Source organism: Marmota monax, unplaced genomic scaffold (genome assembly GCF_021218885.2).
Source record: "Marmota monax isolate L192 unplaced genomic scaffold, Marmota_monax_Labrador192_F-V1.1 WCK01_AAM20220418_F8-fsc00081, whole genome shotgun sequence".
In the NCBI taxonomy this organism is placed as follows: domain Eukaryota; kingdom Metazoa; phylum Chordata; class Mammalia; order Rodentia; family Sciuridae; genus Marmota; species Marmota monax.
This window is the reverse complement of record NW_026695234.1, coordinates 2,626,896-2,882,176: the sequence shown is the minus strand read 5'-3', so window position 1 is coordinate 2,882,176 and position 255,281 is coordinate 2,626,896. Positions and strand designations below refer to the sequence as shown.

The window sequence follows — 255,281 nt, the reverse complement described above, 5'->3', positions numbered from 1 at the left end:
TCTACTGAAAAGGACTGAACGTGTACCTGTGCCTTCCTCCCTTCAGGACACATTGCCCTGGTGAGGGTCACAGGCCTGGTAGAGTCAGGCTCCCAGATCAAATCCCTGTTCTGCCACTTTATATTGTGTGCTTTCAACAAATTGCTGCACTTAAAGTCACAAAATTCCATTTTTGTCAACTAAACATGGGAATGATGATAAAAAATTCCACTTCATAGGGCAACTGTAAAGGTTAAATCTATAAAGCACTTGCACAGTACCTGAGCATATTAAGCACCAAAAGATAACAGATGATTTTAGGAAGTCAGAATCATTTTAAGGATGATTGATGCACAAATTTTTCGTTTTTACCAGAAAGACCCCTTTCTAAGAAAAAAATTCATGCTCTCACATAAAAGGAATCCTGCTACACATTTAGTATCAAATGACTAAGAACTAGTGTTTTTAAAATCTTAAGTATGAAAACAATTTTTTTTTAAAGTAGCACATGGGTACTTGAGAACCAATTTGTTCAGGGTGTGGTGATTTTGGAGATTTGCAGACCCCTTATGACTAACTCTCCATGATCTCGGAATCTGAGTCCATGTCTAAGGAAAGACTGCCTCCCTGCAATCCTCCGTGTTTTGTGGAACAGGGGTTCAGTGACTTGTGTTAGTCATATTTCCATTACTATAATAAAGAGAAAATACTTATTGTGGTTCAATTTTAGAGGTTTCAGGCCCCATTGCTAGGCCTGAAGCAGGAATATATGGCAGAGGAAACCCATTTACCTCATAACTGGGTATGAAAAAGAAAGAGGAAAAGCCTAGGGTCCCCAAATCCCCTTTGAGGGTACATGCCTTGTGACCTAATCTCTTCCCAACAAGGCGCTGCCTCCTTAAGGTTTTAGCACTTCCAATAGCATCATTGGCTGGAGGACAAGCCTTTAACACATGGGCCATCACAAACACAAATGATACTATATGTTAAGATGTATTTGTGACAAAGGATTATAAGGCCAAACATATTTGGAGCATGTTGCATGAAATAGTCAAACCACTTTTCTTTTGCAGAACTTTGGGGAGTATTTGTATTGCAAAGATATACAGTGATTTTCCAAGGGGGTAAGATGAAATGGGACTTTTCCCAGGCATTTTGAAAAAAATTGTGGTGTGTGTGTGTGTGTGTGTGTAAGACACCTGTAACAACTTGGGGGCGTGAGGCTTGGAAACACAACTGCACTGGGTCTCCTTATCACACATATTCAATGGCTTCAAAGTATCTCTGCTGCTTTACTCCTGCTTTTTGTTACTACTGCTATTGACCACAGTGCTTCCTGCCCTAACTGCTCAGAGCTGCCCTTCTTAAACTATTAGGCTCCTTTTAATAGGCTCCACAAAGTGATGCCTCATTTTCTGAGTTTACAAACTTTCCCATGAATATATTTGGACAGAGTTTCCAAGGTGAACCTAAAGAGGTTTAATCCCTATCTTGCATGAGCATTCCTCCGTGCCCACCACCATTTGGAAACTCAAAAGCACCTAGGTTCCTTGATTCTAACCTATCCCCAGGCAATTTCCCTACCTGTCCCAGAAGCTGGAGAAAAGCTTTCTCTACTCCTTTTTAAAAGCATGCTTAAGTTCCAATGTTTTCTTACTCTACTGACAACAAGAACGCCAACTTCTCCTATCTACGACTCCTGGCAATCTGTTCCAGAGTTTCTCAAGTGAGAAAACATTAATCTTTTTCCTATTTATTTGTTCGTTAAACACGTATTTATAGAGTGCGTATCTGAGCTGGGAATCTGCAGATACAGAGATAAGTATATTTTGGAGGTAGACAGCATTTGGTAGAGTCAAGAATGAATTCCATGTTACTGGCTTTAGTAATCGGTGTGGAAAATGGAACAGTTCACTAAAATGGGGAAGGCAGATAGGGAGAGGGAAAGAGGACGGAGAGTACTCTTTGATGTATACTAAATTTGAGACATCTGTGGACTATCTGAATGGAAATATTGACTAGCCTGTTGGATATGCAAATCTTGGAGTCTAGAAGATAAAGAATTCATCAGTGTGAAGATGATTTAAATCCAGAGCAACAGATCACAGGATCTAGGGAGAAATTAGAGAGAGAGAAAGGAGAGAAGAGGCCTTAGAACTGAATCCTAAGCAACTCTAACATTTGGAGGATAGAGGAGTGTGAACTAGTCAAGTGACTAAGAAGGAGCAGCAATATGGACAAGAATGACTAGAAGAAAGATGCTCCAGAGGCCAGAAAGAAGGAAAGGGTTATGTTAGCTTTCCACCCTGTAACAAATACCTGACATAATCAGCCTGTTTAAAAAAAAAAAAAAGGTTTATTTTGGCTCTTAGTTTTTGAGGGTTTAGGTCATAATAAACTGGCTCTGTTGCTTTTTGGGCCCATGGCAGGCAGCCCATCATTATGGGAGCACGCAGTGGAGCAAAATCACTCACCATGTAGTTGGAAAGAGAGAAAGAAGAGACTGGGATCCCACACTCTCCTTTGAGGGCATCTCCACAATGTCCTGAAGATCTTCCACTAGACCCTGCCTCTTAAACTTCCACTACCTCCTCACAGCACCACACTGGGGACTAAGCCTTTAACACATGGACCTTTTTGGGGACCCTTACGATTCAAACTATCACAGGGGCTAAGTGAAGCAAAAGTGACTGTGAATTTAAAGTGAAAACAAAGAAGTATCCATTGGTGATCCTAAGAAAAATTTTGTGGAGAATGGTAGAAAGAGAATCCAGTTGGTGAGAGAAGAAGCAGAGATAACATGTGTAGTCACTATTTCAATGAAAGTATGCTGAGGAGGGAGCAGAAAAGTAGAGCAATAGAACAAAGGCATAGAACATGAAGAAGGAAAATGGCAAAGCATTTGCCATTTGTAACGAATATTTCTTGCTTATGTTCCCACCACCATGATTTGGTGGAGAGGAAGAGATTGATGAAGCATGAAAAGAAGAAGAAATCAAAAGATGGAAAATCCTGAGTGGCTGAGAGAAGAAAAAGTCCAGAACACAAATGGTGGAACTATTCTTGGGTAGGAAAAGGGACACGTTCTTCATTTTGGCAGGAGAAATGGAGATGCACACAAGACTTTTAGGAAAGACGCAATTAGGTAAATTCACACTGATGCTATTTGTTTTTTCTAATAAAGTCTGAAGCCCACTCAGCAGGAAAGAAAAGGAGGAATGCAGGAAGTCTGAGGAGAAAGAGTCATCTTAAGGAATGTAGGAAGTAGGCTGGGCATGGTGGTGCAAGCTCATAATTGTAGCAACTTGGGGAGGGCTGAGGCAGGAGTATTGCAATTTCAAGGCCAGCCTTAGCAACTTAGCGAAGCCCTAAGCAACTTAGTGATACCTGTCTCAAAACAAAAGATCTGGGTATGTAACTCTGTGGTAAAATGCCCCTGAGTTCGATCTCCAGCATGCATACATACTTGCGCACGCGCGCGCGCGCACACACACACACACACACACACACACACGGAGAAGAATGTAGAAAGTAAGAAAAATTTAATAAGGTGGGTGGGCAGTCCCAAGTGCCATTTGCATTTAAAGATGAAGTTAAAGGACATGCAGTTGGCTTATTTATGCGAGTCTCTCTGGCAGTGTTCAGCTCCTCTATTTCTGGCATAGTCAGGTTCATCCTGGGGTTTTCCATGCAATATGGACAACAGAGAAAACAGGAAGCACTGCCATTGGCAATAGTTGCAAGGGGGTGAGTACATTGAAGAACCATGGAATTTAAATTGTATATCACCTACTACAGTGACTGGAACACATTGGATAATGAAGAACTAATGAACCCTATACATCTCCCTTTATACATCTTCCACAATTCATTTGTGTATCATTAACAAAGTTGAAAAGTAGAAGTCTTGTGAAAGTGATTGGACAGGGACCAGGTTCTGTAAATTACTGAGTCTTGCTGTACCATGTGTAACAATTTTCACTTCCCTTTCCCCATCATGATAGTTGATGTACATATACATCAAGTCAATATGCACATACACAAACATTCATATACATACATACAAGACACAAGGGCATCCTTTACTTCTGTGAGGACTTTGTCTTAAATCTTTTCCTTGAAGAGTGTGGGATCTGATGTGGGTCACATATGCAATAAATTACATGCCAAAAGCTATAATGGAAGAATGTGAAAATAGTTGAGAGCATAATGGAAGGAGCAATGTAATTTTGCCTGATAGGTGAGGATGTCATCTTGGAGAGATTGACCAAAGGTCTCATTTAAGCCTTTATGTTCAATAGAAACTCACTTAAGAGAACGGAAAGAACTTATAACTAATATTTATTGAGTGTTAACTGCACCAGGCACTAAGCACTTTACATACTTCAGCCACTTAATGTATGAATAGGTTCTATTTTTATCCCCCATTTTGCTGTTGAGAATTAGAGGTTGATTACTCTGCCATTGGGTGGCCCAGGAAGAGAGGCCAGCAGAGACCCAGGTTGCTCAGACGTCTGGTTGTTCATGTTAGCTGCTGGCTGAGACTTGAGCTTGGGTTGGGGGTCAAGGTTGTTAGGACACCTTACATGACCTCTCTGTGCAGCTACCTAGGCTTCCTCATAGCAGGGTGGCTGAGTCTAAGTCTGAATGCTCCAACACAGTGGTACGTTATTGCACTAATAGAGTCAGCCACAGAGCCCGTCCAAGTTCAAGAGGAGAGAATGTAGATCCCACTACTTAATGGATGAAGTGTCAAAACATTTGTTGACATATTCTAAAACTACCACAGTCAGTGAATCAGATCATTCAATCAGGGAAGATCTTTAATGTGATGGAAAGCTGGTCTACCAGCACTGGGGTGACGTCTGTTGTTATTATGGCTTCTCCATGAGCAATGTATAGTGCTGTTTGCTCTTGCAAAGTCCCTCCTGACCCTTTCCTCTCATTTCAGTCATCTTCCTTACTTCCCTCATTTATAACTTTATGTGAGAAGAACCAAGTTTAAAGGAGCCATATGGGAGTACCTTGAACATTTTTGGAGAAAAATAGCTATAAAATTCTAACAAATAAATAATGAGATAACATGTAATAGGATAATTTTACATCAGAGAGGATTATCTTCCTAGTGCCTCAATAGTTGGCTGAATATTCTGGACTCACATCATGCACAATAATTTTAATTGCACTCAGTGTTATTTTTAAATTGGTACAATTTTTTAAATGACACATTCACAGAGTTCAATAAAACCTCCTGAGGTAGGTGAATGGCTAAACCTTCCAAGACAGATGGCTACCTATGTGCAATATTTAATCTTAACGGCAAGCCAGGTCTACCTATGACAAGTTCCTGGCTTGGAAGCAATGCTTACTGTGACACAATTTTGCTGAGCTAAATGTTTGCAGCCAGTGGAAGACAACAGGAGAGCCAAACAGCTGCATTATTGTAAGCCATCCTTTAGAACATGTCTCTGAACCTTGATGAGGCTTTTCCCTGAATCCTCAATTGACCTACACATGCTTCTTCAAAGTGTAACTCCATAATACAATCATTACCTCAATTGTGTTCCAATGTTATTCTTTTCTTCATTTATTTAAGCTTTTTTTTTACCCCCAACTATCATAATCAAGTCTAGAGCTTCTTATGGAAGGTTAACATAAAACTACAGGCCTAGACGAGTTTGTGTGTGTGTCTGTGTGTGTGTGTATGCGCGCGCATGCGCTCTGTATGAAGATATATCTATAGATACAGATAATTTTTGTTGGAGCTGGTAATATAACACAGAGCCTTATACATACTATTTGAGTGCTCTACTTCTATGCTACCTCTCCATTCTAGAAATATATAATTTTTAAAGATATTCCCTTTTAAATGATTAATCTTTACTTGCTGAGGAAAAGTACCTTGAGTTTACAAAAAAAAAAAAATGTATCTTTAGAAGTTACATAAGTACATGAAAAGCTAAGAACAATATATATTTAGCTACTATTAAACCCAAAATCCTCACTAAAATTCTCTCAAGTTACTCATACCCGTTCTCATTATATTTCTTGGGTGGGATTGGAGATCAGTAAAAATACCAAAAAGGAAGAAGGGGTGGAAATGAATTGGCAGCTTCCATTTCTAGCATGTTGAGCCAGATGATATCTACTAAGCCTCCCTTTGAAGACAAGTGAAACACTGGACAAATATTTTTTCAATGTGCTGTAAGCATCAGAGAACTAATAATACAACGAGAGGAGCAAGGGTCCCTGTGAAGACAGAAACCCTGGGAGGCGCTGGTGATGCTTTCCCCTGTATTCTGCTGATTGGAGAGATGATTGAGAGGCGCATAAGCTGAGCCATGTTTTGAGAGCTTCACGGGGCTAGGAAGAAAAAACTGGAGAAAAAAACATGCACCAGGCTTGATAACCCCGTGTGAGGTTTAATTCACACCTATAGTCATGTACCACATAAAGTAAAATTGGTCAAGAACAGACTGCATATAAAAGGATGGTCACATGAAATTATAAAGGAGCTGAAAGATTTCTATCACTTAGTGATATTGTAGCCTTCCTAACATCATAACACAATATATCATTCATGTGTTTGTGGTGAAGCTAGCGTTAACAAACCTACTGTGTTCCCGGGTATACACATTTGAATATGTATAGTACATAATACCTGAGAAGGATAATAACGGATGATGTAACTGGCTTTTGTATTTACTATAGTCTGCTTTTTATCAGTACTTTAGAGTGTAATCCTTCTAATCATTAAAAAAGTTAACTGTGGCCAGGCACTGTGGTGCATACCTATAATCCCAGGAGCTTGGGAAGCTGGGGCAGGAGGATTGTGAGTTCAAAGCCAGCCTCAGCACAAAAAAAAGGTGCTAAGCAACTCAGTGAGACCCTGTCTCTAAATAAAATATAAAAAAGGGCTGGGGATGTGGCTCAGTAGTCGAATGCCCCTAAGTTTAATCCCCAGTACCAAAATATAAATAAATAAATAAATAAAATAAAATAAAATAAAAAGTTAACTGTGAAACGGTATGCTGTGTTATGCCAGCAGCAGCTGCATACAACTTATGTTTATCACATCTCTTGATTGGTAGCCATGTCTACTAGCCATGTCTAGTGACTGATTTATCTCATCTAGGTCTGTGTAAAAACACTCTGGTGTTTTCACAATGACCAAATCACACAAAGATGCATTTCTTAGAATATAACCCCTTCATGAAGCAACATATGACTGTATCCCAGATTCTTTCAAATTCTTCCAAGAAATTGAAGAGGAAGAAATACTTCCTAACTCATTTTGTGATACCAGAATTGTACAATACCAAAACCAGCTAATGTTTCTACAAAAAAAAAAAAAAATACAGACCAATGATCCTTATAAATATCCATGCAAAAAAATCCTCAGCAAAACACTAGCAAACCGAATTTAACAGCATACTACAAAGACTATACGTTATAATCAAGCGGAATTTTCCCAGAATACAAGGATGTTTTAAGATGTGAAAATCAATCAAAACAATTATACCAATTTAACAAAATGAAGGAAAACAGCCATGTGATCAATTGATATTGAAACCCAGTTTTACAAATTCAGTATTCTTCCAAAATAAAACATTCAGCAAACTAGAAGTCGAAGGAAACTACTTCACCATAATAAAGAGCATATATGAAAAGGTCACAGCTAACATCATGCTCAACAGTGAAAGACTGAAAGCTTTTCCTTGAAGAACAGAAACAAGGGGCTGGGGTTGTGGCTCAGTGGTAGAGCACTTGCCTAGTGTTTGCAAGGTGCTGGGTTCGATCCTCAGCACCACATAAAAAATAAATAAATAAGTAAAGGTATTGTGTCAGACTACAACTAAAAAAAATATTTAAAAAAAGATCAGAAACAAGACAAGGGTGTCCACTTTTGCCACTTTTATTTAACATATTATTGGAAGTGAAAGACAGAGCAATTAGGTTAAAAGAAAGAAGAAAGAAAGGAGGAAGATAGAAAGGAAGATAAAAGGAAAAGGAAGAATAGATATCCAATTATAAAGGCAGAAGTCAAATTATCTCTGCTTCTGGATGAAATGATCCCATATGTAAAGAACTCCCATATGTAGATATCCCTCCCTTCAAAATTACTAGAACTAATAAAGTAACTCAACAAAGTTATAGGACACAAAATTAACATGAAAAAATTAGTTGCATTTCTATACACTAACAAGGAACACTCAGAAAACAAAATCAAGGAAACAATTCCCTTTAGGATAAAATAATGAAGAAGATCACTATTTATTAAGAAAAATAGTTCTGGGATATAGCTCAGTGGTAGGGTGCTTGCCTTGCATGTTCAAACCAAACAAAAGAAAAATAAAGATTAAAAAACACTTAGAAATAAACTTAACTGGAAGACAAAAGACTTACACACTGAAAACTACAAAATGTTGCTGAAAGAGATGGAAGAAGACACACAAAAAAAGAAAGCATTCATATGTTTATGGGGTGGAAGACTTAATATTGTTAAGATGTCAATGTTAACCAAAGTGATGTACAAATTGAATAAAATCCCAATGATGTTTCTTGTAAATGTAGAAAAGTCCACCTTAACATTTATTTGGAATCTGAAGGGAGATTCAATAGCCAAAGTCATCCAAAACAAGGGAACAAAGTTAGAAGTCTCACACATTCTGACTTAAAAAATTAGTACAAAGCTCTAATAATAAAAACTGTGGTACTAGTATAAAGACAGACATAGAAACCAATGGAATAGAATAGAGAGCTCAGAAATAAACCCTTGCATATTTTGTCCCTTGATTTTCAACAATAGTGCCAAAGTCATTCAATAGGGAGAGGACAATAGTTTCAACAAATTGTGCTAGAAAAAAAATGGATATCCACACAGTAAAAGATTGAATTTGAATCCTTTCCTCATACCATATTCAAAAATAAGTTCAAAGTTAATCAAACCTAAACATAAGAGGGAAAACCATAAAATTATCAGAATCCAGAGATGGGGAAACTTCATGACATAGGATTTGGCAATTATTTTCTTGGCATAGGCAAAGAAAACAACAAAATAGACAAACTGAACCAAAATCCAAACCTTCATGCATCAGGGACACTATCAGGAGAGTGAAAACACCTACAACAGAAGGGAGAAAATGTGGCCACTATGCAAAACAGTGTGGCAGCTTCTCCAAAGGTCCAGCACAGAGATGCCATTTGATCCAGCATGTCTGCTTCTAGATATATATCGGTCATCTCAGGCTGCCGTAAGGAAAGAGTACCTTCTGTATGACTTAAAAACAAAAATTTATTTTCCCGTAGTTCTGCAGTCTGAAAAGATCAAGATCAACTTTCTAACAGGGCACTTCCTTACTTGCAGATAGTCACTTTGTCCTAACATGGACTGTCCTCTGAGCAGACACAGGGGAGAGGAAAAGTGCCACAGAGAGCACCCTGCTCCTGTATCTCTTTTTATAAGGTCATTATTGCTATAAAATCAGGGCCCCACCCATGTGACTTTCTTTAACCTAATCACTTTCTTAGCAGTTCATCTCCAAATACAGAAACCCTGGAGGTTATTTTAACATAGGTACTCTGTGGAGACATAAACATTCTATTCATGACAAGGTACAACCCTCCTCCCCCTGAAAAAAATTGAAAACAGGGAATCAAACAAGTATTCTAAACCAATGTTCATAGCATTATTGACATAAGTCAAAAGGTGGAAACATCCCAAATGTCATGAACATATGTAGTCCAACTGGCTTTCCAAATCCCCAGGATTCAGCATCCAACGATTCAAAGAATTAAGGACAGAAAATACTCAGAAAAAGATGTGTCCATTGAACGTAAACACATTTTTTTTCTCTTAATTATTCCCTCAACAATACAGTGTAACAATTTATTTACAAAGCATTTAATTGTGTTAGGCATTATAAGTAATACAGAGATGATATAAAGTATATAGGAGGATGTGCATAAATTATATCCAATGCTACATCACCTTTTGTAAGGGACTTGGGTATCTTCAAGGGGGTCCTGGAACAATTCTCCACAGACACTGAGGGACAGCTGCATATCTACACAATGGAATTTCATTCAACCTTAAACAAGAATGATATCTCAATACATGCTTTCAACCTTTAGAGCATTATGCTCAACGAAATGAGTAAGATTCATGATTCTACTTACATGAGGTAAATTCATAGAATCAGAAAGTATAAAGCTTATAAGGTTGAAGAATAGGCAGATGTTGTTTAATGGGTAAAGTGTGTTTTTACAAATTATGAAAAAATTCTTAAAATGGTGATCATGGCTGCATTAAATTGTGAATATATTTAGGTACATTGCTGAATTGTACAACTTAAAAATTTTAAATGGCAAACTTTAAGTTTCATATGTTTCACCACAATATAAAAGGAAAATAAGCAATAAAATTGATAACTATATAGATCTATCTAAATGAATACTGACTACCAAAGGAATATTAACACCATCTTGTGGGCTTTAAATATTTATTTAAATATTTATGCTAAAATAAATGAGAGTGATAGCATATAATTCAGGCTGAGATAAATTGGAACTACAAATTTTTGCACTGACAAATTATAGTCTCTATTAACCAATAAGAGAACAGTAAAATCATATCTAACTTCCAAGATAATAGTAGTGACAATGAATAAAAAATATGCTCAATTATTTAAAAGTATGGGAAAATAAACATGAACCAGGTAGAACAAAAATAAAGTAGTAAAGTGATGATTTAACCCCATATATATCAATATTTATATTAAACATATATGGATAAAATTCTCCAATTAAAAGATAAATAATATCAGGCTGAATTTAGAAATAATAACACCATGCTTTTTATGAAAAGTACACCTGATAGATAAGGTTGTAGATATAACATGATGGAAGAAGGTTTAGCAGAAGAAAGCTGGCTAATATCAGATGAAATAATCTTTAAGGCTATTAAAAGAGCATTACTTGGAGATAAGTGGGATATTTCATAATGAGAAGTTTAAATTACTAGAAATATAACATAATTTTAATTTATGTAAATAATTTTTGGTATGTATCTTAAGTTACAAACACACAAATCAAAAATTGTCAGAATAACAAGTAAAAAAAAGATTCATCAATAGTTATAGTGAGACATTTTAACATATTTCTCTCAGTAGCAAATACAATAAACAGTCAATCTGATGATAAGAATTATTACAAAATAAATAAGGATATAGGCAGTTTACTCACATAATTAATGAACTTGATCTATTGCTTATAAAGAACATTGAACTCATCAACTGTGAAATATAAGTTCTTTTTAAGCATTCACAAAGAAATTTATCCCAGTTTCACCATAAACTGATCCTTAAGGCAAAGCTTTATGCTTTACAAAATATGCTCTCTGGTTATGGTTTAATTAAATAGAAATTATAGGCTGGGGGTGTATATCAGTGGTAAAGCATAGGACAAGCTTGTTTGAGGCCTTGGGTTTGACCCTTAGCACTGTTAGACTCTCTCCTCTCTCTCTCTCTCTCTCTCCCTCTCCCTCTCTCTCTCTCTCTCTCTCTCTCTCACACACACACACACACACACATACACACACTCACACAATTTAAAAAATCTTCATGCAAAAAATTTGAAGACTAAGAAATGTGCTTCATAGATTTTCTTCTTATTTGGTCTTGAGGTTTCTCTCTAAAGAGCGGTCACAAAAGTTAGCCCTGCCTGGATAGAGCTCCAGGAGATTTGGCTATGGATATTGACAGTGTGTTTTTACAGGACATTTCTTCATCCTGAAGAACAGCCAGTGCCTGTGTCTGACCCATGACCAGGTATGCCTCACACAGGAAACTGGCAAATCTCTTGTTGCTCTTGTTTGACATGTGTATAGTTCATTCCTACAAAGATAGGCACTCTCTAGAGTGTCCGAACTAGGAAAGAAATTTGGGTGTGTTGGTCAGGTGAGACAGAAGAAGACAGCACAACAAAACACATGAAAGAAGAGAGGCAGTGTATTACTTACAGATTCCTAAGAGAAGAGGTTATAAAGCTTTCCAGAGTCAACCGGAAATTGGGACATATGTGTTCAACCTGCTGGTAATTGGAGAGGAAGGGAGGGAAGAATAGAGGGGGGGGAGAGAAAGAGAGAGAAAGAGATGGACAGAGGGAGAAAGGGAAAGAGAAAGAGGGAGAGATATTTGTGCATCAAAGCTTTATTAGAGTTCAAAGTGTTACCCAAGCAGATGGGGAATTCTAATTAGTGGATTTAGAGAGCAGGCAATGAGGTCTGTCTGGGCACACCATGACTGGGTGGGAGGCAGAGATCACATTCACATATCTGCATAGTTTGTGTTTTCTCTGGTGATCAGTGGGGCAAGTCAAGTGGGTTGTATCTAGCTGTCCCATAGGGAGGTGGTCACCAGGGGGTTCTTATATAATACAGATTACTGAATCAACCACCTTAAAGAACTGGAGAGAAGTGAAGAACTATAAAGTGTGTCAAAGGTGAATAAGACTTTGTCTAGTATGAGAAAGCTAAACATTTTAAATGAATGTTTAGGCAACATAAAAATTATAGGCATTCACTGCACTTACAAACAGCCCATGGGCCAAAGAAAAGAAAAAATCACAAGTGAAATTAGAAAATATTTTGAACTAAAGAAACACAAAAATATGATACCAAAATTTGTGGGATGCAGCAAAAGTAGTGCTTAGAGGAAAATTCATAGCATTGAATACATATATTAGAAAAGATCTAAAATCAGTCATTTAAATTTTTACCTTAGGAAACTAGAAAAATGAGAGCAAGTTGAACCCAATTTAAGCAATAGAAAGACAAAAATTAGAGCAGAAATCAATGAAATCCAAACAAGAAATTAAGAGAGAAAAATCAATGGAACCAAAAGCTGTTTCTTCTGGTAAGTCTCTAGCTGGGCTCAGAGAAAGAGAAAAAAGATACAAACTACCAATAACAGAAATGAAAGAAGAACAATCATTACAGATTCTATGGTCATTTAAAGAAAAATAAAGGAATATCATGAACTCTATGATCACAAATTTGGTAAGTAGATGAAATGGATCAATTCATGATCTTCCAAAACACACATAAGAAGAAATAGACAATATGAATAGGTATATATATATTTATTAAAGAAATTGAATAGATATTAAATAACCTTCCAAAAGAGAAAGTGCCTAGTCCACATGTGTTAATTGACAAATTCTATCTACCATTTAAAGAAGGAATTATTCCAGTTCTCTATAATCTTTCCAGAGAATAGATGCAGAGGCAATGCTTCCTAAGTCATCCTATGAGGCCGGCATGACCCTAATACCAAACAATGTCATTACAAGAAAAGAAAATCATAGAGCAGCATTTCTAATGAATATAGATTAAAAAGAACTCAAAATATTTACAAATTGGGACTAGAGTTGTGGCTCAGCAGTAGGGTGCACACCTAATGTGTGTGAGGTGCTGAGTTATATCCTCAGCACCACATATGAATAAATAAAAATAATTTAAAAAGATATTGTGTCCACCTACAACTAAAAAAATAAAAATAAAAACAAATATTTATAAATCAAATCCAACAATTTATGAGAAGAATTTTATACCACACTGAAGGAGATATATACTCCAGGCATGCAACACTGGTTCAGCATTCAAAAATTAGTGTAACCCATCACATCAACAGGCTAGAGAAATCAGAAAATATTTAAAAATGAATGAGAACAATAATGTTACTTATCAAAACTGAGGCATACAATTAACACTCTACTTAGAGATGTACAGTTTCAGAAGCATATTTTAGAAAATAAGAAAGGAAAAGAACAATAAATTATACCAAATAATAGCAGAAGGAAGGAAATAATGAAGACAAAGGCAGAAAATAATCAGGAGAAAAATATAACAAGAAGTTCAACAAAACCAATAATCGAGTTTTTCAGAAGAGTAACATAATTGGTGAAGCTAACAGAAAAAGAAAGGCACTAGCAATTAGAGAAATGCAAATCAAAACTACTCTAAAAGATATCATCTCTCTCCAGTCAGAATGGCAGCTATTTGAAAACAAACCACAATAAGTGTTGGCAAGGATGTGGGGAAGACGGCACACTCATACACTGTTGGTGGGACTGCAAATTGGTGCAGCCAGTATGGAAAGCAGTATGGCGATTCCTTGGAAATATGAGAATGGAACCACCATTTGACCCAGCTATCCTTCTCCTCAGTCTATACCCAAAGACTTAAAAATAGCATACTACAGGAACACAGCCACATCAATGTTTTTAGCAGCACAATTCACAATAGCCAGGCTGTGGAGCCAAACTAGATGCCCTTCAGTGGATGAATGGATAAAAAAAAATGTGGTATATATACACAATGGAATTTTACTCAGCAATAAAAGAGAACAAAATCATGGCATTTGCAGGTAAATGGATGGTGTTGGAGAAGACAATGCTAAGTGAAATTAGCCAATCCCCCCAAAAAACAAATGTGGAATGTTTTCTCTGATATAAGGAGGCTGACTCATAGTGGGGTAAGGAAGGGGAGCATGGGAGGAACAGATGAACTCTAGATAGGGCAGAGGGGTGGGAGGGAAAGGGAGGGGGCAGGGGATTAGCAAGGATGGTGGAATGTGATGGATATCATTATCCAAAGTACATGTATGAAGAAAACGAATTGGTGTCAACATACTTTATATACAACCAGAGATATGAAAGATTGTGCTGTATACGTGTAATAAGAATTGTAATGCATTCAGCTGTCATTTTTAAAAAATCAATTATAAAAAGAAAAAAATAAAGGCATGGCACAAGTAACCAGTATTTAGAATAAAAGAATATTAATGTAGAGTCTAAAGATATGATGAACATCATAAACAACTTTATGCCAATAAATTGAAAATTTAGATGGCATGAACAAATTTCTAGAAAAAAATTCAATCTACTAAAATGGACACAAGAAGTAGAAAAAATTGAACAGTTCTATAATTATGAAATAAATTGAATCTGAGCCCTCCCCCTGCCCTCTCCCCCCAGTGCTGGCAATTGAATCCAGGGCCTATATATGCTACGCCAGTGCTCTACTACTGAGCTATACCCCGAACCCTGAATTGAAGCTGTGATTAAAAACTGTCCTATGCATAATCATTAAGACATGTGATTAAAATATTTTCTGTGTTACAAATATAAGCAAATATGTTTTACAAAATGAAAAAAAAACTGTCCTATACAGAAAATTCTGTCAAAATGGTTTCACTAAAGAAATCTAATGATCTTCTAAGGAATTAACAATGTGAATGTTGTAAAAACTTTTTTTTGCAGATAACATAAAGAGATCTGTTTTATTATTGGTCTATGAGACCAACAATTAAAAAAAAACCAGACAAGATCAACAGAAGAAACAACCTAGTCTCTTCATGAAAGAGATTACTAATTGGCCTATAAACATGAAGATACTCAACCTCTTATCAGTAATGAAATTCAAATTAAAACAAAATAAGATATTATTATAAAACCACCATCAGAGTGGTCAAAATTAAAAAGATTGACAGTAACAAGTGTTGAGGAAGATGTGAACTATTGTAACTCCAAAACATTGCTTTCAGGAATGAATATTAGCACAACCATTGTAGAAAACTGTTATGTAATTATCACTTACAGCCACACCATCCAATATGGTGGTTAGTAGCCTTTCTTTTTTTAGTATTTGAAATGTGACTAGCCCAAATTGCTATGAGTATAAAATACACACTGAGTTCTAAAGATTGAATATGCAAAAAGACTGTAAAATATCTACTCAATCATTTTATATCGATGACATTAGTAGAATGAAAATACTTTAAATATATGGATTAATAAAATTGATGATAATATTAATTTTGCTTTTTCAAAATTTCTTTAATGGGGCCACTAGAAAAATTTAAATTTTATGTGTGATTTGACTTATACTGTATTTCTATTGGGCAATGCTGATCTAAAACTATGATCCTCCAGCTTTACTAGGGGGTATATTCTTAATTTAAATGGGTGTAAATGTGCCCTAAAAGTCAAGGACAAGAATGTTCACAGCAGAGTTAGATGTAATAGCTCCAAACTGGAAACAACTCAAATTCCCATCAATAGTGCAATGGATAAATAAGTTATAATATGATTATAATATGAAATACTATTTAGCAACAAAAGTGAATAAACCACAGCTACATACTACAATAGTATTCATGACTCTACAATGTTGTCAAAGAATTCAAATCACTTGATCCCATTTATATAAAACTTATAGAGGTTTTATGGGTTGGATATGTAGCATCTCCCAAAAACTCATGTGAGAGACAATGCAAGAATGTTCAGAGCTGAAGTGATCAGATCATGAAACTGTAATTTAATCAGTGGATTAATCTACTTGAATGGATTAACTGGGTGGTAACTGTAGACAGGTAGGATATGGATGGAAGAAGTAGGTCACTGGTGTCTTGGTGGTTTACATTCTGCCTCTCTGCTTCCTGACTGTCATGTCCTGAGCTGCTTTCCTCAGAATACCTTTCCACCATGGTATTCTGCCTCACGTTTGGCCCAGAGATATGGAGTTGACCAACCCTGGATAGAACCTCTGAAACCATGACCCCAAATAAATTTTTCCTCCTCTAAGTTGTTCTTGTTGGATCCTTTGGTTGCAATGATGAAAAGCTGACAAAAACAAGAGGAGGAATAAGCTACAGTATTAGAAGTTAGAAAGGCAGCTAACTTTGGGGAGAATGGTAGGTGTAGGGACTGAGGGAAATCGGCAATGTTCTGTGACATGAACAGTGGTGGTTACCTGGATGTTCATGACAATTAATTGAACTATACATTATAGAAATTGTGTTCATTTTTCTGCATATGTTATTGTTTCCACTAAAAAATTAAGAAGGGTTAATGAGGCTACTCACAATTTGTTAAATATTATTTTTAAACGCTTTTATTAGTACATTATAGTTATATATACTAATGGGCTTCATTCTGACATAATCATACGTGCATGGAAATTAATTTGCTCCATTTCAGTCCCCAGTGCCTCTGTGTTTCCTCCTTTCCTCCCTCCCACTGTTCCTGTTCCTCAACTGGTCTTCCTTCTATTTATTTATTTATTTATTTATTTATAATTGGTGCTTTATAGGTATATATAAAGGTGGCATTCACTGTGCTATACTTTTACACGTGCATAGCATAATTTTGTCAAATCCATTTCACATTTCCTGCCCTTTCTCCTTTTTCCTTCCTCCTCTCCTACTCAATCTTCTTTTACTCACTGATCTTCCCTCTATTCTTATGAGATCTGCTAACTTCCCCTTTCCCCCCTTATTTTGCTCTAGCTTCCACATATGAGAGGAAACATTCTTCCCTTGATTTTCTCAGTCTGGCTTATTTCACTTAGCATGATGTTCTCTAGTCCCATCCATTTACATACAAATTCCACAGTTTAATTCTTTGAGGAGCACTTAGGCTGGTTCCACAACTTGACTACCATGAATTGTGCTACTATAAACATTGATGTGGCTGGATCCCTACAGTATGCTGATTTTAGATCATTTGGATAAATACCGAGGAGTGGGAAAGCTGAGTCACATGGTGATTCTATTCCTTTTTTTTTTCTTAGGAATTTTCAAACTACTTTCCAAAGTAGTTATTCTAATTTGCAGCCCTACCAACGATGTATGAGTGTAACTCCCCCCACCCATATCCTCACCAACATTTATTATTTTTTGTATTCTTATGATTACCAATCTGACTGGAGTAAGATGGAATCTCAATGTAGTTTTGATTTGCATTTCCCTGAGGGCTAGGAATGTTGAACATTTTTCATATATTTGTTGGCTATTTGTTACAAAATAATTTTAATAAATGTAAGGCCTTCTTGAAAATTAAGCTTGTTGTTAAGCTTAATGCTATCCATGGAAACTGCAGAAAACCAAACTGTTTTTTTGTAGATTGTATTCTGTCCAGTAGGAAATACTGACAACTTTCTAAATAGTATAACTTTCAGTTTAAAATTTAAAAATTGATTAATCACTAAGCTTGGCGTAACAGCCCATTTCCTGAAAAAAAAAATGTGTCAATAATGTTGACAAAAATAAAATACAGAATCTGAAAATGAACAAATTTAAAGGGGTGATGTATTCTACATTTTCCTGGGTCATGATTTCTTTATCAATCTGGTGGAATCTATGATACTTCCTCTTTAAAATACATATGTGTAAAGTATGGATAATAGTAACATATATAATATATTACACATAATTTCAGGTGGTCAATCATGGTAGTTAATTGTAGATAATGGTTTGAGGCCAAAATGTTCAAGAGACACAGCTGGTTAGTGAAACAACCAGAACAGGAATTAAAGTCTTTTAATTTCCCAAACCATCATTCTTTCATGATAAGCAGCTGCCTTTTTCCTTTCCCCGTCTTCCTATCTGTGTACTGACATTCACATTGCACTCTCACAAGATTTTGTCCTTATCCCTTTGTCTACATGGGAAGAGCCTTCAGCTATAAAGTGCAAGACATACAATTATTATAAAATAAGCACTTATTGAGTTAAGAGGACCTGCAAATGTCTGTCTGAAACCTCATAATAGAACTATGTCCCAATGTTACAGGGTTTTTAGGAACTCAGATTTTGATGTCAGACTGATCTAAACATGAATTTGGTCTGTGCCCTTTAGCTGTATATTGCTGGGTCTCACTTGGAAAACCCTATAGTACCAAATATACTTCATAAGAACATTGTGAGGTTAAAGGAAGTAAGTATCTCAAGCAGCATCTGGCACAGTAAATACTCAGAAAGAGGCTATGATTGTCTTTAGGTCATGGTGAACCCTGAATTAGAGAATCAGTTGAGCTTAGAATCTCAGTAAAGATTAGTCAATCAGTCTAGGTGATCCAGGAATTATTCATACATTAATCTCATAGATTCGGCCTTTGATTAACCTATTCCAATGATAGCAAATTCACTAGAACTGACTAAAGCATCTCCAAGTTCTTCCTTATTGTTGTGTTGAATCATATGAAATTGCTGCTTGTTGGTCAAAAAGATCAAATTAGAAACAGTTTTTAATAAAATAACCAGAATTTGCCTTTCTGTTGCTTCCTTTAAATTTTGTTTGATATTTACTTTTTCCTTCCTCTAAATGACAGCACTTTAGAAATAATGGAGAGTCAGTGATGAATCCCATAGATTTAGCTCCTGCCTTCACTGCAGTTCACGTACTCATCAAGAAGTCAACAAGAAAATAAGCAATTATATACAATTTTCCATCTCAAGGAGTAAGAAGAATGTTTCAAGCAAATGGCTTAGTAAGAGGAATTCCTATAGAAATATCATACATGGAGATTTGAGAATATAGAAAAGCATCATCCTGTAGAACTGTGCTCTATCTAATACGACAGCCACCAGTCACACCCAAAATGAGACTAGTGTCATGTGACTGAGGAAATGAAATTCTAACTTAGTTTAAATTTGAATAGCCCCATATGACTAATGAGGCTATCAAATCAAATGGACAGAGGCAAGAGACAAGGCTGGGAAATCAGCAGGGTCTATCTAGGTTATAAAGAACTTTGAGAAGCAAGTTAAAGATTGTGGATTTTATCCTAAGTGCCACAGGGAATCTTGGAAGGGTTTTAAGCTCCAGGGAGTTGCATAATCAGATACAAATTTAGAAAGATAATTCTGGCTGTCTTGGGGATATGGACAGGAGACAGGTAGAGACATTGATCTTGTCTTTAGGAGTTTGCTCTCTTAGGGGAGAGATGGGTACAAAAGAGAAAAATGACTAAAGGATATTTCAAAGAAACAAATGCATAACCAATCACACCCTGTCACATTCAGTACTCATGTATGTATTTATATACCTTGCATGTATTATTTGTTAACAGTAATGACTTGCCTGTAGCGGTGACACATACCTATAATCCCAGCAGTTCAGAAGGCTAAAGCAGGAGGATTGTAAGTTCAAAGCCAGCCTCAGCAAAAGCGAGGTGCTAAGCAACTCAGTGAGACCCGGCCTCTAAATAAAATACAAAACAGGGCTGGGGATGTGGCTCAGTGGTTGGGCTTCCCTGAGTTCAATCCCCAGTTACATCCTGCCAAAAAAACCCCTAATGATTTATAGTTCTTCCTAATTCTTCACAAGGCATCTAGACTTTTAGGCATTTTGGGGTGTCCTCAAAGGTCTCTAAGATGACAAGTAAGTCTGTCAACAGAATAACCAGGTAATCCCCCCAGTTCTTTCTCCTCTCTGTATATTTCACTCTGATTTTCTCATTTTTCCGGGGCTACTTTTGGCTATGGCCATGTCACTGATCCCAGTGGACCCAAAGTCATTAATTCTTAAGGTGACAGAAAGATACTTTATCCTTTGCAGAAGGAGGAGGAAAGCACTCCATGTGAGCCATGTCAGCCAAATTGCTTGGTTCATCCTCCCCTCTATCAGAGCGGTTTTCTTTAGCTAGTTCCTTCTGGATTTACTTTCCCCTCTCAACCCTTGTAAGCCCTACCTACCAGGTAAGACAAAGCAAAACAAGGTTCAAAGCAAGTCCTCAGGAACTGGTGATAGTAAGAGGCCATTGGGCCTCCCTGAAGAATTTTGTTTTCCCTCTCCAGGATGCATGTCACATTCCCCCACCACCTCACTAACACACACCACAGAAAAACACACACATCTATGAATGTATATATTCCTCTTCAACATGTTGACATGTTGACATGTCCGTACAAGGCTGAGTTCTCATCAGGATCAGACAGCATCATTCCTATTCTATGAATGATCCTATAGAAGAAATGTATAAGAAAGTATGCAATCAACCACATCCCAACAGTCAGATATAATGTGTATGGAGCTGAAGCAATAACATGTCATAATGGGAAGTGTATGTTCTTTGATGTCAGCCTGATCTGCATTCATATCTCAGCCTGGTCATTTTTACTAACTGCAAGGTCTTAGGCAAATACTTATCTTCTGAACTTCAGTTTTCAATTCGATAACATATTCTTTGGAGAGTTGTAAAAATCAAAAGTTGCATATGTGCACTGGCTGTAGCCATAAGGTGCTAAACAAATGAAAGCTGTGATTACTACATTGGTGTTGGAAGCTTTAGGTGCCACAGGTATGGGAAGAGGACACAGAAGTTCAGACTGCCCCACATCTTGCCACACCATGATGCTTAAGAGCATGGGATCTTATGATACTACAGTCAGGTCTCTTCTGGTATGGATGAGGCCACTAAAGCCAGAAAGAGGAAATGACTCTATCAGTGTCATTGAGTTCATTAGTGCCAAAGCCAGGCCAAGATTCCAGGTGGGTGTGGAGAGGTTCAGTCCAAAGCTCCTTTCTAAAGGAGGCTCTGCTCTGACCTGCCCCCATTCATTCGGGAGTGACAATCTGTACTCTTTTGCACCTGGGGGTGTCCCTTCCCTCGTGGAAGGGAGAGGGAAGAGCAGGAGGAGGTAGGGTGTGTTTTTGCTGAAGCTCTGGCCCTGACAGGCATCTCTGTCGCCATGGCAACCCTGGCTTGGTTGGGAGGACCTGCTCCTCCAGCGCCCCCTCCCATTCACGCAGCGGACGTGACACGTGCGGCGGGGTCACGTGTTGTTGTTGGGCCGGGAAAGCTGCTTCCGGGTCAATGCAGGACACCGGGCTCCGGCGACCAGAGTGGGGGACGAGGTGAAGCGGAGCCGGGCCCGGGCCCGCCGGGAGCAAGCCGGAGGCTGAGCGGCGGCGGTGACGGCGGTGGCCGGGAGGGGGGAGGAGAGGCACAGCCCGAGGAGCCGCCGCAGCAGCTCCCCCGCCTCCCGGGCTGAGGGGTGAGTGAGCCCGGCCCGCCGGCTCCGCCGGGCTCTCGAGGCCGGGGCGCTCCCCTCCGGAGCCCGGGCGTGGACGGCCACTCCTGGGGGCGCAGTGAGAGGAAGCTCGGGGGGCACTCGGGTCGAGCGGCGTTGCCGGGGCAGCTGGGGGGTGGGAGGCCTGCCCCGGGGCTCGGCGGACTGCGGGGCCTGCTGGGCTCGGGCGGAGCGGGAGGGGCCTGGGCGGGGAGCAGAGGCCGGTCCCAGGTGGGAGGGGACGTGTGCCGAGCCCCCGAGGTCCGGAGAGAATCCTGGCTGCTCAGTGTGCCCCGAGGCCTGAAGCCTGGGGAGATGCCCCTACCTGGTAGGAGACAGACTTGTCTGAGACTGCCGGGGGTCTAGGAAACTTGTCTCTGAACTACAGAATTAAAGAAAAAGAAAAAAAAAAAAATAGAGGACGTGTCCCGAGGGAGGTTTGCTGGGAAAGGGCGGCCATCCCTAGGCTCCTGGTGCACCAGGCCCGACCCTTCCAGGGACTGATAAAAGGATGTGGTAGTTTAACCAGGGCTTTTGGTAGAATATATTTGCCCCAAGTTGGGAGATTCCGAGATTGAGGGGGGTGGAATCAAGTGGAGGCTGGCAGGAGCGAACCCTGACCTGGGATCTTGCAGGGACTAACGATGTTTGGAGCTTCTTGTTTTGAGAATGGGAATACAGAGTTCTAGGTCCTTTACTAGGAAGGCATTCCACAGTATCTTTTCCTGGGACATAGTGATGGCAGCAGTTATAGTTGAAAGTTGGTTGAAAGAGTTGAACTGTTTACAGTCAGTGCAGGAAGGAGGAGCTTTACTCTGAAGGTTGCTAAGCTACAGGGAGCTTGTAGGCACCATCTCGGGCTGTTTGGGAAAGCTGAGAATGCATTCAGTGCCCAGTAAAGACTTAGCAGGGGTTTGTCCCTGTTCTCTTCATGCTGCCATGGAGCTCTTATATTGGTTTCCACGGATTCATCTTGAGCCAGGAGAGTTTGAATAAGTGCTGAAGACTAAGAAAACACTCAGTCTTTGGGTCCTGAGACATTAGACTGGATATCTGGGGTGGTATTTTTCAAATTTAGTTTATTTCCTTTAAATAAAAAAAAAATTATACCTCACAGTGCATTTTACATTGTGATCTAGTACATATCTACATATGATTTTAAAGTAATTCAACCTTTACCCTTATTACGTGTGCATTCCGGTAATTTCTATTCCATTTTCTTTCATTTAGAAACATACTGACTGAAATCCACCAAATTGATTTATGGGTCTCCACTTGCAGATTGAAAAGTTATGTTTATAAGGCACATTTCTTGATTAGTCAGTGTCTCCATATTCTGCGCTTTTAGAGAACAAAGATGATTCCAAGATGAGTTTTGGGGACAGGGGTAGGGCTGCCAGGTATAAATGTTTGCTTCAGTTAGTTAGATGTTTATAACATATAACATATTTGATCCCTGTTTCTTGAAGTATTACAATCATAATATTTGACATATCAGTGTTTCCCAATCATTCGACAAAATTGTGTCTGTGCCTCTTAATTTTCTCTGTCCTTTGCTGCATCTGAGAAATATGAGAGGCCTAGTTTCATTTAGCCACTTTGCTCCTAGTCATAGTTAAGGAAGTTTTATTTCACTGCTACCATTATAAAGATACACTGTTTTGCTTTTCTGTTACTTAAAAACATCTTGAATCTTCTTACTCTAGTAATTGTTATGTTTTATACTTTTTGCTCTATATTTAAATGTATAAAGTTCATGGCTTTAGTATATTTCATAAACTTAGGAATTACTTTGAATCATTTAACTACAAAACTGATTTTTTTGTTTGTAAAATAGGTTAGACCCTTATGAAAAACAGTATTAATTCATAATAAACATTAATGAGTGTTGGGGAACAAAGTTAGAGATCTTTTCCTTTGAAAAGTTCTCACACAGCCTCTTCTGCATTGTCAAATGATACCTTGCCTAATTTTAATAGGTAAATGTATGGGATATGTATTTGACTAGCTTAATAATGTTACTTTCAGTTGACGACGAGTTCATATTATTTGGAACCAAAGGCACATTAATCTGGAAAGAATTGCTCACATTAAATTTTATCAGTGGGGACACATTCTTGACTTGATGCCTTATGAAAGCTTTCTATTGTCTTCAAACTTTGTGGGTGATAAAATATATCTTTCTTTTTAACTCTTGACTATGTCTTGGTTGTGGAGGAGAGACTTTATGTTGGTATGAATCAAACATTTCAGAAAATTATCTCTTTTAATCAGGTAAATATTTGTTTTAAAATATAGCTTTAAAGAATGTTTAAAAAAGATTGTCTTTTTTGGTAGGTGTTTGGAACATTAAGGAAGATCTCATTGATTTCATTTTCTGGGAATCGTGTGTACGTGTCAATAAACAATGTGGAGAACTTATTCTGAGTGATTGTGTTTTTTTTTTTTTTCATTTGTTCATTTTGTTTTTTAGTTTTCAGTTTTCCTTTTGACTTTTAGACATACAGCAGGCTCTTTTCCCCTTGTAATCTTTGCTTCCACAGTATTGTGGCTTTGGAAATCAGACACTTAATATTTATCAGAATTGTGTAAAATGGGATTGTGTTGCTTTGAATGATGTTTTAAATACACATAAAATACTTATTTTCCCCTTAGTGTTTAAACTATATGACGTGTATTTTGGCTATTTAGACCTAATTATTCATTTCATAGTCCTGGGCTATGTTTTAAATAAGTGAGTTCTTGATATATTTTGGACCTATTCTGCAATGTAAGAAAAAGTTCTGAAAAGTAATGTGAAATTGACAGTGTTACAATTTGGGTTTAATAGGTGAAGAAATCATTTTAGCTGTGACTGTTGCCTTTGTCCTACATGTGTTTAGACATTAAGATTTACCATTACTCCCTTTTTCAGCCTACCCTGTTCTGATTTATGTTTTTTGCGGATCAGTACAGTAATAGCCCAACAATTCCCATTGTCTGTATTCTAATGCTACTTGATTTCACATAGCTTCATGAGAGTATTCTTCCAGAGAATATTGCTGTGATTACTTCATTTTTCTCCTCAAAAACCATTAGTGCCTTTCAGTGCCAGCAATACATAAAGCCCATACTGTTTAGGTTGTTGTTGAGGACCCTCTGCAGCTTTTCTCAATTTTTTTCCTGACATTCCATTTCCAAAAAACAGATCCTCTTCCTACCAAGGTCTCTAATCATTATATCTTGCTTGGTATATAACAAAGTGTGTTCCCTTTCTTTGTGAAATCCTGTTTATCCTCATTTCATTAAGATGACCCTCTTCTAAAATAGGTTAGACTCTTATAAAAACAGTATTAATTTATAGTAAACATTAATGAATGTTGGGGAACAAAGTTAGAGACCTTTTCCTTTGAAAGGTTGTCACACAGTCTTCTGCATTGTCAAATGGTACCTTGCCTAATATTTAATAAGTAAGTGTATAGGATATGTATTTGACTAGTTTAATAATGTTACTTTCAGTTGAAGATGAGTTCATATTATTTGGAACCAAAGGCACATTAATCTGGAAAGAATTGCTCACATTAAATTTTATCAGTGGGGTCACATTCTTGAGGTCTAACCTTTTTTAAGTCTTTCTTGATTGTATTGTTTGTGTGCCTTATTTTTACCTCTTTTAGATCATAAATATCTGGAGGTGACAGGGTTCAAATATCTTTGATTCTTGAGGACATCTAGCATAGGGTCTATTGGAACATAGGTCATAGACCTAGTGAATCAGAATAACTAGACTTACTAAAAATGCATATCCCTGAGTACTGCCCTGGACTTATAGAAACTTAATCTCTGGTGGCACCTAGGACTCTATATTTTAGCAAACTGCCCAGGTGACTCTTCTGTTCAATAAAATTTAAAAATCACTGATTAGCATGATGCCTTAAATGATAATAGGTACACACACTTGACTTTTGAGCAAGTGAAGTTAATGAATTGAGCAATATCATAGTTCAGGATGGTTTAATTTTAAGGCTTTGAAGTCAGCCTAGACTTGATTCCTGTGACTGTAACCTCACTGTACTTCTATTTTCCAACCTGTAAAACAGGATTAATAGTATTTCTTATGAGGGTGTTGTTGGAATTAAATGAGATGGTACATGCAAAAGCAACATAGCACATAACACGCAGTAGGCGCTCAGTAGATTTTTATCTGCTGCTGTTATGATGATGACCACTAGCATCAGTGTCATCACGGTAATGAGATATGGGTTGCAAGAATAGGTTCTAGGTCAGTCATTGTTAAAAAGCAGATGGTTCATATGGTTTCCAGAAGTCAGGCTTGCAATGTTTTCCGTTTTGGGTTAGTAGATCATGGGTGTGTGTGCTGTTTAAAGTCATAAAGGTGTTTTTGCCTCCTTTCTTCCTTCCTTCCTTTTTTGTTTCTTTTCCTTTTTGGGCATTGGGAATTGAACCCGGAATCACTTTACCACTGAGCTATATCCCCAGTGCTTTTTTATTTTTTGAGACAGTGTTTGGGTAAGTTGTTAGGGCCTCACTAAGTTGCTGACACTGGCTTCAAACTTGTGATCCTCCTGCCTCAGTCTCTCAAGTCTCTGGGATTGTAGGCATGTGCCTTTGCACCTGGCTAGGTGTTTGGTCTTTTTGAGAAAGGTTGGTATTAAATTAGAATGTTATTTTCCCTTAGTTTTACCACTGCTCAAAGAATAAAATGCAAACTTCCAGAGGACATAGGTCCTTACCATCTGGCCTAGCCAGTCCCCTCCAACAGCTCTCCACATCATCTACAGTATGTTTCTATCTTTATCTTGCATTTCTTTCGCTTAGTTGTACCTGTATATGTGTTTTCCTCCACTTTTTCATCTAACAGATTTCCACTGTTGTCCTAAGTCTCAGTTCTACATGTGACTGACCTTCCGTGTTCTCAATATGCTTTGTCTACACTTACAATGCATTACCTTTGTGTACATTTGCCTTCTCAGGAATAGGATTTAGTTGTGGCATATATTATATCCCCAGTATGTTGTCAATAATTAGTCCACCTGTACTAGAGGGAGAGGATGTTGGTATTTGCCTTCTGTCAGCTCCCATATTTGTCTGGACTTTGCCATTTTCAGCTTTCACAATAGTAATTACAACTTATGCTAGACACTAGATGATTTCATTTAAAAAACTTTGTTTCATTTAATTTTCACATTAACCTTATGAAATAGCTATTGATACCTTTATTTTATAAATAAGGGAACAGGCATAGACAGGTAAGTAACTTGGAGAAATTACACAGCAACCATAATGAACCTGGAATTAATCAAAGCTCACGCTTTTAACTGCAATGCTATTCTAAAAAGGTGATTTAAGCAGGTGACACATTTCTGAAATCAAGAGATTGTGGCTGTATGAAACTTTTATTGTTAATTTACTAATCATTCTTAGAAATGTGATGTGTTAAGTGCTCTCACAAAAAGGATTGTTTAAAACTATTCTCTGGATAATGCCTTTCCAGTGATTTTCCAAAATTTTTCTTTCTCCCCAGTCTGCCACACTACTTCATGTCTATTAAATAAAATTTACCTTTTCATTCATCCAACAAACACTTGTCCAGTGTACACTAAACTGGACTGATGGGTTCCTGGTTTTGTGGAACTCAAATTCTGGTGGAGAGGGACCTTAAATACCAAATGAATGGATCATGGTTCGAACTTCGAAGAAAGAATGAAGCGATAATGAGTGATAGATAGTGGCAGTGGTGCCATTTTTGATTAGGTGATCAGAGGCAGACTTTGAGAAGGTGACATTTGGGTTTACATTTGAGACTCATGCTGAATTGAAGCAACTCTGCCAAGAGCCAGGAAAGGGGGAAATTAGCTTGGCAAGTTTGAGAAGTAGAAAGCCAGGGAGTCTGAAGCCTTGTGAGCTAGGAAAAGTGTGGAAGGAGGAAAAGATTAGAGAGATCAGATAAATTGAAGACTATGCTAGAGATTGGATTTTATTCTAAATGGGAAAGGAAGCCATTGAATTTAAAAAAGACACAATTTAACTTAAATTTTGAAAAGACGACTTGGCTGCTTTGTGGAGAATGAATTGTACAAGTTAGGAGAGACCAGGGAGGGGGCTGTTGCAGCAGTCCTGGCTTGGACTAGAGCAAAGTAAGAGAAGGAAAGAATGGGAGGAATTGGGATGTTTTAGATGTGTTGATGGGTCTGCCTGATAATCACATGGGAGTGTGAGAGAAAAAGAGGGATCAGATGTAATTTCTGAGATGGGAGTGAGCATAGGAGGAGCAGATTTGGAGAGGGACTGAGTTCTGTTTGTGTCCCCTGTGTGCCTCTCCTGATGTACACCTTCAACCTGAAAGGATGCCACTGTTCTCAGTTTTGTGTTATTATTTTCTGACTTTTCTTTATAGTTTTATTTTTTATTAAATATTTATCTGACCCTAAATTAAATTAGAAGATGGAAGATTAATTATCATTTAATTTTAAATTTAAAAATTTAAACTCTCAGTATAAATGGAATTGCGTATATTCTTGTGATTAATTATTTCACCCATTCAGCATTGCTTTTTAAATCATTCATGTTGATGAGGAAACAAGCTTAATGAACTACCAATTGTTTGTTTTATGAATATGTTGTAATATATGCAATCACTGTTTCTTAAATGTAAGGGGTTTTTACCCCAGGATTTCTGCAATTTCAAACAAAGCTATTATCAGCATTCTTGTCCTTATCTCCTGGTGCACATTTACAAGTTCCAATATCGGTCATGCTGAGAGTAGAATTGCTGTATGAGAGAGTATGTGCGTCTTCAACTCAAGACATGTTGTTTTCCAAAGTGTCTTCAAATTTATACTCTAGTAGTGTGAGAGTTCCTGTTCTTCCACATCCTAACACTTGGTATTGTCAGAGTCATTAAAGTTTTGCTAACTTATTTGAAATAATACATCACTACTTTAATTTTTGTCTCTGAACATTACTGAAATCGGGCATCTTTTACATATATTTAATAGCCATTTCAGTGTTATTATCTATTAAATATTTATGTTTATTGTCCATTTTCCTTTGAGCTTTCACCTTTTGAAATTATTTTTAAGAGTTCTTCTTACTATGCTGCAAGTGCCCCTCCTTCATAGGTGTGTTGCAAATGCCCTCCGCTCCCGTTTCTGTCTTATGTCTTATGTTTTTAATGTCTGATCAAAAGTTTTTCATTTTACTGACCAACTCCCTTTATAGATTTTAAAAACGTTTTGATTATTAAAAAGTGATTATAGTCATAGTATTGGTATTTAATTTATGGATAAATGTTTGAGTATAACATAAAGTTGTATAAGGGCACATACTTTTTCAAAAGGTTAGTCCCCTTATTCATTTATTAACATTTCTTCTCATGAACATTGGTAAAGGATTCAAAGAAAAAGATAAGTGAAGATTATATATGTCATAAATCAAATCTCCCACTAAATTCACTTATGGAGGCTTGGCTACTTCATTCTTCACTCATGGTTTAAAATCCTCAAGTGAATTTTCTGCATTAATTTCATGCGGGTGCCCGAGATTAGAACTGGAAATTTTGGACTTGGCCTAATACATTTTTTTCTATACCATCTACTTTATTTCTTTATTTTTTATAAATATTTCTATAGTAAAATAACCATTTTAAAATTTACCATTTTAACTATTTAGTTCAGTGGCATTAAGTATGTACACGTTGTTATACAACCATCACCACAATCCCAGAATTTTTTCATTTTTCCAAACTGAAACTCAGTATCCATTAATCTCCATTCCCCACTCCCCACCTTCTTGGCAACCAACCTTGGTACTTTCTGTCTCCATGAATTTGACTACTTTGTTTTAAACTCGTGTAAGTACAGTTATACAGTATTTGTCCTTTTGTGTCTAGCTTATTTCCTTTAGTATAATGTCAAATATGTTATAACTTATGTCAGATTTTCCTCATTTTAAAAGTTGAATAATATTCCATTGTGTGTATGTATGACATTTTGCTTAGCCCTTTACGTACTGATGGACACTTGGATTTTTTTTTCTACCTTTTGGCTATTGTGAATAATGGTGTAACTATCTGTTCTACTTGCTTTTGATTCTTTTGGGTATAGTCCCAGAAGTATAATTGCTGAATTAAATAGTAATTCTATGTTTGATTGCAGAGTTTATTAATAAATACAGTTTTTATATTTTATAAAATGTATTTGCTATGAACAATAGAAGTGACTAGAAAACCTATCATTAGGACATATACTAATTTCCAATTATGTGCAAAGTTCCAGTCTATGATAGATACAAAGAAGTGTTAGGATATGTATGATTCTTATTGTCAAAAAACTGTCTGGTCTGAGGATACAAATAAACACATGAAAATTACATCACAATGCATGACTTTAATAATGTGCAGTATCTGGGCCAAAAATGAAAAGATGACAGGCCAATATGTGATTATTTGCCCACTGAATATTTTAGGTAGTAGCTACCATGAGCTCAGCTAAAAGGAAACATCTTTAAGGCAAGAGGTATCTGAAAAAGTCTCATCTCTCAAGTATATTTTGAATGGGATGTTGCAGTATACATAAAATTCAGATAGGCAGAGAGATACTGGTGAGATCTTCTGTGTAAGGAGGCATGCCATAAATATCAGATATTTTATTTTGTGATGACTCATTAAGTTGGCATTAATTAGCATAGTCCCCGGCCCTTAAAACAAATGAGACCAAATCTATTTAACAAAAATCACAAGTCTTCTCACCCTACATTCAGCTGCTATATTCACTGGATATTGATGGTAGTAATAATAGGATTAGTAGATGCAACAGTAAACTAGTATTCTGTGCTTTCTTGTGCTAAATACTTTTTGCCTATATTTTCTCCTTTCATTCTCCAGTTAGGAACCATTCATTATCCTTCCTGTGGATGAGGAAATGGAGACCTGAAAAACTTCAGTAACTTACCCACTGTCACACACAGTAGTGGAATCAGTCAGGATTTACTTCCAGACATTTTAGATCCAGAATCAGCACTTATTATTGTTGGGCATATTATGCCATTAGCAGTAAATGTGGAAGGGATTAGTAACTTTTTTTTTATGCGTAAACTTTCATAGCCTTTCTGGATAACTGATGTTTTAACATCTGGAATCCCTGGTTATTAGCTAGAGTGGTTGGTAATCACCTCTAGAAAGCAGAGTGATAAACTAATAGTTTGTTGATAATGAGACTTGCCTTAACATGGTGGCTTCTGTAGAGCAGAGATAGTAGGGTAATCCATTCTGTAAACAGCTAGATAATGACCTTAAATTTGTGTGTTCACAGCTGAAAGAAAATGTACATGTAGTTTTCTTCTGATGAAACCTAATCCATTTAAGAAAAAAAAAATTCATTGCCTTGCGGAAAGACAAAAAAAGTTGAGAATAATTTCGCCCCCTTTTGTAACTAGATTAGGCAGTAGAAATGCTTCTTAGTTTTTTGGCTATAATGATTTTCATACATTTTAATAAGTTATACTTCTAGAATTTATGGGGGTCTATATGCTGTTGGTATGAAATTTTTGTTCGTTTTTGTGGTGCTGGGGATTGAACCCAGGGCCTTGTGCTTGGGAAGCAAACACTTTGCCAACTGAGCTATATCCCCAGCCTGAAATGTTTCATTTTTAATAAAGACAGCAGGACTAAACAGATTAGAGATGTGGAGAGCATAATATAGCATGCTGATTGGGCCATAGAAAACTGAGCAAGTGCCCTCAGTTTCCTCTCCTGTAAACAGTGGCAGTTTGTCTCTTTAAGAGAGTGGTTGTGGAAAATGACTAGGCTTTAAAATGATTGTTAATCTCAGGGTGGAGATACTTGGTTTGGAAACATCACTTCAAGAGTAAATGTGTCTAATTCTGCTTTGCATAAGTAAAACAACAAAGCCTTGGAATTTTTCCAAATCAAATCTGGGCCAAATAGAAAGGTAAGGGTAAATGTTAATTTATGAAGGAGTTGAGTGTGGGTTGGGGGAAGCTGTTGAAGTAAAGGGTGTTGTGAATGTTAAGTCATTTTTGTTGTGATTGTTGTGTCTGCTATGTGTTTTTGCTCTATATTTCAGAATCCCTAATTTAGCAGGGATATGGACAATTGGCTTAAGACGACAATTTTGGACAATGAAAATCATATGTGTTTAGAAACATTTTCACACAAAGAAATACTTCAGTATAAATAGCAGTGTTTAACTTTTTTTCTCAAATTTCTAATAAAATAATTAAGGTCTTGGGTTGAAGCCTTTAGATTAGAATTTCAGGTGCTCTGTTTTTGTACAGTGGACTGCGAGCTTGGGAGTAGCTGAATTTGCTAATGTGCAATTGTAGATGAGAAAACTTTGTCTCTTTGTCCAGTGTTCAATGTGCCTTAAATGTAGTATAATTCTTTACTAGAAGTCATTGACAGCTCTGAGGCTATATTTGTCACTGATGATGTCATTAATGCAATGAAATTAAGAATTTTGGGTAGAAACTCCACTGTTTTTGATACTTTCAAGAAGTATGGTGCCATGGTAGGAAAAGATAGTAGTAGTCTCCGATCAATAAGAATGATCAGGAAGAGTCTGAACTCACATTTCATCTGAAGTGTTGGTTTTTTAAATTACTTTTAATTTTCTACCAGGAAAAGTTGATGTGCCACATTATTACACTTAAATGCCATGTAGTATACAGTTGAGAAAGAGACTTTGAGAAACAGGGTGGTCCTTAGGATGTGAAATCATGGTGGCCTGGTGTGTTATGATAATGAATTTTATCAGCTAGACTTGTTTTGCACTTGGAATGCTAAAAGTTAAGTTAGTGAATTGGCTAACTATAATCATACAGAATAGTTTCAAAAGATTTGTTTTCCTTCTTACCTAAAGGAGACATCCACTTGGATACATTACGTAATGCTCAAGGGCAGTAACTGAAATAGAATTGCAGGTTCTTTATAATACATAATTCAGCTTACTAATGAAATACTTTACAAACTTTCAAAATAGATGGATAGTTATTAATATGAAGGTTTGTCACAAGCTGTATAGGAAAAAACAGATGATAAAACTATATATCTAAAAACAACAATCTGTATAAAATTAAGTGTATCTACATAGCCTGGAAAGAGTGGTTTGGAAGGGTGTACACCATAAGGTGCTTCCTCATGCTCAGTGACCTTGCTAAATCTGTTACTGATGTCTCCGGGTATAGCTGTGGCTCTAAATATGCTTTAGACATGAAAGCTGTTGGTAACACTTATTTATATCCTTAGCTAATAAAAAGGGATACTACATGATGGGGGGTTACAGGTTTTGCTGTAGTTATTGCTTGCATATATTCACTTGGAAATTTTTGAAAACTCATTGGATGTTGTATTTTTTAAAAGCAAATACTTAGAAAGCAGTTGATTAACAGAACTTTATATATTGATTTATTTAATCTTTCTTGGAGGGAAAATATATAACATATACTTTTCCTGAGTTATTCTGTTTTATTGGGGATACACTTATGCTGAGGATCAGAAATGCTTATTTAGAAAACAAAAATTCCAATTACCTAAATGTACAAGTATCTTTCAGGGTTTGGGTCTAATGGGGAATCATTCAAAAACAAAGGTTTCTTTGGATGAGGTTAAAAGAGGAGTCTACAAAGTGAAAGTTAAATGGGCTAAAACAAAAGAAAAAACCAAATTTCTCTCCCCACACACCAAAACAAACAAAAAACAGAAAGACACGAAAGTTAGTAATCCTAAGAGATTCTTTGATTTAATTCATCATGTTTCCAAAAGTTTAATCATATTTTATATTTTATATATGTATCATCTGGTATATTTCCTTCTAGATTGTTGATGTCCTGAGGACAGGGTTTGGATTTTATTCATTCTCCCTTTCTTCAGGATTAGCACAGTGTTTGGATTCAGCATCTGGTACATGCTTGTTCAGCTGAAGTAAGCTCTGTGAGATCGCATATTTTGTACATAAATGAATGGGCGAATAAGCCAAATTGGGATCAGTTGGTAAAATACAGAAAGAAATGGCAGATATATAATACTAAATGTATTTGTTGACTATATTTTTTATTAAACAATTGGTAAATAATCTCATTCTCAGATTGTTTTGTGAAGGAAACAGACACCTAAGTACAGAAAAAAAAAAATCACTGACATGAAGTATCATCTCAACAAAGGAACCTAAAGGTGAAATTGTGGAGCCTGTAGACAAAATGTTTAACCTGTTTTGTTTACAAATATTATTGGCAAAAGATTGGCAGGCAGCTTTTTGAGTGTAGTTTTTTTCACCCTACTCTGATGAATAGATAAGATTGATTCGTTGTATGTAAATGAAACTGAAAGTAATATTAAACTACTTGAGAATATTTTCCTTTTATAGAAACTATGAATACTCTTTTGAAGATTTAGCCTCATCCTAAATTAATGACGTTTGAATTATTGTTGTTTCTTTTCCAAACTGTAAATCAGTTCCCAACTGTCTTCTCTTCTACTATATTGAAATCTGCAGAATGGCTTCCTGATGCTTGAAGCCCAGCTCTGTTCCTTGTTAGTCTCCACAGTCTGAGGTGACCCAAGGCCTGAACCTCTTAAGGCATCACCCCTCTTGATGTGGCTATAGACAGAAAATTTTGGATAAAATTGGTAGCTTTTGTTGACACATTTAACTTGGTGTGCAAAGACAAACTGCAGCCTGAGGGTATTCTTCCAGCTCTTTGTGTACAATCCATAGTGGAGCTTTTGCTTTGTCCTTGTTAAAGCCATGGTAAAGAATAGTAGAACACAGAATCTTCCCTGTTCATCTCAGCCCTTCCTCTTAGTTTCATTCTAGTTTGGTTTTGAGGCTTGGGTGTGTTTTGTTTCTGCTTGCTTTTACTTTCCTCATTCTGTTTTACAAAATTATCTCTGTTTGGCCATCCATTTTATTTTCTACTTTCTTCTTCCCCAGTTCCTTTAAAAATTTTTATAATGTTGTATATTCTACATACAAAAATTCCAAGTTGGAATTGTTTGCATAAAAACTTTACAATAATGAGGAAATAAAAAATTGTGTAACAAAATATTGTGGCATTTCCAGATACAATATTTTCCATTGTGAAAAGATGAGTTATGAATATGGTGAGTTCAAGGTTTCAAAGGGTAGACATTGAAAAACGAATCTTTCTACCCTTCTTCTTCATTTCTTTTCTCTGGAGTCAGCTGTTGGTACTACTTTTACTCATTTCTATTTTTTCACTCTGGAGATAGTCTAGATATATATACAATCCAGTAAATCTATTTTTATAAGATTTAAAATTTATATTTTGGCATTCTGTGGCATAGTATTTATATCTCTTGGGAGTTGTAAGTGAGGCTGGTAGTATTTATACTTTATGAAATACACTACTGCACATTGTTTCCTTGTGAAATGTTGATGTTGCATGAGACCACGAGGTTGGATCTAGTATATCTTCCAGTGTTAGTGTCCAGACGTGGCCTATTTCTGTTTTCAGTTGTGTTGAGTATCATACTAATTTTGATCTACCCTTTTAGTGGGAACATAAAATATAAATTGTTTGATAGCAATTGAGGGTACTTAGGAAGCTGAATGTTCTGTTCTGATATTTATCCACCTGGCAAAAGTGCCCTGAGCACTTTATCCTCCAATTTGTACTTTATCCTGATTTTTTCCAAGCACTTTACAAGAGGATATTATAGTCAGGATCTTGAGACACAATGGATTTGAGATTTTCACAGGCACACTCCACATTTTGTTAATGGAACCAAGCAGCATCACCCAAGATTCCTGGCTCCTTGGCTTTAAGCACCAATTCAGAACATTTTACAAATGCATTAGAACTCTGCCAACTATAGAGGTAGACTGATGAAATTTGACACCTGCTATTTCCAAAAAGTCATAGATTATCCCCTATACCTAAAAAAACTTTTAAAACGCTCTGGTTAAAGGATTTTTTTCTACCCTATATTTCCTTATTTTTCAGTCTTCTTGGTTTTCAGCCCTCCTTCCCCACCTATTGTTCCTCTTCAAACTGCCCCAAAAGATAGATTAGATTTATATTACCAATCCATTTTGCAGCCATAACATTCTAATTCAAAATCCACCTATCTAAGACTGCATCATCTTTATTACAGGAAAACTAGTGCAGTAGAGTATTCTGGAAAAGAACCAGCAAAGGCACCTGGTGTCGCTCTTCAGTCTTAAGAATAATAATTTAAAAAAAAAATCCAGGCTATTTGGAAGAATTATTCAAGTATGGGGCTGGATGTTTTGTTTTCTGCCATGAGGGAAAAAAATTTTAAGTACCCATGCTTGCTTGATTGAACCCAGTGGTGTTTAATCACTGAGCCACATCCCCAGCCCTTTTAAAAATATTTTATTTAGAGACAGGGTCTCGGTAAGTTGCTTAGGGCCTGATTAAGTTGCTGAGACTGGCTTTGAACTCTTGATCCTCATGCCTCAGCCGCCCATGCCACATTGTAGACTCTCAATTTGTCTATAATTCAATTGTGTTTAAGACTATTGCCCTTGAATTATGTAGTGCAGTGGTTCTGAATTCTACAGATAATAGATGCTACTTAAACACAGTGACCATTATTTTGATAGAGTTCACCTTCCCCACACGTTTTTTTTTGAATTGCCAATTGTATGAAAGATAGCAATGTAACTTCTTTGATGTTTTTGTTAAACAGTTTGTACAGATTCTGTTGGCATTCAACTTGAGACAAGGCCTTTGATAAGAGCTCTGGTGCTTGTTCCAAGTGGCATAAGATATGCTTTATGTTGTCTGCTGTTGGTGGTGATATGTTTACTTTTTAAAAGATCAGCCTGAAGGTTCCCAAAGCATAAGATGAACACAACCCAAGCTCAAAAGTTGACACCATGAATATTAGGATAGAGAGCGCTCCTATGCAAATATTTACTATTTTATGTAGATAGAAATAACTATCTGGCACTCCAATTGTCTCTACCCCTAAGCTTACAAATGAAGATTTTTAAACAGAAGACTGTCCTGTATTTTCAAGGTGACTTGTGATATACTCAATTATGAAATGTATTCTGTAGTCTAATCTTTGGTAAGTTATAGAGATGAAACTTTGTTCAGTGAATGGACACATGCTCCATGAGCATCCATTGTGTTCTAACTATTTGAGAACTGATTTCACACAGTTGTTGTGGGAATGGTCTTGATAGTGGTCTAAGAGATATGCCAAACTTAATGACTATATTAACTCATGCTTTTTAAAAACTTCTTGTGGCAAATCTGAGAGGAAGGTTGAGACCATCCATGGGTGAAAAAGATAAAGTAGAAAGGTTAGCTAACTAGCGTAAGTGTACCCAGCTAGTGAGAGAACATAAGTTTCCTATGTCCATATGCTTTCTACTTTACCATAACTTTCGCTTAAAATTAATAGCATTTGTATTTAGAGCTTTACAATAGCCCTTTAATCCAAATAATGTATTTATATATTTTAGGGCTCCACACCAACCCTGTAATATGAATAGTGTAGACGTTAATATTTTATAGATATAGATGTTTGAGTCCCAGAGAGAAATACTTGACTTGCTTGATGATACAAAACTATTAAGTAGTGAAATCTGAGTGGGGTTTAAATCTGCTCCCCATCCTGAATTCTCTGCTTTTTCCACTTGGCACCCTGGAGGCAAGTGATTTTAATAACTCAGCATTCATCAGCTCTTACTATGCATAGTATGCTGCATCTGATGCTATGAATCAATACTGAAAGAATTAGAATTGCACAGTTTCACTCCCCTTTATAATTAAAGTTGGAGTTAGGATGATAACATGAGAAATACGTAGTGTTCAGTATAATTAAACTATGCAAGTACAAGTAAACCAGTGCATCCATAGTGAAGTAAATCTGTCTCCAGTAATGGTAAACAATTTGAAGAATATCTGACTGGTATCAAACCATTCTCTGAGAGAAACTTTTAAATGTTCATTCCTGTTGGTTTCTTCCAGGGAAAAGTATCAGTAGTCCTCCTTAGTCTCTCTGTAAGCCACTCTTGAAATCTACAACAATGTTCAGGTCTCTCCTATTTTGAGAGAAAACTTGTGACAGTTGTGTCTGATTCCCTCCTCTATTTTGTGCCTGCCAAGCTTACTATCCCGTCTTCCTTCTCCTTTTCTCATTAAAGTCCTCAAAATATTGGCTGTATATGCTGCTCTTCTGTTGTTCCTTTTCTTTTTCTTCATGACTTTGCTGCTTCTGCGTGTCCTTTAAATATCATTGATTCCCATGTTCTCTTGTCCTACTGTTCTTATTCAGAGTACTTCCTATATTCTGATGATGTACAAATCTTCATCTTTGGCTAACATTTCTCACTCAAATTTAGACTGTTTTCCAGAATATTCCACAAGTGTCTCTAATTGAATATGAGTAAATTGGAATCCATAATTTTGCCCCTTAACACTGACTTTGATCATATTTTTTTGACTAATGGTACTAGTTAAAGGTAATGTAGTCACCTGGTCACCTGTACTGGAAACCAGCTTAGACTCCCCTTCTCTCTCAGCCCCTACAGTTCCTGAAAAGCTTGCTTTCTAAGTCATTTTGAATCTGCCACTATTTTCTAATTCTTCCCCCACTCTGGCTTTTGAGGTCCTTATTATCCTGCTTTTGTATTCTTGTAGCATCTTCCTAACTCTTCTTCCTGCCTTCACTCATTTCCCTCATATCCATCAACTGTATAATTGCTAGGGTGAGTTTCCAACAAAACAATTGGTAATTGTCTTCCCTTCCTAAAAACCTAATTTCTTCCTGCTTACCATAGGATAAAACTCTGCTTCTTAATGTGGCACATAAGCTCTCCTTTGGGGTTCCTGTTTAGATGATGTCCTTTATGGTCATGCTGCTTTGGCAACACTGGATCTCTTGAGGTTACTTACATATGCCTTTGTACATTCTCTGCCTTCTTTCATGATATCCTTTCTTTGAGTAGTCTCTATCCTCCTCTCTTTTTCTGATTGTTTTAATTTTTAAAAAGTAGCGTGATAACCTACTGGTTGATGTATGATATAAGCATAGGGTAGCTCCTGATAATATGTTATCAGGCTGTTAGCATGTATTATCTCTTTTAACACATGGAGGAGTATAGAGAAAGTGCTGGAGTTATTGATTATTTGGACCCTCAGCTGAGGTTAAGTAGAAAATCTTCTACCTAAACTCAGAAGAAAAAGAAATGAAATTCTATATTAGTCATTTCTTAGGCCGGGTGGTAAGTAACTAAAAAAGAAAGAAAAAGAAAGAAAGAAAGGAAGGAAGGGAGGGAGGGAGGGAAAAGAAAAGAGAACAGTGGATTAAATAAAATAGGTTATTTATTTTCTGAAATTTCTAGAGATATATACCTATATGGCAGTTCAGTCCCAGGAAGACCTCCAGAACTGAGGCCCCTTTTAGCAATTGCTCCTCCTCCTCCATTAGGACATGTTACTTGGCTCATGGTCCAAGGTGGCATCTGTTTTCTATTAAGTAGAATGAAGGACGACACAAAGAAGGAAGTCAAATAGAATACCTTGGCTGTCTTTTAAGGATGATTGCTGGACGTTGCCACAGAATATTTTATTTCTATCCCAATCAGCTAGACCTTATTTCTATTCCAATCAGCTAGAACTAGACATATATTTATTTCTAAATACAGATAGCCAATATACATATATGGTGTACATATGTAAAATTTCTATTACTGTGGAAGAAGAGGAAAATGAATTTCAAGGGTCAGATAATAAAAGCTTCATCCAAATTATTTAGCCTCATGTTTAGCCTATACCTCTTCTTTTAGTCCTTTTTCCAGTTACTTACTGCGTGAACTCTATGCACTAGTGCAAAGCCTTGTTATTCTTGATTGGCAATGATCACCCCTCTTCTTAATCTTGGAATAGTTTTTATTATTTTGCAAATATCATATGCTGAGCTATGTTGCTGTCATTTGTTTGCATATGTAACTTCCTTAAATCATAAAATCTTACCATGGTGTAATTTCCTGGGGGCAGTGACCATATCTTCTATGTCTGCAATGCCTACTTTAGTGCTTGATAAATAATTGGTTCTCAGTAAATATTTCTTATATGAGTAAATAAATAATTTTGATGATTTCTTGGTTTCTTGTAGAATTTAGGAAAGAAAGATGGACCAACCTAGTGGAAGAAGTTTTATGCAAGTATTATGTGAAAAATATAGTCCTGAAAACTTTCCTTACCGTCGTGGCCCTGGGATGGGAGTCCATGTCCCAGCCACACCTCAGGGCTCTCCTATGAAAGGTAAGAAAGATGAGACCTACACATTTATTTATTGGAGCTTACTTAGGAAGTCAGTTCACAGAATTACCTTGTTTACAAATTATTTTCTTTACTTAAAATGATGAGTCAAATAATCTTTCCCCCTTATTTTGGTCTCAGATTTTAAAGAACCTCAGTACTTATTTTCCTCCAGATTGTCCACAAGGAGTTATAGTTGTACTTAAAGGGCAAGAATAATGTTCAAGTGGTAATATTTCTCTCTTTTTTTGCCCCAAAATCATTTATTTATTTATTTATTTATGGCAGTAGAGTGTATTATGACATATTTATACAAACATGGAATATATCTTCTTCTAATTAGAATTCCATTCTTGTGGTTGTGTGTGATGTGGAGATTCATTGTAGTGTGTTCATATATGTACATAGGGAAGTTATATTAGAGTTATCCCACTGTCTTTCCTGTCCCTGTCCCCACTTCCTTCCCTTCATTCCCCGTTGTCTAATCTACTGAACTTCTATTCTTTTTTTTTTTTAAGAGAGAGTGTGAGAGAGAGAGAGAGAATTTTTTTTTTAATATTTATTTTTTTTTAGTTTTTCGGCGGGCACAACATCTTTGTTTGTATGTGGTGCCGAGGATCGAACCTGGGCCGCACGCATGCCGGGCGAGCGCGCTACCGCTTGAGCCACATGCCCAGCCCCTGAACTTCTATTCTTGCCCCCTCTCATCCTCACTGTGATAATATTTCAAATGCATGTTGTTTCAAGGATCCTGGAGGGTACAAATAGTGCATGATTGTCCTGTGCCCTCAAAGAGCTTAACAGCTTAACTGGACAAGGCAGTCACATTTACAAAGATAACACAAGCTAGTTTATGTTGAGCCAGAGGAATGACACAGTGATTGGGAAGGAAATTTGGAATTAAAATTAATAACCAGGAAGGGTTCAAAGCTGTGAGACTTGAATTAGTCTTCAGGAATGTAGAATTTAGTTATACAGCCGATAAAGACCTTCTAGGGGAAGGATTAGATATGAGCTAAATTCTATAACTAGAAATGTGCAAGGTACATTTTTGCTTGCCTTTCAGCTTAATGTTGTACTTAATAGATCTTGGAAATAGTTCTTTGTAATTAATGGGGATTAATAGTAAATTGTTGTTTTAGTTCTTGTGTTCAGAGGTTACCAAGTGTTTGTTATTTCTCAATACAGTTTTATCACAGCATGTGACCTGGAATGGTAGAGAGATGTGGACTTCATACTTGACCTTTTTTTTTTTTTTCTGGGATCCATTCCTATTCTGAGAAATTTGATACTGAAAAATACTAAGTTGGAAAACCATGTAATTTGAAGCCTCCATTAATAAAGCATAAACTTTATGAGATCTTCTTTTTTACCAAGTGGAAAAAGAGTGGTTGAATTCATGTTTTCCCCTTTTAGTAGATATAGTAAGAGTGATTTTATTGACATATGTATTTTTGAGCCAGGTAGTACTCAGAGTTGTTACCTCAATTTGACCAAATTCATTAAATATTTCAGATTCTGAAACACTTTCTCTCATTGCAATTATAATTTAAAAGAAGGTTAATTTTCAAAAGGGACAAATTCTACATGGATATAAAATGGGTATAATTGGTAGACAAGTATGAAAGAACCAGATGTAGAGTTTTGAAAGGATCTGCTTAAGTGAGGAAGATTTCTTCAGTGATATGAACTTGAAGAAAGAAGTTGTTTAGTAGGTTGATTATCTAACAGTTTGAGGTAATTTTTACAGGCAGCAAAAGGTAAAGATTCACATCAGTCAGAGTTACCCTGAATACTTTTGGACTAAATTCATGGGAGAAAAGAATTAAGGCCAACAAGAAGGTGGTGACAGTCCAGGCATGATTTCATCTGGTGTTCAGATGATAAGATAATAGTGTGGATGTTGGCTCTGTTGTGGTAATTAGGATGAAGAGCCCTACCAGAGTTAATGCCTGGAAGAATTTTGGAGGTACTGGTTCTGTGCTTTTGAATTTCTCCTGGGCCATAGTTAGCTACCTCCCCTTAGCATTCAGGATCCTTGGAGCCTGTTAACATCCTGTATTTTCTGGGTCCTTTTGTAATTTCACACAGTTTGATTTTTGTTTCTTGATGGTTCCTGAGAGCTGAACATATGTAGACAAGAGTTAGGCTGATGTAGAAAGTGTTTTGTGTCCCCTGTGATTCAGATCGCCTCAACCTCCCAAGTGTACTAGTGTTGAACAGCTGTGGAATAACCTGTGCAGGAGATGAAAGAGAAATTGCTGCCTTCTGTGCTCATGTGTCGGAACTAGATCTTTCTGACAACAAACTCGAAGACTGGCATGAGGTAAAATTTTTATAATGCTGAGTTTTGGCAGTAATAGCTGTTGTATTATTATTTATGTTGTAATGTGTTCTGCTGAATTCTGGTTCTCACTGGGATTCTTGTCTATATGTTTCAAGATAAATAATTGACTGTATTAACTACTTATGATGATTTCACAGTTAGTTTTGTTACTGCTAACTTTTTTTTCATCAATGTGAAAAGCACTGAGGAACTTTTTATTCCAGGCATCAAGAGGTTAGTGAGTCTACAGAGATCTATACTGCTTACAATGCATTAAATTTTTGTTTCCCTAGTTTACACATCCTACACTTATTCTCTACTTCTACTTCAATTTTCGTTACTATAAATTGACATAAAATTGCTAGAACTTGAGCTGGGTATTGGTGACATGTGCCTGTAAGTCCACCAACTCAGTTGCCTAAGCAGGAAGATCACAAGTTCAAGGCCAGCCTTGATAACTTAGTGAGACCCTTAGCAACATAGTGGGACCCTATCTCAAAATAAAATGTAAAAAGGACTGGGATATATCTCCGTGGTTAAGTGCCCTCAGTTCAATCTCTGGTACAAAAAAAAAAAAAAAAGGTAAATAAATAAATTAAAAGAGCTGGGGATGAAGCTCCATGGTAGAGTGCCCCTGGGTTTAATTCCCACTACCTCGGGGGAAAAAAATTGAAATCAATATTATAAAATATTAATTCTTGTTATTGAAATTTATTTTAAATATTTTAGAACTTCTGTTATATTATCATGATCCTCTGACAGTTTAATACAACATGTCTTTAGACCTCAGAGTGATTCTAAATTAAGTACACAAATAATAGATAACATTGTCTTATTATTGTAGATAACATCACTCACCTAATTGTAATATTCCTGATGAGGGTACCTTGAAGAATAAGGGAAAAACAATTCTTCCTATTTAGTTCATTTTCCTGCTTTAATTTAGGCTCTTGTATTTTGCTTTGACTACTGGAGAAGTTTGCTAATGGGTTTTCCTGGGTCTGGTTGTATGCTCTATTTTTCCATAGTGCCACCACAGACTCCTTTCAGTATATGAATAATGATATGACACTATTGTATGAAGTCCCAAAAAGCTTTTTGATGCTTTGAAACCACAGGGTCTGAACTCATTCAGCATGGCCCTTCATCATATGGCCCTTTGCAGTGTTTGAAAATTTATCCCCATTTTAGCCATATACTTTTTACAGCCCATGATAAGTTCATGACGTGAAAAACTTCCTTGCTTCTATTCCTTCTGAACTGACTGTGCTCTTTTACCTCTTGTCTCCTTGGCCACTTCTATTTTTCCTTCAAGACTTGACCCAAGTTGCTGTTTCTCTGAGGAAATTTTCCGTGGTTTCTCTCAGCTACAGTCCTATGATTCCAGAGCACTTTACCATACTGCTGTGAAAGGATTTATCACAGCATAGAGTAATTACTTGCTTACCTGTTTTCCTACTAGACTGTGAGCTTATTTCAAGTGGAGGTTTTTATCTTTTTTATTGTCAGCACCCAGCATACTAGGTGGCCAAAAAGTTTGTTGAATGTGTTAATGAATAAATGATTATATCTTAAGGATTGATCAAAACCACTTGCTCTAACTTTTCCTGTAATCTCGAGAAATTCCCCTAAAATGTTAATGCTCAGTCTGCTCAACCAGACTTGCTGATAAGATTAATAATTGAAGCACTTTGTAAATATTGAATGCTATACAAATCCTAAGATGGCTTTCTTGTTTAAGCAAAAAATCTGTCTATAACCTAGTTTGTTCAGTCTATTTCATAATCTTGTTAATCTAGTAACTACTCTTGGTTATATTTTCTGCTTTTATTAGATTTTTACTAAAATTCTTTGGGTATGTTTCACCTGACTTCTAAGTGATTTATTAATATAAGCAGATTATAGGACTATTCTAAGAATTTTTTTCCAGTTGTACATTTATTTGTTCGAAAAAAAATCCCTGTTTGTGCTTTTATTTACACACTTATCTAAACAACTAGTATAGTTCACTATTGGACTAATTGTTATCTGTGCCTTCTGGGTCCTTTGAGATACCAAATTGCCATGCAAGCTCTGTCCACACTGCACAAAATACAATAAGAATGAGCTTGTTAATCCTCCTCTGTGATTCTCCTAAGTTCTGTACTGGTAAGATTTGTGGTCTGTGTTGGTGACAAGTCAGACCAAATCTTCTTGTGAATCAGTTCAGCTGCTATGGTCCTTGCCGAATCTCTAAACTTGTTTCTTTGGGAGTAAAATTTCACAGGCTTTGTGCTTTGTGTTTTGGCCTGCACTGTGATTATGTACATGAGCTTTTGCTCACTAGTAAGAACAGTTTAATAATGGTATAGTTGCCACTTCAGAAGGAAGATGTATATAATATGGATTAGAGCTTATACTAAGTAATTCAGCCTTTCCTTTGCTTAGATAAAAATCTGTATTAAATATTCCTCAGGTCACATTGATCTATAGCCAGAGGCTCAGCTATTTATTTGTACTTGGCACTCAGTTTTTACATTCCTATATGTGCTCAGTAGTCCATCTTTAGGCAATTTTTAAGTGATGTTGGTTGCTGCTGTTTTCAAACTTTCCATTTTCCAGTTTATTTTTGTTTTCATTATTCCTTTATATTTCCTCCTTATTTTTAACTGTAGTTGATCCCAATCTTTAGAGTATGTAGAGATCAAAGAGATGGAAGAAATACTGAGAGTAAAGGAGTATTGATTTTTAGCCTTGATTAAACTCTTTGCCAGGCTACAGAGACCTCATAGGTCACTGTTTTTAAGACATTACATTTCAACCCCATTACAATCTATATGTCTGATTACCAGAAAGATCATTTGTCCCTAGCCATTAACTAAGTTCACCTCAGCCAGTATTGATAGAGCAATGTGGAACAAAATAATATAGTAGGTTCTTTCAGTTTCTGAATGGTCACTAATGTTACGAGTAACTTCTTTTGTAGTTTAAACTGTTGGCTGCTATAGATCCAAAGGCTAAAGTGAAAACAAGTGAGAAATGTAATACTTTTGGAGGAAGAAAAGATTTGCCACCACCCTTCTAAAATTGGGCACTTAGGTATATAAAAAATGCATTTTTAGTGATTGACTTTAATTTTGGACTGACTAGAATTTTGTCTGACATTTCCCAAGGTATCTCCTTTTTTTTTTCTTTTCCTTATCAAAACCATTTTATAAAAGAAATTAAACCAAATAGTTAAGAGGAGGGAGGGATTAGCTAGTCAGGTGAAGTAGTGAATAGCTTGGGTATAAATTACAGATTGTTATCTTAAAGCCCTTTCTTCATTTTTCTTAAATCTTTAGTTTCTTCCTTTTTATATGCCACAGTGGAGGATCCCCTATTAAGTCACGGGACTGTGGAGGATTAAGGGGTGATCTAAGTTCATTTCCATGTTTCTGCAAATAAGCAGACTCACCTTATTCCAACTGGAGGAATCATTTTTATTTTTAGAATTTAAAAAAGGGAAGTTAATATACTGCTCTAGAAACTCAACAAAATGTTTGTCAGCCTTTGCTACTAGGAAATTTTCCATCATAGTACATTTATCTATGTGGTGAATATTATAGTTTCCTGAATCTTATCATTGATTTGAGGTAACCCCAAAGAACTTTTTCATTTCTGCCCTTTAAAGAGAAGATATTTATTTCTATCATACATTATTTTCCTGCTTGAATTATGAGATCCTAGTCCAATTTTATATTTTTAGGATATACAAGTCATTATCCTAAATCTGCGTTCTCACTGTGCAGTAGTGTAGACAGACTGTGAAGATTGTATCACATATCTATTAGTTTTGGGAAACCTCCCCTAGAAATTGCTTTAAAACCCTTAAGTTATCCATTTTTTTTTACTATTTTCCTCTTTGTTAAAAAATAAAATATTATATGGAGATGTTTAGCGTAGGGCTTATGTTTTATTTCTATTTAACTAGATTTGTACTATAATTAGTGGGTTTTCTTCATGTTTTAAATGCTTTAAAGCAATTTTTACTTTTTTAGCTTTAAAAGAAGTATGGCCGGCCATCATCTTTTTTATGAAAATCTTTCATATTGTTAATATTGAAGTCATAGAATATAGTAAAGGGTTGGTCCCTGAATGAACTTTTTAACTGTGTTATAGTCACAGACTAAACTCCAAATTCTGGCCATCTGTTGCACAGATGTTTGGTACCATTTGATTACAAAAGGGACCAAACAAGAAAATATGTGTGGTTGGTATAAATTCCTTACACTTTAAACAGAAGCCTAGTGTATTTTCTCTAAAAGGCAGCTCATTTCTTTGTTTGAAAAATGAGAACAAAAGTGGCACTCACTTCAAAGGGTTACTGTGGGGAATAGATGAAATAGTGAAATTCATGAGGAACTTTCCCTCTGACTTCTCTGAATTTTCTTGGAGTTAATCTACTCTCACTGATTTTAGAGCTCCTTGAAAATACACAGTTGATCTATTGTAAAGTACAAATTATTTTTTCTTTCTCCCATGGTTCTCTACTTTTTATATACTTTTAGTATTACCTCCATGAGTTCTGAAAAGAAACATATTCAGGTTCCAACCCTGCAGCTGGTCCCCTCTGTGAACCTTCTTATTCAGTGTTCATGGTGGAAACTGGGAATCTGTGTATTTTAAAAATTCTACCAATGATTCTGATGGCTCAACAAGGTTGAGATACTGGTTCATACTATTCTTATCATATTAGTATTAGTTACATTTATTGAATGATTTTGTGTTACTAGTTTATTTGGTAAATGTTAGGTGCTATTAGTATTAGTTACATTTATTGAATGATTTTGTGTTACTAGTTTATTTGGTAAATGTTAAGTGCCTTGCTGTCTCTGCTTTTATACAATTTGCATGTGATTTAGTTTCAAAAAGATATGCCAATTGCTGTGCTGAGTACATGACACATGTATCTCATTTAATGTTATCAGTATTCTATAACATAGATGGGTACTGTTTTCCTCATTTTATGAATGAGGAAACAGATTTGGAAAGGTTAAGTAATTTATCTGAAATCACACAGCTAGGAATTGTTGGTAGCTGGTGGCTCAGCAGTAGAGCGAGCGCTCGCCTTGCACATGCAAGACCCTAGGTTCGATCCTCAGCACCACATAAAAATATATGAATAAAATAAAGGTATTGTGTCCAACTACAACTAAAAAATAAATATTAAAACAAACAAACAAAAAACTAATCCTAACTACTGTTTTCTATTCCCTTTTTCATAACTTTTAGATCCACGCTGCCTGGCTGTTTAATGCTTAATACACTTACTGGGCATTTAACATTTATTTCCTGCTTGTTTAAGCCAGTCCTTTGCATTGATTGTGCCACCTACTCTTCAATTGTCGGATCATTTTTTTTCTGGTTTTATTTGTGGTATATTAGTTGTGGTCTATGGAAAAAATATTGTTTCTGATTTTTGAATTCCAAATATGATATTTGGGACTTAGTCAAGTTATTTAATGTCTATGAGCCTCTGTTTCCTCATTTATTAGAATGAAAGTAGTCTTGTAAGTTCTTCTGAGAATATTATGAAATAAACCATATCAAAGATATTAATATTGTGAGGAGCAAAAAGTTATGTTCAGTCATTTGCTTTTTTCCCCTTCTTAGCTACCAGGTCGCTAGCTAAATCATTACAGTGATGACTGTGCTTTCTCTTTTACTATACAGTTATGGATTCTTTTGACTTTTAAGTACAGTTTGGTACATCTTTCAGCCAAAATGAAACTTTTCTAAGTGATTGTGACTGTGCAGTCAATTTTGAACACAGGAATTGTTACCAGGTGGTTTAAAAGAAACCTTTAATTACCCTTAATGTTGTGCTGAGAATGAAAGAAAATATTCAAAGACAATTGCATGATCCATTCTCAACTCTTTAAAAATTTATGGCCTAGAATGTCATCTAAACTATCTTTTTATCTTTTTCTCAAAGAGTACATCATTATAGAACAGAGTCAGAGACCTTGCTAATGGCGACATAGGAAATCTTTGTTTTGTGCCATTGTGTGTGTAGGCTACTATTTCATAGGATGAGATTAAATTGTTTGCCAAGATTTGTTGAAATCACTTATGCTGATCTGTGGGTACCATCACTAAGTAGGATCCCTGAGGTAAATGGCCCTTTGCCTGGGGACCCTCTCATTTAGGCCTTCTTGAGTGTGATTGCTGTTTAAAAGCTCTGATTACCACCTGATATGCCTTTCTTTTTTTCTCTTTCTCTAGGTCAGTAAAATTGTGTCAAATGTTCCCCAGTTGGAGTTTCTAAACCTGAGTTCCAACCCTCTGAATTTGTCAGTTTTAGAAAGAACATGTGCTGGGTCCTTCTCTGGGGTTCGCAAACTTGTCCTCAACAACAGCAAAGCTTCATGGGAGACAGTCCACACAATCCTACAGGAGTTACCAGAGTAAGACCTGAGAGCATGGTGGACAGGGAGCTATGTTTCCATCTGTGTTAGTACATAGAATTACTGCTGATCTCCTGTCTCAGAAATACTAGATCTGTAGATTGAATGGAGAAAGAGGTTAGAAAAATTAAGTAATTAGAAAAGGGTGTGAGGGTAATCTGGTAGCATTTCCAGTTGAATACTTGTTCAGTGTTGAATAGCACCAAGACATGGGATATGTCATCCTTTGGCTAGAAAATACCCCTGAGAAGCACTTATCACTTCTAAATCAGCTCAGCCTTTCTCCATTTTAATCTTCTGATTACCCGATTTAAAAATTTTTGCCTTAGTCCTTTTTGTTGGGAGGAAAAAGAAAACCATAGAAAATACATTAGCATTTAGATGATTAAATGATGAGAAATTGACCTGCTATTCTTTTCAAAAATTTAAGAAAGAAATTATACTTTTGTTTGTCAGTTTAGAAATGTTTTATTTTTTGTTTGTGTCTATCTTTGTTTATGCTTATAAGTTTGCAAAAGATGTAGTCTAAAGAAATACAGTTTCTTTGGCTAAATATGGAAATTATCAAAGCCCTTCAGAATCTCATACTACTTACTGTGTTTTATTTTGTCATTGTCATTCTAATGAGATTGGTTTCCTCACTGCATCCATCTTCCAGCATGGTACTGAATGAGCTTTTAAATCCCATTCCACTTAATAATCAGGTGACCTTTGATAGGCTACTTAACTTTGTTGAGCTCAGTTTCCTGGTCTGTAAAGTGGGCATAATTATTTTTACCTTACAGAAACAGAAATGAAATAAAATCTATAATGTTCCTGATACAGGGCCTGATACAGGACAGAGATTCAATAGTTGTTATCATTTTCAATTTTAAATATTTTTATGTTGTTTTTGGAATTTCCTTTTATCTCCTCTAAACTTATACAAGTCCACCTCTCTTTCAAGGCCATACATTCTTCCCTGGTTATTCCAACTAAAATTTCAACTTCATTTCTGTATCAATCTCTATGCAATTAGTGCTGCTTAATTTAGCATTTAATTTTTTAAGCACAAAATTAACTTGGTACTAACTTATATCATTCTGTTTTACATATTTTAGGTTTTGTCTTCCTAGCTATACAGGGTATTGAGCTTCAAGAAGACATCTTTGTATTTTCTCTATTATAACTACCAGAGTATCACATGTACTAGGCACTCATTTATTTATTGAATGAATAAAAATAGGCATTAGGTAGAAATGAAATTGCTTTAAACAATGAAATATTTCCTTTTCTCTTTGCAGTTTGGAGGAGCTCTTCCTGTGCCTTAATGACTATGAAACAGTGTCTTGTTCTTCTATTTGCTGTCATTCTCTTAAGCTCCTACATATAACAGACAATAACCTCCAAGACTGGACTGAAATACGCAAATTGGGAGTGATGTTTCCATCACTGGATACCCTTGTCCTGGCCAACAATCATTTGAATGCTATTGAGGAGCCCGATGATTCATTGGCCAGGTTGTTTCCTAATCTGCGATCCATCAGCCTCCACAAGTCAGGTGAGGTACAGGCTTGTTCTCATTCTATATGCAAATTGATCTGAGCTTATGCATAAAATGCAATGAAAGTGTATTTTTTTCAGTCATAGCTCTACCTTTTTATAGGATGAATTTTCAACATGACATGCAGGTTGCCTGTTGATTGACTAAATTTAAGACATTCATTTTCATAAATGTTCTGGTAAATATTAAGTGGCCTAGCATTATATTAGTAATTTATATTTTATACATTAAAGAGGTCATGCTATGAAAGGGGTTAAATAAAATTGATGAATTGGTTAGTAAAAGACTGAGTAAAAAGAATTATAAACTAGATCATTTATTTGGGCTTAGGGTATGGAATTTTACCTACTATGCCTTTTCAAATGCTCCCTTCCTTATGATCTGTAATTGTCAGTGTATTACTATTGGATCCTATGTATTATAGAAATGGATATATTTAGCCTATGTCTTTTTTAAAAAATATTTTTTAGTTGTAGATGGACGCAATACCTTTATTTTATTTATTTACTTTTATGTGGGGCTGAGGACCGAACCCAGTGCCTCACGAATGCTAGACAGGTGCTCCTCCACTGCACTACAACCGCAGCCCTAGCCTATTTCTTTTTTAATTAATAGACTTAATTTTTATGAACAATTTTAGATTTACAGCAAAATTGATAGAAAATTACAGAGTTCTCACATACTCACAATCTTCCTCACTATCAACATCAAACACCAAAGTATTAATTTGTAGTATTTCAGTCCGTGAACTTACACTGATACATCATTATCTAAATCCATAGTTGGCATTAGGGTTCACTCTTGGTGTATATTATTATACAAATGTATAATAACACATATCTACCATTGTGTATTTTACTGAACAGTTTCACTGCCTTAAATTCCCTCTGCTCTATTTATAACCCCTAACTGGAAAATTGATCTTTTTACTATCTCCAGCATTTTGCCATTTCTAAAGGGTCATATATTTGTAATCATGCAGTAGTAGCCTTTTTAGATTAACTTCTTGGACTTAGTAATATGCATTTAAATCCTTCATGTGTTTTCATGACTTGATAGCTCATTTCTTTTTATTGTTGAACAATACTCTATTTTCTGATGTACCTCAGTTTATCTATCATCTTCTGAAGGATATCTTGGTTACTTTTGAGTTTTGACAGTTAAAGGAAAGCTGCTCTAAGTATGTATGTGCAGGTTTTTGTGTGACATAAGTTTTCTACTTGTTTGGGTAAATACTAAGGGCATGATTGCTGGATCATATGGTAAGAGTACATTTAGTTCTAAAAAAACCCTGCCAAACTGTCTTCCAAAGTGGCTATGTCATTTTGTATTCCCTCTGGCAATGAATGAGAGTTCCTGTTGCTGTATATCTTGCCAATGTTTGGTATTGTCAGTGTTCTGAATTTTGACCATTGTAACAGGTGTACTGTGGTATCTCATTGTTTTAATTTGAAATCCTTTTAATAACATGATAGTGAACATATTTTCATATTCTTACTTGTCATCTTTTTAGGTATTTTATGCATTTTTAGTTGGGTTTTTCATTTTCTTATTGTTGAGTTCTTTATATATTTTGCCTAGCAGTCCTTTATCGGAAGTGTCTTTTGAAAAAAGAAAAAAAAGTCCTCCCAATCTGACTTCTCTTCTTATTCTTATGACATTATTTTTCATCCTATTTATTAAACAAGTAACCTATAACACAACAACAAGAACAAAAAAAAAAAAAAACAACCCACAAACTTATTTCAATTCACCATGTAGGTACTGGATAGGAAATAAATTTGAATGGCCAGTATTTTGTACAAGGAAGCTATTCACTTTACAGTTCGACACACCTTGCTCTAACTCTATTCTTCCTTCTGGGTGGAAATGCCATTATCAGTGAAGAGGACAGTTGTGACTTGGGATAGTTTGTTCCAGAGTCCTCCTAAGTTATTCCTCTGTCTTTACCTTTACAGATGGTCATCAGAAATAGGAAGGGACTTTTTTGTTCTCTGAAATGATTATCCTATATTGTAAAATTGACCACTTCATTATCACAGGAATATTTTTTCTATTTGGAAGTCCTGCCTGACTTGGAAATCAAATATTATCTTGGATGATACATTTGCTCTCAATGAAAGAGGCAGTTTCATTTTAGGGCTAAAAAAATCTTAATGTGTTGCATGTTCTCCATATTCACAGATTCAGGTTTCTTGCTTTTTTTGTTTGTTTGTTTGTTTAATAATGTGTTGTATCTATTTCCCCTTTAGTTTCCTTTTTTTTTTGACCTTATCCCATTTTCAGAATTTTTCAGGTAAAAATGTAAGAATGACAACATTACTTCTGATCCATGAATCTGTAAAGTAAAATGAGTTGGTAATGTCACTTTTTTTAAAAAAATTATGTAATCATGGCATCCTGTTTATTGAAATTACCTGTGACCCTGATTATATAAGCCATTTTGATAGAATCAGAAGACAAAAGGATGTTGAAGAACAGGGCTGTCAGTCCTTGACCACTGAGATCACAAAGACTGGGGAAGTTTTTATGGTATCTTACTGTATTGGATAGGGAAAAATTGCAGGCTCTCCAATTTATGATGTTCTTAACATTTCATAAATTATTAATAGAAATGCTTTCTTTTTATGTTTATCTTCTTATTTGTGTTCTTTTCTGGATTAACTTAAACAATATCTTTCTTGAATTAGGTTTGCAGTCTTGGGAAGACATAGACAAACTAAATTCATTCCCCAAACTTGAAGAAGTGAGATTGTTAGGAATTCCTCTTCTGCAGCCATATACCACCGAGGAGCGCAGGAAATTGGTAATAGCCAGGTCTGTTGTCCTGATTTCTTTTGCCTTCTTTTCACAGGGCCTTATTGTTTCATTAAAGAGATGGTGCACTAATTGGGGATAGTGCCTTGTGAATTTATCCGTCTCTTGAGCAGACTGTGCCTAAAGGAGCTGCTTCTGTAGCTTCCAGTCTTGGATAAAAAGGAATGTAATACAATGGAGAAACCACGGAATGCAGTTATCCTGCTGAGGCCACTGAAAAATTTCCTCACAAATCTTTCTATTTTTTATGCTTTTCAATACTAGAATATTTGAAGTCCTCTTTTGGGTCACAAAGTAAAAGTCTGTATGATGGGGAATCATTTCTATTATAGTTGTCCTCATTTTCTCTGTTAACCTAGTGGTTACTTAAAGTGCAAATACCTGGAAATTGAGCTATTCAGCAGCAGCTGTATTTTCTTCTTGAATATATATTTACGTAAGTATGATTACCATCATTATTATCTTCTTCCTCTGACTCCCCTGCATTTCTTGTCTCAGACACTGCCTCAAAGACTACTGGAATTTCCCACAAGTGTGTATTTTTTTTATGAACCTTCAGAAGAAATAAAATTTTGGCTGAAATGGAAGGGACCATGGAGCTTTGCTTTATTCTCTTTGTGCACTGCACATGGTAGTTTTGAAAGAGAAACAGTAGGCTTTAAGGTTCCCTAAAGAAGAGTGGTTCTTTAAACAGGATATTGATCTTTCTGACCGACTAATGCCCCACAGAACCTCCTGCTTTACAGTTTTTAACATACATATTAGTATCTTCTGAAGAAAGAAATGTCAGCGTATTTTTCTTTAAAGAGGAGCAAGTCTTGAAGAAGACTCTATGCTTTATTTTCTTTATGCAATCTTTTGAAAATATAATAAATTAATTCCTGAATTATATAGCCATATTGTACTAACTCTTCTCCAGACCAGTACTATTTAATATGGTGTAAAATTTTACACCTATAGGTGTAAAATTCAGACAGACATGTTTCAAGTGTTCACAGACACACTTGGCAAGTGGCTGCCATATTAACACAAAGAGTGTTATGGGTGTAAAATAGATACTGGATTTCAAATAATTTATATGAATAAAAGAATATAAAATAGCTCATTAATTATTTTGTAACCTTGAGTACATGTTGAAGTGATTGTATTCTGGATATGTTGGATCAATAAAATATACTATTAAAATTAATTACACCTATTTTATCTTTACTTAAAAAAATGTGGCTACTAGAGAATTGAAAATGACATATGTGGTTTAAATTGGACAGTGTTCCCTAAAGTCTTACTTGAAAGATGAGGTAGGATTATGAAAGGTTAATATCTCATCCAAAAATCAGACTAGATTTTTTGGCCCTTTTTTATGACTTTAGTTTATGTTGGTATTTACATACAAGCAAAACTACACCAAATGTGTCCTTTTAAAAGAATGAGACTGGGCCTCATACCAATTATTTTATTTCTAAAGCTAAATGTTTTTAGTGTTTTAAAATGTCTTTTTGGTTTTCACTTACAGATTGCCATCAGTTTCCAAACTTAATGGCAGTGTTGTTACTGATGGTGAACGAGAAGACTCTGAGAGATTTTTTATTCGCTATTATGTGGATGTTCCACAGGAAGAAGTGCCATTCAGGTAAAAAGGGGCTCTAATCAGGATAGCAAAACACTTAAGAGGTTGAGCAACTTAAGAACTATTGTTTTAGGGCAAAATCAGATAATTTGTGATTGACTTCTTCTTAAAGTACTGCAGTGATATTTTTTGTTGTTGTTGTTTTTTGTTTTTTTAAAGAGGAAGAAACATAAAAGCAAACCAGTTTTATCTCATTTGTACAGTATATTTGTTTTAGCCTTGCATATGTGATAAGGATGATTGGGTAAGCATTTGACAAATTCATTGGTTCCTACTCCATACTTCCAGTCTGTTATAAGAAGAAGAAATACATAGAGAATTGTTTTCTGTCCCTGATGGTATAATTACCCTGCATGCCTTTATTCCTCTGCATCAGTTCGTTTAATACAGGGGCACATTTTCACCTACACCAAAATTGATTTCTTCATTTATATTTCATTTGTTTGTAGGATATACTAAGTTACGAAGTTTAGAAGATTTGGCAGATGTATAGTAGCTTCATGGAATATGAGAAAAGCACTGGAAAATAGACTCTTAAGGAAATATTAAAGGAATTAGGATGGTTGAAGAGAAATGAAAAGAAATGCTCAGGGCTACATTAGTAAATACTGTCAAGTATATAAAGAGCTGATATCTATTGTTTGGTGAAGAACTACTTTTAATACTCTGTTCAGGTAAAAGACAGTATAGCAGATGTGATATAAGCAAATATCTAGGAAAAAATATCTTCAAAATTAAGTTTCTAGGTCTTGGTAACAAAAATCGGTTATTAAAAAAGTTACTTACTTTTCTTAATGACTTTAATATGAATACCTATTTGACAAGAGGAGTTTCAGACTAACTGTATAGAATTTAGGGCTGAATATGAGTCAAATTAATTGGACCTTCTGGCTACAAACATCTATGATTCTCATTCATTTTTATTCAACATAACTGTTTGTTCCCCAAACAGATATGTTGAATAAAAATATTTTATTTATAGAGATTTTAAGGGGATTGATATTTCTGTAAGGCTCAGCCAGTTCTGTGTAAAAAGATTTTGTGATATTATTAATAGTGTTTTAAAGTCTAAACATTGAAAAGAATTAGACAAATTAAGTAAAAATCTTAAAGGAAACTTTTAAAGATTAATAGCACAGCCATGCACTAGGAAATATGTATGGATAAAAAGGAATGTAATACAATAGGGAAACCGCGGAATGCAGTTGTCCTGCATTACTGTATCTTTCAATGCAATGTCAACATATTAAACCATGTGAAAAAAATTAGGTTAAAAAATGGTCTAACATCTATAGTTGAATTTGGTTCATCCTAAGATATTAATGGAAGAAATAGTATTCTGGCTTTGAGCATTAATCCTTATAGTTTTTTAACTTCCAGTCTGTTATAATAAAGATATAAAAAGAGAATTGTTTTCGTTCCTGATAGTGTAATTATCATGAAGTGCATTTATGCCTCTATACTAGTTGGTGTTCTTGAATGCAAGTCATAGAAACCACGTTTGATTAACTTTAATCTAGAGAAAATTTTATTGAAAGGATATTGGATATTAATTAGTAACCTGAAAGAATTATTAGGCAGAATTAAGAATGAGGCTTAGGCAGTGTATTAATTAGCTTTCTGTTGCTGTGAGAAAATAGTTAGGATGAAAATATTTATTTTACATTGTGTCTGGAGCTCCTCTGGTGAAGCAGAACATAACAGCAGATGGAACAAAACCACTCACTTCATGGTGCTGGGAAGCAAAGAATTAGAGGAAGGGGACAGATACAAAATATACCCTTCAAGGACACTCTCCCAGAGACCTACTTCTCCAACTAGGCCTCACCTTCTAAAGTGTCTATCACTTCTCAGTAGTACCACCAGCTGGAGACCAAGCCTTTAACACATGAGTCTTTGGGGAACATTCTGGATCTAAATTATAATAGGTATCTCAACTTCCTTTAGCATAGAACATCATGGAGTCTGATTTTGATCATCTAATACCTCAGCTACTGAAAACAACTTTTGCATTCAGAATCTCAACAAACAGGTAGAACTAAAATTGCTTTTCCTTGCTAGTCTACATCACTCAGAATCTACTTCTGTACTTATTTCCAGTGTGTTTGACCATATAAATAGCCAATGTCTTGTAATTCTTTTGGTGTTTTTATAATTAAGCCCATAGAACATGCTGTTATCTGATGTTAGGGAAGCAGAATATATGTGAGGAACAGTGAAGCAAATAGGGAATTAGTTTACTTTTGCAATGGAATTCCTTCACACAGGGAATTTTACTGCTTTTTCAAGCAAGAGAGGTACAGCTTCATCAGACAAAAGAGGGTGGCTACCCTGCTAGCAAAAAGACCTAAATGAGGATTCAGGGTACTCCCAAGTAATAATCTTCCTATGTACCTCCATTTCAGTTCTCTCTCTTTTCTCTTTTCTAACTAATGCTCAATGTTCCAACTTTCATATAAGAGTCTCAATGTGGATTTAACTGATTTGAATCAGTAACTTGGAGCATCAGACCTTGTGCATTTTTTTTTATGACTGCTTCAACTCTGTTATAAGAGAAAAAGGATCCTTTTCTTAATACTACCCAGGTTTTAGTCTGTGCCTTAGGCCTAATATATAGGATTTTGACCTTAATTTCTTTTATTTAAACTATCTTGTACCCATGGAATGGCAGGTGCTGTGCCTCGTAGTCTTAAATTCTTTATGCCCTTCATTCTTGGCAGCACTTTATCAGTCACATGCACATGACCACAGATGATGATTAGTTATTTTACTACTCCATGTCAAAGACTTGCAGAAGGTCTTCCCATGAACACTAGTAGCCCTTTCTAGGCCAGAAGCCAGTTCCAAGTTGCCCTTAATCACCTGAGGGTCTCTTGCCTATAATCCACTCCCTCATACCAATTTCTTAATACAAACAACAGAAATCAACTTTGGCCAACTTAAATAGGATAGAAATTTGATAAAAGAATAATAAATACTGTGTAGCTTACAGAATTGACAAGATTGAGGTATTAAGCCTTGGCAGTATTGATGGAAGCAAGGCACAGCCAAGATTTCTGTATTTCACTTTATGAATAATATGCTTCTGATATTGATCATTAGTTAGTCACTAGCAAGCTGCTGGACTTCATGGCCTTCAGACGTTTGTAGTCATGCCTTTGAATTCTTGGTTCTTTATCTGTTGGTAACAATCTTGGTTAGACCTTGTACCTTTTGCTTCTCTGAAAGATTTAAAACTCCAGGTTTGTGTCATTTTCCCATGTTCTTGCTTTCAGGGAATAGAGAAAGAAAATATCTACTCTTCAGTTTTTGAATTCTTTTCAGGTTCCTACATCTCATGTATTTTGGATTTTTCTACCTCAATCAGAAGGGCATTCAGATGCCAGATAGGCAAAGTTGACATCTATCTACTACAGTACCTATTCTCTAGTGATTTTTCATATAAGTCTCTTGGTAGAATTATCCATTTGCCCATCAAATATTTTTCAAACTCTTGTGATGTTCCAGGAACTGTGTAAGGCACTTTAAAGGAACTATAACAGCATTCATGCTATGACAATAATAAGTGATGAATAAGAACTCAAGAATTTTATTAAAACATATTCATTGTGAATTAAGAATAGTGATATCTAAACAGAGTATTAGTACTATGCTTATTATTTGTCTTCCAAATTATATGCATAATCTTTCCCTAACATACTAATAAATAATGAATAGCACAGTACATAGTCCGTAAAAGGTAGAAATTTGACTCTTTAAGTAATTCAGTGTCTCATACAGAATCACATTTCAGCTCCAGTTTCTAGGAAGTATGGAGGTTTCTGTTAATTTTGGAGGAAACATTTCTTTTCACTTGACCATGGATTTTCTTTTTAAAATCAATGTTTGACTCAATTTTCCTGTAAGTACTAACTTCTACAACATCCTTCCCTTCTTTTGATTTCATGAACTTTTCCTCTTTCTCTCTTTCCTATCTTGTGCCTGTTAAACATGAAATAGCTCTACTTAGATGTACGTAAAAAAAAAAGTTACTCAAAACATCTTTGAGGGCATGAATAAAAGAGTCATTATGCTCAGCTAAATGTCCTTTGTGGTAACAGAATTATTCTGTGAGTCAGTTGGATTATTCACATCTGTTTCTATGAGATTAGTCATTTTGCCAGTGGAAGTCTTTTAAGAATGATCCAGAGATTTACATATTCTGTTTTCCTATCTCAGAATAAAATGTTTGGGGGACTGAAGGGAGATTATATGTATATATATATGGGGGGGTGGTTTCAGTGTGTCTTATAAGAGCTTTAGAGTTTCTTACAGGTGCTCAATGACCTTGTTATTGCTTTCTGATAAGTGGTGCTCTTTAGCCTCCCTACTGTTGCTGCTTTTGATAATAGGGACTAACCCCCAAACTGAACAATCAGCCATATATTTCATGTTTACTTATTTTGTAAAACAACCAAAGATGAAAAGTCTATGTTTTCTGATTCTTGGCCTTTGGATATCATAGTGTTTCCTTTTCCAGGCAATAGGCTCTTGCTTTCAAAGGCTTGCTGTGCTGTCTTTTATTGGCTTGTGTAGCAGTGGTGTGCTGTTTTACAATAAATTCAGCGTGTGCTGCAGGTGGTTGAAAAGATGTCCTTGCTGAGTTGGTAATATTTCAATTATTAGAGCCTTATGCTTTACTAGGAGAACTTCTAGGAAATAACTCTGTATTCTAACTGGGTTTCAGAGGAGAGTTTAATTTACTCACTGAATACCTGCTGTAAACCATGAGGTGCTGAGCCAGATGCCGGAGATGAAAGGACAGAACAGCAGTGTCTGCTCTCAAGAGGCCTGCCATCTGGGCTGAGCTAGTGGTATTCTCCTTTGCTGGGTATTCTTCAGCTTCCAGCCTCTAAAGGTGGAGTTACCCCAGCCTTCGTTTCTGGACCTCTTATCTTCTGTAGTTATCCTTCACGTGTGTTTAGCCAATCCTGTGGCTTTAAATGCCTTCTGTATTCTAATAATTGCCAAATTTATACCGCCAGCCTTGACCTACCTAAAAATTCCAGACTAATATTGCCAACTGCCTACTCAACATTACCACATGAGTGTTTAAACCCATTGTGTCTAAAATCATACTTTGACTTTTGGTACCCTTCTTTACCCAATGCTCCGCTACCGACCTGCTCTTCTGCAAGTCTTCCTTCATCTTCCTTAACCACCGAGCCGTATCCCCAGCCCTTTTCACATTTTTATTTTGAGACAGGGTCTCACTGAGTTGTTTAGGGCCTTGCTAAGTTGCTGAGGCTGGGTTTGAACTTGCTATCCTCCTGCCTCAGCCTCCCAAGGCACTGGGATTACAGGTGTGGGCCCGCACGCTCAGCTCAGATTTATATAATATTTAACAAACCCTTTCCTGCTGCTCCTCAGATGTATCAAGCACATGTCCTGCTTAGGCTTCTCCCCCCACCCCCTTTTGGAATGCTCCAAGTTTCTCCCCCTCAGAGACACATTATTAGAGATTTGGTCTCTGTCCACCCTATCTAAACATAGCATACCCTATCTCCTATAATTTTCTTAAACTACTTTTACATTTCTTATTATTATCTAAGTCAGGCTTGACTTATGTTTCTGGTATATTGTCTGTAAGCTCTGCAGAAGTAGGGGTTGTTGCTGTTCAATACCTCACTCTCTACCTGGGGCTTAGAGCAGGGCCTGATGTATAGCAGAGTTCAGTATGAACACTGAATATTTGTGTTATGTTCCAGGATCATGAAGGAGGGGGACTTAGGTCTGCTGGAAGAAGATTCTTTCCTAGAAAATGATTGAGTTAATCTGGTAAAGGTGAGGAGAGAATATTCTGGACAGATGTGAGTACTTGAGAAATAAAGGTGCAGAAGGATGAAATAACTCTTCATGTGTAGTCATCTGTAGCAATTTGAAGTGGAAAGTAATGGCAGATAATGTTGGGGAGGAAGGTAGGCACCAGCTCAGACTATTAAATATTTTGGCATGCCATATGGGCAGAGGAAGACTTTTTCTTGTCTTTTGTTAAAAATTTCAAGTGGGGAAGAAAATCCACAAGAGGGGATTTTGGTTTGTATGTAGAAGGAGAGGCTGAGAGCGACCCATAGTCCTAGTCAAGAACTGAGACTTTAAAGGAGGATGTGTGTGTTGGAGGTTTCTCATGTCTTTTTAGAGAGGTATACAGTAGGAGTGAATTTCTATTACTATTGAATTGGAAGTAGTCCTCAGAAAACACATGCAGGTCTACTTGTTTTCTGATGTTTATAGCCTGGATTTCTCTAGGGGTATATAAACATCATTTAGAGACGAAGAAACCTTCACGTTTATGGTTCTGGTACATGTTTATTATTTTTGCCTTGCCCTGTATCATATGTCTGTCCACACTGCCTTTATTTATCAGTTTTTCCTTGATTTTGTGTTAGCTTTATCTCTTCATTTCTTCTAAGAGATGGAATTTAAATAGCTTCTTTAGTACTCCACTAATACACAGTCCTTCTGTGTTTAATTTCAAGAGAGAAAAGTAAAAAAAGGATACAACTTTTGTTTGAGAAATCAGCATATCATGTATCTTTGAGTGCTTGATGATTTCTTTGTGTTTTGAGAACAGTGGGATAGAGTAAATACATTGATTTGGGGTGTCTATTTTTTCAGACTTCAAAATTTTGCTTTTCATAAAGAGGAGTTTTAAGAAGTATAGCTTTAATAAACAATTGTTGAATGGAATAGAAAAAATCCTCTTGTCAGAGACAAAGTGACAAAGCCAGAAACAGGTTTCTTAAAGGCCTTTCTTTGCCTTTACTTTCATTTGGTACCTTACTTTCTGTTTGTCCCTAGGAAATCCTTCTTTATGATGCCAAGGATTATATTAGGAATTCCTCAGATGCTTACTTGATTGTCAGTAGTGGTGTGCTTTTTGAAATATGGAGAGTGTGCTTTTTCCTGCTTAAGACTAATGACTTTTCTAAATAGAGCTGATTGTATCTGTGTTATTGTGAGAGCAGGGCTGCAGCCTGTATTTGGACACCACCTCAATGAAGGCTCATTTTGTCTTGGATGTTGGAGAAATCCTAGTGTGCTGTGTCCGTTACCTCATATTCCTTGCAGACAGAAGACCTGCTGTTGTAAAGGAACATTCCTACACTGGACACGAATCTCCTGGGGGTCTCCATGTTGCCAGGCTCCATCATCCTCTGACAAGGGCCGTGACACAGCACTCCTCACATTCAGCTGCCAGTCTGATGAGAAACAAAAGGGGCATTCTCCTTGATGCACTATGGAGAGCTTCTGAAATGTTAGCTTTCCCTGTTGCTTACTGCCTTTGTCATTCCAATGACCTTGGACTTCATTTTGACTTCTTGCCACTTTCCCAGCCCAGCAGAAGATAGGCAGCCTTCCTAATCTTGATTAGGGTTATATATGAGTATTCGAATGTACCTGCAAAGGAAAGAGAGAATGGCAACCAGCCCTCCCAAATCGTGCTTTTGGGGGACATTTTCTTTGCTGTCCAAACTTTTGTTTTGGCCATGGCAGAAAGCCAGTTTTATCTTTTTTGTTGTTTGCTTTTTAGAATTAAAGAAAAAAATTGAAAAATACTGAGAATAATAAAATAAGAACATTTATATTCATTCCAAGGTTATTTTTAATTAAATAGAAATAACATTATAATGATAAAATTGAAGTACCTTTTGACTTCTACTGTCTTTTTCCTTACTCCAAAAAATAACCAGTGTAAGAATTTAATGTATTTTTTATACCTCCACTAAATTCAAAGTAGGATTTTATAATTCTTTGTCAAGATATATTATAATTTCTTCCTTTGTAGTTTTTCAGTCTGGTATTTTCACTTCATATTGTGTTGAATAGTGTCAGAATTTGATGTCAAATTTATCAATCTTTTATAATTTATTCTTTTTTTTAAAAATTTTTACTTGTAGTTGGACACAATACGTTTATTTATTTATTTATTTATTTGTGGTGCTAAGGCTCGAACCCAGTGCCTCACATGTGCTAGGCAAGCAAGTGCTCTACCACTGAGCTACAGCCCCAGCCCTACTTATTCTTAGTGTATCTTTTTAAAGGAAGTCTTTTCCCTTCCAAAAATCATTTAAGATAATCTCTTAATTTTTGGTTTTGAAAGATTTTACATTGATGACTCTGAGCCAGATGGAATTTACTTTTTTTGATAGTTTCAAATAACGATCTGAAGGTTCTCCCTTTCCCACTATGTGGATGATTTGCATTCACCAGTATTCTGTATTGCCACCTCTGTCATATGTCCTATTGTTTATATATATATTTCTTTTTTCTTTTTTTCTTTTTGTACTGGGGATTGAACCAAGCGGTGCTTACCCACTGAGCCACATTCCCAGCCCTCTTTATTTTTTGAGACAGGGTCTCACTTAGTTGCTTAGGGCCTCGCTAAGTTGCTGAGGCCAGCCTCAAACTTGTGATCCTCTTGCCTCAGCCTCCCGAGTTGCTGGGATTACAGGCATGTATCACAGGTATGGCTATATTTCTTATTTTCCTATTAAATTAACTGTTTCATCTAGTTTTAAATTATTATAGTTTATCTAACAATACATCTTCAATGTCATTCCCTATTGAGAGATTCTTGCCAATGAAAAAATATGCTATATCAGTATTTATTTCTTCTTTTATTTCTAATAATGTTTATTTCTGCCTTTCCCTTTTATCTTGACTAGCCTTGCTAAATGATTATCTTTTAGTAATATTCTTTGTTTAAATACTTTTTAGTTCATATTTCTGAATTTTGACAGATAGTACAGTAACTATCTCCCAAAATCTCATACTCCTTAAACTTTCTATCGGACTCCAGTCCTCTGGCAAACACTAATTTTTTTCTGTACCTGTAGTTTTGACTTTTCTAGAAAGTCATGTAAGTGGAACTTTATAATATGTAGCCCTTTATTAGTTGAGATTTTATTGATGTAATTATAAATTTATATGCATTTGTAAAATATAAGATCCCATGTACCCTTTCTCCAGTTATAACATTAATACAATATCATAATCAGGATTTTAATGTTGATACAATTGATCCTGTTTGATTTCTCTGGCTTATACTTTGTGTGTACACGCATGCTTGTTTTAGTTCTATATGTTTTCTTGTATGTATAGGTTCATTTAACCATAATTTAACCATATAGAGGGCATTTGTAAAACATCTGTATTGGGATTTTAGTTTTTGTTTTTACAAATAAAATAATCTATGAATATTCACATACAGGTTTTTATGTGAACATAAGTTTTCATTCCTCTGGGATAAATGCTCAGGAGTGCAATGGCTGGTTTATGTGGTAATGCTGTTTAGTTTGGGTCTTAGGTCTTCAGTATATTTTGAGTAATTTTAATATATGATGCCAGATCAGGGGCCATCTTCATTCTTAAGCAGCTGGGTATACAGTTTTCCCAACACCTCATTCAATGTTCTTGGCACCCTTATCAAATATGAGAGCTTGTTTCTGAGCACTCTGGTTCATTGACCTATATGTCTGTCTATATGCTAGTACCACACTATTTTGATCACTGTGGCTTTGTAATACATTTTGAAGTTAGGAAGTATGATTCATCAGGGTTTTTTTTTTTCTCTCCGTTTTTAGAATTGTGTTGGCTATTCGGGGTTCACCGAGATTTCATAGGAATTTTAGTCTTTTTACCACTAAATATGTAGGGTCTTTTGTTCATGGGCTTTATTAGATTAAGAATGTTTCCAAGATTTACTTTTTAAAATTGTGAATAGGTGTTAGTCAAAAATAGATTTACTCAAAAGTTTTCTCCATAAATATCATACCAATTTCTTTATATAGTGAATTGAATTGACTAAATTTTTTAATGTTTAACTAGCCTTGAATTCCCAGAATAAATCCTACTTGGTATTAGACTTATATTGTAAATACTACACACACACACACACACACACACGCTCGCGTGTGCGCGCATATATATATATATATATACACATATATATATGAATTAAAGAGAATTTGAGTTGCTAATATTTTGTGAAGAATTTTTATGCCTATTCATAAGGGATATTGGTCTATGATTTGCCTTTCTTATAATGTCTTTGTTTTGTTTTAATATTAGGATACTGCTGACCTCATAGAATAAATTTGTAAACATTCTTTCCTTTTTTCCTAGAACTTATATAGGATTACTATTATTTCATTCTAAAATATTTTGTAGAATTTATCAGGAAATTATTTGAGCCTGATATTTTCTTTGCTGGAGATTTAAATTATGAATTGTTTATTTGATAGATACAGCATGAGTCATGTTATTTGTTTCTTCTTGAGTGAGTGTTAGTAGCTTGTGTCTTTGAAGTGCTGTGCTCTTTTCCTTCTTAGTTATTGAATTTATAGATATGAAGTTGTTTATAAAATTCACTTATTATTAGCCCCAATGTGTGTAAGATCTTTAATGATGTCCCCTCTTTTAGTCCTAATATTGGCCTTCAATCTTTTTTTGATCAGAGGTTTATCAAATTATTAACCTTTTCAAAGACCAACTTCAGGTTTCATGGTTTTCTCTGCATTCAGTTTCATTGATTTCTATTCATATCTTTCTTAGTTCCTTCCTTCTTCTTGTTTTGGGTTTAATTTGCTCATCTCTTTCTAGTTTCTTAGGCCTAGATCATTGACTTGAGATCATTCTTCTTTTTTTATTATAAACATCCAGTTTTATAAATTTCTTTTTAAACATTGCTTTAGGTACATTCTATAATATTCTACATATTGATTTGATTCTATATATTATCTTTTTTTTTAAGTACTGGGGATTGAACCTGGGGCACTTACCACTGAGCTATATCCCAGCTCTTTTTATTTTTTATTTTAAGACAGAGTCTTGCTAAGTTGCCAAGGCTGGCTTTGAACTTGTGATCCTCCTGCTTTAGCCTCCTGAATTTTTGGAATTACAGCAGTGCACCACCACATCTGGCTGAATCAAAAAGGTTTTTAAATTTCCCTTGTGACTTCCTCTTTGACTCATGGGTTGTTTACAAGTGTGTTGTTTGTTTCCCAGTATATGGGAATTTTATAGTTGTCTTTTGGTTGATGATTTCTAGTTTAATTGTATTACAGTAAGAGAATATTTGTTGTATTAGTTCCATTCTTTTAAACCTGTTGTGGTATATTTTAGATATTTTTGGTTTAGTCTGCATTCTGAAGTTATTGGGTGTGTGCTTCCTGTCGATCAAGTTGTTAGTGATCTTCAGGTCTTTTAAATCTTCGACAATTTTTTGTTCTGTCATGTACTGAGAGGAATGTGGAAATCTCCAACTCTGATTGTGTATTTGTCTGTTTTTAACCTTTTTTCCATCAGTTTTTGCTTCCTGTAACTTCTGTGAATATATTTGTTTTTTCAGATACATACATGTTTAGGATTGTTATCCTTTTCTGCTTGAGTTCACCTCTCCCTAATGTTTTTGCAGTTGTCTCTAACCAGCTTCCCAGATTCTTGGTGTGGGACAAGCTCTTATAATGGATTTTAGAAAGCCTGTCCTGCAAGAATTACAGAGATAGTACAGATCTAGTCATTGAGGCAGCAACTGACTTATGCCATAACTGGTGTGGCCAAACTATCTTTTTTACTTCTTTTACCTAGACCCATTGCTCTAGAGAGGTATCCTTAGACAGTAGAACTTTTGCAGGTTTCTTTTTTTTTTTTTCATCATTTCTCCAAGCCATCCTCACATCACCCAAATTCTACCCCTGCTTCAATCAGTAAACCTGGCTTTAGTTTCCTCTGTCCTGTGGACTACTTTTAATCTCCTTTGCCTCATAGGATCTGAGTTCCTGACTGCTACTGTCTGCTTCACATACCCAATAACAGTTTAGAGTCCAGTATTTTATGATCCCAGCTCTTTGATCTGTATTGCTATTTATTTTCTGGCCTATAGAGATGCTCATCATTTTTAAGCCTGCATTATATCTTCTTGGATTTGGACATTTTTATATTTCATCCATTTTACTCTGAGTTTGGAGTAGAAGTACACTAAAATATGAACTTATAGAACCATTTTGTCCAAAGTCCTAATGATAATATAAATGCAGATTAAAGTCATTTTAAACTGCTATGTGTTACTCCATCATCTGAATAGGTCACATTCTATTCACTCACTAGATAATTTTGATAAAATTTGATTTCAAGAAATAGCAAGTTGAAACATTGTTCCATAGCTTCATCTTGATGGAAAACTATATGAAAAATACTAAGTTCAGTTCAAAACACTTTGCTACATGTAAAATGTGAGAATAAATAATTCTGAAGGTAAAGAAATACAGACCCCAAAGAAGACAAGCAGGAAACATCTATGGCTTAAGCTAAGTAAGAGAATGCACTTTGAGATAGAAGATCATAAAGAGAAAAGAAAAGAGAATTCAGGAGTGAATTTTTAGGACCACCCACATGTAGATAGTAAAAAGAGAAATAAGAGCTCATGAAAAGAGATTGAAAAGGGACATTTGAAATGTAGGAAGGAGAAGAGAATTTCTAAAACAGCATTCATCATTTTAGTAAACCACAAAAATGATGAGAACTAAGAAAAATGATCGCCTGAGAACCAGACTTAAATTCTAATTTCTACCCTTCTTTTCACTAGCTATGAGACTTGGGGTTAACAAACTAAGTCTCAATTATTGTATCTGTGATGATCTCTAAGGCTCCCTCTGCCTCCAAAATGTGATGTTTATGGGTTTTAATGGATAGAATATTAGACTATGAGAAAACTATTTCAGGAGAGTGTAGTATCCCAGTTATAGAATGTAAAGAAGGTTTCTTTGATGCACCATGATATGATACCGTATCAGAATGAGAGAAAGCATACTATAGCAAAAGAGATTAGATAACAGCAATCAGAAGATATTTGGAAGATAGTTTTGAATTCCTCATAATGCCATGGAAAATAAAATAAACTTAATGAATGTTTTTCTTTTAGTTACACTCCAATGATTTTTGTTCAGCCAAGTGAATCTTCAGGAATTTTTCATGTTTTATATGCTGCATTCCTTCAAGAGAAGAGATACATGTATTAGGGATTAATTTTGTAGTAAAATAACTTCATTTAGAGTAAAACCTCTAGTTGATTCAGTATGGATGTGCATTTGAGGAATGATAGGTTAACAGAATTGTTATTTTAAGTCTGCTACTTGGACCACCTGTAAATGCACCTCTGGGCAGTTGAAAGGGAATAAATAGAGCACTTCTGGGATGTGGTTTAGGCCACTGCAGGAAATAGAAATCTCATTTTTCTCTAGAGTACTCCTTGAGATTGTGAGCTGCTTTTGGTGGGGCGGGAGGGGGGTGGAGGTATGATATTTATATCTGGAAACTTTCTGACACCAGAAATCACCTGATTCTAGGCATACCTATTTTCCAGTTTTCCTGAAAATTATGTAAACTGTACACTGTTTGTAGTATTTAGTTAGGATATTTTATAAGGTGACTCAGAGCTGAGAATGAGTTAATATTCCATCTCTGTCCGTCTTTGGATTTTAGGTTTATCAGAAGTTTATCCTCAGATTAAGATTTATGGCAGAAACTTTCAGTCTTTTGTAAACAGTATGCCAAATATTCACTTATTCTAGTGTCATAGATGTATGAGTGAACTGTGGTTAAGGAAATACCCTCAGGTCTTAGAAATCAAGAGTGAATATGGGCATGAGGAGAAAGAGGCATACCCCTCCCAAACATGACCTTATGGTCACATTTGGTAGGCATGCCATGGACCCGGAGCCCCTCATGGATGAAGTCTTGCTTATTTACCTTGGGAGTAGAGCTAACTTAGCTCCATAAAGAATGGCTTCTTCTCCATTCCTCTCTCTGTTGGTGCCACCTCATCTCAATCCCACTCTGCTGGTAACCTGATTTTTAACTATTCATGATTCAAAGACCTTAAAGTTGTAAGAAGATTTTCATTTAATAGGAAGAGAAAATAAAGCACAACCCCAGTCTGTATGCAGGTAGTATTCGCCACAGGATTTCAGCTAACATTTGGTTTCCTTTTATCACTTTCAGTTACCCATGTAGTCATGCCGGCCTTTATGCTGTGTGTAGAAAATTTTGTTTTGCCAGTAATTGGTCATTTTATGTTAGAAGGCGATAGTGGAGTGGAACAGAGAACTTCTGAACACAGATACAGTTTTATTGTATTTGATGATTGTAATCCATCCTTATTACTAGTAATTTTCAAAGTAGGTTTATAGCATTTTGGCCACTTCAAAATAAGGCTTAAACACTTGTTAATAACCAGATGAAGATACTCATTGGTAGAGTATAAATTGAGATAATTACCTTTGAAGAATACTTAGTCATCAGAAACCATTTACCTCTTAAGACTATAACTTTGAGAAGACATTCAACTGTTCCTAAGAAAAGCTGTGGTAATGCAGATTATATAGATATAATTCAGTTTGAATGGAGTTTTGAGTAATGAATAAAATACCCAAGCTAGAAGACTAGAAAGAAATTGTTTTCTGAAATTTAACAAGTGCTTTGTAAAATCAAGACTTCTTAGATTTACTAGTGTAAATATAAGTCAAGCTGCTTAAAGACAAGCTAAAAATAAGAAAACTAGGAATAAACATTATATAGAAATCAAACTTTTTAAATATAACTTTTCAGGGAACATATTCAGTGTATAAAGTGAATCTCAACTTTAATATTCTTTCTTTTTTTCTATGTAATAGGGAGCTCACTTTCAAAATCCAACCCATATACTAAAATCTACTGGACTTACCTGCAAATTGATAAATAAATATTTATTTTACAGTTTAAGCCAGTAGAAAGGGGAGTTTGGAAAATGATAATGTAGATGGTACAAAATAAGGTTGGAAAGTTATAAAGGAGCCGGATCTTAAAGGATCTTTTGTACTCAGTGTATTAGTTTTTTATTGCTGCTGCAAAAAATTATTGTAAATCGTTTTAGTGGCTTAAAACAGTACCTACTTGTTTTATCCCAATTTCTGTTGTCAGAAGTCTGGGCACAGTGTGGCTCAGCTGGCACTCTGCTTAGGGTCTCACAAGTGTGAAATCAAGACATCAACATTGGAGGCTCTGGAAAAGAATCACCTTGCAGGCTTATTCAGGATGACACTTTCTATGTGACTTCCTCTATCTTCAGGCCACTAATTGTGTGTCACATCTTTCTTATACTACTAACTGGAGAAATCTCTCTAGTTAGTAGTATAAGAAAGAAAATCTCTTCTGTGACTAACTGGAAAATCTTTCTTTCCTGCTTTAAGATTAGGCCCGCACAGATATGTAGACCATAATTCTACCTACCACAAGCATGTTAGAGTGAGGGCTTTATTCTGAGGGATATGTGTTTTAAGTAGAGGAGTGAGCTGATTAAATTTGTGTTTTATAATGTTCACTTTGGTAATAATATAGATAAGGATTTCATACAGTGAATAATAAGTGCTGTCCTTGGTGCTGACCATATCACTTTAGATGTGATCTGGAGTTCACAACTGCCAGGGCTGTTGACTCCAGGAACATTCTGCTTGAATTTCAGTCTGGTAATTAGGAAGCCTTTTTCCAAACTGTTCCCATGCCATGTCTCCTAGATCACTATTTCCTTTGAAATTCAGGACTGACCGTGATTGATTGAAACTCAACCTCATCCACAGGGGAGTGTGGAAAATTCAGTTTTCAGCTTTCTGGTCTTTGCAGAACAGAAAGGCCTATCAGGAGGAGGCCTTTCTGTACTGCAGAATAGATATAAAGGAAGCTCATCTAGTTTAGGCATCCATAGAAAACCATAGCAATCCATATATTAACAAGGCCTTGGATTTACAAGGCAATAAACAAGAAAGATGCATATAGATTTTTTTTATTTGTTAAAATTAGTTATACATGACAATAGAATGCATTTTGACATATGATACATGAATGAAGTATAACTTCTCATTCTTCTGGTTGTATAAGGAGAATTAGTAAGATGGGTAATTGATTGAGAGAAATAGAGAGGAAAGATAGGAGTTCAGAATGACCACCTAGTTTCTGGCTAGGGTAAATAGGTAATGCTATTTCTATGAAAGACTGACAGAGAAAATGGATGGGAGTAGCAATGATTTCTGGACACGTTGATTTTGAGAAAATTCTAGGACTTCACAGTGTCCCAATTTGTAGACCATTTAATTTATAGGTACCCTTGCTCATTTATAGAACTGCATAATTTTGTCATAATTTTGTGTACAAATATGTTTATAGTTGAGATTGGTTCCATTAGCCATAGTGTTAAGTATAAATGAGCCTAGGAGTATACATTATTATTATGTTTTAGTTTTTTATTTAAATAGACTCATAGCTTACCACTAGTCCTTTTATCTTATTGTTGAATAACTTTGTTTTTGTTTCTCCCAGAAGGACTCATGGGTACTCTACTTTCTGAGTCCTTTCTTGTTTCACAATAGCTGCTTGTTAAATTTCTTCCTAAACAAAACTGGGCTGGTATAATATTCTTGGGTCATCCTTTCTAATTTTTTTATTTGGTCAGTAATAGTGTTGTTATGTTCTTCAAGTTTGTTTCAGTCTGTCTGCATTCTCCCTTTCCATCATGTTCTATAGTTTATTATATATCTTTTGAGCTCTTGGGTTGTTATATCCACACACTTATTTCTAGTCCTTACAGTATTTGGGGTGCATTTTCTTCTTCATTTGTGTTTTCTTTCCAATTGAGTTTTGCCTGTTTTTTACTTATTTATGTGTTCCTTTCCTTCATTCTTTTTGCTGTGATGTGTACTTAGTTACTATTTCCTTGACAAAGTTTGAGGGCTAGGGTGTTACTATGTTGTCTGATTTTCTATAGTCTGAGGAAAAACATCTGGATTTGGGGATCAGCTTATATTTGACCACGTGACTTCTGCTGTCTTTTGAGGTTGTTTAAAATGAAATAATCTACTTTTATCTATTTGAAGGCATATACTAAGAAATGGGGTAGGGAAAAGATACTTTTAGACTGTGAATCACTGCACGTTTTAAGATTGGCGCTATGGACAACTTCATCTTTTTGTTTTTTAGGTTTTTGTTTGTTTTGGTTTGTTTGCCTTTGCTAAAATCCCAACATCCTGACAGATACAGAGGCTTTTTGTCACCTCTTCAGCCTGACGGACTCCTTAGCCCCTTCTTGTGCTTTTCTTTAAATTAGGAAGTGTTATCAGGACAATCAGGGTTTATCTCTTTACTCTCATTCTCTATGATGGTGTCTGGGGGTTGGATTCTGATCCTTGTTTCGCTGAACAGCATGGTGCAGAGCTTTTGGTTTCTTTAAAAAGGTTAGACAGTAAGGTTATGTCCTCTCTTCTTTTGTTGCTGCTGGTTATTTTTTTTTAAATCTTTTTTTAAAAATGCTATTTTTGTTTTAAGTCCTAAGAAAGGATTCTGAGATCTGTTTCATCATACCTTTTCTAAGAAGTCCCACATAAGTAGATTTCAGTCTTATATTTTCCAAGGGATGCATGCATTTTACTAATATAAGCTCCAGGGCAACCAAGATATAATGCTAATATTTTTATTTAGATATGAACTTAGGATTTATGAAATGTTCACTCATTGTTATTTTATTTAATTCTTTTGATTATCTTATAAAGAAAGAAGGGTGGGACTTAATAACTAGTTTTACTAATGAGGAAACTGAGATCTAAAAGGATTGAGTGAGTTGCCATGTCACACAGCCCATTACAAGATGGAGTCAAGACTCTAAAGTCAGAGCTAATGCTACTTTTACCATGCCTTGTTACTCCACTTATAGGAAATTATTACCTCCATCTCTAAGCACAGATGTCTTACTATATCATTAATGTTCCTACAAACTTTATTATGACACTGAATTTACTGAGTAAAAGCTATGAAGTGAGAGAGATTGGAGAACAATCTTGTGTGACTATGGTATTCTGATTCATAATTAAACTCAGTGTGACTTAGTTATAATAAAACTCATATTAAGTCTTTTTACCACCACCACCCCAAATTCCTCAATAAAATTCTCCAAGGATGGCTGTGAATACAAGATATTCTACTTGGATAATTTGACCCTGTGGGCCCTATTCTCATTTCTATAATTTACTTTCTTCTTGATGTGTTTTGCTTTTTATTCCTACTTTAATGAACTTGTATTGTTTATTTTCCCACTTTTTTTTCTTCCAAGACTGTATCCTTGACTTTTCCATAAATTCCTTGTGTTACAGCTGAGGCCAGGCTGGAACATTTAAACAAGCTGGGTTCATAGCCAACATATGTGTTTTTGGCTACCCAAGACCTCAGAAACTGCTGACCTACTTCCATCATCCCATTTATTATCAAGGAACATATACTTAGATATCTTCCCTTGATGATCACAACTAAGAAAGTACATCACGTGGAGAAGTTAGATTTTCTCAGTAATCTAGGTTCTAGGTTCTGTTTTCTTTCCAAATCCATTCTTATCTAATGCAGACCTGGTGACCATCTAAAGGATAAATACTTTCTCTCTCCACAAGGATGTGATTTGCTGTGGTTTCAACAGGACAACCCTATCAGGTCACAAAATCCACAAGAGTGATCCAGTCAATCTAGATACATACCTACCTCTATAAAACAATAAATAGAGGAGGTAATATTAAAATAAGATATTGAGTAGCAGTATAGTTTACCTATAGTCCGGAAGAAATCCATAGCTCATGAGCTAGTAGTTTAAGCTGACCCTTCTTTGTTTTATCCATGTTTTTATCCTTCTAGGTATCATGAACTGATAACAAAATATGGGAAGTTGGAGCCTTTGGCAGAAGTGGACCTAAGACCCCAAAGCAGTGCAAAAGTAGAAGTCCACTTTAATGATCAAGTGGAAGAAATGAACATTCGGTTGGACCAAACTGTTGCAGAACTAAAGAAACAATTGAGAACTCTAGTGCAATTACCCACAAGCAACATGCTCCTCTACCATTTTGACCATGAAGCACCCTTTGGCCCAGAAGAAATGAAGTATAGCTCTCGAGCATTGCATTCCTTTGGCATTAGGGATGGAGATAAAATTTATGTGGAATCCAAAACAAAATAACCTCTACCAGCCTTGTAAAAACACACATGAGGACTTCTTGCAGGGCATTTGGTTCCAATGTGGTTTTCTTTAGGAGGGAAAATGTTTTTGTTTGTTTTGTTTTGTTTAGCCTTGGGAGGGGTTTTGTATTTTTTTTCCCTGGAATGGGTAGGGGGCCATTTTTTGGTATTTTCTACCACAGATTTCTTCGGCTCAGCCAGCAGAATTGGTCCCATATCCAGTCCATAAGCCCTCTCTCATGAAAGATGACAACAAAATCACCGACTTCTTACTGTGCTCACTAGGGTTTGTCTGCCATTTGGTCATCATTACCGTTAGGTATCCTCATAAAAATAGCATGAATAGCCTAGCCCCTCAGAAGGGTGTCTGACAGTATTTAAATCAGGAGTCAAGGACGCTTCACAGGAAGGGCCATCACTTCTCTCCCACTTCTCCCTGTTTCCCTCCCTCTCCCTCCCTCCTTTTTTTGGTTCACTTTATTCACTTTGATTTGTGTCAGCACATGTTTACCTAATAGTTTTATTCTATTCAAAATTAACTTCTTATTTCTCAACTTGAGTGACTTTTCCTCCTTCATTTCTCCTTTTAAAATAATTTTGAGTGTTTTAATAAGCATTTTTCAACCTGATTCTGATCTCAGGTATTCAGTAAGAACCTGTAACTCTGTTAGGATCTTAAAGAAGAGCAGATGGAGAGTCAGAACTCCAGGAAAACTTGATATTTTTCTGGAAGCATGGGCAGAGCAGTCTGATCTCTTTATGCTACTATCTCACTTTTAATGCCCCTTGTGTATTATATCAGCCATTACTTTCATAACATGAAACATGTTAGATTCCAGATTTCTTTTATTTTTGCTTATGAATGTATTTCCCCATATCTTTCTTCTTCATTATTTTAAACTATTGGGAATAGAGGCCTGACTTTATGAAGAATCCAGTGGACTGCTGGATATCCATGCCAGGAGAATGGAGAATCAGCTAACAGACTACCCCTGGTGTGTGAGGGAATGAAGTTGGGGGATATGAGAGAATGAGCTTTGCGAATGTCCTGCCTCTGTCATCCATTCAAAGCCCTTGCTCTTGCACTTTGCATTAAAGGTGGGAAATTTTAATCAAAGGGAGCTTTGATTCCCAGTTTGTTCCTGGGGTTTTGTGATGTAATAACTCAACAATTCTTTTGGTTTTACATTTCAATTTAGTTGCCACTATAGAAGAGTAAAGTATAAATGTCAAAACTTCCAAATTGCCTCCAAGTCATATTTTTTGTAGAAGTACATTTAAAGCACTTTTCCTGTAAAAGCTAGCCCCTTACCTACTCTGAAATCTTTGTGCTGTTTTCCTATTCCTGTTTACCAGATGTAGTCTCTTTCTTTAGTATGTCTTTTTTGGTCTACCATGTTTAGAGGTAGGAGACTTGAGAAACCCAGTTTAACTAGGGCAGAAGGTAGGCAGGTAAAGTACTTTTCAAAGAATGCAATTATTAGCTGGTTGCATTTGACCTTTTGACCTTTGTTATATAATTCAACCCCTCCTACAAACTTCATTTCTTATGAAATTTTTAGATAACTCTTGTAAATTCTTCATGTATGGGGAGTTGTGTTTATTATTGCTACTTTTTAAATTTTCCTATGCCATGTGGCAGATGTTTATTCTCTTAATGCACTTCAGGTTCAGTATCTGTAAAGCCTTTGACTCAGGCCTACTGAGGCAAATCTACATTCACTGTAACATTAAAGGTGGAAACCAAAGGGTTTGAGAAAGATGAATGAGGCCTATTCTCCTTCTGCTGTAGGCTATATCTTTCAAAATCATAAAAATGAGCAATGGAGATCCAGGCTGAGTATAGACAAGAACAATTATTTTGCAATCACATTTTACTGACAGATTTTTGAAACTAGGAAAAAAAAAGTGAGGCAACAGTGTCATGAAGATTAAAACTGTGGGTGCTTTGTGTTTGTGCGCATGAGTGCAGATGAGTTTGAGAGAGAAATTGTGTAATTGAGCCCGTCGCTTTTGTCACCCTGGGAAACAGATGCACTCTTATTTTTTGAAGTTGAATGATCCCTGACTGTCCCACAGCAGAAGGTGGAGTGAACACTTATGCTTTAATCATAAGTGGAATGGTCACAATAAGATATTTTATATATGACAAAGTTTTATGAAATGCTTTTTTACTGTTAGAGACCTGTTTCTTCTGTTACTATAGAACACAGTGTTTATCAACTGCAGGCATAATCCTTTTATTATACAGTTGCATGTAAAGGGAACTTCTCATTTAATTCAGCTGACATGGGTATTTTTAGGGCATTGTAATTGATGGTTTTAATAATTGCTGAATAATTTTTGATTAAGAAAAAATCTAATACAATTCTGGTCTTTTAGAGTTACAGAAGTAAATGAGAAAAGCTGTTTGAGCATGTGTACTTATAGATTCATTTGAGTGGCAGAGTAAAGATGCTGCTTTTGAAATAAAATTGGTGCTGTGTAGACACTTCTAACCAAAATTCTTTTTATAACAGGTCCAAGAGAAGGAGAGAAAAGACCACGGACCTTTGAGTCTACGAGTTATACCTAATGGATTGTCCATAGCGTGTCCATATTTTAATGTTGACTTTGTTCAGATTCAGTGGGAGCATATTGACTTTATGAGGCAAAATGCTGTCATAGCCAGTATTGTAGACGCATTGCTTCAGGCACAGTGTATAGAATACACCTCTCTGAAACAAGTTCTTTTTGGTTATGAAAAAGGAAAGCAGTAATAAAAGAAAGCCAAATGAAAACCAAGGGGCCCTTTCTACATGTGGCTGCATCGCTGCTGAAGCCATAGTAGAAGTCAGTTTTTTAATATGAATTGTCGAAATATCCCAGATTGCTTTAGAGAAAAACAAGTACAGAGTCATGTCTTTATTGTTGAGTTTTCTGTTGTTTCTGTAGCCTATTGCCACTGTTGCCATAAATATATAAGAAAGCAGTAGAGATTATAAGCACCTTGTTTTTGAAGACCTTTTGGTGAAAATTAAGCCCAAAACATAAGTCCACTGTGTGTAACAGGGCTGAATGCTACAATGCTGTTTTTAAAACAAATTGTTGTTTGCTTTTAAAACTGAAAATTCAATTCTAATTAGATTTTTCAACTATGTTGCGATGCCAGCAGTGTTAGAAGCAGAGGGCACTTGTTGCACAAAGAGCTGATCACTATTTGAAGCACGCTGCCGATAGCTTTTAGTAACGCACGTGTGAGTGTGGCTTGCTACATGGGAAATGCTAGGCTCCAGGGCATGTAAAACATGAATTCAGAATACTAGATTGTTCTAAGCAATGTCATTTCTGTTTATGAATTTGATTTTTCCCTTCATTTCATGTTAGATTGAAAATGCAAACAAACTGCTTTCAAGAACACCCAGAAGCTATCTGTGTTGCCAGATGTGTTGTGAACACTACTATTTTCCATAGGTGCTTCCTTAAAATGTATGTCCATTGTAGTGATGGTGAGGGACTGGACTCTCTCAGGCTCTTTACTTGCCAGTTGTCTCCTGCAGTTAATGGAAATATATATATTTTATTTTAGAACATAATTTAAACATGAAGGTCTATTCTTTGCACTTTTTATTAATATATAAATATATATAGATAATCTTTAAAAAATTAAAAATCCAAGTCCATTTTCTCTTTGTGTTTTGATTTTTTTTTTCCTGGAGTGTTGGGTCAAGGGTATGTTTATTTTTATACAGCTAAAAGGGACATCAGTTCTGTGGTTGAGTGAGTTCTTTGGTCAGATGGCCTAAACTAGTAAGAGTCTGACCATTTTTATCAAACTTAATTGGAATTTTTTTCTGAAATTGAAAATTGCAAAACAAAGATTTATAAGAAATGTGTTATTGCTTTTATGTTAGCAGGATTTCATACTTCTCACATGCTTCCTTTTTATTTATTGAGGATAAAGCCTATCTTTGGAGATATTTGGTACTGCCATTTTTGGAGAAAGATTGAAAATCTCACTTCAGTGAAGTAAAAAGTAAAAACAGCTCATATTCAAGAGCTGTTTTTTTTTTTTCCTTCGTAAAATAATTTTCTAGAAGCAGTATAGTCTGGGGCAGTTGAACCCTATTTGCTTATCAATAATTTCTTGATAAGCCATTATAAATTAACCTTGTATGAAGAATTAAGTTCCAAATATTTCTTCATTTAAAAGACAGAGTCCATGAACTTCTTTCTTAATACTTCAGAAGTGCACAAGTATCTAATCTGTTTAAATTTAAGATTATTTCTACCTCCTATCCAAATTTTAAAGAATTGTGGTTTCAAATTTGTTAAATTCTACTTAATTACTATTTATTGTGAGCTTCTCTGAGAACTTAAAGGTTGACACATATCTAGACATCGAATATCTATTGGATAAATAATGCTGTGACTTTCTCCAGTTATTAGATGCATATAAAACAAAAAGGTTGACCTTTTTAAAGTCACTTCAAATCTTTTGGAAAACAAGTTTCCATTTGGTCTTCACAACAACCCTGTCAGGTTGGCACTGCCATACCCGTTTTCTTACTAATGAGGAAATTGGTGCATATGAGAGGTTTAGTAACTTGCTGAAACTCAAACAGTTGGTAAATGACAGTAAGACTCAAATTTAGACACAGGTAATTTGGTTGCAGAATCCAAGCACTTGACAGCTATATTGCAGTGCATGCAGCTGAAGTTTTCTTTCATACTTGCCCCCACTGTGCACACCTGAAATGTTAGTCTTTATGTTTCATTAAAACACTAAAATTAGGGCTGGGGTTGTAGCTCAGTGGTAGAGCATTTGCTTAGTGCGTGTGAGGCACTGGGTTCAAGTTTCAGCACCACATAAAAGTAAATAAAGGCATTCTGGGACTGGGGATATAGCTCAGTTGGTAGAGTGCTTGCCTCATGTGCACAAGGCCGTGGGTTCGCTCCCCAGCACCACCTAATAATAATAATAATAATAATAATAATAAAGGCATTCTATCCATATATAACTACAAAAATAAAAAACACTAAAATGATATGTTCCTCAATACCCATATACTTAATTGATTTTCTCTGTAACAGAATCACTGATGTGACTGATAGCTCTAAGTATGCCCTCACACCAATTCCAGCATTGTGGAGCTGCAGTTAGTGCATATCATTGCAGTTGGTCATCATTCCTGCTCCTTTGAAATGCCACACTGGACACTTGTGGTGGGTGCTATTGAGAATAAATGAGGCAGTAATATGATGCAAGAAGACTGACAATTTAGTTTTTAACCTGAAGACATTCTAGAGCCTTCAGCTTGGTTTCAGTAGATAGTCAAAGGTGAGAGGGGCCACTCAGTTCCAACTCAGACTTGTGTCAGGGAGGCCCAGTGTTCCAAGTGAACTTAAATTGGTATTTATAGAAGAAAGAAAAAAGAAAAAAACTAGTTTATGATCCCGTGGAGCCTTTAGCAAAGGTTTGTTATGGGAAAGGATGAGGCTGTCACTGCTGTTTTTCCTCCTTAACATTCAAGAGGGAGCTTTATGAAGAATATAAATATTGCTTACAAAATAGAGGAGACGTGTTATCTATTATGGACTGCAAGATCTAGCTTTGCCAAAAAAATTACAACACAGTTTTGGTTTGTTGACTCCTTCACACAGACCCCTTCCTCATCCTTGAATGCTTCTCAGCCTAAGTCATACAATTAAGGTTAAAAAAGAGGAATAGAGGAGGAAGACATTAGTGAATACAGACCAAATAGAAAAATATTTCAAAAATAATCTAATTATGTTTGTGGGCTGATGTCAGCTCTACCACTGTGAAGAAGTAGAACAAGGACAATAGGAACTGCCTCAGTTGTATTAGAAATTTGTTTGCTTTAAATTATATAATTTGCTTACAAAAAAGTCTTGAAAACATTTAAATTTAATTTTTAGATAACATTAACATGGTTCAAAAATCAATATAATGAGTTCTCATTCTAATGACTCTATCATTTATTATTTTCTTGAGTGTCCTCCCAGGGTTTACACAAATATGCTTACTGTACTGAATAAAAGAGAAACAACCAGAATACACATTCCTAAGCATAGAGAGCACTCTTCACAAATGTATTCCCATTTGCTATTAGGAATATATATTCTGATTGTTCCTCTTTTATGCAGCAAAGTTAGCATCTTATACATTGTCATGCACCTTGCTTTTTTCACTGAAAACGTCTTGGAGATCTCACTGTGATCATACATAGGGAATTGGCTTATCCTTTGCATACAATATAAGCATTCCTTTTATAGATATACTATAATTTATTTAACCAACAATCTATGCATTGACATTTGAGTTTTTCTCTCTCAATTTCCTCCCCTTCCCTCCCCCCTCTTTTTTTGTGTGTGTGTCTTCTATTATTTTCATTCTGCTGCAGTAAACAGCATCTGTTCTTTTACACATTTTGAAGTACATCTGTAGAATACATTCCCAGAAGTGAGATTGCTGGATCAAAAGGTCAAAGTGTTTGTAATTTTAGTAGATAACTGTCAAATTGTTCTCCAAGGGGGTTATGTAAAATAAGGATTTTCCCCCTCTGGGTTGATTAGGTGTCACAGTACTACAAAGTTAAAGACTTCACTGATGTTGAGCTTGATGCAATTCCTGGTTAGTGCAAGCAGGACAGCCTTTTTCCCAATTAGGCACTGCAAATCTAGGAACTTGAATTCAACACATTACAGATTTGGTGAGCCATACATCTCTCTTATGAGCCTTCTTTCCTATGGAACCTGTAATTTTTAATCATTGGAAGTGATTTTCATCTCTACTGCAGAAGGTGCATGTATTATTTATCCTTAACAATGTCTGAGCACTTATTCCAGCTGAGTGCTCTTGAAAAGTGATGGATTAATTGCCCTGAAATCCCATGCTTATTGTCTACAGTAAGCTTTAATCAGAACTGGGTCTTGCATACCAGTAAAATGTCTTGTAGAAGAACTATATGGTGCTCCTTGGGAGATAGTATGTCTGCTTCTTTCCAATTTTTTTCCAGCTTTATTTCTAATATGTTAGCAAGCATATTAGAAAAAGGCCAATTGTGAGTCTTTTGATTATATCAGTCTACTTAGAATTAGCTATTATAAACTTCTTGCCTGGAAATACAGTTGTAGTCAGAAAACATCTTCAAGTCCTTCTTTAAGTTCAAAGATGAACATCTTTGAGCCCTTAGACCTAGAAAATATTGATTAGTTAATAAACATTAATAAATGTCACCATGGTTTTAAGAAAAAAAAACCCCATACATTATTTCTCAAATTTATTAATATTAGCCCAAATCCAGAATCTCGAATAATTAAGACCAACACAACATAAATAACTTGCAGACAAATACTATTAATTATTGGAAAAGATGGATTCCAAAACATTTATTCCACAACTTAAACTCATTTTTAAGAGTTTAAGGGGGGGCAGTGTACTAGGGATTGAACTCAGGGCACGTGACCACTGAGCCCTGTTCCCAGCCCTATTTTGTATTTTATTTAGAGACAGGGTCTCATTGAGTTGCTAAGTGCCTGGCTTTTGCTGAGGCTGGCTTTGAACTCATGATCCTCCTGCTTCAGCCTCCCTAGCCGCTGGGATTACACCGCACCTGGCTTCACAATTTAAACTCTTAATGCTTCAGTCTACAGTTAAGTGGTTATTACTGTGATGCTAGTAAATAAGAAAAATGAGACCAGGCATGTTGGTGCACAATTGTGATCCCAGCAGCTTGGGAGGTTGAGGCAGGAGGATCACAAGTTCAAAGCCTGCCTCAGCAACTTGAGGCCCTAAGTAGCTTAGTGAGACCCTGCTTCTAAATAAAATACAAAAAAGGGGGTTGAGGATGTGGCTCAGCGATTAAGCTACCCTGGATTCACTCCCCGGTACCAAAAAGAAAAAAATATGGTACATGCTTGTAATCCCAGCAGCTCAGGAGGTTGAGGCAGGATGATCACAATTTCAAGGGCAACCTTGGCAATTTAGCAAAGCTCTAAGCAATTTATTGAGACCCTATCTCAAAATTTTAAAAATTACAAATAAAAAGGGCTAGGGATGTAGCTCAGTGGTAAAGCAACCCTGAGTTCAATACCCAGTGCCAAAAAAAGGAAAGACTTACATCTTTTTTTTAACTCTTTTCAAAAATTAAAAATCAATAGACTGCATGAGCATCTCAATTTATAAACATTAACCCAAAGGTCCAGGAATGAAGATTCCAAAGAAAGAAGAGAGGCAAACTTCCCAATGTAGGATTCTTGAGAATCTTTTCATTGTTAATGTTGTTACTGTTTAGAAGTCTTCAGGAGTTCTGTTGTGTTTTCTTCATCACCCCATCCACTTTAAGGATCCTATTATGGGAAATATTACACTCTCCAGGCAGGATGTTAAGTGTAGCCTTAGTGTAATCACCTTAATGAGCTAGATCTAGAAGGCTGGCCATCACTTAGTGGATAAGTGGTAGAATCAACCGCACTACAGAAATACCTGGACTCCCCGTGGTTGATTATATAGCAAAACAGAACAATCCATTGTGGAGGTTAATAAATGTATCCAAGACATCCATGTCATGGGTTCAGTCCTCCTGGAAGCCAATGCTAAGGTAAGTTGGGAGTGCAAGACCTTTATTGGAAAGTAATACCTATGAGAATGGGGCGGCAGTAGGATCAGGCAGGAGAGATTGTCAGAGCACGCTACAAACCTCACAAAGTCAGCCAGTCTAATGGGATGTTCTGGAGCAAGGATGTTCTATTAAAGGGTTCCATCCTGATAAGCAATGGCTCAGGCCTTTTACCAATGCTTTTCTCAGTCTTTAATGAGAGAACACAAGAACCTGACCTCAGCTTGGGCACTGGTAGAGTTGCTGAAGGAGCCAGCTAGCTGTTGGAAGCCATCAGCTCACCACATTCCTTGCAGCCAAAGTCACTGATGTTGGATCTGGAGGCGTGTCTTCATGTCTGCTACAGTCCACCTTACACAATGTGTACGTCCAATTCTCCAGCCACGATTTGGAGCATGTCCTCTAGTGAGCCTCTTCCTGAGAGGAAACTTAGAAGAAGGATGTTAGGGAATGAACTACAGCCCCTAAAACTGAAGTTGATTTCAGTTAAAAACAAACTGGTGCCCATTGTCTCCCTCTTCCACTACCCCCTATATCCATCTCCTCAGCAGTTGCCTTTGCTGGTCTCAGTGCTTACCTGGTAGTTTCATCTAAGTCTACATTCCTGAATACTCTGAGGCCCCCATAACCATTTGGTTGCTACAGTTGTCTATCACAGTCACAATTGGGAAAAGGAAAGTAAAGAGGCACCAAAATGAGTCACCTGAGTTCTACAGATTATTCCTTGAGTCCATTGCAGAAGAGTAGCCCCTCCGGCCTCCCACTGGTCCTGACAAGATGGTGATTAATCTTCTTGCCTGATAGTCTTTTGGCACAAGAAGCACAGAGTGCCCAGGCAACATCCTATTCATAGCTTATAGTTCAGTGGGACTCGTGCTGTGTCCCCCGGTGAAAGCACATCCTCAGAGGGAGCCAGGATTTCAACCTGCACATCCAGGAGGTTGGAAAAGTCCCTGTATTCATCAGCTTTTCATTACTATGACAAAATATGACACAGTATACTTAGAAAGGAGGTTTACTTGCCCCAAAGTTTTGGAAGTTCAAAGTCTAAGATCAGAAAGGCCCATTGTTTGGCTTCTGGGGACAGCCGTGATGTCAGCGTGTCCTGGCAGGAGCGTGTGTAGGAACAAGCCATCGCATCTAGAATAGCAGGAAAGACAAAGAAGATGGGCAGGGCCAGGCTGGCTCTTTTTATAGCAATCATCTCAAGGGAACTACCAAAAGGATCTCACAAGAAATACTCCACAGCCACCGTGATCCAAAGACCTCATCCAAGGCTCCACCTCCCAACATCACCACCCCAGGACCCAGCCTTTGCTCATAATTGGGGGACACTCAAACCACATCCACACCACTGACAGCAGCGGAGCCACACCTCTCCCACACAGTGGTTCCCAGACCCATGTTGTCTTCCACTGGGGACACTACCACACAAAGGTCTCTGACTCATTGTGTGTACAGTATCCTGGGGAGAGCACCTCCTCTTCATATGCTACTGTCTTCAAGGTGACACCTCAGCTGCTTCTTAAGCAATTCATCTCAGTGCTCAATGGGTGGCATCTTCTGCACCACACTTTATATTCTACTCAGCAGATCCCATAGTCATGGGCTCCCCCCGCCACCCTCTTATTGGGAAGTGGGTTCCTTAGTCAGACGCTGCTCTACATGGAATTCTATGCCGATGGATCAGGCATTCAGCAAGTCTTCCCTGAGTGGTACTGACTCTGAGCAAGAAGGGCACGCTAGCAGCCCTATCCCTGTGGGAAGGAACCGCCAGCCCTTTCAGGAAGAAAGAAGTCCAATCTCCTCTTTTTACCACTTCTTGGCCAGTTCTCTCTGAGGAACAGTGACATCCTGGGAGGTTCATATTTGGTCTGTTATTGGCATGATGAACAGCCAGAGGCTACAGTTGCTAGAAAAACCTTGCTAAATGGGAGTTTGTGCTATTGGTTCCATGCACCTCCATCCCTGCTGCTGTGGTCACTTTACACGTGTCCATGGCACTAACACTGACCAATTCATTTTGTTGGTTGTGTAGTCCCTCTTCTATAGTGAGTGCTTTCTGGTGGGTGTGATATAAGGATCTTCGTGCTTTGCGTCTATTCCCATCAGCCTGTCCACATGTCTGTTCCGGGCCTCCTTGTCACCTGGCTTCCAATCCTTTTCCTTCCAAGCCTTTGCCCAGGTGGCTCTGTGAATCACCACTACCGTTGAGTTTGCACATACTCTCCCTTCATGACACTTCTCTGACATAAAGTGCCTGATGAGTTACACAGGGAAGCTTGTCTCTGGGCCAGATGTCCCATCATAGGCCCCATCACATGGCCAAACTCCACACATTGGAAAGATATTGCCTTATCATTGTCTTTCAAAACCAACAATGTTCTCTTGATGTTATGGTTTGGATGTGAGACAATGCAAGAAGGTTCAGAGGAGAAATGATTAGGTTGTGAGAGTCTTAACCCAATCAGTGAATTAATCCCCTGATAGAGATTAACTGAGTGGTAGCTGAAGTGGTAGGGTGGGGCTGGAGAAGGTGGGAATTGGTGATGTAGCTTTGGGGTATATATTTGTATCTGGCTAGTGGAGTCCCTCTCTCTCTTTCTCTGTTTTCTGATCACATGTGAGCTGCTTTCCTCTGCCACACTCTTTCACCATGATGTTCAGTCTCACCTTGAGCCCCAAGGAATGGAGCTGGCCTTCTATGGACTAAGACCTCTGAATCTTGTGAATCCTAAATAAACTTTTCCTCCTCTAGAGTTGTTCTGGTTGGCTCACAGCAGCGAAAAACTTGACTAAAACATTTGAGAACTACCAAGGGGTCACACGAGAAATATGAGTGAGGCTATTAAATAGCCACCATCTGCCTTAACATGAACAGACACTCACCAAGCCCATTCATCCATGTATCAAGAGTGAGCTTTTCCTCCCTCCTTCAGCTTGTCATATGTGCCTCCCCACATTTGACCCTATGAGTGAACTGGGGTCTTATTTGGGGGAAGGGGTACTGATGCAACTGGAGCAGGTGACATAAAGTCTGGAAGGCAGGGTAGATGTGACCAGGCCAAGGTATATCATTTCCATCATATGATAGATTGATCTGAGGTCTACCTGACTTCATGACTTGATGGGTTTAAAGGGCCCAGATAATGACAGGAAGTTATACACGGTTATTTGTCTCTTGGCCAAATATTCCATCGCAGGGCCCAGTCACAAGCCAGAAGCTGATTTTAAGGAGTGTGTAAATCTTTTCTGCCAATGGTATGACCTTGCTGCAGAACCCCAGGGGCCTGCATCATGGATCAACCACCAGGGTTTGCAGTAAACTCTATATTTTCACCTCTGACACCTCCAACATCAAAGGGTCAACTGAACATATGGCCAAAGTAGCAGAGCTGCTTCCAGAGCCTGAAGCTGCTTCAAAATTCTTTCTTATTCTTGGCACAACTCAAAGCTGGCCGAATTCTGTGTAAAAATATGGGCTGGAGCAATTTTCCTAGGTTTGAAATGTGTGGCCTCCAGACCCCCAAAAAATATATGAAGAAGAAAGAAATATTTTTATAGAGAATTTATAAGATAAAGTTTTTTTTTATTTTGAAGGAGATGTTCCTGATAACTTGTTTCCTAAAAACTAAAGTAGCAGCCTTGAATCCCTGTAGGATTTATCTCCCACCTTCTGGAGCACATGCATCTTACCAAGAAGCCCCACCTGCTAGCCATTCCTTGCTCATCATGCCAGACAATGTTTTTAATGTTGTGAATCAAGGCAACGTTCTGTAGGACCCAGATGACACAGATCTCTTTGTATTATGAAAGAAAATGAGCATCTTAGTCCTTTTTCTCTTGCTAAAACAGATTCCCTGAGACTGGGTAATTTATAAGAAAAAGAGGTTTATATTGGCTCACAGTTCTGGAAGTACAAGAGCATGGTGCCAGCATCTGCTCATTCTGGTGAGGACCTCACCTATGCGTGGTGGAAAAGTAGAAGAGCAAGTGAAAAAGTATGGAAGAGAGGATGGGACAAAGAGGACAAGTACTCTACAACAACCTGCCCTCACAGTAACTGGTCCTGTCCAATGAGTGAGAACTCGACCTACAGATAGCATTAACCTGTTCATGAGGGCTCCACCCTTGTCATGATTTGGATCTGAACTGTCCTCTAGAAGCCATGTGCTAAAAATTTGGTCCCCAGTGCAGCAGTGTTCAGAAGTGGGGCCTTTGAGAGGTAATTGGTTCGTGAGGGCTCTGACCTCACCAATGGATCAGTCCATTGATGCATTCACAGCTTAAGGGGCTATTGGGAGGTGGTGGAAACTTTGAGATCTGGGGCTAGTTGTAGGAAGTAGGTTTGGGGGAACATGATCTTTAGGTGTATTTTTGTCCCCTGCCCCTTCCTTCCTCTTTGCTTTCTTGCCATTATGAACACTTTTGTTCCACCACATGTTCCCTACCATGATGTTCACCACAGGTCCACACAGAGCCCCGTGATCATGGACTGAAACTTCTAAAACTTTGAGCCCAAATTAGCCTTTCCTCCAATAAGTTGATTTTCCTCAGGCATTTTGTCACAGTTATGGAAAGCTGACTAACAGTCCTGATGACCCAAACATCTCCCACAACCCTCAACATGAGTTTTTGTGGGGACAAACCATATCAAACCATAGTAGTAGGAATAAAATGTGTATTGCTATCTGTTACACACAAATCATTCTTGATTCAAATAGGGGGAAAATGTATTTGCCAAGTGAGTGGACACCATATCATACACCGGAAACCATGTCAATTGACTCTAGAAAAGAAACTATATTAGCTGAGCAGTTGTAATTGGGGATACTGCTTGGTTGAGGTTGAAGCAGTTCACAGCCAATCACCAGTATCCATCTTGGCCAGCTAAATGGAAATATGATAAGTCCACAACCCTGCTCTGAAGGGTGATACTAATCTTGACCAACCTCCCTCAAGCCAGATGCAATACTCTTTTGTATGTACTCTCTTGGCTGCAATGGAGAGAGCTATTTCAGAGGTTTCTACTTGCCTTCCTTACTATGATCATTTTTTACCTCCACACCAAGGACACAATGCACAGAATTTGTCAATCCCAATTTCTATATGGATTGGAAAAATGGCATCCAGGTGGTCTGTAGCCCCTGTGGGTTCACTGTACCTGGGACTTTGTCCAGACTCTTTTTCTTCCCCAATCCTATGTTTCCACTTTAATATGGGATCTTTGGATATTGCCATTAACTCAACCCTTGTCCAACAGTTCTCAAAATGTCCAGGCATCCCCTTTTGCCCAGTCTGCAGTCCCTTGAGTAAAAGGTCTTTCTGAGGTTGTCTGGGATAATCATATCTGTACAGATTTGCCATGTCATTGCCGAGTCCTTCTCTTTGGGTACCATTTACGTTTTTACCCTACGGATTCTAGATTGAAGACTGACTCAGGTCCAGAAACTGAGCATGGATGGTATGTTTTTATTAGGCAACAGCTCTCAGTCTTTCCTCATCCATTCTTCCTCTTTTTAAAAATTCTATGAAGTATATAGTAAGCAATATCCTTGTTGGTTGCCCATCAACTTTACCCACTAAATGTCCTGCTCTTTTAGCCATCTTCAGAGCTCCTATGGATCCAGTCCCCTTAACTACCACTCTGATCCTCTAGGTCATTATGAAAATTATGACCACTCCAGCTTCAGGCAGTAGAGTGCTGTTACCTGGCCTCTGTTGCTCGTCATCTCCATGGCCCTTGGGGAGCCAACTCTCTCATCACCACCCAGCATTAACCCTGACCTGCAGAAGGGAATTGCCACTGAGCTTCTTGATGAGGCCAGTATATTCCTGCTGGACTCAGTGGATGGTGTGTCTGTCTCCTGAACCTTTCAATCCCTCTTCTGCCACCTGCCACAGTAATTCAGGCATCTCAGTCTCACTCAATGTGAGCCATCACTTTTTCTAGGCTTCTAGGAGCTACCCTAGGAACAGGTCTGTACCTTCCTTTGGGGTCTTCAACATAGTGTTAAAGCCCGTCTAGCTAGAGAGTATGCCCAGGCCAACAAACTTTCCCCTATCCTGTGTCATGATCCAGCCTCCTCCATGGAGCACCCTCAGAACCCAGCCCCCTGGGTACTCCCCTTCCCCTATCCCATGCCATTGTGTGCTGGCCAGATCCTTCAGCTCCTTTAGTCTTTAGTCAGGCCTGGCATGTCTCTGGCTGGGTTACGCTGCAACCTGACCCTGATTATAGCAGAGGAGGTTGGAGCAGCTTTCCAGCAGAGCAACCGTGGCCTTGAGGGGGAAACTCCTCTCTATTGTCTTCTTGTGCTGGGAGAAACTTTAGCTTTTAATGGGATGGAGGGGGACATACCTGAAGGCCCAGACATTTTAAGAAAATTGGATAATCAAAATCTTCAGGGGCATCTACCCAGATAGCTCCATCGTATGTGTTTGTGTGTGTGTGTGTGTGTGTGTGTATACTTATTACTCTATATATTTATATCTATTTCTGCCTACTTAGTGGGGACATATTTTAAGAAAAGTATTGTTAGGTGATTTCTTCATGGTGTGAATATCACAGAGTGCAGTTACACAGACTAAGATGGCAACAATGTCACTAAGTTATAGGATCTAAATGGGACCATTTTGCATATGTGGTCTATTGTTGGCTGAAATATCACCATGTAGCACATAACTGCACATATAAACATAACATAATTTTATGCATATATAATACATACAAACATGTATTCTTTATGTACATATGTACTGAATCATATATAATATACATGCTGGGGTATATACATAGTAAATGATGTGTGTATGGGTGTGTGTATATATACATACAGTATATGTTTGTATATATATTTCTTTCCCAGCCATGCCCTGATTTTTCATAATAGAGCTGCCTCACTTGAATAGTCTTTGCCACTGGGGCTTTGGTTGCAAATCTACCCAATATAGGAGACCTGCTTTGGATGGAATGTGCTAGGCCATTGTTACCCCATCTTGCTCTGTCATTGACCAGGGTCCACTCCATGAAGAATGTGCCCCTGGCTCCAATGCTGATGCTGGGCCTGAGGGGTTGAGCTGGAAGCTGATGGCCAGCCATATCTCCCTGGGCACAGTGGGGCTCACCTATAATCCCAGGACCTCAGAAGGTAGAGACAGGAGGATCACAAGTTCAAGGACTCGACAACTTAGCAAGACCCTGTCTCAAATAAAAAAGGGCTGGGAATATAGTTTCATGTTAGAACCCCACTAGTTTAATCCTCAGTTTAAAAAAAAAGAAAAGAAAAAGAGAATTGTACTTGTTTTCAGGGCATTTTATCTTTTGTCTTTTTGTGGTATCTCCTGTTGCCTAAAAGCAGCATTAATCTGTGCCATCTTTGTAAGGCACAGATGTCTTGGGTGACTAGCTCCAAGCCACCCCCACCCCGCCCACCCCATCTAAATCTTGGCAGAAATTATTGCCCACCTCATAGTTTCAACAAAATAAGTCATTTTGCTGATATGCCAGGGAAGGAGATTTTTTGTCATTTGTCCATCTGTGACCACTCACTGACCAGTTTCCCAGCCCAGCCGTGATCAGCCAGAACAGCCTCTCCCCAGGCACCTGGCACTCACTGGTAGCCAGATTCTCAAAGTCATTCTCATTCATTTCTGCTACCATCCAGCATGTCTGGTTAGACCCAGATGGCATCTATCCCAGCAGCAGTCCTGCCTCAAGAAGGGTGAGGATTTAATATGGGTCGAAAGGGCTGAGATAGAAATATCCTGGAGTGCATGAAAAACGAAGACCAAAGAAATTAGTATGCCTCTAGCAGCTTTTTAAAATAGAGCCAACTCTTGCTTCAAGACATCTACGTTGACCTTTGGACTAAAACCCTAATAAGAACAGGACAGGGAGAATGAATGCTTCCCTAGGCGAGTCTTGGATTTGGGTTTAATTTTACTTCACATAAGCACCCCCAAAACTAGATCTTCTGTTATATAAATATGTGCCTTTTGGAGGGAGACAGCCTATTGACATCTGTAAGTAAACAGAGGTGGACAGTCCATATTGCTAGTGAGAGAATAGACTTGTGCAAAACCTACTGAATTATCACAGGCTTTGGGGAAAATATTGTATAATTTAGGCTAAAATTTTAGTTCCCCAATCACTTTTTTTTTCTATTTTAGGACAACTTGCCCAGACCTGAAATTATTTATTTTTATTTATTTGTTTGTTTGTTTATTTATTTGGGTACAGTCAGCATTTCAATGTCTGCTCAGAGAAAATTTTGGAATAATTTTAGGCTTTTCACTCATTCAAGTTACGTCTTTTTACCAAATTTTATTTTAAACACTTTGAGCAGTATACTTAGTTTATGTAGCAGCCAGTTTTTCTCATCTTGCCTTCACCGGCTGCCTGGGAGAACGCCGCTCCCATGGTCCCCTTTTCCACAATGCCTCTGAAGTTCTTTACTTACTGCACGTTCTTATCAGGAGGGTCTATGGCCTCTCTCCCTGCAAGGACCCTTAGTGGGCACCAATGAAGGCATCCAGGACGTGCTGGGCTTCCCCTTGAGAAATGTCCTGCCTTGCCCTGGGAGCCTTCCTTATTCAGGGTTTTGCCTGGAAAGCGCCCTGTTCTGTCCTGTCCTGTCCTCTCCCATGGCACAGCTGCGGATCAGGGAGAAAAGAGAGGGACTAAAACCTAGAAAAATTCGGGAAAGTTTCTTTAAATACTTCATGCATACCTGTGAAAAACCAGAGTAGAGCCTATCTGTGAACAGAAACAACAACAACAAAAGACTTCAGTAGAAACCCAACTTCATTTAAAGGTTGGAGGCAGCAGCTTTGTTTGCAGTTTTAATCCCATGCCGGTGGATGCTAATTCTGTAACATTATACAGTTGCCTTCTTTTGGGTACAAAGGGAGAAGGGGGGTTTTCTTTTTTGTGTTTTTCAGTGCAGAGTGATTCTGATCAGAAAGAACCAAGGCTTCAGCTCCAAGTATCTGACATTTCCAAATGAATCTACTTTTTTTTTTTTTTTAAGAGGCGGGGGGAAAGGTCTAGTTTTTCAAGGAAAGGACCTCTCTACGCAATCCTGAAACTGATCTTTAGATTTACTTTTTCTTAATCAATAGAAAAAAACCTTGATTGCAACTCAACACTTCCCTGACTCTAGCGCAGAACTAACTGAATTTTTGGTTTTAAGAGTACGGGATTCAGCATCATTTCAGGAATCAGAAATAATTGGCAGCAAGTTGAGGAGAACTGACATGAATTCTTGTTTTACCTAATTTTTCCTGGTTTACCAAGATTTGGCTTAATATTTCTGACTCAGTTCCTCCAGTCTCTACAGAACAGGTTAGTGACATTTTTCATAAATACGAATATCTAAATGAATCCTCCGTTCCTGCTCTCTGCTTACTGTTTCCCTAAGAGCTCATGTCTTAAACTTGCATAGCACCTGCTCCACTGGAGCTATGTGTGTATCTCTACTGAAGTTCTGTGCCATTTTCAGCAAAACTGACTAATATTTAATAAGTGTTGCAAATTTCCAAGTGCGTACTTGACAACTGGAGATTTACAACAAAAATCTCACAGGGTGAATTCTTTGCTATTTCATGAAAGTTTGACTGAAGAATGGTGAAAATCTCAAATGATAAGTTTCTGTAAGAACGCTGTCAGGAGCGAATTTCAGAGGCTGGCCACACACTTTGGTGTGTGCAGGTGTGTGTTTTAAGTTGGAGCTTACATGTGTGTTTGCATCCTAGCTTTGTGGAGCAGCATACACCATCCATGCCCCTGAGAGCAAAACCGCTAGTTGAACTGATTAAACTAACATGAGAACATGTCCATTTTTGCAATGTTCTTTCTTTAATTAACTTGCTGGAACTAATTACTTGCTTGTGTGCTGGCTTCTGTCTTTATTGTCATTCCAAAGAGCAACCCTGGTGTGGTTCTTTTTGATTACCAATGTAGTTATCATTCACTTTGCTATGGAAAGATGGTAGAGAGAGTCTCAGACAACACCTGAATCTGGTCAGTAAAATGATGGGTTGGCTCCAAATCATTGAGAAGGTAATGGCAAACTATAAATTTCCTACCTGTAGAAATGCATGGTGTCTTAACCAACATTTCTTTGATCCTGATGGAAAGCCCTTGTGAAAATTAGGAAAGCCAGGTTTGGGGTTTGTGTGCTTGAGACCTGACCCTTTGGAGTTAGGTGTTCTTTTCCGGGGCTTTATCAGCTGCCGATTAGGAACCTTTCCTTTACTCATAGCTGCTCTCCTCAGTCCTGTATAAATTACCTGACAATTTGCGTGATCTTATTGCACTTCCAGATGGCTTCTTCTGGGGTCTAACTTGTTCACAAAGTATTGAACTTGGGAGGACCTGCAGCCTTCAGGGAATTTCAACCCGACTCAGAACTATTGATATTGTGATGTGAATTTGTTCTATGATGGTTGTGATGTGTCTTGGGATTTGCCACCAAACACACCTGGTGTTCTATTTACTCTGGCAAGCTGGGGATTTTTTTTTTCTTTTTCTTTTTAAAATTCCAGGATGAATTATTCATCATTACTTAGAATTTGGGTCTCTTTCATCTTCGCACTTGTACAGCACCAAGGTGAGTACTACAGAATTCCATAAAGCTCTCGATTAGCATGCTCTTGAATTTATAAAGAGACACTTTTGTTGGAACCATGATTGTAAGGGCAGGTGTACATGTGTCTACAGATACAATGAGAAAAAATGTAAATTAAATTCTGTTGTCAAGGGTAAAGTACATTAACTTTGAATGATGTTCACTTATATTCTCACTTTTTATTATTTAACTTAGAACACAATTTGTGAAGAAGTTATTTAATGCAAACTATTTCTATTAAAAGAATATAGAGTAGTTACCTGATCACTTATTTCCATAAAGGCATTTAACTTGTGTTAGAAACTTTTAAATATATATATTTATTTTAGCCCCAAATTAAGAAGTTACAATGTCACTGATGTTGGTGACTGTGTATCAGTGAGCTATGTCATGGCCAGAAAATCTAAAAGTGCAAGTGGAATAAGACAATTATCACCTCTGTGGTTCCTTCTTTTCTCTGACCTTTTTCTTTGAGCACTGCCCCGGGTAAGTGAAAGTCCACACATATTTCTTTTTACTGTAGTTTTCTTTAAAAAAAAATTAGACAAGAAAAATGGGGCACTGCACATAGATCTTGAACTTTTATGATTAGAATTCTAAAGCATCTTTATTTTGCTGATATGTTTGTTTGGCTCAGCTGGTGCATGGTCACAGTCTTAGATGAACAGGTCTTTATGACCATGTGTGGCCCCAACATTTTTCCAAGGTTGGGTGAATTGAAATAGCTATAACATGTAAACCCCACAATGATCCTGCTGACTCCAACCTCCTACTTTTACTCCAAAAACAGATTTTCTTTGGTGAAAGAAAGAATCCTGAAAACATAGTTATGTTTATTGTGAACATTTCAGCCATTTCAGGTGGAGAATATTCCTTCTTTTACAAACTCTGATACTATTGATAGGTCATGCTGCTAACAGATGTATATATGCGCAAATAGATATTTATATTTATTTATATAATTAAAAAAATAATAATGGCTTCTGAGATGGAAATTGCTGTCGTGTAAACCTACTCCCTTTTATTAAGCATTCTTTTTTAATTTAACAAGTATTTATTGAATATTTATAATATTAGATACCCTTATTGTTTGTCGTCTTCTTAAGATTGAAAAATTTCAACTGTCTGTTCTTTCCTGTTCAAAATCACAAACTAGTCAGAATCACTCATGAAGAGAAGAGATTTGGAACTCACTTCACATTTTGGACAGCCAGAGAAATTAGGAACAGTCTCCATGTCGTTTCTTTCTTCTCCATGAATGCTTATAGGTTTTCTCATCCTAGGCAAATTGGCCAACACTGCCCCAAATGCCAATTAACCTTTCCAGGAAAATTATTATAATTCAAGGTGAATTTGAGCCCATTAACACAGTTAAATGCTGTTTTTCATACTTGGGCATGATTCCTAAAAAGTTCCCCATGAGAGACAAATCCATAGCATGACTTGATTTTTTGCTCTTTATTTGAGGAATTCTGTCACCCTTCCAATTCAGGAAGTATTTGTGCATAACATTTTAGTAGGGATTATAAAGAAAGTTTTTTCCAAGTCCCTATCTTATAGGAATTTAGAATTTATTACTATTATGTAAATAGGCAAGCTAGAAGGTCCTGCTTCAAGTACTGATTGTAACATCAAGTGTGGCTCATTGGCTCAGTGCTCCTGGGATAAACTATTGGCAGTGCCTCCTACAGGTTAAGATTTGGTTGGCTTCCCTGAAACTTTTGGGGTTTGGGGAACAATGCATATACTCTAATGACCGGGCTAGTTTTCTCTGCTCTCCTACTTTGTGAGCCTCAGAAAGAGATCAGCTCTTGGTCCAGGCTGATCTTTTCCTGCTCCCTTTCCAGAACTAGGGGGCTGGCACTTTGGCACTCTGGGCTGCTCTCTGGCTGCTCTGTGTGCTCCTGTCCGTGAGCTGTTGTCTCTTCACTAACAGACTCCCAAAAGAGCAGCACAGTCCTTGGCCAGTTGCTCACAATCCTATCGGCTCCATCAGTGCCGAACAGGGACTTTCCCAAGAAGAGGGCCTGACGTGACAATGGGCATGAAAGGGACAGCCTCTGGATGGCTGTGAGTGGGAACCCCAAGAGCGAAGGCCAGAAGTCCAAAATGGATTGACTACTGCCCCTGAAAACTACAAACAGTTTTTTTAATGGAAAAAAGAGATGATGTTTCATTGTTCTATTTTTTATTCAAGAGAAGAAAGGTCAGAGGCAGAGAAAAGAGACCTGAAATGTAGATAATTTCATAGATGCAATTGGACCTTGTTGTTAGTAACATAGACCCTGGGGAAGTTGTCTCATTTCTCTTGCCAAACCAGGGCACACTTTGCAAGAGTTTGAATGGGAAACATAGAAGAAATAAGCCACGTACCCAAGGAGGTGGTAACACTGCCACAGGAGGGGCCTATGTGTTTGTGTGGTGACTTTCACCTTCGACCAGGAGGGTGAGGAAGAGCCCTGTGCCTCTTCTCCAGAGAGTTCTCAAGTGCCCATCCTCCCTGGGCTCAGAAGATCCCATGTCTGCCTTTTGTGAACAGGAGATGGGCACAGAGCCTCTCAGAGCCAGCCCTCAATCAAGGTCATTCACAGGCCAGTTACTACAAATCCTCTCCTCTCATTTTTGTCCTGGTTCCAACTGTTGTTTACTTCCTTCTGGGCTCTGGTATCTTCTTTTTCTATTGTGTGGCAGGAGGGAGGAGACTCCTTTCAGGAAAAGACATGATACTAGAATTCTTGGCCACAGCCACACTACCTTCTCTCCACCTTGCTGTCTCATCCAGAGGCAAGGCCTCCCGACCATGCCAGACCTAGTGGCTTCTGACAGCCCCAGGCAGTGTGGTTTCACTGCCTTCCAGCCGGTTCTCAACGTTGCTTTCTTCAAAATGCACCATAGCCTAGGAATAGAGCACCGAATGCTTTCTTCTAAGGAGAAATGGTGCCTTAACCTTGTCTGTGTTCTGAGTTCACAGAAATGGACACCTTCCAGAGGCAGAAGGTAAAGGCCTGAATATGGCTTAGGTTAGGATAAAAGGCAAGGCTCTTTGACCTGTGGTTAGCTTGGAAGCCATACTCAGAGAAGATGGCTTTAGGTCAGAGGGAAGTAGCTTGCATAACCAAGAGGGAGCTGCCATCTGCCTAATCACCATGTCTCTTGACAGTTCAGCCCAGGGAGCTCATGTATCCATTTTGGCAGAATGACACCAAAACCCCCAAAGTAGATGACGGAAGCTCATCTGAGATCAAGCTGGCCATCCCGGTGTTCTTCTTCGGCGTTCCCTACCGCACTGTCTATGTAAGTGGAGACGCAGCCCAGCTGTTGCTCTGTGGCTCTCCTTTTTGTTTGTCATTAAGGAAAGCATGTTAAATACCCTCTCCCAAGGCTCTGGAATGGAGGATTTATTGGCAGCCAAAACGACAAGTTCTGAGATTTCATGAGCTGATAGGTTTTATGATTAAGAAAGTCAAAGGTATATTTAATGGCTAATGTTCATAGTAGAGGAGTATACAGGGCAATAAATTGTGTTTGTGGGTGATTAAACACAGAAGTGAAGCAGAGGCCCCAATGCCATGAACATTATTTCTGCTACTCGACAAGATAAAAAGATACAATGAACCACGATAGGAGCAATATCATTTTTCTTTCCCTTCTGGGGGGTGTGAAAAGTTTAGGTACCTGCTGTTCTTGGGCTTCCAACCAATTTGAAGCAGAGTTGGAGCCTAAAGTAGGGGAAATCAACTATCGTATAAGAGTCATTTACAGAATTGGCCACCCTCATTGGGTCTGTACCTATGCCAGAGGGTCCCATTGTCAAGCCTGCACTCAGAAATGGTAACTTTCTCTGTCAGAGCTCCCCGGGGCACCTGCATTCTCAGGCTTTTTTTGGATCATTGGTTTAGCTGCTGAGATTGTTGCACATCAAGAGGAAGGTGCAGAGTGGCTGAGCCTTTCTCTATCTTTGGCCTTGAAGGACTAAAGAAGCCATATGTAGATTATACCACATCCTATCCTATTCTGTGTCTTGCTCAGAGATACGAATGGGACTCTGAGCACCTCCACCTTTGGCCCTCTGCACATCTGACACCTCTACTTTCCCAACTTGTGATGGATAGCTTGAGGCTGATTCCCACTCAAAAACAGTTCCCTCTTCCATTACCTGGCTGGTAGTTATCGCCTAACCAGTTGACCCTGAATTGGTAGCATCAACATCACCTGGACACTTGTTAGCAATGTCACATCTCAGGGCCTAACCCAGTCCTACTGGATCAGAAACTTGGAGAGGAGAGCCTGACAATCCAGTTTCATGTGCCTTTCAGGTGATTCCAAGGCTCACAAAAGTTTGAGAACCACTGATTTTAACTATAGAATATAATCAAAACACATGTGAGTCATTGCCAGCTTCTTCTTCGAGTCTGTGTGTTTTAATTACACCTATTATTCCCTAGCAAACACATCGCTCTTGGCATCCTGAAATGCCTTTTATGCTCTGCTCACAGCAGGGCCTCCCCAGTCTGTGTTTGTAATAGCTGACTGTGAGTTTTGGAACGTGTTGACCTGATTTTGGAGATGAGACGGAGTGTAGGACTTCCATTCTAGAAGCCTTCGCTTCCCAGGTCTCTAGAACAAAGGTATTTAGTTAAGCTCTTTTTCCCCCTTCATTATACAATGCTGCAAGAAGCCTGAAGAATTCTTGTCCTTGCGAAAGGATAAACCATCGTTTGGGGCAGACTTGTTCCAGGGTAAATTATTCTGAGTTTCTAGGTCATTGAGTAGTGTAGTCCTTTGCCACCCTCTGGGTTGTTCAAAGACAAGAGGCTCTTAACATCCCTGTTGCTTTTTTTCCATCTTCTTTCCAAACCCCATATGCTTGTTTCCAAGGTGTGACAAGGTACACTTACCCAGGTGCAGATCCCTTGTCTGTGGGTCACTATTAATGTTCATAATGTTATTTGATCAATAGGAACCTAAATGAATAAATGTAAAGGAAAATGGCCCCAGGGCTTCCTTACCCAGCTGTAAGCACTCCTGTCTTATATGTTCTGTTGTCCAAGCCATGCAAGCCACTGGGTAAATCAGTTCACCTCAGAGGCAGGCAGAAGCTGGGTTATTCATAGGTCCTGTGCGAGGAAACCTACTGACTTGTGATTTGCAGTAAGGTTTTGTAATTTCATAAGTTGGCTGAGCCATTTACAAATCATGAAGAAATCACCGTAAGCAAGTCATTTACATATATAATGTAAGGTACTCATGTCTCAATTTTTATGAAGTGATTGTACAAGGAAGCTATCAAACTGTAAGAGCCGGAATGGAATTGGACATCTGGAGGTCTTAACCTTGTCTGTGTTCTGAGTTCACAGTTCCGAGTGACATCAATAGAAGTCTTAAAGTTCTCCTCCAGAGCAGGGACGTGGTTCATCCTGAGATCTGAGTTCGATGAAAGAATATTTGATTTATCTTTCTCTGACTTACCTCTTTTGTTATAAAATAAGAATCAAGGACTAATATCAAGCTCCTCAAATTTAAATTTAACTTGCTTCTGTGTTTTTGTTTTTCCTTTCTATCTCAAATCTGTCATTCTGACTTTGGCTTTATTACCCACATTGCCCCCAGGCTGGCCTAGCACAACACATACAGGCACAACCCAGTACTATTTGGTAAGTGCCAATAGAGATAGGATAGACATCATGAAAATGAGACTGATTATTAATAAAAAAAACCAAAGCTAACTACAAGCTGAAAGTGAAAGAAAGCCAGTGTGTGTGCCCTGAATCTTCTCCTTTGGACCATGGTGCTGACATTGAGTTTTTTAAGTCAGTCGTTGAGAAGTCTTTTCCATTCATACAATTAGGCAAATGTCCATCTTCGTTTGTGACTGAAGTTGTCCTGATTTCAGATCCACTGTGCAACACTTCTCTCATTTTGTAGGTCAATAACAACGGCGTTGTCTCCTTCAATGTGCTGGTGAGCCAGTTCACACCGGAGTCCTTTCCCCTGACGGATGGGAGGGCCTTCATTGCCCCATTTTGGGCAGACGTGCACAATGGAATTCGAGGCGAGATCTATTACAGAGAGACCATGGACCCTGTCATCTTGAAAAGAGCCACCAGGGACATCAGGAAGTACTTCAAAGACATGACAACCTTCTCTGCCACTTGGGTTTTCATTGTGACATGGGAGGAAGTCACGTTTTATGGAGGCAGCAGCACCACACCTGTAATAATTCAAATTTTCCACTTTCCACTTCATATTCTGACATCTAATTCTTGTCCATCTTCACTACTGTGAAGGAGTCTAATTGGTAGAACTGAGGAATGTCAGTTCACTTGAGTTAAACTAATGGGTCTTGCCACCCACTTTCCAGGAAACAGAGGGAAATATCAGAGTGAACCAGTCCAGTCAGCTGTAATATTTCAGAAGATGTGTCAGCCCAATCACAATTCATTAGGAATGTCTAAAAAGAGTCCCTCAACCATGTTCTTGCAGAAGGTGGCCTTCCTGTTTTGCAGTAGAGTGATCAAGGCACTGAGACCTATACCAGGTCCCATAATAAAGGGATCCAGAGGACCTCAAGGGTCTTTTTCTCTTGCCAGAGGCACAAAATGTTTCTCTCCATCAATAATTTCCTCCCCCAACCCTGCTCCATAAAATCTGGTAGAAAGAGATAAGTAAGGTGCTGGATTTGGGTACAAATGACCTGGCTCATTTTAGTATGTTATGACATTTTTTTATTATGACCAGGGTTGATATTATTCATATTTGATGTTAATTAGAGTGGGCAGCTAAAGCGTTTCATGAATAAAGTTTTAACATCTGCTCTGAAATCCCAAATGAGCAGTCAAATAAAAGTCAAATAAGAAAGATTATCGCTGGCATTATCGTAGAGATAATCAACTTTCTACATAAAGGGACAGAATGTGGTTTTCAGGAAAGTCTGCAGCTCGTTTGAGTGACTTTGACAATGGAAGTTTTTGAAGTAGCAGACACATGCATCTTCAACTGCATAATGTTTCCAGTAAGCAAAGATAGCTAAAAAAGTTACCCTCCCCTTTCTTAGAATTATTTCTAATTCCATCTGTTTTCCCACTTCCTTGGCAATGAGTCAATTGTTTAGGGGTGAAACAGAAACTCCCAAGTTAGAGAGAGGTTGAAAAGTGCTGGCCTTGCAATCTGTAGCTTCGACGCAATGAGCACATTGTGTTTTAGCACTTTCTGGCCAGAGCATCTCAGAGCACTTTATCTCTAAGAGGTCCTGCAGAACAGAAAGACACAAGTTTAAACAGTGGATGCATTGGTTAGAAATAACCTCTAAAGAAGCATACATTTCCCTCTGTCATGTTCTGGATCGCTAACGACTCCTCAGGTGATGTTTTATGTCCTTTAAGTCTCATATCTTACAGCATTAGAATGTAGGATGCCAGCAATCGATAAATTTTAGTGCCAGTGGGGGAGAACAAGAGAAGGAATGCCCATCAAATGCTGACCACCATTTTTTCCCAAAAAAACTTCCATTGGCAATAAAAATGGCAAGATAATTTAGATACTTTCTGGTTTGTACTTTGGAATGAATTTCTGAACGAGGTGAGATCTCTGTCTATGAAGACAAATGAGGAAACATCTGAGTGCTCTGAGCTCTGGGCCTGCCATAGCCGATGCTGTCTATGATAGAATTGCCCAGGTATATGCCTTCATTCTAGAGCTGCAAGTGTCCATCCATCCCTCCCTTTGAAAAGTGCACCACCTGTTCCATAGAGGAACGTGGATCATCAGGCCAACTGAACACTGGCTTGAGAGATTTTTTTTTTAGAGGCAGATAGTGCCATAGAAGCCCTGTAAAAAGGGAAGGGGTCATGTTTACTTCAAGGAAGGAAAACCAATACTTATTGAGGGCTTCCTATATGCCCAGCTCTGTAAGAAGATATTCTGACTTATCATTTAAACCCCACAGTAATGTTCCCCCAAGTGCTAGCTCCTATTCCAAGGTGAAATAATTTGCCCAAGTGGCAAGAAAAGGAATTAAAAACTTCCACAAAGCAGAACAGGGGTTCCCACTCACTAAATCCTTGCCTCGTTCCTCAGGGGTCCCCTCCAGGCATCATGGGAAGTCCTCTGAAGCAAAAAGGGTTTTTCAAGAACTGAAAAACAAGTTTTTACTGAAACAAATCCAAAACGTTTTTATATGAATAAAGAAATGTCTATGTGTAGGGGTATGTGACGGCAAGCGACAGTGTGTGGGGGGGCTGGTGTGCATGCAATACAGTTAGCCTCAGGGTGCTGTTGAGATGGCTGGTTGGATTTGGAGTGACTTATAGGGTGGGAAATAGATTGCTCTCAAGAGCTGCTTGGACCACAGATATTTCCAACTTCATTTTGGGGGAAGGAATTCACTTTTGCAGGAGAATCCTGCTCTGAAAGAAGGTATAACTTTAGTCCTCATGTGACCTTGACTTTGCATCTGCCTCTTGAACCTGACCCCACTAGTGACCTTTTAGCAACCTTGAGCTGACTGCTGATTCATTTTTGTGTCCTACTTTCCTCTTTTGTTAAAGGAAGTCAAAGAATGAAGGCATATACCTGGGCAGCTCTATCATAGACAGCATCGGCTATGGCGGGCCCAGAGCTCAAGGAGAAAGCTTTTCTGTACTAAAAGGGCTTTTCTTTGCTTGCACCTTTCCCCTCCCTGGGACCTTCTAGAATGGGGAGATCTGGGGCTTCCAAGATCCTCTACCCCAGTTTGATTACACACGATAGGGATTTGGGTCTTCCTCTGAGTTGGACAGAATGTTAACTGGGATGGTATCAGGAAGCTGGAGAAAGGGCTAGAATTGAAAAGAAAAAGGTCAATGCAGCCTCTGCTTTCAACTCTATTTTTTATTTGCATTTCCTGAAAATCAGGGGTGAGGATTAGGAAAGGGAAATAGTAAAAAACAGAATTTGCTGCAGCTTATTTCTGAGAACTCGTTGCAAGGTTTGTTTGAATTTATATAGCATCTCTGTCCTAGAAAGTTTAAAATTAAGACAACATGGAAAGACAGTGCACTGATAGACTGGGAGCTCTGGCTTGAATCCCATCATCAATGTAAGGGTCACCGTGAAGTGTCCAGAAACTATTTTCCTTAGTCCTCAGCTTTCTTAGCTACAGGTGGGCATGGGGGCTGGAGGTGCTGCTCAGGAGCAGAGCACTTGCCCAGCCCGCATGAGGACCTGAGTTTCATCCCCAGCACTTCCAAAATAAAAAAGGGGGGAAAAAACGATGGGAATGGGCCAAAAACATTGGCCATCTTAACATTGGTCTAAGTTACAAATGAGCACTGAGGATTTTACAGATAGAGAGCAATACATGAATGCTCAATTAGAGGAGCAATTTCTTCCCACAAAGTGCTTTTTAAAAACCACTTTCCAACTTCCATTTTAAAAAGGGGAGACATTTCGTCAAGATGTGTTTTCCAGGAATGGAGAGAGCACAATCCAGAGGACCATTTTAATCCCACTGACTAGCATTTGCTGGCTCTTCCCCCTCCCACCCACCCTGCTGTGGGAACAGGTATTTGCATCCTGTCCTGGCTCTGTGGCTGCCTATAGTTATTCTCATGCTGCCATCTATAGGTGCTCTCCTAATATCACAAGCTCAGCCGGGGCCTCTGAATCTTCTGTCTGCTCCAAGACAGAGATGTGAGCTGGGCGCTGAGTCAGACTCCAGGTTTATCTCAGGCAATTTCTCTTTTAGACGCACCATCCCACATGTCTCACTTTTCCCACTGGAGGTGAGAACAAATTCAGAGAGAAGGCAGAGCTTGAGGGCCGGGCTGCAGAACAGCTCTGAGCTGCTTGGGGACAGGGTGGGGGGACCAGTAGTGGGTGTGCTTAGTAAGAGGAGCTGTCCCTGAGGAAAGCACCTCCTGGGAGTGGCGTGAGACCATCCTATCCCCTCCTGTAGGTGAACACCTTCCAGGCTGTCCTGGTGTCTGATGGCTCCTATACATTCACGCTCTTCAATTACTATGAAATCAACTGGACCACGGGCACAGCAAGTGGTGGGGACCCCCTGACGGGTCTTGGAGGAGTGATGGCACAGGTAGGTGGTTCTCCATGTCATCATCCTGCCCATCTAAACCACAGCAATCCCTGCTTGTGCTGCTCAGCATCCTGGACAGAGTCCTGCCAACAGCTTTTAACTAGAGATGCTGGTGATCGTGCAGGTGGACGAAAGGCTAGTCTTTGCTACGTGACCTGGAGGGTGGGATGAACTAGGCAGGTCTTTTGCACCTTGGATGGCTGCCCCAGGGAGTCTAGGGGAGAGGGTGACTGGGTTTCAGATGTGCTAAATTTGAAAAGTAAGATACTGGACCAGGTAACCAACAGAGGTGGTGCATGTGATCAAAAGTCTTATCTTCCTTTTGTGCTTCAGGCAGGATTTAATGGTGGAAACCTCACCAATTTCTTCAGCCTCCCAGGCTCAAGAACCCCTGAGATTGTGAATATTCAAGAGACCACAAATGTCAATGTTCCAGGCCGCTGGGCATTTAAAGTTGACGGGAAGGAAATTGACCCGGCCAACGGCTGCACCTCTAGGGGTAAAGCATTTCCTGTTCTCTATGGCAAAACAGGGTTTGTTTGGTTTAGATTGACAGGCAGGCTTTTCAGCCATGGGGGCGGCCTCATTCGGATGCCTTACTCTTTTGACATCTCTCAGCTGGGTAATAGAGATCAAGGTAATTTTAGCATGCACATTCATCACTCTGGGAGCTGAAACTCTGCATTTGCTACGCTGCGGCTTTTTCCAAGTCCTTGCCTGCGGTGCGAACGCAGCTTTCAGTTCTGAACAACTCCAAAGTGGACCCAGATCTTGAGTGATTTCTTAGGCCGACGGACAGAAGGGAACCCTCCTGTTTAACATTATTTTTGTTGTTGTTGTTGCCATCGCCGTTTAAATTTTTCTTCTCCTTACTCTGCCATCTGCACTTTGTAGCTCCACAGGAGTGGGTGGTCTTGGAGTGTTGCCAAGTCCCGGAGAGGGGTAAATCCATACTTTCTAGTATAATTAGAAAGAAAGAAAAGGTAGCATAGTCTTTCAGTCAACTTCTCTTTAAATCTTCCCAGCAGCAGCAAAACATGCAGGAATTTGGGGAAAATCAAAGTTGGCTGTAGGTCTCTGTGAACAAGCTGTAGTTGAACCTCAGTGGGTTTCCTTTACATGGTCATCCAAAGTCTGGAGCTTTCTCTGAACTCTCAAGACCTCTTTGGATGTGCAAAATAGCCTTGGACTCTCACAGGAACATCCCCATTTATAGATATCTGCCTCTTGTGTGTTCAAAAGTATTCAGAAAATGGGATTTCTGTTAATATTTCTGCTTCCAGGAGTAGAGGCTGTGGCAACTAGTGGAAGAAAATTGGGCCCTCCCTACTCGTCCATGTGTCCCTATCATCTATCCATCCATCCATTCACCATCCATTTGTGCAACCATCCACTCCCACTAATCCATCCACCTACCCATCTACTCTATCTATCTAATCATCTAACCCATCTATCCAGCCACCTACCTATCCATCCACTCACCATCTCCAGCTCCATTCATCCATCTGTCCACCAAGCCAGCCAGCCAGCCGGCCATTGCAAGTTTCCAAAGAACACCTTGAGAGCTCCAGTGAGTGCCAGCGACTCTATTATTTGAGAAATATTAGCCAACTCTTTTCAAAAAACCAGTGATTCCTGGTGTACAACATTCTTCTTCTTTGTGCAGTGCTGAGCATCGAACCCAGGGCCTCATACATGTTATGACATTATTTACATTTCTTAAATTAAGTTTACTCAATATTACATTTCTTAATATGGAGTCTTTGATATACTCCCTCCCTTATACAGGTCAAGATACTATAGACTTCCATGACACTAAAAAGGTAGAAATGATAGCCACAAGAACAATGGTGACACAGTGTAAGACGTGAGAGACCCAAATACAAGGTACTGTAGAAACAGAGGAAGACCTTTAGAAACGTGTTTTTAGATCTCTAGGAAAGTTCTGATGTGGAATGAGGAGGTCTCTTCCCCTCTTTGGGTAGAAAGCATGGCTTACATGTTTTGGCAGCCCTGAAAAAGCTCCAGCCTACGTCTTGACTCAGCTTTAATTTGTTAAACACTCAGAAAAATCATCTTCACATGGTCTGAAATGCCACTCTCTGCACTGTGGTCAGGCTCATCAAACCCCTTCCTTTGCCCCAAGGTGAGGTCATGTGTGAAGACAGCCTGCCTGGGCATCCTTGCCTTTTGGACTCTGTGAACATACAAAAGAGCTTTGGAATTTGGCCAGTTTTAACCATATAGGAAAAAATCTAGGCCCAAAGCTCACCAGGAGTTCTGAGATAGTGCCCCCTTCCCTCCTGCAAGGGAAGAGATAGTGCCCCCTTCCCTCCTACAGCCTCACTTAGATCCAGGAGAGAGACTCACCCCATACCTCATCATCCCTTTCCCCTTTCTGGCCTGAACCAAAGCCTGACAGTTTATAGACTCTCACCCAAACATCTCTTTCCTTTTGTCCAAGCATCACGCTGCTGACTGGCTGTGGATCTGCAACCTAAGTGCCCAGTGACAGCCTCTCACCTGAGTCTTGGGAATGAAATGCTGTGATAATGGAAAACATTGGCTTGCAGAGCCATGGAGTTGGTCAGATGCCAGCTGTGTACAAAGTCCCCACTTTGACTTCATTCTTTTCCTCCTGAGTTATGGGTTTGGATTTCATACACAGGACAAATTCAATATCCTTATACAGACTGCTGTGCATTTTTATGTGCCACTGAATGTATATCAATCTAATGAGATTAGAATTTGGCCTGGGTGATAGCAGGAGATGCAATTCCATAGAACTGGTTTATTATATCATCATTTCACAAACAAAATTGTCACGGAGAGTCTACCTTTTGGTCCAAACCTCCTCTATTCAAAGGCATTTTCCTCTCATTTACTGGAAGCCTGAAAAAGCAGAGAGTGGAAATGATATTGAATGCAGGCTGTTACAATATATGCAGCCTTGAATTAGTGCCAAACAGTGTTGAGGATCGAAGGCCCATTTTAAGGGCTAATGTGTATGACCTAACTGGGAATGTGAATAAATCTATTATCTCGTTTTGGGGCACTATTCTCACCAGGCATAAAACATAATTGCCTGTTGAGACATGTTCCCGTTGGACATGTATAGAAAGGACTGTTCCGGAGGCGCCCATCCTTCTGCTTGAATTAAGCTCGTAGCCGTCTGTGGTTTGAAAGACAGTCAATTTTATGAAAATTTGAGAAATATTAACCAACTCTTTTCAAACAACCAGTGATGCCTGGTGTACGACATTCTTCTTTTTTGCCATGCTGAGGATCGAACCCAGGGCCTCACACATGCTGTGACATTATTTACATTTCTTAAATTGAGTTTTCTTAATATTACATTTCTTAATATGGAGTCTTTGATACATTCCCTCCCAAAATTCCTCAGTTTACAAATGCTGCTACCTCTATCACCATGTGTCAGCTCTTTCATAGCATCACCGTTCCCCATGAGGCAGGGATGAGAAATAACATTATATATATTTTACAGATTAGGAAAACGGATACACATGGGAATTAAGTCAGTAGTCTTGAAAGTTGATTGCACAGTTGTGACCATTGCAAGTTCTCTTGGTTCCAACACTAACCCAGGATTAGATCACAGACCCCAGATCAGCGAAGTTCCTGTTCAAGTGAAGGTTGATATTAGCAAGTGACAAGTTTCAGGTTTTCTGGTGGGGAGATTATTTATTTAGGGAAGTTATTTTAAAGATAAAATTCCTACTAAAATAAATGGCAGTGAATATTTTCATTGGCACATACCTACCCCATACAGCATCCTCCTTTTGACCTTGAATTTGTCAAGAATTCTATCCAATGGATAAAGAAAAGAGAGTGTTGGACTTGGACAGGGCATAGAGGTGAAGGGAAGACAACTCATATAGGTGTAAACTCTGCCTGTGAAGCATTTATAGGATTCATGGGTCTTTGAAAGTTCTATATAAGTGGTCAGCTCTTTCCAGAATCTTCCCAGGGAGCAGGGATTTCTATGTGTACACCTGACTCCTGATTTGTGCTATTGATCTTTTTTGGCACCCAGAGGGCTTCCAACAAACATCTGTTGACTGAATAAACAAATTAGCAAATAAATAAGCTATTGCTGAGTTACCTGGGTACATTGGGTTTTCTTTCAGAATACCCCTCCTCAGATTCCTGAAAAGAAGGAAATGATTCCCGAGTGTCACAGTCTTTCACAGACAGAGGCAATGTCTTTCCCTGAATGTGGGTTTGCTCACCAACTGCAGAGTTGATAATGCCAAGGCTTTGCCTGGATTCAGACACACTCATCTTGGAATCTTGGCTTTAAACCTGAGCTGCTGAGTGATCTCAAGATGAATTACTCAACCACTCTGAGGCCTCAGTTTCCTCACTTGACAAGTGAGGGCTACAACCCCCCATTGTGTGGATTACATGGAATAAAGGATGTGGAGCATTTAGCCCCACACCTGGCACAGAGGGTAAGTGCTCAGTAAATGTTGGCTCTGATGTCATTATTCCCCAGGACAGTTCCTTCGGCGAGGGGAGGTGTTTTGGGATGACCTGAACTGCACCATCAAGTGCCGCTGTCTGGATTTCAACAATGAGATCTACTGCCAGGAGGCCTCTTGCAGCCCCTACGAGGTGTGCGAACCCAAGGGCAAATTCTTCTACTGCAGCCCTGTGGAGATCAGCACATGTGTGGTGTTTGGAGAGCCACACTACCACACTTTTGACGGCTTCCTCTTCCACTTCCAAGGCTCCTGTGCCTACCTGTTGGCCAGACAGTGCTTGCAGACTTCCAGCCTCCCCTTCTTCAGTGTGGAGGCCAAGAATGAGCACCGAGGAGGCTCTGCCGTCTCCTGGGTGAAGGAGCTCTCCGTGGAGGTCAATGGTTACAAGATTCTCATCCCCAAAGGAAGCTATGGGAAAGTCAAGGTGAGACCCTTTCCATCCTTCCTAGGGAGATGGAGAAGTTAGAGATTCTTCAGCCTGGGGAAGATTTCCCCAAACGTACTAGTTCTGTTCATCGTTTCTTCTACAGTACCAAAAAGACGCAGGCTCTTCCTGCTCTACAAATACCTTTTAAGATGCTTTACTTAGCCAAACTTTATTTGTACAACAGCTTCACTAAACTCTTTCCTCAAAGTGTCCATTCATTTTTTAATTTAAAATATATTAACATCCTTAGATTCCTCATGGGTACACACATATGCACACACACAATCACACCACTCAGAAGTAACAGGGAAGACAGGTCAGTTTAATTTCCCATGGACCTGGCTGTAGTCACATGGAAAGCCCTGACGATGGTGTCAGCACAAAGTATAAATCCCCAAATCTGGGATTAATAACTCTTATCCTACCCCATCCCCCATCCTGTTTGCCCAAGAGCTGTTGTTTCATCTTCAGAGAGAGCCCCACATTGACTGATGTCTCCAGAGGATCTGGAGTAACCTTGCTGGTTTCCTTAGGGAGGCCTGTGTGGGAAGTTCCCACGAAAGCTTTTCCTGAACACCACTCTACCAGAATCCACCATTCCCATGTAGAATAACAGAAGAACATGGGCCTCTGCTGGTCTGTTTAGCATGTGCAAATGAGGCTTGCCACTGTCCACCTGGATTTCAAGCAGAGGCATAGACAAAAGAGGGAGTGCGAAAAGCCACTAGCAATTACTCAATTTGTGAAGGCCCCAGTTTTCATAATGTTAATGAAAACCTTGTTGCAACCATGTATTTATTCAAGCAAAAATAACCAAGACCACAAGGGGTTGATTGCCGCAACCGGTGCAATCCTTAATCCTCATGCATGGAGGTCTTTATGGAGATTACGAACCAGACTGATGCCAGTACAGGGATTTCTTTCTTAGAAAAAAAAATGCATTGTAGTTTTAATTGATGTAGCATGTCAAACAAAAGGTAGGACTGGGGAACTAATTCCACTTTTCCTGGCTCTGCCCTTCCAGGTCTCTGCAGCTTAACAGTCTCATAATTAAGAAAGTGAGCTCTTCCTGTGCTTGAAATGCCAGTTTGCTTGTTATTTGGTTAGCCTCTCTAGGGAGAGCCCTGTATATCAAATCAAAGCTAAGAGTTTGGGTACAGAATTTTGCAGTTTCTCCATTTTAAATTTATACTGTGCGTTGAGCACTGTCCTTATTCTATAGGTAGCTGCTAACCTTTCAAGCTACCCATTTTCACTAGCTTTCCTCTACTTTGCCTGTATTGTGAAGATGATGTGGATGATATCCGTAGTGGAAAAAGAAAGCTTCATGCTTTATTCCTACTTTCCATTTTGATTAAAATTCTTTTTCACCCACAGTCAGACTTTTTTTTTTTTCTGGAAAGAAAGGGGCACTGTCATTTTTTTCAGGCCCAGCAGCTCTGCTAATTTTGTGTGGCTCTGTTCCACCGTCCAGGCGTAGGGCACGGATTCCTCAATTTTCTGTAGCAACAGGGAGATGTGGATGTGAATATAAATGTTTCAGAAAGAAAAGGTTATGTGACTCCAACTGCAGGCTAACAATGGCTGCCTTTTCCTTTTGCCAAATGGTTTCCAGTGTCTTTGAATACACCTGCTCTGCTGGGGACAGTGGCTGGATGGATGGCAGAGTCCTGACCCAGGGTGATATGGGGACAGGCAGGGAGAGGTCTGGGAAGCAGGAAGGAGCCCCAGATGCCTGGGAGGCCACTGTCTCCTTCAGCCACATTGTGCCAGGCTGGGAATGGATGCTAAGCTCTGTCCTCCCAAACTATAGACCCTCTTTCTCCAACCCTGTCTCCAGATGCTGGGGTTAGGAGGTGTGTTCTGTCTATAGATTTTCCCCTGTTGAACTGTTCTCAGATAACAACATAAACAATTTAGAATTGTGTATGCTAATGAGGCCAGAGAAAGTCAACATAACTCAAAATCCGTATGTAACAAAGACCTCCTTCTAACTAATACTTGTAGATTCTCCTATTTTCTCACCAATGTAACCCAGTAGAAAGGGAGCTAAGGTTAACTAGTCCATAGTAACAAAGAGCTCAGACTCTGGGGTGGGACCTGCCCAAATCCCTGGGGTGGGACCTACCCAAGTCCCAAGTAGCCTCTTGGATCCTCAGTTTCTTCATCTGTAAAATTGGGGTAGTTGTGTCTTTTGGGAAGCGCGCCTGAGCTGTGCTCCAGAATGGGCTGCTGCTCTTCAGCACTGGGACAGAGACAGCAGAGAGCAGTGGTGAGAACGCAGCTTTGGAGCACAACTGGCTGGAGTTGGGGTCCTGCCTCCTGTATGTAAGTCACACCAGCCCTGATCCTCGTTTTCCTCATCTGTAAAAAGGGAACATAATAAGGATCTTTAAATTTGTCATGAGCATTAAGTGGATCAGCCACATGTGCAATGTCCAGTACAAAGCCTGGTGCTCGGCACGTACTCAGTGCATGCTGGCTGCACGTGGCCATCTCTGAGATTCCTCTTCTCTCTCCTCGCCTTGCCCTGCCCACATCCTGGGAGAGACACTGCTGGAGAGGGAAGTGACTAGAACACAGGGAGGAGAAAGGAGAGCAGAGAGGTGAGGCTCATCTACTGTTGGTTGCTTAAGGCCTAGAGGGACGGAACAAGAAGTCACACATCAGGATCATCAGGATAAGACTTCTCCAAGAGCTCCTGTGCTGAGCACCATGGGACACAAGCCCTGGAGGCTTAGTGATGAGTGTAAAAGCAGGTGCCATGACACTCAGACCTGGAAAAAGGCATCAACTGGGATGTTACTGACATCTACAGCCAACCCAGGTGTGAGGTCAGCCAGAGCGGGAGGACAGATGCAGGAAGCTGGGGGAACTGTTGCAATACCCAGAGCCTGTCTATACCACGGCCTCTGCCTTGAGAAACACAAGACTTTGCCCCTTGTTAGCAGGAGTTTAAGAGGACAGGGGAGCACTCAGCAATCAATGTATCTGGCATTTAAAATGTTATCAACCTTGGGCAAGACTTCTCCCTCTCCATCCCAGCACAGCACAATGCATAATAATTATTCCATACTCTACCAGCTGTCCTTCCTTCATGGCATGGCTTTTCTCACCCTTGTAGACTAAGTTGGCCTAGAAATAAGGATAATTAGCAAACTCCTTGGCTTTTCTTTCTATGGCTCTCTGCAGGACAGTTTCCCAATGAAGCCTACTTTTTTGTCCCCTTTTCCCACTGCTACCATCTGAATATTTATGTCCCTTCCCATTCATATGTTAATATCCCAAACCCCCAAGGAAATGGTGTCAGGAGTTGGGATCTTGGGAGGTGATTAGGTCATGAGTGTGGAGCTCTCATGAATGGGATAAGGGTGCTTATAAAAGGCCTCAGGGAGCTCATCTGCCCTGCCATGTGAGGACACACGGAGAAGGCACCATCTATGAACCAAAAAAATTAGCCCTTATAGACACTGAATTGATTAGCACTCTAATCTTGGATTTCCCAATCTCTAGGACTGTGAGAAATACAAATACATTTATGTTGTTTTGTAAACCACCCTTTTTATGGTGTTTTGTGATAGCAACCCAGACACAGATAGACACAGGCAGAAGACTTGTACCAGGAGTGGGGTGCTGCTGTGATAAATACCCCAAAAATGTGGCAGCAGGTTTGGAACTGGGTAATGGTGGAAGCTGGAAGAGTTTTGAGATGTATATTAGCAAAAGCCTACATTACTGTGCATTCATTAGGGTGAGTCTGGTGAGGGTGAACTACCCACCAATCTGAGAGCTGCATGTGGTGTCTGCTACGGTAAATCTTGGAAGTGATATTTACACGTCTACAGTCTCATCTCCTAGAAAGTAGCAGCAATGGCACCAGAAACAAGTGTGGGTCCAGGTCAGCCCGGAAAGTTGGTTTGCACTTACAGTCAAGCCCACGAGGGCTGTTCTAGGAATAATCATTCCATCCCAGCCTGTGAGTGTGAGGGTCTAAAGATGCTAGTCATGGTAAATGCGAAAAAGAAAATTTTCTCTCTCTCGGAAGCTTTTCAAGCCACCTGCTTATATTGTTTAGCCACCTGGGACTCACTCTTGATTCTTCCCCATTTCTCATTTCCACCAGGGCCAGCTAAGTGAGCTGCATAAGCTCGTGCCTCCCCCCTCCCATCCGCGTCTGGTCTGGGCTCTCATCCTCGTCCTCCTCCTTGACTCTTGCAGCAGTTGCGTCTGGGTTTCTTTCTTCTTACCTTGACTTAGTTCAATAAGTGCTTCTTGCTGGGCAGCATGGACTTTCTAAAATGCAAATCTAACTGTCATTTCTCTTGCTTAAAATCCTTAAGAGGCTCTCCCTGCACAGCAGAAGTTCAAGCCTTGTGTTGTATTTTCATGTCTTGTTTTTAACATGGTTAAAAGGCCCTCCACAGTCTGCTCTCAACACAGAAGCAGAGTGGCTCCCGTAAAGCAGAAGTCAGTTTGTATTGCTCCTTTTCTCTAAACACCCTCTTGGTTCAAAGTCTTTGCAGAGGCTGACAAGCCACCCCTGTTGTGCTACTCTTCTCCCTCTGACATCAGCTACCATGGCCCTCTCCTGTTCTCTCTGCTCCAGCCACACTGGGCCCCCTGCTCACTCCCACCTGAAGACCCACTGGTCCTGTCTTGTGAGCCCTTCTCATGCCAGATAACATCACAGCTGCTTCCTCATTTCAAAATTCCTCTTCCTACAGAGCTCTGCCCTGATAATCCTTTTTTTTTTTTAAATTGGAGACCCTTTTTCTTAGCTCTTGTGGTCCACAGTCCTTGTTTGACTTTTTTTCTATATAACATCAACTTGACATAATTAAGTATTTTACTCATTTATATTGTTTGTTGAACCTAAAATATAGGTTATGAGGCAGGCATTTCCAACCCCTAGAACAGTGCTTGACTACAGGAGGCCTAAGGAGATACTTGCAGGGTGGCTGGGTTTGGCCTAAGTCTTCAGCTTCATCTCTGGCCACCAGTTCCCCCTGAAGTCTAGAACACCTGATGCCTGTCCCCAGCCCACATAGCTACCTCTAACACCTGCCTTTATTCTGTTGTTCTGGAATTCTCTACTCCACCCCCCTATTCTTGATCTTCCTTTGGCCACTTCTGTTTATCTTTAAAAACCCAGATCAGATTTAACTGCCTCTAAAAACGTTCTATGGTTCCCCTAGGCTGGATTAAATGTTCATTTACTGTTCTCCCATTGCATCATTTATCGATTTATATTTTAAACTGTCTACTATAAATATCTATTTGTGTTCCTCTTCTGCAGTAGGCTGAGGGCTCCTTGAGGAGCAGGAGTGATTGTTCTTTTTCAATCTTGTACTTCTCAGTTCCTGACATAGTGCTTGGTACCTAGCAGGTGTTCAAATTTGTTGTTGTTGTTGAGTAATTAAATAACGTTCTTCTCATATCATAAAGTTATGGGACTTAGAGCATAGTGTCAGGGTGGCCTCAAAGCTCAGCTGAGCCTAGAAGTTGTTCTATTCACATTTCAGCTAGAAGCAGGGTCAGTAAATATGAAGGGCAGTAACGGGGTCTTGGAAAATGTGTGACAACCTGAGACTTAATGGATCTTTAGAGGAATAAAGAGAAAACCAAGGTGATGAGCCTTTCAAGAAAAGGCCTAGAGCTGTCCGAGAGCCAGCTAGGACTGGGTGACAACCACGCAGTCCCCAGAGGGATCCACAGTGGCACTAGAAATGTCACAGCTATCACAGTTCAAATGCATAGTGCTCTGCTGGCCCACATCCAGATGCTCTCTAGAATGTTCTTCCAGGCTTTTGCCAGAATAAGAGGTAAGCCCACTGGAGCCTGGACGTTGGTAGTCAGTCTCTCTGGAACATGAGTTGCTCTGCCCTCCTTTCCTGACCTCTTCTGGAACCTCTTGCTGGGCACCTGCTCACCTGCCTTTTACTGTTACTGTTGTTGGCAGGTTAATGACCTAGTGACTTCTTTGCCTGTCACCTTAGACTTGGGGGCAGTGAAAATCTACCAGAGTGGCATGTCTACTGCTGTGGAAACAGATTTTGGGCTTCTAGTGACGTTCGATGGCCAGCACTACGCCTCCATTTCCGTCCCAGGCTCTTATATAAACTCCACCTGTGGGCTTTGTGGGAACTATAATAAAAACCCACTGGATGACTTCCTCCGCCCTGACGGCAGGCCAGCCATGTCTGTGCTGGACCTGGGCGAGAGCTGGCGTGTCTATCACGTGGACTGGAAGTGTGACTCCGGCTGTGTGGACAACTGTACCCAGTGTGATGCTGCCACTGAAACCCTCTACTTTGGCTCTGACTACTGTGGCTTCCTGAACAAGACGGACGGCCCCCTGTGGGAGTGTGGCACCGTGGTGGACCCCACGGCCTTTGTGCACAGCTGCGTGTATGACCTGTGCAGCGTGAGGGACAATGGCACGCTCCTCTGTCAAGCCATCCAGGCCTACGCTCTCGTGTGCCAAGCTCTCGGCATCCCAATCGGAGACTGGCGAATCCAGGCTGGGTGTGGTAAGCTGGTCCCCCATCCCAGTGAGAGGTCTCTCTTATGCAGCGAGCAGGGCCAGGGTTTCAAGGCTCCTCCAAATGCCCTTGTTAAGACTTGAAGCCCACGAGTGAGGGGGAGGTGAAATATCACAAATCATAAAGAATGAACTGTAAAAGGATCTTTACTTTTCTCCTACCTGATAGCAGAGCCAGGAAACAAGAACTCATTGATGAACAAAAATGATCTGGAAACAGGAAATGAATGGCAGGAATCTCTTGGCTGGAGGGAGGCCCCATAGCAGGGGGGAGCAATCCCAGAGCTGAGCCAGAAGGCGGGATTTCCAGGCATAGAGGTGGTGTGCAGACACTGGCTTGGGAAAATGGTTTGCCTCCCAAATGGATCCCACACCCACTGCTGCCTGGCTCTTCCTCCTCCACTTTTAGTCTCCTTAGAATTTGTGCCCTTTGCTCTGGAGCATCTCAGCTGACCTGCTGTTGCTGGTCAAAGAAAGGGCTGCAGAAAGGAAGTAGACTATACCAATATAGAAGCCCTTTTTCTGAAATGTTAAGAGCAGTTAGAAGCCCCAAGTTTGGGGAAAATCCAGGTTCTTTTGAATTACACTCTGGATTAAGCCTTTTGCACCATTTAGTTGTATCACTACCCCCTCATCCCATTTAAATCACTTTCTTTTCCTAGTAATGTAAAATTTTTAAACAAAACAAAAACAACACATTTTGTTTCCTATGTGACCCTGGGTTTCCTCCACGTGAGTAAACAGAAAATTGTAATCCGTGCATTTGAGAATGCTATGTAGATGAGAAGATGTGAATTTCTTTAAATACAAGGCCAGGGAGATTTTATCCCCTATAAGTATAGGTTGTATTCACATAAATCATCATCTATCAGATTCAAATCTTTGAGTATTGGTCAAACTACTAAGTGACAGTGTATTTTTCTTGATATGTGACTGACCGGACTCTATTATCCCAGAGCAGCCATATCATGAGTTGAGTTGAAATGGAATACAGCCTCTCTCTGATCCTTACATAATCCAAGAGCATTCAAACTGCCTAACTAAATTTTTACGTAGAATGGCTACATTTTTTTTTCTAGTAGCACTTCTTTCCCATCTTCCATACTTCTCTCTTCTCACTTTAGTAGGATGAATTATATTTCAACTCAGAGAGCTAGTTTACTAGGCCCCTGAGCCCCTGCCTGCTGGATTCAACTAGACTGAAACATTTATGTAGTCTTGGATGCTCTTAAAATAAGGATAGAAGGTTTCTAAGGCAAGAAGAGCCTTCAGAAGGCACCCAGCTCCTATCCCAACTCCTGGAGGAACAAGGCACATGATCTTTGCAGCTAACAGCTGGGGCTCTTTCTAATATTTAATATCCCAGGGAATTCATTTCCACAGTCTGCTTTTATCATACCTAGGTATTTTAAGCACCTTCCTGTTTGAAATTTATGTTTTTAAATTACTCCCCTAACAGTTCCATTTTCTGTTTCTCCTAAAAGTGGCATTTATTTCCTTCTAAGAATGAGCCAGGCTCTTCTTGAAAATCAGGTCAGCTCATATGTCCATCCATTGAAGATCTGGAAATATCTTGATGATTATAGATCACCAAGTAGTAGCTCTATATTAAATTAGTCTAGTACCAATGGTAACCTGAAGTTTAACTCAGTGATGATCAAATTCAAGTAAAAATTCACAATCCAATTGTGGTGCTGTTATTAGGAAAGCAGTTGAGGTGGTTGTTATAGATATCACCTCACAGTCTCTGTCCCCGTCTGAGTCGCCCTGTGGCCCTCACATAGGACCTTAATGATCAGGAAGAAACATTCTTTCTCCGGGCCCCTGTACTTGTCGGATTCTGGCCGCTTGGCCCTCCGGGTCCACTCACCTTGTGATCACGCTCTCTTCCTTTCCCCTGCGTCAGTGTCCACCGTGCAGTGTCCGAGTTTCAGCCACTATTCCGTGTGCACCAGCAGCTGCCCCGACACGTGCTCAGACCTGACGGCCTCTCAGAACTGCGCCACACCGTGCACTGAGGGCTGCGAGTGCAACGAGGGTTTCGTCCTCAGCACCAGCCAGTGTGTCCCCCTGCACAAGTGCGGCTGTGACTTCGACGGCCATTACTACACGATGGGGGAGTTCTTCTGGGCCACGGCCAACTGCACCGTGCAGTGCCTGTGCGAAGAGGGCGGCGACGTGTACTGCTTCAACAAGACCTGCCGCAGCGGGGAGGTGTGCGCCGTGGAGGACGGCTACCAGGGCTGCTTCCCCCGGCGGGAGACCGTGTGCCTGCTCAGCCAGAACCAGGTGCTGCACACCTTCGACGGCGCCGCCTACGCCTTTCCCTCCGAGTTCTCCTACACCCTCCTGAAGACCTGCCCTGAGCGGCCCGAGTACTTGGAAATCGACATCAACAAGAAGAAGCCCGACGCAGGACCTGCTTGGCTACGGGGCCTGCGGATCCTGGTGGCTGACCAGGAAGTCAAGATCGGAGGAGTCGGGGCTTCGGAAGTCAAGGTAAGACTCCTTGGTCCCTTTCAGTGCCTTCCGATGAGTCTCCTCAAGCCAAGGAACTTGCCCTTCTCATCAGGCTTTCCGCCTCTGCCCAAGAGTGGATTCTAGGAAGGGGACGGCTCCACAGGAACAGCACCAAGTGAGAATCTCAGGAGGAGCGATGGAGCAAAGCTGGAATTTCTCGAATTAGAATAGGACTTGTTCTCCACAAGAGCAAATGCGATACAATGCCAACTATGTGCCAAGCACTAGTCTAGGCCCTTTCCAAGCACTCTCATACTTAACCTTATGCAGCAGAAAATATTACCATTTTACAGATGACATAACTGAGTTCCAGAGAGGCTAAGTAACTTTCTCCAGGAACACACAACCACAAAATAGGATTCAAGCTCACACAGGCTGGCTCCAGAATCTATGCTCTTAACCTTGTACTGTACTAACTCTTCTACCTGTAGATGAGAAGCCGTGTGGGGTCGTATAGAGGATATCTGCCCTGTCATATAAAGGATACCTCCCTCTGACCTGGTCTAAAATACTTTCTTCTAGGCATCCAGACTCAGATCATTAGTTCTAGAAGGAAGTCATCTAGTGAAACTATTTTCATATGAAAATCTCAAAGGGCCAAGTGAGGGCCCCACGGCTAAATGAGGCAGAGCTAGGATGTGTGTGTGTGTGTGGGGGGGGGGGAGGGTAATCTCTGTCCTCCAGGCTAACATGCATTTTGTGTATCATCTGGTCTAGAAGACAAACGTCAACACAGTGCAGTCGGAGGAGGTGATAACATACACTGCCACCAACTGAAAGGGCTCTGTTTTCATTCCCATTGATAAGAGATTAATTTGGTAAAAGAATAGTGAGAGCTAGATGGGTGTCGGACAGTTAGACCATTAGATTCGCTCTGCATGCCCCCAAGGGACTGATGCATAGGAAATCTAAGACTTAAAGAGAAAATGGAGCTGTAAAGAGGTGAAGAGGTACCCAAGTGGAGATGTGGGGCAGCAGGAGGATGCCATAGATCTGAGACAATTTTTGCTCACAATTTTATTAGTTTGGAGCTAGCTTAGGGTCTAGAAAGCACACCAATGAAGAGCAAATGAGAGTTTCCAAAGAAAGTGATGAAAAAACAGTTGTGGTTTCCGTAGACCATCAGCTTCTTGATATTTCTCAAGAGCCAGTCACCCGGCAGAGCTGTGTCTTCATTCCACAGCCTCAGAAACGGTGGCTGCTCTGTGTGTCCATGGAATTGATCACAGCGCTTTGATTTTTCAGTTGAACGGTCAGGAAGTGGAATTACCGTTTTTCCATCCTTCGGGGAAGCTGGAGATTTATCGAAACAAAAACAGCACGACAGTGGAGTCCAAGGGCGTGGTGAGCGTGCAGTACTCGGACACAGGCCTGCTGGACATCCGCCTGTCCACCGCCTACTTCAACTGCACCGGCGGCTTGTGTGGCTTCTTCAACGCCAACGCCAGCGACGAGTTCTGCCTCCCCAATGGCAAGTGCACGGACAACTTGGCGGTGTTTCTGGAAAGCTGGACCACCTTCGAGGAGATCTGCAACGGGGAGTGCGGGGACCTGCTCAAGGCCTGCAACAACGACTCGGAGCTGCTCAAGTTTTATCGGAGCCGCTCCAGGTGTGGCATCATCAACGACCCCTCCAACAGCTCCTTTCTGGAGTGCCACGGGGTGGTCAACGTCACCGCCTACTATCGCACCTGCCTCTTCCGCCTGTGCCAGAGCGGGGGCAACGAGTCGGAACTCTGCGACTCGGTGGCGCGCTACGCCAGCGCCTGCAAGAACGCCGACGTGGAGGTGGGCCCCTGGCGGACCTACGACTTCTGCCGTAAGTTGGGCTGGGCCACGTGGTGGTGGGGGGGACCCATGCCACACCCTCGCTTCTTACTCAGGACTCCTCTTCCTGGTGGGACTGAGCCCAAGGGCGAACAATGACTGGTATACCTTCCCCAGTCCCGTGTGCCCTCTAGAAGGCCCCTGGTCCCAAAGCTGACTCTTTCCCACCTTCGTTTTCATTTCTCATTCCACAATACCTTTTCATCGCAGATGGGTCAGCCAGCCTATTGACTCATGGTTTTATCTAGCGAAAGGTACCACATGTCAAAGAACTAGAAAGCTTTGCGATGGTTCTGTAGGTGCCTTCTCCCTAGCAAAGAGGAGCTCCATTCATTTTGATAGGAGGTGATGGGTCAGGGAGCCTTTCAGCGTGTGGAGATTAGCACCACTCCCTGGGGGTACACCTGACAATGGCTACTAAGTGCATCCCATGTTGCTGGTTCTTTGTTTTGTCCCTAGAGTACCTGACCCCTCTCAGCAAGGCTGTGGCAATACTATTAGTCCTTAGAATAACTGCTGGGAAGAGCTGAGTCTGAATACCCTTGCTTATCAGGAGTAGCACAAAAGGGGAGAGGAGTAGCTGGGGGTGGGAGAGCCCATATCTGGAGCAAGAACCGCCTCACCTGGACTTCAGCACACATCCTTCTCTCACCAAAAAGTTCAGCCCTAAACCATTATGACTGCATCCTCTATATCTAGTTATTTCTCTTATTGCACTTCTTCCTAAGTTCAACTTTTTATTTTGAAATAGTTTCTAAGTTCCATAAAAGATGCAAGAATACCCATATACTCATCACCCAGATTAACCATCGTTAACATTTTGTCTCGTTTGTTCTCTTCACTCCTCTCCAACTGATAGTAATTTGCATACATACTGCACTTACTGAGACCAATACATATATACTCAGAACTATACATACTCTCTGTTTGACAGTAAGTTACCTCTTGTGTTAGCTTTCTGACACTACACGTAGCAAAATACTTGAGATAATCAACTTATAAAGTGAGAAGGTTTATTTGGTTTCAAAGATTTCAGTACATGGTTTGTTGGCCCCTTTGCTTTGGGGCCTATGGCAAGGAGCATATCGGGGAGCAAAGTTGTTCACCTCATGGTCAGGAATGAATGAGAGAGGAAGACGAATGGTTAGGCTCCCACTGTCCTCTCTAAGAACAAAACTGTAGCGACCAGATCATCTCACTAGGTCCCACCTCTTAAAGATCTCCCCTCCAATAGCTTCAGTTAAAGGTGACTAAGGTTTTAAAATATGGGCCCTTTGGGGACATTTCAGATCCAAACTAAAGTGTCCCTTTACACCTGAATCTTCAGTGTGTGTTTCCTTAGGGTAAAAACCGTCTCTTACGTAACCACAGTAAGGTGATCAACCTTAGGAAACTTAACACGTATACCATAACGTAACACCTATATTCCAGTTTTGTCAACTAACTCAGTAATGTGCTTTATGGCTTTTATTGTTTCTGTTTTGGCCTTGGTACAGATCTAGTCTAGGGACACGTGTTTCTGTTGCCATAGCTCTTCAGTCTCCTTCAATCGGGAACAATTCCTTGGTTTTCTCTATGGCTTATGATCTGGGCAGTTTTGAAGGATTCGGCCTTGTCTTTTGTAACAGAATGCCCCCTTGGGGCGTGGTGTGCCCTCCATGTGAGCTTCAGCTCACACACCCACCCAGTGTCCTGCACGGGTCACCCATGGTTTTCTCATGGGCTCTGAGGGTGTGCAGAGGAGTACTGTGTCCAGCCACCCACACTGGTGATGTGCCTGCTGGTCACCTGGTCAGGGGTTGTCAGATGTCTCCTCTCTGTAGTCTCTGTGCTTTCCCTGCCACCAGCCAGCCAAATGGCAAATATCCTGTTGTTCACCAAAATTCCCATCCTTGACTCAGTGTTTGTTGCTGATTTTTGCTTGTGTCAATCTTTTGCATGATGATTACAAACTGGGGTCTCCAGCTGTAGTATTGTCCCTACTTTTTCCAGCCAGCAATTGTCACCCCAATGTGAGCAAGAGCCCTAACTCCGTCTCTCAGCTCATGCAGTCATTCATTCGCACCTTTCTTTGTCTCTATCTCACTCTCATCACTGTGGATGTGGATTTGTATTTTTTCCAGTGGCTTCTATTTTGTATTACACTTGTCAATTACTTGGGGGTGTTAAAACTTTCCTGGATTTGGTCTTTAAACTAGCTCCTGTGTCCTTTTGGCATGCCTCTCATTTATTTTTTTCTTTTCATTTCTTTTTCTTTACTTTTCTTTTTCTTTTTTTAGCACTTTCTTACTTTCTGACATAACTCGATGCTCCACATTCATCTCTCAACCTTCTCTGCCCCATGCTGGAATCAGTCATTACTCTAAGAAGCTCTGATTCCTTTTCATGGGAAATATTATTAGAAACCAAGACTTGGGTATTATTAGAAACCATTGCTCTTGGGTGTCTTTGCTTTGTCTCTAGGCCCTTTTGATAGACAGAGCTAAGAATTAATATGCATACACACATTACACATACAGGCGCACACACATCTTTTTGAATCTCTGATTTTCTGAACTTAGGAAGTCCAATGAGCAGGTGGAGGGGTTGGTGGCTGCCATCTCAGCAGAGGGCCTCTGTCTATGTCCCTGATGAGCTTTACCCACCCTGGAGAGGCATGAATAGTAGATTCTGTGAATCGAAAACAAGGCCTCTGGGAACATTCTCTTTTTATAAAGTCAGGAAAGCCACACCATTTTCTATTGGCCACCACATGTAGTGGGATCTTATGATGCTTTCCCAGAACATTCTCTAACCACTCTGAGCACCCTCTTTTGTCCCATCTCCAGCTTACCTAACACGGTTTTCACCCTTGTGTTCACACCCAGCTTTCTAGTTGTGTTTCACTCAGGTACAGAATTGCTGAGCCTCCCCCATGTCAAATCTGGTTGTTGCAGGCTGTTGGTGGCCATCCTTTTGGACAACTAATTCCTACCTGGCAGGGAATGTTCTGGACTGTTTTTGTACTGCAGGGAGCACAGTTTGTGTGTGCCAAGTTAGCCTGGTGTGATGGTGGTGGGCCTTCTTTTCCGGGGTGTGATGGCAGCTGAGCAGAACTTGTCACTGTGCCTCATTTGTGCCAGTGGAACTAGAGGGATCCCTTGCAAGTGCCTTTTTAGAGAGAGATTGTACAGCAGCAGCCACGTGGCACATGGGTGGAGGGCCAGGGCTCACATTTGAAATCGTCCAGAGGTCTCATCTACTCTTGTGCATGCACTTGGGTCTGGCAAGAAGAACTGAATTGTGCACACGTGATTCATGGAGTCTGCAGGCACTGAGGGGTTAATACAGTTGAGTTCTGCAGAATGGGAATGGGATTGAGCGACACCTGCAGATCGGGAGCACCATCTTCTTTGTACTGTTTCCACATTCAGAATTTCCAACCACCCCTCTCTTTGGAAGAGCCAGGTTGTCCAATTAAGTAATTTCACAGAGTCATTTCAGGGGCGGGGGGAAGTTTTATTACTCCACGTCTGTATGTTCCAGACTTTCAGACAAATTCAGACAACACAATAAGTCATAAAGCAAGAGCCATTTAAATAAGTCATGTTATTTGCTATCACCATAAAACTGCAGTCACTGTTATAACATTCATAATTTAGAGACAAATGTGAAAATCCCTTCACAGAGACATTTATAATCAGTGCTGAACTAGCCTTCAACTTCAAAGCCGTATGGTATTGTAGTCAACTGAAATGGAGAGAATCCTTTAGCCCAGAGGAAAAAACAGATTGGCTTCCAGTACGTAGTGCAGAACTATTGAGTTGGTACTTGTGGGCAGAGCTATTATTGCCATGCAATTTATTTCTCTGTAGTGTCCTTCACGTCCTTGGATTGTAAAACACTATTAAGGAATGATGATGGTCTGTGTAAGGGCCAAAGAAAGTTCTAAAGGCAAGATCTTCTTTTCCTTGGAAATGGTGGGGACCTTTTCAAACAGTTGGGCCACATTGTCATCTCGTAGACAGATTGCTTCTGTGCTCCTGGATTCTGTTCCTGGAACACAATTCTGTCAAATTGTGATCAACCAAAGTCATAGAGAGAAATGGGAGGACGCTTACCCAGAACTCCACAGTGGGCAGCACATGCAATTTTGTGTGACTCCAAGACTTAATCTGTTGAGGAAGTGTCTTGGGAGGAAGTGCAGTTGGAAATGGAATGTGAAGTTGGCTTTGAAGGGGGCCATCCAGGCAGGGAATGGGTGTGAGCATAGGTGTGGGTGACCATGTGCAGAGGGTGGTGAGGAGGTGGAGGAGACCAGAGGGTCCCTGGAGCAGAGAAACCAAGGATAAAGAGAGAGACATTGGACCAATTTGTAGAGTAAAAATGCCTGCAGAAGGCCTGTCTATATAAGAGAGGGAAGTACAAAGAGAAAGGGCGTACTATTTATTGAGACCATAATGGACTTCATATACTAGATTATTAGCCTTCGGAACAGTCCTATAGGTAAACTTGGCACTTATTTAATAAAAGAAGACATGGAAGCTCAGAGACATCAGCAAGTCAGTTAAGAGAACAGCATCCCCACGTCTCTGGTCCCAAGGCACATGTTGTTCCTAGCACATCATTAGCTCCCGAGTCTACGTCAGGAGACCTGGATTTGAATCCTTCTCTGGCTCTTACTAGTTAGATAAGTTAAATCACTGAACTTCCATGTCCTTGCTTGTAGGATAGGGAGGGTAAAACCTGCCGTACTGTCCTGAGATGAGGTAAACATGGGCATAGGATGGTGCCTGGCACGTGGCAGGTACTTAATTCTGGCCTGTAGTCTCAGAATCTTCTACATGGAAAACTAAGCACACTAATGGGCTCTGTGAATGCGGGATTTTCTGGGCCTTTGGTGACCCCCAATGAGGATGACGATGGTGCCCCTCACATGCATTCATTGAGCTCACAGTGCTACACAAGCATGAATGCCCACAGCTGTGAGAACGCACGCACACTGCGCACACCTTTCTCCAGCCTGTTTTCTCTTTGATCACCTTCAGCTCTGGAATGCCCAGAGAACAGCCATTTCGAGGAGTGCATTACCTGTACAGAAACCTGTGAGACACTGGCCCTGGGCCCCATCTGCGTAGACAGCTGCTCGGAGGGATGTCAGTGTGACGAGGGCTATGCCCTGCTGGGCAGCCAGTGCGTGACCCGGAGCGAGTGCGGCTGCAACTTCGAGGGGCACCAACTTGCCACCAATGAGACCTTCTGGGTGGACCAGGACTGCCAGATCTTCTGTTACTGCAATGGCACAGACAACAGTGTCCACTGTGAGACCATCCCCTGCAAGGATGACGAGTACTGCATGGAGGAGGGCAGCCTGTACTCCTGCCAGCCACGCACCGACGCCTCCTGCATCGTCTCGGGCTACGGCCACTACCTTACCTTTGATGGCTACCCCTTTGACTTCCAAACTAGCTGTCCACTCATCCTGTGCACTACAGGAAGCCGGCCGAGCTCAGACCGTTTCCCCAAGTTCATCGTGACAGCCAAGAACGAGGACCGGGACCCATCACTGGCCCTGTGGGTCAAGCAGGTGGATGTGACTGTGTTTGGCTACAGCATCGTGATTCACCGGGCCTACAAGCACACCGTGTTGGTGAGTAGTCACAGGCTGATCTTGAGGAGGGAATCGTGGGTACATGAGGACAGAGGTCCTGGGTTGACCAGCCAGGCTGCAGCTGAATCGGGCTGGTCTAGCATCCAAAGAAAATCATAGTGTACTGGGGCAGGCAGACTTTGGAGAATTTCTGTCACTATCTTACAGACTAGGAAACTGAGGCTCAGGGTGAAGAAAGAATTTGCCCAAGTCACAGACCTCAAATTGGCAGAAATGTAGCTTTAGAAATGTACCTTTCATATTATAGCAGGGTCTGTTGGAGAGAGAAAATTGGCCCAGATTGAAATCCCAGCTTGGTGACCTCTATGCATCCTTGGGCACAGAGGATGCAGAACCTCCAGTTCTGTCATGGGTCTATAAGAGGTTGCATGTCTCAGTGGCCTGTTGTCCTGATCTACCCTTTCCCTGTTTTGTTCAGAATGGAACTTGCCTTCTCTGGCCTCTGCCATCTCTTCTAGTCTCCCCGTGGCTCCCATGACATCCCAGAGTTCAAGGGTCTTGCTCACATCTACAGCAATCTCTTTACTCTCTGGGCTTCAGGACCCTCTTTTTTACCTTCCAAGCTTTTCCACCCAAGAGCCCCTGCCCCCCCCCCTTGGTTGTGAAGACACGGGGCAGCAGGGCAGAGGTGGAGTTCTGAATGCCCCTTGGACTGCCCAGTGATGGCAGCCCAGGCGACAGGCCCAGCCCTTCCTTCTCCACTATCTTGTCTGAGCAGGATGTGAAATATGAACAAGCTGACCAGCAGCCTCTGCATGGGCATCTTGGAGGAGCTGATTTAGGGCGTTCACCTTCTTGACATTATCTTCATGGGTCTGTGTCATAACTCGTCTGTCTCCAAGGGGCTGCCTTTTCATCTTTACAATTCTCAGCTAAACTGAACTAAACTAACCACGCCAAGCTCAAGTTCTCTGAGCAGCTCTACTGTGTTTCCCCCCTGGGATTCACTCTACTTTCTCTGACAAAGAGGGGTCCCAGCTTCTTGAACTGTCATCCTTTACCTTCATTGGAAATAAAACGCCTGCTGGCATCTAAGGCAGCAGTCTTAGCCTGCCTTTTCGTCTTCACTTTCTTGGATATCAGGAACCTAAATCCCAGCTGCTTCCTCTATGCCTCTCCTAGCAGTTTAGTCCTGAATCCATTACTTCATTAATCTTCTTGTATTTTTTTGTGTGTGTCTGACTCCCTCAGTTCCAATCATGGGCTTGTTAAGGATAGGATCCACACCTCATTCATCTTTATGTTAGGTGCATGTCTAGTGCCCTGCACACAGCAACACTCAAAACACTTGTGAATAAATGAGGTGATAAAGTGACCCCTTTCCTCCAAGGTCCCTGTGAGTTTCCTTTTGCTGCTGGCCACGTTCTTTGGCAAGCTGAGAGATTAAACGAGCCAATGAGGCTAGTTAGGAATGTATCAGAGGCTCTGCTTTTTTCTAGCAGATGTCTGCACAGTTGAAGCTGCCCATTATAATAACTTCCCTCTACTCCAGTTTCATTATAGTTTAAAACAAATACATCAATCATTTTGTCCATGTAGCTGGCATCATATTTGTCCTTTCCCCCCCTTTAGCCTCAGCTGACAGACCTCCACCCCTAGGTTTAGACATTTTCATGTAGTTACTTATCTCCTTGACATTCACCACCTTTGCACCTTTCTACCTTTTGGGGTTTTTTTTCTTCTTCTTCTTTTTTTTTTAATAAGATCTGTTCATAGGTCCTGTCCCACCTACTTTATTGGGCAGAGTCTTTCTGCTTTATGTTACATTCTCAGTATTTAGGTGGATGGACACCTGAGGCTGCACACCTTGTGTTCTGATCTCCTTTGCTCTGTGTCCATGTTGCCCTTTATTTTTAAGTACACGAGTCATTGGATTTAGAGCCCACTAAATCCACTGTCACCTCATCTTAATTACATCAACTAAGACCCTGTTTCCAAATAAGGTTACATCCATGGGTCCCAGGGATAAAACCTCAAAATATCATTTGGGGGAACACAATTCCACCTACAACTGGGGGCGATTAGAGAGAAATGGGCATGCAGGAGGATCCGATAAAAGGGGTAAAGGGCCCTGCCAGGGCCCTTCATTTCAAGTCACCCAGAAGTCCTAAGTGCCCAAGCTGAGAACAGAGTAGCTGGCTCTCAAAGCCCTGGCAAGAAGACCAAGCTCAGGATGCACTGGAGGTTCTTTCCTTTGGGGGCCCCAGGGATGGATTTAGCATCTACTTTGAATTATTAATATGTTTTATGGGATCTGCTTATTCGATGATTTGCATTTGTTTTGCCCATGATGTTATTATTAGTCACCATCTCTCCCTGAGCCTGAAGAGTAATGGCTGTCATGATGACAGTGTGAAATGAAATGCAGGACAGAACACACCCCAGAGCCCTCAGTCACTGCTGGTGCTCTCAGACATGCAGGGTGACATGGAAGTGATTCCTTGGGACAAGGATTCTTCTGTGACTCTGAGCTTTCTCTGAATTAAGCATCTGCAAAGGCGAAAGAAAATCCACTAAGCCAAAAGAAGGTGGAGAAAAACATGCTATTTATAGACCAGGCTGGGTGATGGGAAGAGCGGCAGGTGAGCCTGGGCAGGTGAGCTGCGGGATGCTGCTCTCGCCTGTCCCAGGCCAGGACTGAACAGAGATGGCCTCTTTTCCAGACTCATGTCCAGGCCAACAGGGAAGTTTTAGGGGTCTTCAAAGCCTGAGTCCTTCTCACTAGTCTTGTCACCATCAGAGAAGAGTGAGGTGTTTGAGGGTCACTCTGACTTAGTTTAGTTTGACAATCTGATATTGATGCCTGTTTTGTGCCAAGAGATGAAGGTTTCTTGAAAGATAGTATCAAACATGAAAATAGAAAAAATAAAAAAAAAGTAAACAAGTCTTCTATCCTAAGAGAGCTCAGAGTGTGGGGGAGCGACGGACCTGTTAACAGTTAGTGTCAATGTAATGCGAAGTGCTGTAAAAATGTTTCAAAGGGCCACAATTGTGAGCAGAGGAGGGGTTGCCCCAGTCAGCCTGGGGCTTTCAGGGAGGGCATCTTGGCAGGGATGACCTAGATCTGATCCCTGAAGGAGTATATCTGCCATGCTGAGAGTGACAGGAGGGTGTCCAGGGGAATGTCCAGGTGGGAGGTAAAGCCTGGGTGTGACCACTGAAGAGGCTGTAGGAGGCCCAGGCTAGTTGTTTAGAGAGAAATGCTACAGAAACTCAAATGTGTGATCTTATTCCTGATACAGTCTATGGATCCTGCATCTGTAGATTCAACCAACTTAGGGTTGGGAAAAAGTAGACAGACAGGTAGATACATATATAGATCTATAGATGTGTGTGTGTACACACAGACATGTATAAAATTGCATGGATACTGAACATGTATAGATTTTTGTGTCATTATCCCCAAGCAAAACAATATAACAACAATTTGCATAGCATTTATATGGTATTATGTATTATAAGTCATCTAGAGATGATTTGAAGTATGTAGGAGGATGTGTATAGGTTATGTGAAAATACTGTCCTATAAGGGACTTGAGCATCCTCAGAGTCTGGTGTCCATAGGGGTAATGAACCAACCCCCCATGGACATGGAGGGGTGATTGTATTTAAATATCCCAAATGTTTCCCCACACTGATCCCTGTGCCTTCCTTTCTTCCTCCTCCATCCATCAAGTCCTGTTGCCATGCCAACCTCCTCCTTTTCCTCTGACCTCCTCCCCCTCAGCTCCCTCTTTCCCTCTGTATCTCACTTCCAGAGAGATTCGAGGCAGTGGTGGCACAAAAGCGGTCTCATCCATGGGGTGTCAGAGACAGAGAGATGTGGAGCCTGCCAGAGTGTCTTTCTCAGGGTGCTCCTTGGCAGGGACAGAATTTGCAAGCCTTTTAGCTTTAATGCCATTATTTTTGCCTCCCAAGGTGTTGCCTCCCATGTGACACCAGCTAGCCCAGAACACAGAATTCAGGGACCGCGTGGTGGCACACATCAGCCACCTTTGAGTGCACAGCTTTTGGTTTTCTGCTCATGAGCCTCTAGTGCGGTTCAGAGTCTCTGCAGCCTTGGCTTCCCTAGGTGACCTGCAGAGCCTGTGTTCTGCATTTGCACAGGGCCACCTCCTTCTACCTCTAGGCCTCCTGGTTGAGGAAGCCGTGCTTACCAGCACCCTCTCCCTTCTCCTCCCCCTCCAGGCACCCTGGCTCTTGATGGCTCCCCACGGCATCCTCTGTCCTCCTCTCTTCCAGGCACAAAGATGGAGGCATCTCCTCTCTCCTCACCCCTTGCCTTCCCAGGGGCCAGGCCTTCTTTTGTCTTTAACCTTTCCTTTTCTAAGAGGTCTTTCTCTTCAGCCCATGGACATACTTACTGTAAAGTAAACCCTCCTCCAGTTGTTCCCCAATCTCCCTCCTCCCTTCCCAGCCAGACTCCTCCATTGGTCATCTCTGCTTCTGTGTCTCCTCTTGGCTATTTGCTTCCAGAATCTGACTTACAGCTATATCATCAGATTCTCTTATTAAGACCACAGGTAGCTTTTCTTTCAAAAGACTTTTTTTTTCAGGCTTTATGTCATGGCCTCTTTGTCATGTGGGACACTGCATATGAGGCCCTCCTCATCCTTTGGTATCTGGTGTGGGCATCGTCTTCTGCAGGCAACCTTGAACCTTTCCTCAGGCCAAGTCTGGTGCCTATGCATCTGTTTGCCTCTATGCTTTTATCAGCTGGTCTTACTATCTGTTTATGTTCTTGTCTCTGCCACATACCATTGAGCTCTTAGAAAAAGGGCCTATGCTTCATCCCAGCCTAGTACAGTGCCTGGCACTCAGTAGTGCCAACTAGATGAATGAATTCAACCTGGACACATTTTCATAAGAAAGGACAGAGTTGAGTTGTTTTGAAGGGTGAGCAGTGCCTTGTGGAAGGGTGTGGAGGAAGGGCCTCCTTGCTGATATAGGGCCGGGCCCTAGAAGCAAGGCCTGAGATGGACACTCTTGGGAAATGGGGGAAGCACTGGGGAAAAGAGCCCAACACCCTTGTAATCTGACCTGGAGACCATCTGTAGCCTGGGTGGCCAGAAGCTCTGAGTATGACCTGCACCCCAGGGTCAGTCCTCAGTGTGGTCAGTCATTGACCAAGGGCTATCCAGGGGGTGGAAGAGTTGGAGTGGGTGCTCATTAGTTTGTGGACAAAGTGGGTCCCATTGAACCAAGTCCAGCTGAGTTTTGGGGAGCCCACAGTCAGAGTCTGGGAATGGGACCCCAGATAGGACATGGAAAGCATCAGTCCCACTTGAGGCATAGGACTGGTGGGATGAGAAGACATAATTGGTCCTGTTAAGAAACTACAAACTGTGAGTACAGCCGGTGTGGAGGACCAAGTGGGCTGGCTCTGAGAGGCAGGGCCCCCTGGAGAGCCCAGTGGGGTGTGCTGAGCATGTCAGACTTTTCATCATGACCTGGAGAGGGTTTTAAGTATTAGCTCAGTTGCTTTCAATTGTCTTTTAAAGATGGCAGGTGTAGGTGAATGAAGGAGAGGGAGGTAAGTTAGGAGGTGATTCCATCTGAAGGGTGAAAGATCATGGGCATCTCAACTAAGGTAGGAGCTGTGTGGTTGTGAGGGGGCTGGAAGAGAGATGCAGGAGGTCAGGGGAGGGACTTCTGGTCAGAAAGCACTGTTAAAACACCTGCTTCTCTCTCAAGGACACCCAGCTCTCCTGCTCTCTGTTGCCCTGGCTGCTGTGAGCATCTGGAAACCCCTATTTTCTGTCATGCTCTAACCCAGCCCAGGCTCTAAGATGTAACTTATCATAATCAGAATATTTCAAGGGCACAACAGTTCTGGAGCTTAATGTTAAGGGATTTCCCTGTTGTCTGACTTTAGAAATATATGTGAGGAAACAGGTGTCAAGTGTCCCTTTCATGTGATGTATTGTGCTGTGGATCACCATGAAAGTCAAGAGGGGAAGGTGGACATAAAGGTCAATAAAATGCAATCCCTGCCCTCAGGTTGCTCATAATCTTGCAGGTGAGACAGAAGCATATACAACCAACCATGATATAAGGCAGATGGTGTTGTTTGCATCCATGGCAGCACGCACAAGCTTGATCTTGGCCCCAAATGGAGAAGAATATAAGAAAATATAAATAACATGCTCTGCTTTCCTGGGCAAGGAAGTGATTAATTCTGACCATGGTCTTGGATTTCAAAAATCTTGCTTTACAGAAGAGGGGACACTGGAGCAGGGTCTGGAGGACGAGAGGGATGCTGACAGGTGAAGGATGGCATGCCAGGCAGAGGGACCAGTGAGTTACCCTAGAGGATGAAGTCATCCTCCAAGAAAGAAAAAAAAAATCACACAACTAAAGGAATTAATAAATTGGGACTCGCCTAAAATAAATCCACAAAAGAGCTGGAAATAGAAACACAAAAGTCCTAGTTTTGGTATTTTAGTCTAAACTTTAATTGAATTCTTATTACCCTCTCATTACCTTGGAGAAAACAATTTGAACTCCTGGGGGAAAATAATGTTGTATAAACAGAAGGCACTGAAATAAATAGGTATATTAGTGTACAAAGGATAGACATTTAAGTCTGTTCAAATCCTAATAATAATAGTTGACTGCCATAAACAACAGTACATGCAAAGATTCCATCCAACCTGCCCAAGCTCCCCTCTGGGACTTATCTTTCTAGAAATTGGGAGGGCTGAGGACTCTGGGCCAATTGTACTTCTCCCCTCTACCCTTCTTCTCTTACAGGTCAACAGTGAAAGGCTCTATTTGCCCCTGAAGTTGGGACAAGGGAAGATAAATATCTTTTCCTTTGGTTTCCATGTGGTGGTGGAAACTGACTTTGGCCTGAAGGTTGTGTATGACTGGAAGACCTTCCTGTCCATCACGGTCCCTCGGAGCATGCAGAACAGTACCTATGGCTTGTGTGGCCGCTACAATGGCAACCCTGACGATGACCTGGAGATGCCCATGGGTCTGCTTGCACTGAGTGTCAGTGAGTTTGGGCAGAGCTGGGTGAAGAGGGACACCTTCTGCCAGGTGGGCTGTGGGGACCGCTGTCCATCCTGTGCCAAGGTTGAAGGTTTCTCTAAGGTGCAACAACTGTGCAGCTTGATCCCCAACCAGAACGCCGGCTTTGCCAAGTGTCACAGCAAAGTCAATCCCACCTTCTTCTACAAGAACTGCCTGTTTGACTCCTGCATTGATGGGGGCGCGGTGCAGACTGCGTGCAGCTGGCTGCAGAACTACGCCAGTACTTGCCAGACTCAGGGGATTGCAGTGACCGGCTGGAGGAATTACACATCCTGCTGTGAGTTCTCCTCCTTATCTCTCCCTATAGCTTCTCCCTTTTCTTGATTGGTGAGGGAGGACAGTCTTCCAACTCCATAGAAGCCAAATGATTGAGTAAAGTGATTTAAGGATATGCACTTTGATACTGAGTTCATTATATGAAACAAAATATGTAACCTCCATTTTCCTATCTGTAAAATGGGGTTAATACCACTTATTCAATGAGTTACTCTGGAGGATGAAATACAATCAGACATATAAAGCACTATGCGTGGCATTCAGATTCAGCAAGTGCACAATAAAATGTTAACCAGACACTAGTGGGGAGAGAGTCAGCTAGTTAATTCATTCTTCCATTCTAGAACTTCATGGGTCCACCATGGCATTGATCATTTATATGCTTTCTCTAAGTGCATCATTCTATTTTATTCATAGATATCACATTCCAGTCTTTGTGCTTAAGAAATATAGCAGAATATTAAAAGCATTAGAGTTCCTGGATTCTAGCCTTGACTCTGTCCTTAAGGGTCTGTGTGACCTTGGAGCAATTTACTTTCCATCCCTTGTGCTCAGTTTCCCCCTCCAAAGAGCAGTGTCAATGCTGCCTGTACCACTTATGCTACAGAAACGTCAGGAGGATCAAATTAGGTAATTGGAACACCAGCACGTGCAACGCATGCTGAGTGGCGTTATTATATTAATGGCTTGCTCTGGGCCAAGCCCAGTGCTAAACGCTTTATCCACATTATCTCATTTATTCTTCTCAATAACCCAATTAGGCAAGGAGAAATTGAGACTCAGAGGAGTTAAGTAACTTGCCTAAGATCATAAAATTTCAGTGGCAAAGTTGGCATTTGAACTTCTAACCCCAAAGCCCATACACTATTCTATGGATATGGACTGGGATATTTGCTTGAGTTTAGCATGTGCAAATAGGAAAAGGTTGGGAGGGGAAACCACCGCTGGTCTTTGGCTAACCTGCGTGGTTTATTTTCCCATCTCAGTCTCATTAAGTACTGCAAATTTCTTTTAGAAGATCTGACTGTATAAAAAGGCTATATAAATTGATTCTGAATGCCTAGAGCTCTAAGTAAGGGATACAGCAGGGTTCCCCGAGAATCGACTCCCATTTTCATCCTGTAAAAGGAAGATTTGGATGAAGAACCAGAAATGGAATTGTGGTTTAATGTTCACACACTTTACATTCCACATGCAGTCCCTGAGAGAGAGAGGGTGAAGAGGGGAGAGGGACGGAAAAGGTGCCAATACTGTTTGATCTAGGCTCAGTCTCTGAGCCAGGGAGGTGGGGACATGGTGCCACTAGGGGTGACTTTCCAGATGAATTGGTCTATAGTGTTTTCAATAAAATAAATCTGCCTATGAAAAAGTCAAGGTCTGGATAAATCCCTAGAGCTATGTGGGTGTCACTTATAGGCTGGGAGAGCTTGGCTTCCTCTAAATCAGAAAACCACACTCTGGACCCAGAGGCCTTAACATGGTGCAGGATCAGTAAACCAGTTTGGAAGGTGAGACTTCCTCTCCCCTTGAGAAGGGAAACCTCTTCACCCAAGGTTTCCTCTTGAAAACCTACTACAGGGAGCTCCCCTTACCTGTTGCCATGGCTGGTGGCTGTACTGCTCTCTGGAGTGGCTGGTATTAGGGGGCCACCATCCAAAACCTGTCAATTCTAATGAACAGGGAAAGGCACTGGGGACTAATACCAGGAACACTCACCTCAACTGGTGGTCTCAATTTTTGTCACTCATGGGAAAGAAAAGGAATTGAGTTAGCAAGCCCTATAACCTTCTTTCCAAGGAAGAAGTTCATCCTACCCCACTGGGCTTGGCTAAGGATAAAGAATATGAAGACAATTTTTCTTGTCCTCCAGTCCCCTCTACCAGTAACTCTGTCCTCTCCTCTCCTTAAAGTTCTGCCCAGACATGGGTTACTTTGTTTTTATGGCTAAACTTGTCATGGGGAGCTCCACCTATGGCACTCAGAGCCGAGTCTGCCCCACCTCCATCTGAGTCTTGGGCCCCATCCAAGACCAGCTGCCTCCAGGACATCCCAGGCTGACACATCAGAGCCACCAGGTGATAAAGAACAGTTCCCATTGCAAGGGTTTAGACCTTCCTTTGCTTCAGCATTTCAGGACAAGGGCAAAGATCCAAAAGACAGAGCACCAGAAGATATGGTGGTAATGAAGGGCAGGAAAACTTTTAAAAAGTTATAATAAATACTTGGAAGACAGTATGTGGGTGGGGAATAAGGCACAGCTGGAGGTCACTTAGTCTTCCATTTTGAATTCCAGAAGCAGGGAAAATCTGCAAGTGATTGAGTACGACCTCATCTATTCAACAGAAAACCTGGCCTGAGCATGGTCATTTGTAACTCTATTTGAGGTGACTTTGACCTCTGAGAAGTGAGAGCAGGACTGACCTCCATCCCTTTCATTCTACTAAAATTAATCCAATTCAATGCTCACTGAGATATGAGAAATGGTGCTTTCAGAAAAAAGGGGTTAAGTCAGATTGCCCTTTAAACTTGTGCTTTATTGGCAAAAAGGTAAAATGCCTGTGTTTTTCAAAGATATTGGCTGTTCGTATCAATAGGATAATTTATTACTCAATTATCTTATTTGTAAATGCATTGGAAAAACCTCTCCACCCAAGTTGAACAAATGGGCTGAGGGAGAAGGGGAGGTAAATTGTCTTAATTACCAACCCCTTCTTAAAATTCCTTCAGCCGAGTATCATTCTCCCAGCCCCGTAATGTGGAACTTAGAGCAGCGGATGGTGAGAATACAGTAACAGAAGCGATAACTAGTAACTGAATCCCTCCTTAGCTCTTGCTGTGGGCTTTCCTGGTTGGGCTGTGTGGACTTGTTTCAGTAGGCAGAGACAGTGTTCTCCTCAGAGATGTGACCCCGAGGAGACTCAGCACCTGATGTATTATGGGAAGCCATCAGTCAAGGTCAACTATCATTATCATTTTCCCTTTTACCAGAGGGAGTTTTTGCTATTTCAGGGTCCTGAGTCCAAAGTCCTATAATTGTGAATTTTCTTACTTATTTCTCTGCATATCCAATAAAATTTAATCGAACTCTTAAAAAGTAATTCCTGCTCTGACTACTATAACTAGTACTACCATGGATATCAGAAGCTATCATTAAAGTACCGCACTTTGTCACTTGTGGGAAGGAAAAGCAAAGTCTGGATAGCATCAAAAATTGTATCTCATTTTATCTGAACTGTTACCTGATGAGGGAAACATCTCATCCCCATTTTACAGATGAGAAAACAAAGGTTCAGAGAGGGAGAGGAACCTGACCACATTGACTCTCCTAGTTATTGTTAGAGCCAGGGCTGAAAACCAAATCAGTCTAATTCCAAAGCCCTTGTCCATTCTGTTGTGTATTATTGCTTTCAGTGGATCCATTCATCCTGCTGTCTCCTCAGGGCACAGTTGCTAAAAGGATCTCCTGGCCACAAGGAAAGTCACAGTCTTGACCACAGTGAAAATCCAGGTGCAGAGCCAGGTGTCACTTCTCAGCTCTCTAGACTGCATTCAGGGGTAGAAAGAAGCAGCAAATCAGTATAAGGAATTTGAAAGTTTGTTTTTGAAAATCAAATGTAATTGCCCACCTGCCATAATTTCAGCATTGCTTTGGATGCCATGGAAGAATCCAAAGCATAAGACTTGGAGTTTGTAGACTAGTTGAAGAAATAGGACTCATTTGAAGTACTTGAAAGAACAACGAACTTCTTCCCAGACATTAACTCATATTGTAGAACTTCAAACACTGTTAATACTGGCTCATGAACAAGTTAAACCAAATATATTAGTGATAAAAATAAAACAAGTTAATATTGGCACATGAGTGAAAGGTCAATCAGTGAAAATATGAGACTGTCCAGAAATAACCCTGAACACTAAATAGAAATTAGTATATGGTCAAGCTGGCATTGTAGATCACTGGAGAAAAAAATATATCGTTTAATAAATAGTAAAGGGACGAAGGGCAAATTAGCTGGGAATAAAATAGCTAAATCCCTTCTTCTCTCCTCACTGTAAAATCAAGTCCAGACAGAAGAAAGATTAAATTAAAAAATTGAATTATAAAAGTACTGGTAAAAAACTAAGGAGTTTTGCTATTTTTTAGTAATCTTGTAGTAAAGAGGGCTTTCCTAAGCAAAATACTCTAAAGTTGTAAAGGAAAACCTGATCAATTTAACAGTATTAAAATTTCATATCTCTTCATAGCAAAAACATAATCAAAAACTGAAACAAGTACAAAAATTTTTAAAGAAAGCAAAGTGAAAGACAAGTGATAAATGTTTTATAACACACGTGACACATAAAAGCCTCTTTTTAATTTATAAAAAGCTTTTACAATTTAATAAGAAGAAATTTTAACCACACAACATGTGCAAAGAATATGAAAAGGCAATTCACACACAAAAAACTATACAAATGGATTAAAAACAAATGAAAAGATGATCCACTTCACAAAGAAATGCAAACTAAGTGCAGATACAGCATTTTTAACTTTTCCTATTTCTAGGAATCAGAAAAGATGGTGCAAAGCAGTCAGTGAGAATAGATTAAATCTATCGGCACAGCCTCTTTAGAAGGCAGCTCAGTGGCATCTGTCAAAAATTTAAGGGGTCAGGCATGTAATTCAATGGTAGAGCTTTTGTCTAGCATTCATAAGGCCCTGTGTTCAATGCCCAGCACTGAAATAAATAAATAAATAAATGTGCATACCCTTTGACTCAGAAATTCCACTTTTAGGAACTTATTCTACAGACTCAGGAGGACAAGAATATATGTACAGCAATATTCACTGCCACATCATCGTAAATGCATAAAATATACACACCATACAGTGGAGCAAAAACAATAATTCGAGACTAAATGGAAGAAAATTGCCATGAAAAAGCAATGAACAGAAAGATTTGTAGATTGTGTTCCTGTTTATGTAAAATAATAGTAGGTACAAGATGCACATATGCACACACACATGCTTGTATATGCATAGAAAATTTCTGGAAGAATTGATTGTAATTGTTATTAAAATTTTCCTTATGCACTGATATGGTTTGCATTTTCTATCATGTGCAGATAGTATCCTTTGAACTAAAAATACTTTTAAAAATGTACAGTATATTGTAGTAGTGGTCCTATGAATCTATGCTTGTATTAGAATTCATAGAATTATGCATTCCAAAAGAACATTTCACTACTAGATAAAATAAACCCCCAAAACATATTGTATATTGTTGTTTAGGATAGAAGTTCCCCCAAAATTGTAATTGTTGTGGTGCCTTTAGTATATATTGATTAAGATAATAGCTTTTCCAAAACTTTCAAGCAAACTTACCCTTAATGATTGGCTAATGCTTACTGAATACTTCTGTGCCCAGCACTGGCCAAGCATACAAACTCATTTAATCCATTACACCCACCATGAGGTAGGTGCTGTTGGAATCTGCATTTTATAGAAGAGGAAGCTGAGGCTCAAAGAGGTGAAATAACTCTCCTGGGTCACTTGTCAGAGCCCACATTCCTCACCAGGACCCTACTTGTCTTCCTTAAATGCATCTAGATGCCCTTGAAAAATGGTAGAAATGGCTGTGCGCAGTGGCACACACCTATAATCCCAGCGGCCCAGGAGGCTGAGGCAGGAGGATTGTGAGTTCAAAACCAACTTCAGCAAAAGCCAGGTACTAAGCAACTCAGGTGAGACCCTGTCTCTAAATAAAATTCAAAATAGGGCTTGGGATGTGGCTCAGTGGTCGAGTGCCCCTGAGTTCAATACCGGGTAGCCCCCCACAAAAAAATGGTAGACGTGCGCGCGCGCACGCGCACACACACACACACACACACACACACACCACTGCACATTTGCCTTCTCAGTGATCATGGGGCCCAGCTGTCTATGGTAGAAAAACCACTCCTTTGCCAAAACAGTCCTGTAGAAGTTTTGAGGTAAAGACAAGTGAATTGACATTGGTACAGAAGTGAGTTCTATGGATAAGAATCCCAACTGGAATTTGAAGAATGGGGAATTTGAATAGGCTAAGAGAACAAAGAGGGGCCTGAAAGAGAGATCAATGTGAGTGAGGATCTAATGCTGGAATGGTGAGGAAACATCCCTAACCAAAGTGAAGGTCCATGTTGGGAGGTGAGTTTAAGGAGACAGGTAATAAAGATCTCAAAAACCAAGGGTGAGGAGGCTCTGGCACCCTCTGTCTGTCTGCACGTTGACCCATTATTTAATCAATAACGAGCCAGATGGAGGCGTTCCATAAGCAGAGGGTAACAAGGAGGAACAGTGGCGGGCCTCACACCTCCTCCCTCACCTCTGGCCTCCATCTTCCTGAGCAATCGCTGCGAGAAAGCCATTTACAGTGCTGCGCAACTGCGCGAGTCTTGACTTGTCTCTTCTGTCCCAGCGGTCACCTGCCCTCCCAACAGCCATTATGAGAGCTGCGTGAGCGTGTGCCAGCCCCGCTGTGCCGCCATCCGCCTAAAGAGCGACTGCAACCACTACTGCGTGGAGGGCTGTCAGTGCGACCCAGGCTACGTCCTCAACGGCAAGAGCTGCATCCTGCCGCACAACTGCGGCTGCTACTCAGACGGCAAATATTACGAGGTATGGGAGCCAGCCGGCCGTTTCCTCCCTGCCCATCATCAGACTCCTCTCCAACTCCAAGAGGGTGGTCAGAATTACCAGGTCTTCCCCCTCCATGATGAAAACCGTAGTGCTGATTGTCAGGAAGGTGGGAGAGGGCGAAGAGGCTAAGGACCCTTCGGAGGAAGCTCTAGCTCCTTGCCAGATCCAGAAGAGCAGAGCCTGTGCCCCTCACCCTCTTCTCCTCCCTCTCAGGCCTTTCTCTGGAGCATGGGCCCTTCTCCTTTCCTCTCTGTAAATCTCAGTTTGCAAGCTTCTGACATGGCTCTAGTTTGGAAATATGGTGGCTGTGAATCTGACATTTGTAGCTGTCTTAGCTAAGGGTATTTTTAACTGGAAAATACAGTGCTTGAAGCTGGGAGGAGTGGCCTTCCCTCTCTGACTATTGAAACTTCCCCACAAGTGCCCTTTGTCATTCTGATGTCATCCCCAGGGAGTTAGGGCTGCTTATTGACACACCCTCTCTGCTTCTCTCCCTATGGGAGCTTAAGCACAGAGCTTAGCCCTTTTATCACTGTTTCCCAACAAAACCTATTTGCTCACTAAGTCATTTTACTTTTTAGACTTTGTAATCAAATTTCCCTCCTTCCTTTCTTTCCTTCTTTTTGTGCTGGGGATTGAACCCAGGGCTTTCTGCCTGCTAGTCAAGCTATACCCCCAGCCCTGTAATCTTTCTTACTGTGCCATAACACTAAGCTAGAAAAGGCCCTGCTACAGGTCTTCCATTCACGGTTCTAACCCCTTTTCTGTTTAAGAGACATCAACACTTAGGTGGGTGAGTAGACAGTTAACAAACACAAATACTGAGAGTCTGCTGTTTGCAGACCTCGATGCTGATGATATTGTGAGACATGAGATTGTGTGATCCCTGCCTTAAGGAACTTAAAAAATAGATTCAGGAGAGGAAAAAAAAATGTGCTTTAAAGAATAAAATAAGAATTACAAAATAACATATCATTAAGTGAAAAAGAATACCCCACTGAATGAATCAATTTTAAATGAAGGAGTATAGTAGCCTTTAAAAGAAATCTAATTGAAACGTTTGAATTGGAAATCAACTAAGCAAAAAATAAATAATGTCTTCTTTTTGTAAAGATGGATTGACTTGTTCAAGGACAACTAAGTTGTCTTTGGGAATAAATAAGAGATTAGAGATGTCCACATTATCTTCAGACATTACCTTCAATTTCATTGTCGTTGGAAAAGGTATTTTAATTCTATGTTAGAAAAAAGGAGAAGTAGAGTAAAACAGTAGAACTAATCAAAGAGGACTGCTAAGAGCCAAGTATATGATGAACTCCCCACATGTGTCCTTTGTCACTCTGATATTGTCCCCAGAGTGTTTGGGCTGTTTATTGCCATACCCGCTCTGCTTCTCTCTCTATGGGGGTATTGAAGTTAGCTCTTAGAAATATTTAAAAGAAGAGGCAAAACATGGAGGAGAAAATAATAAGGTCAGTATTCTCATAATCTGGGAGAAAAAATAATCAGGCTCAAAACCCAAAGAACATTCCTCTATTTTTTTGTCTCTTAGCCAAAAGGCATCTATCAACTGTGTCATGCACCCCTCTGCAGGTATCCTGCATATTGGTGTGGCATATGGGAATGAGACCTGGGTTTGACCCTAGCCATACCACTCCTGGAAGTGTGACACTGAACCAACTTGCATTTCTCTGAACTTCTGTTTTGCTATGAATGAAACATGGCTAAAAATACCAACTCCATTGGGTCCTTGTATAAGTGACCTAAGCCAGGTGCCCAGCTTAGTACCTGTCCCCTAGTCATTCAGTAATTGGTAGCTGCTATTATTGTTGTTGTTATTCTCTTGAGAAACATTTCATGAATAACAGTCCAGGCATGTTAATGAAAGGATGCATATAAAAGCCCTTGGAACTCTCAAGAAAGGCACAGAACAGCTCTGGGCAGCCATTAGTACTATAAACATTATTATCTGGCTTTCATCAGAAAGTCAGTGGGTTTTGACAACAGCTTCTATCTGGGAAGCAGCAAACTCACAGAATAAACAATCCACATCCACTTGCCACAGTTCAAACAAGCTTGGGGGCTTGTTTATACAGCAGATTTCTTTGGAAATAAAGAGAGACATCTAGCCATTTGCATGTAGGGTAATCACCAGCTGTGGCTGTCATGTCTAATTAAGGTAAAGAAAGCGGCATGGGGCCAGCCACTTTCCTGAGATGCTAGTTTCATGATCAAGTCCTCCTGTGGATGAGTTATTTACCCTTGACCACATATCCACATAGATTAGGTTGTTTTCTCTCTCTACCAATGTGATGTCTGAGTTTTTATCAGAGAGAGGCCAGACTAACCACTCAATTATTCCATAAATCTGATAAGAGAAATGAAGTCAATATGTGAGGCTGCTGGCACCCAGAATATGTTATAGATCTGGAAGAAGAGAAGACTCAGTTCCAGGAACTACCTAACTTTGAGGATGAAAGAATTGGCAAAGGCACGTTGCAGTGAACTGGAATGGAAGATTTCACCCTCTGCCTGTTTACTCTTGAATCAGAGTCACAGTTATAGTTGATATGAGGTTTTGATAAGTCTGTAAGTTAAAGCAGAAAACAGTGAGCAGGCCTTTTTATTCCATTAAAATATCGTTTCTGGATAGGACTGTGTTGATCAATTGATACTGATTGAGCATCTCTAATGTAAAAATCTGAAATCCAAAATGTTCCAAAATACAAAACTTTCTGAGTGGTGACATGATGCTATGAGTAAAAAAGTCCACTCCATGGAACTTTATCTCATGCACAAAATTATTTAAAATATTGTATTCAATTACCTTCAGGCTATGAGTAGAAGGTATATGTGAAATAAATGAATTTTGTGTTTAGACTTGGATCCTATATCCAAAATATCTTGTAACATATATACAAATATTTCAAAATTTGGGGAAAACAATCCCAAATTGAAATCCCTTCTGATCTCAAGCATTTTAAATACGGGATACTCCACCTGAGGGCCCACATCTTAATGTCTTAGTCTGTTTATCAAGACCATACCCCACTTGGACTGTCAAAATGGTTTTCCAACAGTTCCCTGGAATTCTTAGTACAGAGCATGTACAAGATCAAGAATACAAGCTTTAACTGGTAGAGTCATGCCTACAGATGTTCCCCATTTGGGGAAGAATAGAAAACAATAGCTGCCTCCAATTGAGGATAACCTGTGTTGTATGTATCTTAATAACTTTATATATAGTTCCTTCATCATCTGAAGGAAGATAAGTGGTGTTTCTTTTGTGATATGTACAACAGCTACTCTATGCCAGGAAATATGCTTTCCACGTTTTGCTTAATTTTCCCTTACAATTACTTGCAAGACATGATTATGATCTCCAATTTAGAGATGAACACACTGACTCTGGGAGGTTAGTAACGTTCAAGATAGCACATGTAGATACAGGGCTGGGACTGACATCCAAGTTGTCTAATCCCAAATTTTCCTTTCATGAAACCTAGCTGTTCACTAGATCTTTCACATTCAAGACCCAGAGAAATGGAGGCACTGGCAACAAGAGCAAGTTAGAAGTAGACTAGACACAAGGGAAATGTTTAGAAGGGTGAGAGTTGTGAAGTGTTGAAATGGTTAATCCTAAGAGTTGATCATCACTTTCTTTTGACTATTTGAAGGGCTGATTTTTCGTTCTCAAGTGAATTTAAATTTCATCCTTGAAGTGAAGCCTGTACTTGTTAGAAGTGTGATTCCTTGGTTTAAAAAAAAAAAAAATCTACAATGTATTTTCTTCTTCACCTAACAGCTGCACATTCAGGTTGGCTGTGATTAGTTCTACAATCCAGCCATAAAGATTCCAGAGTTCTTGATTGAAACCAATAAAGTCTAAATTGCATATTATTTGGCATCTGAGTTGCATGGAACTGATGGAGCATTTGAACTGAGGCAGCCTCCCTACTGCTCCCTATTGCAAACTGCAGCCCTGTTAAAGATAGGCTAGCCCAGCCTGGTACAGGGTCCAGGTGGACGGGGCTTTGAGTTCCCCAGTATTGACCACAGCCTGAGTTTAACTCAAACGCCCACTTTCTTCCAGCCCAAGCAGCTGTTCTGGAACAGCGACTGCACGCGGCGGTGTCGCTGTTTCCGGCGCAACCTCATCCAATGCGACCCGCGCCAGTGCAAATCGGACGAAGAGTGCGCGCTGCGCAACGGGGTGCGCGGCTGCTTCAGCACCAAGACCTCCTACTGCCTGGCGGCAGGCGGCGGCGTCTTCCGCACCTTCGACGGCGCCTTCCTCCGCTTCCCCGCCAACTGTGCCTTCGTACTCTCCACCATCTGCCAGAAGCTCCCCGACATCTCCTTCCAGCTCATCATCAACTTCGACAAGTGGTCCTCCCCTAACTTGACCATCATTTCGCCCGTCTATTTCTACATTAACGAAGAGCAGATTCTGATTAATGACCGGAACACCGTCAAGGTGACAAGCCTGCCCTTGATTCTTAAGAAATGTGCCCGGGAAACAAGGGTTTGGCTAGTGGACTGTTCATTGCGGTTTTCCCAGATAACTAAGTTGTAGGGTAATAGGTTGTTGCTTCTTATGTAACCGTACGCAAATGACCAAGCATAAGGTTTCTACCGGCGTACGAATGGGGCCCATTCCATCCCTCACGGATGCTTCCAGAGGCCTTGCAGGAAATTTACAGCATCTCAGGGCAGTAATAATGGCCTGGGTGGTAATAGAGTTTCAGGTGATAAAATGGTAGATAAGTCGGGTTTTATTCTGAATTAATTTCCAAAAAGCATCTCATTTGTTTTTAAGAGCCTTTTAAATTATTCTTGCCTCTGCTAACCTGTACCAGACCAGCCTTCATCTCTGCCATCCTTTCTGTAAACCAAGAGAAGGCGAGCATTTGCCTATAAAAACAACTACCTAAATAAAACCTGATGGAGCATCCCCCACTATCAGAGGTCCTGATGAGATACCATGGGAAAGAAAATGGGAGACAGAATATGGCAAATTTTGCTGAGGCTGGCTCTTCCTTGGGCCTGTTGCCTGCTTTTTGTGAACCTTAGACTTGATATGTAAATAAGTGTGAAGTCCCTATCTAACCACATAGCTAATGTCTCATTTGAATTCCTACCCTTTCCACTTAATCCATTTGTTCCATCATCCCAGATGTTGAAGACCTATAAAAACTTAAAATATAGTATATGGTATATAATTATATGATATAATTATATGCTAGGAAGACTATGATTATGTTATAATAATATTAATACAATAATATAGTTAAGCTCCAGATTATTGTTTCCAACCCATTTTAATGTACCTGTGTTGATTTCATTGAAATATCTGCAGAATTGAAAACTTGGGACTTAATAGGTTAAGAATATAATTGCTTTGATGAACTATTGACAGGGACCCCAAATTCTCACCTAAACCAAACTGATCTCAGCAAGTAGACCTGAAAGGTAGAGCCAGGTGCCATTGCTCTGAGCACAGATAGGGAGGGATGCGAAGAGACTATATTAACATTTTTTTGGAACCAAGTGTTATATGTCTGCTTTTTGTTCTTGGCTCAGATAATCAGGCATTAATGTATCTTTATTTGAAGAATCATCAAATAGCTTAGTATCCAGTGTTAGGCAAAAGACTGCCTGTATTTTTCAAGCTTAAAAGGAAAAATCTGGTTTTTCATACTGGTTTTTAACTTCAATTAAAGCAGCTGCTACTGTTTTTGACATTCTAATTCCTTTTTCAAATTAGCCCGCATGGACACTATAGCATTGGTCCAGAACACAGGAGCAAGAAAGTGAAAGTGACTACCTGAGAGAGCAAAACTGACATTGTTGCTGAATAAAATACCCCAAACTAGCCAAAATAGTAAGGACATATATTTTTAAAAGGCATCTGCCTTTTTTATGAAACAAAAGTTACTAATAACCTGCAGGGGAAAAAACAATTTATTTTGTAAGTACAGAAAAAGTATGTTATATTCTATCCCAAGGGCTAAGAAAAGAAAATGTTATAAAGCAGGAAAATGACGTCTGTAGAAAATACTGTATCTATAGGACCTCTGGGGGGAACCTCAGGTTTGAACATTATAAACAAGAAAACAATAAGCATGGCAATGATCCCCTGATCCATTTTAACTGTGTTGGAATCTCCTTGGATTGGAATGTCATTTTCAGTAATTGGTTTATGCTGGGGCAAGTTTAACACAGAACGCCAGCTATTCGCTGTGGGTTATGCTGGTCTAACACATTCTTCTCGACCTCCTCCCCCTCTTCTCCTCCATAGTTTGCTTCCTTTGGGAAAACTATGGAGGGTAAGAAAAGTACATGCCCTTAAACTTTAGGGCAGAGGTTAGTAGACCACAGCCTGTGGCCAAATCTGCTTGCTGCTTGTTTTTGTAAATGAAGCTGTTATTGGGCACACAGCCACACTCACTTAGTTACATGTTTGTAACTGCTGTGGCTTCTCTATGCTATAAGGGTAGAGTTGGTAGTTAAGATAAATTTCCTAGGGCCTGCAACACCTGGCCCTAACTGAATAGTTTAGCCAACCCCAGCTTTCAGGGTAATGACTTACTTTCTCCCTCCCCTCCAATAGGTGAATGGCACCCAAGTGAACGTTCCATTTATAACTGGTTTAGCTACCAAAATCTACAGCAGTGAGGGGTTTCTGGTGATTGACACCAGCCCCGACATCCAGATCTACTACAATGGTTTCAATGTCATTAAAATCAGCATCAGTGAGAGGCTGCAGAACAAAGTCTGCGGCCTCTGTGGCAACTTCAATGGGGACCTGACTGATGATTATGTGACCTTGCGGGGGAAGCCAGTGGTGAGCAGTGTGGTTCTGGCCCAGAGCTGGAAAACCAACGGCATGCAAAAGAGGTAAGGGGTCTAGAGAGTTCAAAGCATTAAACTTGGTGGCTCCCATCTTCCCGTATCCATGGAGGTGTTAATGAGGAATGTACTGTCCTTAGCATCTGTCACCCTTCCTCTCTGCAGAGCGGAGCCAAAGGTCTTTGGAGTTTTGATGCTACAAATAGGCACATCAGAGTCCCCAGTAATTTCTTGAACTGCAAAGAAGGAACTGGGTTAGAGGATATGACCTTAAATAATCATGTCATCTAGGCTCAGCTAAACAGAAGAGTGTGCCAGGATTAGAGTTCTGAAGTCCTGACCATCTGCCCACCTAGGGTCTGGGCTCCCCTGCTGGGGGTGGCCAGGATTGATTCAGTAGAAGAAAGGCAGCCCTTTGATTCCTGGTGCTGGACCTAATTGAATGTGTTTGACTTGATTGTGGTTGTGTAGGCAATTGGTGGGAATCAGGAAATCCTTTTTTAGAACATAAGTCATGGAAGTTAGACTCACCTCTAATCACCCGAGATATACTGATCTAAACAAGTTATACCAAAGGTTTTTAATTGAGGGTCTCTCTGGGTTGCTGATTTATGATGATAGCTTTCTGGATCTGCTTCTTTTTCTTCGTGTCTCTTTGCTTATGTGCTGGATGTCTTCATGCTTTACATGCTAGATATCAGCTAATACACAGAAACATAGCTAATACATTAGAAACTATGCTCCAAACCCCCTTTGGTAACACTTGCCCCAAGTGTAAGCTGAATGATGTAATGAATGTATTAGATTATCCTGTGAATTATGGGACCCCGAGTTGGGAAGAATCTTGAGCAATACTTAGTCCAGACTCTTCCTTTTCTTGATGAAACAGAGGCTAAAAAAATGGCTTATTTAAATGAGAGGACCCATTAGTGCAAGCCAGGACTAGACTCCAGGATTCTTCATTTCATGGTTTCTCTGAAATGCCACTCAGTGACCCACAGATAGAAAGAAGACGACTTTGGACATTTAAGCCCGCTTGGTTTTTCCTGACAAGCAAGGTTCGGTTCCTCCCATGGAGTTGTGATTCTGCTTGAACTTTCCCCCTGCCTCCCTCCCTCCTTTCTTTTCTTTCTCTTCCTTTCTTTTCCTTTATAAACTATCATCAGCTGGACACCAGTTTTCTTATGAAGGTTTTAAATTTGGTCTCTGACAGCTAAACTGAAGCTGGTGTGGAAGACTCTTGGATTTCTTTGCAAACCTTTATTTCTGCCATCTATCAGACATTATTATTGCTATTACCATTCTGTCAATACCTGAAGACTCAGGTGGCTGTTTTTGCTTTACTTACTCTGATGAAACTCTTACCCACAGCTGCAACGAACACAGTTAGTGGTTATTATATCAATGGTATCAATCAATTATAGGAAAGTATTAATGGTTATTATATCTACCTTTCTTGTGTCACAGTGGCTACCAGCCCATCTTTGCTGTGTCATAATGCTATAAGCAATGGGAATTCCTTTTTCACTTTCTTGGCTGGGTAGCTCAAGGCCATTAGCACCTGACTTTTCTAAGGTGAAGGTAGCACTGGCATCCCATACTGCCTTGTTCAGAGCTAGCACAGCAGATGCAACAGATGAGGTCTTACTTTGCCTGGAAGACTCAGGTGGCTGGTTTTGCTTCACTTACTCTGACCAAACCTCTTGCCCCCAGCTGCAACGAACTGCAGTTCTCACAGTACGCAGCCACATGTGACAATGTGCACATTCAGAAGATGCAGGGGGATGGCTACTGCCTGAAGCTCACCGATATGAAAGGCTTCTTCCAGCCCTGCTACGGACTCCTCGACCCCCTCCCCTTCTATGAGTCCTGCTACCTGGATGGCTGCTACAACCACAACAAATTCCAGTTGTGTGGCTCCCTGGCTGCCTATGGGGAAGCCTGCCGCTCCTTTGGGATCCTGAGCACAGAGTGGATTGAGAAGGAGAATTGCTGTAAGAGAATTATTTTATTTCTTTGCATTATTTTCTGGTAGCCTTGCTTTGTCTAGGGATGACTGATCCTCTCCATTTTCACTCTTGGATCTGCAAGTTTGTAGTATGCATATATGTGTCAACATGCATAAAAAGCTACTCCCATTAACGCAAGGTGATACTGGGACCAACAGATTGTGTTTTTGTACCCTGACACACACCACCAATCCTGTGTGTGATTCCAGGCCCATTCCAAGGCTATGCATACACGTTGGTAAATTTAGAGACTAATCTTCATCAAGTGTGGGAATACACATAATTCAAAACTTAAGAACAATAAAGCTAATTAAAACATGTATTAAATGATTTCAGAAATGTTAAGCAAATTACTAGTCTCTGCTGGAAATTAACAGAAATGTTTTGTTTGGTAACTTTAATATTTTATTCTGCTGTGTTCATAAGAAATGCTTTAAAATTAACTGTTTTGAACTCTGAAAATGTAAATGTGATTATATATGTTTATTTGTGTACGTGTGAGCCTCAAGTTTCCCATTGTCTAAGGGCCTGCTGTGCTTGCCAGCTGGCGGACAGACCACCACATTTTTAAGTGAGATCTTTTTTCCTGTGGCTCTAAACTCAGCCCATTCTTTCTGTTGTTTTCTTTGGTCGTTTTCAGACTAGGTTAATCAGCCACCCCATTTTCTGCCTGGCTACTGTGTGCCTGGAAATACATTATACATGAATACTCTTGGAAGAAATCCTTTTAAAACAAATATATTTAAATGATATAGATGCTTTTCCTTCAGTCATCTTTCCAGAAATGGAAACTGGCTGACACGATGCAATCCATGTGTTCCCACCTTGTGCCATTACTTGCTTAGTGGAGGAGCGTGGCAGCCAGGTCACATGAGGCAGGTGAAGCTGTGGGATTTTTCTTTTTAAAAGTTTTTACTAGTGCACTCTAGTTATACATAATATTGGGGTTCTTTTTGACATAGTCCTACATGCATAGAATATAATTGCTTCCTTTCAGTTCCCAGAGCGTCTCCTCCTCCCTCCCCCTGTTCCCCTTCTGCTATTGGTCTTCCTTCTATTTATTTATAGTTTTTATTTAAAATCAGTGCTTCTAACCTCTTTTTTTCCCCTGTAAATGTCTGTATATGTGGTGAGAGCACTCAAAATGTACTCATTTAGTCATTTTCAAGTATATAATATCTTGTTATTAACTATTGTAGATCTCTTGAGCTTGTTCCTCCAACTGAAATGTATCTTTTTTCAACTTTCTTTTTAAAAATTCTTGAAGTGAACTTAGCTCATGCCACACAGTTACTTCTTTAGCACCAACCATGGTGATGAACAAGAATTCTTCTATCTTGATAGGAAGGAGATTCTTCAAATAAAAAAAAAAATGAGTCTCGAAACAAAAATGCTCTCAATTAATGGATCTCAAATGGAGATGTTGAATATCTTGCAGGTAGTCTCATCTGTCACAGAGATGCTATTCATCATAACATGGTGCCATTAATCTTAGTCAATGATGGTGAATTATGTGTAGTTTTGATTTGTCTACTTTTATATAATCAAGTCAGTTGTTATTAAGGTTTACCATGAATCCAAGAAGTCCTGATATCCCCGGGGAACTCCTCTGGGATCTTACTGGCCCTCAAATTTTCATTATTGGCAAATATATATTGAACACTGTGAGGTGGCTGTATGCTAGGAACATAAAGAGAAATATTTGGCATCTACTCTTTACATAAATATGAAGATATAAATGCAAGTAATCATAATATAACATAGTATAGTAGGTACCGTCACCGTGGTGTACCTTGGCAGGTAACAGTGTTGTGCATTCTGTCTTTTCCTTTTACCTTCCTTGGTGGCCTTGGGTAAATTTGGGTTATAATAGCTTAAGGAATGTTTGTGAGGATCTAACATGCGAATTCAGCTAAAGCCTGAGGCACAGTGCCAGGTCCATAGCAAACATCCAATCACTAGCTATTGCCATTCATTTTTTCTGGAAGGTTGCCCTCTCTGTTAACTTACAGCTAATCTCTGACCATTTCTGACTGAACTGAAGTGGTAAATCCGGAGTATGACCAAATGCTACCACGTGTAGTGTGAAAATCAAGTTGTGTGTGTTTCTATGTGTTTTCCTTTTTAGCAGGAGTGGTTGAAGATCCCTGTGTCGGGGCGGACTGTCCCAACCGAACCTGTGAGCTGGAAAATGGAGGAGAGCTGTGTGGTTGCATTGAGCCACCCCCCTACGGAAACAGTGAGTAACAAGTGCCACCTCTCCACCCAGAAAGGCCCAATGGAGGAGGGCTGGCAGTGGCATAGGAAAGCTCCAAGGAAGGACCTTGATGTGTCCTACCTCACGGGTTAGAAAAATTCCAGGAGCAAAACTTTTGGGAGTGTTTAAGCAGAACGAAGAAGCAATCTGACCAAAATGGGCTAATGTTCATTTTCTCACAGCTTCATCCTTTCTTCAACAAATGATAATGTGCACATTTGTATATGAACGGGATGGGCCAGTTCCATCAAGTCCACATACAACATAGAGATCCAAGTGGATCTTTTATGTGAGGAAGAAGTAAGGTGGTTTGACACCAGCATGAAGGAAGGAAGAGAGCCAGGTGCCTTAGACTGACCTGCAGCCAGTTTTATCTGGCCCAAACCTTTTTGGTCTTGAAGATACAACAGGAATGTTTGAAGCAAGCAGCAAATACCTGGGACTCCTGGCCTTGTCGCTAACTGTGTTTGCCTTAAGGTAGAAATGGCCCTGATCTTGGCAGAGCACATCATCTCGGTGCCAGCTTGCAGAGCTGCTTCGCTTTCCATCCCCACGCCCTTTGTTGAACCAAGTAATTCAGAGGCATGTGCTAAATTTAACATCCTTCAAGAATGAAAACCTAATTGACTAAAAGGCTCCATAGGAGGGGACAACATGGTTCACCTAGGCAGATATAAATATTTCTGTTTCTTATTACCAGCTATTTATACACTCAGAGAAAATGTCAATTGGTGCAATATCCTGTCAAAAGGCAATTCCTGATGCTCACCTGGGACTTGCTAAGAGGTTGTGCTGAGCTGGATTCAACCAGGGCTTTGGGTGTGGCCAGGCCAGTGCTGTTCTTCCTGGGGAGCATGCTCCTTAGCCAGGCCACAAAGTGCCAGATTCTGTATGTCACTGAAAAGTAGCTGCCACCAGTATGTGTGGGAGGAAGGCCTGGGTTTATAAAGAAAGACAAAGGGCTCTTTATTAGCATTTTTATCTTTTTAATAAGGCTCTACCAATGCCCAAGTTATTGCTTTGAATGAATTCATATGCTCATTTGGTCTGATCAAAGCTTAATTAGAAATGCTTGCAGCCTGAGTGGAGCTCATCTGCCTTTTCTATAGGAGCATGGCAGGGTGATGCCTCAGTCCCACCCCTGCAGCAAGACCGGCTCCCACTGATTTGCTTTCCTTAACAACTGTTCCCACAGACTCACATGACATCATTGATGCAGAGGTGACCTGCAAGGCGGCCCAGATGGAAGTGTCCATCTCTAAGTGCAAACTCTTCCAGCTTGGCTTTGAGAGGGAGGGTGTGAGAATCAATGACAGGCAGTGCACTGGCATCGAGGGGGAAGACTTTATCTCCTTTCAGATCAACAACACCAAAGGGAATTGTGGCAACATCGTGCAGGTGAGAAAATGGGCATAGGAAGGAGCACCTGGCGGAGGTAGAGACAGCTCCTGGTATTTGCCTATTGATCGTCCTTAAAGCCAAGGTCAAGGTGGTCCTCTTAAAAATATTCTCTTTGGAGAACAGTGAAAGGCATATGCACAAGGCAGTCATCACTAAGTGGTTGAATTGAAAGAGCGATGTGTAGGTTAACAAAGCTTCTCACTTCTTTTCTTGTTCCTTCTGGGGGTGTGTCTTCCATTCATGGCTCTGCTCATTAACATTTATCAGAAGGCGAGAAAGGAGTAAGTACCTTCATGTACGGCAAAATGTTTGGTGGAAGAGAGGTTTGAATTAAGGGTTTAAAAATAATTTTCAATCAGTTTATATTACCTCAAACCAGCAATACTCCATGTTCTCCCTAGCTTGCATTTCCATGGATGACTGGGGACTGGGTATTGTTAGAATTCAGTACCTGGTACATGAAATCTACCTTCCATGGGCATTTCAAGGTTATCAGACTGAAGGGTGCTGTTGACATCTATTGTAATACTTTCTCCCTGAGTAAATGCTGAGGCCAGTGCCATACTGATTTATAATGGCCTCTGGGTTATGTATGGAATGAAGCCATTTCTCCACTTTCAGGGATATGGATTTAAAATGCAAGCCACATACTCGTTCCCAGATTTAATGATTTCTGACCTCCCTTTGCTCTGCAGTCCAACAGCACTCATATCATGTATAAAAACACAATCTGGATCGAAAGTGCCAACAACACTGGCAACATCATCACCAGGGACCGCACAATCAATGTGGAATTTTCATGTGCTTATGAGCTGGATATCAAGATCTCCTTGGATTCTGTAGTAAAGCCTATGCTAAGGTAAAGGATTTCATGGGCTGTGTTCATAACTTTGTCTTTCCTTGACAGTTAAGGTTAGCATAATCAAAATTGTTAGCATTTATCTCTGAAGCCCTAGGGAAAATAAAATTCTTATTTCCTGAACCTAGGTACTTTAGACCAGCACTGTTCAATAGAACTTTCTACAGTGATGGAAATGTTCCATATCTCAACTATACAATATGGTAGCTACATGTGGCCATTGAGCACTTGGAATGTGGCTCAGGGGACAGAGGAATTGAATTTTTAATTTTTGAATTAATTGTGTTTCATTTGGATTTAAATTGCTCCATGTACCTGGTAGGAACCAGTTTGGACTGTGCAGCCTTAGACTTTATAACTACATACTTTGCCTTCCCTCTGCTTTTCCAGCTTGAAAAAATGGAAGGCAGTTGAATTAATGAAATTGTTTTGTATTGCCTGCCTTATGACTATTTCTATTTTAGTGTCATTAACCTGACGGTTCCAACCCAAGAAGGCAGCTTTACCACCAAGATGGCGCTCTACAAAAATGCCTCCTACAAACATCCTTACCGCCAGGGTGAAGTAGTCTTGACCACACGAGATGTGCTGTACGTAGGGGTCTTTGTGGTTGGAGCTGACTCTACACATTTGATCCTCACGCTCAACAAGTGCTATGCCACCCCTTCCCGTGACAGCAATGATAAGCTCCGATACTTCATCATTGAAGGAGGGTGAGTGGCCTTTTAATAGATGGCAGTCTCAGAGCCATAATATTGTCTAATTATGTTTTAGGGAAAGGAATAGAAACTAACATTTGTTGACACCCTCAGAACCAGCATTTTGTATCAGCGAATTCATTTAATTCTCATAATAACCTATGATGTAGACTTTCTAAGCCTCATTTTATAGATGAGGTCAAGTAACTTGCTTAAAGTCACACAGCAGTTAGTGGCAGGTCCTTCAAGTCATGCAGTATTAACTACAAGATGCTTTATCATCGTTGTGATCAAAAAGGGATTTGGTCCTGTCTACTTTGAACTTCAATTTGAGAGGAATGAGAATTATGCAAATGAAAGAATAGGATGAGTAGGACACCTATCAAAATAACAAAGAAATTACAAGAGTAGTGCACCCTTATCTGAGGGTGACATTCCAAGACTCCCAGTAGATGCCTGAAATGAAACCGTGGAGATTACTGAACCCTCCATGTGTTGTGCCTTGTCCCATACACACATGCCATGGAAAAATTCAGTTTATAATTTAGGCAAAGGAAGGGATTAAAAACAATAACTAATAAAACAAAACTATTATAATAGTATACTATGATAAAATGTATGCAAACATGGTATCTCTCTCAAAATATCTTACTATACTGTACTTATCCTTCATCTTCTTGTGATATTGTGAGGTGATTCAGTGCTCACATGATGAGAGACGAGTGAGGTGAATGATGTAGGTGGGCATTGGGATACAGCATCAGGCTACCACATAAGGGTTGCACACAAGCACTGAGATAACACAACACTGATCTATAACTAAGGTGGTTACTAGATAACTATCAGGCAGGTAGCATATACAGCATAGATACAGTGGACAATGGGATGATTCATGTCCTGGATAGATGGAGTAGGACAGTACAATATCTCATTGTGCTACTCAGAACGGCATGCAATTTCAAATGTATGTGCTATTTCTGGAATTTTTCATTTAATATTTTTGTATGGCTGTTGAATGCAGGTAACTGAAATTGTAGAAAGTGAAACTTTGGGTAAAAGGGAATTACAGCAATAGTTTGTAAGCTCTACAAGTTTCTTTTTTCTTATCACTGTATGCCCACCATCTCATATATTTCCTGAAACATAGTGGTTACACAATAAAATTTATTTAATGAATTAATGGATGGATGACAAGAGAAGACTAAAGAACCAAACAACAGTAAAAATAATTATCTTTATTAAAAAAAAAACACCAGCTATGTCAGGCAGTTTATACACATAACAGATCTTTTGCAAAAATTCATTTTTAACAGCTTGATTTAACACATAATTTATATGCAATTAAATTTACTTGCTTTAAGTATAAAATTCCATGATGTTCAGTAAGTCTTCAAAGGAGCACAAACATCACCATAGTCTAATTTTAGAACAGTTACATAACCCCAATAAAATAATTCTTTAAATAGGGACTTTATTATCAAAGTTCTTTTGTTATAACTGGTAAAGGCCAATTTAAATTAGCCTATGCCAAAAAACCCCCCACAACCAGAACCAAATAAAACCAAGGTGTTTAAGGGGTAATCAAATCACAGGAGTAGATGTAGCCTGAGGATGATCGAATCCAGGGAGCTGTCAAGCCTCTCTTCTTGCTCATCTCTTGTCTCTACCTCTCTCTGCTCTCTCATTGACCTTGTCAGTCACTGACAATCCTGGCCTCACATTCATGCACCACTGTCACCACAGAGGAGAGAACTCTTCTAATTCCAACTCAGGGACTCCTAGGGAAGGAAGACAACTCTGTCTTGGATCACTTGCCTGTCCTTTGTAGGGGGAATGCACCATAGCAGTTGTCTGGGCTGGATCAGCACCTACTCCTATGATGGGCAGAGGGTGCTGTGGACACTGTTTAATAGCTTTGTGGTTGTGGGAAAGAGGAATGGTGCCCCAAGAGAAGAGGGGTGTGACTCTGGGCAAATAATTGACATCCACCATTTTGTAGACGAGGCAGGCTTGGAGAAGGCAGGCTCAGAATTCACCATGGTAACATGACCAGCAAGGGGAGGGAAGGAATTTTTTTAGGTGTCAGAAAACACGGCTCATTGCTAGAGCTGGGTGGCACGTGGCACGGGTTGTGCAGGCATGTCGTGGAATTTTCAACAAAGGCCTCGCTAAGGCATGCGTCTCTCTGAGTTGGTATTGGCCTTCTCAGAGGCAAAGGGAGGGGCTTTGAGTCCTTGGTGTCTTTGAGTCCTTGGCGCTTGGGTTAATGGGACAGTTTTCCTTTTCTCCATGTCTCCTCCCTGTCCTTATTGTACTTCTTTCCCAGTGTAAAAGAGCTATAACCTGAGCTACTCTGCAAATGGAAACTCAGATTATAGAACTTGTGTCTCCTTTGAAGGATGAGGTGGCATTTAGCATTTTAAAAACAGCATTTAATGGACTTGACCCAGAGAGGAAGTGCGAGCCAGCAGGCATGTTCATAAATCTCAGCTTACCCCAGGGTCTGTGTGAATAAAGGCCTTCAAATTAAACTGTGGTTAGGTGGGAAATGATTTGGTCACCTGGGAGAATTTGAATCCATCAATCCTTCTAACCTTTCTTGGAGGGATGCGATTATTGTTTTGTTTTGTTTTCTTCCACTGAACTTAGGGGAAAACTGATGCTCGGTGCTTAATTAATGAGCAGCGAAACAGGTCCACTTAAATGTTTTGGGGTCAGTTGATCCTCCCTAGCTGTGTGGAGCACAGAGACAGCACCAACTTATCAGTAGCTCAGAAACTGGTGGGGGTTGGGGCACAATGCCCACTTCTCTTTTCTCTGAAAAAGTGGGAGGGACAGCTATTCTTCATTGGTGTTCAGAAGATTCATGCCTGGCTTGTTTGCTTGCTTTAAAGGAGGCCCCCAAATAGCCAAGGATGCTTTGCTTCATGTTTTTTCTGATACCTAAACTTCATCTCCCTGGGAGAGAGCTGGTGATCTGGCTAAGAGGGGAAGTCTGTGTGAAGACTGGAGAGACGCTACCATTTTAGAATCCTTGAGCCAATTTAGATTATCCACAATCATAATAAGGACAAGAAAAAAAAAAAGGATGGCATATAAAGTTTTGCTTTCAAAGCATTTCAGAGACAACTGCCTTGAAAAGCAACTTGCATTTTGCCTAGAAGACTAATTATGAAACTTAATAGGTGTGGGAATGCTGAAGGATAACTTCGATTTTTAATTTTCCTTATTACTAAGCTATTTAATCCTGTGGGTTTGGGGAAAAGAAACATAAGAAAGAGAAAGAGTCACCCCTTTTATCTTGATCATTTTAAAGAGCCTCTTGGCACCTAGGAGCCCACCTTGGGCCATGGCAGCACAACTCATTCATTCATTCGCTTATTCATTCATTCAACAAAGATTTTCAAATACTTACCATGTGCCCTGCGATGATTGGAACCTTGATTCTTGCAGTTTGATTCTTGCTCTGGAGGAGCTCAACAGGGTGCTGTTGGCAAATCTGGAAAAGACCTCCTATTCCTGCCTGCTTAGAGCATGCCTAGAGGCTCCGTGTAGAGAAGGGGTGCTGTAGACTGTGCTGTGAAAGAGTAGGTGTCATGCAAGGGGACAGGAGCAGAAAGACCTTCCAGTGGGGAAAACATTCCATGAGGACACTGGAATATATGCCACTGTGATACATTTGGGGAACTTTTAAGTCGTTAAAGCAAAATATCTGTGCTTGAGGAAGGTCTTGCCTGGGACTGGGTATTGGCTCGGTACCACAAGGAGGAAGCAGTTGAGGAGGGGCGCTCACCTGCGCCAGGACCCTGCTCCAGCTCCTCCCGGGCTGTGCCTCTCCCCCAGCCCCAGCTCCTACCTATTTTAATGTGTGGGAAGAGTTCCCAAGAGGCTTTGAATCAGGGGCCCCTGCCAACGTTGATAATTAACTGAAGAAAGTACAGAGGAAGTCAGAACTAATCTTGTGTTTGCTAAATTGTTATCAGTAAAACACAGCATCATGAGGGGGCGGACTGAGGTCTTGAAGCACAGGGAAATTGAGTGCAGTCCCTACGGTCATTTAATTTTTAGTTGCAGTTAGGATACTAACTGAGGTGGTATTTAAAGTTTCAGAACAAACAATGAGAGTAGGAGGGAGTGATAATAGATGACAAGTCCAGAGGCCACATTCATTTGAAATTCTGAAATGAAGATGAGGATTAACGTGTAAGAGGAAAAAATGGGAAGCCAAGATGCCATTATTTTTTCTGAATAGGTGTCAGAACATTAAAGATAACACCATCGGCATCGAGGAGAATGGAGTCTCCCTAACCTGCCGTTTTCACGTCACCGTCTTTAAATTCATTGGGGATTATGATGAAGTTCATCTTCACTGTGCAGTGTCGCTCTGTGACTCAGAAAAGTACTCCTGTAAAATCGTAAGTGACAGTGTAAAAATCAAATGCTTAGACTTACTCTCCCTGCTCCAGCATTTCCAGTATGAAGACTGAGTACCAGGTGGCTGAACTGGAGTAATCCTCAGATGCACAGGAGTCTTTGGAGGGTAGTCATCTTTGGTGGGGGAGAGCACAGTGGAATGATGTGCATTTACTCCTGTCTCCGAAATGTCAACTGGTCATTGACTTAACATCAGACCAGGGCTCCTCAAGCTAGCACCAATGACATCCTTTGTTGTGGGGGATTGCCCTGTGCAGTGTCCCTGATCTCTGCCCAACAGATGCCAATGCTATCTACTCCCCAGTTGTAACATCCAAAAAATGTGTCCAGACATTGCCAAAAAGTCCACTGGAGGGTAGGGGTGGGGGCATTGGTCTGGCTGAGGACCACTGTACTGAAGTCTCAAGGAGTCTCAGGCCACCTGAATCTGATGACCACTGAGCAGAGTATCACTCCACCATAGCAAACTGCTGACCTCAGGAGGCAATTTATCAAAGTATCCAACAGCTCATCTGATCCACAGGGCCTGAGGCTCTAGGGGGGCTGTGGGATGAGGCTGAAGTGCAAATTAAGCATCTCTTCCATGCCAGGCTTACACCCCACTACATATTGCTATGTCCTTAAGATGTGATTGCATTGGTACCTGGCTCCTAACCTTTAATATTGCAGCTTTTTGCTTACCCCCTTGTTTGCAGAATCAAGATATGAATTATGGCCAGGGCTCCTTGCAGATGGTGCCGCATACATTAGTGTCCATGAGATACAACAATCCTCATTCCCGAGCAAAGGGCCTCTTTGAATATAATTCTACTGTGAAGAGTATATTTAATTCTGCTCAACCTAAAGCCTGGCGTCCCAGTGGATTCAATGATCAAGAATGCATTGGTTCTAATTAATCTGAGCAGCAATAGTGTTGGAGGCCGGAGCCTCTGCCTCTTTTGCAGGTGGAAACATGGTGAGGAATAAGTTATCAGCTTAATTGTGTGAAATTTTCCCTCTGGTGTTCTGTCTTTCAGACTTGCCCACAAAATTCCAGGATTGCCACAGATTATACAAAAGAACCTAAAGAACAGATCATTTCAGTGGGACCTATTAGGAGAAAAAGTATGTATGTTTCCTAAAACACACTATAAATTATTGAAACAGTGGGACTTGAAGGCTCAGACGTGCTTCACCTGTGATGTGGGTGTAGTGCATGAGGTGATGGTGTTGGGGACACCAGTGTGAGAAGACTGCCCGCCTGCTCCCTTGAAGAAATATTTTCATTGGCTTTTAAGAACTCGGCAGCATGGGGCTTTTCTTCATCCTCTCCTTTCATTAAAACCTTCCCTTCTATATGAATTGGAGGGTGCAATGGTCTACAATTAATTTGCCCGACTGCTTGTTTTCAGGGCTGGACTGGTGTGAAGACAACGGAGGATGTGAGCAGATCTGCACCAGCCGGGTGGACGGGCCTCTGTGCAGCTGCGTGACAGGAACCCTGCAAGAGGACGGCAGGAGCTGCCGAGGTAGAGGCTCTTCTGAGTCAGGGCAGGCAATGAGGGTCCTAGAAAGTCCCCAACCCCAGAAGGAGAAACTCAGATCTGAAGCCCACCCAGTCAGCAACTTACCTAGGAAAGTTTCAGAAATTGAGAAGGGAAGATGGCTGGGCGGGCTGACACATGCCTGTAATCCCAGGGGTCCGGAGGCTGAGGCGGGAGGATCACGAGTTCAGAGGCAGCCTCAGCAACAGCGAGACGCTGAGCGACTCAGTGAGACCCTGTCTCTAAATAAAATACAATTTTTATTTTATTGTATAGTGGGCTGGGGATGTGATGCAGTGATTGAATGCCCCTGAGTTCAATCCCTGGTACCCATCCCCCCCCCAAAAAGAGGAAAGATGGGAAAACACCCAAAGAATTCTAGCACCATTAAAAAAAAAAAAAAGAAAAAAGAAAAACCTTTGCATCCCTGATTTTTCATCTAAAGATAATGATAGAAGAAAATTTACACTACCACTTCAGGATTATATATTGGCTATAGATCTGAATGCCAGGTCTACCTGGGCTGAGGCTGGGATTAGACGTTTGCCTTAACAAATGAGAGAGCAGTCTTGACATGGTTTCCTCCCTCTGAGCTTAGCAGGATCCTCTTCAAGGTTGGATTAATTTTGATTTTTTGCTGCCTGAGCCAGGGCCATTTGGGTAAAGTGAGTTCTTGGCCATGAAATTTCCTTTATTTAGTTGAGTGTTGCAGAGAAGTGATGCCTGTCTAACTGGCATTCTCCCCACCACCACCCCATAGGACTTATTATGTTCCTCTCTGTCCACAGCCTCTAATTCTTCAGTTGATCTTCAAGTTTGGACACTTCTTCTCATCGTGACCCAAATTTCACTATGGCATTTTGTATATCAATCAGACACAACCTCATAATGCACTCAAGGTTGCTATATAAAGTACTGTAATTTACTTACTTCAACTCCCTGTAGGATAAAAAGTGTGTGTCCCTAAGTCAAAATCTATTTGAAAGTGTCCACCTTCTCACAATCATGCCACTTGTCTCCAGTGGTCAGAGATTCCAGGTCCCTCTTTCAAAATATGCACCAGGGCTTCTAAAAGCCAGTCATGGGAAGGATGTATTTAACTAAAATTCCCAAACAGTTGTCACTAGAAACCTTGGCTCATGTGAAAATCCAGTAAAGGAAATGAACTCTAGTTATAGAAATCTGACCTGAAATCTGACCAGAGAAATCTGTCCAGCCACTGCTAGTTCTGGATCCTACTTGTTACAGAGTTAGGGCTAGTTGGAACAATCTGGGAGTGATGACTGAAAGGTTTGGCTCCCTCTAAGGAATCTCGCTGGCGTGTGGAAGTGTCTGATCTACAACCTGCACCATGGCTCTGTTCTGTTGAGGACGAGTCCCTTTGCCCGCCCACCGCAGCTCTCCACCTTGCCATGGCAGCTTTGGCCACTGGATATATTAATTGCAGACCTGGGGAACCTCACCCCGATCCCACCCCTCAAACCCAGTCCCTTCTCTTTTCACAGATCAACCAAATAATTTTAATGTGTTTTATCCTTAAATAAACTTTGTGTTCAAGTATTCTCATTATTTGGTGGCCGGAATCATTCTTATCGATGTGAAGCTTTGCACGCTAAATAGCTCGCTATGATTAAAAACAGAAAAGAGCAAGCAGCAGCCACTGGACCAGGTAGGCACTGCTGGCCACAGCTGTAATGTGTTGTGTTATTACTACTCGGGTGCACTTACAGAGCATTAGCGGAGCATTAAGGTGCTTTGCAGAAGAAAAGCAGGCAGTGTCCTCCATTGTAAGTGGTATATAAACACACATTTACTATAATTAACTGCAAAATGGAGGGCCTGCAAAATATATCCCTGGAGTGCCTCCCCTTTTAAGGTTAAAAACAAAACAAAACCCACTTCAAGTTTATTTTAAAATTGTCTTGGATTCAAGTTGATAGCATTTTTGCATTTTTTCTGGGAACACTGAAAAGCTGAGCAGAAATGCTGAGCATCCTTGATCGTGGCGTGGTAGCTGCTGTCTCACAGGTCAAAGGCAGCAGCATCATACTGTCACTGGGTTGATGAAGTGGGGTGTAGACAGTCTGCCCCGAGCTGCTGTGTTCTCCCGGCTCTGGCCTGGAGGGCCTACAAATTCTGGCTGGTCTGGGCTGTCACTCGTGCTGTGAGGCTCAGAGAACAATGGTATTGATAGAGAAAAATTGATATCTGCTTATGCTTGGACATTATAAGATCTTTTTAAGAAAATGCTGAACATTGAGATGGATGAAGGAGTCAAATATATCTATTCAAGCTGAGTCTCAATATTTCATCTTCCTGGTGATAGAAACTCATGTTGGGTGCATGTTTGTGGTTACCTGAAACCACAGCTCCTGATGGTCCCAGACTTCAAGATCAGAAGACACACCAGCTACTGATCATTTCCACTAAGACCATAGAAGGTGTCTTAGTCAGCTTTTGCACCACTGTGACTAAAAGACCCAACCAGCATAAATGTGGAGGAGGAAGAGTTTATTTGGGGGCTCACGGTTTCAGATGTCTCAGTCCATAAACAGCAGGCTCCATTCCTTGGGGCTCAAGATGAGGAAGGAGATCATGGTGGAAGAGTGTAGCAGAGGGAAGAAGCTCACCTGATGATCAGAACGCAGAAAGGGACTCTGCTAGCCAGATACAAAATATATACCCCAAAGGCAAGCCCCCAATGACCTACCTCCTCCAGCCACACCCCCAGTTAATCTTATTAGGGGATTAATTCACTGATTGGGTTAATGATCTCGTAACCCAATCATTTGTCCTCTAAACCTTTTTGCATTGGGGGGACACTTCATATTGAAACCGTAACAGAAGGCTAATCAGATGGATTATGGGATAAACACAAAAGTGTCTTCTTATTGCTTTACTCAAGTTTCTTGGATGAATTGTGAACAAAAACATACAAGAAAGAAAAATGATATATAAATTCCTTGATAACTTCTCCATTGATTCTCATATCTAAGTTAGAAATTACTAAATTAAAAATGGTAACTTTTTTTTTTATTAGATCCTTTCTTGTGACACTTTTGTTCTTGGTGTCTGGCTTTCTCACTTGACTGACAGCCTTCACTTGTCTGTCATTGGGATAAGCCAGGTTATGGAGCCAGTGTCTCAGTTTCCTTCGACAATAAAGGTTTGTTTCTTGCAGATACAAGGAGGGTCTGCTCCCCACTGGCATCCTGGAATGGAAGTTGACAAAGGTGTCATTATCTTTTGAGGCTCAACATGTGGCTTCAAGAGTTACCTTGGCAAAGGAAGAGGGCACAGAGCATCACACCCCACCCCCTGTCATGCCTTTGCCTGAAAGGGCACCTATTGCCACTGTTCCCATCCCATCAGTCAATGCAAGCCACATGGCTGTCACTTGCTTTCAGAGAGGTGGAAGTGGGAGCGTCCCCTGTGCTTGAAAGGAAGAACTGGAAATCGGCAGTGATGACTCTTGTCTCCAGGTCAATCATTTCTTTCTGGACTGAGAAATACTTGCACACAACGAAAACACAAAGCCCTTTAGTTAACTCCCTGGAAGGCAGAAGAACTGGAGGTGACCTTGACCCTTCTATACATTCTATGCTCCAAACAAATTATTCAGTGCCTCAATACCCTAATTTTCCTCCCTGTAAAATGAGAACATTAAGTTTCTTTTCAAATATTCTTATGTTAGAAAATGGCACCACAAACATAAACCATATGATAGTATACATTAAGATAATTCTGGAACATTACCTTTTCCTTGTAAAAGTTTGCCTGGGGGGGTGGGGGTGAGGCAAAAGCACATGCTTAGCAAAGGTTTAAAAAGAAGCTAATTGGGAATCTTATTGACTTGGTATTTGATATCAAAAGAAACCGCATCTTGGGGTCTGGCATTTGTGACAGTTGGGAATTCTGTAATTAGTTTCTTAACTACTAGTAGATGTGTGCTCTCCTGAAAATTCTAATGGCAAAATTTGAGAGCACTAATTGTTTAACATAGTCTAATATTATAACTATTTTTAGAACCATTTGACATTTAGCAAGAGCTTGAAATTTAATAAAATTTCTTTCAACCAAAAGAATTAAGTAATTATCAAAAGATGACAATCATGCAGGACGAGGGTAATAAAGAATTATTTCTTTACTAATTCTGAATTAATTAAGCCTCTACCTCATTCTGAACCTTCCATCTTTTTCCCAAAATTCAGGGTATTTTCACCTGCTCTCCCCCTGCACCTTGTATCTCATTGCAATTTTGTCCTGTTTAAAAGAACACGATGGCATTTTTCAGTGCCCCAAGTGCACTGACGTCTGCAGCGCAGCTCAGAGAAAAAGAAAATCAAATAGCACCCTCTAGTGCCCACTTTTTATTTTTTCATGAAACCCAAATGTATATCAACCACACCAATCAAATTATGATTCCCACCCCCCGCCCGTCGCCGCCCCACCAACCTTAGATGCAGAACATTACCAGAATATAGCTTTAGAAAACACATCAAATGCCAAGGACATTTTCTGGAGAACAGTATAAGATTTATTTTTATGTGCACAGTAAGCCTCATTCCAGGAAAATACCAGCTTTTGGCATCCCATGAAAATTCTGCCCTTAATATCTATTTTTCTAACGTGATGACAAAAGTAGCTGCTGAGAAAAATTAAGTATCTCTTTAAAATGTCGAGAAATAAACAATCTGATCAAGAAAAACCCATGAAATATTTAGTGGCCTTTATTTTCCCCCAGCAGAATGTGAAATACTTGGCTATGCATCTACAGCACATGAGCAATAACTCTCCTCTGACTAATGGAAGGCTCTGTTTGTGATGGTTTAATTATGTTTGCTGAAATACGACTCTCCTCTAAGACAACATCTCCATGGCAGAGGGACAGATCTCAGTGGCTATAGATAGAAATAAAATACAAAAGACTCAACGTTCCATGAAGAACTCAGCAATCAAATTCTATTTGCTAAGGAAACAAATGGAGGAAGAATATTCACTGTACATTTTGGTGTGTGTTTCTGTTTGCCGGTAGCCTCCAGGTTAGCTATTGTTTTATTCGTTACCATAAAATACTAATTACAAAATATTTTTGAAACAAAGATATTCGTTCTCCCACTAGACGAAACTACCATACCTGATACTAATGTAGCACCTTCCATAACTAATGCTTTCCCACCTGTATTTAATGTTGCTCATTCTTGAATCTTGCTGCACTTTGACAGAGAAATTGGAGAAGTGTTAATTTGAAGTTATATCTTATTTGGCATAAGTACTAACTAAAGAAAACAGCAACCCACTCACATATGTGTGCTTTTGTAAGTTTACTTAATAATTTTAGATTTCTAATGAGACATATTGGAATGATAACAATCTTTTAAGAACAAAGAACCCATGAAACAGGTGTCTTGGATTTTTCCTCTTAAATTCCTTTGTGGAATATGGTAAGGCACAAAAATCTACTGATATTGCCCTACTTTGGTAAGGGAAAAAATTATTATTTTACTGAAGAAAATAACCTATTTAATTACCTTATGTCTTGAAAATCTTTGCATTGGATCTATCCAGATTTAGAGCCTTTTTGTTGTTGTTTAATTTAAAGACTACATTCATACACAAATTTGCAAAGGCATGGTTCCTAGGGCTTTCCTCTACCTGCCACCTGTTTTTCTTTTACCTGTTGAATGACCTCAATTCAACAGTACATCCTGGCCCTTGAAGTTTACATCACTACGTGGATCCTTTGAATTTGGGAGCCACAAGTGTGTGTTCATTCACTTTCCATGAGTCTTTGCAGTGATGGCTGCAAAATGCTGTTAAGGAATATGTGCAGCCATGCAGGGCAGGGAGTCTGCCCTCCTGAAGAGTCGGGATCAGAAAGCAATTTGGCAAACTAATTCCACAAGGGAAAAATGACTCAACGTATAATGCAAAAGCATCTAGGCATCCTATCAGAATATTCACAGCATAAAATGAGAAAAAGAGCTGTGGATAGCACTGAACACAATTTTTGCCCTTTTAAAAAGCCCTGGATTTTCAATGCTTGCTTTGAACCTTCAAGAGAGAAGAGGAGGCATATCAATCGAAGATCAGCAGAAATGTAGTGAGCCTAGAGATGCCTGGCCCCATAGATTTTATTCATGTCCCCCATGGGTTCAGATGTTCTAGCTGTATTTTTAACCTGGTCTTTTTCACAGACAATGACTTTCATTAGTTAGCTTTAAGTGAAACTTAGGAACAGAAGGTGAGAAATCTCACTATCTCTGCCTTAAGCATCTCTTGGGATCACATTGAATAATTTACCTAATGATTGCAGACAATTTAAATGTATGTTATTTAGGCAAATTATCCCAAAGGCACAGACTAAGTCAAGGGTCCCATGTCTCCATCATACAACTCTAAATATTTTAATTATGAAACAGTTTTATGTGGTTACAGTACATGAAAACTTTGCTGTATTTCCAGGCATCATGCTCTAAAAATACAAATTCAGCAAAAGTTAACTTTTCCCATAAACATCAAAGAGGTACGTGACTCATCCAATCTAAGGACTTCATAGCTACATCACAGTTTCCTCTGCATTAGGGGCTTCTATAATTTGTCAGGAGAAGGAAAGTACAGAACTTAATGCATAATGATTTGAAAATTCTCACAATAAAATTTTGTAAAATGTTTGTGCTTCTAAGTCTTCTACCAAAAATTTTCATTCCGAGATGCTCTGGTGTAATAAAAACAGAAAAAAAAAACCAGCAAAATTTTACATCTTTGGGTCTCCTCTTGGATTCTTTAAATGCCACCCCAAAACATGAACTTGAGTCATTGACCCATGGCAGTCTGCTATTGTTTGTGTAAACAACTGAAAATGCAAACATTTTTACCAATCCCTACTGTTATGGTTTGGATACGAGGTGTTCCCCCAAAACTCATGTATGAGACAGTTAAGAAGCTTCAGAGGTGAAATGGTTAGAGGATGAGAGTTGTAACCTAATCAGTGGATTAACTGGGTGGTAATTATAGCAGGGAGCTGACGGATGCAGGAGGTAGGGGACCTACCTACTGGGGACGAGCCTTTGGGGTTTGAATCTCGTCCCTGCTGAGCAGAGCTCTGGCTGCTTTCTTTTTTTCTTTCTTTCTTTTTTTTTTTAAATGTGGTAAGACTTTTATTAAGGGGAGTACACAGAAGGACTTTTAATTTTATTAAACTTTTAATTTTATTATTTATTAACATGAATGAGGTATAGAATTTGAAAGCCTTTTTATTATCACAGGAGTTACTTCCCCAAAATGTTAATCACAGCTGGATTGAAAGAGTATTTGGGAAATGTGGCAATGTGGTTTATATAAGTACGTATACCACATTATAAATCTACTGGAGATCCAAAGGGATTTGCCTTTGTGGAATTTGAAACAAAAGAGCAAGCAGCAAAAGCTATTGAGGTAGGTAGGTCCAAACCCTGAAGGCAAAACAGGGAGGAGGAAGAGAAGCAGTTCTGGAGATGCAGAGTGCTTAGCTCCCAAATCTTACGTTCTGGCACCAGTTTCCAAGGAGTTCTGTCCTCATCTTCTGGAGTAGTCCTGGCTGCTTTCTTGTTGCTGTATCCTGAGCTGCTCTACTCTGCTCTGCTCCTCCATCATCATGTTCTGCATCATCCGGGGCCAAGAGCTATGGAATCGGCTGCCTATGGACTGAGACCTCTGGAACTGTGAGCCAAGGACGCTTTCTCGTCTGTGTGGTTCTCATCAGGTCCTTTGGTCACAGTGATGAAAAGCTGCCTAAAACACCTCCGTTATTTATTCCAATCCTATTTGTATTTTGCCTTTTCACCAGAAGAACGTAAATGCACATGGGGCTGGGAAATGAGAATGTGAAGCTAGGACAAGAAGATTTCATGGAGATATGTAATGAAGTGCAGAAGATGGTGGAGGGGCGAGGGGTGGGGCCTTGGGCCGTCCCCACACTGCCCACTTCCCATGGGACCTGAGTTAGCCAGATCAAGCAGATGCCCCTGAAGGCCTCTTCCCTATCCAGAAATGTCAAGAAAAGGAAAGGACACTTTTGTTAAAACTCCTAAGCAGATTTTATTGAAAGGTAGAGAAAATGATCTTAATGTTGAGATATTTGAAAATACTATAAGGAGGAGAGCAATGGCTCTCTCAGATTTAATTCAGTAACTAAAAGTCTTCTGGAAGCAAGAACAAAGAAATGAAATATAAAGACGGAATTTCCCCGAGGAAGAAAGTTGAATTTAACAAAATAATTTCTTGTAGACGCTAAACTAATGTAAAGGAAAGAAAAAGTGTCTTGATACTATTATCTTTACATAATACAAGATTTTACAAATGAAAAAAAGAACTAAATGGATTACCCTGAACAGTGAGTAAATAAATATTAAAGCCAACCCATAGGATACAATAAGAAACACCATAATTTCCCCCTAGGATGTTGTAAAACTATTTCCCTGGCCATTGCCTTTAGTCCAGATCCCAGTCATTGAGGTCAGGTTCCGTTTTATTTCTATGGGGGAGAGAGGTGTCTCTGTGCTCGCACGCAGAGGAGCTTTTCGTGTGTATGTGTGTGAGTGAGCATGTGTGCACATAGTGAGTTACAAGGAAAGAACCTCATTCTGATACATCTCAACATTTTTAGTACTTAGCCCTAAGCTTTTCTTCTCCAAATTATATAAATATTCAGCAAATATTCCATTTTTTTTCTAAGGTAGATGGTACCAGGAATCCATTTGTTGAAAATCCATTGATCTACATTTACTAGACCTAAAGATTCTCAAAGAACTTCTGTGGTTTCCTCTGCCAGCCTGTCTAATTTTGTCATAATAATATTCAAAACCTAAGAGACAGAAAAGAAAGTCTGAGGTATTGTTTTGTTTTGTTTTGTGTGGAAGAAATATGGTCCTCTCAAACTGATCTCAAAGAAAAATGGGACCCAAGACTTTCATTAAAACTGCATGAAATAGAACACATGGAAAATGCTGGATAACAAAGTCCCCTGAATTAAAAAAAAATGGAAAAAAGGTAGAAAAAGAAAGAAAGAAAAGGAGAAATTATCACTAAAAATCAGTGTTTTTACCTTTTTAGTATTGTCATTTAGACAGAATCAATTAACTGAATCAAACTTCTCTTTAAAAGTAATTTAGAAAAGAACATGTATACTGGCTTATTCCTCTTGTAAAAAGAAATTATACCCCAGTGTGACATAAAAATTCATGAGCCAAACACAAATTCCAAGGATGGCACCAACTTCAAACTGGGACAGTAGCTGTCCTTTGCAACAATTGTAAAGGATACACTCAATGGAAATTTTGAGCCTGATTTGTCCAGATTTTGAACTTGTCTGTGGATTTCTCCTGCTTAATTCCTTCCTGTTCCACTGGCCTTTGATGACTTGACAAGTCAATCAAGCTATAAAAGGGACCCTGGATTTTTACTTGAAGATTGGAGGCTTTCAATCAACTAAAGAATTTTTCAATTCAGTTATTATTCACTTGCTGTATATTATGCATGGTGGTGAGGACTTAAGCATCTATTATTTCCTTTAGTTCCTGTTAACGATCTAATGGGATAATAATTTTCTGACCTTATAGGCAAAGAAACAACAGTTCAAAGAGGTTAAGTAATTTGCCCAAGGTCATTTTATTTGATTTCATGAAATTTTTGATATAGTTGAAAGATCATTGCAAAGGATTTTCTCTGGGCATCTTATCAACAAAATGCCAATATGGTATAATTGATGTTATTCAGCATCACTGTCAATTAGAGGATAGAGGTCAATCAAGTATGCCAATGTCAATGGAAGATTATCATATGTGTGATCAAAGTTTAAGAGAAATTTAGATTTTTATATTAAAATTAATTTCACACTGACACTCCACCCAATATAAATTAATTTTGTTCATAGTGTAATAGTTCAGAGAAGAGATTCTGGAGGCAGACAGATCTGGATTGGATCCTATTTCACTTACTAGTCATTTCATTCATCAAATATTTACTGATTGTATATCTAGTACCAGGTATTAGGTCTACAGTGATAAATGAACATTGCCCTCACAGAGTTTTTCAGTTTAGTAAGACAGAGCAATAATAAATGAATTAAACAAAACAATAAAGATGTGATCACCAAAGTCCTATGAAGAAAACAAATAGGATATTAAGGGGAAAATGTGGATTGGAGAATTCAATTATATAAAGTAGTCCAGAAGTCCTACTGAGATGGTAGCATTTCAGTTGAGATTTGAGGGGAAAGAAGGAAGCAAGCAAGAATGAAGGTGGGGAGCCAGGGGCAGATCTCAGAGGTCAGAGCAGGAGCAGGGCCTGAAGTCTTGAGAGTAGTATGTTTGCAGGGATGAGAAACAGCCAGTATGGACAGAGTGCTGTAGGCTGGCATGAGTTTAGGGCTGGAGAGGTAGCAGGGATCTTATCAGCTGTGAGGAGTCTGAATTTATTTCAGGGGTAGTGAGCCACTAGAGGATTGTAAGCAGGAGAGTGGCACCATTCAATTTACATCTTAAAATGATTGCAAATACTATATGGAAATTGGGTTTGGAAGAAGAAAGAACCGACAAAAACAAATGACTACTGCATGAGTCTAGGACTGCAGCAATTTGCCTTCTCTATTCACAGGTTCTGCAACCATGGATTCTACCAACTATTGATTGAAAAAAAATTCACATATGTACTGAACTGACTTTTTCCCCTTGCCCTTATTCCCTGAACAATATATTATAACAACTACTCACATATCATTTACATTGCATTAGGTATTATAAATAACCCAGGAATGATTTAAAACATAAGGGAAAATATGCAGAGGTTATATGCAAATACTGTACGAATTTATATAGGAACTTGAGCATCCACACATTTTGGTATGGGAGAGATCCTGGAATCAATCTTTAGTGGATATCAAAGAGTGACTGTTAGCAAGAGCCCAAGGAAATGGAATATGGAAAGAAATGGATACCTCTGAGCTATATGTTGGAGATAAGAAACAATGGGACTTAGTCATTTCTTGGATTCAAAAAGAGTGAAAGGAGGAATCAAAGATGTTTCTAATCTATGCCTCCGGATGAATGGGGGTATTATTTACTGAGTTGGGTGAGAAATTGTTTCAGAGAGAAAATCAAGAGTTGAATTTTGTACATGTCAAGTGTGAGATGTCTGTAAGAGATCCAAGTAGAGGTGTCAAGTAGGCAGTAAGAAACATGACAGGAGTTTGTCAGACTAGTGTGGGATCATGATAAACCATATATAGCAATCATGCACTTTTAGACGTTTTTTTAAACTTAGGACAGAATTTCCGAGAGAGAATAAAAGAGGCCTCAATCTCAAGAGGTCTGTAAAACTATGGAATCAAAGAAAATGGGAAGAGAAATTACCTGAGGAATAACCAGAAAAAGGCAAGGGGAACTCAAGAGGATGGTTTGATTGGTACTAAGATAAATGGGTATTTCGAGCAGGGTAAGGTGGCTGATCGTATTGAGCATAAGAGAATGTTAGGCACGAAACATAATCTGGAAACCTATAAAATCTATAATTAGATTAAAATATAAATACTATTTATCCCTATGGTTGTTCAGAGTATTAAATAAAATGACAAACCTAACTTATCATGGGTCTCTGTATTAATAGTACAGTAGTTTTAAAAGTCTTGTATTATCTCAATGTCAGTTATCTCAACTATCAGTTGCCATTGTATTGCAGATATGCAGAAGATTGGCTAGTAGAGAATTGTGCTTATAAGAATAGCAATTAAACCAGATTTTTACTTTTTCTCTTTTCTCACTGATGCTATAATTCATTTTAAAGGTATGAGAATAAATTTCTTCTTGACGTAAACTATTACTTCCCAGTGTAAGTGAAAGGGTATACTGTTAATTACTTCAACATCTGCATTTCCCGTCCACCATTCCCTAACATTATTTGGTTTTCATGTAAAGTGTAGGTGTGTTTGTTGTTGTTTTTCAATTAATTTTAACTGCAACCCGATGAGGGACCAAATCAGCAAAGTTATTAACGTCTTACAAACACTAAGCCACTTACAGCAAAAGCTTTTTTTGCAGAAATCTTATGGGACTAGTTTTCAAAAAGCTTGCTAGTGTTTCTGAATGCCGAAGTGCCGTTAAAAAGGAAAATCACCAAGCAGGCAGGCTTTCTGGAAAGGCAAGAGAAATTAAAAGCTACTAAAAACAGTAAGGCATTAATGAAAAGAAAATGAGCAGATTTCACTTATTAAAAATTATGTAAACACACTCATTTCAGACCCATTATTAATGCACTTAGATCCTTTTGCTAAATGTTATCAGCAGGTATAAACAGAAGATGAAAATCTGTTCTCAACTTGCATTAAAACAAAAAGTTCTTTTCACAAAGTTCTATTAAGACTGCTGGGACCGATAACAATTACTTTAGTGTATGAAAATTCAACCAAATAAAATTTGAAGGTTATAATAAACTTTCTAAGTTTGCAAAAATAATTCAAGTGAAATAAAAAGAAAGACTGTTCCTCTGTTATTCTCCAGGTGTCATGTGTGGAAAAAATTTCTTCCCATTAACTAAAAAGATGCACTTTAAACTTTTGATGGAGCAATGAAGAGTATTTTATAATAAAAAATAAACGATAATTTTCCTTGAAAGGTCTTACTAATCTGTTGGTATTTATCCAATGAAAATGGAATTGGTGAATAAATATCATGAAAGAGAAAGAAATGTCCATGAAGTATTATAATGCAAATTGAAATCTTGGACCCTAACCTAGTTATCATGCGAATGTATGCGTAACTCTGACATGACCAACACATTTAGGTCCCTTCAATCCACTTTTTCTTTTTTTTTTTTCCTCTCATTCATGTTCCTGTTCTCATTCTCTTCCTTCTCCTATCTCCCAACAACTCTTTAAGACAATAGCAAGAATACAGAAATTTTCATATCATGTTTAAAAATTGATGAGAAAAGGGAGATAAAAATATAAAATAGTACAAAACTTAGACACTTTTTTTGTATGCCACAAAATTCTTCATATGTGCTAAAGAGGGCCACTAATTTGATTCTAAAGTCTCTAGCACATCATCTGGAAGTCGCTAATAGGATAAAAAAAATTGCTTAGAATAACTGGTGAGGTAGAAAAAACAGATATAAGCACTCAGTGAGATCAAGCAAGGATTCACTTCTGTTGGAGTCTACATATCCACAGGAAATACATTTTGTCAGCTGTGACAGCCACTGAAACCAAGTATCAGATGCAGACCATCACGTTGCTGTATTACACAGAATAGAATAATTATTCCCTATACCAAGAACAGAAAGAATTAGCTCCTAAGTGCTCTCCTGAGGAAGACAGTCTTGTAACAATAAGAAGACACCCCTGATTGACACCTCTGTGCAGAGGGCTCCATGATCTGCCCTCTCCATCCATTATGTCTTCATTCTAGCTGCTGGCATAAATTTGAAGAGTCATTTCTTTCTTACAGAGTCCTTCAATGCAGGTCAATAGTATCATGCCAAAGTTCAATTCAAAGAAAGCTGTTCTGTGCAGTGTGGGTCACAGCTCTCTAAATGTGTGGCTTTAACGGTAGCCTAATGCAGGACAAAACTGTGGCAGTCCATTTGCTAAAGTATGAATAAAAACGGATGTTCCAGGACCCTCTCCAGACTGAACAAATCAGAATTCCAGGACAGGGGATAGCATGTCTGCTGTGCATTCAGGTGAGTCTCAGGTGCCCTCTAATTTGTATGATATATCTCAATACTAGCTTACTAATGTGTGATGCACATAAAGGATTTAAAAGGATGAGGTTTGAGATAATTATTGAGTTTAATCTCTCAGTAGGAGCAAAGTGATAGAATAAGCACCATTATTTTTGAAAATATTTAGGTACTTACCTGAGAATTCTACTATCTTCCAGAAAATACTAGCAAATTAGTAAGCTTCTTCTGGTGTTAATAGTATTTCTGTTGATGAATGTGATTTCTAATATGTTAAAATGTTTTGAAAAACATGTTTGCAAATAATCAAAGAAAATGTCCAAGTATTTACTTTACAGTTGTAAATGTTTAATTAAATTTTTCTGTGAAATATATCACATTCTTAAGAGAGGATATAAAGATAAACAGTTGAAAGAATTATAATAAACCAAGGACTTGGGTCCAACCACATAGGTTCTGAAATAGGACAGTAGTCACCTCCTTGGGTGGCCCTCCCTAAACACATCTGTGTACACTCCCTGCCTCCAGGTAATCTGCATCTTATTAGCCATTTATCTGTCTTTCCTTGTCATTTTAACAGCTAACTATGTATCCCCCAAACTATGTATTAATTCCTTTTCCTTTGTTCATACGGAATATAAGAGAAAGCATACTGGATATATTTATCAACTTTTTTTTTCCTTTTCACTCAACACTATGATTCTGAGATCCATCTGTGCTAATGCATAGCTCCAGTTCATTCATTTACACTAATGTATCGAGGTTCCTTATGGAGATAACCCACAATTTGTTTACCATTCCATTACAGATGGGCATTTGGATTGCATGCAGTATTTTTTTTTTAAACATTGCTGCTGTGCACATTTCTATCTGGTTCACAGATCTAGAGTTTCTCAAGTACAGATCTAGGAATGAATTGACCAGGTCATGGGAATGTGGCGCTTACTGAGACAATGCCAATAGTTTTCCAAAATGATTTTATTGATTTGTCCCCTTTGATCAATTTCTCCTCAGTCATGAACATTACCATTGTTTTGTCTCCTTGCTCAGATCTGCTTTTGCAAAGTTTTTATTTTTTAATGTTTGCCAGTCTTTTGGGTCTGAAAGCTCATGGTTTGGGTTTAAGTTTTCTTGGTTACTATGGAGGGTGAGCATCAAGTCCATGAATTTATGAGCCATTTTTGTTCCTCTTCTCTGCCATCTGTTGGAGTCTTCTGCTCGTGTTTCTAAGTTGTCCATCACTTTCTTACCAATCCACAGAATTCTTTTATATTCTGGACTCTAATCTTTATATTTATATGCATTGAGAATAAAAACCCCAGCTTGAGACCTGTTTTGATTCCCTTTGTTTTTAAGAAACACAGGTTCTTAATTTTAACACAGTTGTCTTATCAATCAATAGTTGTGTGTTTTAAGAAATACTTTCTTGCCCCAAGTTCATAGAAGTTTTTACATTTACATTTTACGTACATTTTTTACATTTTACAATTCAAACTTTATATTTTCACCTTAATCCCCTAGGATTGAGTTTTGTGTGAGATTGGGATACACTTTAATTTTTCTTTCCATTTGGTAGCAAATGCCGTAAGAACACTATTTCTACACTAGTCCCTCTTTTCTCCATTGTTTTTTAGTGTCTGCTTTGTAGACATGGATCTTTTCCTCTGAGCTCTCTATTTTATCTATTGGTTTATTTACTTATCCCTGCTCTAAAATCACAGTCCTACTTAGGGTTCTAGTTTACATCTTGATACAGAAAAACACACATCCTCTTATTCTTTTTGCTAAGGTGTCTTGGCTATCTTAGGTATTTGCTCATAGATATAATTTTAGAATCAGCTTCTCAAGTTCTCCCAAATCAAAATAATCACATACACATACACACCTACCTGTTTGTTTGGAATTGCATTGAATCCAAAGATCCGCTTTACATTAAGATTTCCTACACCAGGCACAGTGGCACATGCCTATAATACTAGCAACTCAGGAGGCTGAGACAGGAGCATCACAAGTTCGAGGCCAGCCTCAGCAATTGAGTGAGAACCTGTCTCAAAATAAATAAATAAATAAAAAAGGACTGGGGGTGTAGCTCAGTGCCCCACATAGCATTCTCTATTTAAGTTGTTGATACTTTACAAATATTGAAGTTTTTTTCTTCCTGAGGTTTCATAAATCTTTTTCTTTTTTATAATTCCTGGGTATTTTATTTTTTGTTCTTAATGTAATGGTATTTGTTTCTTCATAAATTTTCTAGTTGTTGCTGATGTTCAATTACAATTGCTTTTGCATATTGAATTTCTCTTAGTAATCCTGAGTAGCTGTCATTCCAATGATTTATCTGTAGAATCTTTGGGTTTTCTACATACACAATCATATAATCTGAAAATAATAATAACAATTTTGTGTTTTTTTCCATTCCAAGTCCCTTCTAACTCTCCTCCCTCCCACCTCTCACCCTGTGCTGGGGGTGTAACCCAGGGCTTGACACCTGCTAGGCAGTTGTTCTAACACCAAGCTACACCCCAGCCCCTAGTCTAATTTTTATTATTCTTGTTTTACTGTGTTGGATATCCAGGGCACTGGGTGATAGGAGTAAGGGCAGGTGTTTTTGTCTTGTTGCTGATAATAAGTAAAAACTTCCAATGTGTCTCCATTAAGTATGACCTTCACTATGGAATATTTTGTGTATGTCTTTGATCAGTTTACAGTGGGTTCCTTATATTTCTACTTTGCTAATGGTTTATATAACTAATGACTGGATACTAAATTTTCTCAAATGCTTTTTCAGCACCTATTGAGTTGATCTTATGATGGTCTCCTTTTACCTATTAATGTGGTCAAGTGCTTTTTTGATTTTCTAATATTATGCCACATTTGCATTCCTGGGATAAAAACAGCTTGCATCTGAAATATGAACCTTTTTAAAAGACTTTTGATTTTTTAAAATTTTTATTTGTTCTTTTTAGTTATACATGACAATAGAATGTATTTTGGCATATTACACATACATGGATTACGACTTATTCTAATTAGGATCCCATTCTTGTGGTCGTGCATGATGTGGAGTCACACTGGTGGTGTATTCATATATGAACATACGAAAGTCCTATCTGATTCATTCTACTGTCTTTCCTGTTCTCATCCACCTCCTTTCCCTTCATTCCCTTTGTCTAATTCAAAATTCTTTTATTCTTTTCCCCCATTGTGTATTAACATCCGCATATCAGAAAGAACATTCAATCTTTGGTTCTTTGGGATTGGCTTATTTCTCTTAGCATGATTGTCTCCAGTTCCATCCATTTACTGGCAAATACCATAATTTCATTCTTCTTTAGGGCTGAGTAATATTCCATTGTGTATATAAACCACATTTTCTTTATCCACTCATCTGTTGAAGAGCACTTAGATTGGTTCTATAGCTCAGCTATTGTGAATTGAGATGCTATAAACATTGATGTGACTGTGTCACTATAGTATGCTGATTTTAAGTCCTTTGGGTATATACTGAGGAGTGTGATAACTAGATCAAATGGTGGTTCCATTCCAAGTTTTCTGAGGAATCTCCACACTGATTTCCAGAGTGACTGCACCAATTTGCAGTCCCACCAGCAATGTATGAGTGTACCTTTGTCCCCACATCCTTGCCAACATTTGTTACTTGTAAATCATATGAACCTTTTTGAACATTTCTATGTTGCTATTGCTAACAATCAGTTTACACTATTCTGTATTTTCTCTTTTACACAGAGTCCTCATTGGAATTGCACACCAAAATTACACTACCCTCATGAGTTACAGAGTGTGTGTGTGTGTGTGTGTGACACGTGTGTGTGTGTGTGTGTGTGTGTGTGTTATATACTGGAGATTGAACCCTGTATGCTCTACCCCTGAGCCAGATCCCCAGACCCTCTTTGTTTCAAGACAGGGCCTCACTAAATTGCTTAGGGCCTCACTAAGTTGCTGAGGCTGGCTTTGAACTTGTGATCCTCCTGCCTCAACCTCCTGAATCACTGGGATTACAGGCACATGCTACTGCACCCAGCATATTTTCTATTTTTAAAAATTCTCTGAAATTGTTTTTGGAGATTGGAGTTATTTTTTCTTTTAATGTTATTGGCATAAAGTTTTTATATCCATTCATTATATTTTAAATATCTGCAATATCCCATTTATTCATTCCTGATATTATTTTGACCTTCTCCATTTATTTTCTTAATCTTAATAGAAGTTTGTCAATTTTATTAGTCTTTCATATGTCAACCTTTGATTTTGCTAATTTCTGATTATATTTATGCTTTCTATTTTATTAATTGCTGTTCTTGTTTTTATTACATATTCTTTAAATTAATTTTGTTTTTTTCTCCCTAACTTTTCAGAATGTAGGCTTAGCTGATGAATTTTAAGAAACCCTTTTTTTGTACTAAAATAAGTATTTAAAGTTATGTATTTTTGTAGGAGTTGCTTTAGCCCAATCCCACATTATTTTGTATGTAGCATTTTCTCAATTAAAAATTTTTCTAAATTTTACTATAAAATTTAGTATTAAGTTTAGTGAAACTTTATGAGCTACATACTAAACCTCACTTAATATTGTGAAGGCTTATTTTCACATATAGACACCTAATTTTAATCTACTGATTGTGCTGTTCTGCTTACAATGGTGCTTTTATATCCTATCTGTTGCTTCTTTGTAGGACTCTATTTCAGCCATGTTCATTTGGGAACCATGAATCTCCCTTAAATTTGGGTAAATATGTTGCCTAAATCCCAGTAGGGTGAAAAAGAACAAATGAAGGAAAATACTACTGATAATCCTTTCTCCTTCTTTCCTCCGAATTCTCAGGACTAGAAGAATGGTCATAGCTGTGTGACTTAGAAATCAAGTGAAGGAATAATGTTAACTAATGCATTAATTATTAGTAACATTCAATTTATTTCCCTTGTTAACTAAAAGAAAAAGAGACAGAGAGAGAAAATAAACATTTGATTCTCTCTCACCATCCCTCAGTAGGGTTGGAGTCCACTCGTCTAGAGCAGTTGTTAACAGAAGATGTTAACATCCGCAGATGTTAACAGAAGACAGCATCCTGCCAGTGGGCACACATCAGTCTCTGACACACAAAAGATGGCCATCTTAGCTGGTGGAAATTTGCAAAGGAAGCATCGATTCTCAAGAAGTATACACCTCAGGAAGCTGGGCATGGTGGCCCACGCCTGTAATCCCAGCAACTCAGGAGGCTGAGGCAGGAGGATCACAAGTTTGAGGCCAGCCTTGACAACTCAGGCCCTAAGCAATTTAGGGAGACACTGTCTCAAAATAAAATATGCACATCACAATCTCTGGGAGGAGGAAGAGGTTTTCACTTTTCTCATAGGAGTGATCAGTACTAAAATGATTGAAAAAACGGTGATATACATTGAAGAATGACTAGAAAACACAATGCAGTTTGACCCAAAGTGCTTTCTCTCTACAGAGCTATAGACAGCCCTTAAGTGGTGGAGACTTGGAAGATAGTGAAGCTCTGTCACCCAGCATAAAGAGAAGCAGCACTTCCACACAGTGGAGCTGGAAGTCCTCTGATACCCACCCTCGACCCACACCCTGGTCATTATGGCTCCCTTGTCCACCATGGCTCCCCAATTTTCCACCTTCTGATCTTTTTTCTGTTCAAATTTAAAATTTGGAAAGGGTATGAGGAATCCAGGGACACCAAGACAACCCAGGGCCAAAGGTAGTGTTAAAGAAATGGTTTTCATTTTTAATATCTCATTGATCAGAATAGATGTTATGCAAAAAGAAATTATCGGTGCTAACAAGTTAGCAAATATTTAGGAGGAACATGAAAATCTTATATGGAAAATACCATATAGGGACTCTTAAGCATATCTAAGTGATGCCAGCTCTCATTTTTCTAATTCAGTGCTCACCATCTAAAATGATGCTCAGATGATTCATTCCAGAAAACACACCCTCATGCATTTTAATCACTCTTATCTAGTGTTTCAGAAGAAACATATCAATAAGTTGTTTACTGGCAAATCCTGTAACCTGTACGATAGACCAGTCATTGTAATTACACTTTAAAAGGAACAGAAATGAAAACTATTTACAGGAACTTCTCCTATTACTGTTCTGGCCTCTCAAGCATAGAGAACAAGAATTCCCCTTTCCACATCTGCTTGTTCAGAGGGTCACGCTCCCATGGCTTGCCAGAAACTTGTCTTGGTTCTTAGAACAGTAAATATAAAAGGAACTGAATTGTAGACTCAGAGACAAGATTATTTGGATATATAGAGTCAACCAAAAGCAAACCTACCAAATATTTCTTAGGCTTCTAGATGACAGTGTGTTTTTTCTTTTTTCCTTTTCTTTTCTCTTTCTTTCTTTTTTTTTTTTAACAAAGATTGTACCAAGGACACTTAACCACATCCCCAGCCCTTTTAATTTTTAATTTTGAGACAGGGTCTCCCTGAGTTGCTTAGGGCTTCCCTAAATTGCTGAGGCTGGCTTTGAACTCGTGATCCTCCTGCCTCAGCCTCCTGAGCCACTGGGATTACAGGCGTGTGCCACTGCATCTGGCATATTTATCGTTTTAAGAGTAGATGTGAAGGGGGGCATTAGAAAGATGTTATTGAAAGATACAAAATTTTAGACCAGAGGAATAAGTTCAAGAGATCTAAGGTACAACATGGTGACTATAATTAGTAACAATGTATTTTATTCTTTTTTTTTATTGGTTGTTCAAAACATTATAAAGCTCTTGACATATCATATTTCATACATTAGATTCAAGTTGGTTATGAACTCCCAATTTTACCCCAAATACAGATTGCAGAATCACATCGGTTACACATCCACATTTTTACATAATGCCCTATTAGTAACTGTTGTATTCTGCTACCTTTCCTATCCTCTACCATCCCCACTCCCTCCCCTCCCATCTTCTCTCTCTACCCCATCCACTGTAATTCATATCTCTCCTTGTTTATTTTCCCGTTCCCCTCACAACCTCTTATATGTAATTTTGTATAACATTGAGGGTCTCCCTCCATTACCATGCAATTTCCCTTTTCTCTCCCTTTCCATCCCACCTCATGTATCTGTTTAATGTTAATCTTTTCTTCCTGCTCTTCCTCCCTGCTCTGTTCTTAGTTGCTCTCATTATATCAAAGAAGACATTTGGTATTTGTTTTTTAGGGATTGGCTAGCTTCACTAAGCATAATCTGCTCTAGTGCCATCCATTTCCCTGCAAATTCTATGATTTTGTCATTTTTTAGTGCTGCGTAATACTCCATGGTGTATAAATGCCACATTTTTTTTATCCATTCATCTATTGAAGGGCATCTGGGTTGGTTCCACAGTCTAGCAATTGTGAATTGTGCTGCTATGAACATCGATGTAGCAGTATCCCTGTAGTACGCTCTTTTAAGGTCTTCAGGGAATAGTCCAAGAAGGGCAATAGCTGGGTCAAATGGTGGTTCCATTCCCAGCTTTCCCAGGAATCTCCATACTGCTTTCCAGATTGGCCGCACCAGTTTGCAGTCCCACCAGCAATGTACAAGAGTACCCTTTTCCCCACATCCTCTCCAGCACTTGTTGTTGTTTGACTTCATAATGGCTGCCAATCTTACTGGAGTGAGATGGTATCTTAGGGTGGTTTTGATTTGCATTTCTCTGACTGCTAGAGATGGTGAGCATTTTTTCATGTACTTGTTGATTGATTGTATGTCCTCCTCTGAGAAGTGTCTGTTCAGGTCTTTGGCCCATTGGTTGATTGGGTTATTTGTTTTCTTATTGTTTAATTTTTTGAGTTCTTTGTATACTCTGGATATTAGGGCTCTATCTGAAGTGTGAGGAGTAAAAATTTGTTCCCATGATGTAGGCTCCCTATTTACCTCTTTTATTGTTTCTCTTGCTGAGAGAAAACTTTTCAGTTTAAGTAAGTCCCATTTGTTGATTTTTGTTATCAACTTTTGTGCTATAGGTGTCCTATTAAGGAATTTGGAGCCCGACCCTACAATATGTAGATCGGAGCCAACTTTTTCTTCTGTCAGATGCAGAGTCTCTGATTTGATATCTAGCTCCTTGATCCACTTTGAGTTAACTTTTGTGCATGGCGAGAGGAGGGGATTCAGTTTCATTTTGTTGCATATGGATTTCCAGTTTTCCCAGCACCATTTGTTGAAGATGCTATCCTCCCTCCATTGCATGCTTTTAGCTCCTTTATCAAATATAAGATAGTTGTAGCTTTGTGGATTAGTCTCTGTGTCCTCTATTCTGTACCATTGGTCCACCCTCCTGTTTTGGTACCAGTACCATGCTGTTTTTGTTACTATTGCTCTGTAATATAGTTTTAAGTCTGGTATCGCTATACTGCCTGATTCGCACTTCCTGCTTAGAATTGCTTTTGCTATTCTGGGTCTTTTATTTTTCCATATGAATTTCATGATTGCTTTATCCATTTCTACAAGAAATGCCGTTGGGATTTTGATTGGCATTGCATTAAACCTATAGAGAACTTTTGGTAATATCGCCATTTTGATGATGTTAGTTCTGCCTATCCATGAACAGGGTATATTTTTCCATCTTCTAAGATCTTCTTCTACTTCTCTTTTTAGGGTTTTGTAGTTTTCATTATATAAATCTTTCACCTCTTTTGTTAGGTTGATTCCCAAGTATTTTATTTTTTTTGAGGATATTGTGAATGGAGTGTTTTTCCTCATTTCCGTTTCAGAAGTTTTGTCGCTGATATACAGAAATGCCTTTGATTTATGCGTGTTGATTTTATATCCTGCCACTTTGCTGAATTCATTTATTAGTTCTAGTAGTTTTTTTGTAGACCCTTTTGGGTCTTCTAGGTATAGAATCATGTCATCTTCAAATAGTGATAATTTAAGTTCTTCCTTTCCTATTTTTATGCCTTTAATTTCTTTCGTCTGTCTAATTGCTCTGGCCAGTGTTTCGAGAACTATATTGAATATAAGTGGTGATAGAGGGCATCCCTGTCTTGTTCCAGATTTTAGGGGGAATGCCTTCAATTTTTCTCCATTGAGAATGATGCTAGCCTGAGGCTTAGCATAGATAGCTTTTACAATGTCGAGGTAAGTTCCTGTTATCCCTAGTTTTTCTAATGTTTTGAACATAAAGGGATGCTGTACTTTGTCGAATGCTTTTTCTGCGTCTATTGAGATGATCATATGGTTCTTATTTTTAAGTCTATTGATGTGGTGAATAACATTTATTGATTTCCGTATATTGAACCATCCTTGCATCCCAGGGATGAATCCTACTTGATCATGGTGCACAATTTTTTTGATGTGCCTTTGTATCCGATTCGCCAGAATTTTATTGAGGATTTTTGCATCTAGGTTCATCAGAGATATTGGTCTGTAGTTTTCTTTCTTTGAGGTGTCTTTGTCTGGTTTCGGAATCAGGGTGATGTTGGCCTCATAGAATGAATTTGGCAGAGCTCCTTCTTTTTCTATTTCCTGAAATAACTTGAAAAGTATTGGTATTAATTCTTCCTTAAAGGTTTTGTAAAACTCCGCTGTATACCCATCTGGTCCTGGGCTTTTCTTGGTTGGAAGTCTTTTGATTGCTTCTTCTATTTCATCTATTGTTATTGGTCTGTTTAAGTTGTGAGTATCCTCCTGACTCAGTCTGGGCAAATCATATGACTTAAGGAATTTATCGATGTCTTCACTATCTTCTATTTTATTGGAATATAGGTTTTCAAAATAATTTCTAATTGTCTTCTGTATTTCTGTAGCGTCTGTTGTGATATTGCCTTTTTCATCCCGTATGTTAGTAATTTGAGTTCTCTCTCTTCTTCTCTTCGTTAGCATGGCTAAGGGTCTGTCGATCTTATTTATTTTTTCAAAGAACCAACTTTTAGTTTTGTTAATTTTTTCAATAGTTTCTTTTGTTTCAATTTCGTTGATTTCCGCTATGATTTTAATTATTTCTTGCCTTCTGCTACATTTGCTGTTGTTTTGCTCTTCCTTTTCTAGGGCTTTGAGATGAAGTGTGAGCTCATTTATTTGTTGGTTTTTCCTTTTTTTGAGGAATGACCTCCAAGCGATGAATTTCCCTCTTAAAACTGCTTTCATTGTGTCCCATAGATTCCGATATGTTGTGTCTGTATTTTCATTTATCTCTAAGAATTTTTTGATTTCCTCCTTTATGTCTTCTGTAACCCATTGATCATTCAGTAACATATTGTTCATTTTCCATGTGATGTAGGATTTTTCCTTCCTTCTTTTATCATTGATTTCCAGTTTCATTCCATTATGATCAGATAAAATGCATAGTATTATCTCCACCCGTGTATATTTACTGAGGGTTGCCCTATGGCATAATATATGGTCTACTTTTGAGGAGGATCCATGTACTGCTGAGAAAAAAGTATATCCACTTGATGATGGTTGATATATTCTATATATGTCAGTTAAGTCTAGGTTGTTGATTGTGATATTGAGTTCTATAGTTTCTTTATTCAGCTTTTGTTTGGAGGTCTGTCCAATTGTGAGAGAGGTGTGTTGAAGTCACCCATAATTATTGTGTTGTGGTCTATTTGATTCTTGAACTTGAGGAGAATTTGTTTTATGAACGTCGCAGCACCATTATTTGGTGCATAAATATTGATAATTGTTATGTCTTGTTGGTGAATGGTTCCTTTTAACAGTATATAATGTCCTTCCTTATCCCTTTTGATTAATTTAGTCTTGAAGTCAATTTTATTCGATATGAGGATGGCCACCCCTGCTTGCTTACGAGGACCGTGTGCGTGGTATATTTTTTCCCAACCTTTCACCTTCAGCCTGTGTATGTCTTTTCCAATCAGATGTGTCTCCTGGAGGCAGCATATTGTTGGATTTGTTTTTTTAATCCATGTTACCAGCCTATGTCGCTTTATTGGAGAGTTTAAGCCGTTAATGTTTAGAGTTACTATTGATATATGGTTTGTACTTCCAGCCATGTTTGATTATTTATCTTCTTCTTTTTTTTTTAATTTAGTTTGTTTCTCCATGGTTAGCTTTCCCCCCGCCCTCTGTCTTTATAGAGGCACTTCCCACTGATGGTTTTGGTTATTGTTTTTCATTTCTTCCTCGTGTAGTGTTTTGCTCAAGATGCTTTGCAATGCTGGTTTTCTGGCTGCAAATTCTTTTAGCTTTTGTTTATCATGAAAGATTTTTATTTCGTTGTCGTACCTGAAGCTTAATTTTGCTGGATACAGAATTCTTGGTTGGCATCCATTGTCTTTCAGTGTTTGAAATACGTTGTTCCAGGATCTTCTCGCTTTCAGCGTCTGTGATGAAAAATCCGTTGTTAACCTTATTGGTTTACCCCTGAATGTAATCTGCCTCCTTTCTCTTGTAGCTTTTAATATTTTCTCTTTGTTCTGTATATTGGATATCTTCATAACAATGTGTCTTGGCGTTGGTCTACTGTGATTTTGTGTGCTCGGTGTCCTGTATGCATCTACAATTTGTATATCCGTTTCCTTTTTTATTTCTGGAAAATTTTCTGTAATTATTTCATTCAGCAGGTTACTCATTCCCTTGGTTTGAATCTCTGTACCTTCTTCTATCCCGATGACTCGTAGGTTTGGTTTTTTTATGTTATCCCATATCTCTTGGATGTTTTTCTCATGGTTTTTAACCAGCCTTTCTGAGTTGACTAGGCTCTTTTCAAGATGATATATTTTGTCTTCATTATCTGATGTTCTGGCTTCTACTTGCTCCACTCTGTTAGTGATACTCTCAATTGAGTTTTTAATTTGGTTTATCGTTTCCTTCATTTCTAGAATTATTGTTTGGTTTTTTTTTATAATCTCTATCTCCTGATAAAGATGCTTAACTTCTTCTTTTATCTGTCTATGTAATTCATTTTCAAAGTGTTCTTTCACTGTTTGGATTTGCTGTCTCGTATCTTCTTTAAGGTTCCATTCCATCTGTCTAAGGTATTCCTTGAGTTCTTTATATGACCATTTTTCTGCTGACTCTAGGTCCTCCTGAATATTTAGGCTGTCCTTCATTGTTTGTACTCCTTTTCTTCCTTGCTTTTTTATGCTGCTCATGTTACTTCTTGTTCTGTTTGACTGCTGAGTTACTGTTTACTCTTATAGATTTATTTGATGCTTGGGAGGAAAGATATTAGAAGGGAAGGGAAGAAGTCACTAAAGAGAATGAGAGTAGGCAGGTAGAATTCAAGGAAGGGGGAATAAGAAAATTGAAAAGAAATGAAAAGACAAAAGAAACAAAAATAACAAAGATTAGATAATAAAAAAAGAAAGAAGAGACAAAAAAATTTTTTTAACAAAAATAATAGTGATAATAAAAAAATGAAAATTAAAATTTAAAAAATAATAATAATAATAAAATAAAAAAATTTAAAAAAAATTAGAAACATTGAAAAAAAGTTAAAGAACAACAACAAATAAAAATTGAAAATGAAAGAAAAAGAAGAAAAAAAAGAAAAAGAAAAGAAAAAATGATAATAATAATAATAATAAATGCAGTCCTAGAGTTCTATTAACTTCTCTTCCAGTAGGTGGAGCTGTGCCCACTGGGCCAAGCTTCTCCTCTCAATAGGTGGGAACCATTCACTGTGCAGCAGCTCTTTCTCCTAGACTGGGCGGGTCTCCAATCCTGAGTGTCTAGGGCCTTGTCTTGTGTTTCCTCAAGCCAGGCCGTGCTCACCTGTGGCGCTCACCACAATACTGGCTACACGCCAGGTCTGCTGCTCCTGGGAGCCCTGTTTTCATGAACACCTGGGCTCACTCTCCCTGTTTGCCTCCCTCAGACCCTAAGTTTGTAGAGCTTGGGGCTGAGATCCCCCAGCGAATTTGCTTGCCCTCCTGTAGCCACGCCCCCGGTAGCTGGTGCAAGAGACCTCAGTTGTCAGCACTGGTGGGAGCGGTAGCCGGGAGTTCCGCGCCGCGAGTCCCGCGCCACTCCTGATTCCCTCAGTCTGGTTATTGCGTTCACAGGAGAGCTGGGAGTGGCCCTTAAGTTTTCCCTGCTGTGTGGAGAGAGATGACTAGGGGATTACACACCTGTCGCGCTGGTTTCAATGCAGTTATCTCCTCCGCCCGTGACGCCATTTCTCTGCCATGGTGATATCCCATGCAAATGGTGACCGTTTGTTCCCTTTGCCGGGTGACCAATGCAACGGGTGGGTCCTGACTGTCTCTCCCAATCCCCGTTTCAGTCCTGTGGCCACTGCCTATGAAGGCTCGGTTGGCTTTTACCTCTGTAAGTTCCTAAGGGCCGGCCAATTATTTCAGCGGGATCGTTAGTGCTGAGTCACACGAAGCAGGCGAACCGGAGCTTAATTGCCTCCGATTCGGGCTCTGTGTGTGTGTTCTGAGGGGCCCAGCCTGTACACCCCAGATCCACGTCAGCTCAGCATTGCCTAGTGATCCTGAGCAAACAGCATTTAGACAGTTTACGGCTCCCTATGCCCGCGCAGTTGAAGATGTCAGAGACTTGATCTCTCTGCGCCTGCCACCATGTTAGATCTCCTCAATGATATTCATGTTGCCCTTACAGCTTCCTGGCATAGGCAAGTTCTTGGGATTATACAAACTGCTGCTTCTGTTTCCAGTCCAGATTTCTAGAAATGAAACCCTGCCGCCGTCGCCTCCGTCTCTGGGCTGCGCTCACGAGCGCCGCGCTCGTCTGCGACCGTAGCAGAGCCGCCCTGGCCTCCGCAGCTCTTCAGCCCGGTGCCCGGCCCCAGGGGCCCAAGCGGCTGCCGCCGCGGCTCTCCATCCCCCTTCTTCCGGAGCACGGGTCCCCTGGCAGGGGGGTGCAGAACGACCCCAGAGCAGGCTCTGCCCGAAGGTGCAGCGGCGAACAGGCCACTGAGGCGCTCGAGGCTGCAGTCCAGCCTTCGGAGGACAGGGCTCGGCACGCAGCCCAGCTCCAACCTCTAGATGCTGCTGCCGGACAATGTATACAGAGCCATCAAGACAGCAAGCAGAAAGCAAATGGAGGCTCCCACGGAGTGGATTTTCGGCACAGAAACCACAGCCCCGCCAACAATCCCAATCCACAAACTCTCCCTGTATAAAAAATATTCAAAAAAAGAAAAAGAAAAAAAAAGGCGGGGCGCACTGAGCTTTCTTTGCCTCGGGTACTTACAATCCACTGCTGATTACACATTCAGCTTCTCTGCCCGGAGCGAAGCGAAAGAGGAAGCAGCGTATTTTATTCTTGAAAATAGCCAAGACAGTAAGTTGTAAGTATTCTTATCACAAGAATGATATGTATAAGAGGTAAGGCATGTGCTAATTGGCTTAATTTAGCTATTCCAAAATGTATACCTACTTCAAAACATTATATTGTATGTGATAAATAGATACAGATTTTATTTGACATTCAAAATTAATTAATTTTTAAAAAGAGTGTATGTGCCATCTCCTTGAAGAAGCTTCCCTGTACCCCCAAAGATGGTGTAAGTAGGGGCTCACATAAAGGTTCCCTAGCTTCTCTTATGCTATTATTATTATACTTATTACGTCCTACTGAAATTTCCTGTTTGTCTGCCTCCCACTAGAATACATCTTCCTCAAGCAGATATTAATCTATCTTACTCAGCTATTTATCACGGTACTTGCTTAGCCCATAGTAGGAGCTCAATAAATACCTGTTTAATTAAATTAAATGAACTTCAAAACATTTTAAGACTGCAACTGGGCATGGTGGTGCACGCCTGTAATCCCAGCAGCTCAGGAGGCTGAGGCAGGAGGATCGCAAGATCAAAACCAGCCTCATCAACTTAGTGAGACCCTGCCTGAAAATAAAAATAAATAAATAAAAAGGAGTGGGGACAGGGATGTGTTTCAGTGGTTAAGCACCCCTGGGTTCAATCCCTGGCACCCAAAACAAAACAAAATAGATAAAAACAAAACATATTAAATCTGCAGAGTAATATAGTTTATCTAAAATAAATCTCTGATGTTGTGGACTAACCTCTCCATCACTTATACTTTCTCCTCCTATAACAGTGGTTTTCAGCATGAGCATCATCTGGAAACTAGTTAGAAATGCACATTCCAAGTCCCCACTGCAGACCTGCTGGATCACAATGACTGTGGTGGGGCCCAGCAATTTGCCATTTAACAGGCTTCCATGTGTTTCTATCTGCGTTTAATGTTTGAGAACCACTACCCCTTAAGATTTTATTATTCAAACAGGTGTATTGCATTTCCAAGTGGACAATTTCCTATACAAGTATTTGATGAGATCACTAGCTGAGCTGACAACCTGACATCATGCAAAAGGGTCACCTCATACATAGCCTGTATGTTAAATTTGCTGAAGATTTATGTTATGGCTTTGATCTGGAAAGTCTCATGTGTCCAAAAGTGGGGATTGCAGGCAGTGCTTGGATCTTGAGAGCTCTGACTTCATATGTGGGTTAATCCATTGGATGGATTAATCCACTGATTGCTGAATGGACTACTGGGAGGTAGAACCTAATTGGAGGTGTGTCACTGGGGGTGTGTCTTAGAAGAGTTTCCCTTCTCCCCAACTTCTCTGTGTCTTTACTTCCTGTGTTCCAGGGGCTGAATGGCTTTCCTACAACATGCCTTTCCACCATGATGTCCTGCCTCACCTCAGGCCCGGAGCAGTGGCACCAGCCCACCAAGAACTAAAACCACTATAGCCAGGAGCCAAAACAAATTTTTCCTTCTTTAACTCATTTGTCAGATATTTTGGTCACAGCAATGGAAAGCTAGCACAACATATGAAGGCTAGGTTGGACATTAGATTTAATTTTACCTGTGCACAATTTGCCAAGAAAGCAATAGACTGTTGGCCTTGACATAGGATGGCCAAATGGACTACAGACCACAGACCTTCACACTTTGTTCTTTGGAGCCCCAGAGTTCTTCATGACCTCTACAGGGCCTGCTTGCTGACCACTCACTCTCCACTAAAAATGAAACATCTTCCATTTGCTTCTGTTTTCTACATGAGGGTCTCCGTACGATTTCCTGTCAGTAGAAAATCCAAACTCTGAAGCAAAAATAGTTTCAAAACCACCGATGCAGTGACTTGAGCATGTGAAAAAACTCATTCAACTATGAATCGATATATTAGGGAACTCAACCACACTTTCAGCAATCTACTGTGGATGAGTTACAGTGATCTGCTCCAAACAAAAGAACACCTATTGTGAGAAATAGAACTAGTTCTTTATACACAGTATCTCAGGTGTATTCACAACTGCCTTAAGACATCTCATGACAAAAATGTTACATGTAAGAGGTAATGCATATGTTAATTAGCTTAAGTTAGGCATTCCAAAGTGTATACATATTTCAAAACGTTATGTTGTACATGATCAGCATCATTACCTCCCTTTAACAGATGAGGGGCTTGAAACAGAGCTTCATAACTTGCTGCAGGATCATATAACTAGTACAACGGGGAGCCAGATTCTACCCTACACAATCTGTCTTCATAGACAAGGCACCGAAAGCATTGTGTTAGGTTGCTTTCTAGCTAAAGCTACTTACTGAAAGACCCTAAAAGGTTCCAAGTTCTCCCTACTGGCTCTGCTTCAGCAGGAAATGGAGACTAAAATGGAATTGTGATCTATTTGGCTGAGTGTTGAAAACCTGCCCAACATACACAGATAGAGCCTTTTGGCAAAGACCAGGAGACTGAATGGTTGCAGACATCAAAGGAAATGTACTGAAGTTTCCTAATGGAGATAGATGGTGGGTAGGTGGGTAGATAGATAGATAGATAGATAAATAGAGGTTGACTTCAAATTTGAATGGATTCCAAGGAATCCCTATTATAGTATAATCACCTTCACTGACCAGCATGCTGGAAGATAGGAGAGGAGCATTAGAGCCAGGATGCTGAGCATTGTCCTCACACACAGCCCAAGTTCATCTCGGCAGTAGATCATAAAGAGTCACCACCACAGATGGTTGGTGAACTGCTCTGATGATGGCAAATTATTCTAATGCATGACTTTTGAATTTGGGAGATGTTTGTCAAAATAAGAATGTGCCCTTGACAGTGTTCCACACATCGGAGAATCATTTATCAAACAGGTCATGGCAGCAGAGAAAGGCTGGGACTGCCATTGCCTGGGAGGGTACTCACTGCAGTTGTGCTGCTTTGAATTAACTACCAGCCAGGGGACAGAGTGACCCAACACACCGCCTTGGGATGCTAAGATGTCTGAAATCTGGAGTCTTCAAAAGAAACAACAACGTCTGAGAGGTTTTGTTGTATAGGTTGTGTAGTTATTTTTTTTTGAAAATTAAAAAAAAGCAAAAAATTTTAAAAACTGAAAGATGGCTTTCAAGTGCTTAAAGGAGTTGACTTTTCACAGGAAAATATTCTTCAATCATCTTTAACGTAGCCACATAGTCCTCCTTATTGCAAAATAACAATCCAGAATTTTTTCTATTAATGATACTTGAGGAATATGCTTATTCCTGCTTCACTTAATACGTAAACAAACCTTTCCCTGAGGTGACACACAGCTCCCAGCTATACAGATCACTTACAGGATCAGGGTGTAAATCAAACTCATCTTCCCTCGCTGCCTTGTCTTTAGCTGCTCATCGCATGATAAAATATTTAGCTTTTGGAAGACCTGCATCAATATTCTTTATATATGGTACAAACAATCACTTAAGCCTCTTTCTCTGTCTTTAAAACGTATTCAACAATATATGTGCAGTTTAAAAATCTAATCTTCAGAAGAACTATATGCTGACATCAGTGTGAATGACAGTGAAAGTCCCTCCCCAAATTCTCAGTTTTGGAAAAGCATAGACACCAGCAAATATGGTCAGAAACAACTTTTTCACGGTTCTGGAAATTAATCAAAGGCTTGATGCAAGTGGGAAGTATTTTGTTTCTAAGAAAAATGGTTGAACCTTGGTAAGAACAAGCATTTTGTTGTTTTACGTCACCCTGCCCCTATCCCCTCTGACTCAATAGTGGCCATGAAAACCAGCAGCTGGGCAGCCATCAAGAGGTAGCTGAGAGGGGCTAGTGTTCCCTCAAAGCACAATAAGGTAACTGAAAAGTTTGGGGCAAAAGAAAAAGGTGTTATATGTGTAATAAGAAGTGTAATGCATTTATTTTTTAAAAAATCAATTAACAAATAAAGTAAGCAGAAAAAAAAGATGAGGTATAAAATGCCTGTGTCAGACTTCAAAATGCTCTGACCTTGGGCTAGTCATCTTTGTGTCCCACACGAGTAAGGAGCCATGTAAGGATGGAGGCAGGCGTTGGAGCCATGCAGTCCCAAGCCAAGGAACGCCAGAAGTGGCCAGCAACCCCCAGAAGCCAGGCAAGGAAGGATTCTTCTCTAGAGCCTTTAGAGGGAGCATGTTCCTGCTGGCACCTTCATTTGGGACTTGCAGCCCCTAGAACTGTGAGAGGAAACACTTGTGTTGTTTTAAGCCACTCAGTTTGTGGTCAACTGTTCCAAGGCTCCCTAGAAATTAATGCAGGGGCCTTAACCTTATATATCATTTGCCCAACACTTTCAACCTCCTTCTTAAAACTCTGTCCTCCCTTGTCCAGTAGATGTGAGTTTCCACATCAACAAATAACCTACTTTTCTACAGTTGTACTTAGTTTCTCTAGGAGTTAGAATCTGGACTTCGGTTAACTCAAGATAATATCAACAGTATCATTGTAGAAATTTCCATTCTCTTTCCTTGAGGTTTTGTCTAAATTTAGGAGGCTTCCGGATTGCTAAGGGTCTTAAAAAGAGGACGCCTGGGTCTTTGTTATCCACCCACTGTGGAATTCATTCATGCATCCCTATTGCTCTCTGGTCTCGAGTCACTGGATCACAATGACACAGGGTATCACTGCCCCAACTGCCATCTGTCCAGGTCTGCTGGCACTCTGGGCCACGTCCCCACACCCTCAGCTGCCCAGGAAAACCTTCTGCTGGTCCCTGTGCCATAAGGGAACGTGTAGAGACTGTGAGACTGCCTCAAGCCCATGTCCCTAGATATCCTTTGAAGCCATTTCTACTTCATGCTTGCACAGAATCCTGAGGACTGGACAGCTTTTCACCCTGTAGAGAATCCAGGCATAAACCTTTTATTTTTGGATCCCCAAACTTCTCTAGACTGGACCTGGAAGTCAATGGGCATGGAATAGATCCCTTTCTCTGGGGGAACACAAGGCTTTTGCCTTCTACTAACTCTTCATTTTTTCTCCTACACAGGAAAGCTTTTTTCTTTGGGAGGTAAAAATTTGGCTTTGACTAACAAATACTCTTCCAAACCTGTCCTTTTCCAAGCCATGGCATGCAACATGATTCAAAAATAAATTTATATATCAAAATCATTTTGAATTTACAGGAGAATTGGAGACAATATGCTCACACGGAGTTTCCCCCATCATTAAAAATCTTATATTGGTATGGTACATTAGTTACAATTAATAAATCCATACTGATTCAATAAAGCACATATTCTCTTCAAATTTCCATAATTCTGACCCAATGTCCTTCAGTTCTGGGATGAATGACATTAGGGTACCTCATTCAACTTAGTTGTCATGTCTCTTTAGGTTTCTCTTGACTGTGACTTTTCTGAGATTTTCCTTACTTTTGATGATTTTTATATTTTGATGACAGTTTTCAGGAGTACTGGCCACATAAATTTTATAGAATGTTTCTCAATTGGATTCGTCTGTTGTTTCTCTTATAGTTAGACTGGGAGTATGTGTTTGGGGGAGGAAGGACATAGAAGTAAAGTGCCATTGTCCTTGCAATACACCAATATGACTCACCACTGTTGTTGACCTTGATCACCTGGCTGAGGCAGTGTTACATTTCTCCATTGTAAAGATACTCTTTTTTTTTCTCTCTTTTTACTGTATTGTTCTCTTTGGAAGGAAGTCACTGTGCACAGCCCACACTTGAAGAGTGGGGAACTTTACCTTAGCTCGGTAGGGGCAGAGTCTTCATCAGTTGTTTGGAATTCTTCTGCAGGGAGGTTTGTATAGTCTCATTCATTCATTCATTCATTCAGCCAATCAGTTTGAGCTCAGGGATATTTATTTTGCATCTTGAGTTGTGATCCAAAACTACTTTTACTACTTTATTTTATAGGTCAGATCCTTCCAACTTTGACCTTGGGATCTCTATCTGTTGGAGTCTATATCTTTATTTTTTGTTTTTCATTTGGAATTATCCAAAATATTCAAATGCAAAAAAGTGAGAACTGACTTTTTTTTTTTAACACCTGCACACATGGGTCAAACAGCCAAGGAATTGAGCTCCTGTCCTGTCCTCCACAGCCCCCATCCTATGGTTGAAGCAGCCACTGGCCCTCGCTACCCTCTATCACACCTAGGAGTTGGGAGTGGCTGCTTTGTACTGCAGCTGGGATGCATTTGGTGTGTTCTGTATTGTCTTCATAGCCCTCCCCAAATCTTCATTCTCCAAAAAATAAAGACTTAGTCATTAATAGGCAGGGTTCTTTCCTCCCACTGGCATCCATTCCTAACCTGCAACGAGCAAGGAGTCTCCTGAATAGGTCAACATAGTGAAAGAGGCAGGGTGGCCAGAGCTGAGGAACAGCTGCAGGGCTGCTCTCCCATGTCAGGGTGCGGATGGAAGAAATGAGCCAGATCAGTGTGGAAGGCTCAGCTGCACATCAGGACTCTCCACGAGACAGCGTGAGAGCAGTTATCTCCACCGTGTTTAGATGGATCAATATACCAATGTTAAGGGGAAAAAAATCCAAATAACCAGCTCTTCAAGCACTGTCAAATTTCACACTTTCCCACCAAGATAGCTCACATGGAGCTCTCCAGGTCTGTGCAGCAAGTGAAGGGAGGGTACCTGCCACTCCTCCTGACAGCCTGTGTGAGGCACCAGAAACATCTGCTGCTGCTGCTAGCTCCCTTTGCAAATTCTCAGTCTCGAAGAGAACAGGAAGAACCAGGTTGTGAAGGGAGTGGTCCCACAGACTGTCCTGGAAAATCTGTATGTTTTTTCAAGCCACAAAGAGCAAGAGATAGAAAATGGTTCTGGCCACGAATAGGACCCTCCTGGGGAACATCTCCATCAGACCCCAGGGTCTCTCCAACAGTCTTATCTAGCTCCTCATCTTCTGCCAGCAAATCCTCAGTCCACTTAGCATAGAACCTTTTGGAAGCATATTACCTGTGGAGAGGGTGCCCCAGCACTGGCTGCAAAAGCAGGGGCCATGGCTGTTGGGTGGGTCTTGCATCACCTTGACACAACCCCATCATTGCAGGTTTTGTCTGTTTGTACAGTGCTTCTTTATTTTCTGGTTCTGTGAGATGTTTCTGTCCTAGAACCAGTCATTTCTCCGAGCCCTAGTTCCTTTAATTGGAGGATTGCTTCTGGAATCTAAGATCTGGGTGCAAGGGGTGTGGTTGCTGCTATTGTGGTGTCATGGCTTTGAGGCCCTCACAGCTGACAGAAACAGGAGATATGGGTGTGTATATTAAGCTGCATTTCTGCACGTAGCTATAAATATTTCTATATGTAACTCTTTGGTAGACAGAAAATGAGTACCCCCCACACCAGCTGTCCACATCTGAATCCCTGGAGCCTATTGTACCTTACAAGACCAAGGGGCTGTGTAGGTATGATTCTGTTGTGGATCCTGACATGGGAACATTATTCTGAATTACCTGGTTGAGTCCATTATAATCACAAGCGTCCTTATAGAGGGAGACTGGACGCCCAGGGGAGAAGAGACCTGAAGACAGAAGCTGAGATCAGACATACACAGAGACATCCAAAGATGCTGTGCTGCTAACGTTGAACACAAAAGGAGGTATTGTGGGCTGCAGCCTCTGGAAATGGGAAAAGGTGAGGAAATGGATTCTTTCCCAGAGCTTCCAGAAAGAACAATATCTTTGCTTTATCCTAGAGAGACTCTAATTTTGGACTTGTAGCCTCCAGAACTGCAAGAAAATACATCTGTGTTGTTTTAAGCCAGTAAATTTGTAGAAATTTGTAACAACAGCAATAGGAGACAAATACCCAACCTGTGTCTATATGAAGCTAAGCATGAGTTTACAGTCGTGTCACCAACTCAAATCCACTTCCACATGGATCTTTTATCCCCCACCCCTGTTTATCTGTCACCTGTGTTCCAACAGTGAGACCCTGATTCCCACACTCTGTCATCCATTTACTTATTGCTTTCTTCTAGATACATGTGTAATGGTATCAGAATTGCTACCCTTCCCATGGAAGCACCACTACACCTGGCATTGATAGGTCATTTCTTTCTGTTATTTTATTTTGTGGGGTAGGGAAACCATGGACTGAACTCAGGGGCACTCCACCACTGAGCCACATCCCCAGCCCTATTTTGTATTTTATTTAGAGACAGGGACTCACTGAGTTGCTTAGTGCCTCACTTCTGTTGAGGCTGGCTTTGAACTCGCCATCCTCTTGCCTCAGCCTCCTGAGCCGCTGGGATTACAGGTGTGCACCACCGCACCTGGCTAGGTCATTTCTTTTTACCACTGAAGAATATTCCATTGCATGAATGTATTACTTTTGTTTTTTGGTTAATCTCCTAAAGGATATCTTGGTTGTTTCTAGTTTGGGGTGATTATAAATAAAGGTACTAGAAACATTCTGCATGCAGGTTTTTGTGAGGACATAACTTTTCTTATCAGTTTAGAAATGTGGGTTGGCCAAATAAACCTTTAGGAGTGTATACAAATAGTGACAGCAAGGCGAAGATACTGCATGGACCGTGCACACAAAACATGTGCGAAATTGTTTGACTTTTGTTATTCTTTGTAACTTGCCTGTAAAAGCCTTCCCCAATTGTCAAAATACTGTGCATGTGCATTAGGACTTTATCACTGACCTGTTCTCTTCCCTTATTTTTTTTTTTGCTATTGTCCCGAAACCTTTTTTGAGAAAATTGGTCAATCTGCTGCACACAGCTCCATCTGAATGTATCTAAGACCTCCTGAATATCTAAACTAAGATGGAAATTGTCCAACATCTCAGTTATGCCTTTTTTTTAGGGGGGGTGGTACCAGGGATTGAACTCAGGGTCACTTGACCACTGAGCCATATCCCCAGCCCTATTTTGTATTTTATTTAGGGACAGGGCCTCACTGAATTGCTTAGTGCCTCACTTTTGCTGAGGCTGGCTTTGAACTCATGATCCTCCTGCCTCAGCCTCCCACGCTACTGGGATTACAGGCGTGAGCCACCGCACCCGACTTACGCTTTTTTAAAAGAGTAGTTTTCCTGAGGAACTATGTTGTTGAAGTGAGGAATTATAATCACATGGAGCATGGACAGTCAACAGTATGCACACTCAGTTGCACTAATGCATATGGGTGCATTGTACAAATACTAATATGCTTTTGTACAGCTGGTCCTGTACCAGCAGCATTTTCTTTTATCGTTACTTGCTTTTTACACTTTGTTGGGCCACCCAAAGAAAATCTGCATATGGTACAATTTTACTCGAATCCATTCCAAGTTGTATATTTGTTTTCCAATTTAAAAATCACAACTCACCCGTGGAAAGACTATGTGTAATTCTGTAAGAAACTGCTAAACTGTCTTCCAATGTGACTGTGCCATTTTGCATTCCCAACAGCAATGAATCAGAGTTCCTGTTGCTCTGCATCTGTACCAGCATTTGGTGTTGTCAGTTTTAGTTTTGTTTTGGATTTTAGCCATTCTAATATGTTTAAGGTGGTATCTTATTGTAATTTTAATTCCCTAATTATATTAAGTATTTTTTTATATAAATATTTGCCCCTAAGAATTTTCTTTGGTGAAGTGTCTGTTCCAATCTTTAGCCCATTTTTAATACACTTTGTTTGTTTTCTTGCTGCTGTATTTTGAAAGTGGAACCAGATATTTTGAGATTTGAATTCCCAGCTTTGTCCCTACTGTTTTACTATATCATCTCTTGTCCTACGCCATTGCAGTGGTTTGAAAACACCCACTAAAACTCATGTTGAAACTTAATTCCCAAATTAGTATGTCAATGGCACTTGAAGGTGGAGCCTTTAGAAGATAAGTGGGGTTAGGTGACATCATCAGGGTGGGGTCCCCAAAATGGGTTCCCATGATGGATGATGGAGCTAGCACACTTGCTCTCTGCTGTGTGATGCCTTCTGCCATCTTATGTACAGCTGGAAGGCCCTCCTAGATGGCAGCACCTTGATATTGAATTTCTAGCCTCCAGGACCAGGCACTAAATAAACCTCTCCTTTAAAAAATAAATAAATAAATAAATTGCCCAGTCTTTGGTAGTCAGTTATAGCAACAGAAAACAGATAGTGGCAAAGTAAGAAAGTATGGACTGTGTCCTTGGGTGGGGGTGAACCCAAGACATGAGGCAGTGGATATGTGGGTATGTGTGCAGGTAACACTTCGGTTAATACTTTAAAATATTCTCCTTTAAAAATTCTCCTGAGACAGGGAGAATAGATGGCGGGCCAGACGGAGACAGCATTCTGTGTCGCTCCGTGATCCAGATCTCACCTAGTCGGATTACGGCATCTCTGAGAGTGTTAGAGGACCCCTATCCAGCTGCTCTCAGCGGAAATCACCAGCACTGTGACCCCATGAAGGGCTCCAGGCCTCAGCGTTGGAGCAGGACACCAAGCATTCGAGCAGGACTCCTGGCTCCCAACACACAAAGTCCAAAGATCTAGCCATGCAGGACCTGTGAGCGCCATAGCAGAATCACCTATCAACACATCTGCAGACCGCCAAGACTCGCCCTGCTCCCACGCAGGTCACTCAGCTGCTACCTACCCACAGCACAATGCCATCACCCGCTCCCCCCACCTCACCAGACACCGGGGCCCAGACCGCCTCCATTTTACCTCAACATTCTCACCATATTAGGTGGGGGCAGTTCCCAGATGGGATCTCCAGCAGCCAGGTAACAGGTTTGCAACCGCCCCCCCTTCCCAGCAGCGGTAACCCAACTAGTAGTAGCTGCCCAACACAGGTGCCCAGTGCGACCAGGACGCTGCCCACAAGAGCCCTGGTGTGAGAGGTTCCTCAGTTGGGAATTGTTAAGGAAGTGGAAGACAGGGCTAAAGTTTGGGGCCTAACAGGGATTGGGAAATCTCCAGGCAAGATAGGGAGATAGTACTGGTGCTCAAGTCAGAAGAGCAGTCCCAAAAAGAGGCCCATGAGGTGCAGTCTTCCTGCTGGGACTGGAGGGTGCCACTCCCCGATTCCAGGCACCCTGCACCAGGACGGGTCTTTCCACCCTGGTTACCTCCACCATCCTGAGGGCAGAGACACCAGCTTACAACAGACGACCCCACCTATTGGATGAGAAGAGAAGCAGGAAAGATACAGATCTCTAAAACTAGCAACAATCCTGGTTTCTTCCTTTGAGTTTTTTTTCTTCTACTCCTCTATCCTCCAGCCCTCACACCCCCAACATATGTGAAACTAAGAACTTTGCATGAAATAGGATTTTGAGGACTGAGTCATCTGAATAATAAAATATAGAGGTGTTGCATATGCCCTTTTTTTCTTTTTCTCTTCCTTTTTCTTCTTTCATTTTTCTTTCTCCCTCCAAATTTTACTATTTTAACATCCTGTATTTTTCTAAATACATATGTGTGTTTGTTTTATGTACTCTACTGTCTTCCCACGAACTTTTCTACCCTAAATTAATTCCTCTCTATTCTCTTGATACTAACCCTCTTCATTAGAATTCTCCTTCACACTTCCTAAGATATGTTAACTCTATATCCTCACATCCTACCTGCTCAGCATATCGTCCAATGACCCACCCCCAGTTCATTGTCCACCATCAGAATCTGTAAACTTTTTACAAAACTACTGATTATATTTTAGACAATAATTGAGTCCAACATTTCTGTACATTGAGACTAAACTATAAATGGCTTAATAACAACAAATTGTTACAGGTGGCATATTGTTGATATTGAAATCTGTTAACATTGTCCTTACCCACAAAGGAGAGTCTGGGAACCCTAAAAGAGCACTGCAAACCTATAGGGTAAAAACAATAATACCCCAGACCCACAGAGCTGGAAAGGAAGACACAGCAGTAACATGAAAAGACAAGGGAAGAAAGTGCCCCAAACAAATCAAGACAACACATCATTAGAATCATTGGCAGTCACAGCAGAGGAAAAGACAGAGACGGAGTTCAGAATGTACATAGTTAAAATGTTCTGTGAACTCAAGGAAGATATAAGAGAGCAAATACAGGCAGTGAAAGATCACTTCAACCAGGAGCTACATAAACAAATACAGGAAACAAAAGATCACCTCAACAGGGAGACAGAGGTTCTAAAAAACCAAACAGAAATTCTTGAAATGAAAAAAAACAATAAACCAAATTAAAAGCTCAATTGAAAACATCACCAACAGAGTAGACCACTTGGAAGATAGGGCATTATACAATAAAAAAATATATAATCTTGAAAAGAATATAGATAACACAGTGAAAATGGTAAGAAACCATTAGCAGAACATTCAAGAAATATGGGATCGCATAAAAAGACCAAATTTAAGAGTTATTGGGATAGAGGAAGGCATTCAGTTTCAAGCCAAAGGAATGAACAATCTATTTAATGATTTGGAAAACCAAATTCAAGAAACCTACAGGACACCGAATGTACAAAATCACAACAGATCCACACCAAGGTACATTATAATGAAAATGCCCAACATATAGAATAAGGAGAGAATATTAAAAGCCACAAGAGAAAGGAATCAGATTATGTATAGGGGGGAACCAATTAGGAAAACAGCAGATTTTTCAACACAGGCCCTGAAAGCTAGAAGATCCTTGAACAACATATATCAAGCTCTGAAAGATAATGGGTGCCAACCAAGAATCTTGTATCCAGCAAAACTAAGCTTTACATTTAAAGATGAAATAAAAGCCTTCCATGATAAACAAAAGTTAAAAGAATTTATAGCTAGAAAACCGGCATTACAAAACATCCTTGGAAAAATATTCCATGAAGAGTAAATGAAAAATAACAATGAAAATCAGCAGAGGGAAGTAGTTATCCTAAAGAAAAAATTAATCAAAGAAAAAAATCAAGTCAAATTAAGTAACAAAAATAACAAATATGGCTGGGATTACAAACCATGTCTCAATAATAACCCTGAATGTTAATGGCTTAAGCTCACCAATCAAAAGACATAGGCCAGCAGATTGGATTAAAAAAAGAGAGACCCAACAATATGCTGCCTCCAGGAGACTCATCTGATAGGAAAAGACATGCACAGATTGAAGGTGAAAGGTTGGGAAAAATCATACCACTCACAGGGACTGCGGAAGGAAGCAGAGGTTTCCATCCTTGTATCAAATAAAGTAGACTTCAAGCCAGAGTTAATCAAAAGGGATAAAGGAGGACATTATATACTGCTCAAGGGAACCATACACCAACAAGACATAACAATCATAAATATATATGCGCCAAACACTGGTGCAGCTCTGTTCATCAAACAAATTCTTCTCAAGTACAAGAGTCAAATTGACCACAATACAATAATCTTGGGTGATTTTAACACACCTCTATCACAACTGGATTGATATTTCAAACAAAAGTTGAATAAAGAAACTATAGAACTCAATAATACAATCAATAACTTAGACTTAACTGACATATATAGAATATTTCAACCTGCATCAAGTAGATATACTTTTTTTCTCAACAGCACAAGGATCCTTCTCTAAAATAGACCATATACTATGCCACAAAGCAACGCTTAGCACATACAAAAAAGTAGAGATAATACCATTCATTTTATCAGATCATAATGGAATGAAATTGGAAATCAATGACAAAATAAAAAATAAAAATTACTCCAACACCTGGAGACTAAACAATATCAACTGAATGAACAATGTGTCACAGAAGACATCAAGGAGGAGATTAAAAAATTCTTAGAGGTAAATGAGAACATAGACACAACATATCAAAATCTCTGGGACACTATGAAAGCAGTACTAAAGGAAAGTTCATTGCATGGAGTTCATTCCTTAAAAGAAGAAAAAGTCGACAAATAAATAGCCTCACATTATATCACAAAGCCCTAGAAAAAGAAGAAGAAATCAGCAGCAAAAGCAGTAAAAGGCAAGAAATAATTAAAATTAGAGCTGAAATCAGTGAAATCAAAACAAAATAAACAATTGAAAAAATTGACAAAACAAAAAGTTAGTTCTTTGAAAAAATAAATAAACTTGACAGATCCTTAGCTGCGCTAACAGAGAGAAGGAGAGAGAAAACTCAAATTACCAGCATACGTGATGAAAAAGTTAACAACCCAACAGACATTACAGAAACACAGAGAATAATTAGAAATTATTTTGAAAACTTATACTCCAATAAAATAAAAGATATTGAAGGCATTGACAAATTTCTTAAGTCATACAATTTTCCCAGATTGAATCAGGAAGATATACACAATTTAAACAGACCAATATCAAGTGATGAAATATAAGACACCACCAGAAGCCTACAAACCAAGAAAAGCCCAGGACTGGATGGATACACAGCCAAGTTCTACAAGACCTTTAAAGAGGAACTAATACCAATACTTTCTATTTTATTTCAGGAAATAGAAAAAGAGAGAGCACTTCCAAACTCATTCTATGAGACCAATATCACCCTGATTCCAAAACCAGGCAAAGACACATCAAAGAAAGAAAACTTTAGACCAATATTTCTAATGAGCATAGATGCAAAAATTCTCAATAAAATTCTGTCAAATTGAATACAAAAACATATCGAAAAGATCCTGCAACCATGTGGGATTCATCCTAGGTATGCAAGGTTGGTTCAACATATGAAAATCAATAAATGTAATTCATCACATCAATAGACTCAAAAATAAAAATCATATGATCATTTCAATGGATGCAGAAAAAGCATTTTAAATACATCACCCCTTCATGTTCAAAACACTAGAAAAACTAGGGATAACAGGAATATATCTCAACATTGTAAAGGCTATCTACACTAAGCCCCAGGCCAACATCATTCTAAATGGAGAAAAATTGAAGGCATTACCTCTAAAAATTGGAACAAGACAGGGATGCCATCTTTCACCACTTCTATTTAACATACTTCTTGAAACACCTTTCAGATCAACTCGACAGATGAAAGAAATTAAAGGGATATGTATAGGAAAAGAAGAACTTAAATTAGCACTATTTGCTGACAATATGATTATATACTTGGAAGACCCAAAAAGCTCCACCAGAAAACTTCTAGAACTAGTAAATTAATTCAGCAAAGTAGCAGGATATAAAGTCAACACCCATAAACAAAGGCATTTCTATATATCATTGACAAATCCTCTGAGAGGGAAATGAGGAAAACTACCCCATTTACAATAGCCTCAAAAAAAATACTTAGGAATCAACTTAATGAAAGAGGTGAAAGATCTATACAATAAAAACTACAGAACCCTAAGAAAGAAATCGAAGAATACATTAGAAGATAGATAGATCTACCTTGCTCTTGGATAGGCAGAATTAATATTATCAAAATTACCATACTACCAAAAACACTATACAGATTTAATGCAATTCCAATCAAAATCCCAATGGCATTCCTCATAGAAATAGAAAAATCAACCATGAAATTCATCTGGAAAAATAAGAGACCCAGAATAGCTAAAGCAATCCTTAGCAGGAAGAATGAAAACAGGTGGCATCACTATACCAGACCTTAAACTATACTACAGAGCAATAGTAACAAAATCAGCGTGGTATTGGCACCAAAACAGAGTGGTAGACCAATGGTACAGAATAGAGGACACAGAGACTAACCCACAAAATTACAATTATTTTATATTGAACAAAGGCGCCAAAAACATGCATTGGAGAATAGATAACCTCTTCAACAAATGGTGCTGGGAAACCTGGGAATCCATATGCAACTAAATGAAATTAAACCCCTATATCTCACCATGCACAAAACTTAACTCAAAGTGGATCAAGGACCTAGGAATTAAACCAGAGACACTGTGTCTAATAGAAGAAAAAGTAGGCCCTAATCTCCATCATGTGGGATTAGGCCCCAACTTCTTTAATAAGACTCCTATAGCACAAGAATTAAAGCCAAGAATCAATATATGGAATGAACTCAAACTAAAAAGTTTCTTCTCAGCAAAAGAAACAATCTGTGAGGTGAATAGAGAGCCCATATCCTGGGAGCAAATTTTTACCCCTCACACATCAGATAGAGCACTAATCTCTAGGGTATATAAAGAACTCAAAAAGCTAAGCACCAAAGAAACAAATAACCCAATCAATAAATGGGCCAAGGACCTGAACAGACACTTCTCAGAAGAGGATATACAATCAATCAACAAATATATGAAAAAAATTTTCATTATCTCTAGCAATTAAAGAAATGCAAATCAAAACGACTCTAAGATATCATCTCATTCCAGTCAGAATGGCAGCTATTATGAAGACAAACAACAATAAGTGTTGGCAGGATGTGGGGGAAAAGGTACACTCATACACTGCTGGTGGGACTGCAAATTGGTGCAGCCAATATGGAAAGCAGTATGGAGATTCCTTGGAAAACTGGGAATGGAACCACCATTTGACCCAGATATCCCTCTCCTCAGCCTATACCCAAAGGACTTGAAAATAGCATACTACAGGGACACAGCCACATCAGTGTTTATAGCAGCACAATTCACAATAGCTAAACTGTGGAACCAACCTAGATGTCCTTTGGTAGATGATGGATTAAAAAAAATGTGGCATATATACACAATGGAATTTTACTCAGCAATAAAAGAGAATAAAATCATGGCATTTGCAGATAAATGGATGGAGTTAGAGAAAATAATGCTAAGTCAAGTTAGCCAATCCCCAAAAGACAAATGATGAATGTTTTCTCTGATATAAGGTGACTGACTCATAGTGGGGTAGGGAGGGGAAGCATGGGAGGAATAGACAAACTCTAGATAAGGCAGAGGGATGAGAAGGGAAGAGAGGGGGCAGGGGGTTAGCAAGGATGGTGGAATGTGATGGACATCATTATCCAAAGTACATGTATGAAGACATCAAGTGGTGTAAACATACTTTATATACAAACAGAGATTTGAAAATTTGTGCTCTATATGTGTAATAAGAACTGTAATGCATTCTGCTGTTGTGTATTTAAAAAATAAAGCAATTAAAAATAAAAATAAAAAAATAAAAGTTTTCCTGCTTCTAGGGCTGGAGTTGTAGCTCAGCACTTGCCTAGCATATGTGAGCCACGGGTTCGATTCTCAGCACCACATATAAATTAAAGATCCATCAACAACTAAAAACTATTTTTTAAAAAGTCCTCCTGCTTCTATCTCACGCTCCTCATTGGCTTTTTTTCCTCCATCATTCCCTTCAGTGGATGGTCATTGTTTAAGGTTCATGTCCTGCCCATGCCCTCTTTCACTGTACCTCATGGCAGCTTCTCTTGTGGTTCCATATGTCCCTTCCACAGCCCTGCCTCCAATCTGTACCTCTAACTGAGTGTTAATCATCCAGTTATCTGAGTATCGCCCACAATACCTTCTGGGCATCCAGAATTCAATTTGCCCACAATAGAATGCTTCTGCTTCCGCTCTGCCCCTGCCTCCTTATTGCTAATCTCCATTGTCCTCTGTCTCCATTGATGGTATCACTGCAGCAGCCAAATTTTGCCAATTCTTCCTTTTAAACCTAGCTTACATTTCTCCTTTTATTTTCCATTGCCATATTCTTATTTAAGTCTCCCTGCAGTCTTTTCCCTTCCAAATTGTCCTCTGCATAGAATTTCTTCCTAAATAATTTTTCTCAATGGTTCAAAACCTCCATTGATACAAAATAGCATTGACCTCCCACAAACCCAGTGCTCAATGTCCTCCCAAGCCTGCATTCCCTTGAGGATGCCCATTTGGCACAGTTCCTGTGTGAGCCATGTGAAGCAATGGGAGTATATGCCCTGTGCCACCTCGAGCACACGGGACCAACCCAAAGCCATTTTAAAGTATATATAAAATTTATTATATATTTTAAAATAATTGCAGGCATAAAAATTTCAAAAGAAAGTCAAAGAATTCCATTATACAGGCCTATGGATACAGCTGGGTGGTAGAGGACTTACCTAGCATGCATGTAGCCCTGGGTTTGACCCGCCACACACTGCAAAAAATAAATGCATTCCTAAATAAAAACCACCAACAAGAAAAACAAACAAACATTTTCCTGCAATCCCAGGGAAATGGGAGGCCGAGGCAGGAAGATTGCAAGTTTGAGACCAGCCTGGGCAACCTAGCGAGATCTTGTCTCAAAACACAATATAAAAAGGGCTGTAGGTATAACTCTGTAGTAAAATGTGTCCATGAGTTCAATATCCAGTACTCGAAAAAAGAAAAAGGAATTTCCTTATGCCTAACAAAGCATATCTTGTACATTTCACCCAGATTCCTCAAATTTTAACATACTCCAAGAATGAGGTATACTTACTCTCTCTCTCTCTCTCTCTCTCTCTCTCTCTCTCTCTCTCTCTGTGTGTGTGTGTGTGTGTGTGTGTTTGTATCATGCTCCTTTTACTATGGTTATCCAGGGTAGCAGGCCCCAACTTTTCTCTTTCCTACTTCCTGCTGATGACTAGGATCTTTTTCAGGAGTAAACACCAACCCCATTGAAGTTCCAACCCAGGGTTTGCTTCATTGGAACTGAAAGAGAGTCAGGCCTCTTTTGCAGAAGAAAGCCACAGATGTCAAAGCCAAGAGCTGCTGGATGCCTGTCTCCTACTGTGTCGGAGGAACCAGTGTGGGAAAGGAGGCTAAGTGCAGAGGATGGAGGGCATTTATAGAAGTAGGAGGAAGTTTACTATTGCAGGACTTACAAATAATTTCATGAAAAAGAATGGGAACCAAAAGCCAAGTACATTGGGGCTGGAGGTGTGGCTTAATTATCTAGAAAATCCTTCCAAACACCTAAGCCACACCTCCAGCCCCAATGTACTTGCTGGGTTTGATCCCCAGCACTGCAGAAACAAAACAAAGCAAAAACACACACATGCACACACGAGCACGCATGCGCACGCACACACACATACCCGAAGCTATGCGCAGTTGTCTGCAATTTACTGTGTACAGGCCAAGTGGAGCAAGTGCACATTTTAAGGCACAGGGTTTGAGAAGGCTTCCTGACAGGAGCTCCTACCTAGGAGGTCTTGTTGTTATTATATTAGGAGAGGAGTCAGTTTGCTAAATGCCCAGTATGTTTTTTTGGTTTGCTTTGGTTTAACTCTCTCTCCATCACTTACCTCATAAGAACCTTCACCTTAGCACCTATTGTGAGGGCTTTTGTTGTTGCTTTTACCTGTTTGTTTACAGGTCTTCCACTCCCTACTGGGCAATGGCCTTCATCAGGATCATATATCTCTGTAGGCACTAGGGCTCACGGGAAAGGCAAATACACCAGAAGGTTAATGCACAAATTTCAAAGCCAATTAGACTTTTGAATCCCATCTATATGTAGTTTATAACAACTGTGAGATCCTAGCCAAGAATTTTTAAGCTGTCATCTCTTTATCTTCACCTCAACCCTTCATCAGGATACTATGAAGAGTATATTAAATTGTATGATCACACACAAGTGCCTGGAACATAAGACTCAATAAATGTTAAGTAGTAGTGTGATTAATAGAGTACCTGGCACACGGTAGGTATTCAACAAGTGGTAATTATCATAGTTATCATCATATTTATTATTAATAATAGTGTTTTATTTGAGTGATACCACTAATAGAAGTAAGGAGCCTGGGGATGAAGGTCGGCCTCATGCAGGTAAATGGGATCTTGGCACAACGCCAGGTAAAAGCAGTTGGTGGCACAACACCAGGTAAAAGCAATTGGCTCTTTGGGTTGTACTTACCAGGGTTAAACAAAGTTATCCTTATTCCTTCTATAGAAATGTCACTCACAGTGTTGTAAGTAGCTGCTTCCATCAGGTAATTATCCACAAAATCCTTCCAAACACCTCTAATCTCATCAGTAGAGAGTTCTCTCAAAACTGTATTTATCTAGCAGAACACAAGCAGGTGATTGAAGGTGGAAAAATCAATAAACTAGAGAGAGGAGAAAAACTGACACATTAACACAGATAAAATCAACTTTGTTTTGCTTCCTTCCCTCACCTTCAAAATAGAATTAAGGGAGATTAGCTCTTAGTCGTGAGGAGCAGTGGCTAGGGACAAGAATAAGCAAACCATCAGACTGCACTGCTCCTGTTCTGTGACTGTCATTGCTGATTCCCACCTGGTCACTCGCCCTTCGTTACTTGTGCCTTTGCCCCTGGTTTACCACTCTCCTTCCATCTCTAATCTGTAGCCATTCTTGGAGATTTCAGTGCATGCAGATGATCTAGCCCCAGCCTTGAACTGTTAGGTCTCTGGCCTTCACCCTGCCTCAGCCATCCCTCACATGGTCACATCCTGATCCTTGTCATCTAAAAATGGAGCCGAATCTGCCATCTTGACCTTGAATGCCACATATGTGGACACCCACGTCTCATCCTCCAACTCCTTTATGCCCATCCCAGAGATTCTCGTGCTCTGGCAGGGCCTGCCATCTGGGGATAATCACTTGTCCTCCATCCATCGCACTCCTCTGTCCTCACTCCCCACGTTACTTGGACTCTACTGACTGTTGCACAACCACTCCCTTGCAACTGTGCCGAAACCTTTAGCACAACTCTTCTTGCATCTTACCTGGGATTTGCCAACCTTAGTTAATGTTCAATCCTGGGCACCGTGTGTCTGTGGCCCAGGAGCTGGACACTGCTAGAGTAAACCATGCGCTGTACCTACTGGTTTCCAAAATGAACGTGTCAAAAGCTCAGTGGGCAACCGTCTCAACCAGTCCTCCTTATTTACTCCCTCCCTCCAGAAACTGTTTCCCAGCTTAATGTCTCCCCTTATGCCTGTAATGCCTTCTGCCCCACTCATTCTTAATTCACCAAGGAAAGAAAGTGGCAGGGAGCCATCCTTGACTACCACATGTCCCTGGAGTAGTACCCCATTTCTCTTCTTCAGAGCAAAAATCCTTTTTAAAAACCTGTATATTCCCACTTCCTTCACTCCTATTCTTTCTTCAGTCCACTTCAACCCAGATTAGGTCTTTATTCTGCCCTTGACTTACCTAACTTCTTAATAGTATTTGATAAAATTCTTGAAAATCAAATTTATTAATATATAATTTACAAATGATAAAATGTGCCCAGAATTTGGCAAATTTGATCAGGGTACACATCTCCATAAAGACCATTACCACAGTCAAGGTACAGAATATTTCTATCATCCCAAAAGTTATCTTTGTCACTCATCTAGCCAATCCTTACACTCACCTTGACCCCAGATGTCCACTGAGGCTACCCTAATGGGTGTGTTGTGGTAGCTCATCATGAAAATAACTTTGTATTTTCTTGATGACTAATAATGTTGGACATTTTTTTTTGTGATCATTGGCCACTTACGCATCTTTTACTTTTGAGAAATGTTTGTTTAAATCTTATTGATTATATAATATTGTCTTACCAGATGCCAGAGTTCTCTGTGCATTCTAGATAAATCCTTTGTCAGATATAGGTAGAGTTTTTCCTCCTTGCTTTATGGTTTTTCATTGACTTTTAATTTTCTTAATGGTGTTTTTTTAAAAAAAAATAAGATTTTAATTGTGACAAAGTTCATTTTATAAAATTTTTCACTCACAGATTATAATTTTGTGCCCTAAAAACTTATTGCCAACTCCAGAATCTCAAAGATTTTGTTCCACGTTTTGTTTTAGAAGTTTTGTAGTTTATATACTTGCATTTTGGTCTGTGATTTATGTTGAGTTGATTTTTTGCAAATAGTATGAGGTGAGAGTTGTTCTTCTACTCCATGTGAACATCTAGTTGTTCTGGGGACATCTGTTGAAAAGACTAACCTTTCCTAATTGCCTTATCTCCTCTGTCAAAACTCAATCGTGATACATGCGTAGTCTATTTCTGGACCACACTGTGTTCCGTTGTTCTATAAATGTTGACTTTTCTTCCTGTTTGCTTTCTGTGATGCCATATTCTCCTGATTTTCCTCCTGGTCTCTATTGTCTAGATCCTTCTAAAAACTTGATCCTAGGCCTCCTCTTGTCTTTTCTGTCTGTCCGTTGCCCCTCCATTAAAGATCCACAGGGGTTAATTAGAAAAAAAGGGAGTGGGAGCAAGAAGCGAGGAGACGTGAGGTCTGGAGAGGAAGGAAGACACCTGAGAATGATCAGCATTGCAGGATCTGGGAAGTAAGGGAGAGCACGGCTCGCAGAAATTCACTATGTAGCTGGAGTCTAGTCTGGGGAAAGGAAGGGGCAAGGGAAAGCTGAAGGATACCCTGTGGGCCATACTGAGTTTGTCCTTAAACTGGACAGCAGAGCGGAGAACTGTCATAATTAGAATGGGTGAAAAATAAAATGTCGTGGTTGTTAATAGTAAGTATGCAGTCCCTAATATGGAGTTTATGAAGAGTATTTAATCACCTCAGAAAATTCAAATTATGTATCTTTGAAAAATAAGCTCAATCCGAACTACACAAAATATATTAATATGCATTTTAAAACACATTAAATATATTAATATTAGCACTTTTAAAAGAGAGAAAGGAAAAATGTACCACATGGTCAACAATAGCTATTCTTTAGAGTTAAGATTGCAGATGGTTTCATTTTCTTCCTTATACTTTTCTAAATTTTTGATTTTTAATACAATTATCTGGTATTAAAGCTTAAGAGACATTTTTAAAAGCATGCCACAAAAGAAATGTCTTATTTTTAGAAGAGATACAAAGTTCCTGTTAAGAATAAGGAAGCTATAAGAGTCTTGTGTTACAAATCTGTGTCTTATGGTTTTATTTCTAGTTTCAAGTTCACTATTTTGTACTTCTTGGACATAGTAGATGAATAAATATAACTGATGTGATCTCGAGCCATCAGCTGGATAAAAATCAAGTTTCTGAATTGAAGGAGCCATTCCTTAGGGATGTAGTAATCACAACACCCACGTCTGGTTCAAAATCATGTAGCTGGCTGGGAAGGCTTCTTCCCAAATCATCCTTTTTAATATTTGTTTATTCATCCCAGGACTTGGGTATTATGGTGGAAATGAATAGGAGAATATTTTGAAATGATCTGATCATTTAGGACAAGTGTTCTACTTACACAAATACAAATTACTACCATTATTTTTTTAATCCCACTCTAGGGTCCTGAGCCAGCTTTTGAAATTTTCTATATAAATGTCCTCGCAAACCCGTGAGCCAAATGGATAAAGCAAAGGCAGCACGCCAGGCGGATTTGCATGGGCACCCTCTGGAGGACTGTGGTGGAGGGTTGTCTTGCAGTTTTGGAGGCAAATTTATTTGTTGTAGTGCAGATGGTTGCCTCAAGAACCATTTATAACAAATGGCTGTTATAGTAGTCCATTTTCATTAATTTAGGGCCAGATCAGTTTTGTCTGAGTTACAAATGGATCAGAAAGTCTGTTCATTTCAGACTTCCAACAATATACATACATTTTTATTATACATATTATATATATTGTGGCCAAAAACACCTGGCAAGAACAACTCAGAGAGGAAAAGTCTATCTTGGCTTGTAGTTTCAGAGATCTCAGTCCATGGTCAGTGGACTCCATTGCTCTGGACCTGAGATGAGCCAGAACATCATAGCAGAAAAGTATGGCAGAGGAAGGCAGCTCAGGATGTGGTCACCGGGAAGCAGAGAGAACTCTGCTCAGCCAGGACAAAATATAAACTCCCCAGCCATGCTCCCAGTCACCTTCTTCTTCTAGCTATACCCTATCTGCCTGCAGTTACCACCCACTTAATCCATATTAGTGGATTAATCCACTGTTTAGGTTACACCTCATAGTCTTATTATTTCACCTCTAAATGTTCTTGCATTGTCTGACACTTGAATTTGGGGGGACACCTCATGTCTAAACCATAACATTCCATGCTTGGCCCCTAAAAGCTCATGCCCATCTCACAATTCAAAGACTTAGTCTACTTCTAAGAGTTCCTGTTGAGAGCCACAGCCGAAGGGGCCCCAGCAAACTTTCAGACTGCCAGCTGATGATTGCCTCACAGCGGCCCCAGCAACTTCTAGCTGATTGGCTCCTCTGCGGTGATGCTCATTGGGCTGTTTCCCTGCCCTTTCAGACTAGGGAGCTGCTCATTGGGGGACTTTTTTGGCTCTGCCCACACGACCCAGCCAATCGGCCTCAAGAGCAGGAGGTGTGGGGGAGGTTGAGAGGCTTGTGGGAAGCTGGTGGTGGCAGAGCATGAGAGGCTTGTGGGAAGTCGGTGGTGGCAGTTGGGCTCTGAAGGTTTTTCCTGAGGAACTGTTTTGTTTGGCGTGTGTGGTTCTAAAAATAAAGTTTGTTTCTTTTGACAAGTGGCTCTTGAATTGTGCCCAGCCAGACTGCGGCAAGTTCCCTCAATCTTAATAGTTTCAGCATTACAAGAATTCCTAGTCCAAAATCTCTTTTGAGAGTTAGAACTCCACCTGGGCAAACAAGTTCTATAAATCCATGCCCAGCATCTGGGGCACATAGATAGCATCAAGATGTTCTCTCCAAAAGGCTTCTGTAGCTCTGTTCCTATGGCCTTGCTGGTAGCAGCCCACATGGCCTCTCTCTTGGCTTGATTCCTACCGTTTTCCTTTGGCAGACATCCTGCGTTCCTGCCATCTCTTAATCTTGGGGTTTTCCAGTGCAGCTTTGGCTTCCTCCTCACATCTTCATGCCTCACACTCTTAGGGCTGCCTACAGGGACTCTGAGCCTGTTATGTTTTGCGTTGCCTCCCAGGCCTTCCTTTGGAATCTTGGTGGAAGCCTCCATGACCCCTTAACTCCAGCATCCTACATTCTTGCAGAAGCAGCACCACATGGTGGATGCCAAAGTCTGCCACCATCTTGAGGAGCAGTGAAGCCTCCATGGACCCTGGCTGCAGCAGCCTCTAAGGACCTGGACAGCTGAACATGATGAAAAAACTTCCTAGGTCCCCCTGTGCAAGCAGGGTGCCCCACTCATCTCTTCTCAAAGTATTTTTACTTTTATACCCTTGAACCTGAGATGGGTGTAGTCTTGCCAATTTCTGAGTGTCCTTAAACCATCTGTCCTATTGTTTCTGGGTAAAGGACTAGAGTGTTTCTTTAGTGGCTATAATTCTTTCAACAAACTCATCTTCCTCAGTCCCAGTTATACTCACAATTTTCTGGCCAACTTGCAAGTTTTTCAAATCTTTCTGCTCCTTATCATCATAGTAAACTTGGATAAAAGCTGCCAGCAATATCCATGCTGCTACCTGAATGCTGTACTGCCTTGAAATTTTCTCTACCAGATTAATTAGTATATCATCTTTAAATTGACCATTATAAAAAGTCTCAGGACATGGGCAAAATGTAGACAACTTCTTTGCCAGAATGTAACATGAATGTCCTCGAGTCCAATTATCAATAGAATCCCCTTCCTCTGAAACCTCATGAGCCCAATCTTTACTGTCCAGTCCTAACAACATTCTGGTCTTCTGAGCTCCCACCAAAATTGCTCATTAAGCTCTAATTACAACATTCTAAAGCTTCTCCAGCATGTGTCTCTAAACTTGTCAAAATTCCTGCAAACCAGATCCAGTGACTTACTTCCTCTAAGCACAACCTACCTGTCTATAGTTACCACCCAGTTAATCCGTATCAGTGGATATGGATACACCTCATCGTGTAAACATTTCGCTTGTGAATGTTCTTGCATCTCACACGTGTGATTTTGGGAGGCACTTCATATCCAAACTGTAACAGAAACAACAGGTTGGTGGCTGGTTCCATGTACTTTCAGACACACAAGCTGTTTGGGTAACTGGAGTTAAGAGATCAGGAGGGGCAGGAAGGAGATAAACTTGGAAAAGTGGCTAGACAGTGAAGGAAACAGATCATGTCATAAGCTTGATTTTATAGATTAGGCACCATTTGTAAAATTTCATGTGATCAGCATCAGTTTCCTATTTCTTTATGTTTGTTTGTGAGTTTGTTTTTCTGCTTGATTTGAATCTGTCCTTGTCCTTCCACCCATATCTTCCCATGCCTGTTCTTTCTGCCACTGGTGATCTGGAAGTTTACTTCTGTCTCAGTTGGTTAGCAGTTGTCCTTAAGAATATTCTTAAATGCCTCTGAGTAATTTATAAAGAAAAGAAAATATACTTCTTACAATCTTGAAGCTGGTAAGTCTGAGATCTAGGGGCATAGACAAGGACCTTTGGGTTGCAGAAGGTGAGAGAGCAAGACAGGGTCAAAATCACTTTTATAACAAACTACTCTCTTGATAATGAACCCACAAACATGGCTTTAATCTATTCATGAAAGCAGATCTCCTCATGACCTAATCAACTCTTGAAGGTCCCACTTCTTAACACTATTGCATTGGGGATTAAGTTTCTAACACTTGAACTTTGTGAGACATTCAAAATACAGCATTGTCAAAAGACAAAATATAGCAGAGTTATTGTAAAGATCAATTGGCTCTATTTTCAGTCCTAGAATCAGGCAATATCTCTTTCTATAAAACAATAGGAGGGAGGGGGAATAATGGGGAGTGATACTGGCCAAATTATATTGCTATAATTTATTCATGTACAAATATGTAATGACAAATCCCACCATTATGTACAAATATTATGCACTAATAAAAAATGTGAAGAGATGAAAAAAGAAAGAAAACAGAATATGTGTTCCAATGAACTTAGTAAAAAAGTTTTTTGTTTGTTTTTAAGAAGATCTGAGGAAAGCAGAAACAAAGGGAAAAAAGAGGGATTGGTCATTTCAGTTATTTTCTTGAAAGGTCAGAGAGACAAAACCAAAGAAAAATAACTGATTGGTTAACTTTAGCTCTCTGGCTCACTTGGGCTCTCTCTCTCTCTCTCTCTCTCTCTCTCTCTCTCTCTCTCTCTCTCTCCTTCTGGTAAAGATTAAAGCTGAGGGAACTTCATTAAAATACTTGAATCTAGCTTATTTGAGAAAATTGGCAGTTACTTCTCTCTTCTGATTACTCAGGTCAAATAACAACTTAGTTTTAGTTTGGTGGAACTTTAGCATGCATGACTCCATTTTGATTTTTAGTCTGACCTGTTGGGAACATCTAGCCAGTGTAGTGGCATATGCTTGTAGTCCCAGCTACTTGAGGCTGAGATAGGAAGAGCACTTGAACCCAGGGGTTTAAGCACTCAAGACAAGCCTGGGCAACACAGGGAGACCTGGTTTCAAAAACAAACAAGCAAGCCATTCTAAAATTGTAATTGAACAGTACCTTCTTTATTTGTCAAACTCTCCAAGCCTCAACTCTTAAAGAATGTGCAATTTGCTCTGATTTCTAAAGTTAAACTAGTAGGCGTTTAGAGAGACTAGTAGAGAGATGTGCTGACATAACCATGAGCTCATATCATGAGCTACTAGCCTGACCTTGGATTGGTTGCCATTAGAGCTAATTGACCAGCCCTTCATGGGGAAACCTGGGCAAAGGTTCAGAAATCAGAGTACTGAATGCAACTGCCAAAGACCATCATTAAACATGCACTGCGAGCAGGTCCTTTCTCCTTTGACCCAACCATGAGTGAGACAGGCACTGAGGGTAACTCTCCCACTCACCACGTGCTGCCCTGATTGAGCCCCTGAACCCTGATGGACCACCACTTGTGGACCACCAACCTCAAATCCCTAAACTGAGAGAGAGAAAAAAATTTGCAGAGTGAATGAGAAATAGAGATCACAATAGTAAGTGCTCCTATTGAGCACTTTTATAGCAAGTGGTCAACGAACAGTGCCCCCCACACGGCAATCTCAGTATGCTTAATTAAAAAAAAAGAAGAAGAATTTACCCAATTTAAAATGAACTTCCCCTAGCCATTACCTCTCCTGTGGAACATTTTAAGGTTGTTCCAGTTTTCCATTTTTATGATCAATGCTACAAAAAACATCGTCGTGGATACAGTTTTATCTTTTGAACTATTTTAAGATAAATCCTTATGGTAGGTGTCAGTTAAACAAAGAATATAAATATATCTGTAGATTTTAATGCATGTTGTCGAGTAGGGATTTGAAAAGAAATTAATGAATAATTCTTAAACCTGTTAAGAGTTCACTGGTTATCTTAAATACATGCTTGAATTAAGTGTGATATTCTTTCCATTGTTTTGCTTAACAGATGTAAATGAGACCTTATTAATATTTGGACGGGGTGTTATGACTGATAACATTAAATCTTAGAATATCCAATAGTTGATTCTGCTTTTGAGTGACATGTGTTGTCTTGTATTTTAGTGGTAGGTTAGCATGCATGAGCATAAACACAAGTAGGTACACATGTACATGCTATGATACTCACCTCATTACTATTAAGTTTTCATATGTGATTTTCTATATTTATGGATTTTCCACTCATCACCCTCTTTAAAATTTCTGACTTTATGTCAGCATCATTTAAAATGCATTCTAAGGATATTAACCCTTTTCCTTACTCTTTCTTTCCTTCTTTTGTTATTGCTGTTGGTGTTATCTTTTTATTGCTTTACTATCATCCTCTGTCACTTTATCCACAATAATTTTAGAATTATTTTATTGGGTTCTAAAAACAATTATGTTGGAATTTGGACTGATGCTGATTAATGCAATTTATATTTGAACTTGGAAAACTATTTAATTTCTTCTCTAGGATATAGTAGATCTGTGAAGTACTCTTTTTCCATATCCCAGTGTAATTTGCATAATTTATCTTATGTGGACATGCACATCCCAGACTAATTCATACAGTCTTTATTGTCTTTTTCTCTTTTCTTTTTTTAACCAGGAGTTGAATCCAGGGGCACTTAGCCACTGAGCCACATCTCCAGCTTTTATTTATTTATTTAGAGACAGGTTCTCACTAAGTTGCTCAGGGCCTCACTATGTTTCTGAGGATGGCCTCAAACTTGGGATCCTCTTACCCCAGTCTCCTGAGCCACTGGGATTATAGGTGTGTGCCACCATGCCTGGCTATCCTGAACGATTTTAAGCTGTCTCCTTAGATTCTTTTTATTTAACTACAAGTAATGTGTTTTCACTACAAATTTTTTATCACAGATAATAAATTTGTGAAGGGAAAGTTTAAGAGGAAAAGGAAAGGAAAATTTCAACCAGAATCTACCAGCTTTTAAAATTTCAGTTAAAACCATTCATATCCTTTTTTTCAAATACTAGCACATATTTAATGAAATTCATATTTTTTAAGTAAAAATATGATTATCTTGTATACATTCCTTTCTGAGAATTTTCTTAAATTTTATTATCTATAAATAATAATATTTTTATTTTTTTCAGATAATCAATTATAACATTTTATTTCCTTATCACATTAAAACTTTCAAAAGCAATGTAAGAAAACAGTTCTAGAGAGAGGAGGGAAGGGGAACATACGGCCAACCCCCCCCACACACACACCTGCCACGCCCCGGCCGTATTTCTCCTCTGCTACTGAGGACACACTTCTACACTCGATACCCAGGCTGGGCATATAGCCTTAAGTGTTCAAAGTTCTTGTTGAATGTTCAGGAGATTCATTGGCACATGTTTTCCCAGTGGAAAGGGGTGCTCTATTAAAAGGAGATGTGGGTTTATGCACACAGGCTCTGACCCAATGTCTGCTTGAACTGGATGGTCCACTCTGACCAACATGCAGCTGTGTCAGGGAGCAGGTCTCAGGAAGCTGAGTTCTCCAGCACAGCTTTGTATTCTAATTTATACTACATGTTGCCTATTATTAATTAATAAAGGGTGTTTTGTTTCCTACAGCTTCTTAGTCCCAGATGCTTGACATATTAATGCCTCCATGGGACCAAGGACTCAATATGTCCAGAAGCTAGCCCATGGGAATACAGCCCTAAGTGCAGAAGTGCTTCTGGTCCATGTGGTGTCTGTGTAATCGCAAACTGCCATGGCTTAAAGTATTTGAGTGCCTTCTGCTATGCTATTTTATTTTAATAAATGCAACCTAAATGAACACAATATGGGTGGTACTACTTAAAGTTGTTTGACATGTAACCTACCAACTGTATACATTGGCCTGGCCGGGTGTGGAGACAGAGATTCATTGTGACACTGAAGTGACCTCACTGATAGGGGAGAGGCAGTTGATCTGACATTTGAGCGATAGCTGAAATCTACAGGCAAAGCTTCACAGGCTTCCGCTGTCATCCAAAATGGCATTAGGTTGTCCAGAAAGTGGATTCATTTTGATATCCACAAAGGGTTGCCTGGGTTCTCCAACTGAGCAAATGGAGTTCTTATCTTAGGCAGACCATCCTTCCTAGGGTAGGGGTGAATACCTTGGGGACTTAAAATTGCAGAAGCTTGGCAGTATTGTGGATGTCAGAGTCCCACAGGGATAGGATAAAATTATTGCCAGAGCTAGGAGGACTCACCTCAAAATAGACTTGTAAAATACAGAAACAGGGCATAGGGAAGTAAGGGCAATTTTGGAAATGTTGAGTAGAGCAGGAAAATAAGAGGTGAACAAAGACTTTTAGTGCAGTGAAAATTAAGCAAGTTACAGGAATTAAAAAAAAATGGTGGAGGGAGGGGCCAGCGAGGAATATGCAACAGACGTCACTGTTTCCTAAGGGACCCTTATGGGCTTGTTCTGAGGAAACACCAACTGCAGAATGGGTTTCACGTTGGGATTGAGGACTCTCATATCCAGTAACATGGTGGACCAGAGAACCTAAACATTTCTTCTAAACACATGGAGGTGCTAGAAAAAACATGCCAATCATGCTTATAAAAGTTTGAATGAATTCCCAAGAAGGTAAAAGAAATCCCCAACGTTCAAAAATAAAAGGACCTGGTGTGGTGGTGCACACTTGTGGTGGTGCACACCTGTGATCCCATTGAGCTGTACCCCCTCCCCCAAAGCCAATAATTTTTCAAAAGCTAAAATCATAAAACTTTTTATGTTGGCAAATTTAAAAGCACAAGAATAATAACCAACCTTTTCCAAGTGCTTATTAATTTCTAGACATTGTTCTAAGCATGTGATGTTTATTAATCACCGAATTTCCCAATAATCATGGGAGATGGATATAATTATAATCCTCATTTTGCAAATGGGGAAACTGCAAATCTGAAAGCAGAAAAGATTTATACAAAGTTATGCTGCTAATAAGTGTCAAAGATGGGAACGAGCCAGGAGATTGGGTGTGAAAGCCTGTGAGCTTAGTTGTTACGGCACAGTGGTCTTCATGCTTGTGATAATTCACCAAAGAAATTACTTCAGTGGAAATCAGAACCTGCTTGATGTTGAAAATACTTAAATTTGTGGAATGTACTTAATGGGAAATGTACACTCTAAATACTTATGATGGAAGAGAGGAGGAAGGTTAGTAATAATAATGATGGTCATCAGCATGTGCTGAGTGTCAGACTTAAGGAATTTCAAACTTAAGTAGTTTTAGAAAGAATAAACAACTATAGAAATTTTTTAAAAAATTGGAGATATTAATACAAGGGAAATGTAAAGACCATAGGGGCATAAGCTAGTTGTTTAGAAAACAGTAAAATAAGAGAAAACAACATTCCTGACAGAGTAATAGAGACAGAGAAAAAAAATAAGATTAAAATGCAAAAGAGGACATAAATGCAGCAGAGGTTTAAAAGTAAAAAAAAATATTTTGGACAACTTTCTGATATCAAATGTGAAAATTCAGACAAAATGGACAATGTTCTAAAAATATAAATGTTATTTACTAAAATTGTCTCAAGGAACCATAGAAAACTCAATGCATTTAAAACCATAAAAGAAATTGAATTAGAAGTTTAAAATCTATACTCATCTATACTCATTAGAGTAGAAAGATGACATATAGATGCATAGTAAGCCAAAACTCAAATAATCTATACTTAGCTTCTTAGTTTCTAGATTAAGCATGAAAAAATAATAAATTTCAAAATCACGATCTGACCGGCTTTCTTAAAATTTGAAAAATTTTAAGAATTTAAGCAAGAGATTTCTAACTGTATATGATGTATTATTTCTAACTGTATTATGATATATTATTTCTAACTGTATTATGATATATTATTTCTAACTGTATTATGATATTATTTCTAACTGTATTATGATCCCTTTTGCTCCTTCTCCTTCTTCTTCTTCAGAATTTGCTCAAGGAATGGTGGGGATAATTCACATTTATAGTCCCTTTTATTTTTATCAACATAAATCATTTTTCTGGTAAAAACACTAACTTCAATTAAATTCCAAATATTACCCTTAGGAAAATATTATGGAGGATTTTTATATTCAGCCTCACAAGAAGAAAAAAATTTTAGACTACAGCAAGTTTGAAACAGTCTCATAATTTTGGTTTGCCAGGTTCTAATGACAGATGAAGAACACATAAGATACGGTAAAAAAAACATTTTGTTTATCTGCCTTAATACAATTCTCTAACACTGTCTGAAATCTGTCTGCAGGCCAGGTAGCCCATGCATGGTGTCCCTATCCCCTTCAGTTGTTTAAAATCAAGAGCTCCAGGGTCAGTTACACAGATCACTGGGTGGGCTAAGATGGTTTAAGTTTACGTGGCAAAAATTTATGTGAGCTGCATGGTATTGGTGCACACCTATAATTCTAGCAGCTTCGGAGGCTGAGGCAGGAGGATCACAAATTTAAAGCCAACCTCAGAAACTTAGCAAGGCCCTAGGTAACTTAGTGAGACCTTGTCTCAAAACATAAAACATGCAGGAGATGTGGCTCAATGGTTAAGCACCTCTGGGTTCAGTTTTTGAAATAAATTAAATTTAATTTAAAAAATAATGTGTGTGTATATATATATATATATGTTGTGTGTGTATGTGTGTGTGTGTGTGTGTGTATATATATATATATATATATATATATATTAAAACAAATGTGTTATCTGATGACACCTCCAAAGTTAGCCACTCACCACGACAAAAAAAATTCTAACAATGCAGATTGAAATCCAATAAGGCCAAAAAACAATTACAAAAAAAAAAAAACTCCTAAAATCCAGGATGGCATGATCAACTGTACATTGTGTCTCTTCCCTTGAGGTGCCTTATGTGTGTGTTTATTTTGCTTAGTGGTTAGTCTAGAGCCCTTAACCCCAATACTACTCATGGTATATTCCACCACCCCTAATGTGAGAGACTGTGAAATTCAACCCTTTTCACCAGTATCTCTGTTCTGGAATATGTTTACACTTTTACAATTAAAATATTCAAGAACTTCAACAGAAGGGCACTCCAGATCTAGTCTAGATACCGTGAAATTCATTTGTTGAGGGTTTTCTTACCATTCTATCGATGTTTCAATTAGTATACTTTCACTTAGGAAAAAAAAACAACCTAAGTGGATTTCAACAATGAAAAATTGGCCGGCTGGCATTTACACAAAGTCCAGAGAGAGAGCGGGCTGCAAGCAGAGTTGGTTCTGAGGTTCACTGTGTGTTCAGAAGCTGGATTCTTTCCTTCTCTGTCACAACAGGATCAGTATCACCACATGGAGCCTGGTTTCCCTGGGGATTGTAGGACACCTGCCAGTTAAGAATGAGGCCACTCACTTTCTTATTTATACCCCGAAAAACAGTCACCTTTCCCTAAGCTCCCAGACAAGTCGTTGAACAAGTTGGAGATAAACTGCAGTATTTTGCCATGTTTCTGAAAACAGAGAGGGTTGTTTTGAAGCTTTACATTCTGGTGCATTCTGTGAGTTGGAATATCCTTGCATGGAGATTCTCTAATTCACCACTAGATGGACCCATTAGTTATTTTGTCTTCTAAAAAAGAACAGTTTTCTATACAGAGGCCCTTCTGACTCAGATGTTGACTGTTGATCTTCAAATAAGATTTATTTGAGCTTTAGAAAACATATAAAATCACTTATAAAAATATTTAATAAAAGTTACCTATATATTTAAATAATGTGGATTAAAAACAAGCAATCGTATAATCGCCATTCCTGGTTTAGGAAATAAAATGCAACCAAATACATCTTGGAAGCAGCCTTCCCTCTCTGATCTTCCCCTCCTCTTTCCCTACCTGGGTAATCCACAAGTCTGAATTATAAATTACCAGTTACTTTAAAAACAGTTTTACAATGCATTATGTATTCTTGGAAAATATAAAATATTTGTAATTTGTACAGGTCTTGAAACCTATAATTAAAAACTCATATTTGATGCATTTTTCTGTTTCACTTTTTGCTCTCATCATTGTGTTTCAGAGATTCATGCATGCCGATGCTTACAACTACAACTATTGCGTTTTAAAAACTGCTGTATGGCATTGTGTTATATAAATAGACTAAACTTCGTTTCTCTGTTTTACTGATTTGGGACTTGCTCATTTCATTCAACATTATGATTTTAAGATTTTCATATTCATTCAAGCATCTAAAATGCAGGCAGATCCAACATTCTTGATCTACAATCTGTAAGTAATAATTCCAGTATCAATCTTGGGAAGGGGAAATGACTCTTCATTATCTTTCTGCTGGCTTTTATTAATTTGGACTTGTTTCCTCATGTGTTCTAGTAATTTCTTAAAATTCTGAGTGCATATTCCTTCCATTATGTTTCCTTTTTGTTTTCTCCCCCATGCCATTATGTCTTCAGCCACAAGGAGTTCTTCACTTCTCTGTTCTAGAAGTTGTTTCATGTGCTGCTCTGTTTGGCTGACACTGTTTGTTTTCAGCAATGGTGAAGCAAGTACCCTTTCTTTGGGGCAGAGAAGTCAATGATCCATTGTTTTCTCCAGTGAAAAATATATGGGAAAGCCTGCTGGCAAAGCTATTGCTACTGACATCTTCCACACAAGCCACATCAAAAAAGAGTCAAGTTGCCTCACTCTGCCTGTCTCTGTCTCTCTCTGTTGATGGCCACACCAGTCTGTCTCAGGTTAGCACTTAACATACATAGGTTACCAGAATTTAATGAAATGTCTAATTAACTTGGCCAACCTCCAAATCTGGAAGATTGCTATCTGGTGATGATCATAAAGATCTTTCTCATTTCTCAGAACTTATACCTGGCCTCCTCAGGCGAATTTAATAGAAAGATGACCCTTGGGTAACACATCAGATGGAAATTCTCACTAGTCTTGTCAATTCTGATGCTGTCCATAAAACAGGCAGTGTAGCTTATATTAAAAAGGAGTCTTCCCTCAGTCTTAACAAGCCACTGCATGCAGATTTCTTTATTCCTCTCCCGTCAGAACACACTTCGGCCTGGTCCTCAGGGAAGGAATGAGAGGGAGAAGCTTGGGGGACCACTGGATATACAAACAAGAAAACACAGCAGTCAACTTGTCCAGCATCTGATGCTTTGGGCCTGCTGTGTAATTCAGAACCATGAGTCATGGATGTTCTAGGTACAGAAAGAACTGAAAGTAGTGTGTTAAATTCAACAGGAAGGGTTTGCTTTGCCTCTGCCAGGCATAGAGCTGCAGTCCCAACCTGAGCTACTTTAAAGTAACATCTTTGCTTGGCGGTGTTCAGACCATGTGGGTGGCATGGATCATGTCACCAAACCAACATGAGTGTGGGCTTATGGTTCAAAATTCTTAGAGGAAATTCTCCCCCGCCCCTTCATCCTAGAATGAAGCACAAACAGGCAAGTCTTCCTTTGCATGTTAGTTTCTACATCAACCCTTTATAGAGTTCTGGCTTATGCTAGAATCGTGGGTTCTACTTTTCATCCTTTTTAATACACAGATTTGTATCTCCTCTCCATCAGATACAATTAAAGCCCAAGTTCCAGGCCTTCCAATTTTGAGTCACAAGAGGCTGCTGCTGCCTCCCTGACAATAATAAACCAGGTAGGCAACAAAATCCTAGTTTTTAAGATTTACCAGAGGCCTGAGAACAGACATAAAGCTAAGGAAATTAAAATCCAGAACTAAAAATCTAGAAAGTGAAGATCCCTTCAAGTCAGAATAGTTTCAATCTGTTTTCATCCTAGCAGAACAGTCCACAGAGAAGGAACATATCGTGATGGGTGATAGGAAAATACACCATAATGAATCTTTAATGGCTGCGTGTGAGCTAGCCTGAGGAGTTAGAATCCCAAGGAGCACCAACCACAGAGAGAGTATATACTTCCGGCCCATTATTCCCACAGGTCTTCACAAAGGGCTTACGGGGAAACCCATGATGGCTGGGGAAAGGCAGAAGAGCTTAGAGACATGTACTATAAAGTGCTTGGACCTTTCTCAAATTAAGACAATGACCCAATGAAGGGTAGAGCAGGACAGAAAGAGGAGAGAAAGCTCTCTGAGACACTCTAGGCTTTCATTGAATTTAATGCAGGAGAACTGAAAAAACTGTAAGCTATATGAGAACAAAATAGTGGTCCTCCAGTGACTGGAACAACAGGCCAGAAGGGCATATACACAATACGGCAGTGGAACTGAAAAGCCGAGAAATTCTCATTTCTACACTAACAGCTGGAATCCAGACTATGAAGCAGAGAGAAATCTCTCCTGGTTCAGAAAGCTGGTGTCTGTGCTATAAATCAGCAGATGAATTTCTGATGTCTTACTGATCCTTACTTGGTGTTTCTGCAGGGCTAATGATTCTTAGCATTCTTAAAGAAGAAAGATTGAATAATTTTCTGGGAAAAACATAATTTACTTTGGTCTCTACTGTTCTTGTATTTATTATGTTCAATGTACAATTAAAACTGTGATGGGCTGGGGATGTGGCTCAAGCGGTAGCGCGCTCACCTGGCATGCGTGTGGCCCGGGTTCTATCCTCAGCACCACATACAAACAAAGATGTTGTGTCTGCAGAAAAACTAAAATAAAAAATAAAACTGTGAGACAAAGAAGCAAGAAAATGGAATCCATTATCATGAGAGGAAAGAAGCAGGCACTGGATAGATCAAATGTCAGAATTATCAACAGAAATTTAAAAATAACCATGAAAACATGTTACAGAATCCAGAGGGGGGAAAAATTGTACAACATTGATGAAAATATAAGGACTATCAGCAGACAGATGAAAACTACAAAAATGGACCAAATGGAACTACTAGATGAAAAATATATCACAAAAGAAGAAGAATTTGTCCAATGGGATCAACAGCAGGAAGGACACAAAGATGAAAAAAATTATAAACTTGAAAATAGTAGAACTTCTATAAACTGAAACAAACACAAAAAATAAAAAAGACAGAAAATACAATGAAGCATCTAAGATCTATGGAACATATGTAGGTAGACAACAATAAAATGGGAGCAAGTAGGTCGGAAGAAATAACTGATGAGATCATTTGATTTTCCAAAATTATTTGCAGATGCCAATCAGTAAATTCAAGAAAGAAAACTGCTTTCACGTGCATACATGTGCACACACACAAATATGCCAAAATATACACTTAAGAACATCAGATCCATCTCTTTCTCTGAAAACTGAGATAAAGAGAAAATTCAAAAGTGGTGACTGTATACTATACATAGAAAAATAACAAAAAGAATTGTGATGACTTCTCACCAGAAACAATGTAGGCCAGAAGACAATGGAAAGATAACTTCTAAATGTTTAAAGAAAAAAAGCCATCCTAAAGTTTTATATACAGTAAAATATATCCTTCAAAAACAAAGATAATACAAAAAAAAAATTTCAGTTAGCCAAAGGAGAGTTATTTTGTCCTAGAAGAGCTTTACTACAAGATGCTAAAAGAGCTGTGTAGGCTGAAGGGCAATGATACCAGAAGAAAGATCAATGTTGACAGAAAGAATGAAGTACACAAGAAATGGAGATGGGTAAACACAGAAGACTAGTTTTGTTGTGTTTAACAGATATATAAACACACATTTATACCTAAAACATCATGGACTATTTAAAGCAAAAATAATTCCATTGTTTTGTGTAGTTTATTGCATATGCAGAAGTAAAATATACAACAAAAACACAAAGTGTAAAAGAATAAATAGGATAACTGTAATTTTGTGGGTTAGTCTCTGTGTCCTCTATTCTGTACCATTGGTCTACCAGTCTATTTTGGTGCCAATACCATGCTGTTTTTGTTACTATTGCTCTGTAGTATAGTGCCGCAGTCTGGCTGGGCACAATCAGGAGCCACTTGTCAAAAGAAACTAACTTTATTTTTAGAACCACACACGCCAAACAAAACAGCCTCTCAGGAAAAACCCTCAGAGCCTCAACTGCCACCACCGGCTTTCCACAAGCCTCTCTCTCCCACACAAGCTTCTCTCCACCTCCCACAATCCTCCTGCTCTTGAGGCCGATTGGCTGGGTCACGTGGGCGGAGCCAAAAAAGTCCCCCAATGAGCAGCTCCGTGGTCTGAAAGGGCAGGGAAACAGCCCAATGAGCATCACCGCAGAGGATCCAATCAGCTAGATGTTGCTGGGGCCGAGGAGCCAATCAGCTAGATGTTGCTGGGGCCGCTGTGAGCCAATCATCAGCCGGCAGCTGGAAGTTTGCTGGCAGCTGGAAGTTTGCTGGGGCCCCTTCGGCTGTGGCTCTCAACAGTATAGTTTAAGGTCTGGTATAGTGACGCCACATGCTTCCCTCTTCTTGCTAAGAATTGTTTTAGCTATTCTTGGTCTCTTATTTTTCCAGATGAATTTCATGATTGCTTTTTCTATTTCTATGAGGAATGCCATTAGGATTTTGATTAGAATTGAATTAAATCTGCTGAGAGCCATAGCCAAGTAGGAATGATGCATGGCATTTTTGGTTGAAAGCCATTGAGATGATAATGATTATGTTAAGATGTGCATTCAATTGGCGATTAGACCCCTGCTGTCTGCCTAGGCCTGCTACTTTGGAGCTCTCGCGGACTCCTGGAGAGTTCCCATTGGTTGGGGAAGTACAGTAGGAGGGAGTTCCGGGGGAGGAACTTCCTGTTGGTGTAGTGTGTCCCAAGAGAACGCCGCATGCGTGGTTCGCGGGAGAATTCCCAGGGAGAGTGTGTGGAGTGTGCTGGTGGAGTTCAGAAATAAAGTTTGTTCCTGCTTCAGTGGCTCGTGATTTGTGCCCAGCCAGACTGCGGTATTTGGTGGCCTGTATGGGGAATGCCTGAAGCTCGGAGGTAAGTGAAATTGCTCGACCCTGAGGGAAGGCGAGAGAATGGGTGACCATTTCAAAAAACAATGTGTTCTGGTTTTGATTTATTTTGTTTTTGTTTCAAGCTGCCTATCCCTAGAACTTTCTCAGGCAAACTGGGAAAAATGGTTGGTTCAAGGTTTGAAGTTGTTCGGCCCTGAGAAAGAAAAATTGATACAACGATTTTTTGTTCCGTTTTTGTTTCATTCTGTTTCGGTTTTGTTTTGTGTTATCTTATTGGGTTGCGTTATCTTTATAGTATGTTAGAGTCTGTAAACAAGTCAGGATGGCTCCTGGCATTTTGCCAGAGAAATGTTAGAGTCTGTAAACAAGTCTGGATGGTGCCTGGCAAAATGCCAGAGGGAGTGGTTTGTGAAGTAACACCAGCGAGCCATTAAGTGTGGAGATTCCTTATTGGTTGACTGATGTATCTAGTTTATGCTAATTAGATAAGCTGTGTGGAATGTATAAATACTGCTCCTGTCCTGCAATAAACGGCTCCCACTCCTGCTGTATCAACATACACAAGTTGTTCGTCACCCCCTGGTTATTTTGCTACAGCCGGACTGCGGCAATAGTAGATTAGAAATTAGTAAAAAACAAACCGAAAGAGTGTTAAGTAAATTGTTAGAGGTTCAGAAAGACATTTTAGATCAAGCAAAAGAAAAGGTCTCTCGAGCTAGTTAGATAGAGGAAGAAAATTTAAAGGAAAAGGGGCTATTAGGGAAAAAGCTACAACAAGAGGCTGCTACTAACACCATTCTATCACCAGAGGGCGTAATTCAACCAACAGCTCCAGAGACAGCTGAGTGGCCCTCAACCCCCGTAGTTGATAGATGGAATCCTGAGACCGGACCTCAAAGATTAGCATGCCCTGCACTTGAGCAGGCAGGAGGGCAGCGAATTCACCGTGCTCTAGATTTCAAAACAGCGAAGCAGTTGAAGGAGGCCGTAACAACCTATGGTCCCCAAGCACCCTTCACTGTAAGCATGGTCAAATCCATTACCAACTTGGACATGACGCCAGCAAATTGGGCTAGCATGTGTAAATCTGTGCTAAATGGAGGACAATATTTGTTATGGAAGGTTGCCAATGAGGAATTTTGCATGGAGACCGCTATACGAAATGCAGCAGCCGGTTACCCTCAAAGAAATCTAGATATGTTGTTAGGAAAAGGACCTTATGAGGGTCAACGGTAACAAATTGAATATTATCCTGCTATATATGCACAAATTGCTGCAGACACAGTTAGGGCATGGAAGACTTTACAAGGGCATGGAGATTTACAAGGTCAATTATCTAAGGTAATACAGAGAGCTAATGAACCTTACGCTGAATTTGTAGATAGGCTTATTCAAACAGCTGCCAGAGTTTTTGGGGATACAGAACAAGCAATGCCATTAATTAAACAACTGGCTTATGACCAAGCAAATCGTTGCTGCAGAGAGGTCATTAGACCATGGAAACATGAAGATTTAAACACATATATTAAATTATGTAGAGATATTAATGAACAAGGGCAAATCTTGGCAGCTGCAGTACAACAGGTTTTAGATGCCAGGCCAAAAACATGCTACAATTGTGAACAAACAGGACATTTTAAAAGGAATTGCCCCATAGGAAAAGGGTTTAACAAAACTAGGTATCAAAGGAATAGAATACCGGGTATTTGCCCACGATGCCATAGAGGGAGACATTGGGCTAATGAATGCCATTCTCAAACCACCATAGAGGGTACTCCGTTATCAAAAAACGGACAAGGACCAGGTGTTTACCCACGATATCGTGGAGAAAGGCATCGGGCTCCATTGCCAAAAAAATGGACAGGGGATCCCAATGCTCCGGGGCCCACAACCACAAATATACAGGGCAATGGAGGAACCCAGAAACACCATCAGGGTAGTGCCCAGGACATATTATCCATTAAATCCCTCATCAGACAAACCAGAGGGAGCGCGCCTCCACCAGAGCAGTACTAACTCCAGAGATGGGAGTTCAAATCATTCCTACAGGAGTAAAAGGACCTCTTCCCCAAGGAACAGTAGGCTTATTATTGGGACACAGTTCTTCTACACTAAAAGGACTTATGATAAGTCCTGGGGTAATTGATCCCGATTATGTAGGTGAAATAAAAATTATAGCTAGTTCTCCAAGAGGTATATCAGTAATTTCACCAGGAGATAGAATAGCACAGTTGTTAATAATACCCAGCCTGCATGATAAATTTTCCAGTCGTACTGTAGAAAGAGGTTCCAGGGGATTAGGCCCCACAGGTGTAGATTGGGTTATGCTGTCTTTAAATTTAGATTCTCGCCCAATGCTAAAACTAAATATTCAAGGACATGAATTTAATGGGCTACTGGACACAGGTGCAGACCTTAGCATCATCTCTCGTCAAGAATGGCCAAAACATTGGCCATTACAACAAGCCACTCAAACGCTTCGAGGCCTAGGAGTGGCGACTAATCCCCAAAGAAGTGCAATGGTATTAGATTGGAAGGATCCTGAAGGATGTGAAGGAACTATACAGCCATATGTATTGGATCATCTTCCTATAAATTTATGGGGACGAGATGTCCTAGATCAATTAGGTTTGACATTAACAAATAACATCAATCATAATGCGCCCACTACTAGGGCTAGACAAGGTTTTAGGAAAGAAAAAAGATTAGGAGAACAAGAACAAGGTATAGCAGCACCAATTCAAATAGATCAAGGAATAAATAGACATGGTTTTCAGAAGGGGTCACTGAGGCAATAAAAATTACTTGGCATGTGTCACCATACTCAGCCAGGAACCAATTTCTGATACATGCTATATTACATAGATGAACCTTGAAAAATTACATTAAGTGAAATAATTCAGACACAAAGGGAAGATATTGTATGACTGAAATAGCAAATTCACAGAGACAGAAGTAGAGTTTTCCAGAGGCTAGGGTTGGGAGTAATGGGGAGCAATTAATGATTACCATTTCCATTTGGGATGTTGAGTTGTTGTGGATATGGATTGTGAATGTAATTAAGGTTACTGAATTCTACTTTACAAGGAATAAAAGTGTGAATTTTTATTTAATGTATGGCTTACCACAATAAAAAAAAATTGAGAATAAAAATCAGACCTGATTCCTCCCCCTACTTATACTCTAATTGATACTTAAGAATGTTTTTCATATTTTATTCAGATATTTATATATTTTGTCTACTTTGGTAAATGGTAAACAGAGATCTAATTATCTTTCATGTTTTTCTTGACCTTAATTCCTTTCTTGTACGTGCAGGTGTGCATATATACATTCCCTCTATCATTCCTTCTTACTTTTCCCACTCCCTTCCTCTCTCTTTCTCGCCTATCAATCATCCACACTGACCAAGTGACTTTTTTTACTTACTTTCAGGTATTCCTCAGCACACTGTAACCCGACTTCTGCTACTCTGCTGCCCTTCCTACTTAACCATCAATAAGTCTTTTATCTCCCTTGCCAAATCCAATAATTACTTTTCAGGCATTACCTTAATTGACTTTTCCAACACACTTGGCCTTTTTAATACGTTCTCAGGCCTTGCTTTCTATGAATCTGTATTCTCCTGGTCTTCCTACCTCCAAATCTTCCAAATCTCTTTCATTGGACCCTTTACCCCAGGTCAACCCTTACATTTTCATATCTCCTAAATTTCTATTAAAAATATCTTTTATTTTTACTCAAAGTTACTATTCTAGAATATCTCATCTATTTTTTGTTTGTTTTGAACCATCACTTCCATCAGAAAAAAGGAACTGGGTTTTTTTTTTCTTTATTTGATCGGTGGTTTTCTTTTTTTAACTTAACATCTCAAATAGGATTTGAAATTTTAAGTTTCCTACTGTCTCTACCACTTCATTTATGTTTAAGTTTTTTAAGTTTGCATGTCTGGTCCTGCTAACTTCTTTTTTCAGCCTCAGACCTGTAAACCTAATTGTGTAATAGGTGTTTCAACTGGGATGCCTTTAAGAACATGTCCAAAATTGAACTTAATCTCCCTGCAAACCTGCTCTTCCTGCTATTGTTCCTCTTTTGAGGAACCAAATAAGTAACCAAACTTAAACCCAGGAGTTGTTCTTTAGATGTGAGGTAAAGAAAAAAAAAACATTCAATTGTTCAATATTATCAAATGTATATCTGCAATAAATCCAGACCTAAATTCCCCTGCTCTATCCCTGTAATCTCTACTTCATTTTAGATGTTTGTGATTTTTCAGCTGGATTCCTGGAATAATGTCCTAATTTGTCTCCCAACCTGTAATTTGCCTTCCTAAAAATTTCCCTCTCAATTGCTTTCAAAATTATTTCCTTCTCTCCTTTCTTTAAGATTCTTTAATAACTCCTCATTAGTTACAAATAGAGACCCAGCTCCTTTATACCATCTAAAACCATCTGATCTGATCTTTACCCATCTTTCTACCTGTATCTGGGAATTCTTTGTTTTATACATTGTACTCCAATAATTCCAAATTACTTAAGACTTTACACATCTTACACTTCTATATCTGGAACCCTTTCCTCTTGTGCCTGATAATTTATTATTTAAAACCTTATTTTCTATGGCCCCTGACTCTGTATTCTGTCTGAGATTTCCCCCTATGGATTTATTGCTCATTCACATATGACCTCTATAGTTTTGATGCATTCCTATAATTATATGTATAACATGTTATATGGCCTGAATTTTTCATTTTTAATTGATATATAAAGCATGCACCATAAAATTCACCCTGATAATATGTACACTTCAGCAGTTTCCAGTTTATTCACAGACCTGAACAAACATCACCACTATCAAATTTCAGAATATTTTCATCATTCCCAGAAATAATCCTATTACCATTAGCAAGCCTTCCCACTCTCCCTGCCCTCTAGTGTCTGAAAAACACTATCTACTTTCTGCTTCTATAGATTTGCCTATTCTGAGCATTCCATATAAATGGAATAATATAATATGTGGCCTTTTGTTTCTCCATATTGTTTTTCAAAACTTATCCAAATTGTACTATGGACCAATGCTTCATTCCTTTTTATTATCATATGATATTCCATTATAGGTATGGTGAATATACCTTGATTTATTTATCTGGTCACTAATTGATGAACACTTGGATTGTTTGCACTTTTGGCTATTATAAATAATATTACTATATAATGAACATTCAGTTACAAGTTTGTGGATAGAGATACATTTTTCAACTCTCTTGGGTATATTCTACAATTCTTTTGGAATTACTGGGGAACATGCTAGTTCTGTGTTTACCATTTTGAGGAATGGGTTTCCAAACTGTTGAAACTCTTTAGATTCCCATTAGCAATGTATGAGAGTTCTAATCCTCCATACCCTTGCCAACTCTTATTATTAACTGTACTTTAAAAATTGAGGCCCATATAATAGGTTAAGTGCTACCTCATTGTGCTTTTGTTTGGCATTTGTCTAACAAATCACCATTTTAAAAATGGGACAATATTTTCTTTTTGGTTGAATTGTAAGAATCCTTTATATTTAAGAATCAATTTATAAAGATATATACAAATTTTATCAAACACAAAATTTGATACAAAACCTTTATCAGACATATTATGCAAATATTTTCTCCCATTCTGTAGTTATATATTTACTTTCTTCATAGTTCTCTTTCAATATTGATGGAGAAACATTTCCATTTTTTTTCTTCTGATGCTTGTGCTTTTGATGCCAAGGCTAATAAACCTTCCCTATTCCAAGATAACAGACTTAGGTCCATATTTTCTTCTAAAAGTTTTACAGTTTTAGCTTTTAAATTTAGTTCTCTGATCCATTTTGAGTTAATATTTGTGTCTGGTGTGAGACAGGGGATCCGATTTCTTTTATTTGTGAGAGGATTTCCAGATGTTTTAGCACTACTTGCTTAAAAGGCAATTCTTTTCTAATTGAATTAACTTGTTGTGTTTGTTGAAAATCAATTGATTATAAATGCATGAGTTTATTTCTATACACTTATTTATTTAATATGTTCTTTTTAGATGTACGTGACAGTAGAGTGTATTTTGACGTATTATACAGACATGGGGTAAAATTTATTCTGATTAAGATCCCATTCTTGTGGTTGTACATGACGTGGAATGACGATGGTCCTGAATTCATATGTGAATATGGAAAAATTATCTGATTCATTCTACTGTCTTTCTTATTCCCATCCTCCCTCTCTTTCCTTCATTCCCCTTTGTCTAATCCAATGAACTTCTATTTTTTCTTCCCTGCCCCCACATTTTTTGTTAGTATGTGCATATCAGAGAAAACATTCAGCCTTTGGTTTTGGGGGATTGGTTTATTTCACTTAGTGTGCTCATCTCCAGATCTATCCATTTACTGGCAAAAGTCATAAAGGTATTCTGTTTTATGGCTGAGTAGTATTTAATTGTGTATATATACCACATTTTCTTTATCCATTCATCTGTTAGAGGACACTTAGTTTGGTTCCATAGCTTAACAAGAGTGAATTGAGCTTCTATAAACATTGATGTGGCTGTGTAAGTATAAAATGCCGATTTTAAATCCTTTGAGTATAGGCCAAGGAGTGGGATAACTGAGTCAAATGTGTTTCCATTTCAAGTTTTCTGAGGAGTCTCCATACTGCTTTCCAGAGTGGTCACTACAATTTGCAGTCCCACCAGCAATGTACAAGTGTTCTATATACTTAATTCTATTTCATTATCTTTCTATATTGATCAAGACCACACAGTCTTGACTTCCATAGTTTTGTGGTAAGTATTAAAATTCAGGAATACAACTCCTTCAACTTCATTCCTTTTTAAAAGATTGTCTTCTTTTAATTTGTTTTTCCAATTCTAGATCTCTGGCATTTTTGTGTAAATTTTAGCACCATTCTGTCATTTTCTGCAAAAAAAAAATGTATGTGAAATTTATCAATATTATAGTAAAACTGTAGGAATTTTGTGTGTCCTGCCATCCTAACAACATTGTTTTCCAATCAATGAACATAGGATATCTTTTCCCTTATGCAGGTTTTTAACTTTTCCCAATGATGTTTTATAGTTGTAAGTATGCAAAGCTTGCACATCCTTTGTTAAATTACTCTTAACCATTTCATAATTTTGATGCATATCAATATAATTGCTTTCTGAATTTCATTTTCTGGACAGGTAGTTTATAGAAATACAATTGAGTTTCGAATATTCGTCTAATATCTAGCAGCCTTGCCATACTGGTTTATTAGTTCTAATACTGTTTTTGTAGCTTCGTTAGGCTTTTCTATTTACCATATCATGTTATCTGTGAATAGAGACAGTTTTGGTTCTTCCTATTCTATATGACACCTTTTATTTCTTCTTGCTGAATTACCCTGGCTAGGATCTCCAGTACAATATTGAGTAGAAAAGATGAGAGCAGATATCCTTGTCTTGTATCTGAAGTTAGAGTAAAACTCAGTTTTTACAATTAAGCATGATGTTTGCTATGGGTTATTCATAGGTGTCTTTTTATCAGGTTGAGGCAATGCCCTTTTATTCCGAGTAAGTTGATTGTTTGTGCATAAAAGAGTTTTTCTGGTTTTTTAAAAGAAGTTTTATCTTTGCCTGTTGAGATGATTATGTGATTTTTCTTTTTCTTTGTTATTAAAAGGCATAATTAATTTTCTAATGTTAAACCAATCTTTTATTTCTGGAATAAATCCTTTGTGGTCTTGAGTTTTAATCTTTTTGATATGATGTTGAAGTCAAATTGATAATATTTTGTGGAGGATTTTTGTGTTCAGATTTTTAAGGAACATTTCTCTGCAGTTTTCTTCTATTGTGGTACTTTTGTCTGGCTTTGGTATCAAGGTGACACTGGCCTCAAAAATAGTTAGGAAGCATTCTCTCCTATTTTCTAAAAGAAATTGTAAATAATTGGTGTTAATTGTCCTTTAAAATTTGAGCTGGGCATGGTGGCACCTGTCTGTATTCTCAGTGACTCAGGAGGGTGAGGCAGAAGTATTTCAAGTTCAAGATAAGCCCAATCAACTTAGTGAGATTGTATCTCAAAATAATAAGGGCTGGGGATATAAATCAGTGGTAGAGCAGCCCTGTATTCATTTCCCATTACCACAAAAAATAAAATTGAAAAAATTTCATCAGTGAAGTCATCTATACTGAACTTTTCTCTTTTTTTAAAAAAAAAGTTTGATTACTAATTCAATCTTCTTATTTGTTATAGCCCTGTCCAAATTTTCAATTTCTTGTAGATTCAGATTTGGTAGTTAGTATCTTTGTAGGAAACTGTTCATTTTGTATAGGTTATCACATTTGTTGGTAGACCATTATTGACAATATTTCCTTATAATCCACTGCATTTCTGTAAGGTTGTTAGTAACCAATTTCAAATCTACCTAAAAATCATTCCTGATTTCAGTAGATTGGATTTTTTCCCTTCTAGCTAAAATTTTGCCAATTTGTTGATCTTTTCAAAGAACCAACTTATGAGTTCAGGTTTTTTTTTTCTACTGCTTTTCTAATTCTCTGTTTCATATATTTCTATACTAGCCTTTCATATATTTCTCCTCCCTTCCTTTTCTTTTTCTAATTTAAGGTGGAAGACAAGATTGTTGATAAAATAATTTTCTCCTTTTATAATGTAGGTATTTACAACTGTAATTTTCCTTCTAAGTACTGCCTTGGCTTCATCTATTAAGTTTTTTTTTTTTAATGTTGTGTTTTGATTTCATCAATCACAATGATTTTACAATTTCCCTTGTGATTTCTTCCTTGATGCATTTGTTATTTGGTAGTGTGTTGTTTAATTTCCACATATTTGTAAGTGTTCCAGATTTCCTTCTATTGTTGATACCTAATTTTGTTCCATTCTGGTAGAACATACTTTATATGATTTCAGTCTATTAAAACTTATTGAAGATAATTAGATGCACTATCATGTGGTCTAGAGAATATCCCATATGCACTTGAAAATAATGTATATTCCACCTTTTGGGATCTATAGACATCTGTTAGATCTGATGCTTTTTAGTGTTGTCTTCTCTTTCCTTGTCTATCTTTTTCCTAGTTTTGCTATTTATTACCATAAGCAAGATTTTGAAATCTCCAATGACTGTTGTTAAATGGTCTATTTCTCTTTTCTTCACTGTCAGTTCTTGCTTTATATGATCTAAAAACACATATGTTAGGTACATATATGTTTAATTTTGTAACCCAAATTACTGATCCTTTTATCAGTCTGCCTTTGTCCTTTTTTAGACACCATATAATTATATCATTGTTTTCAACAAATACATTCTTCCAATTTCTGTCTTTGAATTGAGTGTGCTATAGTTTGGATCTGAAATGTCTCCTAAAAACCCAGGTCATTAAAGGCCGGGTCCCCAGTGTGTGATTCTATTAGGAAATTGGGGCGGGGGGAGCCTAGTAGGAAGTCTTCTATTGACTCTGACTAAAGAAAACTGTGACTCTCTCTCTCTCTTTCTCTCTCTCTCTTTCCTTGCTATAAGATGAATGGCTTTGCTCTGACATGTGTTCTCACCATGATGCACCATCATGAGTCCAAAGCAACAGGGCTAACCAGTTATGACTCCAATCTGTGATCCAGAATAAACCCTTTTTCTCCTCTAACCTGGTTTATCTCAAGTGTTTATTACAGTTCCTAGAACTATCTAACACAACAATTGATTCATTTGCATTTGATGTAATCACTAATGGGGCAGGATTTATACTGGCTATTTTGTTATTTATTTTATATATGTCTTATGTCTTTTGGTTCCTTTATTTCTCCTCTATTTTACTTTATATTAAATAGATATTTGTTGCATTTCTTTTTAATTGTATTGTTGTTTCTTTTATTATTTTAGTTACATTTTTGTAGTTATACTAGGGATTGTAATTTATATCTTCATTTATGAAAATCTAACTCAGATCAATACCAAATTAATTTAAATAGCATAAAAATCTTTGCATTTATATAACCCTATTTTTAATCCTTCCTTTATTCTATTATTATAGTATAAATTACATTTGTATATTATAACAACACAGATTTATAATTTATCCCTTTTGCAGTTTTCTTTTAAGTCATATAGAAAAAGTTATAACAAAAAATTAATTGTTGCTGTCTTTTATTTTTTCTTTGTGGTTACACTTACTTGTGCTCTTTACCTCTTCATGTGGATTTGAATTGTTTTGTAGTGTCTTTTCATTCTGCCTGAAGGACTCCCTTCAGAATGGCTTGTAAATTAGGACTACTACTAACAGATTCTATCCATTTTTGATGAATTTTGATTATTTTAATTTCTTCTTCAGTTTGGAAGAATAGTTTTGCTATTTATAGAGTTCTTAGTTGATATTCTTTTCCCTGTCCTATTATGGATCTCTTATGCTTCCCTATGTAAATTATTTTTTAGTCAATTCAATGTAAAGATCAATGTTGTTAATAAAAGTTGAGCAAAATTTTAATTGTTCTTTTTTAGATATACATGCCAGTAGAGTGTATTTTGACATATTATACATACATTCATGTAGTATAACTTATTCTAGTTAGAATCACATTCTTGTTGTTGTACATGATGTGGAGTTACAGTGCTCATGTGTTCATATATTAATATAGGAAAGTTATGTCCAATTCATTCTTCTCTCTTTTCTATTCTCATCCCTTTGCTTCATTCCCCTTTGTCTAACCCAATTAACTTTTATTCTTCACATGTTCCCACCCCCCAGCCCCCTAACTCTGTTATGATATATCAGCATCTGCATATCAGAGAGAACACTTGGCCTTTGGTTTTTTGGGATTGGCTTATTTCACTTAGCATCATAGTCTCTAGATTCATCATTTACTAGCAAAAGTCACAAAAGTATTGTTTTTATGGCTGAGTAGTATTTCATTGTGTATATATGTATCATATTTTCTTGAGTTTAGGCATTTACATTCAATGTTACTACTGAGATATGATTTTTTAAATTCTCTGTTATTTTGATTTATTTCTGGTTTTTAATTTGAATTAGTTTCTCCTTTGATTGATTATTCTTCTATCATAGGTCCTCACTTTGCTAGTTTTCAGTTTTATTTTTCATTTCTTCTTCATGAAATATCTTATTGAGTATGTTTTGTAGTACAGGCTTTCTAGTTGTGAGTTCTTTTAATTTTTGTTCATCATGGAAGCTTTTTATTTCATCATCAATTCTGAAGCTTAATTTTTCTGGGTATAGTATTCTTGGTTGGCATTCATTTTCTTTCAGAGCTTGGTATATATTATTTCAAGACCTTGTTTTGTGGGTTTGAGTTGAGAAATCAGCTGAGATCCAGATTAGTTTCTCTCTAAATGTGACCTGTCATTTTTCTTTGGAAGCCTTTAAACTCTATCCTTATTCTGTATGTTGGACATTTTCATAATAATGTGCCTTGGTATGGGTCTGTTGTAATTTTGTATATTTGGGATCCTGTTAGCCTCAACTTTATTCTTAAGGCTTTGGTAATTTTCAGATACTATATCTTTGAAAAGATTGTGTTTTTCTTTGGTTTTTATATCTAAGCCTTCATTTAACCCAATAAATCTTAAAGTTGGTCTTTTCAAGTTATCCCATATTTCTTAGAAATTCTGTTCATGATTTCTTAACATCTTTTCTCCTTGGTCAAATTTATTTTCAAGATTATATATTTTGTCTTTATTGCCTGAAAGTCTGTCTTCTAAGTGGTCTAGTCTGCTGTTTATGCTTTCCAATGAATTTTTAATTTGGCTTATTGAATCCTTCATTTTGAGTGTTTCTGCTTCACTTTTTTCAGAATCTGTATCTCTCTGTTGCAGTGATATTTTACTTCCTGTGTTTTCTCCATGAAGTCACTCCTTACATCATCTTTTATCTCACACACAGATCAATTTAACTATGAACATTCTAAACTCCTCTGACACTTATTCCACTGTGGTATTGATGGATTCTGTTATTGAATTATTTTGTTTGATTGGGGTGATTTGTTCCCTTGCATTTTCATGTTGCTTGTGTGTCTGCCCATTTAATGGTATGGTTTTGAGGCAGTAGAGTTTCTATCCTGTGGTCTTATAAGGTCTCTGAAGGTTTCTAGTACCTCACAGTTTAGGGGAGATGGATAATAATAACTACCAATGGAAACAATTTATAGCATTAAACCAAATAGTTTCTGCTTTGGCATCTACAATGTTAACTGTCATGTTAAACAGAAATGATATGATCAGTATTGCCCACAGCAAAAATAGTTAGTTTACATAAGGGTTTACAATTTTGGGAGGGGGGTTTACCAGAGATTGAACTCAGGGGCACTTGACCACCGAGCCACATCCCAGCCCTATTTTGTGTGTGTGTGTGTCTCTCTCTCTCTCTCTCTCTCTCTCTCTCTCTCTCTCTCTCTCTCTCTGCTTTATTTAGAAACAGAGTCTCACTGAGACCTTGCTTAGCACCTCACTTTTGCTGAGGTTGGCTTTGGACTCTTGATCCTGCATCAGCCTCTTAAGCCACTGGGATTACAGGCATGTGACACTGTGCCAAGCAAGAATTTACAATTTTAAATGGTGAACAGAGACAGAAAAGAAGTGATATAGCATGTGATGATTGTGAGGGAGGAGGAGATAAAATAGAAGTAAAAAATAAAGTTAAGAGTAAAAATGAGATCAATAAAGATTGGCTATTAGCAAATGAAAAGAGAGAAAGAGAATCAAGGGAAACAGATAAGTGAGAGAAAAAAGTATATAAAATAAAAATTAAATAAGTAAAAATAAAAGTTTAGAAGTACAAGAACAAAACTGATATATTCTGATCAAACATCTTAGGCCTCAAGATACTGATACATGAAAAATAACTGCCTTCAAAAAATTCTAATCCCAGTAGCTTGGGAGGCTGAGGCAGGAGGATCACAAGTTCAAAGCCAGCCTCAGCAAAAGTGAGGTGCTAGGCAAGTCAGTGAGTCCCTGTCTCTAAATAAAATACAAAATAGGGCTGGGGATGTGGCTCAGTGGTCGAGTGCCCCTGAGTTCAATCCCTGGTACTTAAAAAAAAAAAATGTTAGAAATGACAAGAAAGAATCATACATGAATATGTATAAGTGTTCATGAATCATTTAGGTCACAATTGAACAAAGAGAAGAAAAGAAAAAGAGGCTATCAATTAAAAGTTAAGAATTCTTTCTGTTGGAGTTCAAAAAATTCTTGGCTTCCCTTCTCAGGTGTGTCAGGTAAAGTTGCTGGAGTGTGAAGGGAAATCCTGTAGGCAGGACTCCTGTGAATGGGGTTTAGGCTTAGGTTGCCTCAGGCTGTTCCTTGAATGGTGATTTGTTTGAGGATTTTAAATCAGCATACCTCCTGGGCCAGGCAGGTACCATACCAAGCTGGGAGACTGTCCCTGAGGAAAACCCCCTGCATTTCATTCCCGTGGTGGAGGCCTCCATCCTTGTTCCCCTCAGTCACTCATGAACTTAGTATACTCTGCACTCTGGGATTCAGATTCCGAACTCAAATAATTCCTTCCTTACCTTTTCAAATTACCAGTCAAATTACTTCACCCTCAGCTGATCTTTCAAGCTGCCTGTCTGGAGCAGAAGTGGGGAAGTTGAGTGAGTCTCCAGTATTTCCCTGTATAAACCCCTCTGTCCATTTGATTTTCTCCTGGTCACCTAGGCACACACTATATTGTGGGGTATGGGTTTGCCAGACCTGCATTTCTGGTCAGCACAGTCGCCAGGATTTGGTTCCCCCAGCTGCTGGTTCCCCAAGTCAAAGCTGCAATGAGTCCTAGCTTTGTTTTCTCTGGCAGCCAGGAGAGGTGCGGCTTCCTCCCCCACACAGGATATTGGGCAGGACACCTTTTAGGTGAGTTGGGCAGTAGTGTCTTTGATCCATATCTAGGCACACCTCAGGCCTTCTAAAAATGAGGGTTCCTTTAATCGATGTATGCTGTCACTATTTTAGTGCAGAGGGGATGGCACAAGTCAGTGCTTCTGCTGGTGGCAGCAGCGCTGTGATTTCTTCTTTATTTTGTTGTATTCAACCACCTGAGTCCCCAGTCTGCTCTGAATGTCCAGGATTAATTCCCAGAAAAGTTCCCCCTTCTCATCTTGCTGAGAAGCTGCATGTATAATTTCTTGGTTTCACACCATGGAGCAAACAGGAAAAGCAAACAGGAAAACAGGAAAAGCAAACAGCAAATAGGAAAGCAATCTAATCCACCATTTTGAATCTCCAAATTTGAGCAGTTTTGTCCCACTGTTTTCCCCAAATATTCTCTGTTCCCCTTTCATTGTCTGTCTTCTCCTTCTCTGAGTCATACAATACGGATGTTAGAGAAGAAAGACTCTCATCAATACTCACAGGTGACACCTTGGGTGTAAAAATTCAGAATTACAGAGGATCCAACTGAATAAAATTAGCATACTATAACATTCTACTTTAATTATTTATTTAATGTTATTCTTTCTGAGAGCTGTAATGGGACAGAACTGCAATAAATGAATCTGTCATTTCATATAACTATGCTATTGTTTAATCACTCATATAACAATATTTATTATTATTTCAGGATACAGTACTAAATATCCCTTTGGAGATAAACTTGCAGAGTAAGGCAACCGAGGCATTTATTTTCATTGATAATAGAGTGTATGGCACTGGTCATATGAGGGTCAAAGAGCAATGATCTTCCTTTTGGGACAGAAATTTTGAGTTACAAGAACTTGCCTAATCTAAAACAACACTGCTTTTTAGTTGTCTTTTTGAGGCTATAAGCCATTTTAAAACCTAGCTCAAGGAACATGTTTAAAATATCCAGGACTAACCTATGGAGGATCAGGAAAAAATTAAACAATGTTTTAGTCAGCTTTTAGCTACTTGCAATAAAGAGTTTATAAGGAAGAAAGAAGGAGGGGCTGGGATCTTAATGTCTCCTCAAGAGCATGCCCGCAAGGACCTAACTTCCTTCCACTAAACCCCACCGTCTAACGGCTCCACCATCTCCCACTACCACCACAAGCTGGCAATCAAGCCTTGAAACAGCCTTTAGGGGACATCTGAGTCCTAAACCATGACTCAGAATATATCTTTAGTCAAAAAGTTCTCATCTCCTTGTAAAAAAAAAAAAAAAGTCCAGTGAAAATATTTCATATCATTGCCTTATTATGGATAATTCAGGGTCATCCTGCATAAAATGAATGGAAGTGAAGTGGGGTGCACTTCAGAAAACCCCAAAAGTGTCCAGCCTCCTTATTGTCTGTATCCGTATTGTCTGTATAATATGCACACAAACAGATACATTTCTCAAATTCTCCAACAATCCTTGAATCCAGATACTCTGGGAGATATCCATTTTCTATGTTCATTTTTCCTGCTCTGTTTACCAGACAGCCTCTTACAGTTCTTTAGTCTATGAAATACATGACAAATCATTAAATATGCCAAACAAAAATCAATGGTTGAAGGAAAAAACAAGTAAACAGAAAACATACAGGATACCAGTGCAGAGCATGCAGCATCTTCTCCAGGTCACAGATACTACGTTAAAGACTAGTGAAATTTACGGTCATCAGTTTATTGACTCAACTTTATGAAAATAATTTGATCATTTAATATAATCACTCCAGGCTCTACCTATTGGGAAGAATTTTCTTGACTATATCCTTCAGTACTATACCTGAGAGGAACTCAAGAAAGGAATGTACTACTTCAGCAGTTTACTTCCTACAGATATCAGTACTGGAGTTTGGATATTGCTTTAAGAATTGGGTAATCATATTTGCCTGATCTGAAAAGCTTTTTCACACTGCAAATGCTTTAAATCCATAGTTAGTAATATTTTGTTTTATTTGTTGGAGAAAACAGGTGCTAATAGATTGTGCTCAGTTGTTAAGCCTGCATTTCAGTTCAAAAGTCTCACCTGCAGGTGTGGATGGGTGACTACTATGTTGTTAACTTTCTTCCCGCTTTATAATAGGAGGCATCATAACTTTTTACATGGGCCACACATATGCATACACAAAGTGAGGAGGAGTAGGAAGGTAAGGAGAAGCAAAGTCCTTTCACAGTATGGTAGGTGGCTTCCAACACAGCTCTCAATGATTCCTCTGGTATTCATGCTTTGTTTACAGACTGAACCCAGTATGAACTAGTCCTAACAAACAGTGTAAATGAATACAAGGATAATGGAATGTTTCTTCTGAGATTAGGTTGCAAAAGACCATAACTTCCAACTTGTTTATACACATTCCCTCTGGTCCATTGCATGTACTTGCTCTGATAAGGCAATATGAAGAGGCTCATGTGTCAAAAAACTAAAGATAACTACCAGACAACCACCAGTAAGGATCTGAGGCCTTCACTTCACCATCCATTGAGGATATGAATCCTGTCAAAAGCCCATAAGTGTGATGTTAGAGTAAATACATCTCCAGTTGAGCCTTTGGATGAGACCTCAGCTCTGGCCAACACCCTGACAGCAACTTTGTGAGAGACCTTGAAGCCCTGAAGCATCACATTCAGCTAAGCCATACCTAGATTCCTAACAATTAAAATAATAACTATTATAATTTTATTACTTTGATGACCACGCTGGATATTGAACCCAGGGTCACTGAGATACACCCCCAACCCACATAAATTTTGAGATAATGTGTGTTGCTTTAAGCAACAGGGTAATTTTTTATGAAGCAATAGATTATTATACAGATGATTATCTCATTCTAGTTTACTAATATCTCATACTATCCTAATAAGTATGATACTGAAAGCCAACCTATATAGACAGAACACTTACTTACCATCCTGCGGTATTAAAAAAAAAAAAAACCTTCAGAATTTAAATTAAAGTGATCTTGGAAGAGAATTATCCCCAGAAGGCTGATGGAAGAAATTCCTCCCTGAAAAAAATTCAGCCTAGGCCTCAAAGAATTTCAATGGAATTCATTCATCTTTGTACATCATTTATGAAGTGATGTCTCAAGTTCTGTTCTATGGAACCTGCTCTTCTGTCTTGTTTTGTCATCCTTGGCATAGGTGATGCCCTTTACCTTCTACTCCTACCACCTGACCTGGGAAAGTCTCCAATCTCCTCAAAGTCTTAGCTTGAGCTGTGAAGTTTCTTTGTATCTCTTAGAGGAAGTCAAGATCCTCTGTGGGTTCTTGTCCTATTTCAACACATATTTTGCATTAATAAATATCCCAAATTTCCAAGGCCCCAAAAGTCTATGATAATGAATAACAACAACATAGGAACATTAATAATTCCAATGTCACAGATTAATTGCTCCTTTATCCATTGGTCCTGCACAAAGCCTCCCTTAGTTATTTCTGAAGATTGATGGGTGTGCTCCATATGTTCTTGGGAATAATGCTATGCTCTGCTATCTCCAAGGGCTTCCCAGCACCAGTTTTCTGTAAGAACATTGTTCCTGGCTCAGACACATAATCTCAGGACTCCAAAATGAAAGAGCATAGAAATACCCAAATGGCACAGCAAACATAATTATTGTCCATTTGTTTGTTTTAACAGAAGTGGCAGAACATGGCTAGAATTGTGCACTCTGGAATAACTGAGAAGGTATGTGCTCTCTTTTCTGAAACAAAACAACAAAATACAAGACAAAATACATTTAAAAATTGCTTTCCTGATACTAGACTTCATGCAATGAAGAACAGTGATACCTGAGAAATGGGGAACAAGTGAATGAGCCCAACAATTGTCCCAGATTTCTGCCTGAGAGTGTTTGTAGGCCACAGATTAGGGACAGAGAACTAAGGTGGAGCTCAGTGTACTGCCAAATTGAGGAGACAAGGCTGAGAAAAAGAGATACCTAGACAACTAGAGTTTGTTTGACAAAATACAGAAGAGAGCTGCACAGAAAAAGAATCTCAAGGGTCTTCCTTGAGTATGGATTATAAGTGCATTCAGGAAAACTACGATCAACCTAAATAACAGAGAAAGATTCTCCAAAGAATAATGATATTTATTTGGGACAGCAGAACAATGCAATGGGAATGTGCATGCCATAGATAACTGTGACAAAGAACGTGACTCAAGAGGAAGTGTTTCAAGCAAATAAAGGATAATAATATAAACTTTTTTGAAGTTTATATTCAAAAGTTTATATTCAGCTACAAGGATCAATAACAAGTTTCTCCAGTCCCAGGTTGAATTGACAGTTGTGGGTCATATATTCTTGCATAAGTATATTACAGTAGCCTTTGTTCAAGTTATTGATAGGCAGAGTCTTTTATGAGTGGGTCTTATTATCATGCATACATGAAAGAGAACCCTTCCTTTATAACTTCTTTTCTCTTTCCATTCTTCTTTCCTTCCTTCCTCCCTACCTTCCATTTTTCCTTCCTTCCTGGGGAAACAAACATCCAAGAGAATTAGAGTGAACAGGGTCCAACACTCACACAGGGCCAATCTAGTCACTAAGAAAAAAAAACCCTCATAATTCTGCTTCTACCTCTGTCTTAGTCCATTTGGGCTGCTATAACAGAATACTGAAGATCGCATGGCTTAAAAACAACAGAAATTTATCCCTCACAGTTCTGGAGTCCTGGAAGTTCAAGATAAGAGGCCAATAAATTTGGTGTACAGTTAGGGCATACTCTCTGGTTTATGAATGGCCATCGTTTTGCTGCATGATCACATGATAGAGGGGGCCTGGTAATTCTCTGGGGTTTTTTATAAGGACACATCCTATTAATCCTTCTTGATCTAATCACCCCATCAAATGTATCACCTTCTAACACTATCACATTGTTAAATAGGCTTCAACATGAAAGTACTGGGATGATTTAAACATTCAGACCATAGCAACCTCATAATTCTGCTATGCATTCATGCTAGGTACCTTGTGCAAGTGTACTCTTATGCAAGTTATTTACCTTGTCTATGCCTCAGAAGGAAAGAGATAAAGATCTGAGCAGAAATAAATGACATAGAATCTAGATAGATAGATAGATCTTTTCTAGATCAACCAAACTAAGAATTTGTTTTCTTTAAATATAAGCAAAATTGACAAACCTTTAACTAGAATGACCAAGAAAAAAAGAAAGAAGTTAAGTACATAAAATTACAAAAGAAAGAGGAGACATGGGGCTGGGGATGTGGCTCAAGCGGTAGCGCGCTCGCCTGGCATGCATGCGGCCCGGGTTCAATCCTCAGCACCACATACAAACAAAGATGTTGTGTCCGCCGAAAACTAAAAAAAATAAATATTAAAATATTTTTTTATAAAAGAGGAGACATTACAACTGATACCACAGAAGTACAAAGGATCATAAGAGACTAATCTGAACAATTTCATGGCAATAAATTGAGTAATCTAGAAACAGACAAATTCTTGGAAACAAAAATTCTAGTGAGGATTAGAATTATCCAGTTCTCAAACTCTTCAAAAAGAAGCTTTTGAACTCATTTTATGATAACACCAGATTACCTTCATACCAAAGTCAGATAAGTACATTAAAGGAAAAGAAAAAATTTTATCTAATAATCTTGATGAACCTAAGTTCAAATATTCTCAAAAAATACTGGCAAACTGAATTCATATTAAATTGATCAAACACCATAATCAAGACGAGTTTATCCTTGGTATTGAAGGATGGTTTATCTTTCACAAACAAATAAATGTCATAGGCCACATTAACAAAATGAAGGATAAAAATCATATTATCTTCTCATGGAAAAAAAGTATTTAATAAAACTCAACATTCTTTTATCATTAAGACCTTTAAACAATTTAGTATAGAAGGAATGGAACTCAACATAATAAAGGAAATATATGACAAGTCTACAGTCAATATCATATTCAATGTTAAAAGCTGAAAGGAAGTTGTCCTCTAATATCAAGAATAAGACAGGAGTACAGCATTTTATTCAGCATAGTATGAAAGTTCTAGCAGAGCAATTAGGTACATCCACAATGAAAAGGAAGAAATCATCTCTGTTTGCAGTAGACATAATCTCATAATTAGAGAATCCCAAAAACTCCACCAAAGAGCTATTAGAACTGGTAAAGTGTATTCAGTCAGGCTGCCCAATACAAAATCCACATGCAAAAACAAGTTGCATATCTACATACACCAACAGCAAATTATAACAAAAAGAAATTTTAAAAATTCCATTTGTAGTAGCATCAAAAACACCAAAATAATTAGGAATAAAGTTAAACAAGGAGGTGAATGACCTATATGCTCAAAGCCATAAGACTTTAATGAAGGAAATTGAGGACAAAAATAAATAAATACAAAGACATCCCATGTTCATGGATTGGAAGAATGAATATTGTTAAAGTATCCATCCTACCCTGAGTAATCTACAAATTCAATGTAATTCCTATCAAAATTCCAGAGGCATTTTCCACAGAATTAGAAAAAAAATCATAAAATTTATGTGGAATTACAAAAGTTCCAAAATAGCTAAAACAAACTTGAGAAAGAATATAGCTGATGGTATTACACTTTGTGATTTATAACTACATAGTCAAAACAGCACAGTGCTCAGATAAAAAAGATACATAGTCTCACCAGCTGCCTGCACTGATGAGAGGAGCTGGATCCAAAGGAGCTGGCTGCAACATTAAACTAAGAAAACTCAGAAAATGGACATAAGTTTCTCAGGTCAACAGTGAGACTGCTCTGTGACCTTAAGGGTCAGCTTCCATGCTGGACAGCACTGAAAAGAGACAGCATATACCTGTAATCTCTTTATTTTATAGGGGGGACATATAAAGGAGCTTTGATGAAATGTTCTTCACCAAATATGGCAGGGGATAGTATTTCGAAAGTTGGAGTCTTTCTTTGTGATACCTTGTGGTCAGCAGATTGATTGACATTTTGGCAAGTCACATCCATCTCAGGTGCTTGTGGGATCACAGGCAGAGTGAGAGGAAGGTCACATTTATATCGCACAGCCGAATCTGTGTGCAACTCCAGACCTGTCCCCTCATATTGCTCCAGTGGGCGTAGCTCTCACACACAGCCCATGTATGGCTCTTGATAACAGAAACCAATGGAACAAAATAGAAAACTCAGAAGAAAACATGCTCGTATTCTCAATTACTCTTTGATGAGGGTGCTGACAATATACATGGAGGAAAGAATAGCTTTTTTAATAGATGATGATGGGAAACTGGATATCATGAAAAAGAATGAAATTAGACTTTTATCATATACCATACACAAAAATTAACACAAATGTACTAAAGACTTTAATGTAAGACTTGAATCCATAAAACTCTCAGCAGAAAACAAAGGAGGAAAAGCTCCTTGACAATGGTTATGGCAATGATTTTTTGGATAAGATGACAAAAGTGTAACAAAAGCAAAAATAAATATACAGGTCTGCATTAAACTAAAACCAACCAACAAACACAAAAACTGCCAAATACCAAAGGAAACAATCAACAAAATGAAAACACCACATGTAGAATGGAAGAAAATATTTGCAGACTATATATCTGATAAGGGGGCATGGAGAAAGAGGAGCCCTTGTACGTTGTTGGTAAGCATGTATGTAAGTTGATACAGACATTATGAAAAAGAATATTTTCAAAAGTTTTTAAGTGGAACACCATATGATCAGGCAATCCCACTTCAGAGTACATGTCCAATCTATCTTGAAAAGATAGATGCTTCCATGCTCACTGTAGCATATATTCTTAGTAGCCAAGAAGAGATGGATACAACCTGTCAATGGATGAATGAATAGAGAAAATATGGTATGTGTGGATACATGCACACGCACACACACACACACACACACCAGATGCATATATAATATACAATGGAATGTTATTCTCCCATAAAATGGTAATCCTCCCTGTCATTAGTGACAAAATAATAAACATGGAGAACATTGTGCTAGGTGAAATAATACAGACACAGAAAGACAAATACTGTATGATCTCACTTATATGTGGAATCTAAAACATGGCAAACTTCAAACTTCAGAAGCAGAGAGTAAAATGCTGGTTTCCAGGGGCTAGGGTGTTGGGTGTAATGGGAGATGTTGGTCAAATGGTACAAACTTTCAGTTATAAGATGAATAAATTCAGGGATTCTAATACATAGCATGGTGACTATAGTTACTAATACTGTATTTCATACTTGAGTTGTGCTAAGACGGCAGCTCTTTAGAGTTCTTATTTTTTAAAAAAATATTAACCATGTGAAGTAAGGGATGTATTAACTTGCTTTATGATGGCAATCACTATAAAATCATATATAAAGTCAACAAATTTCTTACCTTATAAACATATACAATTTTGTCAATTGTGCCTCAGTAAAGCTAGAGAAATAATTTTAAAAATTAAACTAAAAAATTAAATGAAGACTCATCCTTTTGGTACTGTGAAGTCAGTCCTCTATAGGAAGAAACACACAAGGAAAATAAAAAAGCCAGAGGAGCTATTTGCTCTTCTTCTTCTCTGGTCTTTATACAGTGCTGGCCTGATGGCAGAGAAGAGGTATTTTTAAAAATTCTCTGTTTTAATTACTTTGTAAAATGGACAAAAATAGTGGTATTTACCCCAAATGGTTGGTGTAAAAATTGAAGGAGTTAATGTACATAAAGGATTTAGAATAGTGCCTGACAATTATTAAGTTGTACCTTGTAATTATTATTGAACATATTTGGAATTGGTCAGATAATTGATGCAGTTTATTAAAATGGTAAACCACCAAACACTGAAAAATAAATACACTGAGAAGGATTGTCTGTTTTTTCCATTATCTGTTTATATTAATTAGATTAATGTTACTATTAAAATGTCTGAGGCAATTAACTTACAAAGGCAAAAGTTTTATTTAGCTCATGGTTCTGGAGGTTCCAGTCCAAGATCAGGTATCCCCATAGCGTTGGGCCTCTGATGAGGATGACATGTAGCAAAGGCAGGGATCACATGGTGGAGTAAACTGCATACTTTGTGAGCTAGAAAGAAGCAAGAGAAGATGGGACAGGGTCCCACAATCACCTTTGGGGGCATTCCCCCAATGACCTAAGGACCTTGCACAAACTAAAGGTATACAGCACCTCCTAATAGCACTACCCTGGGTACCAAGTGTTTAACACAAGGACCTTTGTGGGGACATTATCCCTATTCAAACTATAGCATTCTGTCCCTGGCCCTCTGAGGTTCACATCCATATCAAATGCAAAATGAGTTACTAAATCCTCAAATGCCCCCAAATCTTAATTGTACAGCATTGCTCAAAAGTCTAAGTCTACAAACTCCTCTAAGATTAAAGGCAAACTCAGCTGTGAGCTCTAGAAAAAAATTTAAAAACCAAGTTAGACATTTCCAAGATACAATAATGGGACAGTCATAGGATATACTTTCCCATTCCCACAGCAGGAAAAGTAACAGAAGAATAAAAAAGAGGAACTGGCCCAAAGCAAGACCAAAACCCAGGAGAGCAAACATTAAATTGTAAAGCTCCATGTCCAGTACCAAGGGACACAATGGTGAGATCTTGGCTCCCAAGGGATTAGGCAGCCTCACTTCTAGAGCACTGTTGGTTACAACCCACTTGACCTCTGTCTTGGGCTGGCTTTGCACACTGCCTGCAGCTTTCCTTGGCAGGCATTCCAGGTCACTGGTATCTCTACCTTTCTGGGATCTCCACTGCAGCTGCAGCTTCAGTCCCATAGCTCCCTATGATTCACCTCAGGGACTGCTTGCAGAAATTCCATCCCACAGCACCCAGGCTGGTCCCCCAAACTTTCCTTTTAAATCTCATTGAAAACTGTCATGACCCTGCAACTCCTATGTTCTACACACATGCTTAGCCAGTACCACATGGATGACTAGATGATTCCAAGGTCTGTTGTCAGTACAAGCTGTACCTTGAAACATGACTGTGGCTGAATCCCAAATCCAGGGTTGAATCATTTCAGAATGGAACTTTGTACCCAGGAGTGCCTCAGGATTCAAACTGCTCACATCTTGAGCCAGGAAGCAGAGAGACAGGATGGACCAAGGTCCCGTAATTCCCTTCAGGAGCAAGGCCAGTAACCTGAGGACCTCCCACAAGGCCCCACCTCTTAAGTATGGTAACACCTCCCACGAGCACCACTCTGAGGATCAAGACTTTAGCACAAGGTCCTTTGGGGACGCAATTCATGTTCAAACCATATCACTGTTTTCTCCTTCTCTATAGATTAGTGTGACAGCTATCTTCCAAAATGCCACCCAAAGACCCCTGTCTCATGATGCTAAAGTCCTTGTGGAATTTCCTTCCCTTCAGTGTGGTCTGGGTCTAGTGACTTGCTTCTAATAGAATATAGCAAAAGTGATAAAATGTCACTTCTGAAATTAGGTCATTAAAAGATTCTAAATTCTGTCTTTTTCATATTCTTGCTTTCTCCCTCCCTCATTTATTCTAGGTAAAACCAGTTGCCACATAGTGAGCAGTCCTGGGGAGAGGCCCACACGGCAAGAAACTAATTTCCCTAGCAATACCAATAAGGAATTGATGGCTGACAATAGCAATGTGAGTGAACTTGGAAGAGGAATCTGCCCAAACAGAGCCTGGAGATGATTACATTTCTGGCTTATATCTTGACTATAGCTTTTTGAAAGATCTAGAGCCAAAGCACTGGTGTCACCCAAATTCCTGATCCACAGACTCCATGAAATAATAAATGTTTATTGTTTTAAAAGTCATTATGTTTTGTCACAAAGCAATATAAAACAATTACAGATTTGTAGGAATAGACTAGTAGAATAAAGACCTTCCTAATGGATGTGGCCACATGACTGAGTTGTAGCCAACAGAATACTAGAGGCCATATGTCTCATTTTCAGATCAAGGCTTTAAAAAGATGGCTATTCAAGCCCCATGCCCACTTTTCTATTTCTTTGATCAAGACATGGCAAATTATAATGGTGAAGCTACAAGATAGAAAAGCCTGAATCCCTGAATCACTGTATGGAAAAGGGTTGCCAACTGACCAGGATTACTCACTTGGACTGTTAACGTGAATGAGATATAAGCTTCTACTGTATTTGAGTTATCATAATTTCACAGTTGATTTGTTACCACAGAAAACAAACCCTAATTAACAGTTTTATGTGGAAGAAAAATAGACTTTACTATAGAGTTAATCACTGTTATTTGGGGGCATTTATTACAAAGCTTAACTTACATCTTTATTCATATATGTATCTTACGAATTTTATTTTTACCTAAATATTTATTTCCCAGTCATTAAGGTCTTTCTTTTGAATATTGCTCCTCTGACTGGAGTTCTGGGTGGTTTTTCTTATATGAATTATACCCCTGGTGCTCTGCATTGTATTTAAAGTCTCATTTTGTTCACAAAATGAACAAAAGATAAAAACTTTCATAAAGTAAATTGAATGCACAACTACTAGATTTGGGATTTTTAAAATGCTACCTAGGGGCTGGGGATGTGGCTCAAGCGGTAGCGCGCTCGTCTGGCATGCGTGCGGCTCGGGTTCGATCCTCAGCACCACATACAAAACAAAGATGTTGTGTCGGCCGAGAACTAAAAAATAAATATTAAAAATTCTCAAAAAAATAAATGCTATCTAGTCTTTTATAATTACCTTGTCTATACCCAATTCAATGACTATTTCTTTGCAATCACCTTTATCTGATTTTCCCAAAGCATTCTTCTTGGTTTTCATACAAAAACAATTCTTTTCTTTGCAGACTCAAATTTCATCAATTGATGTAATTTAGTTAAATTACATAATTATGAGGATTGCAGTGGAAAAGATCAGTTCAGGAACAAATACAAGTGACTCTTGGTAATCATTCCATTCAGCTGGTGGAAGCAGATCTGCAGGGGTGAAACTGTGATAGCAAAAGCAAAAGTGACTCCATTTTGTTTTGTGACTCCATCCTGTAAAACAACCATGCCAAGTAGAAGGGTCATGACCAGGGCAAGATGTTCTTTTCCTTTTGCTATAGAAACCTTTAAGAACATGGAACTACCTAATGGGGCATTGTTTCTGTAACTAGGGTAACGGGGCTCTGTTTCTGTAACTGGGGTGACTGGGCTAACTGTGATTGGTTAGGCTTCCTGCTGCCTGACTGTACTGTCCTGCTTCTGTAACCTGGCTTGCTTGCATTGGCTAGACCCCCCCCCCCCCCCCGCCAATATCCCTTTTGCGGTTTTCAGTCTTATTAGGAGTGCCCTTGCAATTTTTCGGGGCTGATCAGAGGAACAGCTTTATGTTCTGGTCAGTCGCCACTGGTGTGCTTCAATAAAGGCTTGATTCGATTAAACATGAGTGGTCTGGAAGTCAGTTTATGAAACCCCAGGACAAAGCTTTAACTATAACATCTGGGAGCTCGTCTGGGATCCATTTCTTCCCTACCCTCACGCCAAATTTGCCTCTGACAAGGAGTCTTTGGACCTCTGCCCTGGAGTAGAGCGGGGCTCCTGAGAGATGTTCCTTAGCCTCACTTCGAGGGTGACTCCAGTCCGTCCTAGGACACTCTGAGAAACCTTCTGCCAGTCTGTCAGACCTGGTGAGTCAACCCCTCTGGGGACAAAGTCAGATTGGACCCAGTCATTTACATTTACACCGAGTCCCAGGACAGGACAAGATGTTACTGTCTCCCTGGAGGCCTCCCTGTGGGGCTTCATCTGTGCCTTGCGGCAGGACAAGTCATCATCTCTGTCCCACTGGAGGCCTTCCTGTGGGGCCTCATCTGTTTCTGGGGGTGGGATGGGACATGGTCTCTGCCCCACTAGAGGTCTCCCTGTGTGACCTCACCAATTGTTGTTTGTTCTGTGTCTGTCCTGTGGTTCACCATTTGTCATTAGTCCAGCACTTGTCTTGCCGTTTGTCTTTTGTTCTGTGTCTGTCTGTTTGTCTGTCTTGCTGTGTTTTGTGTGTGCGTGGGCCCTTTGTGTTTTCATAACCACTCTTCTTTCATCAGGACTCCTTCACTCCAGTGACATCATGGGACAAAGAAGCTCTACAGAGATCTCTATCTGAACTCCTTTAACTTGTTTTCTTAACAATTTTCAGGATTTTGTCTGTTAGTTTTTTTTGTTGTTTGTTTTTTGGTCCCCTTTGTGTTCTGTGTTAATTTCTACCTCAGTTTGTTTCTAATGTTAAAAATAGTTAAAAGGTTTTTAACTGTGCTCACTACAGCTTGCATTAAAATGTAAAGGGCTGCCAACAGGACTAAAAAAAAAAAAATTGTCAAAAGTAAAAGCTAAAGGTAAAAAAAAAAAAAAAGACATTCTAGAGATTGCCTTCACTTAGGAACTGGGCATACAGGGTGGGCAACAGGTTAAATCATGTCAGTTCCTATAGAGGACAGATTAAAACTAAAGAGTTTTATAAACTTATTATTCCTGAATTGTAATAATAAAAAGCATAATTTTGTCTAGGAAATTTGGCTTTTGTTTTACAGTATTTGTAAGCATGAATAACTACCAACTATTAAAAATGGTCCAAAGTTTTTCAATGTCAGGCTAAAATTTGGTGGCCGCAATCCAAGAAACCAGAAAAACCAGTTTAGAATGGGACCCCAACCTGGAGGACTCTCCCAAGGAGACCAATGGAGCTGCTTCTTTGGGAAGTTCCTTCAGGGAGAAATAAGACCCCTTCATTTGTCTATGTTCTCTCAACTCTTTTTCAGCTCTGATGAACAAGCCACCTCAGGAAAAAGGTCAGAAAGATTTTTAAAATTCTATATTTGTTAAATTCATAATTTTGATCCAATATGCCTAGGTTAATATGTTTTTCTGATTACACTCTGCTTTATTCTAAGGCCAATTTACACGGGTTAACTCTCAATCTAACAGGTTTTTAAAAAATAACCTACAAGGCTTTTGTTTGTTTGCTTTGTGTGGGTGCACGTGTGTACTGTCCGTCTACAAGTATTGCCATGTCTATACATATTTGGTACCAAAAAATTGACATATGGGCTCCTAGATTAAAATTAAAATTTTAAAAAAGTGGATCCAAATGCCTTTGGTTAACATGATTTAAAAGGTTCAATTTAAATTGGGAAAATAAATAAAAGTAAAAATGTCTTTAAAGTTACTAATGCACAGTTTTGTTTCTAGGTGGTTAAACAGTTAACATGTTAATGTCTATAAAGTGTCTAATATCCATTTTCTCTAGGATTTTTCTTCAACAGGAAAAAAATTACTAATGCTATTCAATGCACTTGTCTGATAACTTGTCTTTAAAAAAATACATAAATTAGATCTGACATATATGAAATTAATCTGGATGTGTTTGTTAGAGACATCTGATTGGTTTATAAAGTTAAATGCTAACTGTTAAATATAATATCAAGTATTCTTAACTCCTTAAATTCCATAAGGTAAAATAATTAAACACTGTTGGTGTTTTCATAAATTGGTAAACTAAAAAGAAATTTGAAATTATTTTATGTTATCATAAAAACAAGATTATTGGGGCTGGGGTTGTGGCTCGGTGGTAGAGCACCCGCCTAGCACGTTCGAGGCCCTGGGTTCGATCCTCAGCACCACATAAAAATAAACAAATAAAATGAAGATTTAAAAATAAATAAATAAATAAACAAGGTTACTATGAATTAAAAGTCCTAACAGGTATAATTCTACCTACAAGGAGTCAAGAGGTTTCAACTGCATTTCAATTAAAGTACTGTAAATAACAAAATATTTCATCTTATTAAAATGGAGTAATTTATCTAAATTCAGAAATGTATAAGGTTTATTTCAAGGTATAATCAGAAAGAAGGATCAACAGGTTAAAAATTATTAAAAGTTTCTAAATATAAAAATATATTTAATAAAAAATGTTTCCAGGAAAAAAGTCTTTATGTGGTAAAGTATAATTATAGTACATCTAAGTAAACAACCAAAAGGTCTAATTAACTAATATAAAGGTCTATAAATAAGATAAATATTAAAAGGTTTATATGTAACTAAGTTGGTTATACATGTAACACAAATAGTTAAAACTATTCAAGGTTGTTGTCTAAGGACAAATGTTAATGTACTAATATATTTATATGTTAAAATGACAAAAACTTCTAAAAATATTAATTACATGGTGTCTGTTAAGTGTTATTCCCTAGAATAACTAATCTTGGAAAAATTAAGGTTTGTACATCTGTGGTTAAATAGCAACTCTTATTTTAAAGTATTGTCCTACATTACAGAGTCTAGATTTTTCTTTAAAAGCTAACCTTGGATAATATAAAAACATCAATAAAAGTGTGGTACATTACTCTTCCTTACAGATTAAATGTGTTCATATCTTCAGGTATACAAGTCCTTAAGGTAAAAGATTTAAAGAAACATTTTTATCAAGCTGGTGTTCTCCAAACTAAAGTTGTCTGTAATGGTAATTTTAAACTTATAAAGATAATAGATTTTATTGGGAATTTACTTATATTATTTGATGTTTTGTAACCAAAACTTATGTTACCTTTTACATTAGGATATAAAAATTTAAAGGTATTTTTAAAAGTAATGAGAGCCTGATCTATTTAAAGGTTAATATTATAAAACATTTTTGCCACTTTTCCACACAAAAAGTTAAGAACTCTCAGCCTTTCCTTGATTCATGCTATTTTGTATGTATGTCATATTGTGTTAGTTAACATTCATATAAACTCAGAAAACAATATATGTAAACTTTATAAAATGATATCTAAAAAGAGAGATAAAGATCAGCTTCTG

At 39.2% G+C, this 255,281-nt stretch overlaps 1 protein-coding gene across 2 annotated transcripts; it reads left to right on the top strand.

The window, feature by feature from the left end:
- The first annotated feature begins 21,636 nt into the window (after nt 1-21,636).
- LOC124088837 (tubulin-specific chaperone cofactor E-like protein) lies at nt 21,637-160,282 on the top strand. Of its 2 annotated transcripts, XM_058577094.1 has the most exons (30): nt 22,184-34,022; nt 39,966-40,114; nt 42,298-42,437; nt 48,684-48,865; nt 50,149-50,405; nt 53,099-53,225; nt 54,739-54,855; nt 93,084-93,148; nt 96,327-96,460; nt 99,092-99,379; nt 103,101-103,238; nt 103,572-103,737; nt 107,755-108,167; nt 114,130-114,700; nt 116,618-117,210; nt 118,477-119,050; nt 124,086-124,687; nt 131,462-132,023; nt 138,463-138,662; nt 142,777-143,160; nt 145,297-145,583; nt 147,249-147,529; nt 149,673-149,783; nt 150,997-151,199; nt 151,898-152,061; nt 152,526-152,774; nt 157,012-157,174; nt 158,210-158,297; nt 158,585-158,701; nt 159,505-160,282. In XM_058577094.1, exons 2-30 carry the CDS (start codon nt 39,982-39,984, stop codon nt 159,603-159,605), a joined length of 7,410 nt encoding a protein of 2,469 aa, XP_058433077.1. In that variant the 5' UTR covers nt 22,184-34,022; nt 39,966-39,981; the 3' UTR covers nt 159,606-160,282. The 2 variants fall into 2 exon arrangements, with proteins under 2 accessions (XP_046294568.1, XP_058433077.1); XM_046438612.2 differs by lacking the exons at nt 22,184-34,022; nt 93,084-93,148; nt 96,327-96,460; ... (19 more) ...; nt 158,585-158,701; nt 159,505-160,282 and adding exons at nt 21,637-21,817; nt 73,597-77,581.
- The last annotated feature ends 94,999 nt before the right edge of the window (nt 160,283-255,281 follow it).

Bases quoted from the DNA above. Each gene is read 5' to 3' on its own strand.
- LOC124088837 (XM_058577094.1), top strand. From the start codon at position 39,982: ATGGACCAACCTAGTGGAAGAAGTTTTATGCAAGTATTATGTGAAAAA. The intron at 103,239-103,571 runs GTAGGTGGTTCT...TTTGTGCTTCAG, and splicing joins TTGGAGGAGTGATGGCACAG to GCAGGATTTAATGGTGGAAA. The intron at 158,298-158,584 runs GTATGTATGTTT...GCTTGTTTTCAG, and splicing joins GGGACCTATTAGGAGAAAAA to GGCTGGACTGGTGTGAAGAC.